General features: G+C 45.2%; 2 protein-coding genes and 1 long non-coding RNA gene across 39 annotated transcripts; 2 read left to right on the top strand and 1 right to left on the bottom strand.

Annotated features, from left to right (window-relative positions):
• Window positions 1–55,491: 55,491 nt before the first annotated feature.
• MCPH1 (microcephalin 1) lies at window positions 55,492–287,876 on the bottom strand. 37 transcript variants are annotated; one of them, XR_015155995.1, is made up of 16 exons: window positions 287,258–287,331; window positions 286,204–286,295; window positions 282,248–282,366; window positions 267,319–267,373; window positions 265,063–265,150; window positions 262,025–262,139; window positions 260,942–261,085; window positions 257,777–257,866; window positions 254,865–256,013; window positions 243,515–243,624; window positions 218,971–219,008; window positions 216,594–216,756; window positions 189,297–189,374; window positions 67,977–68,226; window positions 66,584–66,821; window positions 55,492–55,831 (listed from the first exon to the last, which is right to left on the bottom strand). XR_015155995.1 is itself a non-coding variant. In XM_086379719.1 (16 exons), exons 6-16 carry the CDS (start codon window positions 262,128–262,130, stop codon window positions 55,798–55,800), a joined length of 2,268 nt encoding a protein of 755 aa, XP_086235845.1. In that variant the 5' UTR covers window positions 262,131–262,139; window positions 265,063–265,150; window positions 267,319–267,373; window positions 282,248–282,366; window positions 286,204–286,295; window positions 287,258–287,331; the 3' UTR covers window positions 55,492–55,797. The 37 variants fall into 37 exon arrangements, 33 of the variants coding, with proteins under 33 accessions (XP_086235845.1, XP_086235838.1, XP_086235855.1 ...); XM_086379719.1 differs by having other exon boundaries at window positions 67,977–68,094; XR_015155994.1 differs by lacking the exon at window positions 267,319–267,373.
• ANGPT2 (angiopoietin 2) lies at window positions 129,473–190,207 on the top strand. The gene is made up of 9 exons (XM_086379744.1): window positions 129,473–130,096; window positions 159,750–159,905; window positions 163,312–163,433; window positions 169,536–169,768; window positions 171,880–172,007; window positions 177,557–177,658; window positions 178,425–178,591; window positions 183,279–183,409; window positions 186,168–190,207. Exons 1-9 carry the CDS (start codon window positions 129,806–129,808, stop codon window positions 186,326–186,328), a joined length of 1,491 nt encoding a protein of 496 aa, XP_086235870.1. The 5' UTR covers window positions 129,473–129,805; the 3' UTR covers window positions 186,329–190,207.
• Window positions 225,078–227,713, top strand: LOC147343425 (uncharacterized). Its single transcript, XR_015155998.1, has 2 exons — window positions 225,078–225,489; window positions 227,225–227,713. It is a non-coding gene; the product is annotated as an uncharacterized LOC147343425 (long non-coding RNA).
• Window positions 287,877–288,358: the final 482 nt, after the last annotated feature.

The following is a 288,358-nucleotide window of genomic DNA, read 5'->3' as shown; positions in this document are numbered from 1 at the left end:
TCTCCCAACAAATCTCGTTTCATGCTGGATTGATTGTTCATGTGTTCCACCCTGGTGGCTGTTTTGGCAGAGACTTTGATGGAATCACATTGCAAACCATACCTCAGGTCAGAGCGATTTAACAGTACCACCGAAGCGATCATGGAACCACCCTAATTTTATGTGGGAAATTTGATTATGCATGGTGTTTAAATACTTGTGATAGAACTCTTTTGTGTGTACAGATAAGAAAGAAGCCTTTTTGTTTTTCTCAGCTGCATGGTCATCGGTAATGACGGCTTAGAGTCGGAATTGAACTCTTAGCTCATACAGCAGGATGGTTTGCGCAGCACGTGGGATCTTCCTGTATTTAGGCATGTGTCATGAATGCCTGACGTACAAACAAAGGAATGCGGTTGGAGGCCGTGCAGCTGGAGGCCTTGAATGGCCTGAGGAACTGCACGTGGCCAACACAGGAGAACAGAGAGAGAGAGAGAGAGAGAGAGAGAGGACATCCACTAAACAGAATAAGATCACTTGTCCACCATATTTTTCATAGAATCAGAAAGGATTCCTTGTAGAGTTTGAGTTCCAGGTTTAAGCCTCCCTTGGGAGATTGGTCAGGGCTGGTACGGTATTTGTTTCGTAAGCTTCTGCTGGGGTGAACGTAGAGGTTCCATGGAGCGGGGGGTGCTGGGCACCTTGAGGACCATGTAACAAGCACAGCACAGCATCCGTCATCAGACTTCTCGGTTGGTCTTGGTGAACGGGTTTTGTGGTCCTTCGGTGTCTGTTTGCAGACTATGCGTTTAATGTTGAATATTTGTGCTGTGAGGTACTGTCTAGTAACGAAACTTTGCATGGATTAAGATGCTCTTGGGGGACTGAATTGTGTTAATCCATTCAAGGCTTCCCTGATAGCTCAGCTGGTAAAGAATCTGCCTGCAATGCAGGAGACCTAGGTTCGATCCCTGGGTTGGGAAGATGCCCTGGAGAAGGGAAAGGCTACCCACTCCAGTATTCTGGCCTGGAGAATTCCATAGACTGTATAGTCCACGGGGTCACAAAGAGCTGGACATGACTGAGTGACTTTCACTTTCATTCCAAATGATACTTAGAAGTTTTCATACGGAAATCCTACAGGCTCCTCAGGTTTACCTAGTGTTCATTCAGATTCCTGTTCTTTTTCTCAGCCTCTTTATCCTTCTATTCTTCTCATTTTATGGAAGTACATGATCCCTCTATCCACAGAGCACCCCTGTCTTGTCAATCAGGCAGCCAGCAGGTCCTATCAAGTGATCCTCCTTCAAAAGGACTCATCACCTTTCCCTTCCTCTCTGTTCTCCCTGTCGCTGCCCCACTCAGATGCTCCTGATCTTTCCACAGCCTCTTGCAGTAACTTCTCCAGTCTTCATCTCCAGTCTTGCCCCACCCAAGCCATCCCATACTATCCTATCAGAGTGGCCTTCCTCAAACACAAATTTGATGACATTATTGTTTTCATGTGTCAGACTGCTCGCAGCTTTCCGTGCGTACTAGATGGCAAACTGTCAGCATGAAATTTCCAGGTTCTCACTCACTCGTTCCATCCAGTCTCCACCTCTGGCATCATAACCATCTCTCTGCATCTTGAGCCCTACCATCTAGTCCATGTAGATGGATAAATTACTACTTCCCTGAAAGTGCCGTTTAGCTCCATCCACATGCCTTTATCAGTGCTGTTTCCTTCTTCCAGAATGGCATCTACACCATCCTCCCTCTGTCCAGAATCCTGTTCACATTTTACAAAGTTAATTCGGGGAACTTCTGCCCTGTCATATTCCCTCCTCCTTCCTTCTGCATCTATTTCATTCCTATCCTCACTTTACTTTAAATACAACTCTGTGTGGTAGGCTTAATTATCGCTCTTTGTTTATCCTAGTTTATGAATGCCTCAGATACAAAGACTCTATCTTTCTGAAACCTCCACGTCAAATAGGTGTTCAGTGTGTGTTTGCTCAGCCTGGGAAACTGCAGGAGGCCTTTATTCATTGAGGCAGAAACAACAAAGTGACACCTCAAATAGATCCCTTGGCTTCACCTCTTACTTTTGTTTCTTGGAAGAGTCTACTCACACCTCAGGGCATTCCTACCAGACAAGTATCAGAAAAGCAACGGGCTGTTTTCCAGGGTGGTTACAAATTCAGCCCAGTCTCTTAGACTTTCCACAGACACAGCACAGCACAATAATTCTGAGATTCTGGAAGAAAGATTCTCTGGTGAGTACATTGTACTTACTAGGACAAGAAAACAGAGAAAAAAAAAAAAACTTGAAAGATTTTCAAAACGAAGGACTGAACTCAGAAAAGGTTTCTGGTTAACCATTTTAACCAGGGAATTTGGAGAACTATGACATTTCTGTCTCTGAATATTATTGTTAGTAGAAGATTTATTAAATTTGAAAGCAGTAAATAATGGGACATATTTCTTAGCAGGCTGTAGAGTTACAATCGAGAATGTGAGATTCTAACCTCTACTTCTTCATCAAATCTCTACAGCTTAGTTTTACTATATCAGCATAATTCAATGTAGATGGGATAGTCAATTCCTTACATGATTTTAACTTTTCTTGTCTACAATTTTTTTTTGCGGGGGGGAGAGGGCTTTATCCATGAGTTCGAGAATCTCATCCATTTCATGAAAAGTATTACAAAGTACTTTTTTTTTCTTTTTTAAATTCTTCAGAGGTAATTTCTCTCGTTTGGAAGAGATAGCATTATCTTAGTAGTTAATTCTAAATCATTTCAAAATTAGCATTTAGGTTTGAGAACATTCACATAACAACTAAATGTATCAAATTGATTTAAATCCTCCCATTTTCCCTTTTGGTTCAGAAGTGTTATGAGTTACCATGGCTTAATTGGTACCTGCTGGCAAACCAGGTACCATGAAGGAACTTGCATAACAGCCTCACTGCAGCAACCACTTAGGGCTGGCACCCTTGTCATTTATGATTGCGCTTTTCTTGAGCCAACCCACGTTCCCTCCTCCAGGAATTCCTCCGTGACAGAGATTTCCCTGGGGTGCTCGGGAGTCCAGTGTGGTTGCAATATGAATCCCATATGTTTATTATTTCATGGGGGTAGGGGGGGTGGGAAACAGGAGGCAGAGCACCATGAACCTGAAGTAATGGGTTTGCGAAGGGCCTCTTCATTCCCAGGGAAAGGGTTCTCACACACATTCATCCTTTGGAAATTTGTTTGGAAAGAACGTAGGTTTTCAAATCAGGCTGGTGAGATCTGAGTCTTGCTGCAGCCCCTGAGGAGTGGTCACCCTTGGGAAGCTACTTCATCCTTAAGAGCAAACGTTCTTTCTGTGACAAGGACGTCCCACCTGTGTCTTAAAGCTCTGAAAAAGCTGTGAATTACTTTATCCATATGAGTGATGAAGATAGTCACGAAACACAGTTTCTGATTTGGGCCTAGAAATCTGGGCTCCCCTGTGTAGACAGGTGAGTTTTGGGCTGCTCAGAAGTTGGGGAGGAGGCTCACAAAGGGATCCTGGGTTGACCCCAGAAGGGCTCCCATTTTGCAGTTTTGATCAGGGGCCTCTTTGCAGGTGGCATCACTGGGTTTGGGAAATGCTGCACTTGACAACGTCCATTCAGCTTCTCCGATTGTTTTCCCCCGTCCAGTTGTTCCAGACTTCTCAATCCACAGCTTGCCTTTCTACCCCTAGTGGGAGAAGATGAGCAAAGAGAAGAGTCCAGTCCCTCCTTGGGGCTTCAACCTACATCTTCACTGTCTTACCTGTATGGTGCCTTCCGGAGCCCTCGGCATAAGAGGGTTTCCCTGTCTGTCTGACGAGCACGGGTAGGAAGCCAGGATACAGGACAGAGAACGGTGCATGAAAAGCCATACTCTCCTTTCAGCAGCTGAAGCCTCAGGAACTACAGGCAGCGAGTGTCTCTGAGCTCATTGAGCCTCTCATGGTCCACTGGAAAAGGGAATGGCAAACCACTTCAGTATTCTTGCCTTGAGAACCCCACGAACAGTATGAAAAGGCAAAATGATAGGATACTGAAAGAGGAACTCCCCAGGTCAGTAGGTGCCCAATATACTACTGGAGATCAGTGGAGAAATAACTCCAGAAAGAATGAAGGGATGGAGCCAAAGCAAAAAGAATACCCAGCTGTGGATGTGACCGGTGATAGAAGCAAGGTCCGATGCTGTAAAGAGCAATATTGCATAGGAAGCTGGAATGTCAGGTCCATGAATCAAGGCAAATTGGAAGTGGTCAAACAGGAGATGGCAAGAGTGAATGTCGACATTCTAGGAATCAGGGAACTGAAATGGACTGGAATGGGTGAATTTAACTCAGATGACCATTATATCTACTACTCTGGGCAGGAATCCCTCAGAAGAAATGGAATAGCCATCATGGTCAACAAAAGAGTCCGAGATGCAGTACTTGGATGCAATCTCAAAAACGACAGAATGATCTCTGTTCGTTTCCAAGGCAAACCATTCAATATCACAGTAATCCAAGTCTATGCCCCAACCAGTAATGCTGAAGAAGCTGAACGGTTCTATGAAGACCTACAAGACCTTTTAGAACTAACACCCAAAAAAGATGTCCTTTTCATTATAGGGGACTGGAATGCAAAAGCAAGAAGTTAAGAAACACCTGGAGTAACAGGCAAATTTGGCCTTGGAATACGGAATGAAGCAGAGCAAACACTAATAGAGTTTTGCCAAGAAAATGCACTGGTCATAGCAAACACCCTCTTCCAACAACACAAGAGAAGACACTATACATGGACATCACCAGATGGTCAACACTGAAATCAGATTGATTATATCCTTGCAGCCAAAGATGGAGAAGCTCTATACAGTCAGCAAAAACAAGACCAGGAGCTGACTGTGGCTCAGAGCATGACTCCTTATTGCCAAATTCAGACTTAAAATGAAGAAAGTAGGGAAAACCACTAGACCATTCAGGTATGACCTAAATCAAATCCCTTATGATTATACAGTGGAAGTAAGAAATAGATTTAAGGGCCTAGATCTGATAGATAGAGTGCCTGATGAACTGTGGAATGAGGTTCGTGACATTGTAGAGGAGACAGGGATCAAGACCATCCCCATGGAAAAGAAATGCAAAAAAGCAAAATGGTTGTCTGGGGAGGCCTTACAAATAGCTGTGAAAAGAAGAGAAGCGAAAAGCAAAGGAGAAAAGGAAAGATATAAACATCTGAATGCAGAGTTCCAAAGAATAGCAAGAAGAGATCAGAAAGCCTTCTTCAGCGATCAATGCAAAGAAATAGAGGAAAACAGAATGGGAAAGACTAGAGATCTCTTTAAGAAAATCAGAGATACCAAAGGAACATTTGATGCAAAGATGGGCTTGATAAAGGACAGAAATGGTATGGACCTAACAGAAGCAGAAGATATTAAGAAGAGGTGGCAAGAATACACAGAAGAACTGTACAAAAAAGATCTTCACGACCCAGATAATCACGATGGTGTGATCACTGACCTAGAGCCAGACATCCTGGAATGTGAAGTCAAGTGGGCCTTAGAAAGCATCACTACGAACAAAGCTAGTGGAGGTGATGGAATTCCAGTTGAGCTATTCCAAATCCTGAAAGATGATGCTGTGAAAGTACTGCACTCAATATGCCAGCAAATCTGGAAAACTCAGCAGTGGCCATCGGACTGGAAGAGGTCAGTTTTCATTCCAATCCCAAAGAAAGGCAATGCTAAAGAATGCTCAAACCACCGCACAATTGCACTCATCTCACACACTAGTAAAGTAATGCTCAAAATTCTCCAAGCCAGGCTTCAGCAATATGTGAACCGTGAATTTCCTGATGTTCAAGCTGGTTTTAGAAAAGGCAGAGGAACCAGAGATCAAATTGCCAACATCTGCTGGATCATAGAAAAAGCAATAGAGTTCCAGAAAAACATCTATTTCTGCTTTATTGACTATGCCAAAACCTTTGACTGTGTGGATCACAATAAACTGTGGAAAATTCTGAAAGACATGGGAATACCAGACCACCTGATATGCCGCTTGAGAAACTTGTATGCAGGTCAGGAAGCAACAGTTAGAACCGGACATGGAACAACAGACTGGTTCCAAATAGGAAAAGGAGTTCATCAAGGCTGTATATTGTCACCCTGCTTATTTAACTTATATGCAGAGTACATCATGAGAAACACTGGACTGGAAGAAACACAAGCTGGAATCAAGATTGCTGGGAGAAATATCAATAACCTCAGATATGCAGATGACACCACCCTTATGGCAGAAAGTGAAGAGGAACTCAAAAGCCTCTTGATGAAAGTGAAAGTGGAGAGTTAAAAAGTTGGCTTAAAGCTCAACATTCAGAAAACGAAGATCATGGCATGCGGCCCCATCACTTCATGGGAAATAGATGGGGAAATATGGGTTCAATCCCTGGGTTGGGAAGATCCCCAGGAGAAGGGCATGGCAACCCCCTGCAGTATTCTTGCCTGGAGAACGCCATGGACAGGGGAGCCTGGTGTGCTACAGTTTATAGCGTCGCAAAGAGTCGGATATGACTAAATCGACTTAGCATGCACATACATAGTCGATTAACAATGTTGTGATAATTTCAGGTGAACAGTGAAGGGACTCAGCCACACATATGCATGTATGCACGCTCCCCCAAACTCCCCTCCCATCCAGGCTGCCACATAACACTGAGCTGAGTTCCTTGTGTTATACAGTAGGTCCTTGTTGGCTATCCATTTTAAACACAGCAGTGTGTGGTCCATCCCAAACTCTGAAACTGTCCCCTCCCCCATCCTTCCCTTTGGCAATCCTTTGATCTCTAAGTCTGTGAGTCTCTTTCTGTTGAGGAAGTTCATTTGTATTATTTCTTTTTAGATTCCACATGTCAGGCTATATCTCTCCTTCTCTGACTTACTTCCCTTGGTATGACACTCTCTGGGTCCATCCGTATTGCTGCAAATGCCATGATTTCATTCTTACTGATGGCTGTGGTGACTCCCAATCTCCTTTCTGCCCCAGGAAGGGAGGGCCCTGGCCCCCCAGGGCTGTCTTTGCCCACCGGCTGGCCGCCCAGAAGCCCCTGGGGGTCCCCATGCCCTCTTCCTCGTCCAGTCCTCTCAAAGAGTCCAGAGATAGGCGCCCCTTCCTTGGGCGGAGACCACAGGCCTGCCCCGTGCTCTGAGTGCTGCCCACCGCTTTGCAGTGGGTCCTACAATTCCCACACCCTTCCCTGGCACCAGCGGTCAGTTGAGGACAGAATCCAAATTGCCTGGTGAAAAAAAAAAAAGTGGAGGAGACAGAGCTTAAGACCAGGTTAGGTGACTGGGGTCCTGTGAACTGTGCTTGTTCTGTAAGTGGTTAAGAAAATTGGATGTTCTGTGGCATTACTTTCTATTGTAAATACACAATTCCTCAATGATGCTATGGAAAACAGTTACCTGATGGCCAGACCAGGAGGCAAGTACCAGGGAAGACTGTGTGTCCATAGAATTCTAAACGCCTGACTTGAAAATTCATATAACACACTAATTTGGGGACTGTCAGTGTTTTGTGCCTTGTTGTTCAGTCACTCAGCTGTATCTGACTCTTCTGCAACCCCAAGGACTGTATGTAGCCCACCAGGCTCCTCTGTCCACGGGATTCTCCAGGCACAAATACTGGAGTGGGTTGCCATTTCCTCCTCCAGGGGATCTTCCCAATCCAGGGATTGAACCCACATCTCTTATGTCTCCTGCATTGGCACGGGGGGTTTCTTGACCACCAGCACCACCTGGGAAGCCCCGTTTTGTAACTAGGAAGATGTAAATTCAAATGATATCTTCTGTCACTTTTACTTCTAGAAGGCATCTGGAGGAGCTGCCTGTCAACAAGGATCGTATCCAGCTGGTCAGTAAGATTTGAAGATTTATAACCATGTTTTGTGGTTTTTCTCTAACACTGAATGAAATAAGAACCTCATGGTAAAACCCAGTGGTTCAGGAGTTATAAATAAGTTGTCCGTCAAAATTATAATGTTAAGCTGAAGGAAAGAACAGATAATTCAGTTTAAATTGTTAAAAAACAATACAAAGGAACCAGCTGGATGGATGGAAAGAAGAGAGAGGAGGAAAGCTTTCACTGTGAGAGTTACAGGGCTGCCCCGTGCTTCTGACTAAAGGAAGGATGACGTTTTTCTGGCCTCTTGTTCTTGTTGAGTCGCTCAGTTGTGTCTGACTGCTTGCAACCCCCATGGACTGCAGCACACCAGGCTTCCTTGTACTTCACTGTCTCTCTGAGTTTTCTCAAGCTCATGTCCATCGAGTCCGTGATACCATCCAACCATCTCATCCTCTGTCATCCCCTTCTCCTCCTGCCTTCAATCTTTCCCAGCATCAGGGTCTTTCCCAATGAGTCAGTTCTTCGCATCAGGTAGCTAAAGAATTGGATCAGTTTCAGCATCAGTCCTTCCAATGAACATTCAGGACTGATGTCCTTTAGGATGGACTGGTTTGATCTCCTTGCTGCCCAAGGGACTCTCAAGAGTCTTCTCCAGCACTGCAGTACAAAAACATCAATTCTTTGGCGTTCAGCATTCTTTATGGCCCAACTCTCACATCTGTTCAATTCTGATCATAAAGTATCTTTTCTTGCTTAAAAGAACTGAGCTATCTCCCTGCAGTATCTGAAGTGAATGCCAGAGCTGGGCCCCAGCAGCACCCTGTTCCCAGCACAGGTGTACCTCAAGTCCTCACGGGGGTGTTGCTCAGGCAGTCGGGGGGAGTTGATATGGAGAGAGGGGAGATACAGCTGCTCTTCTGAGAAGATGGAAGGAAGAGAAGGACGTAACCATCTAAAGTCCATTTTCCCTGCTGGAGCTTTTAAATTGAGGACAGATTTAAAAATTAACCTGAAGTATTTTAATAAGGAAGGAATGTAGCAAATGTTACAAAGCAGAGCTCCAGGTAGGAAAGCATAAGGAATCTTTGCTTTCACTTCCTTTTCATTGTAGCCTATCAAAAAGGCAGCCACTTGCCTTTTCTGAATAGGCTAATACTGTCCTGAGCTCCCATGAAAAATTTCAAGAGGCTTGTTGACTAACTCTAAATTCTCTCTGTTCAAAGCAGTGTTCAGAGTTAGCTTTTCATGTGCTTTTGCATTCCATCTCTTTCTTGTCACACATCTAGAACATAGATGCATATTTCTGTGCTTTTAGTGATTACCTTGTGATGTTTTTGACTTGTGGTGCTGGAGAAGGCTCTTGAGAGTCACTTGGACTGCAAGGAGATCCAAGCAGTCAATCTTAAGTCAGTTCAGTTATTCAGTCATTCAGTCGTGTCTGATTCTTTGCGACCCCATGAATCGCAGCACGTCAGGCCTCCCTGTCCATCACCAACTCCCGGAGTTTACTCAAACTCACGTCCATTGAGTTGGTGATGCCATCCAGCCATCTCATCCTCTGTCATCCCCTTCTCCTCCTGCCCCCAATCCCTCCCAGCATCAGTCTTTTCCAATGAGTCAACTCTTTGCATGAGGTGGCCAAACTACTGGAGTTTCAGCTTTAGCATCATTCCTTCCAAAGAACACCCAGGGCTGATCTCCTTTAGAATGGACTGGATGGATCTCCTTGCAGTCCAAGGGATTCTCAAGAGTCTTCTCCAACACCACAGTTCAAAAGCATCAATTCTTCGGCACTCAGCTTCCTTCACAGTCCAACTCTCACATCCATACATGACCACTGGAAAAACCATAACCTTGAATAGACAGACCTTTGTTGGCAAAGTCATGCTTAAAGGAAATCAACTCTGACTATTCATTGGAAGGACTGATGCTGAAGCTATAGTACTTTGGCCACCTGATGCAAAGAGCCAACTCTTTGGAAAAGACCCTGATGCTGGTAAAGATTGAAAGCAAAAGGAGAAGATGATGGCAGAGGATGAGATGGTTGGATGGCATCACCAACTCACTCAATGGATGAGTTTGAGCAAACTCTGGCAGATAGTGAAGGACAGGAAAACCTGGCATGCTGCAGTCCATAAGGTCAGAGTCAGACATGACTTAGTGACTGAACAACAAGTGGTTGCCTTGGAAACATTTTGTATATACTTAACAGTCCAAAGTGAATGACTGCTTTACCGCTCTCTGAATAGTCCAAGGATTTGAAGATGCTTTCCGATCACTGCTTCCATCTTATGGGGATACCATATTTTGAATGTTTTCATATTTCTCTGTTTTTAACCTTGCTGATTAGCTTCTACTATTACCAATGAACTTAATGTGTGTTTACATTTATCCATATATGGTGTCTTTAGATCTGCGATGATTTTCTAGCATGTTGAAAATACTCTCCTTCCTCTGGCTTCCATTGTTGCTGTTAAGAAAACTGTTGGCCGTTGATACTGATATTCTCTTGCAGACGATCTGTGTGGTTGCTTTTGTAATCTTGTCTTTGTCTTTGGTATATAGTGTGACTAAAAGATGCATGAATCTACGCATGAATTTATTTTTATTTATTTTGCTTTGTATACTATAGTGCTTCCTCAATTCTGGAAAATTCTTGGCCATTATTTTCTTTTAACTTTTCATTTTATATTGGGGGTAGAGCTGATTAACAGTGTTATGATAGTTTCAGGTGGACAGTGAAGGGACTCAGCCATATATACACTGGCCATTATTTTTTAAGTAATATATTAAGTATTCTTTAAATATCTCTGTACTCCCATTGCTTTACCATTTTGTTCTGAAACTTGACATGGACCTATATTGGACTTTCTCATTTTTAAACTTCTTTCATATTTTCTACGTGTCCTTTTGGGATGCATTCTGATGGTCAACAGATACATGTAATTGGATATTCAACACCACTAATCATCAGGGAAATGCAAATCAAAACCACCATTAGATATCCCCTCACCCTTGTCAGAGAGGCTGTTATGAAAAAGAAAAGAAATAAGTGTTAGTCCAAGATAGCCACTGACAGATGGATAAACAAAATGTGCTCTATTTATACAATGAAATAACATTCAGCTTTAGAAAGGAATGGAATTCTGACGCTTGCTGCAACATGGATGACCCTGGAAGACATTATGCTAAATGAAATAAGTCAGATACATGCCGGGGTCCAGCCCCGGCTGATCCAGGGAGTTCAAAGCGGGGACGGTGTCGGCAAGGATCAGGATACAATAGCTTCAATTAGATATTAATTAGAGATGTAAAGAGTAATAGAATGAGGATAGCTCAGTAGGAAAATTCAGTGGAGAAAAGAGGCTGAGTAGCTTGGTTTATGCGGGAGACCAATAAAATTTCAAGACAAGAAGTTTGCACCACTTACGTAGGCCGCAGGCGTCCTTCCGTTCTCCCGGAGAGGAGACACTGAGGCCTCCCCGATTGGATCTTAGAAGCCCAGGCATAATTAGTAAGCATGGCGGGTTCCCCGCTTCAGATGGAGACTCAGCCAGAGTTTGAGAGAGAGAGTGACATAGGGAGACCAGTATTTCGAGAAACTGATCCCAATTCTTTATTTTCCATGGTTTGCTTTTATACACTGAGATGTTATGCAAAAGTCACGCGGGGTCAGCAGTCCTGACTTTTATCAAAGTCAGGTGCTTCATACAAATGTATACAGAGGTCTTAGGGGTGTTACATCATCTTCTGGCCAGGGGGCCTGCTGACAATTTATGACCCTCTCCTTGTGACAGCGGTCAGTCAACCAGGACACTTATTTCTCCAGGGATGATTATTCTTAAAACAGACGCCACCCAAATAAAGTTACATTCCTATAGGGTGAGGGTGTAGTGGGTTTTAATTAAGGAAAGAATTTACTTAGCCTAAGGTCTAACGTGATTAATATCAAAGGTTAATACTTATTTCTTCTATATATTCATTAATGTGGTAAGGGCAGGGGATGTGGAGACTTAGCAACAAACATTGGCTCAACAAATGAAAAACCCTTCACCAATACAATTTCTAATCAGCCCACTATACTTATACTAATGGTTTTCTAACTTTTCTAAGGAACCTGTTTTTAGAAGGTTTAAAGTATCTCGTGCCTCTCACGGTTGGGAGGCTGTGAGCAATCACATGTGGCTGGACAAGCCTGTCAGGCAGGCTAGAGAATCTTCAGAGGAGTTTCTAGGTTAAAACACTCTTGTCACGCCCAGGAGTTTTTATTAACTGGAGCTCTAAGTTAACTCCTTCTCCAAAAGAGGTGGTGGGGGACAGCCCCCCGTAAAGTCAGAGGTGTAGGTGAGAGCACAAAGTAGTAAAGTAGGCAGGCTCTGGTTATGGGGCTAGATGCTTGAGGATTTCCAGGGGGACTCCTGAGGCTTGATCCCGCCTTTGCGTATGTCGAGCCTCCTTCCTCATGATCTTTGCCACGGGCGGAGTGCCTCCCGCCGGCTCCCCGCAGATACACAAATACTGATTGCACTTACATGAGGTTTCTAGAGTAGTCAAATTCATAGAGACAGAAAATAGAGTGGTGTTTACCAGAGACTAGGAGAGGGCGGAATGGGGAGTTCCTTGGGGAGTTAGTTAATGGGTGCAGAGCTTCAGTTGGGCAGCATGAAAAGTTCTGGAAATGGATGGTGATGATGGTTGCTCAACAAATGTATTTTATGCTCCTGAACTGTTCACTTAAAAATGGTTAAAATGGTAAATTTTATGTTGTATATATTTTACTGCAATGAAGTAATAATAATGATGATAAAGAAAAATACAATAATGATGATATAATATGATATCATTAATAATATAATAATAATATAATGATAAAAAGAAATAAGTGGTGAGGATGTTGATAAGAATGTCAATGGGTACAGCCACCGTGAAAACAGTATGGAGGTTCCTCAGCAAATTAAAAATAGAACTAACACATGCAGCAATTTCACTGCTGTGTGTTTATCCCCTTAAAAGGAAATGCTAGTTTGAAAAGATGTATGCACCCCCACAGTCACTGCGACATTATTTACAATAACCAAGATAGAGAAATGACTTGTGTCCATCAGTGGATGAAAGGATAAAGGAGTGTTATATTCCGAGCAGTTCCTTTGGGCATATTTTCTAGTTTGCTGATTCTCTCATGAGCTGTGCTTAATTTGAAGACTACACTTTCTTTAAAGTTTTTTTTTCTTATCTTTGGCCATTTAATTTTTTTCAGTATGTTTTTTAAGCATCCATATGTTCCTCATTTATCTCCTTTTACTCCTTTACAATTTGTCCAATTTCTTTGGAGGAACCCAAGTTGCTTGATCTATAGTTTTCCACTGTGTGGATGTTGGTGGTTGCAGACCCATGGTGCAATTCAGCATGTTCCTCTGTCCTCTGCATTTTCTGAAAATTGGTGGCTGAAATCACTGACTGGCTCACTCAGGCTCAATGCCTTTAAGCCAATTAGAAGCATTATATTCTCCTAATGCCAGGCTCTCTATTTTGTGATCTTAGGAGTCAGAGATACTGATGCTAAATTTCTATTTCCATTCATCAGTTCAGTCACTCAGTCACTTTGCAACCCCATGGGCTTCAGCACACCAGGCTTCCCTGTCCATCACCAACTCTCAGAGCTTGCTCAAACTCATGTCCATCGAGTTGGTGATGACATTCAACCATCTCATCCTCTGTCCCCTTCTCCCCCTGCTTTCAATCTTTCCCAGCATCAGGATCTTTTCCAGTGAGTCAGTTCTTCACATCAGGTGGCCAAAATATTGGAGCTGCAGCTTCAACATCAGTCCTTCCAATGAATATTCAGGACTGATTTCCATTCATAGGGGGTTGCAAAGGTCAGTTTTCTAAGTCTGTGATCATTTTTTCATTTATTAGTTGGCAATTTAATACACATTCCCTCATAATTCTTTGTTTACCAAGTGGTACAATTTACAAAGAAGCAAATGTTTGATTGCTTCTCTTTGTCAATTTTCAAGGTAATGAATCAGCTCCTTTTCATTCCTGTCATTCTAAGAGCATTAAGAAGTCATGGCTTTAAACATCTTTGAAGGGCTCTTTTCATTGGAGGGACTGATGCTGAAGCTGAAACTCCAATACTTTGGCCACCTGATGTGAAGAGCTGATTCATTGGAAAAGACCCTGATGCTGGGAAAGATCGAAGGCGGCAGGAGAAGGGGATGACAGAGAATGAGATGGTTGGATGGCATCACCAACTCAATGGACATGAGTTTGAGTAAACTCTGGGAGTTGGTGATGGACAGGGAGGCCTGGCGTGCTGCAGTCCATGGGGTTGCAAAGAGTTGGACATGACTGAGCGACTGAACTGAACTGAAGGGCTCTAAATCATTGCAGCTATGCTTATCACAGCTCAAAGCATCGCACTGCATCCAATGGGATCCTCTTCCAGTCAGCTTCTAGATCACTTGACATCACCTTCACAGTCTTGGTTGGCTTCCTTGAAGTTTGATACAAGATTTCCCACACTCGTCTCATAACTTTTCTTTTTGCAGACATGAAATCAGCCATTTCTCCAAGAAGTCTAGATTTCTTTCAGTGAGAAATGGTATTTCCAGACCACAATTTTGTCCCTAAGGGGTGTTTTATAAACAGCGCTAAGACATATATTATGCGTATATATTTTTTTATATGTATATTAGAAGTAAAATATCCCCTAAGTCCAATTCAAATCAGAGTCTGTAGAGCTTAACCTCTTCTCAATCGCACCTGTATCATCTTCCTTTCATACCTGAGAATCTAGTTCTAAAACACACAGGAGATGATAGAATTAGAATATCCCATAAAAAACTCGTTGGTTTTAAGCCATATTATATACCCAGGAGTCTCAGAATAATATTAATAATACCAATACCACTGCTAATGTGGATCCTGAAAATATTACATTTTTTTGGGCGCGTGGACTCTCATTCTTCCTCTATTTTCCTCTCCCTCCATCATTTTTGAACCAGTTGTACTATAGCTACACGGTCAAAGCTTGTAGTCATTACATACCATCTCTTTCTTAACCTTCATTTGTATATGCGTGTGTGATGTATGTGTGCATGTGTGTATTATATATATGCCTCACCAATATTTAAGTCAATATCATGATTCATTTTAGTTGTCTGAATCTTGATGTCTAATGGATTGCTCAGGGAGGCTCATGAATAATATTCTGAATTCTGGCATATTGGTAACAGTTTGTGCTTATTATACTTAAAAGTCAGTTGGATATAAAATTCTTATGTATATTTCTTCCTTGAGCATCTTAAGTACATTATTTCACTTTCTTTTCATAAAGTTGTTCTGTTAAAAAGTTTGATAATATACTTTTTCTTAATAGTCACCATGTTTTTTGTTAGTTTGTTTTCTGGGTTTTTTTAGATATTCAACAGATCTTTTCTTTTGTCTTTAAAGTTTAGTACTCTTACCATTTTGGGTCAGTGTTCTCAGATATGCGATGCACTTTTTCAATATAGCTTCAGATTATTTTTTAATTCAGGAAAAGTTATTGAACTGTGGTTTTTAGTACTGTTTTTTTATTTGATTCTCCCCCCCACCACCCCCCACCACACACACCTTCAAGAGCTCCTAGGTCTAATATCCTTTGCTTATCTTTAATATTTGTCACTTTCTGTGATATCCTTAAAAATATTTGTTCATTTCTTTTCTGTTTACTATTATATTCCTTATAGTGTAGCCTTTGCTTCTGAAATTGATTTTTCTTTATTTCTAATTCTTAATTCTGTTGCCTCACTGGTGAGTTTTTCTGTTTTATGTCTTACCCAATTTTCTTAAAGTTATAATAGTTTTGATCGGTTTTGTGATCTTGTCTTTGTTCTTTTTTGTCTGTGCAGGATTATTCTACTTCTTTTTGCTTACAGTAATTTTGTATGGGATTTGACCTTGATAATTTTCTGTTGCTTATTTCTTATAAAATTAGTTTGCCTGAACTTTTAGGATGAAGCATGGTTTAAGGTGGCTTCTTTTTTAAATAACTTTTTATTTATTTGGCTGCATTGGGTCTTTTTGTGGTTCTCAGGATCTTTGTTCTGCTATAGTATAGAAGTTATGGCACATCGGCCTGTGGGATCTTAGTTCCTTGAGCACGGTTTGAATCCATGTCCTCTGATATGACAGGCAGATTCTTAGCCACTGGACCATCAGGGAAGTCCTAGGTGGTTTTCTAACTTCACCCTCTACTGCTGCTTTTTCTTTTTTTTAAAGATGGCTTGCTTTGTGAGCTTTTTTTCTCTTTTAAATTTATTTATTTTTTGAGATGTAATTGACATACAACACTGTGTAAGTTTAAGATGTACACATGTTGATTTGATGCACTTACATTGCAATATAATGATCACTGTGTGTTAGCTAATATCTCTATCATTTCACATAATTATCATTTCTTCCTTGTGATAAGAACAGTTAAGACCTAGTATTTTTTAATGACTTTGAAGTATATAATATAGTTGCATTGACTGCAATCACATGCTGTGCCTTAGACTTCTAGAATTTATTTATCTACCAGTTGCAAAGTTGGACCTTTAATATCACGCCAATCCCGTCTCCTGGTAATCACCATTCTACTCTCTACTTTTACAAGTTTGATATTTTTTAGATTCTAAATATACAGTGTTTCTTTCTCTGACTTACTTCACTTAGCATAATACCCTCAAGGTCCATCCACGTTGTCACAAATGGTAGGATTTCCTTCTTTCTCACAGCTGAATAATCCATTGTATGTATATACCACATGTTCTTTATCCATTCATTCACTGATGAACATTAGGTTGTCTCCATATTTGGCTGTTGTGAATAATGCTGCAATGAACATGGTGGTACAGGTATCTTTTTGAGACACTGATTTCACTCCTTCAAATGTATTCTCAGCAGTGGGATTGGCGGGTCATATGGTAGGTCAGTTTTTAATTTTTTGAGGATCCTCCATACCATTTTCTACAATGGCTACTCCATTTTACATTCCACACTCCCACCCACAAGGTGTATAAGGATTACCTTTTCTGTACATCTTTGCCAGCGTTTTTTACCTTTTGTCTTTTTGGTAAAAACCATTCTTTCAGGTATGAGGTTTTGACTTGCATTTCGTGATCACTAGTGACGTTGAGCTGGAGAAGGCAATGGCACCTCACTCCAGTACTTTTGCCTGGAAAATCCCGTGGGCGGAGGAGCCTGGTAGGCTGCAGTCCATGGGGTCGCTAACAGTCAGGCACGACTGAGCGACTTCACTTTCACTTTTCACTTTCATGCATTGGAGAAGGAGATGGCAACCCACTCCAGTATTCTTGCCTGGAGAATCCCAGGGATGGGGGAGCCTGGTGGGCTGCCGTCTCTGGGGTCGCACAGAGTTGAACACAACTGAAGCGACTTAGCAGCAGCAGAAGCAGTGATGTTGAGCATCTGAAGTTTCCTGTGTTTTTTCCTCTAACCCTACTTTGGTTGATACCAGGACTTGGAAAACTAAATCTTTCCCACCACTGGTTTTTATATATTCTCTGTGTTAAGCATGCTTTTTTTTTTTTTTTACACTTTTAAATGGTTGAAACAACAGCAATAAAACAACAATAAAAGGCTATCATTGACACACGAACATTATATGAAGTTTATATTTCAGTGTCTGTAAATAAAGTTTAATTGGGACATGGCTGAATCTTTTCACTTACATGTCATCTGTGGCTACTTTGGCCCTGTAGCTGTAGAGATGAGTAGCTTTAACAGAGAATGTCTGATCCTCAAAGCCTAAAATACTTATTTACAGGAGAAATTTGTGGATCCCTGATCTTGATCCTCTCTTTCTTCTGTCTTGATCAAGTTTGATTCCATGCCCAGCAATCCTCGGTGTAGAACCCTAGTCTAGACAGGCACGCAGGTGGGTCAACTTACAGAGTGTAGACGGCTCCAGGACCCTTCACAGTCTTCTTACTGCGAGCCCTCTGTACTCACATGCTATCGAACTGGGCAAAACCCAGGTGCTCCTCTCAAACTGGCCCCACTGTGCTTTCTGGTAATAACTTAGCTATTTAGGGATGCTCTGTTCTGAGGTCATCAGCCACTGACCCATGCCTCCTTTTTCCTCCTTGTACAGATGCTGGTACCACACAGATCTTTTGGCTGGGGGTGCTTTGTCTTCATATGCTTGTGTCTTCAAGTTCATGAAAATAGCTTGATTTGTTTTGTTCTTTTTTTTTTAACAGTATTGCCTGAAATCACCTAAAAAATTTTTTTTTATTGGAGTATAGTTGCTTTATGATGTTGTGCTAGTTTCTGCTGTACAGTAAGTGAATCAGCCGTATGTACACATATACCCCCTGGGTTTTGGATTTCCTTCCCATGTAGGTCACCACAGAGCATTGAGTAGAATTCCCTGTGCTCTACAGTAGGTTCTGGATAGCTACATGTAAAAGAATGAAATTAGAACACTCACTAACACCATACACAAAAATAAAACTCAAAATAGATTAAAGACTGAATTTTAACGCTGAACACTGTAAAAACTTTTAGAGGAAAACATAGGCAGAATGCTCTTTGGCAAAAATCGCTGCAAGATCTTTTTTGACTCACCTCCTAGAGTAATGAAAATAAGCAAACAGGACCTAATGAAACTTCATTTGGTTTCGCTATCACAGCTTTTTTTTTTTTTAATGCAGAGATTCAGGAAGATTTAAATTCTGTATAATTTTTTTAAACTTTCTCTATGTTCTATTTGGTTCTTTTTCAACCCTATCTTATTTTGTAGCATTTTTTGCTCCTTTCTCTTGCTTTTAAGTCCTCCTATTTCTTTTAACATGTTGAACATTCTTTTTTTTTTTTTTTGGCTGTGTGGCTTGTGGGGATCTTTCTTCCCTGACCAAGGATTGATTTCATGCCCTGGCTGTGAAAGCCTTGCATCTAAACCACTGGACCACCAGGAAATTCCATGAACATTCTTATTTTATAATCTATGTCTGATGATTCAGTATCTATCTTGGTTGGTCTGGTTCTATTGCGTCCTTTTCCTAAAGATGGTCATGGTGATCTATTTGGAAGTGTGTGTGATTTCAGATTTATGGTTACTTATCTGTGAGTATTACCAGAAGCCCAGGTTGAGGAAGACTTTTCCCGGAAGGTGTGTGTTACTTCCAAATGCCTAAGGATTTGGTGATAAGGACAAACCACTTTCTTGTTTGCCTTTGTAGAGAAGTCATTTCCCCCGATGAGCACACTTCCAGGAGTGTAACCCTTTTTGAGCCCGTTTTGTCAGGGTGCTCTTCATTCCAATTTCCCCTCACCCCTACACACACTCACACACACACACTTCAAGATCAGTAGGGTCTCCCCAGTTTTGATGATGGCCTGCCTCTTTCGTTTATTTCTAGCCCTAGAGTTTGCGGGTTTATCCAATCATTTGAAAGGGAACTCTCTGTATTTCATTATGCCTTTTTAAATGTCCCTGGTGGCTCAGCAGTAAACAATCTGCCTGCCAATGCAGGAGATGTGGATTTGATTCCCGGATCGGGAAGATCCTCTGTAGAAGGAAGTGACAACCCACTCCAGTATTCTTGCCTGGGAAGTCCCATGGACAGAGGACCCTGGTGGGCTCCAGTCCACAGAGTTGGAAAAGAGTCAGACATGGCTGAGCAACTAAACAATAATGCTCATTATCTTGCTGAAAATGGAAGTCACTTCCTTACTCTTTTGGATCCCACAAGTGATTAGATTTAGAAACCTGGCTTTTCGAATATTGAACAAGCTTAAGATGGAGCTCTGAAACAGGGCTGTGCCTTTAATCTCCCCACTCCCGTCTTTCTAACAAGTGTCTTCAGCAACAAGAACTTGACCCCTTTATATCCCCTGGATGGCAGGCTCCATTCATGGCAAAAGTACTCTGATACACTTTGTCCTGGTGGCTCAGACTGTAAAGAATCCACCTGCAGTGCAGGCGACCCAGATTCAATCCCGGTAGTTGGGAAGATCCCCTAAAGGAGGGCATGGAAACCCACTCCAGTATTCTTGCCTGGAGAATCCCATGGACAGAGGAGCCTGGCGGGCTACAGTCCATGGAGTCACAAAGAATAGGACTTGACTGAACAGCTTTCACTTACTAACCACTTAATACATTTTGTCCCGTTAGCTTATGGATATGGTTCTTTTTAAAATGTGATCTTCCTGAGGGTTCTAACACTGTATCCGTAAATCTGAAGACCCATCCCCACTTAGCCCTGTCTTCTTACCCTGCGTGGCAATTCCATCCAGAGTTCTGTGCATTCCATTTCCTAAACAGCCCTCTAGTCCATCTCCTTTGCATTTCCGGAGCGTTGAGTCCAGCACCCAGCATCCCTTGCCTGGAGGATTCCGGGAGCCCCTCCCAACTAGCAGGCAGACGCTCCCATCCAGTCCGGGCTCAGCCGTCAGTGGTGTGTCCTCCAGCATCATAAACTCCCCTCCTACTCAAAGCTCAGAGCTCCTGACCCCACAGGCTGCCCCACAGCCTCTTCCTTACTGTCTTTTTCTGCTGCTGAACACCTCAGCATCGTCCAAAAGCTAACTTAGGTGTCAGTTTCTCTTGGAAGCATTTCCTGTACCCTTCCCTTTCCTTCCAGGACGAATCATCCCTTTCTCCGCACTCTCTTCCCCCAGCCTTTGCTGAGCTCATTACGCTGCGTTGCAACCGGACTCCCTTTGCTTTCCCGCCTGACTCCCTCTAGGGCTCTTGGCTCTGAATGCAGCTGCTTGGTCACTTATTCTGGTCCCTGGAGTCGTGTGTGTGTGTGTGTGTGTGTGTGTGTGTATGTGTGTGTGTGTGTGTGTGTGTGTGTGTGTGTGTTTATGTGTGTGTCTCTATACCCAAAGTAGAATGGATGCTCAAAAAGTGTCTTGTGGTTCTGTGCTGTTTGTGTTGCGTGTGAATACACCTTAAGTGTGTGCTAGAAGGTAAACACTGGCAGAGTAAGGACGGCAAACACTGTGAATTCAACACAGGGAACAGCAGGTGTACACAGCCTGCAGGAAGCCATAGAGTTCTTGCCTGAACAAGATGTGGAAAAGATTCCCACGTCTTGAAACTGATCGCTTTGCCTCTGGTGGTGGGTCCATCAAAGCTGGGGATCATAGGGGTCATTTGACTCAATTCCTTTACTCTTTTAGTGCAGGAAGTGAACTCTTAAGCCCTGGAGCGTGAATATGTTATGCGTTAAAGCCTAATTTGGTCTCAAAGGATATTACAAGGTGGCCCCTGAATCCAATAAGTCATAAAAGGGGGTGGGGTGGGGTGGGAATTGCTCAAGAAAGGCAAACTGCCTAAGAGTTCCAAATAGCTGAATTCCTCTGTCTCCGACCACCTTGGAGGGCTGCCTCCGAAATCTTCTCCGGGCCCTGTGGCCACGGGGACGAGGGGACAGTCTTTCATCACCCTCTGCAGTGGGGTCTGTCTTGAGCCTCCATCTCCTGCTGTGCCCTTGGCTCCATCCCCAGATAATGTCCCCAGATCTGTTTTGGGAACAAACCTCGTGGCTTCGTGAGTCACAGCCCTTCTCCCGCACTCCGCCGTCATCTGCTCCACACACTTGGGACAAAGAGTCTTTCTCTCTCTCTGACCAATCCCCCCAACACTTAATGATTGGGTTTCATGTCGCTGGCCCAGTGCATTATCTGGCTGACAGCTGGTTCTTCGTGCCAAGCTTTAGGTCTGGCAGTCACTTCTCCTGCTCTGTCTGGGCCCCGTGGCGGCCGCAAACCCATAGAAGAGCCACAAAGGCGCCCCATCCCCGCACTTACGTTGACAGACGGATGGATGGACAGACGGACGGCTGGGTGATCCCCAGGAAAGGATCCCCCTGACAATTCCTCTCTTTGTAGGCTTGGCTGAAATTTCATCTCCTGGCTTGCAGAAAGGGATATTAAACCGAAATATTAAAGCGGGAAGGCCATTTGTTCCCATAGATAAGCTGTGAATTGAGTATTTGATAAATTGAAACCAGATTAATAAAGGAATGATGTTGGCGGGGGGGAGTAGTATCTTCGAGGTCTAGGTGGAGCTTAGGACTTGGAAGGTCCTGAGCCTTTGGGAAAACATCAACGCCTGAACTGGGAATGCATACCAAACAAAATACCAGTTTAGCCTGCAGAATCTTTGCAAGTGCTTGTTTAGTTTCAGTTCAATAATTTTCATTATCGTCTCAGTTAACAGTACAAATATTATGGGGGTCAAAGTAGAGACTGTTTTCCTGGCACAGAAAACAGACTTTATAGTTTTAAGCAAAGTAAAAATTGAAGCAGAATTCACAACAGGAAACATAAAACCTTAATTACAAGCGCAGGTCACTTTAAAATAGATCCATTTCCTTCTTATGGTCAAGTGAGTTAAATAATTGCTAAATACAATAGTTGTAAGCAAAGACGTTTTCTACTCGTTCTCCACCATTTCAGTTGTTTTGAATGAGGCCTGTTGGCCAAGCATTTCTTAATCTGTGCTGGGAATTCCTATCAGTGGCTGGTTAGACATGTGTGTTGGGGAAGACAGGACTCCCTGGATAAGGCAGAGTGTGTGGCATCTACTTGCGGGCTGACCTTTGGGCTCCAAGGTACCCAGGCAGGAAGTGCTGTGACTATGGACAAAGACTCTTGGTCAAACTTCAGTCCATCTCCTGAACCCTCTTGTGGACCCACCTGTCAAATCCCAGTTTAGCAAGAACTCTGCTAAGTTGGTTTAATCAGAACCTCTACCAAGATCATGGCATCCAGTCCCATCATTCATGGCAAATAGAAAGGGAAAAAGTGGAAGCTGTGACAGATTTTATTTTCTTGGGCTCCAAAATCACTGCAGATGGTGACTATAGCCGTGAAATTAAAAGACACTTGCTCCTAGAACAACAACTACTTTATATCTGATCCAGTGCCTCATCTCCCAGGTAAAAGTTAACCACCTGGTCTGCCTCCAGCAAGAACCCCTGTTAGGGACCTTCCTGGTGGTCCAGTGGTCAAGACACCTCGCTGCCAATGCAGGGGATCTGGGTTCGATCCTCGGTCAGGGAACTAGATACCATATGCGCTGAAACTAAGACCAATAAGTAAATAAATATTAAAAAAATCCTGTTAGGTCAGTTTATTCAGAATCCCTCCTTGCTCCAAAATTTCCTGTTAATAATTTTCCATCCTCTGACCCCACCCTGCTCCTTGGCTATCTCCACTTGTCCAGGCTATTTTTGTTTTTAAATTGAGATATAATTGACTTACAGCATGATAGTTTCAAGTGTACAGTATGATTCAGCATTTGTACATACTGTGAAATGATCACCACAGTAAATCTCGTTAACATCCATCACCACAAATAGTTCTATATATTTTTTATATTGTGATGAGAAATTTTAAGATCTTTTCTCTTGGCAACTTTGAAATATGTAGTATGGTATTGTTAATGATAGTCACAATGCTGTAGTCACAATTATATGCCAAGAACGCTTAACTTAGTTTATACCGTCTGGCCCATGTCACTCCTCAACCCTCACACCTGGCAACCACCAATCCAATCCATTCTCTATATCTTTGAATTCCATTTGCTCTGTTTTATACTCCACTTAGAAGTAAGATAATATGGTGTTTGTCTGTTTCTATTTCACTTAGTGTAATGTCCTCCAGGTTCATCCACATTGCAGGATTTCCTTCTATTTTAAGGCTGAGTAATACTCCATTGTACATGTATACCACACTTTCTTTATCCATCCCTTAAATGATGAACACTTAGGTTGCTTCCACATCTTGAATTTTGCATATCACACTCAATATACATGGAGATGCATATATCTTTTCAACTTAGTGTTTTCATTTCCTTTGGCTGAATACCCAGAAGTGGAATTGCTGGATAATACGGTAGTTCTACCATTCATTTTTGAGAAACCTCCATACTGCTTTCCATAGTGGCTAGCACCAGTTTACATTCCCACCAACACTGGCTCTTTTTTGTCTCTTTTGATAATAACCATTCTGACAGGTATGAGGTGATACCTCATTGCGGTTTTGATTTGCATTTCCCTGACGATTAGTGATGCATCTTTGATGGGCTTGTTGATCACCTGTGGGCTTTTGTTGAAAAATGTTCTGATTCTCTGCCTGTTTTTAAACTGGAATGTCTGTTTATTTGCTATTGAGTTGACTTGCTCTGTGAGTTCTTTATATATTTTGGGTATTAAACCTTTAACAGATAACATGATTTCTAAATATTTTCTCCCACTCGTTAGGTTGCATTTTCATTTTCTTCATGGTTTCTTTTGCTGTGAAGAAGCTTTCATTTGGATGTAGTCTCACATGTTTATTTTTGTTTTTGTTGAACTTGTTTTTGGCATCAATCCAAAAAATCATCGCCAAGACTAATGTTAAGGAACGCAGTTCCTATGTTTTCCTCCAGGAGTTTTGTAGTTCCAGGCCTTACAGTCAAGCCTTTAATCTATGTGGAGGTGGTTTCTGTCTGTGGGGTAGGATAGTGGTCCAGTTTCATTCTTTAATGAAAGCTGCTGTCCAGTTTTCCAGCACTGTTTATTGAAAAGACTGTCCTTTCTCCATCGTCTATTCTTGGCTCTTTGGTTATACATTAATTGACCATATGTATGTAGGTTTCTTTCTTGGCTCTCTATTTTGTTCCATTGATCTGTGTCTGTTTTTATGCCAATACCATCTTGCTTTGATTACTGTTGTGCTGTAATATAGCTTAACATCAGGGAACATGATGCCTCCAGCTTTCTTCTTCTTTCTCAAAATTGCTTTGGCTATTCAAGGTCTTTTACAGTTCCATATAAATTTTAGGATTGTTTGTTCTATTTCTATGAAAAATACCTTTAAAATTTTGATAGGGATTACACTGAATCTGTATATTGCTTTGGGTGGTACGGACATTTTAGCAACATTCTTCCAATCCATGAGCATGGAATTTCTTTTTATTTATTTATGTCTTCAATTTCTTTGATCAATGTCTTACAGCTTTCAATATCCAGGTCTTTTACCTCTTGCTTAAATTTATTTCTAGATATTTTAATCTTCTTTTTGCAACATATATGGAATTGCTTTCTTATTTTCTCTTTCTGCTAGCTTGTTGTTAGTGTATAGAAACACAACAGGTTTCTGAATATTAATTTTGTATCCAGAAATATTGCTGAAGTCATTTATTAGCTCTAACATTTTTTGTAGATTCTTTAGGTTTTTCTATATATCAATATAATATGTCATCTGCAAAAAGTGACTGTTTTAATTCTTCCTTCCTGATGGGATGCCTATCCTGACTTTCTTTCTTTCCCAGGCTTTATTGCTCGGGCAAGGACTTCCAATGTTACACTGGATAAAACTGGTGAGTGGGCATTCTTTTTTCTTCTTGATCTAAGTGGAAAGTTTTCAGCTTTTCACAGTTGAGTATGATGTTAGCTGTAGGCTAGTCATAGACTGCCTTTATTTTGTTGTTACTTTCTGTCTATAGTCACTTATGTTGACAGTTTTTGTCATGAATGATTCTTCAGTTTTTCAAATGTTTTTTCTGCCAGGATGTCTGGCTCTAGGTGAGTGACCACATCATCATGGTTATATGGGTCATCAAGACCTTTCCTGTATAGTTCTTTCGTGTATTCTTTCCACCTCTTCTTAATCACTTCAGCTTCTGTTAGGTGCTTGCTGTTTCTGTTCTTTATAGTGCCCATCTTCACATGAAATGTTCCTTTGGTATCTCAAATTTTCTTGAAGAATTTCTAGTCTTGCCCATTTTGCTGTTTTGCTCTATTTCTTTGCACTGTTCATTTAAGAAGGCTTTCTTATCTCTCCTTGCTTTCTCTAGAACTATGCATCCAGGTGGGTATATATTTCCTCTTTCCCCTTTGCCTTTTGCTTCTCTTCTCAGCTACTTGTAAGGCATCCTCAGACAACCAACCACTTTGCCTTCTTGCATTTCTTTTTCTTGGGGATGGTTTTGGTCACCACCTCCTGTACAATGTCATGAGCCTCTGTCCATAGTTCTTCAGGCACTCTGTCTACCAGATCTAATCCCTTGAATCTATTTGTCACCTCCACTGTATAATCAGAAGGGATTTGAGTTAGGTCATACCTGAGTGGTCTAGTGGTTTTCCCTACTTTATTCAATTTAAGTCTAAATTTGGCAATAACGAGTTCATGACCTGAGCCACAGTCAGCTTCCAGTCTTGTTTTTGCTGACTGTATAGAGCTTCTCCATCTTCAGCTGCAGAAAATATAATCAATCTGATTTTGGTATTGACCATCAGGTGATGTACATGTGTAGAGTCATCTCTTGTGTTTTTGGAAGAGGGTGTTTGCTATGACCAGTGTGTTCTCTTGGCAAAACCCCATTAGCTTTTACCCTGTTTGATTTTGTATCCCAAGGCCCCCTTGCCTGTTACTCCTGGTATCTCTTGACTTCCTACTTTTGGACTTATATCTCCAATAATGAAAAGGACATCTTTTTTTCTTGGTGTTAGTTCTAGTAGGTCTTGTAGGTCTTCATAGAATATTCAATTTCAGCTTCTTCTGCATTAGTGGTAAGGGCATTGGTTTGGATTACTATGATGTTGAATGGTTTGCCATGGAAACTAACCGAGGTCATTCTGCCATTTTTGAGATTATTAAAATACACTTGCTCTTTGGAAGAAAAGTGATGATAAACCTAGACAGCATATTAAAAAGTAGAGATATCACTTTGCCAACAAAGGTCTGTATAGTCCAAGCTACAATTTTTCCAGTAGTCAAATACAGATGTTAGAGTTGGGCCCTAAAGAATGCTGAGTTGGAGTAGACTCTTGAGAGTCCCTTGGACTGCAAGGAGATCAAACCAGTCAGTCCTAAAGGAAATCAACTCTAAATATTTATTGGAAGGACTGATGCTGAAGCTGAAGTTCCAATACTTGGGCCACATGATGGGAAGAGCTGACTCATTGGGAAATTCCCAGATGCTGGGAAAGATTGAAGGCAGGAGGAGAAGTGGGTGACAGAGGATGAGATGGTTGGATGGTATCACTGACTCAATGGACATGAGTTTAAGCAAACTCAAGGAGGTAGTGAAGGGCAGGAAAGTCGGGCGTGCTGCAGTCAATGGGGCTGCAGATAGTCGGACACAACTGAACTGATCTGAACCTAAAATTTCCCTACATATAAAATCATGTCAATAGCAGATAGAGACAATTTTACTTCTTCCTTTCCAAGGATGGTGCCTTTATTTCTTTTCAGCCGACTGCTGTGTCAAGGACTCTCAGTACTATATTGACTAGGAGTTGTGAGATTGTACACCCTTATGTACTTTTTTCTTTTAAAAAATAATATGTATTTGGCATGCCAAGTCTTAGTTATGGTATATGGTATATATATCTACTTCCCCAAACAGGGATCGAATCCAGCCCCCCTGCAAGGGAGCACAGAGTCTTAGCCACCAGGGAAGTCCCCACCCTTATGTTGCTGATCTCCAAAACATTTACCTGCCTTTTACCAGTAAGTGTCATATATGCTGTGGACTTTTCAGATATTACTGTTATTATGTTAAGGACATTCCTTCTATACCTAATTAGTTGAGTTTTTTCAATGAACAGATATTGAATTTTCTCAAATGCCTTTTCTGCATCTAGATGATCATATGACTTTTGATTCTTCACCCTGTGAATATTCTATATGTTTTTTAGTTTGATCACTGATGGTTTGACCCTTTTATGCTTCCCTACTGTTTTGTGGTTAATAAAAAAAAATGCCTTCAATTTGAGTTTCTGAGACTATAATTGCTTCATCTTTTGAAGAATTCTTGTCCACTGAATTGAATCCAATTCAACAGAGTTTGTAGAGAACACTATAGAAAAAAAAATAGGGCAAAAGGTTAAATACATATGCCTATATCAAGTGTAAATGTTCTGTCTGCCTGTGCCAAGACAAATGTTACAAAGGAGAAGCATTATTTGGTTCTCCCTCTGTGCTACATAAAGTTTTATCTCCTGTCTCCTTCTCCAAACATACCCCTGATCAGTGGGGACCCCATAATGTTGTAAATAGCAATTTCTTAGAGTAGAATTAAGAGGCACTTCTGTAAATGATGTATTTTAACCTCCTCAAGTTGTTTCTGAAAGAAATAGTGGTGAAGTTAATTGTAACCTCAAAACATGTCCAGATAGTAAATGTTTCTGTTTATAAATTTTTTTTTTATTAATGTGATTGCTTTGTGTATCCTAAACCATCCTTGCATCCCAGGTAGAAATCTGATTTGATCATGGTGAATAACTTTTAAAATGCTGCAGGGCATCCCACCTGGTCCTGGGTGCTCGTGGGGGAACCGGCTTGCCACCCGGGCGCCCTTTCTGGGCCGGGCGTTAAAAAAAAAAATAAATAAATAAAATGCTGCAGGTCTAGTGGTGATACATTCTTTACTTTACAATATTGTATTGGTTTTACCATACATCAACATGCATTCTTTAGCTACTGTTTGTTCGGGAAAATCTTTATCCCTCCTTTGTTGTTGAAGGGCAGCTTTGCTGAGTATAGTGCTCTTGGTTGACAATTTATTCCTTTGAAAAATTATGTCATCCCATTCTCTTCTGGCCTTGTTTCTGTTGAGAAATTCTTTAATAATCTTATGGGGGTTTCTTTTTATGTAACTTCCTTTTTCTTGATGGCTTTACAATTTTTGTCTTTGACCTTTTTTTTTTTACAGAAATTAATTATGGTGTTTCTCAGTGTACCCCTTTTAGATTCAATTTATTGGGAGTCCTTGGGGTCTCTTGAATCTGAATATGTTTCTGTCTCCATGTTTGGGAAGTTTTCAGACATTATTGCTTTAAATTTTATCACTGTCACTTTATCTTCTCCTTGTAGAATTTCCATAATACAAATATTCTTTCTTTCACTGTGTCCCAAAATTCCCAGGAGCTTTCCTCACTGTTTCTCATCCTTCCTTTTTTGCTCCTGAGTGAATAATTTCAAATGCCATATCTTTCCAGTCACTGTTCCTTTCGTTTCCATGCTTGATTCTGCTTTTCAAGCTCTCTGTTAAACTCGTCAGTATTATTATTGTGTATATTTTTAGCCATAGGATTTCTTTAAAAAAATGACTTCTATTTCTGTTTAATTTTTCATTTTATTCATGTATTATTTTCCCAATTTTGTTTAGTTGTCTGTGTGTTCTTATAGCTCACTAAACTTCTTTAGGAGAGTTGTTCTGAATTCTGTCTGAGAGTTCACAGAGCTCCATGCTTTTGGGTCAGTTATTAAATTTTGTTTTCTTTGGTGGTGTCATCGGTACCTGATCTTTAATGGCATTGAGTCCTTACATTGGTATCTACACATTTAAGCAGGTGTCCCTTTTCAGGGTTAGCAAATTTGCTTTGGCAGAGGCAGCTCTTCACCTTTCCACTCAGTTTGGGGTTCTGGACATGTCTGTTGGTACAGTCCTTGGGCGTGGTACCTGCCACCAGAGTACTCTGGAGTGAGGTCAGGATGGGCCTCTCTGCCCATGGCTAAGAACGTCTGGTTAGGACTGCTTGCTTTGTTTCCTGCCCAGGTGAGGCTGTGATGGGCTCTGTGTGCACCCTGTTCTATTTAAAATTTTTTGATTCCTTTTCCACAGTGAAGGCACTGAAAAATTATATATGCCTCAGGCCCCACAAGACCTGAGTGCATCCTTTCTGAGTTTGTCTCTATGACAAATAAATAGAAATGGCATTTATTGGGAGAAAAGTGTGTACATTTACAATTTTTAAAATATTATAAAATTGCTTCCTAAGAAAGTCACCAAATTTCCATTCCCAACAGTAAAATACGGATTGTCTTTTTCCTGCATCATCACCAGTGTATTATTAAGGGAGTCACCAAACTTTTGGATCTTTCTGAATCTGGTGAGAGAAAATAGGAACTCCTGGTTCTCTTCTGTATTTTCGGTGGGGGGGCGGGTGTTATGATGGAGGTGTAGAGCTTTCCCAAGAGAACACACTGGTCATAGCAAACACCCTCTTCCAACAACACAAGAGAAGACTCTATACATGGACATCACCAGATGGTCAACACTGAAATCAGATTGATTATATTCTTTGCAGCCAAAGATGGAGAAGCTCTATACAGTCAGCAAAAGCAAGACCAGGAGTGGACTGTGGCTCAGATCATGAACTCCTTATTGCCAAATTCAGACTTAAATTGAAGAAAGTAGGGAAAACCACTAGACCATTCAGGGATGACCTAAATCAAATCCCTTATGATTATACAGTGGAAGGGAGAAACTAGATCTGATAGACAGAGTGCCTGGTGAACTATGGACGGAGGTTTGTGACATTGTACAGGAGACAAGGATCAAGACCATCCCCATGGGAAAAAAAAATGCAAAAAAGCAAAATGGCTGTCTGAAGAGTGCTTACAAATAGCTGTGAAAAGAAGAGAAGTGAAAAGCAAAGGAGAAAAGGAAAGATACAAGCATCTGAATGCAGAGTTCCAAAGAATAGCAAGGAGAGATAAGAAAGCCTTCCTCAGCGATCAATGCAAAGAAATAGAGGAAAACAACAGAATGGGAAACACTAGAGATCTCTTCTGGAGAAGGCAATGGCACCCCACTCCAGTACTCTTGCCTGGAAAATCCCATGGACGGAGGAACCTGGTGGGCTACAGTTCATGGGGTCGATAAGAGTCAGTCACAACTGAGTGACTTCACTTTCACTTTTCACTTTCATGCATTGGAGAAGGAAATGTAACCCACTCAAGTGTTCTTGCCTGGAGAATCCCAGGGAGAGGGGAGCCTGGTGGGCTGCTGTCTCTGGGGTCGCACAGAGTCGGACACAACTGAAGCGACTTAGCAGCAGCAGCAGCAGCAGCAGCAGAGATCTCTTCAAGAAAATTAGAGATACCAAGGGAATATTTCATGCAAAGATGGGCTTGATAAAGGACAGAAATGGTATGGACCTAACAGAAGCAGAAGATATTAAGAAGAGGTGGCAAGAATACACAGAAGAACTGTACAAAAAAGATCTTCACGACCCAGATGATCACGATGGTGTGATCACTGACCTAGAGCCAGACATCCTGGAATGTGAAGTCAAGTGGGCCTTAGAAAGCATCACTACGAACAAAGCTAGTGGAGGTGATGGAATTCCAGTTGAGCTATTTCAAATCCTGAAATATGATGCTGTGAAAGTGCTGCACTCAAGATGCCAGCAAATCTGGAAAACTCAGCAGTGGCCACAGGACTGGAAGAGGTCAGTTTTCATTCCAATCCCAAAGAAAGGCAATGCCAAAGAATGCTCAAACTACTGCACAATTGCACTCATCTCACATGCTAGTAAAGTAATGCTCAAAATTCTCCAAGCCAGGCTTCAGCAATATGTGAACCACAAACTTCCAGAAGTTCAAGCTGGTTTTAGAAAAGGCAGAGGAACCAGAGATCAAACTGCCAACATCCGCTGTATCATCGAAAAAGCAAGAGAGTTCCAGAAAAACATCTATTTCTGCTTTATTGACTATGCCAAAGCCTTTGACTGTGTGGATCACAATAAACTGTGGAAAATTCTGAAAGACATGGGAATACCAGACCACCTGACCTGCCTCTTGAGAAACCTATATGCAGGTCAGGAAGCAACAGTTAGAACTGGACATGGAACAACAAACTGGTTCCAAATAGGAAAAGGAGTACATCAAGGCTGTATATTGTCACCCTGCTTATTTAACTTACATGCACAGTACATCATGAGAAACGCTGGGCTGGAAGAAGCACAAGCTGGAATCAAGATTGCTGGGAGAAATATCAATAACCTCAGATATGCAGATGACACCACCCTTATGGCAGAAAGGGAAGAGGAACCAAAAAGCCTCTTGATGAAAGTGAAAGAGGAGAGTGAAAAAGTTGGCTTAAAGCTCAACATTCAGAAAACTAAGATCATGGCATCCGGTCCCATCACTTCATGGGAAATAGATGGGGAAACAGTGGAAACAGTGTCAGACTTTATTTTTCTGGGCTCCAAAATCACTGCAGATGGTGATTGCAGCCATGAAATTAAAAGATGCTTACTCCTTGGAAGGAAAGTTATGACCAACCTAGATATCATATTGAAAAGCACAGACATTACTTTGCCAACAAAGGTCCATCTAGTCAAGGCTATGGTTTTTCCAGTGGTCATGTATGGATGTGAGAGTTGGACTTTGAAGATAGCTGAGCGCCAAAGAATTGATGCTTTTGAACTGTGGTGTTGGAAAAGACTCTTGAGAGTCCCTTGGACTGCAAGGAGATCCAACCAGTCCATTCTAAAGGAGATCAATCCTGGGTGTTCATTGGAAGGACTGATGCTGAGGCTGAAACTCCAGTACTTTGGCCACCTCATGCGAAGAGTTGACTCATTGGAAAAGACCCTGATGCTTGGAGGGATTGGGGGCAGGAGAAGGGGACGAGGATGAGATGGCATCACCGACTCGATGCACATGAGTTTGGGTGAACTCCGGGAGTTGGTGATGGACAGGGAGGCCTGGCGTGCTGCAGTTCATGGGGTCGCAAAAAGTTGGACATGACTGAGTGACTGAAATGAACTGAATGATGGAGGTTGAGTCTATTTCCATAAGTGAAAGAGCCACTTGATTTTTCTTTTCATGGTATTCTCCATTTAAATCCTTTGATTATACTTTCCTTATTGCTTTATAGAAGCTCTGTGTATATTAAGGACAATTTACCTTTTGTGGTTTGAGTTACATTTTCCCTAGTTGCTTTCATTTTGACTTTGGTTGTTTTTATTTGTTTTTTCATGTGGACTTTTAAAAACAACTGTCCTCTTATAGTTGACAGTTTGGAATAATTAGAAAGGTGTTCCCCATTCGAAAAAAAAAAAGCATATATATATATATATATATATATATATATATATATATATATATCCTATTGGTTATATTTCTCTGAAGAACCCTAATATAGATGGTTTGTATGATTATTTTCCTAAGAGCAAATGTTTTTAAATTTCATGGCTGCAGCCACCATCTGCAGTGGTTTTGGAACCCAATAAAATAAAATCTGTCACTGTTTCCACTTTTTCCCCATTTATTTGCCATGAAGGGATGGGTCTGGATGCCATGATTTTAGTTTTTGAGTGTTGAGCTTTAAGCCAGCCTTTCCACTCTCTTTCACCCTCATCTAGAGGTTCTTAGTTCCTCTTCAGCTTCTGTCGTTTGTTCTTTTGGGTTTTGTTCAGGCACTTAGTTGTGTACGACTCTCTGTGACCCCCTGAATTGCAGCATACCAGGCATCCCTGTCCTTCACTATCTCTCTGAGTTTGCTCAAATTCATGTCCATAGAGTTGATGATGCCATCCACCCATCTCATCCTCTGTGGTCCCCTTCCTCTCCTGCCCTCGTTCTTTCCCAGCATAAGCATCTTTCCGGTGAGCCTTTTTTTGGCATCAGGTGGCCAAAGTATTGGAGCTCCAGCTTCAGCATCAGTCCTTCCAGTGAATAGTTAGGATTGATTTCCTTTAGGGTTGACTGGTTGGAGCTCCTTGCAGTCCAAGGGACTCTCAAGAGTCATCTGCAGCACCCCTGTGTGAAAGCATCAACTCTTCGGCTCTCAGCCTTCTTTATGGTTCAGCTCTCACATCTGTATTTGACTACTGGAAAAACCATAGCTTTGACTATAACAGACCTTTGTCAGCAAAGTGATGTCTCTGCCTTTTAACATGCTGTCTAAGTTTGTAATAGCTTTCCTTCCAACAAGCAATCGTCTTTTAATTTCATGGCTGCAGTCACCGTCCTCAGTGATTTTGGAGCCCAAGAAAATAAAGTCTGTCACTTTATTTAAAGTCCATTTCTGTCCATTTCTCCCCAGTCTATTTCTGCCATTAGAGTGGTATCATCTGCATATCTGAGACTGTTGATATTTCACCTGGCAATCTTGATTCCAGCTTGTGATTCATCCAGTCTGGCATTTCATCGGATGTACTCTGCATATAAGTTAAATAAGGAGAGTGACAATATACAGCCTTGATGAGCTCCATTCCCAATCCCGAACCAGTTTGTTGTTCCCTATGTGGTTCTATTGCTTCTTGACCTGCGTACAGGTTTCTCAGGAGGGAGGTAAGGTGGTCTGGTATTCCCATCTCTTTAAGGATTTTCCACAGTTTGCTGTGATCCACACAGTCAAAGGCTTTAGTGTAGTCAATGAAGCAGAAGTAGAGTTTTTCTGGAATCCCCTTGCTTTTTCTATGATCTAATGGATATTGGCAATTTGGTCTCTGGTTCCTTTGCTTTATCTAAATCCAGCTTTACATCTGGAAGTTCTAAGTTCACATATTATTGAAGCTTAGCTTGAAGGATTTTGAGCATTACCTTGCTAGCATGTGAAATGATTGCAATTGTACAGTAGCTTTAACATTCTTTGGCATTTCCCGTCTTTGGATTGGAGTGAAAACTGACCTATTCCAGTCCTGTGGCCACTGCTGAGTTTTCCAAATTTGCCGACGTATTCACTGTAGCATTTTAACAGCATGATCTTTTAGGATTTGAAATAGCTCAGTTGGATTTTCATCACCTCCATAGGCTTTGTTTGTAGTGCTGCTTCCTAAGGCCCACTTGACTTCACACTCCAGGATGTCTGGTCCTAGGCACATGACCATACCATCGAGGCTATTTGGGTGATTAAGACCTTTTTAATATAGTTCTTCTGTGTATACTTGCCTTCTCTTCATTAACTCTTCTGCTTCTGTTAGGTCCTTGTCATTTCTTTCCTTTATTATGCCATCTTTGCATGAAAACTTCCCTTGGTATCTCCAATTTAATTGAAGAGATCTCTATTCTTTCCCATTCTGTTGTCTTCCTCTATTTCTTTGCACTGATCACAGAGGAAGGCTTTCTTATCACTCCTTGCTATTCTCTAGGACTGTGAATTCGTTAGGGTTTATCTTTCCCTTTCTCCTTTGCCTTTCACTTCTTTTCTTAGCTATTTGTAAGGCCTCCTCAGACAACTACTTAGTCTTTTTGCATTTCTTTTTCTTTGAGTTTATTTTGGTCACCACCTCCTGCACAATGTTAAGAACCTCTGTCATAATTCTTCAGACACTCTGTCTTGTCTACCAGATCTAATCCCTTGAATCTATTTGTCATCCCTGCTATATAATCATAACGGATTTGATTTAGATCATACCTGAGTGGTCTAGTGACTTTCCCTACTTTGTTCAATTTAGGCCTGAATTTTGCAAAAAGGAGCTCATGATCTGAGCCACAGTCAGCTCCAGGACTTGTTTTTGCTGACTCTATAGAGCTTCTCCATCTTCAGCTATAAAGAATATAATCAATCTGATTTTGGAAATGAGCATCTGGTTTTCTCCATATGTAGAGTCGTCTTTTGTCTTTTTGGAAGACAGCGTTTGCTATGACCAGTGTATTCTCTTGGCAAAACTCTGCTAACCTTTGCACTGTTTCATTGTTTTCTCTTCAGGCCAAACTTGCCCGTTACTCCGGTATCTCTTGACTTCCTACTTTTGCATTCCATTCCCCCTATGATGAAAAGGACATCCTTTTTTTTTGGTGTTAGTTCTAGAAGGTCTTGCAGGTTTTCATAGAATTGTTCGATTTCAGCTTCTGCATTAGTGGTAGAGGCATATACTTGGATTACTTGCTGTTGAATGGTTTGCCATAGAAACAAACAGATCATTCTGACGTTTTTGAGATTATTAAAATACACTTACCCCTTTGAAGGAGAGTGATGACAAATGGGTATTAAAAAGCAGAAACATCACTTAGCCAACAAAAGTCCATATAGTCATAGCTATGGTTTTTCCAGTAGTCAAGTATGGATGTGAGAGTTGGTGTATAAAGAAGGCTGAGTGCCAAAGAATGGATGCTTTTGAACTGTGGGGCTGGAGAGGACTCTTGAGAGTCCGTTGGACAGCAAGGTGATCAAACCTGTCAACTCTAAAGGAAATCAATCCTGAATATTCATTGGAAGGACTGATGCTGAAGCTCCAATATTTTAGACACCTGATGGGAAGAGCCAACTCATTGGAAAAGTCCCTGATGCTGGGGAAGATTGAAGGCAGGAGGAGAAGGGGACGACAGAGGATGAGATGGTTGGATGGCATCACCAATTCAATGGACATGAGTTTCAGTAAGCTCTGGGAGTTGGTAATGGACAGGGAAGCCTCGTGTGCTGCAGTCCATGGGGTCGCAAAGAGTCGGACACGACTGAGTGACTGAACTGAACTGTATGATAAATTAATAGAAGTGGCATTTGTTGGGAGAAAAGCATGTACATTTACAATTATAAAATATTATGAAGTTGCCTTCTAAGAAAGTTGTAAAATTTACATTTCCAACAGTAAAATATGGATTGCCTTTTGCCTGTATCTTCACCAGTATATTAAAAAGGGAGTCACCAAACTTTTGGATCTCCATGGTCTGCTAAGACAAAATAGGAACTACTGGCTCTCTTTTGCTTTTTTTTTTTTTGGTGTTTCAATGGGGTTTGAAGATATTTCCATAAGTGAAAGAGCCACCTGATATTTCTTTTCAGTGTATTCTCTGTTCAAACTCTTTGATTATTCTTTCCTTATTGCTTTGTAGATGCTCTATGTATATTAAGGATAATTTATCTTTAGTGATATGAGTTATAATTTCCTGAGTAGATTTTCTTTTGATCTGGGTTGTTTTCATTTATTTTTTCATGCTGACTTTTAAAAACAATTGTCCTCTTACAGTTGACAGTTTGGAATAATTAGAAAGATATTCCCCATTTCAAAAATTTACATATATCTATGTATGTCCAGAAAAAGTGGAAACAGTAGCAGATTTTATTTTCTTGGTTCCCAAAGCCACTGCAGACTGTGGTTGCAGCCATGAAATTTGAAAAATGCATGTTCCTTAGAAATCAGTAATACAAACCATCTAAATTAAGGTTCTGCAAAGAAACGTAATGAATAAGATATAGATGAAAGTGATGAAAGTGAAAGCTGCTCAGTTTTGTCTGATTCTTTGCGACCCAATGGACTATACAGTCCATGGGATTCTCCAGAGCAGAATACCGGAGTGGGTAGCCTTTCCCTTCTCCAGGGGTCTTCCCAACCCAGGGATCGAACCCTGGTCTCCCACATTGCAGGTGGATTCTTTACCAGCTGAGCCAACAGGGAAGCCCAAGAATACTGGAGTGGGTAGCCTATCCCTTCTCCAGTGGATCTTCCTGACCCAGGAATCAAAATGGGGTCTCCTGCATTGCAAGCAGATTCTTTACCAACTGAGCTATCAGGGAAACCCAAGTAAGATGGAGAACAATGCAGGAGACCTGGGTTCCATCCCTGGGTTGGGAAGATCCCCTGGAGAAGGGAAAGGCTACCCACTCCAGTATTCTGGCCTGGAGAATTCCGTGGACTATATCGTCCATAGAGTCGCAAAGAGTTGGACACGACTGAGCGACTTTCACTTTCAGAACTTTCATGCATATCCTATTCGTTACATTTCTTTGCAGAACCCTAATTTAGATGGCCTGTATTATTGTTTTCCAAGTAACATACATTTTTAAAATTTCATGGCTGCAACCACAGTCCCCAGTGGTTTTGGAAACCAAGAAAATAAAATCTGTCACTGTTTCCACTTTTTCTGGATATATTTGCCATGAAGTGATATAACCAGATGCCATGATCTTGGTTTTTGAATGTTGAGTTTTAAGCCAGATTTTTCAGTCTCCTCTCACACCCTCATCAAAAAGCTCTTTAGTTCCTCTTCACTTTCTACCATTTGTTGTTGTTATTGCTCAGTTGCTCAGTCATGTCCGACTCTTTGTGACCCCATAGACGGCAGCACGCCAGGCTTCCCTGTCCTTCACTATCTCCTTGAGCTTCCTCAAACTCATGTCCATTGAGTCAATGATGCCATCCAACCACCCCATCCTCTGTCACCTTCTCCTCCTGCCCTCAATCTTTCCCAGCATCAAGGTCTTTCCCAATGAGATAGCTCTTTGCATGAGGTGACCACAGTATTTGACCAATACTTCCCAGGAGGTGACCGAAGTACTGGAGCATCAGTCCTTCCAAAGAATATCCAGGGTTGATTTCCTTGAAGATTGACTGGTTTGATCTCTTTGCTATCCAAGGGACTCTCAAGAGTCTTCTCCAGCACCACAGTTCAAAAGCATCAATTCCTTGGCAGTTACCCATCTTTATTGTCTGACTTAACATCTATACTTAATGACTGGAAAAACCATAGCTTTGACTAGACAGACCTTTGCTGGCAAGGTGATGTTTCTGCCCTTTTATACTCTGTCTAGTTTTATCATAGCTTTCCTTCCAAGGAGCAAGCATCGTTTAATTTCATGGCTGCAGTCACCATCTGCAGTGATTTTAGAGCTCAAGAAAATACAGTCTGTCAATGATTTTTACTTTTCCCCATTTATTTCTGCCATTAGAGTGGTATCATCTGCATATCTGAGGTTGCTGATATTCCTCTGGGCAATCTTGATTCCAGTCTGTGATTTATCCAGCCTCCATTTCACATGAAGCACTCTGCATGTAAGTTAAATAAGCAGGGCGACAATATACAGCCTTGACATACTCCTTTCCTAATTTTGAACCAGTCCTTTGTTGCAAGTCCTGTTCTGAATGCTGCTTCTAGACTTGCATACAGGTTTCTCAGAGGCAGGTAAGTTGGTCTGGCATTCCCAATCTTTAGGAATATTCCACAGTTTGTATTGATCAGTTCAGTTCAGTTCCTCAGTTCAGTTCAGTTCAGTCGCTCAGTCGTGTCCAACTGTTTGTGACCCCATGGACCCCAGCACGCCAGGCCTCCCTGTCCATCACCAACTCCCGGAGTTTACCCAAACTCATGTCCATTGAATCGATGATGCCATCTAACCGTCTCATCCTCTGTCGTCCCCTTCTCCTCCTGCCTTCAATCTTTCCCAGCATTAGGGTCTTTTCAAATGAGTCAGCTCTTCGCATGAGGTGGCCAAAGTATTGGAGTTTCAGCTTCAACATCAGTCCTTCCAATGAACACCCAGGACTGATTTCCTTTAGGATGGACTGGTTAGATCTCCTTGCAGTCCAAGGGACTCTCAAGAGTCTTCTCCAACACCACAGTTCAAAAGCATCAGTTCTTCAGTGCTCAGCTTTCTTTATAGTCCAACTCTCACATCCATACATGACTACTGGAAAAACCATACCCTTGACTAGACGGACCTTTGTTGACAAAGTAATGTCTCTGCTTTTTAATATGCTGACTAGGTTGGTCATAACTTTTCTTCCAAGGAATAAGCATCTTTTAATTTCATGGCTGCAAGTCACCATCTGCAGTGATTTTTGGAGCCCCCCAAAATAAAGTCTGCCACTGTTTCCCCATCATGAAGTGATGGGACCAGATGCCATGATCTTAGTTTTCTGAATGTTGAATTTTAAGCCATTTTTTTTCACTCTTCTCTTTCACTTTCATCAAGAGGCTCTTCTTCGCTTTCTGCCTTAAGGGTGGTGTCATCTGCATATCTGAGGTTATTGATATTTCTCCTGGCAATCTTGATTCCAGCTTGTGCTTCATCCAGCCCAGCATTTCTCATGATGTACTCTGCATATAAGTTAAATAAGCAGGGTGACAATATACAGCCTTGAAGTACTCCTTTTCCTATTTGGAACCAGTGTGTTGTTCCATGTCCAGTTCTAACTGTTGCTTCCTGACCTGCATACAGATTTTGCAAGAGGCAGGTCAGGTGATCTGGTATTCCCATCTCTTTCAGAATTTGCCACAGTTTGTTTTGATCCACACAGTCAAACACTTTAGTGTAGTGAATAAAGCAGATGTTTTTTCTGTAATCCCCTTGCTTTTTCTATGATCCAACGGATGTTTGCAATTTGATCTCTGGTTCTTCTGCTTTTTCTAAATCCAACTTTACATCTGGAAGTTCTCAGTTCATGCACTGTTGAAGCCTAGCTTGAAGGATTTTGAGCATGACCTTGCTAGCATGTGAAATAAGCACAATTTTATGGTGGTTTGAACATTATTTGGCATTGTCCTTCTTTGGATTGGAATGAAAACTGACCTTTTCCAGTCCCGTGTCCAGTGCGGTGTTTTCCAAATTTGCTGACGTACTGAGTGCATCATCGTCTTTCAGGAATTGAATCAGTTCAGCTGGGATTCTATCGCCTCCACTCGTTTTGTTTGTATTAATGCTTCCTACGGCCCCCTTGACTTTACGCTCCAGGATGTCTGGCCCTAGGTTAATGACCATACCATCGTGGTTATTTGGGTCATTAAGGACTTTTTTGTACAATTGTGTGTCTCCTTGCTATCTCCTCTTGATCTTTGATGCTTCTGTTAGGTCCTTTGCAGTTTCTGTCCTTTATTGTGCCCATCTTTGCATGACATATTCCCTTGGTATCTCCAGTTTTCTCAAATAGATCTCTAGACTTTCCCATTCTATTGTTTTCTTCTATTTCTTTGCACTGTTTCCTTAAGAAGGCTTTCTTATCTCTCCTCGCTATTCTTTGGAATTCTGCATTCAGTTGGCTATCTTTCCCTTTCTCCTTTGCCTTTTGCTTCTTTCCTTTTCTCAGCTGTTTATTTGTAAGGCCTCCTCAGACAACCATACTGCCTTTTTTTTTTTTTTTTGCCTTGGTTTTGGTCACCACCTCCTGTACAGTGTTACGAACCTCTGTCCACAGAGTTTTAGGCATTCTGTCTAACAGATCTAATCCCTTGAATGTATTTGTCTCCTCCACTGTAAAATCATAAGGGATTTGATTTAGGTCAGTCCTAAGTGGCCTAGTGGTTTTCCCTACTTTCTTCAATTTAAGTCTGAATTTGGCAATAAGGAGTTCATGATCTGAGCCACAGTCAGCTCCCGGTCTTGTTTTTTGCTGACTGTATAGAGCTTCTCTTTCTTTGGCTGCAAAGAGTATAATCAATCTGATTTAAGTATTGACCATCTAGTGATGTCCATGTGTAGAGTCATCTCTTGTGTCATTGGGAGAAGTTGTTTGTTACGACCAGTATGTTCTCTTAGCAAAACTCTGTTAGCCTTTGCCCTGCTTTATTTTGTACTCCAAGGGCAAAATTGCCTGTTACTTCAGGTATCTCTTGACTTCCTAATTTTGCATTCCAATCCCCTATGATGAAAAGGACATCTTGTTTTGGTGTTAGTTCTAGAAGATCTTATAGGTTTTCATAGAACAGTTCAACTTCAGCTTATTTAGCATTAGCGGTCAAGACATAGACCTAGATTACTGTGATATTGAATGATTTACCTTGGAAATGAATGAGGATCATTCTGTCTTTCTGTTTTGAAATTTCACCCAAGTACTGCATTTCAGACTCTCATTGACTATGAGGGCTATTCTGTTTCTTCTAAGGGATTCTCTCCCACAGGAGTAGATATAATGTCATGGTAAAGTGACTGTCTACAATGCAGGAGACCTGGGTTAGATCCCTGGGTCAGGAAGATTCCCTGAAGAAGGAAATGGCAACCCACTCCAGTACCCTTGCCTAGAAAATCCCATGGATGGAGGAGCCTGGTGCAGGAGGAGCCTGGTGCAGGCTACTGTCCATGGGGTCGCAAAGAGTCGGACATGACCGAGCGACTTCACTTTCACTTTTCACTTTCATTCCCATTTTAGTTCACTGACTCCTAAAATGTCAGTGTTCACTCTTTCCATCTCCTGTTTGGCTGCATTGAATTTACCTTGATTTGTGGACCTAACATTCCAGGTTCTTAGGTAATACTGTTCTTTACAGCATTGGACTTCACTTTTACCACCAGACACATCCACAACTGGGTGCCGTTTCTGCTTTGATTGTGCCTCTTTATTCTTCTAGAGCTATTTTTCCGCCCTTCCCCAGTAGCATATTGGACACCTACTGACCTGGGGGGCTCACCTTCTGGTGTCATATCTTTTTGCCTTTTCATACTGTTCTTGGGGTTCTCAATGCAAGGATACTGAAGGAGTTTGCCATTCCTTCTCCAGTGGACCATGTTTGTCTACCATGACCATAGAGTGGCAGGTGGGTGACCCACAAGCTTGAGAACAATTATACCAAAGAAGTTCTAGCCCTGATGTGAAGGCTGTCCGTCCCACAGCAGACTCCCCAACCTGGGGATCGGGGAAAGGGACTGGGAATCCCCAGGTTTGAAGGATTGCGTGGTTTATAGAACTTCCACAAGACTGGGGGAAGCAGAGACTCTTGGAGGGCACAAACAAAACCCTGTGCACACCAGGACCCAGGGGAAGGGGCGGGGACCCGCATGAGGCAGAGCCAGACTTGCCTGTGTTTGGGACTTTCCTGAAGAGGGTCAGCTGTGGCCTGCTGTGGGGTCAGGGGCACTGGCAGCAGCAGGCATGGGGGGTGTGGCATGTTGGCAAAAGTCTTCCTGGAGGAAGTCGCCGTTAGCCCCACCATAGAGACTGACAACGGCCAAACTCCTGGGAGGGAACATAGTCCCACCCACCAGCAAAAAAATTGGATTAAGGATTTATTGAGCTCTGCCCACAAGAACTAGGGCCAGTTTTCTTCACACCCAGTACCTCTATCAGGAAGCTTGCACAAGCCTCTTATCCTCATCTGTCAGAAGGCAGACAGAAGAAACAAGAGCTGAAATCCCGTGGTCTCCAGAATGAACACCGCAATCCTTTAGTCTGGGTCCTAGCAAAACATACACAACAGAGCTGCATCTGGCTTACAGTTTTGGATATTTTTGTGATAGTTTAGTTGCTAAGTAGTGTCTGACTCTTTTGCGACCCTCAATGACTGTAGACCTCCAGGCTCCTCTGTCCAGGGGATTTCCCAGGCAAGAGTACTGGAGTGGGTGGCCATCTTCTTCTCCAGGGGATCTTCCTGACCCAAGGATTGAACCCACTTCTCCTGCATTGGCAGGTGGATTCTTTACTACTGAGCCACCAGGGAAGCCACTTGGATATATAGTGGGACCAAAAAATAGGCTGCTGAGATAATTGTAAGCCACTGTGAACACGTGTGGGCTGTTTGTTACAGCAGTATCACATAAAAGCTGACATATCCGTGCTCCACACCTTTGCCTTTACTTCTTATTCATAAAGCCATGACATGGAATCATCACCTACCTAGTCACTCAGCAAGACTCTAGCAGTCACTCTTTTTTCAAATTTTCTTTTATTGTGGTAAAAGTCACATAACCTAAAAGACTATTTTAATCACATTTAACTGTACAGTTTTGTGGCATTAAGTACATTTATATTGTTGTACAACTTTCACCATCATTCGTCTCCTGAGTTTTTCACCTTCCTAAACTGAAACTCTGTCCCCGTTAAACACTAGATCCACATTCCCCCTCCCCACCCCCTGCCCCACTGGTATCTGCCAGTGTACTTTCTGACTCTGTGAATTCGACACTTCTAGGCACCTCATATAAGTGGAATCAAACAGTATTTGTCTGCACCTACTGTATATTGGAGTGCATTTTTAAGGTTAACTTGATAAACGTCCTACAGATTGTGCCTTCTTTTCTTTGTTTCTCTAGGAGTCACTCTTGGTTCTTCTTTCTCTTACCCTACACATTGAATCCATCTTTTGGCAAATCCTACTGTTTCTATCTCAAAAATATATTACAAATTCACTCTCAGAATCTTTACTGTCATGGTCATCTCTTGCGTAGATTACTGCCAAAGCCTCCTACCTGGTCCCCAATTCTCTTCTTGTCCCCTTCCAATTCATTCTCTAAGGAGCTGCAGAAGTCATTATAAAAGGATCATACCATTCTTCCGTCTAAATCCCTCCCTGGTTTCCCAGTAGCTTTGTCATGAAATACAACACTTTATTTTTATATGACCTACACATTGTACCTGGTCTGTCTCTTGCTTTTCTCCAACCCTATCACATACCAGTCTCTTCCTTGATTGTCTTTTTTTTTTTTTTTTTTTAAAGATAACGTCTCTTTATTCAACTTGTGCTCAGCTGGTAAAGAATCTGCCTGCAATGCGGGAGACCTGGGTTCAGTCCCTAGGTTGGGAAGCTTCCCTGGAGAAGGAAATGGTTATGCACTCCAGTATTTTGGCCTGGAGAATTCCACGGAGTGTATAGTCCATGGGGTCACAAAGAGTCAGACACAACTGAGCGCTCCTTCTTACCCTGGGATCTTTGTGTGTGTTATTTTCCCCATCTAGAAAGCTTTTCCTCTCACTCTTTAAATGGCTAGCTCTTTGATTCTGAGCTAGATAGCTAAATGTTGGCATCTTAGAAGCCTTTCCTGGCCATGCTATCTAAATGAGCTCCCCTCCCCACGATTCTCTGTCTCCATTCCTGTTCCTTTGTTCATGAACATAAAGTTAGATATTTTAACCTGCTTTCCCATAGAAACGTTTCCTTTAAGAGGAGAGACAGTAGCTGTCTTACTGTGTTTTTCCCCAGAGCCTCGCACACAATAGGGGCTTAGTAAACACTTGTTGAGTGAATGAATCTTTGCGAGCAGGCTTCCCAGGTGGCACAGCGATAAAGAATCCACCTGTCAAAACAGGTTTGGTCCCTGGGTGGGGAAGATCCCCTGCAGAAAGAAATTGCAACCCACTCCCATATTCATGCCTGGAGAATCCCAAGGACAGAGGAGCCCGGTGGGCCATGGTCCATGGGGCCACAAAGAGTTGGGCGTGATTGAAGCAACTTAGCACACTCTCAGGTGGGTAGAGAGCAACCACAGAAAGAGTTAGCCTGGCAGACGACCAGGCCTGTAACTAACCCTAATCTCGGGGATCTCCTTGGCTGGCTGCCCGTGGGTAAAGGAAAACACTGTACGTTCCACACCCTCGGGCTTCTCGTCGCCTAGCACACACTCTCCCCAGATGCTGGCCCTCTGGCCTGACCATGGCAGCCGCCAGGTCCCGAAGCCAGGTCTCCGCTTCTCGTTAACGGGGCGGCCAGATGGCTGGCGGGTGTCTCCCTGGGGTAAGGAGCAGGTCGCTCTGAGAGAGGGCGGCAGTGGGAAATGGCTCAGCTTTCAGATCAGGCTTAGAGGGCTGTGTCTGCTAGATCAGCGGTGCCCCTGAGACAGACTTTACTTGTGCTGGTTTCCTCTTTTCCCCCAAAGCCTTCTCATCCAGTCACCCTGACCCCCCTGCCTCTACCGCTTCTCCCCAGTCTTTCCCTAGATCCTCACACCCAATCCTTTCCAGTAACACCACTTCTCCCAGGCTCAGGGGTGAGGGGGACTTCCCTGGCAATCCGGTGGTTAACACTCCAAGCTTCCAGTGCAAGGCTGTGGGCTCGATCCCTGGCTGGGGGAACTGATATTCCACAGGTGGTGCAGCATGGCCCAAAATAAAAATAAAACATGTGGGTGTCCTGCTGCTCCACTGCGTGCACTTCCCACCAGTTCCCAGCCTCAGAATCTGAGTTTCTGGCGCCTGAGTGAGAACCTTGGATGGGAGAGGTGGGTGTCTGTAGAACCATTAACATTTGATGAATAAAATGAAAAGCGTGATTTAATGGTGCATAAGGATTGTAAATAAGCACCTTTCTAGGAAAACCTCATAAATATCACAGTTGACTGTTACTAAGGAAGTAAAAAGAAAAACCGAGCTCAGGGTGAGAGAGGTGAATATTCCCGCTCTCCCTCCCCCTTCTTCACCTCCCCGTCCCCCTTGCTCTCCCGGGCTCATGGGGAGAAGGGTGCTGTGTTAGGACTGTGCTGATGACCACTGGAGCTGAAACGTACTGGTGGAGTTTGCTATCAGCCTGACTGCGGAATGACAGTGAAAGCCATGTGTTCAGAGTAGACAGTACATTGCTCCACATTTCCTCTGCTTCTTGTACATTCAAATTTACTTTTCATGCTGGGATTCAGCCCCATTTTGAATTTACTGCTTCTCGTTAGCTTTTGGGCCATGAAAAATGATGTTACTACACCTTTCATGTCTGATTTTATCACAGATGAGGCGAACTTGGAGGCTTCAAGTGGGTGGTGGGAGGGAAAAGCTTAGGAGAAGCATTTTGTTCTCCACTATGAATTACCCGGTATTGCACAAGGTTTGGAGTATGAAAAAGGCCTTCCAATACTTACACATGGTCTATTATTTTTTCCACTTAGATTTTCTCATGTTCTTTTGTGTGTGAACATTGCAGGAACGTCTTCCCCCATTCACTATGTTTACAGGGTGTTTTGCCTGTTGGTAGGTATTTTAACTTTGTTTTGGCAATTATTCTTTATATGGATGTCTTAACTTTTAACATATTATTTATTCGTTAAAATTTATGTAACACAACTTCTGTCTTTTGCTTTATGGATGGTGGTGTCTTTAAGAAATCCTTCCCACTTACAAAGCTTTTCTTATATTCATTAAGCTTTAGACTTTGAACTATCAGTCCATCTGGAGTTGATGTTTCTGTGTATATGGTGTGAAGTAGAGTCTTTTTCCCCATATGAACAACACAATTTTCCATAATGTCCCACTAACTTGTCAGACCATCTTTGTTATACACTAACTTTCTATACACATGGGGGTCCGTTTCTTGGCTATTCTTTTCTGTTGATCTGTGTATCTACCCTTATCCCTACGTTTACCTGCACTATGTTAATTACTATTGCTCTATTATGACTCATCTTATCTGGTAGAACAAGCCTTGTCACATACTCTGTTCAGGAGAGTTTTAAATATTAGGAAGCTCTGAGAATCAGCCTGTCAGAACACAAACATATGCACAAACAACGGAATTGACTACAGATTTCGGGGAAAATAGACATCTTTACTATATTGTGTTCCTACATATATGCTGTATCCCTTTTTGTGTACTTAATATATTTCATGTTAGCCTTCATTTATTTAGATGTTTTTAAGGTCCGTCTAGTCAAGGCTATGGTTTTTCCAGTGGTCATGTATGGATGTGAGAGTTGGACTATAAAGACAGCTGAGCGCCAAAGAATTGATGCTTTTGAACTGTGGTGTTGGAGAAGACTCTTGAGAGTCCCTTGGACTGCAAGGAGATCCAACCAGTCCATCCTAAAGGAGATCAGTCCTGGGTGTTCATTGGAAGGACTGATGCTAAAGCTGAAACTCCAGTACTTTGGCCACCTCATGCAAAGAGTTGACTCATTGGAAAAGACTGTGATGCTGGGAGGGATTGGGGGCAGGAGCAGAAGGGGATGACAGAGGATGAGATGGCTGGATGGCATCACTGACTCGATGGACGTGAGTCTGGGTGAACTCCGGGAGTTGGTAATGGACAGGGAGGCCTGGCGTGCTGCGATTCATGGGGTCGCAAAGAGTCGGACACGACTGAGTGACTGATCTGATCTGACTTATTTTACTTGAATAAGGCACTAAACGTTGATCTGTGTTGTCACAAATGCCAGCATTTCCTTTTCCATGGCTGAGTAATTTTCTATCGTGTGTGTCACACGATCGCCTTTTCTTTACCCATCTATGGACACTTAGCTTGTTCCCATGACTTCATTACTGTAAGTAAAGCTGCAGTGAACACGGAGGTGCAGATATCTTTTTGAGTTAATGTTTCCATTTACTGCAGATAAATACCCAGAAGTAGAATTGCTGGATTGTATGGTAATTATTTAATTTAGCTCTGTGCAGTTTACATGTATAAAGCTGCATAGAACTAAACAGATGAAAGGTTGTTTTGAATCATGCGAATATACCGGGATTCTTGGCCCCCGGAGGAGAAGAATTCAATCTGGGGCCAGAGATGAAGCTTGATTTCTCAGAGCTTTTGTGTAATAAAGTTTTATTAAAGTATAAAAGAGATAGAGAATGCTTCTGACATAGGCATCAGAAGGGGGCAGAAAGAGTACCCGCTTGCTAGTGTTAACAATGAGGTTATATAATCCAAAAAATGCCTGGAGGTTGTAAAGACCTCATCAGACCTACTCCCATAATTTACATTTTAAGATAACACTGTCCTCAGGCAAGACACATCCTTGTAAAGACCAGGTCTACTCCCATAATTAACATTTTAAGATAACAGAAGGTTGAATCCAAAGACTGTCCTTAGGCAGGATACATTATTGTTATATAATCCTAAGGAATGTGGAGAAAGAAAAAAAGTTTGTCCTTTCTTCCTCTTTGAGAATTCCAGATGCCTCTCTCCTTGGGGACCCCTAGACTCCCTATCAACCTGCCTAGGAAATGACTCTCTCACAGAGAAATCCACCACCCTCTAAATATATGGATGCTCAGATGAGCTAAGTCAGAACCCCTGATGATTGTGCATTTTTAATGCTTTTTGTTGAATTAAATTGATTTAAATTCGGCTTCGCTGGTCTCTGCTGCAGCGCTCGGGCTTCTCTTGTTGGGAAGCACGGGCTCTAGAATGAGGGCTTGGCAGTTGCAGCGCTTGGGCTTTGCCGCCCCACAGCCTGTGGAATCCTCCGGGAGCAGGGATTGAACCTGTGTCCCCTGCATCGTCAGGCAGAGTCCTAACCCCTGAACCACTAGTAAAGTTCGATTGTTTATTTCTAAACTCCTCAGATGATTCTAACGTTCTGTCAGGGTTGAGAGTCCCTGCCCTAGGCACTTTCACAGCAATACCTCGACAGGAATTTTACAGCATATTTGCAACACTCTGCTAGAAACAAAATTTGATTGAAAAAGACATTAAAATCACCAAATCATCAATTCCTGTCTACAATGAAATATTGTCTGCATTTATCATATCCCCCTGAGTATTCTAGATCCTCGCTATTCAAGCAGCTTCCATGACATCATCTGGGAGCTTTTTATAAACGCAACATTTCAGGCCCTGCCCAGATCTACAGAACCGCAATCTGCCTTTTCACAGAGCAAATTCACGTTTGAGTGTGAGAAGTCCTCTTTAAACCCTTCCTTAAGTTCTCAAGCTCAGAGTTTTCTCAAACGCTTTTCAAACACAGTTACAAAGGGGCATGGTTTTAAGTAACTATCTAGCAATTAAATCTTTTAAGCCCCTAAGTGGCATTTATAAAAATATGAGAGGATACTATTTAATGTATCACACAGTGAAAAACGTTCTATTAAAACAGTGGCACTGGGTGCACATAACGAGAGTGGCTTGCCAAACACAAAGGCACTTTCACTGACATCAGATGACGCCTCATTTGAAGTTCATCCTTCTCAGTGTTGTTTGCCTTTCAAACAGTTTACTGAGTTTGATCAAGGCTATCCCTTATGCACGGACAGGTTCAGTTTGTGCCATCTCTGATGCAAAGAGTGGCCACAGTGTGGGTAAGGGGTTCTGAGTTTAGACTGTTTTTGTAGCATTATTGCTCGTTAGTTGAATGATCTTGGAGGGGGCAGCTTCTCTGATAGTGAAGTGGAGGGCTGCACCAGATGAGTGGTTTTGAGACGCATCAGAAGTATCCACAGAGGCACCGTTGGGGGTGACCCCATGGACAAGGTCAGGTCCTTTGGGCCAAGGTCTGGACCTCTCTCCCTCCTCAGTCTTTAACCAGAGCAGTTCTCCTGACAGCTGTCCTGTCTATTGCAGCTTTCATGCGACCTCACTTCAAGGGTTCTGGCATTTAACAAAGGCTGAAAACAACTGTTACTTAAGGTTTCTTGGAATCACATTGATTCTGCCTTTAAAGACCACTGTGGTAATATGAAGGTAATCACCTGCATGTGATAGATACTAGCAAATATTTTTAAAAAAATTATTTTGCATTGGAGAGGGTAAGATGGTTGTATTCATTGTTGTACAGTTGCTCAGTCATGTCTGACTTTTTGTGACCCCATGGACTGCAGCATGCCAGGCTTCCCTGTCCTTCACTATCTCCTGGAGTTTGCACAAACTCATGTCCACTGAGTCAGTGATGCCATCCTACAATCTCATCCTCTGTCATCCCTTCTCCTCCCACCTTCAATCTTTCCCAGCATCAGGGTCTTTTCCAATGAGTCAGTTCTTCACATCAGGTGGCCAAAGTATTGAGCTTCAGCTTCAGTATCAGTCCTTCCAATATTCAGAGATGATTTCCTTTAGGACTGATTGGTTTGATCTCCTTGCAGTCCAAGGGACTCTCAAGAGTCTTCTCCAACACCACAGTTCAAAAGCATCAATTCTTTGGCGCTCAGCCTTCTTTATGGTCCAACTCTCATATCCGTACATGACTACTGGAAAAACCATAGCCTTGACTAGACGGACCTGTGTCAGCAAAGTAATGTCTCTGCTTTTTAATATGCTGTCTGGGTTTGTCATAGCTTTTCTTAAAAGGAGCAAGCATCTTTGAATTTCATGGCTACAGTCACCATCTGCAGTGATTTTGGAGCCCAAGAAAATATACTCTGTCACTGTTTCCATTTTTCCCCATCTATTTGCCATGAAGTAATGGGACTGGATGCCATGCTCTTCATTTTTTGAATGTTGAATTTTAAGCCAGGTTTTTCACTCTCCCCTTTCACCTTCATCAACAGGCTCTTTAGTTCCTCTTCATTTTCTGCCATAAGGGTGGTGTCATCTGCATATCTGAGGTTACTGATATTTCTCCTGGAAATCTTGATTCCAGCTTGAGCTTCATCCAGCCCAGCGTTTCCCATGATGTACTCTGCATAGAAGTCAAACAAGCAGGGTGACAACAGACAGCCTTGACGTACTCATTTTCCAGTTTTGAACCAGTTTGTAGTTCCATGTCTGGTTCTAACTGTTGCTTCTTGAACTGCATACAGATATCTCAGGAGGCAGAAGGTGGTTTGGTATTCCCATCTCTTTAAGGATTTTCTACAGTTTGTTGTGATCCACACAGTAAAAGGCTTTAGCATAGTCAATGAAGCAGATGTTTTCTGGACTTTTCTTGCTTTTTCTATGATCCCACGGATGTTGGCAATTTGATCTCTGGTTCGTCTTTTAAATCCAGCTTGTACATCTGGATGTTCTTGGTTCATGTACTGTTGAAGTCTAGCTTGAAGGATTTTGAGCATTACCTTGCTGGTGTGTGAGATGAGTGTAATTGTGCCGTAGTTTGAACATGCTTTGGCATTGCCCTTCTTTGGAATGGAATGAAAACTGACCTTTTCCAGTCCTGTGGAGAAGGCAATGGCACCCCACTCCAGTACTCTTGCCTGGAAAATCCCATGGGTGGAGGAGCCTGGTAGGCTGCAGTCCATGGGGTCACAAAGAGTCGGACATGACTGAGCGACTTTACTTTCACTTTTCACTTTCACGCATTGGAGGAAATGGCAACCCACTCCAGTGTTCTTGCCTGGAGAATCCCAGGGGTGGGGGAGCCTGGTGGGCTGCCGTCTATGGGGTTGCACAGAGTCGGACATGACTGAAGCGACTTAGCAGCAGATCACTGCTGAGTTTTCCAAATTTGCTGGCATATTGAGTGCAGCACTTTCACAGCATCATCTGTCAGGATTTGAAATAGCTTAGCTGGAATTCCATCACCTCTGTTAGTTTTGTTTGTAGTGATGCTTCCTAAGGCCCATTTGACATGACACTCCTGGATGTTGTCTTCTATGTAAGTGCTCACCCCATTGTGGTTATCCGGGTTAACCTCTTTGCATAGTTGTTCTGTGTATTCTTGCTACCTCTTCTGAGCCAATAACTTCCAGTTCAGTTCAGTCGCTCAGTCGTGTCTGACTCTTGCATCACAAGCTCTCCTCTTGGGATCCTGCTTCCTGCCCTCTTTACTGTCTGCACGAATTGTTCCCAACAAGCTCTGAACCCACCAGTCAGCCCCCACCCCAAGGACTCCCCTGAGAGTGAGCACGGTGGCTCCTTGACCCCCACCCCCGAGCGCTTGGAGGCCGCAGTCTCCCGCTTCTCCCACGACACAAACCACGTAGAGTGGGACACACAGAACTACTGGTCGTCTCACAGACACTCGGATCAGATTTTTGCCTCTCATTCAGAAAACCTCTATTTCAGTGCTTTTGGATTTGGCAGTTGTAGACTGGGGGCTGTGGGGCTTCTGTCATTATCTGTGGATACTCTGCTTTCCAGAGATCACATCACTTCTAGAGAAGAACTCTGGGAGTTCACTCAGACTCACGTCCGAGTCAGTGATGCCATCCAGCCATCTCATCCTCTGTCATCCCCTTCTCCTCCTGCCCCCAATCCCTCCCCGCATCAGAGTCTTTTCCAATGAGTCAACCCTTCATGTGAGGTGGCCAAAGTACTGGAGTTTCAGCTTTAGCATCATTCCTTCCAAAGAAATCCCAGGGCTGATCTCCTTCAGAATGGACTGGTTGGATCTCCTTGCAGTCCAAGGGACTCTCAAGAGCCTTCTCCAACACCACAGTTCAAAAGCATCAATTCTTCGGTGCTCAGCCTTCTTCACAGTCCAACTCTCACATCCATACATGACCACTGGAAAAACCATAGCCTTGACTAGACGGACCTTTGTTTGTCCTCAATAACTTTATTGAGGTATAATTCACACTCTGTAAAACTTACCATAGAAAATGTACTGTTCAATGATGTTAGTAAATGGATACACTTGTATGACCAAAATCAGTCGAGTTTTAGAATATTCCTATCATCCCCAAAATGTTTGCTGTCTATTCCCATTTCTACCCCGAGGCAGGAAACCACAGATCTGTTTTCTGTCTCTATAGTTCTGCCTTCTCGAGAAATGTTATCTAAGTGGAATCACACAGCACGTAGCTTCTTTCTCCTTCCCCGTTCTCGGGGATGGTTCACGTTGCTGCCTCTATCAATCGTTTGCTGTCTTTTATTGCCGAGCCGCGATCCAGGGTGTGGATATAGCAGGTTTTGTTTACCCACGTATCAGTTGATGGACTGCTCCTAGCTTTTGGCTGGTGTGAATAATGTTGCTATGAACGATTGTGTGCAAGTCCTCTTGCAGCCACATTTTCAGTTCTCTTGGGTACACGCCTAGGAGTAAAGGTGCTGGATTACATGTGTATGTTTAGTTTTCAAAGGAAACTGCTGAATGACACAGCCATACCAGCGGTGCACAAGAGTCCTAGGCTCTGCACGTGGTCAGCTCTTGCGTTGTCAGAATTCTTGGCTGCAGCCGTTCCTGACGGCGCATGGCGGCATCCCCGGGTGATTTTACTTTGCATCTAATGACCAATGATGTTGAACATCATGTACTTCGTCACGTCTACATGCTCTGTGGGAAATGTCTTTTGGCCAGTCTTCTTATTAATGAATAGAAATTCTTCTCTTCTGTTTTTATCTGTTTTTAATTGGAGGATGATTGCTTTACAGTATTGGTTTGATTTCCGCCACTGAATAGAAGTTGTTTACATAGTCTGGACACTCTTCCTTCATCAGATATGTTTTGAAAATATTTTGCCTACTCTGTGACTTGTCTTTTACTTTCCTAAATGGTTTCTTTCAAACAGCAAAACTTGTACTTGTGACGCAGTCCAGCTCATTTTATTTTTTTATGAATTGTGCTTCAGTGTCACACGTGGGAAATCCCTGCTAACCTTTCAGAACGATTGCCTGCTGTGTTTTCTTCTAGACATTTAACAATTTTAGGTCAGTGGTTCTCAGCTGGGCAGTTTTGATCTCCAGAGCATATCTGGGGATACCTGAAGACAGTCTGGAGGGTCACAGCTGGTGGAGTGTGCCAATGGCATCTAATAGAGGCCAGTGATGGGGCTCCATGTACCACAGTGCCCAGAACAGCCTTCAGAGCACAGAATCATCCTGTTGGAAATGCCAGCAGTTCTGTGGCTGACAAACTCTGAGTCAGCTCTGGCCCCTCTGAGGTCAGTGTGTGTGGTGTGAGGTGGGGATCTCCGTACACTTCCTTTTTGCATGTGAGGTAAGGATATGTTTTTTTTTTTTTTCTATCTTACTGCACTGAATTGCCTTGGCACCTTTGTTGAAATCAGGTGACCATAAATATGAGGATTTATATCTAGATTCTCTAGTCTTTTCCCTTGATTTGCATTCTACCTTTATGCCAGTAAATTTTGAAATCAGGTAGTGTAAATCCCCTAACTTTGGTCTTTTTCTAAGAAATTACTTCCTTCTTTGCATTTTCATATACATTTTAGCATTAGCTTTTCAAATTCTGTAAAAAAAAAAAAAACCAACAAACCAACAACTGGCATTTTGATGATTATATTATATTAATCAATTTTGAGGAAAATTAGCTCTCTTATGAATAGTCTTCTAATCCATCTTGGTATATTTCTCCAATTACTTGGGTCTTTAATTTCTCCCAGAAATGTTTTTGTAGGTTTCAGTATAATTTATTCCTATTTACTTTAGATGATGTTGCAAATGGAGTTGTATTCTTAATTCCATTTTTGAATTATCTTTTTTTTTTAATTCCTTATTGTTTTTTACGTGTAGTATATGTTATCTGAGATAGTTTTACTTCATTTCCAGTCTGCATGACTTTAATCCCTTTTCTGGCCTCCTTCTCTCAGTAGAATCTCTGATATAATATTGAATAGAAGTGGTGAGAGCCACATACCTTTCAAAATTAAAAAAAATTCAGAATTCGGAGACACTTTTAGTCCTCTGTGTTTGGGTAAGGGGTGCAAACTTGTAGTAACTAACTTTTAGGATTGCTGGGAGGATTAAACAAGATACCACATACAAAATGCTTAGTGGAAATCCTGGCACAGACAAGTGACCTTCTAAGGGACAGCGTTTAGAAAGAGAATCCTAAGTGGCTGCTGGCAGGCAGCATCAGGGACCAGGACTCTGCTGTTAGGATGCAGGCCTGGGTGGACACGTTGTCTGGGTGGTCCTCTGTGGCCCCACGGCTGGGGGATGAAGTTCTCCGTGGCTTGTCCCCATCGGGAGTCGGCACATTTTTGGTCTGTTGCCAGGAACTGCTGGTGTCAGGGGAGCTCTGCCAAAGTACTGACACCTGAGCCCCAAAGTAGCCAAGCCCAGGATGTAGTGGATGACATCATGAAACAGGGTGTACGTGGTGCGAGGAAGGACCCAGGCTTGCCAAGCAGTGCTGAGCTCAAGGTTGCTGGGCAGCAGTGTTAAGAGGGGCTTGGGGCATATGCTATGTTTACACCAAGAGAAAACGCTTCCTTATTTCCATGTGCATTGTTGTTGCCTTCTCTAAGGTTTATTCTAGACGTAGATCCCTTGTATTTGCTGAGACTTGATATTTGGGGCTTTCTAGGTTGCGGTAGTGGTGAAGAACCTGCTTGCCAATGCAGGAGACATAAGAGACATGGGTTCAATCCCTGAGCCGGGAAGATTCTCCTGGAGAAGGGAATGGCAGCCCACTCCAGTACTCTTGCCTGGAGAATCCCCATGGACAGAGGAGCCCGAGGGGTCTACAGTCCATAGGGTCACTCAGAGCGACTTAGCATGCATGCACACGATATTTATTTGAGGTAGAAATCACAGCTGAGATGAGTAACATGAGGGAACAGAATCATGAGGGCATCACAGCAGCACCTGCAGCCTCGCTGGGTTGAGCGTTTTTCTCTGAGAGAAGCTGAGCGGCCGCGTGTGTAGGATTCATCCCGAATCCCCATCTCCTCCAGGGGATGGTGGGCATCCTGGAGGCCAGTGGGGACCCTGGTCTGTGGCAGGTGGTGCTCTCCTCGCCAGAAACTAAGCTCGCGGAAGCCAGGGCTACTTCCATGGGGCTAATAATCATTAATTACAGCTCCTGACATCTGTCTTCATTAATTGCTTTGAAAGGAATCTCAGGGACCTAAGGTGTAACTGTGATAACGGACCAGCATCCTTCATACCCAGCAGACTCTTTGTTCTCATTAATAAACACAATTTAATTTCCACCCTTTATTTAACAGTACAGTGCTTCAATGACAAATTCTGGGACTTAATTATGATCGTCTCTGGGACACACAGACTGGGTTTATATAGAAAAGGCCCAACAGAGGAGGGTCAGTACTTCTCTGAGACACACAGTCAGACGTCAGAAAGCCACGTGAAGGTGCGTCTTCATACACCACACACACGCACAAACGTGATGACGTACGAAGGCATCCTTTCTGTGGCCGAGGACGAGTGGTGGGCTGTTCGCAGCTGCTGTGGGCTGGAAGGTGTCTTCATCACGGCAGCAGGTGGTTCTCAGAGGCACAGACCTTGTGCTGACTGATCGAATCTAGAGGGAGAGAAGCAGTTAGCACTGATAATGGCCTGCATATGGTAAGACTAAAATCTTATCATAGTAGTGTTAGTTGCTCAGTTCTGGCCGACTCTCTGCGACCTCTGTCCATGGTCTTCTCCAGGCAAGAATAGTGGACTGGGTGGCCATTTCCTCTTCCAACCTTATCATAGATACACTAAACGTATTTAAAATCTTCAGTGTCCTGGGTTTCATGGTCCACACATCTGTGTCCATAATGGCACACGTGCCTAATTAAAGTGAAGCAGAATAACATAAAGTGAAATCAAGAGTTGAGCTCCTCAGCTGCACCAGCAACATTTCAAATGCTTGGAATCCACGTCTTAGACGCAGCACACTTGGACATGCCCTTCATGGGGAACGGTCCAGTGGACAGTCCATGACATGGGAGACTCAAATTCTCATCCTGCTATGGCAAGTACTCGCTGGTACAGGGCAGAGCGTAACTGTTTTTTGAGAACCACAGGAAGCGCCCTGGCCTGGGACCAGCCCAGGTGCAGGAGAGGGGCCGCACAGGTGGGCCTGCAGCCGGCTCCAGGAGCCCTGTGCTCTCAACACTGGAGAGCTGACTGCCCCCGACCCTTCTGCTGCTGTTGGGATGAGAGGGGCATGCAGTGGGTGGTCAGCATGGACTGACAGAGTTAACTTATTGACGGCAACATTATCCAGTGGGTGAACAACTGTCTGAAGGACTTTAAGAAGTCAGGATGATGAACAATAGAACATGGAAAGCTGTGACGGTTTTGAGATACAGGCAAAAAAAAATGGGCTTATTTTATGACTAAAAGAAAAACAAAACAAAACAAAATGGAAGAAAAAAACAGCTCATCTTAGTTGTAGCTCAAGGCAGTGCCCCAGAATTTAATCAGAGCCCTCCAAGATGAATGCACCTCCTCACAGGTGGTCTGAGCTGGGAACTGAATTGCAGAAGGGAGGATCATTAATATTTGTTATATAGATCATACACATTATATAAATGTAATTAATACATATGGTGGAACTGTAACAATTATCACTGATACCATGCACACCACTTAATTCTCTACACAATACAGTTAGGGATTATTATGACATATTTTAATGTAAGCCCTTTAATCATGATACGTATTGCATATACTTTCTCTCAGTTTGTAACTTGAGTTTTAACTTTTCTTATAGAAGTTTTTACTTATATATTCAAATTATACCCATCTTTTATTGCATCAGGACTTTGAATCACAGGTAGAAAGGCTTCCCTAGACTTGGTTATACACTAATCCAGCCATATATTCTTCCAGGTTGTAAAAATCCCATTGATTCCATTTTTTACATTGATTTCTGACAGGATGTCATTTTTGAAAGCCAGAGAAGACTGCAAATAGGATGATGCTTTTTCCTACCTAATCTAAAAATCCAGTATATAATTAACACAGAACAGATAAATAGATCAGTGGATAAGAACAAAATCTAGAAACTGACCTATGCATATGTAGGAGTTTAAGAGATGGTTCAAGGTGGCATTATAAACCAATGGAGGGAATTCCCTGACAGTCCAGTGGTTAGGACTCCATGCTTCCCTGCTCGGGGAACTAAGATCCCGCATGCAAAAAAAAAAAAAAAAAAATCAGTGGAGAATGATAAGCTATTAAAGAGATGAGATGATTCCTTATATCCCACAATAAATACAGATGGATTAATGCTCTAAACATTAAAGACTATAAGAGCACTAACAGAGACAGGAGACTAGGGTAAAGCTCAGGGTAGGGAAGCTCTCTAAGTGAAACCTCAGTTTAGGTGCTGTGGAGGAATAGAGGTATTTTATTCCATCCAGAATAATTAAAAAGTAAAACCCACAGAAAACACCATATAAATAAAGATAGACAAGTTGAGAGGATTTTATGTTTATATTAAACAATCAGTGTAAAGCAATGTGGAAAAGAGAAACAGCCTGATGTAAAAGCAGGCAGGGGACAAGAACAGCAGTTCAGGAGCTGCGAGTCCCCGCTTGGTGCTCACGAGGAACTCAGTATTAGCATACACCGTAAGTAACGAGGTCACCAGATAGTGAAAACATGGTTAAAGTCTGGAACTGATGAGGGTGTGGGAAACAGGAATATCAAAGTACTGTTAGAGTGCTACCCAGTGAAGCTGTGTGCATCAAAATTTAAAGGACACACACCCCAGGTTTCAGTAAATCCCCATATAAATCTATTTTACAAAAATACTCCTGTCTGGGATTGGGCTAGACTAATTAGAGCTTAAGATGGTCTCTTAAAATTGAATTTGAATCACTCCAACTAGAATAAACACATACAGTTTACAATACCAGAAATAACCCCAAATATCAAATCGTAAGGAGTGTATAAATTAATCACAGCACCTCTGACGGTTAAAAAGAATGAAGCAATTGAATGAAAATGGAAGGATCTTCTAGACCCAGAGTTGGATAAAAGCTCATCAATGTGTGATTCTCCGTTTATGGAGAACAAACCCTCAGTGCGTATGTTTATATACATTTATTTCTATGTAAATATATGTTAAACCTGAAGGAGACAGCTTTGTCTGCAGTGTAGCTGCTTTCGGGAAGGGTAGTTGGGTTCAGGGATTTTATGTATTTCTCTGCTGTCTGACTTCCTTGACCATGAAATCAAGTGTCACTCTACATATCCGTCCATCTATTGTGGTGGGCAAAAGAATATTGGCTGGAGAAGGATCCAGCTTTAAATTCAGATAAAACGGAAGCCACAAGGAAGTCTGTGGCTAACCCCTCCGCCCTCTGGGATGGTGCTGCCCGAGGGGTTTGCCCCTGGACCCCCGAGCAGGGATGAGGGGTGTGTGGTGGCGTGCGCGGTTGGGGCAGGGGGCAGTACTTGAGGAGCGGCCGAGCGCCAGGCCAGCCGCATCCAGGGGGCGCCTCCCAGCTCCACATTCCCAACTGTAAACATACCCGGGGAGAGGGATTTCTGTCCAAGTTCATTTGGCATCTGAAGACGGCCACGTCCCCAAATTCCAATGTCATGTCAGATGTACGATCGTCAAACACCCCATAAAACGTGACCACAAGACAGATGTTAGCGCAGTGCCAGTCCCCGCCAGCTGAGAGGGAGACAGATTGTACACCAGCGGCTCCCATGAAATTGCAATTGGAAAGAAAGAAACCCAGGTTTTGTTTGTTTGTTTTCAGCAGAGCTATCTCACAGGTCTTGGCACATGTTATGTGTACACGTTCAAGTTCACTGGCCGGGCTTCTGTGTGGTCGTGTGGTTGGGATGTCGAATCAACATGCCGCTAACGCTTTTTCTTTTTTTAAGGGTGGGGTGGATAAGTCACTTTATTTGAACTAAGACTCTGGTTGCCAACAGCCAGATGTGGTCCTGTGTATAGAGTTCGGGGACCCTCAGGGCCCTCGTGGGAGCTTTATCTCGACAAAACGAGCCACGAATTTTAGGGCTGGGAAACAGCAGTGTCTGTGCAGCCGGGTATCTGTACATAAGGGGTCAGCTTGTGACTCTGCAGGGCTTTCCTGGTGGTTCAGATGGTAAGGAGTCTGCCTGCAATACAGGAGACGTGGGTTTGATTCCTGGGTTGGGAAAAATCCCCTGGAGAAGGGAATGGCAACCCATTGCAGTGTTCTTGCCTGGAGAATTCCATGGAGAGAGGAGCCTGGTGGGCTACAGTCCATGGGGTCCCAGAGCTCGACACAACTGACCGACTAACACTTTCATGCGACAGTTTCTTCTCTCTGCTGTGTGGAGTGAGGGTCCCCGATGGGTGCAGAAGGTCGCCAAGTCCTTTCTGATGCTGAGTCCAGCCTGTGTTTCCCTGTGGACCCACACCAAGCATCTCTCCCCCACAACACGCTGTTTCCTCTTCTGAACAAGCCAGGCCCTTCTCTGCTTCTCCATGGATCCCGAGTTCCAGGCCCTCACTGTTCTCCCGGGTGCTCGGAATCCAAGTCTAGGACTCACCGTCCCCTCTTCTCTGCCCTCACATGGCACAGCGTCCAACCTGCCAGAGGGCGTAGGTGTTGGACTCAGCGCTTATTTAACATCTGACAGCTTCACATCACCTCCATCACTATTTCCCTGGTCCTAACCACCACCAATCACCTCAATCTCTGTAAGAGCTAAGGTCACTCTCTGGCTTCTCTTTAAAAATATGTCTCAGAGCCCATTTCCCTTTCTTAAAATCCTCTGGTGACTTCTGCTCATTCTTAGAACACCACACAGCTGACCACTGTCCATGTAGCCTGCGGGCTCAGGCTCCGCCGCCTCCTCCCCGTCATCCCCTGGATCCACGGCCTCTGCCCACCTCTCACCTTGACCCTAACTGTTCCCTTAGCGCCACACAAGCCCATCCGGCCTCGGCGAGAAGCCCAGCTCACTATCTCTCTGCACATTCCAACCTGTTTTCTTCATAGTATTTATCACCACCAGGATTTTAGAAAATGTTCTCTGTCGTCTTTAGAGTGTAAGCCCCCAAAGAGCAAGGGCTGTATCTGCCTTTTCACCTGCTATTCCAGGAGTGCCAAGAACATGCTTGGCACAGGGAAGATGCTCAAAAAACAACAAACTGGGTGAATGAATGACCTGATGCCGTGCAGAGCATCTGAAGGAGACAGTCTAACCTAGCAGGTCTCAATCTTTTTTTCTGCTCTGATATTGGGGTAGAGACGTTCACTTATCTGATACTTAACCAATGGTACACTACGAATTTGTGCTGTCTTAGCTAAGACTGGCTAGTTTATTCCTAGCATGCCAACTTTTCCTTTCCACCTAAGATATGTGAGTGAAAAGATACCACAGCACACTATTTTTTCTATACATTTTATATTTATTCCTGGGCATGGAAATGCTAATGATTTTAGTAAGTGTATCTTAAGAATCTTGCTGAATTGATTATAACCATTTCATGACTCTCTTCAATTTTTCTATGTATATATTGTATCATGGGCAAATATGCTGTAAGTTTTTTATACTCTTCGTCATTTAGGAAAGTTCCCTTATTCCTAATTGTTGTTGTTATTGTTTTTAATCATGAGTGGTATTGGATTTTCTCTAATGCTTTCAACATCTGCTGAGAACAATCAATGGGCTAGAAGAAATGATTTAATGATATTTGTTTCTACATTCTTCAGTTAAACCTTACCTGATTATATGTTTCTTAACATACTGCTAAATTTAATTTGCCAATATTTTATTTTGGATTTTTACATCCATCTTCATAAATGAGTTTGGGCTAGTCGTGTAAAATGAGATGAAATAGCTTCTCTTTTCTTTTTGTCCTACAGTAATTTGAGATGTTTGGTAAAACTTTTGTTAAAACTATCTAGGGGGAGGTGGTAATGATTTTTTTTGTGGTGAGACAGACATAAGCTGCAAGTTGCCATTTAAACTGTTCTAAGCATACAGTTCAGAGGCAATAAGTACATTCACAATACTGTGCCAGCACGACCAGTGCTCGTGCCCAGAAGTCTCCTACAATCCCAAACATAATCTGTGTGTTCATTAAACAGCAACTCCCCATTCCTTTCCCTGCTCCTTCCAGACTGAATTAAACTCTGTGTCTCTGTCCCTATGAATTTGCTCATCCTTAGGTAACTCATGAAACTGAATTACGTGGCCTCTGTCTTTTTGTGACTGGCTTATTTCACCTGAACACAGTGTCTTCAAGGTCCATTTGTGTTGTTGCAGGTTTCAGAACAGCCTTCCCTTTTAGGGCCGAATAATATTCTGTTGTTTGTCTATGTCTGGTTGTTTATCTGTATAGTGGAGACGTGGCCTGAGATGCTCTGAGGACCCCTGATGGATTCGACGTGATCAGCAAACCGTCAGTCCAGGGCTGTAACAAACGCCCCGTGCAGAGCGTGCAGCTCTGGGCTGCTCTCTGCTCGCTCCTCCAGGGGGCGGGGAGCCTGCCAGCACATACGAAGCCCGCACACTATCAGGGACCTTTTTCCTGAAAGCACTGACATGGGGAGACACTCAAATGCTGTTTTATAAGTTATAAGGAAATCATGCCGAGGCGAGACCTTTTTTTTTTTGGCAAGGCTGTTGAGACTATTACATTATGTTCCCACAACAGCATAAAATGTATGTTTTATCACTTGAACGTAGCCCAGACTGGAAAGGGCGCCTGAGACTGGAAATGTATTATGAGAAAGGCCAAGCTCAACCTGATAAGACCGGTGGGGATAAAAGGAGGGAAAAACAGTCACAGCTCAGGCCACTGACCCTCGATGCCCTGTACCCCCTGCCAGCCCCCACGCCAGCGGTGACCCCAGATCTGTTGTTCCTTGACCCGTAAGATGGGAACGGTGCTCTGTGGGGGTGCGGGGAGCCCAACTCCCGGGAAGTGCTTCAGAATGTAACCAGTCGCACCAAGATCAGGTGAAGGTAACTTTCTGCCTCCTGGTGCCGGGAATCTGAGTTTTGTTTTCCTGTTTATTTCCATATGTATTCAAGCTCCACAAGTGTGCTCTCTCTCAGAAATCCCCACTCCCCCTCTGGTTGAATGATTCATCAAGAATTTGGCCCAAGTGTGCTGCTGTTGCAGGCAAAGCGGGCCCTGGGGAACGGCTCGGGAACAGTCGGGACTGGTCCAGTGGCCTCGGCAGAAGGCGGCTCGGCTGATGAGCTTCCGCTCAGAGCAAGTGACTGATCACGGCTTAGGTTTCACGTGTGGAGCCCGAGGTGGAGATGGCTCAAGTTCACGCTGTCACAGGCCAGCAACACCAGGCAGCGGAAGGATGGTATGACAGGTTTGTTTTTTTTTTTAATTTTAAAAAAACACTAGAAAACATTGGTTCATTGTTTCTAAGATACAATGAAGGGATAAAAGGCCTATCTGACGGCTCATAGTGCTCGGACATCAGAGGTCACAGTGAAAGTGTCCACTTTCCCTCCACTGAGAGGGTGATGCCAATGGCCCCCCCTTCCTCCTACTTGTCCAGCCTGTGTGACTATTGCTCGGTGCTGTTTAGTTGTTCCGTCTTGTCTGATACCTTGTGACCCCATGGACTGTAGCCCGCCAGGCTCCTCTGTCCATGGGATTTCCCAGGTAAGAGTTCCCTGGAGTGGGTTGCCATTTCCTTCTCCAGAGGATCTTGCCGACCTGGGGATCAAACCTGTGTCTCCTGCATTGGCAGGCGGATTCTTTACCATCTGAGTCACTAGGAAAGCCTTTGACTCTATTAGGCCTGCAAAAACAAAGACCCCATAGAATATAGGAATAAATGTAAGGTACTTAAAAAAAGCTTAGACTCTTTGGTTTAGAAGGCAAATTACAAATCTGAAAAGCTGCTTTCAAGATTTCAAAAGCAGTTTGAATAAAATAATTAAGTCTCAGGGATTCTAGCTCACACAGCATCTGATATTCTAGTTGTAACAAATTTAGTTGATAAAATTTGAGTCCTGCTTTTCAAAATTTATCACAAAATGACATTTAAGTTGTGCTTTAACATGGTTTTAATTTTAATTTCACAACATTTTGAGAATAAAGTATTCTCTGGAAGTGTTTATGGTGAAAGCTCATGGGAAAGAGAACAGTCTTCAAAAGAGAAGACGCTTCTCTGCCGAAGGAGCAGGAATGACTTTCCTACGTGTCGTTGAGTCTTGGGCCCCACGGCCCTGGACACTGCCTCCTGCAGAGGCAGGGAGTCTGCACTCCTGTGTTGTCTCCTCTGATCATCCTGTTTACTCTGTCAGGAACAGAAGTAACTAAACTAGGTCCAGAAAGAACCAGGTGACTTGTTACCTGGTCAGAAAATAAAGAATCAGCCTTTAAGGCAGGAGACCCGGGTTTGATCTCTGGGTCAGGAAGATGCCCTGGAGGAGGAAATGACAACCCACTCAGGTATTCTTGCCTGGGGAATCCCATGGACAGAGGAGTCCGGTGGGTACAGTTCACAGGTTCACAAAGGGTTGGACACAACTGAGCGACTAACACACACAGAAAAGGTGATGATCTAGACTGTGTGTTCTGTAGGTCTGTGCACATGTGGAGAGACATAAAAATGAAATCTTCACCTGCACAAAGCCGGAGCTCCAGAGGGAGATGCATACACACTAACAGAACACATATTTTTCAAGTATGTAACACTCATATGACGAGGCTGCGGAGACAGCCAGAGGACCCAGTGCGCGCTGGCAGGGGACTGATGTTATGGGTGAGGATTTCAGCACGCGGAGAGCCAAGGATTCCAGGACACACAATACCCGGATGTTGCCAAGGGCACACGCAGATGGTGTGAGCAGTGACAAATCAGAAACAGGACATGAGTTACGGGAGAGGAAAGAAACAGAAAGGCGGACCCGCAGCTTCAGCTCTGAGACTCAAAGAATGCCAAAGGGCCCGTGGACATGACAGTCCGGGCTTCAAGCAGGTAGGCGTCTGCCTCCTGAAGACCCACCAGCAGGGGGGGCCACGTGGCCAGACCCTTGGGGGAGCCAGGCAGGCAGCCAACATGTGCACAAAGTGTGCACAGAAATGCACCAGCGCGGAGGGGCCGGCCGAGCTCCCCAACCTGGAAACAGTAAGAGTGCAGACCAGCCTCTGGGCCCCTGCATGACCGCAGGCTTTGGAAAGATGAGCTGTCGATGGGAGTTGATATCAACCATGTGCACAGTCCCGTTAGCTGAAGGAGACTCTTTTCAAAGTACAGTTCTGGTCTCCAGTTGGTATCATTTTGATATATGCAGTTTTCTTCAAAACAAAACAAAACAAAACCAAAACCTCTGTTTGAGAACATAGGATGTTTTGAAGGTTGTATTTTTGGCATGTGGAAAAGAGTAAACAGCCTCTGTTGGCTTCTGGACTGTAGCTACGACCGTAGGTGTTTTGAAGTTAGTTTCCAGGCAAATGACAAATGACTGTGCACCAGAAAGTGAAAGATTATATATCAAAGGAGGACACTGGTCATTTACAAGATATTCATAAACACGGTTATTATAAACGAGTACCACCGGAACAAACACAGTCTCTGCCAACTTATTAAACCAGCAGTCCCCGGCCTGTTTGGCACCAGGGACCAGTTTCACGGAAGACGATTTTTCCACGGACTGGTGGGTGGGTGGGGGGGTGGTTTTGAGAAGATTTACACATGTTACATTTACTGCGCCCTTTATTTCTGATCTCATGCCACCGCTGAGCCGACCGACGGGGGTGTGGTCTGATCTAATGCTGCCGCTGAGCTGACCGACAGCGGGTGCTGGTCTGTGGCCCCAAGGCAATCCTGGTGTTGAATGGTAACATCTAGGATGGGGTGAGAGAAGCCAGGAGTTTGGGGTTTAGAGACAAGGAAAGTGAACAGGAGGACAGCTGAGAAAGACACTTAGGCGGAGAGGGAGAGGGAGACATCTAAGAAGCCACATGAGCAGCTTGGCCAAAAGTGCTGAAATGGGTAATCCAGTGTCAGGGGTTGAACCTCCACAAAGCCCACAGGTCGAAGCCCGAACCTCCAGGACCTCTGAATGGGACTGTGTTTTGAAAAAGGGCCTTTGAAGAGATCACTAAATTAAAATGAGGTCATGAGAATGGGCCCTGATCCAGTTACTGGTGTCCTCAGAAGAAGACGACATGGGAACACGAGGGAGAGCGAAGTGAAGACACAGGGTAAAGACGGCCCCCCACAAGCAGGGGCGAGAAACCAGCCTCGCGGACGCTGATCAGACGTCCAGCTCCAGGACCAAGGACATCTTCCTGCCCTCTCAGCCCCGGGCCTGCGGTCCAGTTACGGCAGTTGGGCCGACACGCGGCCGTCCACACGCAGTGGAGGAAGACGTGGAGCTGAACCCCAGTGGACCTGACCCCACCCCCTGTTCCCCCCGCTTGGCTCCACCGCATCACACGCTGCCGGCTCTGCCGCCCTGCGCCCCCTCCTCCCGGCACCCCCAGAGCCAGGGACAGACGGCGCTCCCCCAACCAGGGTCGGCCACCAGCCTCACCCGGGATCCCCCCTCCCCCTGCAGAATCCCCGGGGGACCTTTGCCCAACACGGCAACACTGACGCCGACACATGCATCACACTCACGCCCCACCTGCTTCTGGAAATAAAAGCCGAAGGTCGCTTTGCTGTAAAACACAGCACTGTGAGCACGAGGACAGGTGAGTACGCGGAGTGGGGCGGTGGCAGGGGCAGCAGCCTCCGGCTGAGCTGCAGGGGGCGGGGTGGCTGGCAGGGGCAGTGGGCGTCCGGTGGAGCTGCAGGGAGCAGGGCGGCTGGTAGGGGCAGTGGGCATCTGGCGGAGCTGCAGGGAGCAGGGCGGCCGGTAGAGGCAGCAGCCTCCGGCGGAGCTGCAGGGAGCAGGGCGGCCGGCAGGGGCAGCGGGCATCCGGCGGAGCTGCCAGGAGCAGGGCGGCCGGCAGGGGCAGCGGGCATCTGGCGGAGCTGCAGGGAGCAGGGTGGCCAGCAGGGGCAGCGGGCGTCCGGCGGAGCTGCCGGGAGCAGGGCGGCCGGCTGGGCCTTGCGCGCAAGCTGGGAGGGCAGGTGGCACAAGTCTAAGAGGACTTCCTTTGTCCGCGTGGGCTCACCTGGACAGACAGGTGACCTTGTGACAGCTGGTAATCACACAGCTGTTTTCTTTAACTACAGGCCTCTTAACGCAGATGACGTGAGAAGTGCAGCAGGCCTGATGCTCCCCAACCGTCGCCCCCAGGACCGCAGGACAGAGGCTCTGAAGGGCCTCCCCGCAGCTCTGACTTCATATGATGCCTCCCCCTCCCTCCAGGAACCCGAGTGTGGATGCTCACCTAGGATCCACGTTTCCGACAGGTACTTGACCGTCTCCTTCTTCCTTCCTGGGGAGGGTCCGATGAAGATGCTGGCCTGGCGAGGGACCTGTGTGACCCGACCCCCGCACAGCACGACCAGCTCCCCCAGCTTGGCTCTGGGGGGGTTGCTGGCCGGGGAGATGAACATGGTGGGCTGGTCGGCAAACAGGGTTCCACGGTACTGCCCAGCGGAAGACAGGCGTTCCTGGCGGCAGAGCTGTGGGGAGAGACAGGGACAGGGATTACTCTAGACCTTTTCATTGTTGAGAACAAGCTGACTGAAATAGGAAAGGCTGAGGTTGGGTTGTCTGTCCTCGACGGGTTCTGAGGATCCAGGGGTGATGACAACATTTACGAGCAGATGACATTTTCTGGGGCAGCAAATTTACAAGCAAAAAAAAAAAAAAAAAAGTTTAGGCCTTTGATTTATTACAGATTCTAGACCAAATTATTGGAAAGCAATCAACTGTTCGGTTGAGCCAGGCGGACAGCCTCCTGAGTGACGGGAGGGCCGTGGAGGCAGGAGGCTCGCCTGGAGTGCCCACTGAGTGGGACTGCACCCTCTGCCCGGCTCAGGGCGCCCACAGTGGGCAGCGTCAGCGCTGAGCCACTCCATTCACCCCCGTCCGTCAGCAGGAGAACACAAAGGGAGTCCTGGCCCTGTGCCCGCGGGCCGGGGGGGCCTGAGGGCCGCGTCCTGGTGGGTGGGGACCAGTGTGGAGACCCCGCAGGGTTCAGAGCGGGCCGTGCGGCCTGCCCTGATGGGTCAGGGTTGGCGGCTGGCCTGGAGGCAGCGGGGAGGCCCCTCTGTTCTGACACACACGGTGCTAAGTACCGATTAAAGAAAGACCCCTCAATGCACAGATAGCCCTGGGGAGGTGGTCAGGGTTCCAGACTTTAACCCGTGAATTTCTCTGAGGACAGGTCTGTGGCTCAGGGCAACTGCGGGTTTTGACGGGAGGTCTGTGGGAGGAGAGGGTGGCGCGCCTCAGAGGAGGGGGCACCCAGCGCCCAGAGGACGGGGGGTGGCCAGCGTGGGGCCAGCGTGACCCCAGGCGGGAGGGCGGCAGAAGATGCCCTCCTCAGGCTGCCGCTCCGGCAAAACCCCAGGAAGAGCTGTTCCTGCACTCGGTTTGCATGCTGCTCTCGTTTTCAGGAAAAGATCCTACACCCCCCACCCGCCGCAAAAGAGAAAAAGGCTCCACCATCAGTGAAATGAATGTGATCAATTTAAATCTGGCCGTAGAGTCACTTTCTTTTCTTACGCCAACCTTGAATTTTGCCATAAGCGCTGATATAAAGCATCATGTTTTATATCTTCCCTTCGACTCAGGAACTAACAGGGCAAATGACAATTCTGCCAGTGTGGTACCTTCGTTCATGCTGTCAGTTACTCCCAACATCCCTGGGAGCAAGTGGGGCGCTCCTTTAATTTTGCACATGAAGATACTGACGCGGAAGAGATCTGCTTTGGTTAACTGTGAGCTGAGCTGCAGGAGAAAGCCGAAGACCCATAAACGCAGTAAGTCACGGGGCCACGCAGCCCTGCAGCTGGGGATCCAGAACCTCCCTCAAGTTGGATGCAGTCACATGTCGTCAAAGCTTGCTGTAGGAGGTGAGGCCTGACACAGCAAAGGAACAAAGTCAGGGCACCCTTCCCAGCTTTCTGTTGCTCAAACCCACTCTGTCCTTTCCTCCTGAGCAGGGAGGCGCAGTCATTTTCTGAGTGCTGACCTCTGCAGGGCCAGCTGTTCAAGGTGGGCGCCCCTTCCCCGCCGGGGGCGGGGGGGAGACTCAGGCTTGGCCCGAGCCAACTGTTGGGACCCTCCTTACAAAGGCCTGCATGAAGCTGGGCTGGAGTCTGGCCAGTGGGGCCTGGGGGCAGGTCTTCTGGGGGCGGTTTTTCCTCACTCCCTATAAGAGCGACTTTGGCCTGTCGACACAGGACACCCCGGATTCCCGAGGCTGAGAACCACCAAGTGGGAAGACGGAATGGCGTGGACCTGGGCAACGAGGGCCTCTAAGTCGGTAGCCTGACCAAACCAGGCCCTGTCCTCCTCTGTCCTTTTAATGTCGGGGGGAAACCTCCTAACTTTTGTTTCTCTCCATATCCTCAGTTTAATGCCTCCCCCCGCAAAAAAATTTTTAAGAGGTATTCTGAATTTTAATTGGAAGTAAAATTGATGTTATATTAGATCAAGGTACGCATAGTGATTTGATATTTTCTTATATCACAAAATGATCACCATGACAGGCCTCATTATCATCATCTGTTATCATACAAAGACAGAGTACATAGTTTTTGACCATTTTCCCCACACTGTACATTTCATGCTCATGATTCACTTATTTTGCAGCTGGAAGCTTGTACCTCTGCACCCCCCCACGCCCCAGCTCACCTCATCCATTCCCCTCCCACCACAGCTTCCCCTCCAGCAGCCACAAGCTGGTTTCCATATCTATGCTTCTGTTACTGTTTTGATTTGTTTGTTCATTTGTTGTCTTAGTTTCTACATAAGTGATACCACATGCTATTTCTCTTTCTCTGTATGACTTATTTCACTTAGCATAATACCCCTTAGATCTATCCATGATGTTGCAAATGGCAAGATTTTATTTCTCATGACTGAGTAATATTCCATTGTGTGTATACATATCCCACATCTTTAGCCACTTGTCTGTGGACACATATGTTGCTTCCATATGATGAGGGTATTATACATTCTCTGGAAAACAAGCGTCTTCTGACTGGTGCTCTGTGATGACCTAGAGGGTGGGATAGGGGCAGGGTGGGAGGGAGGTCCAAGAGCCAGGGGAAATATGTCTACCTGTAGCTGATTCGTTCCATTGTACAGCAGAAACTAACACAAAACTGTAAAGTAATTATATTCCAATTTTTAAAAAATGATCATAGCACAGTAACAGTATATAACTTTCAATACCTTTTGAGTATCCACCAATAGTATTAATACACTTGGTTAATTGGAACTGGGTTCCTATGTAAAGCAAGCAGTCTGGCAGGGATAGGACCAATTGTAATGACTTTGGGATAGGACTGGTGGTGGAAGGCAGGCCTTTCATTCATAAACTTTACTGTTCTTTACATTTTTAAAGCACAAACTACTTCCATAAATGTGTCAGAACCTCAGTGGCAGAGGTATGAAAAAATATCTACCAAACGAGTTAGTACATCCACTTTACAAAATAGCATAAATCTGAGGCAGAGCTTGGAAAAGACAAGAGCCAGAGACTGGTCTGTCTTCTAATTGAGTCCCCATCCCAACCACCATCCTTCCATATTTCAACTCCATAAATTATGCTGCAAGGGGCAGGCTGACATGGAAAACTACTACCATCTGCTGAGAACGCTGGATGCAGCTATATTAAGATTTCCAAATGTAACTGATGCATATTCCTCCCCTTTCCTAGGATTTTATGACTGATCAGATAACATTAACATACCAAGTAAATACAGAGTATCAACTTGAACTTCCAGTTTCTCTTTTGCACCAACATCTAACAAGTGATTTTTGCATTTACAGCCACACTGGAGTACTTCCTTATATTTTTGTAGCTAGGTTTCAGAACCTAACACCAGAAGACGTGAGTAAACACTGTAAAGGAAAAACATTTCAAAGAGCAATTTGGATTGCTTCTCTTTTCTGGGATCCTTGACAGTAAGACTTGAGAACCAATCATTCTGATTCAGACACTCAAGGACATCAAAAGAGAGCGTGAGACTCACAAAATGATTACAGATTGTAACAGTTATTATATGGATTATCAAAGATTAACAATAGCAAAAGAGCTAATATAACTAAGTTAAACCATCTTTAGGCAGTGGTGGTGGTGGTGTAGCCGCTCAGTCGTGTCCAACTCCTGCGAGCCCTCCAGGCTCCTCCATCCATGGCACTCCCCAGGCAAGGACACTGGAGCGGGCTCCCATTTCCCTCTCCATGGGATCCTCCCAACCCAGGAATCGAACCTGGGTCTTCTGCATTGCAGGCAGACTCTCTACTAACTGAGCCACCAGGGAAGCCCACCTTTAGGCAGAAACTCTCTCAAATGATAATGACAGACAACCTGTCTGTGGTGGGCGGGCGGGGGGTGGGGGACTTCCCAGGTGACTCAGTGGAGGAGACGCGGGCTCCATCTCTGGACTGGGAAGAATTCCTGCCCGGGGAGCTTCACGGCCAGAGGGGCCTGGCAGGCCACAGTCCTCAGGGTCACAGAGAGTCAGGCACGCCTGAAGGGACTGAGCACGCACTCTCTGTGAGGTCAAAGGTCTCTGCCACCCAGGGTCAGTCCCCAGCGTGTCCTCCACATCCAGTGGTGCTGAGACCCCCAGCTGACCCTTGCTAGCAGCTCAGGCCTGGAGTCCACCACCACGGCTGTCCCATGCCGTGGACCGAGCCTTCACCTACTCCAAAGAGGCTAGGAACATCAGGTGTGGAGGAGTTGACCATCTGAGGCTTAAGACAGCTTTGGCCCAGCTTCAGGCCTCTGAGACAGAGACAGAGAAGTGGAGGGAAATAGCTTAAAAGGGTCCAAAAGCAGAGGACTGTTTAACACCAGTAAAGGTTCTCCCCTGCCCCAAGGGCAAACATACCATCCCAGCTCCTCCTTCCCCTCCTGCGTGAGCCCCAGGCTGACAGGACGCTGGGCTAGCTCCCTGTCCGGAGCAGTATGCAGATGGCCTGATGTGCAGGGGCCAGCTCCCTCAGTGATGGGGTGGGAACAGCCCTAGCGGGGCCTCCGCCCCCATCAGACAGGTGTCCAAGGGGGCTCCTCTCCCAGCTCCAGCCTTCTCACTGTGCTTTGAGAAACAGAAACCCAAGCACTTAAAAGAGCTCTCGTTGCTCTGAGGACAGACCCGAGTCCCCAGCAGAGTCCCCAAACCGGAGCGGCCGTGGGGCTAGCGGGAGGCCCCAGGGTGTCTCAGAAGCAGCTGCATGTTTCGACGAGGGGTGTGTCCACGCTATGTCACTCACCGTGTTCCTCATCTCGGATCATCCAGTAGAAAAGCCTGACCTAGATGGGGCCGCCGACCTCTGCAGGAGAGCCAGCTGTCTCCTGATAGGAAGGACGCTGGATGCGACGATACACTCTCCGCAGGCAGCTCTGTGGTATCCTCTGTGAGCCTACAGGGGCCAGAGCTTCTCTGCTGGACACTAAGCCTGGGCAGGCCCTAGCTACTGGGGACACTGGCCTGGGACACACACCAGTGACAAGAGGGCTCCCGCATGCAGGTAGCTGAAACAGAAGGCGCTGGTCGGGGAGCCAGGACATAGCCAGCAGCCTGTACCCCACTTGCCACTGGGTGTGGACATGCTTGTTCAGGCCAGTGTCAGCAACTTGGTGATGGAAGTATTTCCTCGGCCACGAGGGTGGGTCCCAGCTCCACCTGATACTTTAGCCAACAGTAGATCTCCAAAGACGATCCTCTCTCTGACCGATAGGAGGGAGAGGCAATGGGAAAAGAACCCAGCAGGAATCCTTGGGGGCTCCTCTGATGACCCTCAAACTCTAGAACCAGCTCAGCTGCATGGGGTGGGGAGTGGCAGGCACTCAGGCCGGCCGCTCTGTCAAGGAAATCCCCAAAGAGCGAAAACCGAAAAGCCGGCAGCTGCACAGGTCGGGGAGCTCTCGAACGTTGAGCGGGGAGCCACACGGCCTGGCAGAAAAGATCTCACTCACCCGGGAAGGCAGGATGTGGCAGGGAAAGCCCAGGAGTTCTACCCGAGTGAACCGCGTGAGCAGAGGCCCAGGGACCAGCCAGAGGGGCCCCTCTTACCTCCGCCCCGACGCCGTGTCTGCTCTCAGAGACGTCTCAACTTTTCAGCCACTTTTTCTTGGGATTTTTGTTTCCAGAATCCCAAGCATCCAGATGCTACGGTTCTCACGACCCTGCCACTTATCAGAGGTAACAGTTTGCGTGTATTTTTCTAAATTCTACACAACACACACACGTATTAGGGACAGAGTTTTGCCTTAATCGAGGATCCACCTTGGCATACAGAAAAGCTGTAACTCAAACCTGTTTTTTGAATCCAGCGTAAAGGACCTGTGTGGGGCTTTCTCATGTTTAGAATGTGACTTCAGAGCTAATTTGATTCTTCTTCTCCCGCCCACATTTATTGAACGCTTACTGTCTACCAGGCATGTGCAAGGTGCCAGGAAGCAAAGCTGATTAAGTTGCAGTCCCTGAGCTCAGTTTAAAGCATGTGCTGCAAAAGTCAGTAAATGGAAATATTTCCATTTATTTATTCAGCTTGAAATCAGAGGAAGCAAAGAATTAGAAGGATCTGATTCTTCACTCAAAATAACTGAGACTACGTGCTTGTTGACTTTCCAGTCCTAAGTAAAACAATTTTCTGGGGAAGTTTAATCAAGATTTAGGTTATTTAAAATTAAAAGTTAATTTGGAAACTTACCCTCCAGACACTCTCTGATGTACACAGGGACGTGCATGTATAGGAGGTCATTGCCATGGAAACGGTGGTGACTGGCAAGGTTTATTTATATTATAAATATAACAGGACACACGATTCTGCCTACTGCTGAGCTTTAGCTAAGGTCATTTCAGGAGGTGGGAGGTTTTAAGAATGGGATACTCCCCCAGCACCCACTTTGTTATTCCCCAGCCCCCCAGGGGTTTTGCTCCGTGAGTCCTCGTGATCGATGGGCCTCAGAGGCCTCAGTGCGGCCGGTGTGCCCCGGAGCCCAGCTCGGCGTGGAAGGTACAGGTCATGCTACTGAGATGCTGCCCAAAGGGTCTGATCGAGGCAGTCTAGCAAAACGTTCCTCTCCAGCAAAGCAATGTTTTGTCCCCAATGCAAGTGTTAGCTGTTGAGTCATGTCTGACTCTTTGTGACCCATGGACTGTGGCCCACCAGGCTCCTCTGTCCATGGTATTCCTTAGGCAAGAATACTGGAGTGGGTGGTCATTCCCTTCTCCAGGGGATCTTCCCGACCCAGGGATCCAACCCACGTCTCCTGCATTGCAGATAGATTCTTTACCATCTGGGCCACCCAGGGAAGCCCCTGTCCCCACTGGCACGTTGTAAAAACTGAGCTGAGGCCTGTGAGGCAGCGGGCAGCGCAGGCTAAGAGAGCAGTGGAAAAGGCGCCGCGTCCTCTCTGACCTTGTTCCATGAGGCCTCACCGTGATGCCTGCCTGCACCTCGAGATGGAGCAGGAAAGCTTCAAAGGCACAGATTTTAAGCCAACGTGCTGTTGATTAATTTCACTGCCTTCTCAGTCCCTTATGGATGGCAATTCAGGGGAATCTGATGTAAATTCTAACTCAGATTCAGACTTTTCAGCACACACCAAATGCAGCCAACTGCTAGAAAAAGGAGTCTGGGCGGGGCCTGGGGGCGTCGCTGCAGGTGCTGCTCAGTGGCGTGTCACCTTTCCCCGCAGAGATGACCAGCTTTATCCATGCTGACCTAGAAGGTTCTGACTAAACATGACTAAAAGGTAACTTAAAAAAAAAATGAGAAAGAAATGACAATCTACTCCAGAATTCTTGCCTGGAAAGTTCCATGGATGGAGGAGCCTGGTGGACTACAGTTCATGGGGTCTCAAAGAGCTGGACATGACTAAGCGACTAACACTTTCACTTTTCTTTCAACTCTTACATCAGTGTAAAATGAACATTTAACATGTGTTCATTTTATTTAACTCTTAAGAGATGCTATACTGGTTCAAAGGAGAACCAGAAAACACATATATAGATAAGAAATACTGAAGTGAAGTTGCAAACGGGCCAAAAAAACTGGCTGTCCCATGGGAGAGAGGGACAGAACTCACTCTAAGCCCACAGACAGGAACTGTGTGCGATGTGAACAGGTCGCGTTTACGGCTTACAGTTGTGGAACAGCTCGGAGGGAATGAAAGCTGGGATCCGATTACTCGGGTGCACAGTCTAAGGACAGTTCTCCAGGGAAGAACAGTTTTTCCCTTACAGAACCCAGGATGTCGGTTTAGAAGAAATCATGGGAGAAAAGAGGATTAAGTGGAGTCTGCTGATAGCTCTGGACGAAAGGAGCCTCTAGAACAACAAGACAGGCTGGTAGTCAGGGTGAACTTGGGCTGGAGTTCCGAAGCGCTCCTGTTTTCCTCTGTGAACGGTGACCTAAGAGGATCACTATGCATGCGGATATGCGCATGGCTGCGTGTGTACATAGGTGACGAGAGGGCAGCATCACAAGGGGGAGCCTTTCTCTGTCACGAACTCTTTGTCTGACCCCTGGGTTGTAAAGAAGCAGGGCCATTACTGAAAGACACCCTATGTAAGGTTTTCATTTTATATGAAAGTGAAAGCCACTCAGTCGCGTCCGACTCTTTGCGTCCCCATGGCCTACAAAGTCCACAGAATTCTCTAGGCCAGAATACTGGAGTGGGTAGCCTTTCCCTTCTCCCGGGGATCTTCCCAATCCAGGGATCAAACCCAGGTCTCCTGCATTGCAGGTGGATTCTTTACCAGCTGAGTTACTAGGGAAAGACACCCTAGCTCTGCTTTATAAAATGTTGCCTTTGCATCTGGGTCTTCATGAAAAAAGCTATACTGATTTAATAGCTCAGAACCTTCCAGTCTGTTCATGCAGAAGTGAGTCAAGGCAGGCATACAGTTGAGAGAGCAAGGCTGAGCGGAGCATCCCCCCTGTCCTTGGCCTCTGGCTTCAGTGACCCTGTGATGCATCCAGCACCCTGAGCCCATGCAGGAGGGGGCTGGCGGTTCATTTACTCCAGACGTGGGTGATGGAGCTCATTAGAGATTCTGCTTTTCCCTGCAGGTAGGGCTCACCCTGGATGCCAGTGTCCACAGGCACTTTTGAGCCGCGCAAGGAAAAGGCGGCACAGACACTTCAACCTGGCGCTCTCACAGGAAGCTCAGGGCGGTGGGCTTTTCCTGCTTTGCCTGAGATCGCACATCAGTGCAGTGAGGGGTCAGGCCCCAAAGTCCTCGCTGCACCCTCCCCATCATTCACACGGCCTCTGCTCCTCACGGCCACAGAGGGCCCGGGACACCCATCTGTGCGGTGAGTCACACCTGGCCAGAGGTATGACTGACAGAGGATGCACTTGCCCATTTTAATAACAATAACGTACTTACAGGGCTGACAACACACTGTGGAGTGTAGTTCTGATTGGCCAGATGTTAATAGACCACAGAATCCCTAATTTCTGCCTTTTCCCCTGCAATTCCCTGTGCTTCTAGTGGTTATTGAAATCTATGTATGTTAAAACGTATAGATCTAGACAACACAGAGAGTCGTTTTTAGGGTTAATAAAGACTGAATTATAGTGAAAGACTGTATAATAGAGAAAAAACACACCTTTTCAGCATTACATCTGTCCACGTGTTGCTTTTCCTCCAAGGACAAAAGTGCACCTTCTCCCTCGGGCCTTTTCTGAAAGAGCCCTGCAGTGCGCTGCCAGCCACAGGCCCGCACCCCTGGGACTCGCCCATGCCAGTGGGCTCACACAGCAGCTGGGCGGGGGTGGGGGGGCCTGCAGAGGCTTCCGGGGAGAGCACCTCAGTGTGATGGCTCATTCTGTGCATCCTGGCAGGGCGGGGGACGCCCAGCAGGCTGAGGGACGTGACTTCTGGGTGTGTCTGGGAGGGTGTCCCCAGACCTTCTGATACTTTGGGGGCCTAAGCAGAACAAACAGGCAAAGGGAGGGTGCGGCTGCTCCCTGCACTGTGCCGGGCCTCGGCGCCCCTGCGAGGGCGCGGCTGTTCCCTGCGCTGTGCCGGGCTGTCCATGCTCCTGGGTCCAGCCTGGGACTGGGTTGAATATCCTGACCCTCCATCTGTCTGCTCTGAGTGTCGACATGTGCATCTGTCTGTCCTGCCGGCTCTGCCTCTACAGGACCTGTGCACACGGCTGAGGGGCGGAGGAGGAGCGGGGTGGGCCGGGCAGAGAAAGGATGCCCGCCAGAGAGACCCGTCAGGTGGGAGGGCGAGCCGGTGCGCTCTGCCTCTGTATTTGTCAACAATAAGAAGAAGGTGAAATCACAGTTGAAATAGCTGAGGATGCCCACTGCAGAAGGGGCGGCTCCAGGGGGCACACACGGCGCCAGGCCCCGTGTCAGGGTCCAGGAAGGGGCTGAGCCGGCGGGGGTCCCTAGGTGGGGCGGCTGGGCTGAGGACAGGTGCCTGGGTGCTGAGCCCAGAGCTGTTCAGGGGAGGGGACGGCAGAGCCCGACAGTGGGTGCTTCCGCTCCGCGCTGGTGGCGCCATCTCAGAGGACGGCAGAACTGGGCACCAGAAAGGATCCTGGAGACCCTCTCAGCCACGGCTTGCCTCGCCTCCTGTGGGTGAGGAAACCGAGGCCCCGGGGACCCGGGTCCTCATCTGAAGCCAGAGCAGAGCTTTCCCGTGCGCCGAGGTGCAGAGCCTGCTGACCACCCACCCCAACCCACAGTGAGCTCCCCTGACCGACGGCTGGGGCGCCAGTGCCCACACCTCTCCTCTGCTGGTCTGTTCATGAGTCCATCTGACAATTCGCGCATCTGTCAGGCTAATGAGCAAAGACACACACATGGAAGGACACGGTGTTTGCTCCCACAGGATGTCCTAGAAACTCCAGCAGGACACGGCACGCCACCCCACGGGATGGGATGAGAGCCGGGCAGGTTTCATGGCGGCAGCGTGTGACTTGGAGGTAGTGGGATGGCGCGTGCTTGCACGAAGCGCTTGGGATCACTGGGGTGATCTGTGTGGGAGCAGGCATCCACAGCAACAGAAGCTGGCTTTTAAAAGTCTGTACGAAGGCAGTGAGGCTGGGTAAGCAGGCACAGATGGGTCAGGATTCTACAGCATGACATCAAGTTAGGGGAGCTATGAGAGCCGCGAGCAGAGAGGTCGTGGACTCCAGATGTCAGAAGACCATGCTGCAGACAGTGTGGAGGGGCTGAGACCAGGACAGGAGACTCCGAGGAAAGGACCGCAAGAATTCCAGCAAGAAACGAAGGAGGGCGGGGGCGGGGAGGGCCTGGACTCCAGAGGCGACGAGGGCGCAACCCAACGGGAGTCCCGTTCCGTCACAAGCTGCCTGGTCCGGGGTAGGGGTAAGAGACCACACTCGACTGTAAGAAAGGCGGGCTGCTGAGGTTTCAGAGGTTCCGGTAAACAGTGCCTCTCCCCCTGGTTTCAGTAGCAGCTGTCCAATGGAGGAGAGCAAAACCACTTCCATCGTGCATCCAGCCGCCTGGATGCAGACCTGCGGCCCTGTGAGTTTCCAGTCCTGCGCGGTGATGGGGGAGGAGGCACCCACAAGGCCACAGCTGGCCTGGAGCCCGGGAGGGCGCCCGTTCCCCGATGGACACCCCCGGTGTGCCCGGCTCTCTCGGGGAGGGGTGGGCACGTGTCTCCAGCAGGGGCCTCGTATCCTGCAGGCCAAAGGCCTGGGTGACACCCCGCTCTAGAGGAGCCAGCTCAGGAAACAGAGCCCCGTGCTGCCTCAGAGGAGAGACAGGGGACCCCAAGGTGACTGGGGAAATGAGGCCGAGTTAGGAGGGTCACCTTCTACAACTGTCAGAGCCTGTACCTGACCACAGGAGACGTGCCAACCCCATCCCAGGTGAAGTGAGCTGGCTGGAGAGAGAGAACAGCGTCTGCGGTCCTGGGGGTTTCTTAAAGAGCTAAAGAAACAAACAGGACACACACACCTTAATTCTGATATCTGCCTGAAAACCATAGGAAGACAATAATGACCCTTCAAGCTCTGCGTAAATCCCCACGGTTTTTAATGGAGAAACTGTCCTTGCTTCTCTCTGCAGTTTCTGGACCCTGTCCTGAGGTTAGCACTTCCTGTCAGTTCTGAGCATTTAATTTTCAGGCTCCCTGTCGCCTCCGTGACCTCTCCTGTGCCCTTGGGTCCTGGGACCCCTTTTCTCGGCGCACCTGTCCACTCCTGGCCACAGACCCCCCTCCGTCCACGCTCGTGCTGCCCACCCGCCTGTCCTGGCGCCCCCCACCTGGCGCCTACAGCTTCTCACTCACGGTCACCCCGCGGCACCCTCTGCCCTCCGGGATGGCCTTACCATTCACGGGCAGTGGCTGTGCTTATCCCGAGATAATCTGGCCCTGTCTCTACCTGGCCAGCCCCCCAGGAACCAGCCCCTGGGGGCAGCAGCCCACCGATGTGCCCCTCCCTCTCTCCCCTCTCTGCTCTCACGCTCGGTCCTGCGGCCCAGATGCGCTGCCATGAAGGACCACGCGCGCCCCCAGAGCCCGGCGCCTGCTCCCGGGGTCTGCTCGCCGCACCTGCCCTCCCTGGCCTCCGTCTTGCCGCGTTTCTCGGTGTCCCCCACACAAGCCCGGCCACATCCACACTGGTGCCTCCGTCCTCACGAGTGCCCTGCTCCTTGCTGCTTCTCCTCTCCCAGCAGCCTCATCAGGGCCGAGAGGACCCTGCCCTGTGGAGGCCTGAGGTTTTGACGGACCCTGAGCTAGCAGGCTTATAAACAGCAGCCAACCACACGCCGTGCGCCCTGATCCCAGAGGCCGGGGAACATTGGAGCACAGAAGACTTATGGTACGTGATCAGAGAGGGTTCTACACGACACTGAGAACACAGTTTGAAAGTGTTAAGGAAAAGTGAAAAGTCATGGACAAAGACACCTAAGTGTAACGAACGGTTTCTTTGTCTAGGTTCGCCCTGGCTGCTGCTGCTGCTGCTAAGTCACTTCAGTCGTGTCCAACTCTGTGAGACCCCGTAGATGGCAGCCCACCAGGCTCCACCGTCCCTGGGATTAGTGGTCCCCAAACACTGACGGCAGAGCGCAGAGCTGCCCCTGTCAGAGGGAGTCTCCTGCAGGGTCTCCTATATAGTTATTCTACCCTGTAATACACCTGCTTGGTTTACTGTTAACATGTTTTAAATTACTTCTCACTGAGCAAACATAACACGCACGGGACAGACCGGGCTCCGAGCTCTGTGTAAGAAGCACAGTTGCACAAACATCTAAAAGAAGTGCATTTTCTCAAAGCTGCTCGCGTTCACAGGGAAACACTCCTACGCAGAAACGATGACTGGAGCCCAGCTTCCTCATCTGACTGGTAAGCAGGGCAAGGCAGGTGCACGAGGCCACATGGGAGGAGAGCGGATGGGTGAAGAACAGAGCCCAGGACTCCAGCTCCCAGGTCCCCACTGGGTGATGCTGGGCCAGTGGGTGATGGACGAAGGCGACGGTGGTTAAAACCAGGATGCGCGCCCCTGAGCTGTGGCTTGTGCCGAGCGGGTGATTCCCGGGGGGCGGTGCACAGGAGCCCATAGCTGTGGGGTGAACGGTTCATAACAACAGTGTCTGACAGAGGACACCTCCTCCTTCTGGGTTCTCAGCGCCTCTCCACATGTGGCGGCGTCCCCTCCCAGCTCTGAACACCGTGCTGTGGCCCGGGCCCCGTCACCCGCGGGGCTCTCCCTCAGCCTGGCCCCTTCCCTCCGGGCCCGAGGTCCTGAGCACAGCTCGCGGCCCAGATGCCCAGCGGCTCCCCGCTGCCCTCTCTGCGCACCTGCCCTGGGCTCCGGGACCAGCGCCGCCCCGCTCACTCCGCTCGGGTACGTGGGGTGCTCAGCACGTCTAAACTCCATTCTTCGCCCCAGCCACGTCCTACTAAGTTAACAGCTAACGGTTACTCAGAGCCTACTGTGCGTGGCCCTTCTGAACCCAGGAGGTGAATTACCTTGTTGCATCCTTGAAATGAGCTTATGGAAGAGAGACTGTCACTGTTTCCAGCTCACGGAAGAAAATAAAGCAGAGAGAAGGAACAAGGTCACAGAATGAGGATGTGAAGGGACCCTGGAGTCTGACCCAGGCAAGCGACATTCTGGGTACTCACACCCCGATGCTTTCAGAGTCTCTCTCCTCCCCTTCCCTTCATGACGCCTGGGGGCCAGATCTCACTCCCAGCCGCATCGCCACCCCAGCAGGGCTTTGGGAGGTTCTGTTCCGGGGGACTCAAGCGGCTCAGACTGGGTCAGGCGTGTAGTGTCCTCATCACTCACAGAGTTTCCTTTTTTAAAATGGAGGTGTTAAATGCATGTAGTTCAGTGCACAAAGTGCGCTAACCTTAAGTCCCAGCCCAAGTTTTGACACACTCATTCACCTGTGTAACCACGGCCACCGAGGTGGTGACGGTCTCCAGGCACCAGGACGGCTCGCCTGTCTGTCCCCCCAACCCCAGAGACCCACCACCACCCTCAGCACTGACGTGACCACTGTCCTGAGCTTTGTCATCACCAATGCCTCCTGTCTGCACCTCAAGTACGACGACGGAGGCGCATACTCTGTTTTCTGGCTCCTTTTGCTCACCATGCGCACGCGCGCACACACACACACACCACCCCCCTTCAGTGGCTTCCCATTACTTGGAACAAAACCAGAACTCCCTACATTCTTTCCATGGATCAGCCGCCACTTTTAAGTGCAGCCAAATCCCCCCTCCCCTCACTCCCCATCTCTGGTTCGCCACACTAGTCTCCTGCCAGCCTCCTTCTGCCCGCAGGGCCTTTCACATGCTGCTGTGGTATAAGTGTTTTATAAATGCTAACTTTTAGTAGACATACAGATGACCGACAGTCACATGATAAGATACTCAACACTGATAATTATTAGAAAAATGCAAATTAAAAATACAATGATGTATCACCTCACACTGGTCAGAACAGCCATTATTGAAAAGTCTAATGAATCATAAATGCTGGAGAGGGGGTGAAGCAAAGGAAACTCTCCTACAGTGTTGGTGGGAAGGTAAATTGGTGCAACCACTATGGAGAACAGTATGGAAACAGTTCCTTAAAAAACTAAAAATAGAATTACCATATGATCCTGCAATCCCACTCCTGGGCATATATCTGGAGAAGACCATACTTTGAAAAGACACACGTATCTCAATGTTCCTTGCAGCACTATTTACAGTAGCCAAGACATGGAAGCAACCTAAATGTCCATCAACAGATGAATGGATAAAGATGCGGTACACACACACAACGGAATATTACTCAGCCATAAAAAGAATGAAGTAATGCACTTGCACCAACATGGGTGGACTCAGAGATCACACTAAGTGAAGTCAGACAGAGAAGGTCAAATATCGCACGACAGCACTTACACGCAGAACCATGGGGTTCTCCAGGCAAGAATACTAGAGTGGGTTGCCATACCCTCCTCCAGGGGATCTTCCTGACCCAGAGACTGAACCTGCGTCTCTTATGTCTCCTGCATTGGAAGGCGGGTTCTTTACCACTAGTGCCACCTGGGAAGCAACCCCCTCTCCACCCCCAAATGATAAAAATGCACTTATTTACAGAACAGAAAAGACCCACAAACATAGAAAACAAACTTATGGTTAGCAAAGGGGACAGTAGGGGTGGGAGGGCTTTAAATTAGGAGTTTGGAATTAACATATACACACTGCTATCTGTAAAGCAAACAACAAGGGCCTACTGTGCAGCACAGGGAACTATACTCAATATCTTATAATAACCCATGATTAGAAAAGAATCTGAAAGAAGAATGGACAGATGTCCATGCACAACTGAATAACCCTGCTATACACCCGAAACTAACACAACATTGTAAACCAACTGTAGTAAAAAGTAATACTCTCAATCCTCATAAAAACTGAACGAGGCAGCTGCTATATTATTCTCCCGTTTGATACGAGAGACTGATGGCGTGGAAAGGAAGTAGGCTGCTGGAGGTCAGGAAGCTAACGGCTGCAGGTTTGGTGGGAGCTTCGCCGGCCCTGGGGCTGCACTGCTTCCCGAGCTCCCGCGGGGCCGCGCACGCCCCCGCCCCAGGCACGGAGCCTGGCCATAGGGCTCTCAGCACAGCTGCAGGGCTGAGCAAGCGTCAGCTCTTCCTTTCAGAGGACACACACCTTAGAGCTTTCTGGAGGCCATGCACGAGTATGTACATGTACATGTGTATCTGTGTGCGTGTCAGAGGATGAGATGGCTGGACAGTACCACCAAGGCGACAAACATGACCTTGGGCAGACTCCGCGGGAGACGGTGGGGAACAGAGACGCCTGGCGTGCTGCAGTCCATGGGGTCCCAAGGAGCTGGACAAACTGGGCGACTGAACAACAGCACAGCACAGCACAGCACAGTGTCCACTACTCAGTCGTGTCTGACTCTTTGTGATCCCACAGACTGTAGCCCACCAGGCTCCTCTGTCCATGGGATTCTCCAGGCAAGAACACTGGAATGGGTTGCCATTCCCTTCTCCAGGGGATCTTCCTGACTCAGGGATCCAACCCAGGTTCCCAGGTTCCCCACGTTATGGGCAGATTCATTACCTCTGAGCCACCAGGGAAGCATATATACATATTTTGTTTCTTTTTTTCTCTTCTGAGGATCCATTCCCTGACCAGGGATCAAATCCTGGCCCCCTGCATTAGGAGTGCAAGGTGTTAAGACACTGAACCACCAAGGAAGTCCCTATATGTATTTATAATGTTGTGTTGACCACAACAAACTCTGGAAAACGCTTAAAGAGATGGGAATATCAGACTACCTTACCTGCCTCCTGAGAAATCTGTATGCAGGTCAGGAAGCAACAGTTAGAACTGGACATGCCACAACAGACTGGTTCCAAATAGGAAAAGGCGTACCTCAAGGTTGTATATTGTCACCCTGCTTATTTAACTTATATGCAGAGCACATCATGATAAACGCTGGGCTGGAAGAGGCACAAGCTGGAATCAAGACTGCCAGGAGAAATATCAATAACCTCAGATATGCAGATGACACCACCCTTATGGCAGAAAGCGAAGAACTAAAAAAGCCTCTTGATGAAAGCGAAAGAGGAGAGTGGAAAAGTTGGCTTAAAGGTCAACATTCAGAAAACTAAGATCATGGCATCTGGTCCCATCACTTCATGGCAAATAGATGGGGAAACAGTGGAAACAGTGTCAGACTTTATTTTGGGGGGCTCTAAAAATCACTGCAGATGGTGATTGCAGCCATGAAATTAAAAGACGCTTACTCCTTGGAAGAAAGTTACGACCAACCTAGATGGCATATTAAAAAGCAGACACATTACTTTGCCAACAAAGGTCTGTCTAGTCAAAGCTATGGTCTTTCCAGTAGGCATGTATGGATATGACAGATAAAGAAGGCTGAGTTTGAAGAATTGGTGCTTTTGAACTATAGTGTTGGAGAAGACTCTTGAAAGTCTCTTGGACTGCAAGGAGATCTAACCAGTCCATCCTAAAGGAAATCAGTCCTGGGTGTTCATTGGAAGGACTGATGTTGAAGCTGAAGCTCCAATACTTTGACCACCTGATGGGAAGAGCTGACGCATTTGAAAAGACCCTGATGCTGGGAAAGACTGAAGGCGGGAGGAGAAGGGGATGACAGGATGAGATGGTTGGATGGCATCACCGACTCAATGGACATGAGTTTGAGTAAGTTCTGGGAGCTGGTGATAGGGAGGCCTGGTATGCTGCAGTCCATGGGGTTGCAAAGAGTCGGACACGACTGAGTGACTGAACTGATAATGTTGCGGTGGAAAAAGTTGTTTTTTGTGTGAGATGCAGCAGCTCTGTTACTGACTTAGCTCTACGTGCTCCTCCCCAGCCTCTGTTCCATGCATCTGAGGCCATCTAGTGTAGCACCATCTGTGATATAAACCATCTTCCAGCAGCCCCTGTTACCGTCCCAGTCACTCAGTCTCCAAACTTCAGGAAGACTTTTGGCTTCTCTACCTGCAACGACTGCCTCGTCACCTCCCTGCACGGTTCGCGTCCCCAGGGCCAGCGCAGTCTGGGCTCTGGGGAGAACCTGGGTTTAGGGTCAGCTGTCACTGAGTGTGAGCGGCCTTGCAGGAGCCCCCATGTCTCTGAGTCTCTGTGTCTACAAGCTTAAATATCATCACGCCTGCTTGGCAGAGAGGCTAGAAGGCAGAGCGAAGGTCGGCGCAGCACCTGGGCTCCCTGGGAGCCGCTGATGCATCAATGCTCGGTGGGGACCCTGCCTCCTCTCGCCACACCAGCACCGGCGGCAGGACACCTAGGGGTCTGGTGGGCCTAAGCAGCTGACTAGGGGTCCTGGCTGTGGAGAGTGGGGAGGTGGCAGTTGTTAAAATTAACAGGTGAGATATTAACCAATAATTGCCATTTGCTGAGCATTTGCATACAACACACTTGCTTAAGTATTCCAGCTGTGTTCCAGGAAGCACCCCCTTTAGCTGCTACAAAAGTCCCAAGAGGCAGAGCCTATCCCCCGCCCCGTTCCGCAGCTGGGAAATTGCGGGGTCCTGCGGACTGTGGCCAGGGTGCTGGGTAGGCACATGGAGAGATGGACACTCAAGACAGGTGTGTCCCAACACAGACCGAGCTTGCACCCTGCCTTCAGCAACCCGCCTACACCACCCAGGGAGGGCCAGCACCTCTGGAGCCGTGGGAGTAACTGCAGCTGCACAGCATCCAGTCCTGGTGACAGAAAGTATCTGCGGATACTTGGGTCTTCTAGAACCGTCCTTCTCTTTGTCGTAGTCTGAACTCCTGACATTCCCCGAGTCCAGCTGGGAGCTTGATTTCCTCACTAAGGTGGGACTGGGCTTCCGGAGGACTGCTGGAACCCAGCCCCACTCCTGTGGCCTTGGGGCCCCTCTCTCCTGCGCTTCCTGCCATCGTACACGGGCCTGAGAGACCCACACAACGTAATGTAACTAATAGAGTAAAATACAATTTCTTTCGGACTAAGGATTCTTCTACTAGGTGATGTTGGCTAGCTATTAATATAAGGGGCAGTAGTCATGTAGTTAAAATTAGCAGTGGCGTTGACAGGGAGTTGGAGGAGAAATCTAACAAGTTGAGGCTGCTGTCCTTAAACTGATCAAGGAGGAGCAGGCTTGTGAAGCTGTTTAGTAAGCTGAGTAGCAGCTTGATCCAGATTGGGCTATTTTTTGATAATCAGGTTAGGGGTGTTAGCATGACTGTTAGAATAGTAATTTTTAGTGTTGGAGTAGGCTCAGGTTTTGTATGTAGTCACTGCCGTAAGTGCAGACAGTCTGAGTGCTCAGGGCAGGGGCACCAGGAGGGGATAGAGCCTGTTCCCCGGGAGGATGGCGGCGCCCCTGGGGTTAACACCTGGAGTCCTTCAGGAACCCCTCACAGCCCAACGGGATCAGTGCATAGTGGAGAACGCAGTCCTCACTGGAGGGGCGGGCTGTCACACGGGCGGGAGTCCTCACGGGAGGGAGGGGAGTCCACATGGGACCAACAGGAGTTGCCACCCCGGGGGCAGTGGCTGCCCGGCTCTGGCTCCGGGGCGGGAGCAGCTCTCCCTGTGGGAAGAGAAAGCCTGGGGGTACGTCACCCCCACCCCTGCACGGATTTAGGAGGAGTGGAAGCAGGCGGCTTTTAACAGTCTGACAATGGGGAGATCAGAGCGTAACCAGGCAAGGAAACTCTGCAGACCAGTGAAAAGGGTGTGAATGATTTCAGAGATCCTTATGGTTCTTGGCAGAAAAAGGCTCAGGCAGAAACATGTGTTGTCAGGCACGGGGTATGGTTTCCATAAACCTCCACTGGTTTAAAAATTTTTTAAAAATTATTTTTTATGCTTTTCCAGCTTTATTGGGAGATAATTGATTTGCAATCAGCATTGGTTTTATCACTATAATGACTTAAAATGCTTCAGAAATACACATTGAAAGAGATTCCAAAGAATGTATCCAAAAAAAAAAGGAGAAAAAGAGAGAGAGACTGATAAGGGTAGAGGAGAGGCATGTAAAGCAACCCTCGGTGTGGGCACACCTGGCCCTGAACCTCAGGTGACAGCTCTCCATAGTGAAACTTCCAGGAAACAGAAAATCTGCAAGGACGAAAGGAAGGCCGAAGGGTCCACTTTCCTAAGACATTTCCCTCCAATCCTTTTATGCAGACAGTGCCTGAGGAGAATCACCTGGCTTGGCTTTCCCCAAAGTCACCCATGAGCGTGCCTTCCTGTCTTCTCCTCACGACAAACCACAGTGTGAGCAAAGGCAGAAGGCATTTTCCCTTTACTTTCGCTGAATTAAGACGACAGACGTTGGAGCTTGGCGTGCGCCAAACTTGGATTTTTTTGAAAGCGTCGTTTGAGTTTTAAAAGCTACATAAGTGATGGGAACAAAATTGTCTAGGGAATCCACAAATAACTTTTTAAAAAGTCATAAATCTGGATTTCATGCCTCATAGTTTTCAACAACTGCAAGAAATAGGTCAAAGCCTGGGACACGGTGGGTTCTTTTCCTCCCGTGTCTGAGGGCTGGCTCTGCAGGCTCCAGTGGGAACCACGTCAGCGTTCCAGCCGCACTTGGTCCTGAATCACTTTTCATTGCTTCTAGCACTCACTTTCTCCACCCCCCGCCCCAAAATCGTGATCAAATACACATGGAAATAACTTCTTGGCTTTACAGAACTGTTTTATTTGATCCTTTAAAAACTGTCAGGTAGTTGGCAAGAAATTTGCAAACGTATAAAAACACTAGAGCAAATCCACAGTGTAATTTAAAGTTGGGGGTCCTTGGCAAAATTTTGGAAAGGGCTGAAAAACCAAGCCCCAGGCAGGGCTCTGTACTCTTGATTGTCTGGAGCCAGTTTTCCTCAGGCTGTGGGTCCACTTCACCTGGGAAGCTTTAAAATAATGCTGCCAGGACCCACCTCACGGTGGGCAGGTCGGAGCCTCTGGGGGTTGGAGGCCTTCGTGTTAGGAGTTTTAGAGCCCCCTGGGTGATTCTGGTGGGCTGCTTGGCTGAGAAAGGATTGCAACCCTGGTTCTTGAACTGGCCAGCATCCTGAGGCCACCTGGGCGACTTTTACAGTTTTAAAAATACCAGCGCCAGGATCCCCTTCCAGGCAATCTGATTTAATTAAAGGGTTGTGGCCCGGCTGCGTGCATACTAAGTTGCTTCAGTTGTGTCTGACTCTGTGAGACCCCAAGGACTTGTAGCCCACCAGGCTCCTCTGTCCATGGGATTCTCCAGGCAAGAACACTGGAGTGGACTGCCATGGCCTACTCCAGGGAACCTTCCCAACCCAGGGATCAAACCCACGTATTTTAATGTCTCCTGCACTGGCAGGCACGTTCTTTACCACCAGCGTCACCTGGGTGGCCTGGGGAGCAGGAGTTAAAAGTCAGAAAGTCCCCCCAGGTGATCCTAAAGAGTGAGAACCACGGGATTAATAATCCAAGAGGCTCTGAAGGGACAGCGGGACAGGTTTCATGCTGGACAGGCCTGTGTGCAGCTACAGTGACCTCGGGCTGAAAAGATCTGCAGGAAGCACCGGGCAAGAGGGCACTGGTTGCCCTGCCCTGATCCAGCACCCAGAGAAGAATAAAATGTGGTCCATGACTCAAAAAGCTTGAAGGGGGAAAAAACTCGATGCAACTACAATTCTGAAGCAAATCTGTGCCCACTCGAGGATGAGTCTCCTGGTGCAGGCCTCTGTCCTCCGCTCTCTGGGTGGTCCTCAGGGTGTCCCCAACCCTTCTCTCCCACGCACCACCGCCCCTGGAGTCGGGATCGCCCTCTGCTGGCAGCGGTGATGGTAGGGTCCGGGTGTGTCCCAACCTGGCAGGTGGGCCAGCCCGCACCTCCCGGGGCGACCTGACCAGCGTCCGCCTGTCTGGCCGTCCTCACCCTCAGCCCAGCCCCCCGGTCTCCAGCAGCCTCTCCTGGGCGGACGGCTGCTCTCCCACCAAGCGTACCCTGGACAGGACCCAGCCTGGGGACACGGGCCTCCTGGTTTCCCATGGCTGCTGATCCTTTTTTAGGTTTTGTTTCAGTCTCCACGTTTTCTGCCCCCCGAGGTGGCTCCTTCCAGATTGCAGCTCAGCGTGGCGGGAGAAGAGGCGTCTCCCTCTGCCTCCTCCCTGGGGTTGACCATCACTGGCTGTGTGACTGGGGGTGGCCCCCTGACTAGGGCATAAATTGCATTTAACAGAGGATGGCCATGACTCCTAACATAGGTCCGCTGTTTTCATGAAGCTTTTATTCAAAGCCATATTTGGACTGAAACTTATAAAAATGACCTATTGTGAATTTTATTTTTAGGTCAGTTTATAATCCACTATTCGTTTTGAGTTCACTTGAAAACCCACTACTGTGAATTTTCAGGTTTGAGTTGAGACGGATTACATTTGCTTCCTCAGAAGGTCCTCTCCGCCTCTTTGAGGGCTGCTAGATGTTTTGTTTTATTCTATATAGAGGTAAGTGAAACAACTTTGTTGCCTGCAGGTTTCAAAATTTTATCTTTCCTTATGCTTCCCAGGTGGCTCCGTCTGCTAACGCAGGAGACTTGGGTTCAATCCCTGGGAAGATCCCCTGGAGGAGGGCATGGCAACCCACTCCAGTATTCTCGCCTGGGGAATCCCATGGACAGAGGAGCCTGGTGGACGACAGTCCACGGGGTCACACAGAGTCAGATGTGACCGAGCAACTAAACAGTAGCAAACAACAGTGTGCTTTCCATCAGGCATGTTCTGCAAAGGAGGAGGGAAGACAGCCGTCTGCAAGGTCTCGTAGTGCTACCAGATTTAGCAATTTGTGGGCTCCCTACAGGCGCCACCAACTTACCAAATGTTTAAAACCATGTTTATATATTTTTTTCTATGAAAATAAAATTTACCAAACTGGTGTTTTGTTTTTACAAAGCAAATTAACATTTTTTATTTTATGAAAAAAAACTTTCCAAAGCTGAAAAGTGAAGTGCAACTTCTCTGCATCTTTCGAATGAAGGCACCAGCCAGTGGCCACGGATCCCATCCCTTCCCAGCCTCGACCCAGAGGGCAGAGCGTCCCTTCAGAGGCCCGCACGTGTTGTCCCGCTGCTCAAAGCGCATGAAGCGTGTCTCAGAAGACACTGGTGGTTTGCAGCATCACGTCGGGGTTTCAGCATTGTTCACATCCATGATTTATTTGCTGCTGAGTCTTTGGTCAGAAATGCAGCCCTGGCCGTAATGTCTTCCTGATGATCCTCCCCGCGTGGTTTCTGGGAACAAGAGTCACAGAGAGGGGCCAGGGACCCCTGTGTCCTTAGGTTTCAAAACCATTATCCCTGAGCAAAACCAGTTCTCCTTCAATGGACGTGACACCCCAAGGGAGGAGCAGCCCAGGGCGGGGGCAGAGAAGAGCATCTGACAAGCTCACAGCAAGGAAAGATCCCTTCAGGATGTCAGCGGCAGGAAAAGGGGATAAAAAAGGTCCCGAATGTGATGACTGTTGTAGATTTTAGGAGCCCAGGAAGAACAGGGTGCTGGGCTCCAGGGTTCCTGCTGGTTCTCTGCTCATAGCTGGCAGTGGGCTCAAGATCCCCGACTCCCGCCCCCCTTACGGAGAAGGAGCAGTTGGTTTTCAGGAAAGAGCAGAAGGGGTGCAGTGGGGCTGACTTCACGTCTCCAGGCTGAGTTGTCGCCTGTGAGGAGGAGCGGTGGTGCTGGATAACGTCCAACTGCTCTTTCTGCCTGGACAGTTTTGATTCGACCATTCCTTCTGATTAACTTCTTTGCTGTTACACTTTTGTACTTAGCAACCCAATTTCCCCCCAGCTAATTTCAAAAGCTTCTACTGCACTTAAGTTAATAATTCTCAAAAGTTTTGCCTATATTACAAAAATATGCTGGGGAATTTAGACACTCACTGGAATACCCCATCATATTATAAAACCCACTTAAATAGTCTTGGAGGTTTATTAGGGAGTTGGGTTTGTTGTTTTTTTTTCCTCCCTGCTTAAATTCATCATTTGGGTACTGGAGTCTCAACACAGACCAGATCTGAATGGTCCTGCTTCTGTTCCTCTTTCAAAGGCTTTGCTTTTGGCTGAAACATCATGGGATGGTGGGTGCACATGCCCACCTGCTGCGGAAGAATCGTCCTGGGAAGCGGGCGATGTGGGAGCCGCACAGAGCCCGCAGCGCTGGGGAGCCAGCCTGCAGCAGCGGGGGGCGAGGGTGGCTGAGGAAGGGGCTCCAAGGACCTGGCCCCTCTGGTCTCCACCTCCACTGTTATGTTAGTAACAAGACCACCAATTGGTGGAGATGAAACACGAACACCTTACTAGACCTGCTTTTTACCGTTGCAGAGAATCATCACAAGCATTATAGTGACTGTGCAAACTCAGGAACGAGCGTGACAGCGACAGTTTCCGAGCTATGATCTCCTTCTATAACCTTGCATGGCTACTTCTCATTCACTGGTGGGAAACCCAGCTCAGCCTTATAAGTAATTCGTACCTATGTAACTTACTCAAAGTGGGGAGATGTTCCCAACTACCCTCCCATGCACCCGCTGCCAATGTCTCCAGCATCAGTTAAATCTTACACTGCAAACGTCCTTGGCATGGGCCACACACTACCTTAGATTCACATGCGTGAGGAAACCACCAACAGTCTCATTTTCTGGCAATGCGTATGTGCTTAACTTATTCTTCTGCGATCTATCATCTGTCTGTCTGTCTATCTGCCGTGCTTCATGGCATGTGGAATCTTAGTTCCCCAACCAGGGGATGGAACCCCACCCCTTGCAGTGGAAGCACGAAGCCTTAACCACTGGACTGCCAGGGAGGCTGCCAAAATGTTCCCATTTTAAACATCATCATCTGATGATTTTGAAAAATGCATACACCCCCGTGACCACACGCCCGTCACTCCCAGGGCTCCCCGTGTCTCCTGCACTGAATGCAGCCCCCAGCCCTGGACCGCTGTGGCCTGCCCCTGGAGCTCACATGAAGGGAAGGACACGCACTGTCCATGCGCGCACACACACACGTGCTGTGAACACCTTTCGTGGCTCACACGCAGTTGCTTTGCTTCAGCCACCTGATGCGAACAGCTGACTCACTGGAAAAGACCCTGATGCTGGCAAAGATCGAAGGCAGAAGACAGCGACAGGATGAGGTGGGTGGATGGCATCACTGACTCGACGGACACGAGTTTGAGCAAACTCGAGGAGATAGTGAAGGACAGGGAAGCCTGGCGTGCTGCAGTCCATGGGGTCAAAAGAAGTCGGACACGACTGAGCGACTGAACAATAACGGCCATGTTTATTGCTGTGCTACTGGATGAACACACCACGGTTCTCATCCATTCACCTGTTGATGGACATCTGGGTTTTCCCAGCTATTAGATATCACGAATAAGGCTGCTGTGGACAGTTACAGGTCTTTTCGTTGATGGAGGCTTTCCTTTCTCTCCGGTAAATACCTAGGAGTGGAATTCCTGGACGTTTGTGAGGTATACACTAAGCTTTAGTAGGAAACTGCCAAACAGTTCTCTACAGCGTTTGCGCTGTTTTATACTCCTGTGAGCAAACTGCGAGTTCCGGTTGCTCTACGTCTGTGCCAGAAGTTAGCGTTTTAGTCTTGGCATTAATTTGACCATAGTGGGCGAGTGGCCGCAAGCTTGCTGTGATTTTATTTTGCATTTCCTAGATGACTAATAAAGTCAAGAATCTGCCTGCAATGTGGGAGACCTGGGTTCAATCTCCGGGTCGGGAAGATCCCCTGGAGAAGGGAATGGCTGCTCACTGCAGAACTCTTGCCTAGAGAATTCCATGGACAGAAGAGCCTGGTGGGCTACATGTCCATGGGGTCACAAAGATTCGGACACGACTGAGCAACTAACACTTTCACAGATGACTAATAATGTTTGACATAACTTCTTTTGTGAGGTTCTGTTCTTATATCATGCCCTGGGTAGGGTTTAAGAATTCTTTATATATTCTGAATATAAGTTCCTTGTCAAATGTATGAGACTATTTCCTTCCTGTCTGGGGCTTGCCTTTTCATTTTCTTAATGGTGTCTTTCAAATATAACTTTCATTGCAATGAGGTTCAGTTTACCAATGGTTAGTGCTTGTGCTTGGGTTTGTGTCCTAAGAAATCTTTGCTCCCTGCCCCAAGGGTCATGAAGATTTTCTCCTACACTTTTTTCTAGAAGTGTTTTCAACCAGGATTTTCTGACATGCTCACTAGAGACCAGACATGGAACGGGGAAGAGGAGGGAAAAACTAAGAAGAAAAAAGATGAGAGATTTGATGACAAAAGAGAGTAGGCCCTCTTGAGAAGCATATATATTCACAGGATCATGAAAATAAGCACAGTCCTACAGACCCCGAGACTCACACAGATGTGTTCTCAAGGAGAACCAGACACTAGGCACCTGTCACTCTCTGATTTTTCTTCCTAAAAAAAGGAAAAATTAGAGTGGACTCCTTCCTGGGGAAACTGGGAGAACAAAGACTGCAGACCAAGACCTGTGGGACGCCACAGATGCCGGGGCTTATGACACCCGCGCTTCACACACACACTAATACATACGTGTGTAACTTTTTTTCCTTCAAGACCATACTTGCTGGCCATATTTAATTTACTGCATCTCCTAAACTAATCAAGATGGAATAAAATCCAACAGCACAAACAAACACCCCTGCGAGAGTGGCAAGAGGTCAGACACAGGGGCAGAGGTGAAAAGAATGAACTAGGAGAGCCGGGCCAAGAGGTGACTAAGCGGGAAGGAGATAAGATCTGTCTACACATACCTGAGGCTGTAAACATCGGGGTGACACACCGACTAGCCCACAACAAAGGCTGCCCACGAGTCCAGCAGGAGAGGAAGCGGATGAGGCGAGAGGCCTGCCCATGGGCACGCTCCAGGCCTCCCACTTCCGCCCCCGCCCCCAGTGCAGCGGCTGCAGGGCCACCACCAGGGTCTATGGTACGTGGAGGCCAGGATGCCTCCTGCCAGGGCTCTCAGATCCAGCTTCATCTGCCTTCACCCTGCTGCCCAGAAATCCTCACAACAATGAGAAAACGCGTCTCTTTTGGGCTCCAAATGACCTAGGTCATGACCTTTGTTTGGACTTCAGCCCTCTACCAATGTGGCTCCTAAAGACTTTCCATCCTCCCAACAAGCACTGTCCTGAATCTTTCTGCTCCAGGACACAGGCCTTTCAGACCTCGACTTGTATGGTATTATTAGGTAGTTAGAATAGGAAACAGGAGTCCAGAATGGCGGTGGCTAAAAGATAAGGAAGGGAAAAGCCCGTGAAAATAGAACAAAAGAAGGTTCAAGGACCAGAGTGAAGACCTCAGGTAGAACAAACATTCCTGGCTAGCCCAATTTATATAGGGCAGGCCCAGGGAGAGGAAAAAACATATAAAAAGAGGAGCCAAAGGGCCAGGTCTCTCTCTGGCCCCTAGGGCCCTAGTGCCCCTAGGGCACTCTTCTCTTCGCATCTTTGGGTCGGCATGCCCTCACGCCTCGAGGATGGATTTTCCTGCTATTTTCTAAATAAAACAGAGCTGTAACACGGAGCTGTAACACTGATCTGTCTAAGAGCTATAACACGGTCTGTCCAAGACCCGAGAGCTGTGGCACCTGAGGGCTTCAATGTCCGTCACTCCAAATCTTTGTTGTGACTAGAGAGAACTGAGGAGCATACGCTTGCCTGACAGTGCCCACTGCTGTGTCACCCCCTCCAGTCAGAGCCTGACAGGACCCACTGCTGTGTCACCCCCTTCTGTGTCACCCCCTCCAGTCAGAGCCTGACAGAACCCACTGCTGTGTCACCCCCTCCAGTCAGAGCCTGACAGGACCCCCTTCTGTGTCACCCCCTCCAATCAGAGCCTGACAGGACCCACTGCTGTGTCACCCCCTCCAGTCAGAGCCTGACAGGACCCACTGCTGTGTCACCCCCTCCAGTCAGAGCCTGACAGGACCCACTGCTATGTCACCCCCTTCCAATCAGAGCCTGACAGAACCCACTGCTGTGTTACCCCCTCTAGTCAGAGTCTGTTTCAACCCAAGATACAGGTATCTTCAGTGTATGATGCAGGCAAAAAAAAAAGAAAAAAAATAAATAAAAGCAAAAATGTGGACCTTTCTCCCAAGAAGTTCATAATCTAGCAGAAAAGATCTACATACACAATTTATTAAACTAAATTACATGCTGCTGCTGCTAAGTCGCTTCAGTCGTGTCCTACTCTGTGTGACCCCATAGACGGCAGGCCCCCAGGCTCTGCCATCCCTGGGATTCTCCAGGCAAGAATACTGGAGTGGGTTGCCATTTCCTTCTCCAATGCATGAAAGTGAAAAGTTAAAGTGAAGTCGCTCAGTCGTGTCTGACTCTCAGCGACCCCACGGACTGCACCCTACCAGGCTCCTGCATCCATGGGATTCTCCAGGCAACAGTACTGGAGTGGGTTGCCATTGCCTTCTCCAAGTTATATGAATGATCCTTATTATACTGCAGTATTTACACTGGTGGGCTTTCCTGGTGGCCCAGCAGTAAAAGAATCCACCTGCCAATGCAGAAGACCCAGATTCAATCCCTGGGTTGGGAAGATCCTCTGGAGAAGGAAAGGGCAACCTGTTCCAGCATTCTTACCTGGGAAATCCCATGGATGGGAGGAGCCTGGCAGGCTACAGTTCATGGGTTCACAAAGAGTCGGACATGACTGATCAACAACAACAATTTATACTGGTGATACGAAAACAATACTGTAAAACCATAACAAAAGGTGAAATTAATTTTTCCTGGAAAGTCTGGGGAATGCTTCCCAGAAAAGCTTGTCCCTAGGATAATTAGGAAAAGGATGTGTGTGGGGTGGGGGCATGGTGGGGAGTGATGGGGAGCCCTGGCAGGGGACAGACAGACACACACAGCTGGGTTTTGGACACCGTGGGTAGTCCTATGTCTGGCATTTCGGGACAGCGGGAAGGTGGGCTGAGAACAAGTTTTGGGCGAGGTCTTGCATGTCTCCTTACAGAGTTTGAACTTGATCTTGCAGGCAAAGGGAAGTCAAAAGGGATGTAAAAGCAGATGATAATAGGATGATGTCTATGTTTTCCAAAGACACATCTCTGAGGCAAGCTGAAGGCAGTGGAAGTGGAGGGAAGAGACCCCTGGGAGACACAGCTGGGGGCTCCGAGGCCCTGGAAGCAGGGGCAAAGACGACTCCAAGGTTCGCTGTGTGGGGCTGCAAGGCTGGCGACGCTGATCCAGGGACCTCAAGCCACCTCTGCAGGGCCGTTCTCTCTCTGCGTGGGCGCAGGCAGCGTTCCTGGACAGGTGCGCTCGCTTTTTACTTGCCTCAAGGTTTGCTCATCAAACCATGTTCAACAAGCAGCGGGCTGCACTTCCTCCAGGCACTGCGTCGCTTGGGCAGCGCAGCCTCTAAGTGAGGGTGTGTGCAGCTCAAAAAGCGACCCAGCGTGTCTGGGGGCAGAGTGGGCTTCCAGACCTTCCCCTACTGCCTCACAGTGTTTCTAGGGTTAGTTACCTTCATCACTGACCAACCCAAAGATGACAAAAAGTAAGCAACCAAAGCCTCGCATTTACACAAATGCATGCAGGTTCCTCTCTCGCATTTCATGGTAATACTGTTTTGTTCAGTGTTACTTAGGTAATGAAAAGGAAATCTAACTAGAAGAAATCTTTCGTCACAGAGCCATAAACTTCCTGTCTTGTCACATTTATAGTCTCGGGTGAGTCTCAAAAGCAGGAGTGGGGCATTGCAAGCCCAGACCTTCCTTCGAGATGGGCGTGTGTTGCAGGACCCGCACAGTGTGAGCACAGAACAAGCCCGCGAGGAGCCCTGAGGGGCAGACCCAGGAGCAGAACCATACCCCAAGTTTACACCGACGATGCGGGGGTACCATAAATATGCTGAAAGTGGCAGGCTTGCAGACTTCAAAAGGAGGTACCTCCTGGGCTAGAAAGTGAGCCACGGACCTTAACAGACACCTCACCAAAGATGGTCCACAGAGGGCAGAGGAGCTCGTTTGCATGTGTTCCACACGGTACGTCATCAGAAAAACACGAACACTGCATGCTCGCTGCTGTTGTTCTTTAGTCGCGAAGCCGTGTCCAACTCTTTGTCACCCCATGGACCAGAGCCCGCCCTGGCCTCTCTGTCCATGGAATTCTCCAGGCATGAATCCTGGGGTGGGCTGCCATTTCCTTCTCCAGGGGATTGAACCCTACTCTCCTGCATTAGCAGGTGGATTCTTTACCACTGAGCCACCAGGGAAGCCCGCTGCACGCCCATTATAATGACCAAAATCCAGACACTGACAACACCAAATGCTGACGAGGTGTGGGGCCACAGGAACTCTTGTTCACTGCCGATGGGAATGTGAAATGGTACAGTCACTTTGAGAGACAGTTTGCTGGTTTCTTAGAGAACTAAACACATTCTTACTATACAGTCCAGCAATCACACTCCTCAGTGCTGATCCATGTCCACACAAAAACCTGCACACCAGCCCTTATGACACTTGTATTCATCATTGTTAATACTTGCAAACAACTAATATCCTTCAGTAGTGAATGGCTAAATAAAATGAGGGTACGTCCAGACAGTGGTATATTATTCAGCACCAAAAATAAATGAACCACCAAGCCATGAAAGACAAGGAAAAGCCTTAAATGCATATTTCTGTGTGAAGGAAGGCAATTTGAAAAGATCAGTTTCCAGGGGTTGGTAGAGGAATGAATGGGGGAAAAATAGGACTTTTAGGGCAGTGAAACTCTTCCACACGACACTGTAAGAATGGACACATGTCATTATACACTTGTCCAAACGCACAGGATGGACAACACCAAGAGCGAACTGGAATGTGAACTCTGCCTGTGGGTGATGAGATGTGTCTATGCAGTTTCATTAGTTGTAACAAAGATAGTATCTGGGGGCAGGGGGGCGGTTGATAACTGGGGAGGCTATGTGAGCGTAGGTCAGGGTTTACGGGAAACCCCTGTACCTTCCCCTCAATTTTGCTTTGAACCTCAAGTTGCTCTTTGTTTTTTTAAAGTCTTAGTTTGCAAAGAGACAGGCACTGCTGCTTCTGGAAGGAGCAGGCCTTGGTTAGCAGCTGCCCCTTTCCAAGGCTCCTGAATAGTGTGCGCCTGCAGCTTCGGGGTGTGTCTGAACGGACGGACGGCACTCTGTAACTGTGCCGTAGCAGAGGGTGGACGCCCAGGCCACCCAAGTTAAAGGAGCACTGGAGCTCGCTGGCTGGGACCCCGACTCCTAGGCGCTCTCCGGGGACCCTGCCCCGGAAGCAGCTCCTGGCTTGTTAGCGCACCAGTGAGTTTTCACAAAGCTGAGCTCTTGCCAGGGTTTTGCATCCTGCAGTTTTCACATGTTTTAAAGCACCAGCCCAGCCTAGTCTTTCAGAAAAGGATGGGACATGGTGGGTAAGGAGAGGGTGGGATGAATTGAGAGAGTAGCACTGAAACATATAGACCACCATATGCAAAGCAGAGAGCCAGTGGGAACTGGCTCCCTGCTTTGCATAGGGAGCTCACCTTGGTCTCTGTGACAACCCAGAGGGCTGGGGTGGGGTGGGAGGGGGGCAGGAAGGAGGCTTAAGGGGGAGGGGACATACGTATACCTGTGGCTGATTCATGCTGATGCATGGCAGAAAGCAGCACAACATTGTAAAGCAATCATCTTCCAATTAAAAAAAAATAGAATGAGCAAGAAAAAAAAAGGATAGAAAATTAAATCTGAAGATTTCTGATTTAACATGAACTCAGTTCAATCATGTCTGTAAGTTTTTAACACTGGGAAGCAAAATGATTCTAGTTTCTGCTGTGAAGAGCTTACTTTATTAGACAACAGTAAATAGAACATGGATCCACAAAGTTTTTCTTTTTTTTTTTAACCTTTACAGTTCAACTTACTATATATAAATCATTTGGGTTTTATATTTTCAGTTAAATTCTGAACTTACAATATTGATTAAAAAAAAAGACTCTTACATTAATTCAGTACTTTTTTTTTAGCATATCAAATTGAAATTTGTATTAACCTCAAATACATTCCTCTCACCAATGACTACTTTTGAAATAGCAACAAAATTGAGGTAAATGCTCATTTCCCTTTGTTTTTCCTTATTTCGTACATAGGTAGCTACCCAAACTGCATATATACATATGGAAAAGGAGAGAATTCCCCACTTTATTTAAACTTGGTAGCAGATACTTAAAAAAATGTAACCAACTTCTCACTGAATCTCTATGCAATTTCCTATATCCATCCACTCCCACTGCTTAAAAAAAAAAAAAAATTACCAAAATGAAGATAAAAAAGTAAATCCAGGGGAAAACTACCAGGAGACTATTTCCAACAACAGATGACTCAACGAGCACCTGAGAATTTGTTGTACTTGTGTGTGCCGAGGTTCTGAACTTCCTGTTTCAATAAAATACCAAACAAGTTGTGTTTCCTTTACAAATAAGCTATTACATCAAGCCCTGTTCCTATAATTTCGGGTTTTTGTCTCCATTCCAACATTTTCTTTGGCAAATGTAGAAACATTCTAATTAAAGTGGAGAGGAAAACAAGCATCATTCATCACGGCGAGAATAACGCACAAAGGCACATCCTCGCTTTCTCACTCTTTCACGAAGCTATGCTCCACTTTAAACAGCGTGGGGACTGGCGTCATGCAGTCCCTGAACCATTCCCAGGTAATGACCCCGTCACTGGACGGGAGAATTCCAAAGGTATCGATAATTCCTGTCACAAGCTTCGCATTCTCTTAAAAATATCCTTCCGGCCCACAGAGGAAGGCATTCCTTTAGGTAATCACATAGCAACATCAAGGTTTCTTTTTAAGATTCTGAGATTAGAGGAGGCCTTTCTATTTATAACCATGCAAGCCTGAGTTGAAAGGAATATTCTCACTTCCCAGGACTGTTTAAATGCTTACGTTTATCAGAACTTTTAAGAGCCATGTATTTGGTTGAGAAATACCATCTAAATAGGTGTAAGGCTTCTGAAAATGCACGGTTGAGACACAGCGATCAGAACCTTCTCCCTGCTCCTCCCCAGTTAAGCAGGGTGAGTGTGAATACCTGGGCACATGTGTGTGCCTGCGTGCACGTGCCATATGCAATTGAGGCCAAAGCTCATTTTCTTGTGCTTTGTGTGCTCAGTTGCTCAGTGGAGTCCAGCACTTTGCAACCCCATGGACTGCAGCCCGCCAGGCTCCTCTGTCCATGGGATTGTCCAGGCAAGGATACTGGAGTGGGTTGCCATTTCCTCCTTCAGGGGATCTTCCCAACCCAGGGATTGAACCTGGGTCTCCTGAATTGCAGGTGGATTCTTTATCACCTGAGCCTCCGGGGAAGCCCTTCTTTTACTTTAAAAGCATTGTATTTTGCAAGTCAAGATCGGAACTACACAGGGGTAAGACTGTGTGTGTGACTGCAGTGTGACTGCAGGAGAAACTGGAAAGTTCGAGGCTATTCCAGTCCCAATGTTGCCAACACTTTCAGATTCCAGCTCGCTGTTCTTCAGTTACAACGGGTGAGAGCACGCCCACCTGTTCACCCCGCACCCACTCTGCAATCTTCCTTTCCCGGGGGTGCACAGAGGCAGCGACACACGAGACAGGGGTCCCTCCGCCTGCACCTGCAGAGCTGCCGCTAAACGCGGTGCGGACGGGAGTGGTTGGCCTGGAGAGCCCTGGACATGGGGCAGCCTGGGGTCGCCAGCACGGCACACCCGTCCACAAAGCTTCTTGAGCGTCAAGGAAGCCTGCTCTTGCCCTGAGGTGGTGAGAACACCACCCCTGCAAGTGGTTTGGGAGGGACTGCCCTCCAGGCCTCCGCTTTCTTTGCTTGGACATGCAAGGGACGAGGGGCCTCGGGGGGCCTGGGCGAGGGCGTTCACTCCTGATCTTGAGATGCTCCAGAGGTCGGGGCAGGGGCTGGGCTGTCTTCCAGGTTGGAGCTCCAGCTTGTGAGCTCTCCCCCACCCTCTGCTCCCTTCCTGAGCTGCCCCAGGGATGGTGGATGTTATAGGCTCGCCAACCCCGATGCTCCGCTTGCTGGGAACCCGCCGTCTCTCCTGCCAGAGCCTTCAAGGAGCCCCTCTTCCCTGCCCCTCTGCAAGCTCTGTGCCCGGGGGACGTTCTCCCTGTGGGGTCTTCGGGGCACGTACAGGCATACCAACCCAGACCTCCTGCATGGCAGGCAGATTTTTTACCAACTGAGCTGCAAGGGAAGCCCATACCTCGTGATACATAACACCAAAGATCGCCATAAAAAATAGAGTAAAAATTTGAAATACGGTGAGCATTACTGAAATGTGGCACGGGGGTTTTAAGCTAAACCCTGAGGTGAGGGATGGGTCAGACAGAGACCGGGCTGAGACTGGAGCAAAACTGTCAGAGGACCACACGGCCTCCTCTGCACTCCGATGAAAAGTGCGGCACTCCTGGCTTCCTCCCTTCAGTGTCAAACAGCAAAAGTGGCATGCAGGACTGTACGCTAACAGTACGTGAAAAACGGTCTGGAAGGACACAAAAAAGGTTTTTTGTTGATTTAAAAAAAGAGGGGGGGTAGGAAAAAAGAAACTTTCCTATTTGACCGCTTTCAAAATTGATTAGCTATGAGCAAGAGCTCTTGTTTCTTGGTAGGAGTTCCGTGGAGGCGCCCCAAGTGAGTCCTGAGGCAGGGTCTGCAGGGTCCCTGGCTGCAGGGTTCTGTCTCAGGCTGGACTGTGGTGAGAACGGAAGAGTTCTGAGCCTACAGCTCCCATCAAGGGCTCGTGTTCTGGGTAGACGCTCTCCTGTGCTGTCACCTGGCTCTCGGCGCTCTGCTGATTTGCTTCAGTGACTTTTCTTAAGACAGACTGTCCTTTGCAATAAACCTCCCCCCAGGATCCTGCCCAGGAACACCCAACCGGGCCTGCCGGAGCACGCAGCAGGGAGACCATGGGGCAGGCCTGGCCCGGGGGCCCCCCAGCCTCACCAGCTCCCCTCGCAGCCCACCAAGCGCAGTGCGGCCCGCCAGCACCCCCGTGGGGAACCTGGGCCAGGGGAGCGGGCGCTGTGGCTGGCAGGGCCCTCGCCTCCTCCTCTGCAGAGCTTGTCTGCCTGTGGGCTGACTGCAGGGCACCGGGGCGCTCCAGCCCAGGAGCCGCATGTGCAGGGGGAGGAGGCAAGACACGGAGTTCAGTCTTAGAGAAAAACCTCTGCAGGGGAAAGGAGATTGTCTCTCCTGAGGATCCCCTCACCAGCAATCCCGCAGCACTGCACAGCTCTGTAAACACACACGGAGCCTGCCCCACGCCTGGGTTCATAAAGCTGCCCGAGCTCTACTCTCAGTCTGAGCAAAGACAGAAATCCTCAGTGAAAGAGTGTCTGAACCGCAGCCTCGAGGCAGCAGCTTGAGAAAAATAAAGCTCACACACACACACACACACAAGACAAAAACAAGGGCCCAGATCGCTTTAAAAATGAGTAAGCACAGCCTGAACTGTTAGAGCAACTTTGATTTAAAAAGCAGAAAGAAGCTATTGCAGGGAAACTGTTCTGTGTTTGAATGAAAAGCAAATGAGACCACAGCAGACCTTTACACCCATGGTCTGGAGCCCAGCGTCCAGGAGCCGAGTTGGGCCGGAATTCCCGGCAGGGCTCCACTCCTGGGGCTGCTGGGGGCGCGGGGCAGGCAGGTGGTCAGACCCCGAGGGCGGTGGCCGTGGGGTCGGAAGGCCGGTCTGAGGCCATCTCCACTGCCCGGGGAGGGTCAGAGGGCCCGCGGCAGCCTCGGCTTCCTCCTCCATGAAGCACAGCTCAACCTGACACCACCTCACAGAACTACTGCAAGGCTTGTCTCGGGGAATGGATGGAAATGAACCAGAAACTCCACACTGCTCCTTGGGGACTCCCTGCTTGTCCAGTGGTTAGGTCTTGGTGCTTTCACTGCACAGGGCCTGGGTTCAGTCCCTGGTCGGGGAACTAAGATCCCAGAAGCTGAGTGGTGTCGCCAAACAAAACAAAACTAAAAACTGCCCTTCAAAACTTATGTTTCTGAAGTGTATAATTTTTAAACCTTTTCCCCTCAACAGCTATCTGCTTATGCGGCCCTTCACAGAAGACAGTGGTGAGAGATGCTTTCACTGCCTTTACGAGACCGAGGCCTGCTCACTGGAACGTCACGGCTGACACCAGACCCCTCTCCTCAGCCTCTTCAGTTCACTCCGGCATGTCTCCGTGACAAGTTATTGCTTGTGACAACGTCTCCACACAGATTGGCACCGGACGTGCCACACGATGAAAACTGGTTTCAGAGCCGCATTCCAGATTAAGCCCCCTGTCAATCTGAATCCAGAAACCAATCTAGTCTCCAGTGGCCCTGGGCCAAGTGGATTCACGTTTGAGAAGCGGCCGACTCCTCCGCTCCCCACCCAGGATGCGGGGGTCACCGCTTTGTCTTCGGCTGCACTGGCCTATGAAACACTCCAGAAAACACAGACCGAATGTTTCTCTCCCCCCGCCCGAGAGGCCCGCAGGCTGACATACACGGAAGGGAACGGCAGCCCCTCCCTGCCTCCACCAGCGTCCTGCTTGCTTTACGCGTTACTCTCTTTCCTGTGCGTAACGATGACACAGTTGGAACTTTAAGTCTTTCACTTGCTGTCATAACAGACTCCCACACTATCGAAAACCCTTGCAGGAGTAACTTTTCAAACTCTGCAAAATTTACAGTCATTCTTCTGGTACTGAATGGTTGTTCCTCACTGCCTGACTTTCTGCTGTTCGAAAGAACTTTCTGATGCAAAAAGTTTTAAAATGAGGGTACCATGTGGAAATATAGTGGAACAAGATAATTCACGGGGACCACGTGTGTCTTTTTTAATGCATGTCTTTCAGGTATTTTAAAGAAAAGGTATTTATGAATGGAAACTTCTCTTGTGTTAGTTTCATTTCATTGAGCAGACATGGAGACTTGTCCACCATATACTGCTGTATCATCACATCCTGGTTTTTTGACAATTAAGTCATAAACGCATTCAAATGCTGCATTCTGACTGAAGAGTCAATAAATCCTTGATACTTGACATGCAGTTTATTTAGTTACAACAAACACCGCAGCAGCAGCATTTGGGAAATCGGAGGAAAGCTGGGGCGGTTTCGGCTGACCGGGGTTTCACCTGTTCTGATCGCGTCCATCTCAGCAGAGCACCACCACCAGGAGACAGGCGGGGTGCTCGGCACACAGTAGGTGCGCACAGGAAGCTTCCTTTCCTTTCCCTCCCCCACGAATGCCTCTTCCTGAAAACAAGACTTTGTTGTTCAGGATTTCATCATTTCCAGATGCCTGCTCTTCAAATGACACCCCGAGCAGGACACACTGATGTCACAAAGCCTGGAATGTCTGGGGGGAAACCAGCAGTAGGTGAGCTCACTGGGTACTAAGATCCTGTTTTCAAGTCAATATCCTTAGTGATAGAATATGAGGAAAAGAGAGGAAGCATAGCACATAAATAAGTGTTCCCCACTCACCATCCCAGCCTCGATTTACACCAAAAAAGGGTCGCATAAAGTGAAATGTCAGTGGTTTAAGAAAAAAAAAACCAGAAATTCTTAAGTGAAAAAGCATCATTCAATCTATTTCTTTGTCACTAACATTGCTCTAATGTTGGTCACTATAGAACAAACCTGCCTTCCAGAGGCTTTGGGAGGAGGAGAGATACTGGGGAAGATTCTTGAAAATCGACCTAGGTAGTTGGATGACTTTGATGCTCCAGTGTTCACACACTGACTGCTTCAGAAGAATCCACTTGAAAAGCAGAAGTTCGTTTCCAGTGGTTGCCCCTCCATTTTTCACTGCTGTAACTTCTGCCCCTTCAGCCTTTTGATCATTGTCTCCGATGCCCTATAAGCCAATTACAAGCCAGGTGCCATGTCCCCCTAGAGTCTCTTCCACTAGAACTGGGATTGCAGCCCCCAGAGCAGGATGGGGCAGGTGGGCAGTGCTTGGCTCTGGGCCAAAAACAGCTGCGGAGACAGGCAGAAAGAGCAGCTGTGAGCCCAGGTCCTGGCCGAGACTCACCAGCGTCCTGGCAGGGCCAGTAACCAGTAGCGTCTCAAGCATGTGGACCAACGGTTGGCTCTGCTCTGCGTCCATCTAGGGGACAGTGAGAGGCCAGCTGACGCGGGGCATTTCAATTGTCCCAAGCAAACCAGTGCTGGCCCAAACCGACGGGTCCCCCGGCAAGCGACGGACTCTCTCTTGTAATCCCAGCGTGCCCTGCCCTGGGGGTGTCCTCCTGCTCTGGGGGTGCCCTGCTCTCAGGGAGCTGACCAGACGGCTCCTTCCAACCACAAGGCCTGTCTTCCCAGGGACAGCCCCATGAAAGCAACTTTCTTTTCAGAGCTTTCCTTTTTTTTAAACTGGTTTTTCGTTTCTTTCTTTCTTTTTTAAAGTTTAACTGAATTCAGTTCTTGCTCCAATAAAGGTTGGTGCCCTTTACAGACTGACAGCTTTGTGCTTGGCCCACACCTCCTCCTGGCTTCCAAGTACACGGTACTTGCTCTGTAGCCATGGCCGCCTCCCCGTGGAGGTGAAGGTGAGGGGCCCGTGTGCCTCCCTGGCTGGAGGCCGGTCTGCTCAGCGGCAGCCCTGAGCCGGGTCGGCACCCCCACCCACCACTGCCATGGACACAGCTCTCCCTTCATCCCTTCCCAGCCTCTGTCGGCAAAGTGGAAATTCTTCCTTCACCTCTGTTTCCCCAGAATGGCCAGACTTTGAGAAGCTTGAGACAGAATGGTCCAGAGATGCTCCAGATGGCAGGAAACCTGGACTCTGGGTGCCTCTGTTGCTGGGAGGCCTCTGTCAAGTGGGCTGGACACCCATCAGTCAGAGGACGCTCACCTGCTCAGACTCGGCACAAATGACATCGTCAGCTTAGGTGATCAAGAGACACACCCCCACCGTGTGCTTCTGGGGACGGTGAGTTCACGGTCCCCTGACTTGAGTGTGTCTGGGGTCTTCCAACAGGTCTCCACAAGCACTTGCTTCTTTCTCATGACCAAAGCTCCCTTACATTCTTATATTCAAGTAGAAACGCATTCTTACAGAGAAGCCCTGGGCTCAGCCTTATCTTTGTGGGCTTTTAAGACCACAGTAAACCACCCAAGACTGCTATCCCCCTGAAAAATTACCAAGAGATATGCGACCATACACAGATGTATGCCAAAAGCTGTAATCAGATTCCCAACAATCAAAAACTGGAAGCGGCTCAAAAGCCTGCCAGTCAGCAAATGGGAAACAAACAACGTTCTGGATCCTGGGTGCAGCGGCTGCCACATGAGAGCGAGGCTGCCCGGGGTCATCAGGCGAGGCCCTGGAAATGGCGGACGGGATCGTAGGGAAGTCAAAACTCGATAGAGTGGGCAGATAAGCCATCACAAGCGGAAACAAAGAGCCTACAAAATCTAAACCAGAGGAAATCCTGCAATAGCAGCGCTGGAGCCCAGACAGCTAGAGCCCCACGGGGCCGAGGCAGTCAGCTCGGAGGGCCCGGCACCCGCGGACCCAGGAAGTCCTGTGCCGCTTCAAATGGCTTTATAAAAGAAAGGGGCATCATGCAGTCTTCTGGGCTCTGTAACTCAGACCCCCAGAGACGCTCCAGTCTGCTCACACCACACCCCAACGCGTCGCCACAACCCAAACCAGGGGGAATCTGCATGGGCGTGTGGGCTCCCGGCTGACGGAAAGCGCTGGGTGCGGGTCGGGGGCATTGCTGGTCCCCAGCGCCTCTTCCCAGAGCCCGCACTCTGGGGGTGTATCCTGCAGATGGGGGTCGTCACAAGGGGCTTCAGGCCAGAATGCCTGGGTTATGGGAGGCTGGGGGCCTGAGAAGGTGCGCCACGGTGGGCAGAGCCAGCTATGGGGCCTAGAGGCCTGTTTCCCAACTCCCCCCAACCCCCGTCCCCAGCCCATCCGACAGCGCGGCCAGATGAGCCTCCCACACCTACTCACCGGCTCTCCACGGCCCCCTGCACTCCTCCTCTCTTTCCAGAAGCATCTCTGTCCCCAGGTCTGTCCTGGGGAGCTCACGGTGTCTGCGTCTATGCTGAACTTCTCCTCCTGTTTCCTTTATTCTGTGTTCTCTCCCAGAACACAGAATAAATTACATGCGTATTTCCAACCCCAATGACTGGAGTAGAGTGGACGCTCAGTAACTTTGCTCAGAAACTGAAGATTATATATATATATTTTTTCATTTGCCCTGCAACCCACTGGCATAACTAGTCATAAAGAATAAAACTGAGACCGAGGTTTTCGGTCACTGGGCTTCATTTTCTAAAGAGGAGAAAACAGCAGTGACCTGTAGTTTCTCTCTTTCTATACACAAGAGGGACACGTAAGTGTGTGGAGGAACTCACTCTGAGCGACTGCGGTGAAGGTGACACCTAAGGTCACAAACACATTTCAATAAAAGAAAAGAAGAACACAGTGTTCTCTTGTTCTATGACGCTGAGAAGGGAACCCTGAGGTGGAAGGGAAGGGAGAGCATCCACGGACTGCAGGGTAAGGCCTTATGACGGCTCTGACCTGCCAGAAGCAACAGGAGGTGGAAGCGTGGGGTGACAGAGGCCCACGACACCCCCGTCAGAGGGGCTGGGGTCCCTGGCGGGCGCAGCTCCAACAGTGGGGACCACAGCCAGATCCGACCGCCCCGCAGGCTCACCCAAACGGTCTCATTTAAACAGGAGACTCAAAGGCCGCTGCAGGCCACCCTGCAGGGGGTGGGCACAACCCCCGTCACGCACGCTGTGCCCACCCGAGTCTGAGTGGTTGAACCCACACTTCCTTCCCCGTGGAGTCCCAGGCAGGCAGAAGACCCTCCTTTGTGTTGCCCGTAAGTCGTTTATTTGCTACACGAAAAATGCAGAACACAAGAGATGTTGTGTACTGGCCCTAAAAGACTAGAAAAAATAGTCTCACCCCCACAACTCCTGAAAACTGAATTGCTGGAGGGCAGCTTATATTTATAAAATATGACTCTCTGGTGCTGCCAAGAGTGCTGGAAATGGGGTAGGGTGAGGAGGGGTTATCTACTGATTCATGCGGCCTATTCATCAAATTTGCCAATTAGACTCAACAGGAAGCTTTCGATATTTTATTTGGGCTTTTAGACTCTGAGATTGTCTCCGTTTTGCTACTTGTTCATCCAGAGTGGGACAGCAGTGTAACTAGGGGACGCAGTTTGACCCAACTTGTTTAGCGGAAGGCCCGTGTTTGCTGGCAAGGGGTTGCCCCAAATAGCGCCATCTCATCAGAATACGCCTGTATTCGGAAAAATGCGAGCAGGACAGGGCCATTTGTACTGTAAAGTCACTGTAAACTGCTTCGAGTGTTGTCAAACTTTGGAAGAGATTAAGTGAAGCCGTAGCCAACACTGAGAAATGCTTTGTAAGATAACCTTTAAAAAAATTTCCTCCCCCAGTCATAATGGGCTGGAAGGAACTGCATCCTAGCAATAAGTTCGTGGTAGATTTGGATGTATCAGTACATGCAGGCACAAAGGTCTGGGATAAGCAGAGATTAAAATAAAAAAAAGCATTAGTTGGTAAGAGTTCTTTTAACAACAATCTCCATCTGCTAAGTCTCCTTTTAAATCAGTTGAGATATTTTTGTGGGCGACTTTGTTTGCACTAACTTCTAACTTTTTATGGTTCACTAAACCCTGGATTGTGATAGGAATACAAACATTTAGGAAGAGGAGGAATTCACATCTCAGATGAACTTGAGAGTCCCTTCCTCCCGGAGGTTTCAGATCTGGAGTATTGTTTTTAAAGGGAGTATTGATTCTGAATTCCATTTGTAATTTTAATGACAAATTCAACATACACATCTGAGGGTTTCAATTACAGGCAAGCCTGGGAACTGGCAAGAGTTTCGGAGAAGTGACCGAGGCAGGAAGGCTAGGAAGGTTTGAAGGTGAGCAGGGACACTGTATAGACCACACGTCTTCTAGGAAGACCAGTGTATCCGCGGGACTGGTGAGAATTTCCAAGGCCAAATAAGCTCATACGGCGAACCTTCAGAGAGAGCCACCGAAACAAAGTGCATCCTCACAGGGGTTAGAAACGCAAAATCCAGGGCAACAGAAGGTACATACAGGGACTTCCCTGGTGGTCCAGTGGTTAAGAATCTGCCTGCCAACGCAAGGGACATGGGTTCGATCCCCAGTTCGGAAGAGTCTCCATTCCGGGGGTGGGGATGTGGAAACTAAGCCCATGCGTCAACTACTGTAGCCCACCAGGCTCCTCTGTCCATGGGATTTCCGAGGCAAGATTACTGCAGTGGGTTGTCATTTCCTTCTCCAGGGGATCTCTCCGACTCAGGGATTGAACCTGTGTCTCCTTCATCGGAAGATGGATTCTTTACCACTGAGCCACCAGGAAAGCCCTTGACTCTATTCAGTTCAGTGACTCAGTCGCGTCCGACTCTTTGCGACCCCATGAATCCCAGCACTCCAGGCCTCCCTGTCCATCACCAACTCCCGGAGTTTACTAAAACTCATGTCCATCGAGGCGGTGATGCCATCCAGCAATCTTGTCCTCTGTCGTCCCCTTCTCCTCCTGCCCCCAATCCCTCCCAGCATCAGGGTCTTTTCCAATGAGTCGACTCTTTGCATGAGGTGGCCAAAATACTGGAGTTTTAGCTTTAGCATCAATCCTTCCAATGAACACCCAGGACTGATCTCCATTAGAATGGACTGGTTGGATCTCCTTGCAGTCCAAGGGACTCTCAAGAGTCTTCTCCAACACCACACTTCAAAAGCATCAGTTCTTCGGCACTCAGCTTTCTTCACAGTCCAACTCTCACATCCGTACACGACCACTGGAAAAACCATTGCCTTGACTGGACGGACCTTTGTTGGCAAAGTAATGTCTCTGCTTTTGGATATGCTATCTAGGTTGGTCATAACTTTCCTTCCAAGGAGTAAGCGTCTTTTAATTTCATGGCTGCAATCACCATCTGCAGCGATTTGGGAGCCCCCCAAAATAAAGTCTGACATAGTTTCCCCATCTATTTCCCATGATGTGATGGGACCAGATGCCATGATCTTAGTTTTCTGAATGTTGAGCTTTAAGCCAACTTTTTCACTCTCCTCTTTCACTTTCATCAAGAGGCTTTTTAGTTCCTCTTCACTTTCTGCCATAAGGGTGGTATCATCTGCATATCTGAGGTTATTGATAATTCTCCTGGCAATCTTGATTCCAGCTTGTGCTTCTTCCAGCCCAGCGTTTCTCATGATGTATTCTGCATATAAGTTAAATAAGCAAGGTGACAATATACAGCCTTAACGTACTCCTTTTCCTATTTGGAACTGGTCTGTTGTTCCATGTCCAGTTCTAACTGTTGCTTCCTGACCTGCATATAGGTTTCTCAAGAGGCAGGTCAGGTGGTCTGGTATTCCCATTTCTTTCAGAATTTTCCACAGTTTATTGTGATCTACACAGTCAAAGGCTTTGGCATAGTCAATAAAGGAGAAATAGATGTTTTTCTGGAACTCTCTTGCTTTTTCATGAACAGTATGAAAAGGCAAAATGATAGGATACTGAAAGAGGAACTTTCCAGGTCAGTAGGTGCCCAATATGCTACTGGAGATCAGTGGAGAAATAAATCCGAAAGAATGAAGGGATGGAACCAAAGCAAAAACAATACCCAGTTGTGGATGTGACTGGTGATAGAAGCAAGGTCTGATGATGTAAAGAGCAACATTGCATAGGAACCTGGAATGTTAGGTCCATGAATCAAGGCAAATTGGAAGTGGTCAAACAGGAGAGATGGCAAGAGTGAATGTCGACATTCTAGGAATCAGTGAACTAAAATGGACTGGAATGGGTGAATTTAACTCAGATGACCATTATATCTACTACTGTGGGCAGGAATCCCTTAGAAGAAATGGAGTAGCCATCATGGTCAACAAAAGAGTCTGAAATGCAGTACTTGGATGCAATCTCAAAAACGACAGAATGATCTCTGTTTGTTTCCAAAGCAAACCATTCAATAGCACAGTAATCCAAGCCTATGCCCCAACCAGTAATGCTGAAGAAGCTGAAGTTGAACGGTTCTATGAAGACCTACAAGACCTTTTAGAACTAACACCCAAAAAAGATGTCCTTTTCATTACAGGGGACTGGAATGCAAAAGTGGGAAGTCAAGAAACACCTGGAGTAACAGGTACATTTGGCCTTGGAGTACAGAATGAAGCAGGGCAAAGGCTAATAGAGTTTTGCCAAGAGAGCGCACTGGTCATAGCAAACACCCTCTTCCAACAACACAAGAGAAGACTCTACACATGGACATCACCAGATGGTCAACACTGAAATCAGATTGATTTTATCTTCTGCAGCCAAAGATGGAGAAGCTCTATATAGTCAGCAAAAACAAGACTGGGAGCTGACTGTGGCTCAGATCACAAACTCCTTATTGCCAAATTCAGACTTAAATTGAAGAAAGTGGGGAAAACCAATAGACCATTCACGTATGACCTAAATCAAATCCCTTATGATTATACAGTGGAAGGGAGAAATAGATTTAAGGGATTAGATCTGATAGAGTGCCTGATGAACTATGGATGGAGGTTCGTGACATTGTACAAGACCATCCCCATGGAAAAGAAATGCAAACAAGCAAAATGGCTGTCTGAGGAGGCCTTACAAATAGCTATGAAAAGAAGAGAAGTGAAAAGGCGAAGGAGTAAAGCAAAGATATAAGCATCTGAATGCAGAGTTCCTAAGAATAGCAAGGAGAGATAAGAAAGCCTTTCTCAGTGATCAATGCAAAGAAATAGAGGAAAACAACAGAATGGGAAAGACTAGCGATCTCTTCAAGAAAATTAGAGATACCAAGGGAATATTTCATGCAAAGATGGGCTTGATAAAGGACAGAAATGGTATGGACCTAACAGAAGCAGAAGATATTAAGAAGAGGTGGCAAGAATACACAGAACTGTACAAAAAAGAGCTTCACGACCCAGATAATCACGATGGTGTGATCACTCACCTAGAACCAGACATCCTGGAATGTGAAGTCAAGCGGGCCTTAGAAAACATCACTACAAACAAAGCTAGTGGAGCTGATGGAATTCCAGTTGAGCTATTCCAAATCCTGAAAGATGATGCTGTGAAAGTGCTGCACTCAATATGCCAGCAAATTTGACTCTATTAGCTATGCAAAAACAAAGACCCCATAGAATACAGGAATACATACAAAGGTACTAAAAAAATCTTAGAATCCTTGTTTTGGAAGGTAAATTACAAATCTGAAAAGCTGCTTTCAAGATTTTAAAAGCAGTTTGAATAAAATAATTGTGTCAGGGATTCTAGCTCACACAGCATCTGATATTCTAGTTGGAACAAATTTAATTGGTACTTTTATAAGTTTGTGATAATTTATCACAAAAATGACATGTAAGTTGGTGCTTTAACATGGTTTTAATTTTAATTTCACAACATTTTGAGAATAAAGTATTCTCTGGAAGTGTTTATGGTGAAAGCTCATGGGAAGGAGAACAGTCTTCAAAAGAGAAGACGCTTCTCTGCCGAAGGAACAGGAATGACTTTTCTACGTGTCGGTGAGTCTTGGGCCCCACAGCCCTGGACACTGCCCCCTGCAGAGGGAGGGAGTCTGCACTCCTGTGTTGTCTCCCCTGATCATCCTGTTTATTACTCTGTCAGGTACAGAAGTAACTAAACTAGGTCCAGAAAGAACCAGGTGACTTGTTACCTGGTCAGAGAATAAAGAATCAGCCTTCAAGGCAAGAGACCCGGGTTTGATCTCTGGGTCAGGAAGATGCCCTAAAGGGGGAAATGACAACCCACTCCAGTAGTCTTGCCTGGAGAATCTGAGACAGAGGAGCCAGGTCAGTACAGTCCATGGGCGTTGGACACAACTGAGCGACTAACACACACAGCAGAGGCGATTGTATGTGAAACTAATACAACACTGTTAATCAACTATACTCCAATATTTAAAAAAAAAAAAAAAAAAAAAAAGGAGGCGGCCCTGCATGGAGCAACCAAGTCAAGGACTGTGATGAACCCAGCTCAGTATTCGAGGGTTAAGTGAGTGAATGCCACACAGACTGGTTCTTTACTTTGGAGTCAGACTTGGATTTGAACTGAGCTCTGTAAGGTCACTGCACTTCACTCAGCTTCGGCTTCCTCAGCTGTAAAACGGGGCTGCCGACCTTAGGGGGTTGTTGGAGGACTGACAGAGGGATGGTGGAAGTCCAGTGGCCGGTGAACAAAAACAGGAATAGCATCTAGGCAACACTTTGTTCCATGCGACGCATCATTCCAAGGGCTTCACACACTCAGGAAAGTCACCACTGCCACCTGTGTCTGCCAGTCCGCTGACACGGGATGTGATGCTGGGGTGTCTGCACGTGCCCCCCCCACCCCCCGAGGCAACCACTGAGCCCAGGGCTGGAGGCTACCCTGAGGCAAGTGGAGTGACATCACAGCCAATGCTGACCAGCTTAAGTTCCAACGTAATTGACAATTTCTCCAGAACTGTGGAAAATCAGGCACTAAATAGTCAAACCATATGCAGTGAGTTTCTTCACAGACCTCCTCTCTTAGAAGAACGTCTCGCGAGAACTGTCAGAAGACACTGCTTTGCTTTCACGTTTGTTACAAGCCGAGGACCAAAATGAAAACCACAGGAAGGGCAACGAGTGGCCGTGTCTCTCCCTGAATTGCACGCTTCTGGGCTCTACCCGCGTGTCCTGTACCGCTGCCCTTCCTGCCCACAGCTACACACAGCACAGGGGCATGAGACTTCAGGACGGCAAGGAGGTGCTGGCAGCGGCTGCCTCCTCCATTTAGAAAGTGATGCGGTTGCTGACTGTGAGTGAATGGCTGTATTTATTGAGACACAGCACAGACCCGTCACACGCACAGTTGTCTACAAAAGCAGTGGTGAGAAGACCGAGTTCACACGACACTGGGCAGCGTCGTGGCCTCTGGGGAAGCCACTTGCCTTCCGGCATCTATTTTCCGTCTGTAAACGGGGGTTCTCTCTGAGTCTCTCTCAAATGCCGAGATCCTTTGGGTTTAACATGGTAAAGGGCCACCAGCTGAAATAAGAGAGTGCTAGCATTGGACACCAGTTAACGTTTGCATTAGAGCGCACCTGATGATCGCGGTGTTGGTGGGCATCGTATCATTTCAGGACAGGGGGCCCTCTCTCTGCGGTCGGCTGGCGTCTGAGCGCCTGTGTTTGCTGGGACAGACCCTGCCTCATGAGTCTCTGGGGGACACTGAGCTGCCTGCCCACCACGGAGTCTAGAAATGCCAGAGCCTCACTCTCCCAGCTCACTCAGCTGCTAGGGCTCAAGTAACCCACCTGGACACACACACACCCAGGGACTGGAACCGACGCCAGTGACCCGGAGAAGGAGGGATGGGGTGATGATCTCGGCAGGGGACAGGTGGCGGTACCTGGGTGCTGGCTGCAGACCCGTGGCTCCTGCTGGGGCAACGGGGAAGGGATGCCTCCCTAGGCCGGTTTCGGAGGGCGCTGACTGTGGCTTCAGCCACCAGTCTCATTATTACTGATATACTTTCAGAACTACCCAATATCTTTCCCAAAGACACTTCATTTTTATATAAATCAGAAGGCACTGGTTTCCCTCACTGTAATCAAGAACCCTTTCTGTTACTGCTGGTGACATCTGCTTTGAGGACATAAAGAGCTGTTGGGTGTCCTTTGCTTATTTGTCTTATTTTGCTGAAACCATCTTATTACACTCAGTCAAGATAATACGCAAACCACTTGGCATTAAGCCTTCCATTAAGGGGTGAATTTCATGCTCACAATAACAATGAAAGTATGAAAAAGTGTCCAGAATCTGCCTGTTAATTATACACACAGCAGTTTTCACAAGAGGAACATTTTACTGACTGATGGGCATGACTTGTGAAAGGTTGAAGGTTCAGCTCCCCTCCTGTGAGGACAGGGCGTTTCCGACGCCTCAAGTCTCCAGTCTCAGGGATGAGTCAGGACGCCAGTCACATCCATTCCGGTGAGCTCTCTCCAGTAACTAGGTGGGGACTAGACCCAGGTAGGGCTCTAACCTATGGCCCAGTGTTTGCTGATGTCCCTGAATTCTCCAGATCGCCTGTGGAAGAGAGGCAGAGGGTGGCAGCTGCAGGTGGGTAAGGCTGAGATGGAGGGGGTTGGAGGGAGGGAGAGAGGTCCTCCCAGCCTTGGAGGCAGCTCCACCTAGGGCAGGTCCCAGGCCTCCCTGGCCCCTGGGACCCTGCAGCCCAGGCCTGTCACCCACCTCCCACGCTCTGTGAGGGCGGGTCCTCTGCTCAGATTTCTGCTTAAAACCTCAGTCCTGTGAAGTGGCTCCAGGGATAATCAAGTCTATGGGCCAGAGAAGCCAAACCCCACTCCCAACACCTAACCTAACAGGAACTAGGATTAGAGTCTGAACCTTACAAGGCATCATCTGCCTTTTATGTTAACCTGCCCGGCTTTGCCTGAGAACCAACAAATCTGCTCAGGCTCTTAAACGAGCCTGAGTTGGTCACCAAGATGGGTGTATTTACCCTGAACTCTCCTTTCTGTGGATGATGGAGCTTTTGAAATTGCTGGCATCCCCGAGTTACAGATGTCCAAAGTATGCATCTTGCGTGCAGAGCTTTGGCTGCTGACTGAATTACATTTAATCCTAATTTCATTCTCTCCCAGCTATATTGGCATTTTGGCAGTAATGAAATAGTCTATTCTGGAAAAGAAGGGGAAAAGCTCCAATTAAATAGTGAGATTTAGATTATGTTTATAAAACGACCAAGAAGTATTTTTCATGTTCAATCATTAAAACACTTACTAAAAAAAAAAAAAACCACCAAAACCCAGAAAACAGGCCCAGAAAAGTTGGAAAACAGCTCTTATGTTCTGAAAACAGGAAAATTGTAACCCTAAACACGCACGTTATGGAGAGGGGTTTCCCAAAGTTTCAGGCTTCAGGCCGCATTGTTCTCTCACTTTTCTTTTTGCCAACTCAAATGCTGTTTAGAGCTGATACTGGAGAGCGAACAGCTGCAGGTTCTGGTTGCGTATTTTCCTAGAAACACCACTCAGGGAAAGAATTTCCACCCGTTTCCCTCTCCTAGGAGACTTCACAGGGGCTCCAGCTTATTCTCCTCCAAGATCAGGGCCCCAGAGTTGACCAGGACAGTGCAGCACCTGAGAAGCAAAGCCAGGGTGGCTGGTGAAAGCAGGGGCCACTTCTTTTTTTGGTTGCACTGACTGGGTCTTGGTTGCTGCGCAAGGGCTTTCTCTACTTGCCAAGAGCAGGGGCCACTCTTCATTGCAGGGGGCAGGCTTCTCACTGTGGTGGCTTCTCTTGCTGCAGAGCATGGACTCTGGGGCACGTGGGGTTCAGCAGTTGGGGTGCACAGGCTTAGCTGTGGTGCGGCATGTGGGATCTTCCTGGACCAGGGATTGAATCCGTGTCCCTGGCACCGGCAGGCGGATTCTCATCCACTGAGCCACCAAGGAAGTCCCATAGGAGCCACTTCTGATGTACCCAGAAGGCAAATCAGGCTCTCCTCAATGTGGCAGGAAAACCCTCACGTCCAGTTCAGAAACAGGAGATATTCTGCTGCCTGAAAGGGGTTCTCATGCAAAGGAGACCTGGGTCTCCATGACACCCAACTTTGAGCTGGTTTGACTTTTTCAGAGCTACTTTGGCAGCAGGTGGAAGTCACAGATTCTGGATTCATTAGGCTCCAGATCACTTAGCTACCATGAAGGAAATGGATGAGACTCATCTCAAGCTTTTTCTAGACTATAAGATTATTGAGAATTCCTTAATTTGCATTTTTTTTTTAAAAGCTCCAATACTTTGGCCACCTGATGCGAAGAGCTGACTCACTGGAAAAGACCCTAATGCTGGGAAAGATTGAGGGCAGGAGGAGAAGGGGACTACAGAGGATGAGATGGTTGGATGGCATCACCAACTCAATGGATATGAGTTTGGGTAAACTCTGGGAGTTGGTGATGGACAGGGAGGCCTGGCGTGCTGCAGTCCATGAGGTCGCAGAGTTGGACACGGCTTAGCGACTGAACAACAACAAAGTATATAGTCTTTCACACATGTTGAATTTAATAAAAGAGAAAACACTGAAAACCGATAGGATTGACAATATTATTATGTTTTTAGTCACCTACTAAACAGCTATTCGCTAGGAGTCGGACACGACTGAGCGACTTCACTTTCACTTTCATGCATTGGAGAAGGAAATGGCAACCCACTCCAGTGTTTTTGCCTGGAGAATCCCACGGACGGGGGAGCCTGGTGGATTGCCGTCTATGGGGTCACACAGAGTCGGACACGACTGAAGTGACTTGGCAGCGGCAGCAGCAAACAGCTATTCAGTACATCATGAGAAACGCTGGACTGGAAGAAGCACAAGCTGGAATCAAGATTGCAGGGAGAAATATCAATAACCTCAGATATGCAGATGACACCACCCTTACGGCAGAAAGTGAAAAGGAACTCAAAAGCCTCTTGATGAAAGTGAAAGAGGAGAGTGAAAAAGTTGGCTTAAAGCTCAACATTCAGAAAATGAAGATCATGGCATCTGGTCCCATCACTTCATGGGAAATAGATGGGGAAACAGTGGAAACAGTGTCAGACTTTATTTTTTTGGGCTCCAAAATCACTGTAGATGGTGACTGAAGCCATGAAATTAAAAGACGCTTACTCCTTGGAAGAAAAGGAGTGACCAACCTAGATAGCATATTCGAAAGCAGAGACATTACTTTGCCAACAAAGGTCCGTCCAGTCAAGGCTATGGTTTTACCAGTGGTCATGTATGGATGTGAGAGTTGGACTGTGAAGAAGGCTGAGCGCCGAAGAATTGATGCTTTTGAAGTGTGGTGTTGGAGAAGACTCTTGAGAGTCCCTTGGACTGCAAGGAGATCCAACCAGTCCATTCTGAAGGAGATCAGCCCTGGGATTTCTTTGGAAGGAATGATGCTAAAGCTGAAACTCCAGTACTTTGGCCACTTCATGTGAAGAGTTGACTCATTGGAAAAGACTCTGATGCTGGGAAGGATTGGGGGCAGGAAGAGAAGGGGACGACATGGCTGGATGGCATTACTGACTCAATGGATGTAAGTCTGAGTGAACTCCAGGAGTTGGTGATGGACAAGGAGGCCTGGAGTGCTGCGATTCATGGGGTCGAAAAGAGTCGGACATGACATGAGTGACTGAACTGAACTGAACTGAAACAGCTATTCTTGGAGAAGGGAATAGCAACCCACTCCAGTATTCTTGCCTGGAGAATCCCCATGGACAGAGGAGCCTGGTGGGCTACAGTCCATGGGGTAGCAAAGGGTTGGACACAACTGAGTGACTAATAGGATGCTAAGCAGCTATTCTATAGCAGCTGTTGAAAAGAAGCTCTAGACATGTTTTGAACCAGGGCAGCAAGGTAAGCATACATTGTTTCAAAAATTATTCTGAAGGACAGCACTGTCTTTTAGATGTAAGTTCAAGCATGTTTATGAGACACTCAGTCATGCTCTGTGTATTCAGAATCTGTGGGTGTGCTTACTGGCGTCGTTTTAACTGTTATCAGTGGCTGTGCATTTGATAATTTAATTCAATTTGGAACTGTTTACCTACATTTCAGATTTTGGTGTGTTCGTGCTCAGTCCTGTCCGATTCTTTGTGACCCATGGACTGTAGCCCGCCAGGCTCCTCCGTCCATGGGATTTCCCAGGCAAGAATACTGGAGTGGATTGCCATTTCCTACTCCAGGGGATCTTCCTGACCCAGGGATTGAACCTGTGTCTCCAGTATCTTCTGCATCGGGGCGGGGGTGGGGGGAGGCCCTTTTGCTCTGAGCTACTCAGCTTCATTCAAATGCAACAGGCTCCAGAGAAAATGAGGTGACAGGAGAGAGGCCCGATGAAAAAGCCTAGCAGGACCTTCAGGCTGAAGAACAGAAGCCTTGCTGGTCCAAGGATTAGGAATATGCCTTGCAATGCAGGGCACGCTGGTTCAATCCCTGGTCTGGGAAGATTCCACTTGCTGGGGGGCAACTAACCCATGAGCCACAACTACTGAGCCCAAGCGCTAGAGCCTGCGCTCCACAACAAGAGAAGTCAGCACAAGAAATCTCCTCACTGCAATTCTAATGGCAAAAGCCTATGCAGCAAGGAAGACCGAACAGAGCCAAAAACCACCCCCAAACCCAAAAAGCTAAAGAACAGAAGCTTGCAAATACAGCAGCTATGGCACAAATACTGCAGATAGTCTGAGGAAAAGGCATCCAACTACTTAGAAAAGACCAAGGACTTGCAACAACCTGCCAGCCCCTGGGCCACCTCCATAGGGTAGGAGGGCAGTATGAATGGGAGAATCTTGCAACGGGTCCAGGGTGGGATTGGCTGACAGGACCTCGGCTCGTCAGGGAAGGGGGCCCGTCACAGCATGTGACTGAGACAGAGAATCTGCAGGAGGGGAGCCCCGAGTGACATCACCCAGCCTGCATCTTTATAAGCCATTGTCTTTGAGCAGGTTGGGGTGGATGCCCAGATGTCATCTGGAAACAGACGGCAGCGGCGACCTAAGGAGGCATGGCCTCAGGCCTTGATGAGCTCAAGTGGGAATAATGAACCATCGTCCCTTCGTCAAGAAGTCTCACTGCACCTCCACCAGTGGGGATAGATGAGGGGTCTCCGTGAGGGTGGCGTCTGGCAGTCTCCCTGCAGACACGAGGGAGGAGGCCTAAAGGAAGTGGCACTGGAGCTGGGCCTCCAGGAAGGAGGAGTCTTACACAGGGCAGATGCAATTAAAGAGGCCTGGGATTTAAGAGAGAGTTTTACTGCAGCAAAACGAAGCTTTGCATGGTTATCACCACCTTAATGGGCTTCCCTGGTGGCTCAGACGGTAAAGAATCTGCCTGCAACGCGGGAGACCCAGGTTCGATCCCTGGGTCAGAAGATCCCCTGGAGAAGGGGATGGCTACCCACTCCAGAATTCTTGACTGGGAAATCCCATGTACAGAGGAGCCTAGAGAGCTGCAGTCCAGAAGGTTCCAAAGAATCAGACATGACTAATACATACCACCTAAAAATATCTGAGCTATCTGGACTTTTCCAGTCTTAAATAGAAAGCACAACCACCAAAGAGTCACAGTGTTTGGTTGGGGCTGCAAGACAGCAACATTTTAAAAAACTATTATTTAATTATTTGGGAGGCTTCCCTGGTGGCTCAGATGATAAAGAATTTGTCTGCAGTGCAGGAGACTGGGGTTTGATCTCTGGGCTGGGAAGATCCTTTGGAGAAGGGAATGGCAAATCCACTCCAGTACTCTTGCCTGGGAAATTCCACGGACAGAGGAGCGTGGTGGGCTAAAATTCATGGGGTCACAGAAGAGTCAGACATGACTTAAGGACTAAACAGCACCAGGGAAGCTGTAACTAAGAACCACAAACTGAGTGGCTTAAACAACCAAAATCTGTTCTCTTATGGGTCTGGAGGCTGGAAGCCCAAGCTCAGAGTGTCTGCAGGACCAGTTCCTTCTGAAGGCTTGGAGGGAGAATGTGAGCAAGCCTCTCTTCAGCTTCTGGGGGTTGTCAGCAACCTTTGGGGGTCCCTGGTGGCAGAAACTTCCCCCTGACCTCTGCCTGCATCTTCACAGGGTGTTCTCCCTGTGCATAAGTCTGCTTCCATACTTCCCCTTATCATAAGATCACCAGTCATTTGGATCAGTCCTCACCCTGCTCTGGTGTGACCCATTTTATCTAATTACATTTCTGATGATTCGTTTTTTAAATAAGGCCGGACCCAGACGGACTGGGAGTTGGAACGTCAGGGGATGAATGCTTAGGGGATACAATTCAATCATAACAAAGACCCTCAAAGCAATGACAGATTTATAAAAAGTTACCATGTCGACTGGTATTCAATTCCTGGGTCAGGAAGATCTGCTGGAGAAGGGATAGGCTACCCACTCCAGCATTCTTGGGCTTCCCTAGTGGCTCACCTGGTAAAGAATCTGCATGCCATGCGGGAGACCAGAGTCAGATCCCTGGGTTGGGAAGATCCCCTGGAAAAGGGAAAGGCTACTGACTCCAGAATTCTGGCCTGGAGAATTCCACCGACTGTGTAGTCCATGGAGTCATAAAGAGTCGGACACAACTGAGCTACTTTCACTTTCACTTTTTACTTGCACCATGCCGACTAAACCATATCTTGCAGATTTTTACTTCAATCACTTGTAACATCTCCATGACACTCTGGACTACCTGTTTACTGACCAGACTGGAGTTCTTTATTTACTATCGTTATCAGTCTCTTCCAGAGCAGAAATCCACAGAACAGGCACTACTGGACCATCAAGGGTCAAGATGAACAGAGGCTACTCAGCTATTTGCTTTTATCTAGAAAAACCCAGACTGTTAAGATTTATGCCATGTACAAAGTAGTGGGTCTATCTCATAAGACTCTAACAAACTTGCTAATAGCAAGATCAGGTCTCTAAACTTGTCCTTTATGGAGCTGGACAGCAAAGACCTCTCCCTTTTCTACTGTTACAATCGCATGGCTTCACTCACTTGGGTAGCAACCAGATCATCCGATGACGAGAGAAATAGATTCTGGCTCTGTATGTGCTAAACAAATGCTTGAAAGCATTTTTCACTGCGTGTGTGTGTCTACACTGAAGGTGTCTAACATCTGTTGTGGTATCCTTTTGCACTAAAATTATAATGAAAGCTTTCCGGGTAGTGTAATAGTTGCTCCTGCTTTAGGTTCTAAATTGCGTGTGATTTCTCTTAATGATTTAATGAGAACACGGAGAGTTTTGTCTGCTCCCTGTTATCAGGCCAGCAGAGGGAGCAGGTGAGTATTACAAGCAGCATTTTCCTATAGGTATCATCCACAGCAGATTTTTGTTTTGCTTTAATTTTTAGTGCAGACAAGCAAGACTTTTCGACCTACAAACTAACAATGTCCCTGAAACACACATCAAGATTTTGGGGATAGGTCAGTCAATAATATATTTTTTCCTGTAAATATTCTACTAGGATCGTTTTAAGGCTTTCAGAAACTATTGTTGAGATTTTTTTTTTCTCTTGAGGGAAACAGATGCCAGGAACTAGGTATCTTAATACTGCTATAAATGTCCTCTCTTCACAGGCTTTGTACAACTTACTTCCTTTAATTTTTTCTTTTGTATCAGTCTTTCTTTGAATTTAGGCCCTTTCCTTAAAATGGAACACTTTGGGAAGTACAGTTCATTATTAATGGAGTACAAAAGACATTGCTTGAGATGGGATTAAGAGAAAAAGTAGGGCATATACACATGAGATTATCAGGAAGGACATAAATCACTGGCAGACCCCGTACTTAGATTCCTGAAGGAACAGGAATGGCATGGAGTATTTTTATACACTTGGATGCAAACATCATTTCCTTTTATGCATAACTATTTATTATACTTATAATTCTTCAAAAACTATATATAATTCTTCAAAAATGACTTTTAGTACATGTAACTCCATAATCAAGCCTAATTTCCCACAGGAAGATTTTTTAATATCATGTCAGTTAGACAGACAGGAATACCAAAAGTGGATCACGTGCTTTTATCATTATTATTTTTTTTACTTCTTTGACATAAGCAATTTTATTTATGCTAACCTATAACCAAGAAAGATAATATATCTTCGTGGAAATAACACACATGACGTTTTTATCTTTCTTATTTTAAAAGGTTTCTCAATAATTAAGATAAAAAATTTATAAATTTAGATTAAACAGAGATTTATCTAGATGGCATTAGGCCACTCTCAAGAGAAAACTCATTCTGAGAGGAATTTGGACAGTTCTTCAGTAGAATGGTTATGACAGAGAGACTAGACACATTTTTCACAGGCAACAGGATCTGACTTCTCAATAGCTTTGCTGAAATGAATTTAGGAACATTTAGTATAAAATTACAGCTCATAACCCCACTTCAAAATCTTTTCTGTTTTGAAGCCCACTTCAAAACACTCTAACAACAGTGTTAGTCAAAGGAAAGATTTTATTGACTTTTCATTGGTCATAAGCAAAACAGTAATCATTGACATCAATCCACTGAAAGAGAATGTTTAGCCTTTTTTTTTTCTACATACGGGCAGAAAACAGGACACAGAATTACTGGCAGAAATATTATCAGGCTAATGCACTCATCTATTGTTTTAGAATTTCATCCACTGCCTTTTTAAAGTTATGACTTGTATCTTGACCTTTTAGGCACTTTTTTTTGATGGAAAGATAAAACAAAAATATTGGAGGATGAAAATATTTAAAAATCAAATAGCATTTGAGATAACTTCATGTAACAGGAGAATTACATAAACTAACATATTCCTAAAAATTCAGGGAATTCATCATGAAATCTTAGAAAAATAGTTACTTGGATATTTCCCAAGTTTCTAGTAAATAAAAAGCTTTTTCTTTTCAGTCCTCCAAGTTCCATATTATATACAATGTGGCTTTACAAAGCAAACTGTCTTGAATTGATGCTCAGCTGGTTCATGGCAGTACAAAACTGTCAAAGATTCAGGAACCTTTTAAGTTTCCTTAAAAAAAAAACAACCAAAAAAACCCCAGAAACTGTCTTCTCTAAAAGTCTTTCAGACATAATGTCACAGTAAACACTCAGATAAGTTAGAATGAGTGAGGATTTGGTACCTCTTTGACTGAACTAACTTAAATAAGAATGATAACCAATAACCTAAATAAGAATGAAAAAGATTTTTCTCAGTATTAACTCTGATCCTTCCACCAGTGCTAACCTTCTGACACACAGATGCCTACAGCTCCCTGTCAAACAGAAGTCACACAGCTGCGAGAAGGAAGATCATCGTCTCAGATAAAGGCGTTAAAGGCCTCTGCCCTTTAACGCCCGGCACTTAAGTCTATCTGCTCGGAGAATGAAAACATGAGGGGCATGCAGGGGAAATGGCTATTTCCCAGGAAAGGAAACTGCCTGAAAACACATCTGGCAAAGGCTTTCTTTCCTCCTCTGGCAGGCAGACGCTTATTTTAACAAAATATACATTTCCTCATCTTCTGCAAAGGTGAATTTGATGGAGCCAGTACCTGATTCTAAGTAGATGCCACTTAGCTTTCCCCTATATGGAACGGGCCAGCTCTTTTATGGCAAATGCTATGTATGTTTAATTACAGCTAGGACAGAAAATCGTGCTAAACTGGGCAGCGTACTTCGTTTCAGAAATTGTACGTGTTCTCAAAGGTACATCACCCTCTTCCAGCCAGCAAGAGGGCATGAAATTAAAGAGGCAAAGAAAGGAGAAAAAAAAAAAAAAAAGTTAACACCAGAAAATTGGAAAGATGGCAAGGACGGACACAGACAGCGTAACCGATGTAGGCAGACGAGAGGCTGGACCTCTGCAGAGTCCACCCTCGTGAGAACAACCGGGTTGAGTCTGCATTGCTCTGTGCACCTGTGAGCAGACAGCCCCCACGTCCAGGTGGGCACGCGGTGGCCCCGTCCGTGACCGGCTGCCCCTGCTCGGGTGACCAAAGGCCACAGAAGGTGGGTCCATCAGTGGAACGGGTTACGTCTCTGGGGTGTGCTGTCTGTGCAGCACAGAGGTGACAGGTGTGACATGGAGATTCTCCAAGGGTGGCTGAGCTTTGCCATGTTAAAATCAGGATTAAAAAAAAGTCATGGCTTTGGACTTTCTGGCTGTCCAATGGTTAAGACTCTGCACTTCCAACGCGGGGTCGTGGGTACTTCCCCTGGGAGGGAGCAAAGATCCCACTTGCTATGCTAAGACTCCGCATGCCATGGCAGCCAAAAGGAAACAAACAGATACTAAAAAAACAAGAAACAAACGCACTGCTTTAACTTCCACTTAAATCCATGAGTGTAAAGGAAAGGCCCCGAAGTTCGCGGGGCTGGTGGAGGCCTGTCGCCTTGCCCCGCCAAGCCTCGGTTTGCAGGTCTGTCACAGGGGCAAGGTCGGCCTCCCACAGCGCCACGTGTGTGTACTGGCATCTACAGGTCTTCTCTTTCCTCTGTCTTTCTAACTTTAAGAGGCTTTCTCCTTGCTACCGTCCTCAGACCCTGCGGCTGGGGACTGTCCCCCGCAGCCTGCCATCTCGGCTCTAACACTGGCTCAACTTGGCCAGCGCCTCCAGGGAGGGGCCGCCCACGGCTTCTGCAAGGCAGCTCTGGACCCCAGGCGAGCCCCTTCAGGTCTGTTCCACGGACGAGACGGAGTGGAGACAGCTCTTCTGTGACTCACCACGAGGGGGCCTGCTTCCAGAAGCCGAAATACTCACTTTCTGTCTTTTCTTTTTCCCTTCCCCTCTTCTTGCCCTTTCTTTCCTTTTTCCCTGTGGCTTCTTCAGCTCTCATTCACTGTTGCATACAATTTGGGGAAAAACAATAATGGTAAGAGTAACTTTTTCTCTTGTAACAATTTGATGTCCAGTAAACTTCCTACTGGCTTCCTCTGTACGCTGCACACTAAGCTGTAAACACGTTGGCCGATTTAACTGGTTTTAAAAAGGCCAGGACAGAGGGAGGTGGGAGAGGGAGGTGGGTGAGAGGCCCCCACGCCCTGGGGTCCTGAGGAGCCCGCTGTCTGTGAACAGCTGAGAGCCAAGAGTGTCCTCAGCGTCACCTAGCAGGGGTATTTCAGCACCCGGAGGTCCTCTCACACCAGCACAGCACTTTTGAAAAACTAAGCCCATGCCGGCCCAGCCACCGAGGCCTGCGGACACTGGTGCCACGGTGACGGCCACTTCGCTGCATGACGGTGACCAGCGGGTGCAAGACTGACTCTGGGGGTCTGCCCAGATGCGATGGAAAGACACTGGCACGAGACATCAGTTGGCATGGGAGATCAATGTGCCCCCGAGTGCGTCTGCGTGGTTTCTCATTGCTCCTCATTAGCCACGGGCTTTTGGAGTGGACACTTGCCACATACGCTTGCTGCTCAGATGGCAATGACCACCCCCCTAAGCCCCCGCAACAGCTGATCCACTTCTGTCCCTCCTTAGTCCAAGAGTATAACTAACCCGTTAGATATGAGTATTAAACAGGCTCCCTGGAAAGAGCAGAAGTCACGCAGGTTTCCCTGAAACCCTGTCTGGTGATTCACGCCTTGGGGGCTGCCCTGCACTGCACTGAGTTCAAGCTGGCACCGTTTCTTGGCTTCTGGCTTCCAGAACCAGCAATCCGGCACCTCACGGGTGGTCCTGGGAAGGTTGGGGTCAATCAGATCCCAGATCTGACAGAAGCGAGTCCCACATCGGCTCTGGACCTACGTTTCTGGAGCCACGACCAGGCTTTTCCCACGCATCCAGCACGTCTGCTCCACAGGGCGGCCTGGAGCAGAGGTGCCCTCGTCAGAGCTCCGCAGCGCTCCTCTCTACCAGGGAAGACGGCCACGTGGTCCTGCTGGTGCCATCAAATGAGGGTTCACTCCCTGATGGCAAAGTGCAAAAGGGGAACCTGAGACAGCGCTACAGCGAATAAATGGGAGCCTCTGGAATTTCAGCTGATGACATACAGTACAGGGGAGAAAACAAACATTATTAAGAAAATAAATAGCACCACACACAGCTGTTCAGCAGAACTGTTAGGACAAAAAAAAAAAAAAAAAATTGGCTGGGCAGGAAGGCAGCTTTTGGGAAGGCTGTAATAATATTTCTCGTTTTATAGCCCCATCTGCCTTTAGCGAACCTGTCAGCAAGTCATTGACGGAAACTCAAGATTCTCTTTGAAACTGAACAGCTCTGAGAAGCAGTCAAGGCTGCATCCAGCCTCCATCCCCAGGCTGGGGTGCAAGTAACCACTGCTGCCGCTGCCCGGTGCTTAGGAGACAAACGTGTGCTGGGGGTGAGTCTGCACCCAGGGCGGGGTCTTCCCGCCTGACACACCCAGGGAGCCCCCGCTCGGCCCTGCTGGTCCCTCTGGGGTCTCCAGCTGCTGCTCCCGCGCTGGCCGTGGTGGACGCGCCCGTCTTCCCCCACTTCCTCACGGTACAACATTCAGCCCATCATCCAGCCCTGAACGCAGAAAGCGCTGCTCTGCTTTCACGCTGGGGCAGTTCTCCCAGGGCCTCTTCCCTCTTGGAGTTTAGATCCAGCTTCCAAGCGGCACTTTCTTTTTGGTCGAATGTTCCCGTCCCTTCAATGAGCCCTTTCCCCTGGCCTGTCTCACGGTTCTCGTCCTTGGGAGAACGGGCGCTGCTCTGAGGCACAGAAAGCTCCCTGAGGTTCCCTCTTACACTGCCTGCAGCCAGAGAGGCCTGGAGACTGTGTCACACCCCCCCGCAACCTCCTCCAGCCAGCAGACCAGGGCCTGTGGTCCCTGTGGAACGGCCAGTGAGCTAAGAATGGTTCCTGCATTTTTAAAAGACTGAAAAAACCCAGAGAATATTTCATGACGTGGAAATTATGATAAGTTCAAATTTCAGTGTCAATGAATAATGCTTCGTTGGCACACAGCCACCTCCCATCCTCAAGGGTTTTCTCTTTACGGCTTCTACGCTACGACGGCAGAGTTGAGCAGCTGTGACGGAGCCCGTGTGGCCCAGGAACCTGAAATACTTACTCCCGGACACTTTACAGGGCACGTCTGCCAACCCCTACTCCTCTCCAAGCCTCAGGGAAGAACTTCTGCGTACCTACAGGGAGCTGCTCGCTGAACGCCCGGGCCAGAGGGCCTGGACAAGGGAGCACCCCCTCCCACCAGCAGCAGAACCGGTGCCCTGGAGGTAACACGTGCTCCTCCTGGGTGTTCTCTCCACGTCCCAGGGCCGGGGTCTCCCCGCCTCACTTTCTCTGCTTCTCTACATCCGACATGCCATCATGCTCCCCAGCACCCAGCAGAAAGGGACTACTTGTGGTGCCGGCTCTTCCTGTGGCTTCTTTTTAAACCACCCTGTTTGCCTGAGAAGCAGACAGATGATCTTGGAAACCACATGTGCGACATTATTACCTTATAATATACACTTTCAAATGGGGGAGCAATTTGGATGAAAAAAGTGCTCCCCGTGTTTCTGCTTCATGGTCAGCCAGAGAATAACACAGTGACAACATTTGACAGTGGAAAATTTAATGGGAAGTGCTGGAGAAGGAAAGTAATATTTCTGAGTTACATGCATTATTTCGTATCATTTTAACTCTAAAAGTGCTGCTGAGAAAGGACCATCCTATTTTGCAGTAGGGAAACTGAGGCTTAGAGGAGTTAAGCATTTGCTGCAGATCTCAGAGACTCAGGGTTCTAACACAAGTTCCGTCTTCAAATCCTACACGTGTCCCTCTGCAGTTAGTAGTCTGAATAAGTGTATCTTTAGTTTGTCCCCTTAGTGGAAACTTTGCACCAAAATCAAGTTCTAGCTTCCTGAGCCATCAAGCCCTTTGAGAATCTGGGGGCATCTACAAACCGCTTCTTAGAAAAATGACACGAGCTGTTTTATCCAAACATTCAATAACAGGACCCCGGGGGTGGATTAAGTGACAATGCCGTGCTGAGTGCAAGTAACAGCTTGAGATATCGTAATAAAAATATCTGTAATTGCTATTCGTGAGAAAGCCAGAGACACTGACAACTGTTGTTTGTGACCTACTCAAAGCTAAAAGAAAGGTTGTATTTCAGTTAAACTTTGGCAAAAAAGAAAGACATCTTTTCCTGTCAAAGTCTGTGGACCCCACGAGTTCTGTCTGTAGACTCTGGGTTAAGAACCTCTGCTCTGGAGGTAAGCTGGGGGCCAGCCCATGCACAGGAGGGATGTCTTTAAAGGTCTAATCAGGTCTAACAATTCACTCTGTAAACCTCAGTTGTCCAAGAATTAAAAGCATAAAATCCCCTGAAATCTGGTCTTGCATGATTACATGGACACTGGCTTTACAGGTGGACGAGGTCCACTGGGTCAGTGCTGAACTGGCCACTGCTGCCTGGGAGGAATCTCGTGCCCTTGGGCATGAACAGACCCTCAGAGAGGCTCCACATCGCCCCCCACCCCTGCCCCCGACCCCCACCACGCACACTGGCTGGTGAGTGAGCATACTGTCAACCCCAAAACGTTAAGTTTTAGCTACTGAAGGGAGTACCCTGGAGGATTTATGGAGCCACAGAATTGAAACAGAAAAACCTTGGGAGTTAACGCAGCCCTTGAATCTGGCAGACAAGGACTTTGGGGTTAATTAAAAAGAAGTGATTTGCCGGAGTCCAGCACTGAGTGGGACTGATTCGACTGATCCTGGATAATGTTACCAAATGATAGGATTTGAGCAAATTCTGACCTAATAAAGGAGAAGTTTATATATGCCACTCTCAACTCCCTCTTAAATTCTGATTTTTCTATGGATTCTAATTTAGTGGACAATTAATCAGGCTAGTTATATATTAAGTTTACGTTAAGTACTGGAGTGGATATTTTGCTTAAAAGATGAAATGCCAGTGCTCAGAAACTGACTTTCCTAACACAAATTGAATAAAGCGTGATGTTCCTATCCAGCTGTTTTAAGATGAAAGTTTAGCATACTTGGCTAAATGGTTCAAAAATCAAGTAATACCAACGAAACTATTTTCCCTATGAAAAGGCACAGAGTTTACAAGAGCGAGACTTCTTCCTCTTTGTTTGTAATAACAAAAATAAACCGAAGTCCTGACATATTTGCAGTATTTTTATTCCTAAAGGAAAAAACAGGAACTTTCATTGTACTTTAAAGCTATTGCCCCAGATATTTACCAGCTTCGCGCTGTGAAATCAGTTTCAGACACAGGAGACCTACAGGCTCTCTCTAGGAAACAGTCAATTAGGGTGGTGCCTCTGAAATACCCAGGGGTCCTGTAACTGATCGGTTTTTCCCAGAGGGCTTCTGCAGCATATAGTCCCGGTTGGACAGTACACATCAAGCCCGGATTTTTCCTGTGGCCTGGCTGGTGACCCCCCTACAGGAAGATAACGGGCAAGCCGGGAGGGCGGAGCCGCCGGCTGCACATGTCTGCCTGCTCTTATCAACTTATCATATAAGGAAAGGAAAGTGATTGATTCGGACCCTGACACTGCAGAATCTGGGGAAGAGAGACAAAGCAGCGCTAACGCGGGTCTGGAAGGCGAATGCAGCCCTCACGGGGAGCAGGGCTCTTCTCCCCACTGTGATCTGACAGTCTGCTGCAAGGCCAGAGAGGAGACGGCAGCAGAGACCAAGGCTGGGAAAGGAGGGAACAGGAGGCTTCCCTTGATGGACCTTGAGCCTCTGCCCCCGAGCCCCGCGTCTGAGAGGGCAGCTTAGCGCCGGGACTCTCATGCGCCTGGAAGTTTGCTGAGCGGGTGGTTTATTACCGACAGACAGAAAGAATGTGGCAGCTTGTTTTCTTGACTCTGAGCTGTGATCTGGCCGTAGCCACAGCCCACAGCGGCTCTCGGAAGGGCATGGACATCGCCGCTGGGAAGAAACAGTATCAGGTTCAGCACGGAGCCTGTAGCTACACGTTCCTCCTGCCGGAGACGGACCACTGCCGCTCGCCCTCCAGCGCCTACGTGCCTAACGCCGTGCAGAGGGACGCGCCCCTTGACTACGACGACTCGGTGCAGAGGCTGCAGGTGCTGGAGAACATCATGGAGAACAACACACAGTGGCTCATGAAGGTAAGGAGGCGCCGCTCCTGGGCACGGTGTTGCCGGCTCAGGTTTCACCGCCAGCCCGGCGGGCGGGCAGGAGGCGGTGGCCAGAGAAGGCAGGTGGTGGCTGACACCTCTGAGTGAACGGCCACTTGCTGTCTCCTGTGCTGCCCTGCAAAGGAGCCGGGGCTGAACAGGGACACGGTTTACTGGGAGACAGTGCTGGGATCAGTGGAGAGACGTCTCTAAGGTCAGGAATCTTTATGAACAGAGGAAGTGCCCTTCTCGGCACAACATATGGGCTGTGTTGTTTGTGCCAGTGGTTTAAACTCTGTGACACCCATTACCAGGGACCTTATAAACCGGCCGCAGGCGCGGGAGGGAAGCTGTGAGCAACACAGCGCCGGAGCCAGGAAAAACGTGACAATCGCGTTAATTACGGATACATAACGGATGGAGTAAAGTGCTTTACCAATTTCCTGAATTTATTTACTAAAATAGATCGGGGCTCTGGGTAAAGGAGAGGAAATTAAATAAAGCAGACGGTCCATTTCTCAGAACCTTGGGGGTTTTATGCCGAGAGCTTGTCAACTGTCGGTGGGGGTGAGTTTTGCCAGCGTGCCAGTGGAGTTAGTGGCGCAGCCCCTTCAGTTCCTCCAGCGGCTCTGAAGGTGACCCCACGCGGGGCGGGCGTGCAGGGCACCTGGCCGCAGTGACGCTGTGACAAGGTGGTCGCGTTCTTGGGGCTCCCACGAGCCCACTGCTTCAGGCTTTTCACAGAGAATTGGACTCAGACAGGATACTGAATGCTCAGTTTTGCTTTCACAAGCTATCATTTTCATAAGTGAAGCTGTCTATACAAACCCCAAACCACCCTGAAGTTCTTCTTGTTGTGGGCTGTGTATATTCTAAAGGGGGCTCAGACAAACTGCACACATGGATTCCTCCCTGACTATCACAGTGACATCGCATCACGGCACTTGCACAGCACAGGACTACGGTTTCAAGCCAGATGGGAACTTTAACAGCAAGCCGCTTTCCCCCATTCAACACTCTGCCCGAGTCTTTCGTTTTGCTGTAAACCTTCTGTTAGGACACCTTATCTTAATCTCAGAATAGATCTTGGCTCCTAATCTGCGTTTCTCATTAGCTCTCCTACCTTCAGAGAGGAAATGACCACGTTATTGCTTTGGTCCCGAGCCGAGATGAATGAAAGCCCTCTCAGCACTGCATTCAGTGTAACAAGAGGGGTCGCTTCAAATCAAACAGAGAACAACAGAAACGTATCAGAAAGACTTGCCCTGTAATGTGAGACTCATTAGTCCTGTCTGTGAGCATGATCCCTTCTGGGCAAACTCTCTTTCTTAAGAAGTTCCCTGTGGTGCTTAAAAAAAAAAAACCTCCTAAAATTCACAGATGTGCAAATAGTGATGTTAAACTTGGAAAGTATGCAGTCATACAGGTTCGCATGTCTGGAAGGCAAACTTCTATCCTCAACATCTGCTCGCGGGCTTCCCGTTTCTTCCTGGGTCGCCCCGCCGCCTGCCGCTCGCTTAACGCCAGGGCTGCAGGACGTGGCGTGGGATGGGAGACGCGCTGTTCACAGTGAACAGTCTGCCCGAGTCGTCTCTTAGGATACACGGTCAAAAACATAAAAGAGTGTCTTGCCAAATTCAGGACGGCTAAATTATGCTTGCTTAAAGAAGCCCACATTAGGTATACCTGGAACTCCACACACAGAGCTCATATTTCTCTCTTAGATAAACAACCCCCTGCTCCTCCATCTCTGAGACGCTGTTTAGAGAAGGAGAAGGACCAGGAATCCGACACGAGGTGACCAACATTTTTTCCTTTCCAGGTTCAATGAGCAAATATTTGAACAGTAGCACAATGGTGTTTCTACATTCTTTCTTTAGCCGGCGAGCTCAGTGTCACAGAGAGTGACTTCATGCTGATCTTTTCAGGGCTCACACCTGCGCTCTCAGCCTCTCTGGGTTATGTACACGTGAGAAAGTCAGGGTGTGCACTCGCCTGCTTTACTGGCTCCTGGTTTTGGAATGAGAGCAAAAACGCCAACACGAAACCCGCTTCCAGTGATTGAATGTAACCTCTCTGCTTGTTTTTTACTTCGGTGTTTTGCCACCTGTGATAATAAACACTGCGTTTCTCATAAGGGAGAAAATAACATGTAATGGGATGACAGATAAGCCACAATGATCAACAATCGAACCCCTATTGATAGATTATGACAGAAAGAAAAGCACCATGCTGTGTTCTGCGTATTTCCTTTTCTTTAGGGCAGTTTTTTTTCTTTTTATGATTCCATACTTCCTTTCTTTCCCTGATTAACACTAAGAATGGGAGTGGGGGGGGCTTTTTAAGGTTTTAAGAAAACTTGCTGAGAAGGAAAATAAGACCAAGTGCCTGGTGAATCTCAGGGTAGATGAACACCGTTTCTCCTTCTCTGTGGCTAGTAGCCCTTTGGGAGCTCGGACTAAGAAAGCAGTTTTGCACATTATCGAGAGATGCCATTCTGCCCCTCGAGCCAGCCAGGCAGAGGAAGCGGCGGACTTCTGAATGAGCGTAGGGGAGCATGAATGAACGGCACAGGGAAGGCGCCCTTGCTGGTCAGCTGGGAAGCAAGGACAAGACCAATCGTGATGGTTAGGGACCAAACACACCCAGAGATCTAGAGAACACCGCATGGGGTCACATCCCCTTGCTAATCCTGCAGCTATTCTAAACCTCTGCCCCAGGGACAGTAAACACACTTTATAAAATCTGACAAATAACTTAGTGGAGTGCATTGTATCTTGCTAGGAGAACGAAATTTTTTTTTTTTGTCCTCAATCAGAAGAAACAGGGAAAGGAAATAAACAGTTATTTCATACTGATGAATACTTTAAAAGCTATAAACAACTGCAAAGCCTATTGTGCTTGCAAACAATGTTTTGAAAAATAAAGCTAATGCCTCTTAAGTTGATGCAAACATTTCCTTGTAATCTTATTATTTTTTAAATGACAGAAGCACAGGCTGGGAACTGTAAACCTGAATGGAGATTCTTTTCTTTCTTTACAACCAAGGATGCTATATCCTTTCAACAGAGTATGAGAACTATTCGTTAGCTGAAATACAGGGAGCAGTAGTTGTGCTCCTAAGAACAAAACTATGGTTAAAGGGAAAAACTGATGGTGAGAGACTCACCACCATGGTGAGAGGTATGTGTGTTCTTGTGTGGCTACAAAACCTGCCAGGGACTGACTCTGTGTGTGTGCGTGATCTTGTGTGCCTACAAAACACTCCTCCGCTGTATAGCTAAACAAACAGGTAAACAAATGAGAGCTTGGTTCATTACAGGAAAGAAAACAAACCCCATGCACTGTACATCCAAACAAACAAGCCAGCAAACAAACGGGAGCTTGGTTCATTGAAGGAAAGCAAGCAAACCCCATGCAGCCTCAGCCAAGGCTCTGGTGCCGCGGGAACAGAACTGCCATTCCCACCGCCTGCATTGCCCTCATCCCCAAGCCATGACACGTGACTGTTCACTGCTGGAAGCGAGCGCCGTGCCTTCATCAAGCTGACTAAACCTTCTAGGCAAGACTGTGAGGAGATGACTACTATTACTGTTTAGTTACACATTAATATCATCATAATAAGGGAGGAAGAGATGACGAAAGTTTCACTGTGGTAGGAGAAGTACAACAGATTTAAGGCAGGAAAAGGCAAGCCTAGTATCGTGTTTACTGTGTGATGCAGAGTACAATGTGTGCTTACCCGTTATGTATTACAAAAAAACACACGCTCACTGTACGGGTAGTTTGCATTACATACAGTATAGACATAACATCCATTTCCCATGGGCAGGTGGCCTCCACGCATTGAAGGGGGCTGTCTGACATCCTGGATTAACAATGCCGCTGTCCTCCGGGGTGAAGATGCAGACTTGCCCACAGAGCCTCCAAGCAGGAGGTGGACCTGTGTACACCTTCCATCATATCTGACTTCTCTGTTAGACACTAGACAACCAGCTAGCCTCCATACTGTGTTTTGAAAATTGGTTGATTTTAACCAATGTGGTCCTTTCCAGTTTACAAACATGTTGTAACCCAGGAGTCCATCTGTAAGCCAGTGACCGCACTGTATGCACTTGAAGAGGTGCTGGCCACCTTACAAACGCTGGTCAGATGCTCACGCTGGTCCACAGGACTCACTCTATTCCATAAAGTAACTGAAGCTTTGTATGTGTGCAATTCAAGAGCAACAGTGCCAATTAACCCTCTCGCCATATGTATCTCTTAAGAATAAAACAAAAATGTGAGAGTAATATACGGGCCATGTAAAATTACAAAGTCAAACAGTAGAAAGTAGGATGCAAATTCTGCTTCCTCTTAAAGTACAGTGCCCTTCCGTAAGATGAACACTGAGCGATGTATTTTTGTCATTTACACGTCCGCTCAGCTGTGTCCGACTCCTTGCGACCCCATGGATTGCAGCCTGCCAGGCTCCTCTGTCCATGGACTTCTCTGGGCAAGGACACTGGAGTGGCTTTCTGTGTCCTCTTCCAGGGGGTCTTCCCAACCCAGGGATGGAACCGAGGTCTCCTGCATTGCAGGAGGATTTTTTTTTCCCCCCAGTCTAAGCCACAAGGGAAGCTAGCCCTTTACTGAAACAATTTAATATCAAAACAAATACATTTCCTTCTTCTTAAAACATGAATGGTGGTATTATACAGTGATCAGAATTGTTTCTTCTTTTTTGAGGGGGCTCACACTGACATAAAAAGAGGCTGAAAGAAAGATTTTATTTAGGGGAAAATCTGGAAGACAAAGGTAAAGGAGAATCTGGACTAAAGGGGTGTGCGCAATATATAAGGGAGGAAGGAGAGTTGGGGGCTAGAGAGCGAGGAGGAGAGGAGAATAGGGTGATGGAGTCCGTCAGCACAGGGAGGGGCCGTCAGTGGGACGGCTGCTGTGACAGAGGAGGCAGCTCACATGGTTCCACTTCCTGGACCCCAAAGGACCCCAGGCCCAGGCAGCTTTGGAGGTCCTGGGCTGAGATGAAGAGGGCGATGCGATGAGTCATGAACACACACAGACTGCTTCCAGATCAGATGCTCATAATTTGCAGAGCATCTCTATTACTTACTGATAATGACGACTCACCAAACTAGCCTTTGTCTCCTATAAATACATAATTATAATTATACAAACATATGCACTTGGTGTAAATACGTATATGTGTATTAGTTGCTCAGTCATAGACTCTTTGCCACCCCATGGACTGTAGCCTGCCAGAGTCCTCTGTCCATGGGATTCTCCAGGCAAGAACATTGCTGTGGGTTGCCATTCCCTTCTCCAGAGGATCTTCCTGACCCAGGGATCAAACCCAGCTCTCCAGCATTACAGGCAGATTCTTTACTGTCTGAGCCATCCATATAATTGTGTATAACAAGTATATATTATATAACACACATATCTAAACCTATAAAATAATTTACATTTTTAATTAAAAATAAAACACAAGCCATACATATGTGAATTGTGTAGTACTGTACTATGTATTTATTGGAAAAAAAAAATCTTGAGTATAAGTGGACCAGCTCCCGGGTGGTACTAGTGGTAGAGAATCTGCCTGTCAATGCAGGAGACGCAAGAGACATGGGTTCCATTCCTGGGTGGGGATGATCTCCTGGAGGAGGGAATGGCAACCCACTCCAGGATCCTTGCTGGAAAATTCCATGGACAGAGGAGCCTGGTGGGCTACAGTTCGTGGGGTCACAAAGAGCTGGACACAACCGAGTGACTAAGCATGCACATAACAGGGAGTTCAAATTCATGTTTGTCAAGGGTCTACTGTAAGTGTGTGTGTGTATACGTATTTTTTTTCCTCTATTTTCATTACATCTTTCTTTGACTTGAAGGAATCTGACAAGATTTTTCTTCTCAATTAGTCTAGAACTCTTCTGATATGAAGAGAGCCACTCAACTTTCCACTTTTACCACTGAAGCAGTGGTTGTAATATAGTAACAGAGGTGGCATTGAATAAATTCAAAGCAGTTTGCACACCTTACCTCACCGTGTCCCAGAGATACCTCTCGAACACAGATGTAGTAGCCACAACTCCACCTATTTTTAATCACTCATAAACACGGTCAGGGAATATCAGTGTGGGCTGCAGTGCAGAAGTCTTGCCTGGGTCACCCAGAGAGGAAAAACAAGCACGGAAAAGCACGCACATCCCTCCTCTGACAAAAAGCAGACTTTTCCGTGGGGCTGCAAAGAGCAGAAGATCGCTGGGAGGGCGAGTGTGGGTGAATATGAATACAGGGCTGTTTCTCAGCTCATTAACACAAACGAGTTTCCTTTTGGGGTGCTTCAGGTTCTGGTGTCTAGGGCAGGCGTCACTAAAGTTCATTTATTCGATCAACAAATAAGCACTGAAGGCCCATGTGTGCCCAGGCAGTGCTCGAGGTGCTTGGGGGTGAACCAGTGGGGTGAAGACAAGGACTGGGGTCTGCCCTGCTGTGGACATGGTGCCTGACACCCCCACGTTCTTGCTGGAACTCGTGGTCAGAAGGTGGTAAGTGCCACAGCTCCGAGTGAAAGGAGACAGTCTAGGTGCATGAGGTGAGGTATTTGGGGGGTGGGAGGGGGCAGGGAAACAGTCCCAGACAGTGTGGTCACCCCACTGGAGCCTTTTTTACAAACTGAAAGCCAATCGAAACTGCTTCCGAATGGTCACTTTTCCTGATTACCAAAGTAACAGGTGGCTGTGGGAAATCACACCACAGAGCATGCATTAGACACATTGTATGTAGCACTCAAAGTAAGTACCCTTCCTACTGAGCATACAGATATGCCTATATGGTGATGATGACTTAAACAACATGCTGTATACACCATAGTATTATATACCTATACCTATCAGATAACTTGTAATTCTTTTTTATTAAAAATAAAAAAGGAAGTGGGTCTGAGAGGCAAAGTAAATTGCTTGACATCTCAGGTCAGTAAGAGAGGCAAGTCCCACCACCTGTGAGTCCTGTCTTAGGACAAGCACAGGCGTTCCGGGGCACACCCTGGCACCCCAATACCAGGGCATGCCAGCAGTCTTGCAACATGAAGGCTACAGTGTGGGCAAACTGGTTACCAGGCAACATTTGCGGTCTGTCCTGTGTGGGGACGGTACCAAAGCTGCTAAGAAGAAAAAAAAAAGCAACTGGGAATGTCGTGTGTCTACAGTACTCACATGAAATTCCACCCTCTAAGTTCAGAAGAGTGAAAACAAATTATATGATAACCAAGAGAAAGTCTGGACCTTCTTACAGAGCATGCATAAAATAACCCTCTTCTGGATGCTGAGTGAGCGTGACAGCTTGAATTTCACAGTACCACTCGAAAGTCCAGGCAAATAAAATTCAGCCCCAGAAGAGTAACCTGTGACCTGCCCTGTCCTCCACTGATTTTAAGAAATGACTAGGGTGTATCTCCCATCTAGCATTCTACAGGCAGATGTGACCAAAAATAACTTGATGTCATACTATTCACATTTAAAATGAAAAATTAATGTCAAGCTCAGTGATTTGATGAAATCAAAAGCAGTAAAAAAAAAAAATTATGGGTAATGTTAAGAGTTTCAACACTGATCAGGATTAAAATGATTTTCTTGTATGGTTTGAGAATAAAGGGATGAAAGTTCCTCAGCCACCTGAACTGTCAGGTGTGCTAGCTGTCTGTCTTTAAATCAGTATTTCAATTAGATATCTGCCCATAAAACCACCTTTCTTTCGTATCCTACACTTGGCAAGCATTGCTGACTAAAGATATAAAATCCACTAAAAATCTCTGAGAGGTGAGCCTAATCCCTTTACCATCATCACCTCCTTCAACCAGCTAAAACCATTATCTTTGCAACTCAACTAGAACCTAATTAAAACCTCCATAGGAACCTGCCTGGGGGTGCCTGGGCTGGTAATTGCTTTCCTCCAACATCAGCCTCATTCTTTCCTTTGAGCCATCTTTTGATCCTTGAGAACGCCTTTCAAAATCTTTCTATTAACCTGACAACTTAACACTACCAAGCTTTCACTTCCACTGTTTAATACATAATAAACTAACAGTCAAGAAAACTAAGTGTATACATTAAGAATATAAGCTGTCATTTTGAACCATGTGTGTGATTTTATATCTTCTCATGGACAGAGTGATTTTTAAGGGAAGAGGTATTCAGATGCAGAGGTTGTGGGAAATACAACACTGTAACCCGGTGACACAGTTTCCTAGAGTTTCCCAGTGTTTGTATAACGGTCAGTGGTCTTGCCTGGAGAATCCCAGGGACAGCGGAGCCTGGTGGGCTGCCGTCTATGGGGTCACACAGAGTCGGACACGACTGAAGTGACTTAGCAGTAGTAGCAGTGGTCTTTTAGGTAGAGAATATTAAGTCTTAAAAGGAAGCCAATGTTCAACCTCTCCATTTCTTGATTTTGTTACATTCTGTCTAGACCATATAAACAAGTCTTCCCGCAGTGAGAGGGACGATTCCACTGGGGTAACTTGATCCACTGATTAACCTGGTGACAAAACCTGCCGCCTATATGAGTCTTCAGTATTCCAGGACATACACATTAGCCCCGTCATTGCGCGTCAGCCTGTGTGTGTCACTAGTTAACATTTAGTTATGGGCTGAGCGTGCTTCCCATGGAAGGCTTCCACTTTGGCTGCACTCTTCAGTGGTCAGTTCAACAGCAGAGTTGTCTGACATCAGGAACCTACGGGCAGGAGGCTATACTCATCAGTAGAACCTGCTGAGTTGCTGTGACTTGATAAAGACAGTCTGACAGCCCACCCCAGAGGAGCCTTGGAGGCCCTCAAGGCCACCACCCTGATGGAAAAAGGTAGAGGTGAAAAGAACTTGAGACCATTTCAGGGGTTTTGTTTAGGCCCAAGACAGCCCCAGGAACTGAGCCAAACTAGAGCAAAGGGAGGAGGCTTCTTTGGTGGCTCAGCAGCAATGATGGAGACCGTGGTTTGAGTCCTGGGTCAGAAGATCCCCTGGAGGAGGGCATGGCAGCCCACTGCAGTATTCTTGCCTGGAGAATCCCACTGTAGCCTGGCGGGCTACAGTCCATGGGGTCACAAAGAGTCGACACGACTGAAGCAAGTGAGTGCGCATGCAGAGCAAAGGGAATGATGTGTTCCCATTCTCTAGAATTTGGGATAAAGGCGTTCCACACCAAAAGAAGAGATTTCCTAGAAACATCTGGTCAGATTCAAAGAAAAACAAATCTAAAATAAACCGTGTTTACACATGAGGTCCATGCTATCACTGTTAACAAGCGCGCAGCTGGGTGCGCTTGTTGTTTTCCTGCATTTTAGTGTCTGCATTAAACATGCAGATAACTATTGGGCTGGCCAACCCAGGACAGCTGGCTAGGTTAACGGGTGCAACCTGAAGCTACAGAATACAAGTTTTTTCATTTCATTTGTTCCTTCTTATTCGTAGTAAGTGATCTTAAGGAAAAAAAAAAAAGATCTAATTTTTTTTAGAGAAGTTTTTGGTTTGCAGCAAAACTGAGCAGAAGGCACAAAGATTCCCCACAAGCTCCCTACTGCCACCCCTCATGTGCACAGCCTCCCCACTATCAGCGGCTGCCACTCCAGAGTGCATTTGTTACAGTCAGTGAACCGCGGACACCTCCTCAGCACCCAGGGCTCACTCTTGGTGCTGTGCATTCTGTGGGTCTGGCCATATGTATGATGACACTGTACCCACTATTACAGAGTACTTCCTCTGCACTAAAAATCCTCCATACTCTGCCTACTCACTTCCACTCCCTCCAACCCCTGGCAGCCATGAAACTTTTTACTGACTCCATACTTTTGTCTTTTCCAGAATGTGACATAGTTGGAATCACACAGTATGTAGCCTTTTCAAATTGCCTTCTTTCATTTAGTGAACTTTTTTTTTTTTAGCACAATTAACTGTACACTTGTTCAGTGACCCTCTTATCTTGACTACTCAACTAACTTAACTAGCTGAACACCCACAGTGTACCTTCAGAAACCTCAGCGTTCCTTACCTACAGCAGGGACCTCAGAGGATTACTATGTGTTTCAAATAAGACAATGAATGCAAAAGTATGCTGGAAAGTTTGGGACTATCATTATAATTAATTTTAATAATGATACCAGAAAGACACTTATCAAGATCTGTACTACCTCTCACATTAAAGATTACAATCTACTCAGTCTCATTAGGTTAAATGATCTGACTTTATACCTCAAGGCACATCTTTACTTTGTAAGACAATGAGCTTTCTTTCAACACAGACAGCAAGTTCTAAGTGTGCTCGTAAAAGGTCCTGTTTCTATCAGGGGGCCGACAGCCTCTTTGCAGAAATGCTGGGCTCCGAAACCATGCAGGGCATCTTCTCCTAGAACACCTCCTTCTGTCCCATCGTGCTCACAGGTGAGCCATGAGCCCATTCAAAGTCAGGTCTCATCGTTAAACTTAATTTTTTATCACTTCAGCTTTTGGTAAGTTAAGAACAGTGTTACTCTTCTGCATGTTATATTTTTATAGAAAAAGGCGGCAGAACTATATGAGTATTAAGAAGCAGGCATTCTGGGGTTAACTAGTCAACCCACACATCTTGGTAGAAAAGACTCAAAATTCCAAAGATGTATTGTTTCCTTTGGGCTCCTGCAAGCATTTTCTCTGCCATTAGATTTGTGGAATCAACAAGATATTTATCAACTCTTGATTATTCGCTAGATAATTATAAATATTAGCCTGAAGATAATTCAAGAATTCCTTCAAGTTTTATTAACTACTATCTAGTCTTTGGAATCTTGAAAAATTATTGCATACAGATGTAGCTTTCTGTATTTCTCTAAGTTAAGCGATCTTCTTAATGGGAAATGCTGGTACAAAAATGCTGCTGGAGAGAAGATATTTTGCTGAGTAACATAAAATAATCAAATTCCGACCACAAGCCAATTATCTATGTTTAACATTTGTTTTTTTGTGTATGAAATTCCTTATTATTTTTAGCTACTAAGGAATAGGTTCTTAAATTTCCTAAAATAAACTTATCCAGTCTTACAATAAATTATTAGCAACAGGAATTCCTAAACTGAACTGGCTGTAACTTAACTGCAATAGTGAAATGCTCTTAAAAGCAGTGATGGTTGGGATAATTATGTAACAAATTAAAGAATCAAAGTTAATCAGAACAACATCCCCTCAAAAAACAAGCGTTCATTTTGTGATGTAATTAATTCTCCATATTTTCAAGTATGGCTCCACCTTGGATTATGACAAGCATGATAAACCTGTATGTCCTTTCCCTCTAATTGGACAATGTTTATTTAACATGTATTATTTATTCCTTTCTGCCTGACTAGCCTGCCCTATGCCACCTAGGTTTTATAGCTGTCCTTGAATAGCATACTACTTTCCTTTCCCTTCTTCACCTGAAATACCACTACCGTTAAAAGAAATGGTCCTTGGATGAGGAGGGAAAAAGGATAAAAATATCTGGTCAATAAACAACTCTCTACTTAATATGGACCCTTTCTCTATCCATTTCAGTTTAAAGTGATTCAAAATCCTCAAGGGAGAACACAGATCCACCACTTCCTCACCTCTTCCCCAACAAGGGGGCTTTCAACCTCATTTTGAGGCCAGCATACTTAGCTGGTTTGCTTAAAAAGTCTTCAGAGTTCTTGCAGAAAGGCTATTGTTCATATGACAGCAGTCACGAGAGGCAGACCCAGAGACAGGCTATCCCCGCTTCGTTGCTGTGCGGTTGTAAGTAATGGGACAGGGGTAGGCTGCTCCCGCCCGGCAGGACGGCCCCTGGCGTTCACCAGGCGTTCGCGGCTCGTGACATCTGCGCATTTACTCTCGGGATAGCCTATTGCAGGGAGATGTTCTGTTCTTCCTTTTTTTCAAGAAACTCAAACTCAGAGTGGTACCAGATGGCACTACTAGGACAGTTTCTTTATTTCCAAGCTTCTTATAATAACACATCTTTTTGAGTGAACCAGGAGAGCCACCTGACCTCATGGTGGTCCCCTGACACCTGCTGCTCTGATGCTACACACAGTGGTCATGCCCTAAGCACGTCCAGCACCAGGAGTAAGAACAAGTATGAGATCCAGTGAGAAGACGCTGATCCTGGGGAAGGCCGAGAAGTGCGAGCATGCAGAGATATGAGGATGCCGGGCAGGGATTCACACCAAGGTCTGCCCTGTTTCTGAGCCCGGTCCCACCTTCTCTCAGCTTCCCTTTCTCACTCTGAGGACTGGAACCTAGGCAGAGCAGCAGAACAGTCAAACCTGAATGATTTAAGCTTCCATATGCTGATGACACTGCATGAGTGTAAACAGCAGCTGCTATCCATTGGCGTCACAAGACACACACACATCTAACAGCGAGATGGCAGCTGCTGCATCTGCAGACAGCAGCACACACTTGGCTCTGTTTGCAGACACAGAGAGGGACTCATGAATAAGCAAGTGAAGGTGGTAAAACTGAAATGTGACCCTTCCCAAGACAGCCCTGTAGGAGTAAGGGGCGGGCAGAATAAGAAGCCGTGAAAAGCAGGAACTCGGTCCATTCACACATACACCCCTGCTCCCCCAAATGGAAGACTGGATCAGGGAACCCGTTGCTTTTCATGTATTCAGATGCTCGGTTAGACACGCCTCTGACTCTGAGCTGTCTCGGTTTTATGGAGTCCAGCACTTTTTTTTTTAGGTGTAACTTAGAATAGAATGAACAAGTCTGAAGTAAGCATGTCACCTGATGGTAACATACATACATAGCTGTGTGAGAACACAGTAGGCAGTAGTTTTTCCAGTGGTCATGTGTGGATGTGAGAGTTGGACCGTAAAGAAAGCTGAGCACCAAAGAATTGATGCTTTTGAACTGTGGTGTTGGAGAAGACTCTTGAGAGTCCATCCCTTGAACTGCAAGAAGATCCAACCAGTTTATCCTAAAAGAAATCAGTCCTAAATATCATTGGAAGGACTGAAGTTGAAGCTGAAGCTCCAATACTTTGGCCATCTGATGCGAAGAACTGACTCACTGGAAAAGACCCTGATGGTGGGAAAGACTGAGAGCATGAAGAAAAAGGGACAACAGAGGATGAGATGGTTGGATGGCATCATCCACTCAATGGACATGGGTTTGAGCAAACTTCAAGAGATAGTGAAGGACAAGGAAGCCTGGTAATGCTGCAGTCCATGGGGTCGCAAAGAGTCGGACACGACTGAGCAACTGAACAGCAACAATAAGAGGAGGTGGGAGCAGGAGAGGATGAGATGGTTGGATGGCATCATCAACTCAATGGACATGAGTTTGAGCAAACTCCAGGAGACGGTGAAGGACAAGGAAGCCTGGCTGCAGTCACAGGGTTATAAAGAGTTGGGCACAACTTAGTGACTGAACAACAATAAAAGCTGTGCAATGACCGCCAGGTGGTGCCCTCCTGCCCCTCCCACTTGGCATCCCCCCAGCCCCCATCTCCAGGCTGCTCTCCATTCTGTCTTTTGCCACTATAGGTTAATTTTACGTTTGCTAAGTTTTGTACTTCACATAGTTGTAATACAGTAATATTCTTTGTTGGTCTTTTTTTTTTTTTTAATTTCTGTGATTCATTCATGTTTTTGAGTGTATTAAGATCTGTCCTCTTCCATCACTGTGCAGCATTCCACTGTATGAGCATGACACAAGTTATGTGCCTACTGTACTGCTGTAGATGGACACTTGGCTTCCTTATGGATGGCAACACCTAACTGGACAAACCCACGAACTGCGTACTGTATTGTCTTTCTTTTATCTTTGGAATCTACACAGTTGGACTGACTTAAAGCTTCCTTGAATGATTTTCAGGACTAATCTACCGTCTAATAGAACCTGCCCTACAGAAAATACACTGCAGAGTGGTCTTGGTGTTGTTCCTGAGGTGCCCAGGAAGGACTTCTGAGGAATACTTTGAGGGCTGGTCAAACATAATATATATTACACTGAGGTTTCAATGGGAGGCTAACATGGAGATAATGAAATAACTACAGCAGGCAACTAGGAAAGAAGGAGCTGTGTAAACATTCAGTGGAAGAGAAAACTTGGGTATAAACACAGGTCTGCCTGGTGTCACTCACCACCTCTTCTGGCCGTACCTTCACCTCTCCCCTGACAACACCTTTTTCAGCACCAGAGAGGGACAGTTCTAAACAAAACAGTTTCCAGGTTGGTGCTTCTGAGAGCACCAGGATTTTTCCTTTCCAAATCTCTCTAGGTGGTACATGTGTGCTAAGTCGCCTCAGTTGTGTGACTCTGTGCAACCCTATGAGTTGTAGCCCATCAGGTTCCTCTGTCCATGGGATTCTCCAGGCAAGAATACTGGAGCGCATTGCCGTGCTCTCCTCCAGGAGATCTTCCTGATCCAGAGATTGAACCCACATCTCTTATGTCTACCTGCACTGGCAGGGGGGTTCTTTACCACTAGCACCACCTGGGAAGCCCTTTCTAGATGGTATTATGCTTCAATTATATGATACGGTCATCATTGAGAAAATCCATTAGTTACACTTTCTGCATCATGGCGCCTATCAGCTCCTCTCTGGGTATGAGTGGACTGATTTTACTTTTTGAGCAGTTATGGGGACCATGGAGACCACAGCAATGGGGCCATCAAATACCCAGACTGCTTCCCTGAGTTGGCCAGAGAAGAGCAAGTGGCCATGGAGGAGAAGGATTGAGATGAGGGTTCATGCCCTAGTGCTGAGTTTACCACTGTCATTTCCAGGATGTCTCCAAGGCTAGCATGGACTTTCCCCACAAAGCCAATCACACTCCAGAAGACCAATGGTTTAGAGGTTCAGGAACAATTAAAAGAGGTCTGCACATACCACCTGAAAGTGATGGGGTACAGAATAGGCAATTTCAAAAAAATCTTCATTTAAGGTCTAACTTTGGCCCCCATAAGCCAAAGTGCTCCTACAGTCTCTCCAGGAGAAGGCCAAGATTCCAGCAGAACCAACTCATAATTTGATTTCCAAAGAGCAGCCAAAACTCTAATGTAGGTCCTTTTGCTGAGGGGACTCAACAAAGACGCTAAGCCACAAAGTTTAAGCTGGCATGTGGACCATGTTAATTTGAAACCAGATTTCTACAACTGAGGGAAGCCTTCAAGAATTCACCACCACTGATAAAATTAAACCAGCTGGTGGGAGTCAAGACCAAATCACAGCAGTGACCACAGGGATTTTTGGTTAAAAAATGGGGACAAGATGACTCATAATTTGATTGAAACAAAAAATGAACTCTAACAATAGGAAAACTTCTGCTGCTGCTCCCTTCTTCCTGGGTGAACCCTCTGTGCTCATCCCCACTTTTTGGGTGAGCCTTTGTCCCCCATCCCTATTTCTTATACCCCCCACCTCATTCCTACTTCCTAGTTCCCCTCCACCCCTTATTCTCACTTTCCATTTGCCCCTCACTCCTCCTCTCTGCTTCCTGTGTGAGCCCTCACCCCTGAGCCTCATTTCCTGTGTGAATCCTCACCCCTCACTCCCACTTCCTTTGTGAGCTATCACCCCTCATTCCCATTTCCTGAGTGAACCCTTGCTCCTTATTACTTCTTTCTGTGTGAGCCCCCACCCCTCAGCCTCCCTTCCTGTGTGAATTCTTACCTCTCATTCTCACTTCCCACTTGCCCCTTACTCCTCATCCCTACTTCCTGTCTGAGCCCTCAGCCCTCATCCCCACTTCCTGCCTGAGCCCTCAGCCCTCACCCCCACTTCCTGCCTGAGCCCTCAGCCCTCATCCCCACTTCCTGTCTGAGCCCTCAGCCCTCATCCCCACTTCCTGCCTGAGTCCTCCTATCTCACCCCCACCATTTGTGTAAGCCCTCACCCCTCATTCACACTTGTTTGTCTCTTCACCCCGTCCCCACTTGCTTGTTGTTCCCACTGATTAGTCAATGAGAAGTGGATCTTAAGTGACTCGTATGAATGAGTGTCATGAGGCTCCAGAAAAGACAAGGCACGCTGTCATATACTATTGCTCCCAAAACACTGGCTCATATAAATATCTGACCATGAAGCAGAGTGAGTCAGCCATTCTATGGTGGCCCAAAGTGATGCTGTGGACCCTTATCTCATTGATAGAGAAATCTCTCTTGAAATTATTATTTTTTTCTTTCAAGCTGTGAGTAAAAATTCAAGCACGCAGAAGAAAAAGTCGATTCTGAATGACATGCTTTTTATAACTCGTGGCAGTGGAGCGAAAGGGGATAGGAATTTTCCACTAGCTTCCATTGGAATAGACACACATGCAAAGTCATAGGGTTAGGGAGAGGGGGCAGACCTACAGAACTGAAACTAATTATGGGAAAATGATTCAAGTCCCTTGTACTTTTACCACAAGCATTTGAAGAATCACACTGAAAATTTATTTCCCAAATTGCTTTGGTGTTCAAGTAAATTTGGCTTCTCTGTATGCTATAAAACTCGTTCAACTTTGAACAAGTGAGGATGGCAAGCATGCAAACTATAAATTACATGCAGAAATGAACCACATTACTTCTGTGAAACTGGCACACCGTCTGTACTTCCATTGCACCACCAAAACCAGATCAGCCTGAGGCAGCTGTGCCGCCCCACAGAACACAGGCATGCTGCGCTAGGAACGTTTCTCCTCAAGTGCTCTAAGCTTGTAAAAGTCGTTCGCCTCAAGAGACACTGTGCCCAACACAACTTTGCAAGAAGCGTGGCTGTTTTTCTTAATGGTTTTTAAAGTTGGGAAGATATTCAACTATACTTCTTAATGAAGATCTTACATGATATACTGGTTCTTTTACTGGTTTTCCAGTAAACATAATCAAATCATAGAGGTAGCAATTAAAGGTAATATCTGGATTGGGGGAAGGGAAGAAAGAAGGTGAATTGAACTTACCCCCTACCAAATGCAAGGTCCTATATAAGCTGTTCTAAAACTCAAGTAACCCCAATTATTTTTGGAATATGTCTGGTTAGCATTGCCCATCTTCCCAAACTGTGGAATCAGACTGGACACCATCACCCCCATTTCAAGTTCCATGCTGATTTTTGTATAGTACTTGCTTTTTAACAGCAGCAACCACCAAAATCCCAGCTTTGCTGAATGGTACAGTCTAATAGTGCTGAAACCGAGCTCCTTTGAGCTACTATTTCAAATATTCCAGTAACCGACAGATGTTAAATATTGTGGGATTGCCCTTGAATATGTAAACTATCTCCAGAGTTCTTAGGAGTTTGTTGCAGGGACCCAGGGTGGCTTGGCACACAGTTTGGGAACCCTGATTCATTTGTCCCATTTACTTTTCAGACTAACATAGCACGAAAGGCACTTATTACCAGTGAGAAATCTGAGGTTAAACAAACTGACCTGATGGCTAGTGTGCAGCTGAGCTAGGATTCACACCCAGGTATGTCTGAGTCCCCAAACCTGATCTATAAGGATGACCCACAAATGGTTTCAACAATCACACATATAACTTCTTTCCAACCTGAACCCAACAAGAACTAAGCTACTTTATTCAAGTTTTTATAATGCTGCTCAAAAGCCAGAGCCACTGGAATTGGAATACCTCAAAATGTGATTAAATTCAATAGATTAGTTCATTTATTTTACTTTTCTCAAAGCAATTTTGTATTCTTGTCAATGGATAGCACAGCTAGTCAAAGGATAAATCATTTTCTTGCTACACTTGATGCACTGAACTCCGTCAAAATGCAACCCATGACTCAGACATTTATTTATTTATTATATATTTTTAGACTAATGGGAACTGCATGAATTCTTTCTTGGTCTTCCAAGAGCAAATGCCTTTTATGCTTGATCCGGAAAGAATCAAGTTTCAGAATGCTAAATTACTAATTTACCTAACCGAATGCCTTTAACCCTCTATCTACAGCTCTCTGCAGACAGTCGCTTTAAAACCACTTTTCCCAAGTTCATTTCGTTAAGTGGTATAACCGGATGAAAGCTGCAGACAGAGGTAAATAAAACCACTCATAGTATCGAGGGCCGTAATGTCATGGTAAAGTTTACCATTTTTTTTTTTTAAATATCTCTCCTTTAAAAATATTTTCATTCAGGACTAAAACACAGGAAGTGTATAAAATGTACTAACCTTAAATTCACAGCTTCATGGATCCTTAGAATATGAATTTACTTGTGTAACTAGCACAGGGATCAAGATATAAAACATTTCCCGCACCCAGAAGGTTCCCTCATGCTCCTTCCTCACTGATAACTCCTCCTACACTCTCCTAAACACTTGCCCAGAGAAGACATTATTTTGACTTTTGTCACCATCAGTAGTTTGGTCTGTTTTTAAATTTGATATAAATCAGATCATATAGTAAGTACTCTTTTGTGTGGGCTTCTTTTGCTTCACAGACTGCTTGTGACAGCATTTAATTTTACCAGCAATCTGCTAAGTTACTTAAAAAAAATTGAGTTGTAGTGGACTAACACATCAAACCAGTCCCAAGGAACCATATTTATAAGTCAAAATAATAATTCTGTTGCAGACAGGAAGCAGCAAAAAGTGCTTCTCAAGGAATGTCATTTAGCAGTTTCAATTTGGTATCTTATACTTGGTCACAAAACATTTCAAATTCTCAGGATTTGATAAGTTATATAGCCAGTCAGTTTATGACACCTTAAGGGTGTCTTTATTTAAATGGATTCCTTCTTAAAGTGAAATTTTATTCCATAATTTCTTTAGAATATAAGTACTTAATCATGTAGAAATACTGTGCATTTAAAACTTCATTTGAAGCAATAACATTCTTACTTTATGGCCAAATTTTGCATCTCTATTCTTACTTAAGCATTGGAGGGAAAGTAGTGAATAAATGACATGCTCCTGAAACAAAAGATTGAAATAAACTCCCCTCTAAAAATGAGTCAGAAACAACAGCATTCCTAGAACTGCTATTTTTTAGAGAGATGTTTGATACAACATGTATTTTGTAGCAAGACACTCTCTTATTTTGGGTCTGGAGGCCATGGAAGACATAATTAGAAGCTCACTGATTTGTCCAAGGTCACAATCACTATCTGCAGTTCTTGGTGGAGTTTCTCTCCTTGGGGAAGACCGCAGCTGTCCACAGTCCTGAGGGTCTGGGAGCCGCAGTCAGAAGGGGGACGTGTGTCAAGTCTCCCTGTGGCCTCCCGAAGTGAGCCGCAGTGCCAGCAGCATTAGCAGGCACTTCAGTGGTTAACAGTAAATACTTTGGCAAATACTTCATACGTTTCTTATCAAATTTCAGAGCAAGAAACGAGTTATAATTAGTAAATAAAAAACAACAACATACTATTCTATTTGCCACCTAGCCTGGGCACTGAATATTGTTCTGCTTTTGTTGCACTGCTTTTGATTAGAAAAAAAAATTTTTTTTTTTAATGTTAATCAGGTTTAAAGTAAGTTGTTAAAATGCTTAAAAAGCTTTAGAGATTAATCTGAAAAACAAAGCCTAACTAAACAAATAATTTGTATTTCTAATGTGAGTTTAAAAAAAGAATTGCTCACTTGTAGGTTGCTTCGCTTCTGCAAAGCACAGGCAAGTAAGTACGTGATTTCCTAAAGTATGTGCACACAGGCCACTGAATTATGTAAATAAATATAAAAATATGAAAACTTTTATAGCTTTAAACCCTTGAGAGGACTTAACCAGAGGTCAAATTAGAGATACTCTATTAGAAGAGGTAAACTTTTTCTCCTTAATGGTCCAGAAAAGCATGAGCTTTGTCTGCTATAAAATCATAAAATTCAAGAAGCTGCAGCTATAACTTTATGAACATTAAGAGCAAAATGAAGGGAACACACTTGTTTAAATATTTCCCAGCATTGTTACTGCAGCAACTGTGAGCAGAGCATGACGCTGAATGACGGCCATCGGCTCCTCCCCACCACAGACAAGGCACCGTCATACATACTCGGCTCAGAGAGGCGTCAATCAGTGGAGATGGTATGCAAATAAATGTATGTTGAATCTATTTATTCAAATCCACTGTAAAGTAGATAGAATGGTGTTTGGGCAAGAGAATACGAACGGTTCAGAAGAGAGCTATCAGGCGTATCGAGAAAACACCATTAAGAACACATTCCTGCTGATGGTGGGTCAGTAGGACATCTCATATACAAGGGAGAAAATACTTGATCGCTAAGCTTTCACGCAAATTAACCCAGTGTATTCTGGGCACCTTCCAAAACTGTCCTGGAATTCTCTCTGTTGGAATTCCCTCCACCTTTTGGTTCACTAGCAGAGGAGATAAAGCAGCAGAAAGGCTTGGGGTCTGTTCTGCTGTGCGGCTCTCAGCAGGGCGTGCGGGGCCGGGTTCTGAGATTCTCAAGCATTCCCATCTGCATTCCCACCACCTCCTTCTTTTAAAGAAACAACACAAGCTTCCTGCCTTCCTTATAAAGAGCTAGTTTGTCTTGAAGGTATCTTCTAGACAAAAATCATTTAAATTCCTTTACTCTTTCCCCTTTCATAGCTGTCTAGCATAGTAATTATGGCAGCGCACATTTATTTCATGTTAAAAAAAAAAAGCCTGCTGCAAAGATGATCTCTCTAGAAAGCTACCCAGGAGTTCTGCAAACCCACATGATACAGAAAGAGCAGAAAGGAAACAGATAAGACACAAATAACATTTGCGATCTGAATACTTCCTCCCAGAAGTGGAAAGTAATACTGCTAACGGCTTAGTAGCAAAGTTTTCAGGGGTGGACAGGTACACCAGTGCAGTGTAAGAGTCCCGGAATGGGCACTGGGTCTCCAGGGTTTTTTCACTCCAATACCAGCTAGCACTGGGATGCAGGTTCTAGAATCCTCACTCATATTCTAGCAAGTTCAACAATGTCACTGATTTCCAAAGTCTTCCTCCCCATATGGCGTTAAAGGTCTGTCACCCACAGACAGGTGACAATGGATGGATGTATCTGCATCTACATTTATCTCCACATGTGAGGATGTGTTTGCATTAATAAATATACATCTTCATGAATATATAATGTTTCAAAGGTTCTGCCTGCCATAGAAAGACACTGAAATACTGACTCACTTCACTTTTTTCTTGGTGCATCATAATTTTCAAAGGCAAGAGTGTTTTAGAATCATTGAAAAACAAATCCCTAGTATGTGTGTGCTCGGTCAGTCAGTCATGTGTAACTCTTTGGGACCCCATGTACTGAAGCACTCCAGGATTTCCCATCTTTCAATATCTCCCAGAGTTTGCTCAAACTCACGTCCATTCAGTTAATGAGGTCATCCAACCATCTCATCCTCTGTCATCTCCTTCTCCTGCCCTCAATCTTTCCTAGCATCTCCTAGCATCAGGGTCTTTTCCAATGAGTCAGCTCTTCCCATTGGTGACCAAAGTCATTGGAGCTTCAGCATCAGTCCTTCCAATGCGTATTTAGGGTTGATTTCCTTTAGGATTAACTGATTCGATCTCCTTGCAGTCCAAGGGATTCTCAGGAGTCTTCTCCAACACCACAGTTTCAAAACATCAATTCTTCAGCGCTCAGCTTTCTTTATGGTCCAACTCTCACATCTGTACGTGACTACTGAAAAAACCATAGCTTTTACTAGATGGACCTCTGTCAGCAAAGTGATGTCTCTGCTTTTTAATACATTGTCCAGGTGTTTTTCATAGCTCTTCTTTCAAGGAGCAAGTGTCAGCTTCATGGCTGCCACTGTCCCCAGTGATTCAGGAGCCCAAGAAAATAACATCTGTCACTGTTTCCACTTTCTCCCCTTCTATTTGCCATGAAGTAATGGGACCAGATGCTATGATCTTAGTTTTGTGAATGTTGAGCTTTAAGCCAACGAGAGTTTTTTCACTCTCCTCTTTCATCCTCATCAAGTTCCTCTTCAGTTTCTGCCATTACAGTGGTATCATCAAATCTCTTTCCCAGAGCTGAATTTCAGTGAATTTCCATTGTAATAATCAACAATTCCTTTTACAAAGGAGAGAATAGTTGTATGTTCTCTTTGTATCTCTGTAGGAAGCATCACTTGAATCTCCCAGGCTGAGAACAAAAGAGCCCAGGAACCAGAAACCAGACCAAAGCTGGCAGGAGTCAGCAGGCTGTCTTGTGTGTGGTCGAGCACTTGTTGAGGTCAGAGCGAAGTTCCCTGACTGCTCGGGCCTGTCGAGCTCCTGCTCGATCTTCGGCACGTGGTGATCATGGCCTCGGTTTGGTCTCTGGCCCCAGACTTGTTAGCAACACTGCCCTTTTCGAAGGGCTGCTTCCACGACAGCTGTTTCCTCGGCAGCATCACCAAACCGCAGAAGTCAGGGCTGCAACCCCACAATCCCACACGACCTGGGTGTCAAGCCCCTTACCTGTGTCACAGCAGAGCTGGGTCCACAGGCCTTGGGGAGGCACGCTGAGTGCTCCTCCCAGGGTTTCTGCTCTGTGAGTGAGGCCTGGGGGTGCCCCTACTACCAGGGACCACTCTGGAGGCCTCGGCTGGTCCTCTGGGCCCCCCTTGTCCAGGCAGTCCCCCAGGGAGCGGTCAGTGGGAGTTAGTCCCACAGACCCAGCTTCCTGCCCGACCTCCAGTGCATCTTCGGGGCCCCTGCAGCGCAGCCTGCAGCAGGATGGGAGTCCTTAATCCAGGCGGAAAGGTCTGAAATGCATTTCCTGGGGCCCCTCTGAAGGGCCTGGGGGGCTTCTCACCAGGGGCTGCTGTGGTGTTCGAGGGAGTCCACGTGTGTGAACCAGCTTACTCTGTCTGGCTTCCCTGGCCTGTACCCCCAGATGGCTCCCTGAGGCCTCTTCCTAAGGAAACTTCCTGCCAGTGTGCTTGTCTTGGGCTCTGCTTTGGGGAAACTCAAGCCAAGGCAGCTTGAGAATCAAAGCTCATTAAATATATGCATAGATGTATGTGTGTGAGTGAGAAAGCATTTTGTAGTTGTTACTGCTGTGACTATTCTTGCTGTTTATAAGTGTACACATGACCTTACAGGATCTGCTACATATTATTTGCTCCGTGACAAACAAGTATCTGCAAGGTGCTGTGAGCCAGGGCTCTTGCAGATATTTGGGTAAATATGTACGTACCTTCAAAGTCCTCTTAACAGCTTCATCTTGTGTAAAACGTGACCCCTTTTCCCATATGAAATGTCCAAACGAATTTATGTTGTTATACCAACCTCATTATATATATATATGCTTGCATATATTTAAAAAAGGGATGCTATTGATGAAAAACTGCCTTTCTATCGGTAGGAAATGATTGGAACATTCTGAAGGGAAAAATACATTTTCTCCTTAGAATTTGGACTGATGGTAAGGGTAACACAGAAGAGGCAAAGAGATAGTATATCTAAGCTAAACGACGAAAAGGAACACAAAGTGACACCCACAATAAAAGCAAAGAACCCAGATACACTGGGGCACTCAGAGGATTACAGCTTTATCTGTCCCAGGAGGAGGGGGACAAGCTGTGTACCTCAGTTCAGCAGCAGCTGGTGCCTGTGGCTCTGCTCCTTACCGTGTCTTGCAGTTTACAGGCAGCACCAAGCACACTTTTAGTCTCTTTATGCTAGTGAAAATAGGAACAGGGTTATCTGAAAACACAGGGTCAGGTTAACAGAATGTCACTCATAAATGACAAACAGAAAAAAGTGGAAAATAGGCCAGAACAAATGAGTTATAGGTAGGAAGTGCCCGAATGATCCTCCGTGGCGTGGGTCCACATGGTTATTCTGGTGGCTGCGAGCAGGTTTGTTTATCAACCACCCAGAAGGCCTGTGCTGCAGGACCCTGCCTCCCTGATGTCCAGTCTGCCGGAACCCGAGGAGGGCAGAGAGGGAGACTTCTGGAGCTGACGGAAGGCAAGTGGCTTTGATGTGGGCTCTTCTGGGAGACATGGATTCAAGTGCGGCATTGATACAAAGAAGACTCGAAAAGACTCCCCAGCTCACGGGGCATTTGAACATTGTCTCTGAAGGGTGTCCCTGCAAGGTTTGAGGCGACAAAGGTTTGACTGAGACCTACATCCCCCAGCCTCTCCCCTTTATTTGTACATTGTTTCTGAAAGGTGTCCCTGCAAGGTTTGAGGCGACAAAGGTTTGACTGAGACCTACATCCCCCAGCCTCTCCCCTTTACCCTCTGCTGAGGACACAACTGCTTGGCCAGTAAGATCCTCAGATACACAAGGCAAAATAAAACAAGCCTTATAAGGAGGGAAAGGAAAGCCCAGCTTTGCCACTTCTCTGTCTGAAGACCTTGAAAGATGTTTTGGTTTCCTCATGACAGGGAACCAAGAACATTAGGTCAGAAGCCTTCCAAACAGAATACCCCTGGATTTAATAATCTTGCATTCAAGTTTTCAAACTAATTATAGGAGTAAATGTTCTGCTCGTTGTCACTAGGGTGTATGACTGGAGAGTGATTACAGGATTTCTGTATCCCAAGCAAACAAGAATGCAGACCTGTAGTGTGAGGAGATTTGAACAGCAATGAGACAGAAATGAAATGTTTTCAACATCAAATCACAACATGCAAGCGTGTGGGGCTCTTTGAAGAGAGCGTGCAGTGGTGCAGGGGCTGACTGCAGGAAGGGAAAGGCCTTCTGCAAAGATGACATAGGTCGGAAGGATGAAGGAGGTGAGAGGGATGAAGCAGCCTCCGTGTCTGGTGCCTCTACGAGGCAGGTGTGCGCAAGGAGTGAAGCGCGGAGACTACGGAGCACAGGTCAGGAAGGGTGTGTGCTGCACATCAGCTCACAGGCCCAGGCGCCACAGAGCGCTGGAGCTGTGGGGGGGAAGGAGCCTGCAGTAAGCGCTGACTCTCAGATCGTGGGGCCAGAATCAGGGGTTGCATGGCAATCTAGAAGACAGAGGAGGGCACACCTTGGGTGGGAAGAAGGCATCAAGTCAGAGGGATTCCCAAGGGAGGAAAAGCATCCTTTTGGATGGGAAAGAGAGAACAGCTAAAATATCTTGTTTCTAAGTTGAAGCGCTACAGAATAAAATGTTTCCAAGAAAACCTCCAGTTGTTTGTTAATTGCCTACGGAGACTAGGTCATCCAGATGGGCAAAACCTAATGAACTAGAAGGCATCAGCAGGACATGGAGTTGTGTTTAAATAGAAGTGATCAGACGTCCCGTGGCTCAGTGGGAAAGAATCTACCTGCCAATGCAGGTGACACGGGTTCAATCCCTAGTCCAGGAAGATCCCACGTGCCACGGAGCAACTAAGCCCCTGTGCCACAACCGCTGACCCCACGCGCCACAACCACTGAAGCCTGTGCCCCTAGAGCCTGCGCTCCACAGCAAGAGAAGCCACCGCGATGAGAAGCCCTCGCACCACAGCTTGAGTCATTCCCACTTGCCGCAACTAGAGAGAGCCTGCACAAAGCAATGGAGACCCAGTGCAGCCACAAGTAAATAAATTTAAAAAACAGAAGTGATGACCAACATCAAAATCTCAAAGTTAGGGATGGGCTTTGTATACTATCCATGCATTCTTTTCCCCAGCCAATTTCAAGATTACTTTCCTTTTGGTGCAAAAAAAAAAAAAAAAAAATGATGATAATCTTGGTGAGAAGGAAGACAGCCAGGAAAACATTTTGGTGTGTAATCAATCTGCCAGAGTTGCTTTGAAAATGGGCTTATTTTTCTTGTCAAATCTGATCTTTCCAAATGTTGGGGGAGCAATGAAAAACCTCTGGACATATTTCACATTAAAACAATACATATATGTCTATGTTTTGCTAAAATATTTTCCGCTGGCTGCTTGAATCTCGACGTGTTGCCAACTTTTAAAAGATGGTGTTTGGAGTGCAACTCTTTTGCAAATAAAAAATAATATCAAGCAAAAAAATCTACACAACTTATAATCACAGCAATAGCCTTACAATGTTAATTCGAGTGTGGGTAATCCATGTGAATCCGAAGGAAAGAGAAACAGCTCAAGGACCCATACTTGGAAGCGTGTTTGGACCACCGATTAAAATGAGGACATGATGAACGTCCACGCAGTCCTTTCTAGCTTGTAATGGGAACCTTTCCGAGGCACTTGGACCCACAAATCAAAACTGCTGCCTAATAATGTTCAGACATGAGGGCAATGTCAAACATCCCTGCAAAATATGAGTGCATGAAGCCACCCATGTGAAGCGAGAAAGAACCCTGTCCCTCCCTCGGGAGGCTCAAGTGTCTTGAAACTGTTTTGATAAGAGCAGCTGAGCGCACACGGCGAGAGCGGGAAGCGCTGCAGCGCGCTGCCAATGGGAGGAGAGATCTCATCTGTCCCATGTTCTTTCTCGTACTAAGACTTCCTTATATTTGAGTGAAATTTCACCGGGCCAATTTCAGTACTTCTGGGTTTCAGTCGAAGGCAATTAAACAGAGGGGATACTAAACAGAAAGATGCATTGGGGCAATAAACTAGAAAATAATTAATCCGTCAACCTCAAGAAATGGGAATTTTTAAAACACAGGTGTCGGCGTGGATCAACCAAACTGCTTCATTCCTAGATCTGGTCTTATGCTGATTTAGGGAAAGGCTTCATTAAATGGGAAATTTTCACACTGTATAATGAATGTTCAGAGTCTTTCTCACTAAAAATTACTACTAGTGTTTGGAGTGAAAAAGATTCTTTTGTCATGATGCTCTCAGGAGATAAAAATCATCAGTGGTAATCTTCACATCTAGGCTTTTCTGTGAGTAAAAATGATCCCTTCAGCTTCCTTAACTACACGGTAGGTGGTCTCCCTCTCTTTTTTAAGGCCCTGAGAATCTTGGACATTGGAAGGCAGGCTCACATCAGTTTTGGAACACACCACTTTGGCTGTTAAAAGGCAGAAAGTGGGGTGGGGCCTCTGGGTTGAACTACCAGTCTGCTCCAGAGCCCAGAAGTGCCCATGTGAGTGAGACTGGGTACGTGGGTCCGTGGAAAGAGGTGAGTACAGTAGCTGAGACATGGGAGCAACCAATAAGCGTCAGCTAGACTTTAGTTATTAGAGCTACTGTGGTTGTTACTGTCGCTCTTGCTTTTGTTCTGGGGAGTAACTATATGCTTTTAAAATTTAAATTAAAAAAATTTTTTTTACAATGTTGTGTTGGTTTCCTCCATACAACAGTGCAAATCAGTCACGATTGTACCTACATCTCCTCCCTCCACTGCCCCGTTCGACCCCTGCAGTCATCACAGAGCCAGACTGGGCTCCCTGTCCGGCAACTTCTCAGTAGCTACGTTTTACACTTGACAGTGCAGGTGTGCTGATGCTACTTTCTCCATTCGTCCCACTCTCTCCCCCCTCAGTGTGTCCACAAGTCCATTTTCTACATCTGCGTCTCTATTCCTTCCCTGCAAATAGGTTCACCAATAACATTTTTCTAGATTCCATATATATATATATGTATGTATTAATATACTGTATTTATCTTTCTGACTTCCTTTACTATGTATAATAGGCTCTGGGTTCATTCGCCTCATTAGAACTGACTGAAATTCTTTCTCTTTAATGGCTGGGAAATATTCCATTAAATATATGTACAACTGTCATATTGCCCTTTTCTCTTATAACGTTAATTTGACTGTGTCAAGTGTGAAAGCACAAAACTTGTTGAGAATCAGGACACACAAAAAAATCTAAGAATATTCCTGTTTTTCTCTTCTCTCAAAGATTTCAATTAGTTAGCAACTGGGTCAGTATCATATAGAATTTTACAGTTGCATATGTTATATACATAAAAATAAATGATATCATATACACTATATATATACTATCTATATACACACATGTGTAGACCTGTAATTTCCCCTCTAACATACACTGATATGTATACTTTTACACATGAGATGTGCACACCTCATACCTAGACTTTGTCATCTTAGAAAAGCGGAAAAATAGTGACTTAAAAAACATTTATTCCTATTGTTTTTAAGCTTACAGAAAAATATGGCCATAAAGTGAAGAAATTTTATTTTTAAAAATTTAGGTCTTTTATGTCTTTTGAAGTTCTTGAGTCTAATTTTAGATTGCAACTTGACTTTCAAATATCGAGTTGTAAACAAGCCTCTCGTGTCTCTTGTTGACTGTAACCACGTTGGACTCGTTAGTTCTAGAGTCAGGGTGGGCGACAACTAAGGGTCCATTTTCCCCTTCTAGTTACGTGATTTAGAACGACAGGAGATAGAACTGCTTCTATTTAGCTCTTAACTACGAAACCAATGAGAAGATTAAGACTTATTTCTACTAGTTTGTAAATTACTACTTCAGCATATGGACTTAAACCAAACTCCAGCTTGAGTGTATCTTTAATAGTTCCAAACTTCCCAGAATATGTCTTTCTAAATATTATCTTTGTTGGGTGTTAAGAGTAACTAAGACAACCCTTCTGGATGATTTACATAGCTTTAACTTTAACCTCAAAAATTCCACTATTCCCATGGTAGTGGAGGAAGCAGGGGGAATGAGAGGCAGGCAGAAAGAGAGGAGAGGAGAGAGAGACAGAGGGAGAGGGGAGGAGAAATTACAAACTTTTATCCATGAGTTATTTTAGATCATGTATTTAAATTGTAAAATTTAAAAGTGGGGGGAGGAAAAAGGCAAGAATAAACTAAGAAAGACTATAGACCTTTTGGCACAATGCCTTTAAAAATATAGCTTAATTAATCCTTGAAACATTCCTCTTGACCAAACTGAAACCCTGTTATATATATGAGGACTCTGTGGTTCCCCCAAAGCCGAGCGGCTTACCTAGAGTTCACAGAAAATGGAGGAACAGTTGTGCACAGCCTGGAGCCCACAGACTCCTCACACACACCTGGCTGGTCTGCATTTGTATTTAACTGTGCATTTTAACTGCCAAAGACATAGGCATCTATACCATGGCAGTGAATGAGCTTCCCGATGCTCTTGCACACAAGCGAATGTTAAAATGAGCTGGCCCACCCATGGTACACAGCAACTCAAGGCAGAAGAACCATCCTGACAGTCACGCGAGATGAACAGACGAGCATATGATTAAGTCTGCCTGATAGGGAAAATGACGAAACCATGAAAAACCACAGAGAAACTTAACAGGTCTAATGTGTGATGAACTCAGTAAGAGGGAAGTTGGTGGGGACAGTGGTCTTTATGGAGTGTGGTCCTGAGTTACCCGGAAAACCCACAGGTGTGTCCTTCCTTGTGCTCTAGCTTAAGCGTCTTCTAAAGCTTGTATTTCAAGAAACCACAGTCCAGAACATGCTAGAAACAGTGATGCTTCCTTATACCCAATTTTCATTCTCTGTGTCACAGGAATGCAACACACTGAAGCCCCCCGGCCCTACCTGCCCACTGGCAGGCCACCTGCCCACCTCTGAGCTGTGGTTTCACCACCTCCTGTGCTGCTGTGCGTAGACTTCCAGGGCTGCCTAAATGGTCGCCCACACATGCTGTTACTGAGCTGCTGGGTTTTGAGTGAATAGAAAAATCACACTGGTTTTTATTGCTAGTGATGAAGAAAAAAGCAAGAAATCCCCATATCAGAGCAAAGTACACGTCGTCCAAGAGATGTTTTAAAAGGCAGGGAAACGAATTAGGAATACAATGTCTGATCGTTTGACTGATGACTGTCTTTCTGACGCTTGCTCTTTTCTAGCTTGAGAATTACATCCAGGACAACATGAAGAAAGAGATGGTGGAGATACAACAGAATGCAGTGCAGAACCAGACCGCTGTGATGATAGAAATAGGGACCAACCTGCTCAATCAAACCGCAGAGCAGACCCGGAAGTTAACCGATGTTGAAGCCCAAGTAAGTAGGGAAACAGGGAACACAGAGTGGCCCAGACTGACAGACAACTAGCACAAAATCGTCACCTAGTGACAGGAGGGAGAGGCAGGGAAAGCTCCAGAAAAGCAGAAGAAAGGATGACTTGATAAGAAGTTAAGAATTTGTGTCTAGATAGAAATTAAAATCAGGAAATATATATTTTTAATACTGACATTAAATTACATTTATTCTACTGAGGACATTCAGACCAGTTTCACATTATTCAGACTTGCTACAAGATAAGTGCTCCCTTGTCTTATTGGTGTTTTCTGGACTCTAGACGAACTTTTCAGTTCTGAGCCCTTGACATTTTTGTGTACTTGAGGCATGAAGAGCAGGGGCAGAGTGCTACAACCTTTGTTCTTAACCCTAACTCTTGAGTTAAGGTGAAACCTAAGTCTCATAGAACAGCCAAAACAATCTGTGGTGTGAGTTTATACATTTTGTGGTGTGAGTTTATAGAGAAAGAAGCAACGGGAAGAGAAAGAAGCAAAGGGAAGAGAAAGAAGCAAAGGGAAGAGTAGGAAGCAGCAGCTGAGGCACGGAGATGGCTTAGCTTTCAGCCCAAAGACCTGAGCTCCATGACTAACCTGATGAATGAATTAGAGCGAGGCATCAGCTTTCCGCAGGCCTCTGAGGTGGTGACTCGGAACGGGAGAGCTGGCCAGTTCCCTGTGAGCTTTAAGGTTCTATGAGCTGTCAATTAATGGTAGGAAAGAAGAATATGAACTATAAAAATATCAGAATAACAGCAAAACAATAGAATGACATTCGTCTGGAGCCATGCTGGATGGCCCACCACAGGTGACCCAAAAGAAAGAGTCCCGGTGGGCAAACAGTGCTGTTGGGGGACCTATGGAGAAGCTCCCAGTTCAAGATTCACCACCGGTAAGACGGCCTGCTGGGTTCTAATCCTGACTTCTTTATAGGCTTATGAGGAGTATCTTTCTACCACGAGTTATAAGTAATGCTCAAAAAAAAAAAAGTAGATTTAACTGAAAACGGTTCCCATGACATATTATTCCTGTATAATCTTATGATTCATGTGCTACTTAAGCTAAAGAACCAAGACATGCCCAGCATCAGCCAGGAGGTGATAAGGGAGAAGAGAAACCATAAGCCTTCCAATCGAGGCAGCTCACATTGAGAAGGGCACTGACGTTCCCCCATCGCTGCCCCGAGAACCGCTGGACAAGCAGAGAGACAGCAAGGGAGGGGCAGGAGAAGACAAGATTCTTAGCTGAGTACAGAATAAGACGTGCTTTGCTTATCAAATATCTCCACAATACCAGAATAGTTTAGGAAAAATACAGATATTTTATACAACGGACCACAAGGTACTCAAAATTCTGAAAGGTAAATTAAATCTAACAAGTTAAGACAGAAACATCTAAAAGTAAATGTATAGATATACCCATGGTCAACTATTCAAATAGATTAGTAATATTTGAGTCACAGGCCCACCTTCTGAGAATACAACTGATGAGCAATCAAGCCCTTCAGAAACAGTCCTGCAGCTTCCCTGGTGGCGCAGTGAGTAAGAATCTGCCTGCCAATGCAGGGGCCAAGTTCAATTCCTGGTCGGGGAAGGTAAGACTCTGCATGCCCACATGCTGCAGCCACCAGAGACTGCACGCCTGCAGCCTGTGCTCCACCCGCAACAAGAAAAGCCACAGTAGGAAGAAGTCCACACAGAGTGACGAGGAGCCGCTCGTCTCAACCAGAGAAACCCACGCACAGCCAAGAAGACCCGAATATAACGCTGCTTATGTTTCAGGTCAGAGTAAGAAAAAAGCATCAGATACAAAGCAATAATGGAAACCTTGGCCGTCCTCTGTAAGTTAGACTCACTAGCATTTAATGAGATTTTGTTGAGTCACATGATTTTTTAAAAAAATCTATTGCAAAACTAAGTAGAAAACAGGAAAATAGGAAGATGGCTGGAAAGCAAATGGCCTCTAATATCCGACTAAACACAGTAAGATGCTGAGACTAATCAAAGACATCGAGGGACCAAATTATACATCAACTTACTCGGGTATCTGGTGGGCAGTGACTGTGTGAAGCTGGTTAAATTCAAACACGAAAGGTTCTGATTAGAAGATTCTTCCAGCCTGTCAGTGTGAGAGACTATTAAACCAGACTGGGAGGGAAGGCTGGAGGCCTGAGATCTTAGACCCAATAGACAACCACGTGACCTGGGTAATTGAGAGTCACCTGCAGCTGGAGGCCTTCGGAAAAGTGATGGGAAAACATCGAATTGGTCCTGGATCGGTCAGGACCCATCGGTTGCCCCTCCCCTCCTGAACTCTAGGAGCAAAATCAAAGACGAGTTTCTAGTTCCTTCTCTCAATAACCAATGCACATTGTTGGGGCCCACAGAAGATGTAGGCCTCATCTATATTCCGGGTGTTAGTATCCAATCACACCCTGGGGCTGGCCAGGGTCTTTACTCATGCACAAAGGACTGGTCATGGCAGGAAGGCATCCAGCTTTGAAGACCAGGCTGTCCCTAAACCCATGTGATGGGGCCATGCCAAGGCGTTCATGAATGACACAGACCCCGAGCAAACAATGCTTCTTTCAAGGACCCTCATTCCGGCCAACAATTCTGCCTGACACTTAACACATGACGTCACATCCTGAGTAACCATGACACAGAGGACATGAGTCACCACACTCTTCCTGCTAAAATGCAGCCAAAGGCGAAAGAATTCATTCTTGAAGTTGTCGGAACACAATGGAACAGCGATACCGCACGTGGTGTGTGTCAGAAAGGCCCACAGAGCGAGACCCAGCTCCTGCTCCATACTGATGCTCTCGTTTCCTGATGGGCTGACATGACTTTTAAAATAGGAAAAAGAGACATGGAAAAGGAAAGGGGGGGGGGGAGACTAAACAAGTGAATACAAATAAGGAAATGCTAGGCTAAAAGTGAGCTGTGCTCTTACAGAATGGAAGTAGGTGGTTCTAAACACTGTCCACTGACACAGAGATGTGGGGGCAACATTTGTCTCGAGGAAAGGAAATGCCTCTTTTCATTTATCAACTATTTCTGATATATTAAATATGACCATTTTATGCTCCTGATTATTCCACTGTGTGAAATGACAAAACACGGCAGAGCAAGAAAATGAACATTATATTATTTGACACAAACACCACTGTCCAGAACTATTAAATCCTTTCCAAAATAACATGGCAAAAAGAAAATGTTTAGCACATTTTGAAGTATTCCAGCACAACAAACCTTTTCTGAAAATGAAAAAATATGTCAAAATAAGATACTTGGGTAAATAAGTAATATTTTATTTTTTCCTATAATTTAGATGACTTTGTATCTAATTTAAAAAAATACTAAGTAGGAATTTTATTTTGTTACATTTAGGTATTAAATCAGACAACAAGACTTGAACTTCAGCTTCTAGAACACTCTCTTTCTACAAACAAATTGGAAAAACAGATTTTGGATCAGACCAGTGAAATAAGCAAACTGCAAGATAAGAACAGGTAATAAAAATATAAAGAGACGTATAACCCAGAATCATACATTTTCTAGATATGAAAGCCTATTTCAAGTGATTATTAACTATAAATAAGCATGGCTTTCAAAATGCCGAATTTCTTACTGTACAGTGCAAGGATCAGGAGTTGATGAGAACGTAGGGAGAGGGTTTGGAGAAAAACATCAAAATGGTATCACCTTCTAAAATAGTCCTTGACTTTGTTTTGTTTTGTTTTTTTTAACACTCTGGGCCTCTTAAAGATCCTCTTACATGAATCCTCCAAATTTTACCTCAGGATTTTACATCAATCCACGGAAAACTACTACTGAGGCATTTTGATATTAACAAGTTCTTTGCCTCTGAGAACTTAGTTTATTTCAATGCAAAATGGTCTACAGCAGGAAAACTACACCTTATTGTAAACCAACACACATTTCATGATGCAACGTTTATTTTTAAAGCATGCTGCTGCCACTGCTGCTGCTAAGTCACTTCAGTCGTGTCCGACTCTGTGCGACCCCACAGATGGTGGCCCACCAGGCTCCCCCATCCCTGGGATTCTCCAGGCAAGAACACTGGAGTGGGTTGCCACTTCCTTCTCCAATGCATGAAAGTGACAAGTGAAAGTGAAGTCGCTCAGTCGTGTCTGACTCTTAGCAATCCCATGGACTGCAGCCCACCAAGCTCCTCCGCCCATGGGATATTCCAGGCAAGAGTACTGGAGTGGGTCGCCATTGCCTTCTAAAAACAAAAGTTAATATTAAATACAGTTATGTTAATATCTAAAATAAAATGTTAAAAGCTCTCAAAAAAAACTGATACAAAAACCAAGATTATGGGTGACCAGTGGGGACTGTTTTTGTAGGCTCACTCAGGTGGGGACATAGGAGGGTATTGCGTTCACATTCCGGGTGTGCGTATTTCCTTGTTTCTAATCAGGACACGCATCACACTGTTAACGCAACTAAGTAATTCTTCATCATAGCCAAAAATAAGACTTAACTGTCTTACAATCATTCTTTCCTTTAATTGAGAACTAAACTGAAAGAATTCTGTGCCGTGGGTAACAGACTGAATTCATTGAAAGTTTTGAAAAGCAAGTCGATTTTTTTTTTTTAAACTTTTAATTGGGTGAACATTGTTTTACAGTGTTGTATCAGTTTCTGCCATATAACGCCACACATCAGCCATAATTATACACGGATCACCTCCCTCCCCTCCCGCCAGCCCACCTGTCTCAGTCATCACAGGGCAGCGGGCTGGGCTCCCTGTGTTATAACGCACAGCAGCTTCTTGCTAGCCACTGAGCTCACGTATGACAGTGCACGCACATGTCAGTGCCACTCTCTCCGTCTGCCCCACTCTCCCCTTTCCCCACTGTGCCCCCGCAGTCCATTCTCTGAGTCTCCACTTCTTCATTTCTAGATATTCCATCAATAAGCATTAATACATGATACTTTTCTCTTTCTGACTTACTCCACTCTATAACAGGCTTGGGGTCACCCACCTCACTAGAACGGACTCAAATTCTGTTCTTTTTTGTCGCTGAATAGTATTTCATTGTATATATGTACCACATCTTTATCCATCCATCTGTACCAAGTAGATTTTTATTCTAAATATTTTAATGTTTCACATTTATCTCTTATGAAAAGTAATATAAAAGTCTGAGTCCAATAATTGAGATATGTTAAGAGTCTCTCGTTTCCTGTTGTTAACATGGCTTATTTAGTGTTCCCCTGCATGGGGTGCAGTAATGCTGGGACACTCTGGTGCTGGATGTGGTTCCCGCTTTACTTTCTGAGTTAGTATGCTATGGCGCTAAGATGATCACTTACACGTGTCAGTTATGTTACCCAGACAACAACTTTATAAATAGTTGTCAAATGGCATTGCCATTTGTCTAGAAAAGTATGCATCTAATTCTCAATTCAGACACACTGCTTAATATTTTCACTTATCACAATATGCAATTTTTTTTTCAGCCTGAATTGCTGTGAAACGCAGCCTGAACTGCTGTGAAATGCAATCAACAACCTTCACTACATTTTTTAATCATCCATAATTTGACAAAATTCTTTCGTATGTTAAAGCTTTACAATGTATAAAATAGTGACTCCAACCACACAGGAAGCTGCTCTGTTTTCTGATAATTCTTGCTTAAATGATCCTTCACATTCCTCCCTCCCCTCTTAATCCTACAGTTTTCCCCTGGTTAACTGACATTTGACCAGTAGTGTGCTTTTCCAATAATTTCAATCCATTTTTCATGAGTTATTTTTACCATCTGAGTCACCAGGGAAGCCCCTATTTACAAGTTATTTTCAAACACCACAACATTTTCTCCATAAAACCACTCTGCTGAACAAACATCCCTAACAAACTAAAATTTTCTGCACAACAAAGGAAACTATTAGCAAGGTGAAAAGACAGCCTTCAGAATGGGAGAAAATAATAGCAAATGAAGCAAGTGACAAACAACTAATCTCAAAAATATACAAGCAACTCCTACAGCTCAATTCCAGAAAAATAAATGACCCAATCAAAAAATGGGCCAAAGAACTAAACAGACATTTCTCCAAAGAAGACATACAGATGGCTAACAAACACATGAAAAGATGCTCAACATCACTCATTATCAGAGAAATGCAAATCAAAACCACTATGAGGTACCATTTCACACCAGTCAGAATGGCTGCGATCCAAAAGTCTACAAGCAATAAATGCTGGAGAGGGTGTGGAGAAAAGGGAACCCTCTTACACTGTTGGTGGGAATGCAAACTAGTACAGCCACTATGGAGAACAGTATGGAGATTCCTTAAAAAACTGGAAATAGAACTGCCTTATGATCCAGCAATCCCACTGCTGGGCATACACACTGAGGAAACCAGAAGGGAAAGAGACACGTGTACCCCAATGTTCATCACAGCACTGTTTATAATAGCCAGGACATGGAAGCAACCTAGATGTCCATCAGCAGATGAATGGATAAGAAAGCAGTGGTACATATACACAATGGAGTATTACTCAGCCATTAAAAAGAATACATTTGAATCAGTCCTAATGAGGTGGATGAAACTGGAGCCTATTATACAGAGTGAAGTAAGCCAGAAAGAAAAACACCAATGCAGTATACTAATGCATATATATGGAATTTAGAAAGATGGTAACAATAACCCTGTATATGAGACAGCAAAAGAGACACTGATGTGTCTTATGGACTCTGTAGGAGAGGGAGAGGGTGGGAAGATTTGGAAGAATGACATTGAAACATGTATAATATCATGTATGAAATGAGTCGCCAGTCCAGGTTCGATGCACGATACTGGATGCTTGGGGCTGGTGCAGTGGGACGACCCAGAGGGATGGTATGGGGAGGGAGGAGGGAGGAGGGTTCAGGATGGGGAACACATGTATACCTGTGGCGGATTCATTTCAATATTTGGCAAAACCAATACAATATTGTAAAGTTTAAAAAAAATTAAATAATTAAAATGCTTGGCAAAAAAAAGAGAAATAAAAAAAAATAAATGAGCAAGTGGCTCCCAAACTTGTAAAAAAAATAAATAAATAAAATCCCAAGTCACTTCCAACAGCAGAGCTCCACAACTGAATTGCAAATATCTAACTCAGACTGGTGGCACAGTGGTAAAGAATCTGCCTGCAATGCAGGAGATGCAAGAGACTCAGGTTCAATTCCTGAGTTGGGAAGATTCCCCCGGAGAAAGAAGTGGCAACCCACTCCAGTATTCTTGTCTGGAAAATTCCATGGACAGAGGAGCCTGGCAGGTACTGTCCATGGGGTTGCAAAGAGTCAGCCATAACTAAACAACTGAACGCACACACCTAACTCAGATTGGAGCCACAGCACTGCTTCTGAGTGACCTGCCATAGTGAGGATACCGAAAGACGTAGCTTTTATCAGTGGACTTACAAAAACCATACGTAACGAATCTCCATCTGCAGAAGAATAACCTTTTTAGCAGCTGCAGGAAGCATGTTCTCTTTTGACACAATATGAAATGAAATGGCAATAATATGTTTCTTTTCATCAACAACTTTAAAATTAAGAAAGTCATGTTGATGATTTTATAGCGTTCAGTGAGTTTGGCATGGTGTTTTCAGGTACCTTAAAATTTGAGGTTAGCCTAAGATGTGGACTAGCCTAAGATTTCATCATTACAAAAATATGTGACTGTGTTGCACATTTGAAAAACCGTATTTTAAATTATCTTCAATAGTTCTCTCAAAGTGTGATTGCTTTCTTCATGGAACGTGAAGTATTTAATTTTTTTCCAGTGAAGTCAAAGTACTTAATAGCATCAACATCTTCCTGAAAATAACCATGAGCTGAAGTTGAAAATTACTATACTTTTTTCATCTTATCATTTCTTTCCTTCTAAAAATAAATGATTTAGGGGCTACTTGCACCAGTTCAATTAAATTACAATTACCGATATATGATTCAGTTGTTTCTGAAAAGCACTGTCATTTATAATGTCCCCTTCTGAAGACAGGCAATAAAAACACATAAAAGAAACATGATTCCGCCTTGATATTTCTGCCAACAGGGCTATTTCTCCACATTTCTCAACAGACCATGAATTACATTAATATAAAGTTACACAGTACCAACATCCAACTTCCATGGTGACGATCGAGCAGATCATCCTGTATCAGGAATCCAAGTGAGATGCTAACGAGCAGAGTGTCAGTGACACAGGCGTCCCCATGGCACCGCCCCTCCCCCGCCCACCATCCCTCCACACTGACCATGGCATTTGCTGCACTGTGCAAAATTCTTGCTATGAATTTATTCTCATGTCTTATCCCACTTATTTAATTTCCTTTTATTAAAAAAAAAGCATAATACAACTCACTAAATCTAAATTGACTGTAGAAGCAAGTAAAGGGGCCAGATGTGCATTTGTAGAACATGGCTCTGAGATCTGATGTCTGAGACTCTTTTAAGCTTTAAACACAGAGATACGTGGTCCTGCTCACAGCCAGTCTGGTCTGGAATGGCCTGATGCTGGGCTTCACTCTTCAGCACCTGCTTGTATTTAATTTTGAGACTCAATCTTTAGGCCAGGTTGTGACTGATCTCTGGATTATACTGGCAGAGATTTGGGAGAAAGAAAAAAATTGACAACTGGACGGTGATAAATTTAAGAGCTGCAACTGAATTTAATAGTAAGTAGTATTAATACTGATTATTAATGCTTATAGGTAAGACCTGGAATAGGTAGTTAGGCCCTTAGTTAGTTTAGTAATGTTTCCAAGGTTAAAGGTTCAGAAAATGTTACTGCCCCCCAAAAAGGAATAATAGACTCACAGATTATTTGAACTAGAAGGGGTCTCAGAGATCATCATCTAATCTAAAGCCTTCATTTTAGGTAGAGAGGAGAAGGCAATGGCACCCCACTCTAGTACTCTTGCCTGGAAAATCCCGTGGATGGAGGAGCCTAGTAGGCTCCAGTCCATAGGGTCGCTAAGAGTCGGGCACAACTGAGTGACTTCACTTTCACTTCATGACTGTAGGTGGACTTTCCCAAAGATAGAGTAACACCGGGGGGTCACGTGCAGAGGTCACATTCTCAGCCCAGAGCTCTGACCCCCAGGAGTTCCCAACACCAAGGCACCTTCTCTTTTTTTGTGTGTGTGTGTAATAAAGTTTTATTAAAGTATAAAGGAGATAGAGAAAGCTTCTGACATAGGCATCAGAAGGGGGCAGAAAGAGTACCCCCAAGGCACCTTCTCAATGCCCACGTTCCTCTTGAGAAAAACCATGGTCTTCACAGACAGTGCATGTGGAAATTTCTAGTCATGAACCTTACATTTTCATCAGGGCACTTTCTCCTCATGCTTATGTCATATCTGTGTCCTCTGTCTGATCTCAGCACGCTTGAGAGCCTCCTCACGGCTCCAGTAACATCTGATTACTTTAAAACTCCTGTGACATCTTACCAGAGGGCCCTGCAGAAGCAGAAATTCCATAAATATAAACGACTGTATAAGGATTATGAAACTGATTAGATGTTTACCAAGCTCATGGCTTTGATGGTGATCAGAAAACCCTTCACTAACAATTATTTCCCTTTACAAGTTTCCTGGAAAAGAAAGTTCTAGATATGGAAGACAAGCACATAGTTCAACTTCGGTCAATCAAAGAAGAGAAAGATCAGCTCCAGGTGTTAGTATCCAAGCAAAATTCCATCATTGAAGAACTGGAAAAACAACTGGTGACGGCCACGGTGAATAATTCAGTTCTCCAAAAGCAGCAACATGATCTGATGGAGACAGTTAATAATTTACTGACTCTGATGTCAACATCAAACCGTAAGTAAAGTTTACACATAAGTTTTTCCTCCGTTTTGTCATTAGTCGGTGAAATTTCAAAAATTCATTGATAAAAAAAAACAGAAAACCTTTCATTTTCCAAGAAAGGCACTATTTCTCATGAATACTTTATAGGGCCTCAATATGGAACCAATTAAAAAGAAGGAGAAAGAGGGGAAGGGGAATATATATTTATACTAATTAAATATTATGAGGCAAACCACCTCAAACAACCTTTTGTTCCTGGGCTCGGAGAGCCTTCTTTTAGTTAGTTCCATTGCTAACACAGGTGTATAGGGCTGGCCAAGTTACTAAACCACTTGCTTAGTTGCTCAGTCGTGTCCAACTCCTTGCGACCCCATGGACTGCAGCCCGCCAGACACCTCTATCCATGGAGATTCTCTAGGCAAAAAATATTGGAGTGGGTTGCCATTTCCTTCTCCATCACTAAAGCAGAGTGGACATTTTTTTTATTTTTTAGGAAAGAAAAACAATACTAGGCCCATAGGGTTGTTGTGAAGGTTAAATGAGACAATGCTTACATAAGACCGGTATCCAAGCAACGCCAGTACCAGTATACCAAGAAACCGGTATCTCACCACACCCGTAACGGCATCTCTCCTTCCTTATTTCTGTTTTATCCTTCAACTTCCGTATTAGAGGGAAGCAGGGATACATCTTCCATCATTAACTAGAGAGATGATACCCAACCTATGTGGTATTTTAAGATTGCTTTTTCTCAAACACTGGGTCTAGCTCTTACTATGGCCTGTTGCATAGAGCCCTTCCAAACGTATTCGTTCGACACAGATGCACTTTACATGCGATTCATGTAGAGATATTTCTTCATTTCTGTAAGAAGTATGTTCTCACATTTCCCTTGAGTCATACAGTTATGCCCACTTCAGTAAGAGAGACCTTTAAAAAAGGTTTCTACTTAAACCAGGAAGCAGACAAACAAGCATGACCTGTGCTACATGGGGGGTCTGCAGTGCATGCCTTCCAATGAGAGTCACACTCCTTTGTAATTTTGAAAAATTCTGCATTTTTTCACATGTGTAGAAAAGGAAAAGACAGTCACCTGATGCCTGGCGGGACCAGGACAGTGTGAGGTGCTAGCTTTGATGAGCCAAAGTAGAGGAAAACCACACAGCTCAGATCTTGGCAAAAACAAGCAGCAGGGAGACAGGGCCACAGGATGAGCTTGGTTTGCCCGCGTGCCTCGGCCAGCGGGTGGATGGAGCCCCCACCCAAGCGGGCTGCCCGCCTGACCTGGTCCAGAGCCTGGGGCACTGGTCAGTCTCTAGAAGGAAGATAAACACATACCTGCAAGAACAGATGCACACAAATACTTTTTTTTTTTTTTTTTTAATGTGGCAAAAAAAAAAAAAAAAAAGGATTGGGAAGTCTGTTGAGAGTGAAACAAAAAATTTGAAAGAATTTCATAGTCCTAGATGTTTTACACTTTCAAGGAAGAATTTCAAAGACACAGATAAATAAATTTTAGGTTCCTCTTTAACACATGGCGGACTACAGTCCATAGGATCGCAGAGTCAGACACGATTGAGCGACTAACACTTTCATTATACTTTAAGACAAGCTACTATGAGATGGCTGCTAAAAATCCAAAGAATACTGGAGTCTTCACCCAATGGTCTAAAGAAATATTACTATCTAAATAGTTGGCCTCAGATGCATAAGAAGAAAACAATCCAGACCACAGCCTAACTGGCGAACTGGCTGTGGGTGCAGCCACTGCAGAGCCAGCACTGTTTTTAGGTATGTTCTTTATTCTTCTGTAATCACTTTATCTGATTCTACTCAAGATGAAAGATTTTTTCACACATAATAGTGTACAAAGGGTGATTGCAAAGTACTTGCATTACATACAGTTGATGGGAAGAAAAAGGAAGTATGGATTATTGGTAATGACCTTTGAGAATTAATACCAAACAGGCTGAAAGAAGAACTTTATCAGAAAGGCTTAAGAAACTAGCATCTCACGATAACAATTCAAATATGATACAATTACAAATAAGTGCATCTCAAAATAATCAGCTTTTATCTTTTCACAAACTCCTCTTAAAAGCTTTCCTATTTTTTAAAAACAGCCTCATACTCCTTGCTTGCCAAGGACGAACAAATCATCTTCAGAGACTGCGGGGAGGCATTCAAATCGGGACTGACCACCAGCGGTGTCTACACATTGACGTTCCCTAACTCCACGGAGGAGATCAAGGTAAGGCGCTGCCTCTCATTTTCAGCCCCCTGGCTTGAAGCAGGTGGTTTCAGGAGCAGAACAGCTGCATACATAGTTCTCATACCATGCCAGTGGCATGCAGAGCAAAGCAAGAAACACCGACCATGAGTAACTCGGAGCCCCGCCGTGGGGCACACAGCACTGACGATGCTGATGGACGATGCAGAAGGAGCTATCTCATTCTGCGCGTCTACCTCCTGTATAAGACAATCTGCTCATGTTCCCCTTGCATTTGGCTTGGTCATGCCTCCTGTCAGTTGTTTGTCTTGAAGTGTCAGACTCTCTTTGTTAGTTGTAAAGAAAATGTTTTCCAAAATCTGAGAGTTTGAATAACCATAGTTTATGCGTCAGTCCTTATTTCATGTAACAATGGTTGGTATTTTATTAAAAAAAAAAAGCTCATTCAGTTTGCAACTTAAAGTCCCAGTTTCTCTCTTTGAGACAGCCACAGGCACTTTGATGTGCAGAAGTGATGAATACCCAGTTCCATGTCATCAAACGGAATAGAAAAAACAGACCTGTAGCAGTAGAGGCTTAATAAAATTGATCATTTTTACTGCTTTGTCAGGGACATCCTGAAGTGACACTGGCTTTTCTCCTCTGGTTGCAAGTGTGTGACTGAGGAGCACGGTGAGGGTGTCCGCTCTTAGTTCATTCTAGGGGGCTGGCAGTTTAACCTGCTAGTCCTTTGGTACCACCTGTGCAAACAGCATCACAGCCCTGAAGGCTGTGGACGTGCTGCAGAGGGGCTTAGGGACCCTGGGTGGGCTGTTCTTACCCCCTCTGATGGGCTTTTCTTCCCAAGTACGTGCATAAGTGAACCAAGAACCAGAACTTACCGTAAGGAGAAGCAGGTGTACAGTTTAACTCAGTGTTCTTGGTTATGCTGAATTTTTCAGGAGCATGGCTCCTGAATTTGCTGCAGGAGACGTTAAGCTTTAGATGGGGGTGGGTGGGGGTGGGAGTGGGGGAGACACTTCCCCAGGGAATATTTCAGTGTGGCTTCTATAAGATAAAACAGTCTTACACAAGAATCAGTGTGAAGCACTATATAACTGTGAGACGCCTGTATTTGTTAAATGCCTATAAATATGTTTACAACTAACTGTAAAAGCAGCTACAAACTGAATGAACGGAAACACTTACGGAAAATGCACTCAATGCTGCATCAAAATGAAAATGTTAGAGGTTCCTGAAAGTATTAGCCTTTTGAACTCAGGATTATCCTCAGTATTTAACATGGTGATAGAGAAAAACACTTTATAAAAAATACAAACATTAAGGTTATAAAGACATGGAATTTGAAACAGTAACATATGCTTGATTATGAACGGAAAAGATAAACAGTCGATTTACCTTGAATAATACTTTCCAAAGAAATCTAAATTATTCATGGTGTTCTAAGTCAACCTTGAAAGCCAGTTAATGTCCTAGCACCCTAGAAGTAGTGCATTAGGGGGAGGAAAAAAAAACCCAAACCTGAACAGTCTGTTGCCGATGAAAAAGTGATGAGCAGACTCTGTACCAAGCCTTTGAGTCCCCTTTGCTCTCTGGTTTTCAGGCCAACTTCTTATACACTATTGTCTGTCACCAGCTGTTGGTCTGCCCTTGGTCTGGAGGCAGGGGGACGGCGGGACAGGAGTGACAGGAGGAGGAAGGGATGGGGAATGAAGTGGAATGACCCCAAACAGACCAAAGGGACCAGCGCCGCCCTCCTGTGGCGTAACGCTTCCTGCCTTACTTCGTGCCCCTGCCCCAGTGGCTCTACCAGCCCAACAGCCTCGGTGCTGGAAGAGGATGATATATGGCTCTGGGGTGATGGAGTCTCAGACCATGGCTGGAAGCGTTAGCATTTACACGCCCTTTTACATACATGCGGTAAAAACAACTCACTGAACAGCAGGGAACAACAATCTTTGAAACCCCCATTTTTTCATCTCTAAGATATATGGTCCAGATTAAGTTACCTCTGGATTCCCCTCCAGACTTCAGACTCCATGATTCACAACCTGAGAAAGTCTGATAGACTTGGGCCTAAACTCTGACTCTGCCAGCGTGTGCCTCTCGGCAAGTCACTGCCCTGCCTGCAGCCTCTGCTCCCTCATCTGCGACGTGCTGCGGGCTCCCCTGTCTCACAGAGCAGTTTCAGGGTGACGCTGGAGGTGACCACGGAGGACAGGGTTCGGTGCCCGCCATCCAGTCGATGTACGGGAAGCGTGACTGTTCTGGCTGCCCCCAAGAGCCACGAGGGCCTTCCCTGGTGGCTCAGTGGTAAAGAATCCGCCTGCAATGCAGGAGACCTGGGTTCGATCTCTGGGTCAGGAAGATCCCCTGGAAAAGGAAATGGCCACCCACTCTAGTATTCTTGCCTGGGAAGTCCCAAGGACAGAGGAGCCTGGTAGGCTGCAGTCCATGGGGTTGCTAAGAGTCAGACACGACTGAGCGACTTCACTTTCACTTTTCACTTTCATGCACTGGAGGAGGAAATGGCAACCCACTCTAGTGTTCTTGCCTGGAGAATCCCAGGGATGGCGGGGCCTGGTGGGCTGCCATCTATGGGGTCGCACAGAGTCGGACACGACTGAAGCGACTTAGCAGCAGCAGCAGTGGCGACTAAACAGCAATAACAAAGGGCCATGGACAACTTCCCCGCAGGGCGGGACACTTAGGCTCACCCTGAATCTTCTAATTCAAGAAAAGGATGCTCAACAGCTCTCTTGGCAGATCTTTCCCAAAGAGGCTTAAATATTTCAACTAGATTTTTAAAGAATTCTTTAGATTTTTGTACAAGATAGACATTGCACGGTGGCATTTATCAGAAGCATTGTTGTTTTTGCTAGTTAAGAGACACAGTGGTTTCCTTCCCTAAATTTCACAGGATACCTGACTCCTAACATTTTTCCGTTTGCTGTTTAATCACTCATTCACCATGGCCTCAGAGTTGAAGCATGACATTTAAATTGAGCGTTATTTGCTCAAAGACATCAAACTTGAGAGCAAGATACCAGGCCCGTGGACCATGCTGTGGCGTGCTAATTAGAAGCACTGACCGCCCTCGGTCTGCTGTAATTGGAGCAGGGAGGTCTGGGGCATTATCTGAGGACTTCTGCTTTTCTGACCCTGATGCAATCTGCTCCATCATTTTCATCAGTACCTCCTGGCTACATGGAGAGCTCCACTGGAGCACGATCTTCCTCTGGAAGCAGCATGAGCCAACTAGCCATAATGCTTCAGCTTTTATAAATGCTGGGTTTTTTTCTTCCCCTCAAGCTGGACAAATATTAAAATATGTTCTCACGATCCTATCATTGTTTCTAATGGGGTTAGAGGATAGTATGGCTCAGACCCCAGACCTTGGTCTTGACTGATTTCCATAACAAGATGGAGTCGTTCTCCGATTTAAATATCAGTAACTCATCAGGGCAATTTTGACACTGAAGAAGTGAATGTCGTGGAACGAGGACAGGCTCACTGAGAACAGCGTGCAGGCCCTTCACCCCCGGCACACCTTTTAGGGTAGGAGAGTCCAAGTGTGTGCATGTGACTGCTCAGACCAATGGAGCTTATTCCGCTAATTTACTAGAAGGGTCTTTTAAAAGACATGTTGACAGAAGTCAGCGGTACTGACCATCTCATGGACCAGAGGCAAGTGAGAGGCAGGATTATTCATGAACTGACTTCAGTATGGAGCTGGGTGGAGGGACTTCTGGCCTATTAACAAAAGAGCCAAGCTTCCCTGTGTTTGGAAGCATGTGTGTGAGTCACTCAGTTGTGTCCCACTCTTTGTCACCGTAGCCATTTCCTTCTCCAGGGGATCTTCCAGACCAAGGATTGAAGTTGGGTCTCCTGCACCACAGGCAGACTACTGTCTGAGCCACCAGGGAAGCCCATCTGGAAAGCATGAGGGAGTAGAAAACACATCACAGAATCAGGAATTAAAGAGACCTTATTCAAATCCTATATGCCAACACTTAATAGCTGAATGACTCTGATCAACTTAACCTGACTTCACCAAATCTTTTCTCCTTTCGAAAATGTAGAATTAAGAGTAGCACAGCAAAGTTGCCATGAGATCACAGATAATACATACAAAGAACCCAGCCTGGTGCTTGGAATGGAGTGATGCAGAGCAATGATAATGATAATAATAATGTCAATTCAGAGCCATAAGGGGTTATCTTAAGCAGATCAACTTCATATGACTGATTAATTTAAATGGCGAATTCATTTCATTCCTGATAAACACAATTTTCTTTCATGGAACACACGTTTCCAAACATAAGGATCACCAGGAAGGCAACATGGACCGAGTGACGGTGCTGGGGAGAGCCTGGAAAGGTGGCAGAGAGAGGGGGACGGGCGATCTGGCGCTGGGCTCCAGCTGCTGCTCTCGGCTGGCTCAGAACAGGCTGGCAGACAAGTGCGCCCAGTGAAGGGGCAGGCCTGGGTGCACTCTGGGTGCACCGTTAGCCCCTAGTCCCTAGATTTCAGCTCAAGAAGCAGTATGGTTCACATTTAAACTTACTCTGCCAAAACCACCTCCAAAAGTATCCCCAAAGACCATGGAGGACAACAAAGAAAGAACACTTCTCATTGGTTTTGAACCTTAACTTTCATATTTACTACCTTGGAGGCTGTAGGGACATTTATCTTAACTTTTTGGAAAACGTCTTCATTCTACTGTAATCTCATTATTTAAAACTATCTGTGTAATCTTATTTTCAGGGGTTTTTAATTTCATAATAAAATTCCAGCTGAGCTGAAATTAAGCATGGATGCTCTTAGATCAAGAAGAAATCCCATGTCCTGAGCAAAGTTTAAACCCACCAAGCCCATTTAAAAGCAGAAATCAAAAGAGTAGGGAAGAGAAACACCAGGGGCCGTGAGCAAGGTAGAGAGAAGCGTGAGGTCGGGGATCTGTGGGGTGGAACCACCAGGCCCCGCTCGGTTCGCACACAAAGCCTCCGGTCCCTCCTTCTGAGGGGTGAACCATGGAAGCTGACTTTGATCCCACACTCAGAGGAAGCCTAACAGCTCCACGGCATCACAGCAGTCTTAGAAGCTCTGCAATCCAAGAGTCTCCCTTTTACACAACTCTTTGGAGAGTTGATTGGGACTGGCAACCATCATAAAGGTTTTCAGGGATGTGGACATGAAGCAATGGATCTCTGCAGGCCGGAGATGAGAGACTTGGGGCCAATCAGCCAACATGCCCCGTTCCCCACAAAGCGCTAAGGAGCGCGGATCTCTGGGTCAGCTGTCGGGGTGGGGCTCTGCCTAGAACAGATGATGACAAGGTCCTATTTTCATCCACACGTCGTGTTATGTTACTGTTTACTTTTTTAAATTCATGGTTTTCAATTTCCCTAAAATCCTTTGCCTCTTGGAAGACCACAGAGATTTACCCCAGAGAACCCCATCAGCTCTGGCTGTATTCTAAGTGTCTCTGTTCATCTCGTTTCTGTTATGTAAGACGAGGACCCAAGTCCGGACGTTTCCCAGGCAGTAACTGTGCGTTCCCGTTGCAGGCTTACTGTGACATGGAAACGGGTGGAGGTGGGTGGACAGTTATTCAGCGACGTGAAGACGGCAGTGTTGATTTTCAGAGGACTTGGAAAGAATATAAAGTGGTATGGATATTCTTTAAACCATCTGAAAATAATTTTCCTTGCAAAAACTAACTTTGAGAATGTGCAGGACTTCCACCACAAATCGAAAACTAACCCATGACTTTTGATCATTTTTTTTTTGTCTTGAAACCAAAAGGATCTTTCTAACTGGTGCTTCTGTCACCACGTTAAAGAATGGTCCAGTCGGTGTAACGTAAACGAAATATCAAAACAAAGGCATGCGAAAGCTAGTGGGCTCAGCATTTCTAGGGGTAGACTGCTTCACAGCATTTCACACCTCTGCAAACTAAGGTGTTTATGATGATGCTTCTTTCTTAAGATTTTTTTGATGTGGACCATTTTTTTAAAAGTCTTTATTGAGTTTGTTACAACACTGATTCTGTTTTATTTTTTGGCTTTTGGCCAGCAGGCATGCAGGATCTGAGCTCCCCCACCAGGGACTGAACCCAGACCCCTTGCACTGGAAAGTGAAGCCTCAAGCCCTGGACCAGCAGGGAGGCCCCTAGGATAATGTTTCTACTGGGGGTTCTCCAAGTCCTTCTAATTATTCCAATACCAATCTCCTTCTGGTAACCGCTTAGCTTCTTAAAACTGATTTTTTAAAAACCTTATATGGAAGGTCCCAAAGTTTCACAGCACAGGAAGGAATTTCTGCTGAATGTTTGATGCTTGTTCCACGTTCAGTTGATGGACTACTGATTTCAAATATGTGAAGGGGAAAAAAATAAAAAAGTGAAGTAAGTGAACTTTTCAACTTGAATTTCAGGGATTCGGGAACCCTTCGGGTGAACACTGGCTGGGAAATGAGTTTGTTTCGCAGGTGACGGGTCAGAAACGCTATGTGCTGAAAATACACCTAAGAGACTGGGAAGGGAATGAGGCTTACTCGCTGTACGACCACTTCTATCTCTCGAATGAAGAACTCAACTACAGGTGAGGAAATTACATGTCACTGAAACGAGTTAAAAGACTTGCCGGAAGTCAGAACCCCACTGTATTAACCAGAATCTGAATGACTCAGATCAGATCAGATCAGATCAGCCGCTCAGCCGTGTCCGACTCTTTGCGACCCCATGAATCGCAGCATGCCAGGCCTCCCTGTCCATCACCAAGCTCCCTTAATGGGGAAAAGCAGCTTGGCTCTCAGAGTTCTTTGCTGCCCTTAGGCAAGTGTCTCTAGTTTTAACATTCTAATTCTAATGATACAAGGGGAGCTTTAAGAGACAGAATTGTGCCTGTTGTGTCTGCTCTGTAGCCTCAGAGCACAGATGAACCCTGCCTGGCAGGTAATTATTTGCAGAATAAATGAATGTTGTGTCCTTATAAGATACCATGCCAATAACACAGCAGATGTATGTGTATTGCTCAGTTGTGTCTGACTCTTTGCGACCCCATGGACTGTAGCCCACCAGGCTCCTCTGTCCATGGAATTCTCCAGGCTAGGATACCGGAATGAGTAGCCATTTCCTTCTCCAGGAGATCTTCCCAATTCAGGAACTGAACTCGGGTCTCCTGCATTTGGCAGGCAGATTCTTTACCATCTGAGCCACGGGGAAGCCTAACAGATATAATGAGTATGCTGTTTCCTTCCAGAAGGTTTTAAAACTTAAATTTATCTTTGTGAAGTTCAACCACATTCAGTTGCTGCATTCCATCCCAAACTCAGGATGAGCTCCAAGCTCAAGAGAGGCATGACTAGCTGGGTGGTTGGGCAGCTGGGTCCTCTGCCCTGGGCTGCAGGAAGATGGGCTGGTTCGCAGCACAGCCTCAGTATTTGCGTCCTCCCACCTACTTGGCGGAGCTAATCTCGAATGTTCCAAGAAAAGCACGGACAGTTCTGAGTGGGAATTGGCTCTTTGGCGCTAGAATGGCCTGAGAGTGGAGGCAGAGCAAAGGGGCTCCGCACCCTGCTGTGTGCGGCCAGGGCAGTGCAGGGGTCAGGGCATCTCGCCGTCACGCAGGGGCTCAGGATGCCTGTCGCTGGCAGGGGCCAGGGGGACGGGATGCCTGCAGGTGACCCAGGAACTGGTCTGGGAAGATACAACACAAGGGGTCAGGTACCAGCACACCCTGAAGGGAGTCTAGAAGGCACAGGCTGGGGAAGAATGGAGGGGCTCCGGTGGCCGCAGGGCACACGTGAGACACCTACTCTGATGTCAGGCAGGAGAGAAGGTCCACAGCAGTGTCACAGCAGACAGAGGTCAGCTGGCCTGCAGTCCTGGCTGGATTTCACCGATGCCCAATTCAGACCCTCTGCTCAATGAAAATTCCAAGACCTTAGTAGCTTGGGGGGGGAAAAAAACCTGTGATTTTTAAAGTCCTTGAGCTGGCTTCTAGGGGAGGCCGCAATGGACAGCTCAAAAAAAAAAAAAAAAAAAAAAAAAAAGGGCTGAAAGCCGGCCTGCTGACAGCTACCTGAGAAGTGCACACCGTCTCGTGCCCCACTAAACGGTGGGCCAAAATTCAGGAGCACATCTGAAGACATAGTGTCTGACAAGCTTTGACATGACTTCTAAGAAGTCAGTCATTGGCTCTCATCACACACAGAGCTGGGCTGCCCAGAGTGGACCGGGGCTCAGATGAGTGAAGAGATAGGTGTCTGGGCTGCAGTGCAGCCCCAAGGGGACTCTAAAGAGATCAAAAACTCAATGAAGTTTTAGACATGAGTGGCTGGTCACTGTTTTACCTCCAAGCTAAATATTTTTTCAACTGGCAACAGTTAGAACTCTACAACAGAGAAATTAAAAAGAAAGAAAGAACACAAAAATTAAGGATTAGACTATTTACATAAGAAGATTTTACAAAATGGGTCATTACCCTTGTATGCTGACATTATAAAAATATTTTAAACTGTGATGGTTCTTAACAGATATATTTCCTTTAGAAACACAATCAATTTTTAGATACATGATGTAAAGAAGCCCAAATTTGTTTAAAGCTCAGTTTAATTTACTTGACATTATAGGGCAAATACTACACTGAAAAAAATTATTATCCTGATAAAACACATCAATGTGATAAGAAAACTGGGATGTGACTAAAACTTAAAATAACTATTGATATTTCAGAATGCCAACTGCATGTAGCAGTTGTTTTTTACTAAAGGAATTTTTCTCAAATGTTAGAAAACTGAAAAAAATACATGTTATAGGAATATATAAGTGCATCAATAGAATATGATTCTTTTTACTAAAACTAAAAACTATTGGTATATTAAACCTTAAGAATTGGTCACGTTTGTGGTAAAGAACTGCCTGCCAATGCAGGAGATGTTAAGAGATGTGGGTTCGATCCCTGGGTTGGGAAAATCCCCTGGAGAGGGAAATGGCAACCCGCTCTAGTATTCTTGCCTGGGGAATCCAGAGGATCCTGGCAGACTACAGTCCATAGGGTCACAAAAAGTTGGCCATGACTGAAGTGACTGAGCACACACACACCAACATTCTGGTAGTTCCATACAAACACTAAGATTTAATTATTAAATATTGGCATTACCTCTCTCATCATTCCACTGTGGTATAAAAGCGATGGGTACCAATTTAAAGCAATTTCGAGAATGTGGCTATTCTTGATAAAGTTTTGAAAAAAAGCCAACTTTAACCAGTGGGCCACACAACAGAAGGATCTAAAGGCAGTCATTCATTTCAGTCCTGCCTGCAATTAATGGGACGGGCCGGGACAGAAATTTAAAGTCCTTCTGTTACATGGCAGCCTGGATGGGAGGGGAGCATGGATACATGTACATTGCTGTCCCCCTGAAACTATCACAACATTGTTAACTGGCTATACCCCAAATACAAAAGTTTAAAAAAAAAAAAAGCAAAGTGCTTCAAAACCTCAGAGATGAGCAGAACTGACATGAACATGTTACACCAGGTATACAGAGGTTGTGCTGGAGCCCGGGGTCATGACTGAAACACAAGAGGGGCCTGAAATCAAGAAACTCAGGCCCTGCTTTGTGATGAGGTTTGCAGAGTTACAATATTACAAACAATTAAAAAATCTAAGTTACTAACACAGAAGTTATTCAGGGGTAATGCTTTATGGAACCTACTGGGTAAGGTCCCAGGCACCCTCAACGACTTCCTCCATAACCACACACTGGGTGCCCCAGCGTGGAGCCCTAACAGAGGGGCAGCCGCGACCAGTCCCCGTTCTGCCACGTACGGCGTGTCCCTCTGGGCGAGTTCCTGTCTCTGAACCTCAGCCGTCCTACCTGTGAGATGGCGGGTGCCGCATGCCTACCTTGGGGCTGTTCTGGGCACTGGGTCTCACGTATGGGAGTGCGTGGTGTGGGCGCTGAGAGACAGGCCCCTGGCCAACCTTTCCTCCCGGCTCCACCTTCTGTTCCAAAATGAATTCCAAGAAACCCTACTCCTTCCAAGATAGTTGCCAGCACACATGAGCTGGTGTTCGCAAGATGAGTGGCGTCTAGGGGGCTTAGAGAACAGGAGCGTTCCCAGGATGGGAGACTCAGCAACCCCGGCCCAAGGCCCACACAGCAACACAGGCTCGGTGCAGGCTCTAGCGTCCCCTAGACCCTGCTTCCCTGGCCCGGGCTCCCCTGGAGCAGGGCACACAGCCCCCCGGCCCTTCTCCCCTCCTCCTGGGCAGACACGCTGCTGGTGGGGAGCCAGATTTTTGCGATCTCCTAAAAGCCAGAGCACAAAAGAATTGATGCTTTTGAACTGTGGTGCTGAAAAAGACTTGAGAATCCCCTGGGCTGCAAGGAGATCCAACCAGTCCATCCTAAAGGAAATCAACCCTGAATATTCACTGGAAGGACTGACGCTGAAACTGAAGCTCCAATACTTCGGCCACCTGATGCGATACGCTGACTCACTGAGAAAGACCCTGATGCTGGGGAAGATTAAAGGCAGGAGGAGAAGGGGACGACAGAGGATGAGATGGTTGGATGACATCCCAGACTCAATGGACATGAACTTGGGCAAACTCTGGAAATGCTGAGGAACAGGGAAGCCTGGCATGCTGTAGTCCATGGGGTCGCAAAGAGTTGGACACAATTTGGCGACTGAACAAAAAGCCTGGGCCATCATCTGGAGTTTAATGAACAGTACGCTTATTGTTTCTCAAAGTCTGGCAGGTTTATTACAATACTATTCAAAAATGAGGCCAAGCAGCTACAGGCGTTGTTTTCTACATGGTTCATGAGACTTCTACACCAAGTGCAATGGTCCTTCCTGGTCTGCTGCCCTCCCCACCCCCACTGGTCATCTCGGGACTTTGATTACTATTTCCATGATATGGAAAGAGGATCCCTTCACAACGCATTTTCCCCTCTTTTGTTTATCTGAAAGCAGCAGGAAAATAAATTATAGGGCCCCGAAGTCCCTGCTGATGCTGTGCAAGTGATACGCGGTGAAGGTTTCATGAAAACATTCCTCTTTGCCTAAGGGTTTGATGATAAGTTGGTTCCTGTTTATACCAGCACAAAAACATTTTGTCCTGTTAGTGCATTAGTGCACTAACCGGCATAGCACACGCTTCTGTAGAATGAAATTCTTCATTGTAAAAAACTTTCCACTACGATAAATCAACCACCCAAGCCAATTATGTTTTGCTTTTTTTTTTTCTTCTGTTTTTCTTTGCATGCTCACAGGATTCACCTTAAAGGCCTCACGGGGACAGCCGGCAAAATAAGCAGCATAAGCCAGCCAGGAAATGATTTTAGCACGAAGGATGCAGACAACGACAAATGCATTTGCAAATGCTCACAAATGCTCACAGGAGGTGGGAGGATTTTTCTCTCTTCCAATTTGTGTTGGCAAGGAAAGGTTTCAGAGAGTAAAAGGTTGGCTATTCAGACTGCAACCTGTGATCGGTGACAGTGTCCAAATTTCATAACTAGATGGACTTGCTCAATGCGGGGAGGTTTGTTTTTCGCTTTTTCGGACTGTTGAGTTTTACGCACGAATGTGATATGGAGCTAGAATTGTCGCTAGGCCAACTGTGTCTCCTCAGGACCTGGCCCTGGCAGGGAGAGGGGCCATGTGACCCTGAGCAAGCTCTCCTGAGCTTGTGCTGAATATCAGATGTTAGAAAGATGGTTTAATTCCATTTTGCTTTATTAGAAAGGTTAAGAATTCAAAATGGCAACAAAGCAGTGACGTGGATTCATTAGTATAGGAATGTTTCTAATGAATAATTTATAGTTCAAACAAGAATTTTTCAGTTTTTTTTAAAGATGTCATTAATATATAGCAAACACTTATAATGCAAAGAAAATAACTAAACAACCTCCTTTTCTGTGCATCAAATTAAAATGAATGATAGTCCAGTTTAAATTAAGGCCTTTATTTTCAGGCTGTTCTTGCCTTCTATTGATACCTCCCATGCTAGATCTCTCAAAATAAAAAAGAAACCACATTCAAAAACAAATCTGATATAACAGTCACTTAAAAAGCTGGATGAGTTCTCAGAAGCATGTCAGAGTTTAGCGATAGGGACCAACTGTTAGGAAACGTATTCTTCTGATTCCTAAAACTTTTAAAGTGGAATAACCAGAGCCAGTTAATTGTGACCGAGACCAGAAAAAAAGTCTGGCAAATGCTGTCAAAGTTAGTTCTTAAAAACACTGAAAGATTGAAATCAGCAATGAAAATTCTGCCAACAGTGCAGACTAAATGTAGAGGCAAACAGGAAACTGGCAGTGTTGAATCTGTAGAGGCCATGAATTGTATCACCAAAAATTCATTCATTACTCACCCAGGAAAACCAGAGGAAAGAGCTGAGGTCAATAAATCTTACAAGTATGAGGGACTGCGTCAACAAGTAAAGGATCTAAACTTACCATGTGTTAGCACTGCAGTTAAGAACTGTTTACAGGCAAAAGGATTTATTTAAGAAAATAATGTGAAATAAAGTAATTTTCAAGTCTTTCAGTGATACTGAGAGACGGAGGCTCCATTAAGAAACTCAGTCTTTCGGTTCCTTAGAGAATGTATTTTATGTATGAGTACATGGTGGTAACATTAAGCCTTCCTTATTAGCCAGGCCCACTTCAGTAATTATTTCAACCAGAGAATGCTATTATGCGGATTGTGTAAAAGCTGCCTGTCTCCCCCATCAACCATAATAATCCTTTTTAAAGCCAACCAGGGGAAGGGGGTGGGGGAGTGAGCCCTTGGAATCCTTCCTGTTTGCCATTCCCACACTGAGCCCAGCAGTCCACTCGGGCGACAGCAGTTTTCAGACCACCCGAACGTCAGGAGCTACTCAGGAGAGTATCAGTGCATTAATAACCAAGGAAACAACAGATTTATTTACTCAGATTAAGATTTAGGGCCGAGAGTGGAAGTGGAAAGCAGATGGGAAAGAAGAAATGTAGCCCGAGAGAGAGAGTGTAGAGGTCAGATTCCAAGCTGTGGTCTGTACCAAGGAGAAGCCAGCTAGATTTTTGCATGTACAGTAAATTCAATAGCTGAGTCAGGCAGCAGGCTCTGGAATGGACAGACTCATAAGTGTGTAATATTCCTGAATATTAGGAAGGATTATGAGCCTCACACATAAACGTCTTATCAAATCAACATTAATCTGAATCAAGTAATGGAGCTGTTACCCCCGGAAAGAATTTAGGCATCTGGATGGAATAATTGGTGACCACAGAGCAGCACGTGAATATTAGAATAGAATATACGCACCAGAATACTTTTAAAGAAATAAAACAGGCCCTACAAATACTTGCCCCTGAGGTAATGGTCACATTATTTCTTTTACTAGGTTTGGAGATATCAAGAATAGTTGTTATTTTTTTCTGTATTTTAAAATTTTATACAAATGGCATCATACTGTGTAAGTCCTCCCAACACAATATGAAGGTTTATCTGAATTAAGACATGTAGATCGAGGTCACTCCTCTCCTCACAAACCCAAGGCCTCTGGGGAATGACGTTACCCCAGACTAGTCCTTCAGGGGTAGGTGTGGATGCCCCCCGAGACCCTCGCTTTACTTTAGGGCACACACCACTACAGCCGAAAATTTTCTTTTTGTTTCTGGGACTTGAAGATTTGCTTTTTATCTAGCTCCACTGAGTACTTAAAATCTAGGGTTACGCTTTCAACAAAAAGACTTTCTTTGTAGTGGAAGGGCAGCCTGAATCAGTCTGGTCCACCGTGTGGCTGGGACAGGATAGATGGTGAGCCTGGCCCCATGAGACCCACCCACCCATTCTCCAGGTTCTGACCCTTCCCCACTTTCAGCTGTCCCCTGGCTCTCCTAGCCATGTCGGCGGGTGACTGGCCCTTCCCCACAGCACAGAGAAGGGAGCTCCTAAGAACGTGTGCCTTAGGGAGCCACGGTCCAACTAGTGCAGAGATGGAGAGCCACGCTCCCCTCTGCCAGGCGGCTCTCCCCACACTCAAGAGTGGCTCCGGGCACATGCTTCACAGACCTGGGATGTGACTCTCTGAAGAGCTGGCATTTCCCACTCAAAGGTGAGACAGTCAGGGCTGCCTGGCTCCTAATTCCTTCTGTGCTTCCCTTTCACAGGCTGGTGGTTTGATGCCTGTGGTCCTTCCAACCTGAATGGAATGTACTACCCACAGAGGCAGAACACAAATAAGTTCAACGGTATTAAGTGGTACTACTGGAAGGGCTCCGGCTACTCACTTAAGGCCACGACCATGATGATCCGTCCAGCAGATTTCTAAACTCTGGCACCCACCTGAGGGACAATGTCTTGCCCTGTTTCCAGAGACTTGCTCCCAAAGCACTAAAAGACTGCACGCCGTCTCCGCATCCGGCTTGGACGAACTGCCCACTCGGTGCAGAAGGGGCCGTGAGCTCCCAGTGCGAGCCCCGTGAGGCTTACCCCTTGAACCCGCATCACTCAGTGAACCGACGCACAACCCCAGACAAGCCACAGCCTGGCGTGGTGACCCGGCAGAAAGCCTTCGGGAAGATAAATCTAAGCTCGCAAACGAGACTGACAATTTACAGACTCTGTTGTCACAACCAAGAATGTTACGCGCGAGTTGATCAGTAAATAACTGGAAAACAGAACACTTATGCTGTGTAGTAGAGATAACCTTGGAACTGCATTTTTCCAAGCACTGTTTATAGACTGTGTAAATATCTATATGTCCTGAATTCAGCATCGCTATCATAATTAAAAGGAAGAAAAAATTCTGCAAGCCATAAAAATACATTATATATTCAGGGATTTTTGTGAGAAGTGGTTATTAGTAGTTTTAATATTTGGAGAAGGAAAAACATAGCTAATGCATTTTTCTGCCTCCTCTTAGGAGCTTTAAATTTTCATTTTGAGAACAGCATATTTACGTGTGTATTGACAGCTTAGTTTTAAGTTAATGCTCAAATATATATATTTCAAAGTTTCCATGGTGAAAACTTTCAGGATCTCTGAAATTATTAATAGAAACGTGTTCTTTTGGTATATATGAAGATTGTACTATTTTTTCCTGCCTTGCTGTTAAATATGAAGGTATTTTTAGTAATTAAATATAACTTATTAGGTGAGAGGACCACATTTAACTTCTATGATAATATTTACAGCATTGTAATTTGATTATGAAACAAATGATTGTGCTTCATGACAAGGAAAATCTTGATTTTTAATGAAGAAAATTATACATTTAATTTCATGACAAACAGGCTTTCCTATCTTTTACTTACTATTGTAGAACAGAAGTCTTGTTTCTCTTCTACCAAGATGTATTTTAGGGAAGTAGGCTATAATGCAGTTTGTGGTTGAGAAACCTTTCCATTTGAAACAGTTACAAAGCTATGCTTCTCAAGCTAGATTCACCCCACAAGTTAGTCAGGGGAAAACCATAATTTGCATCAGTAACAATCACTTAAATCCTACTAAACTTAAACCAGGAGTCAACTTAAAAAAAAAGTGTTCTGGAGTGCAAAACCAAAATCTGCTATTTATATAATCAGATCAGATGCTCAGTCGTGTCCGACTCTTTGCGACCCCATGAATCGCAGCACGCCAGGCCTCCCTGTCCATCACCAACTCCCAGAGTTCACCCAGACTCCGTCCATCGAGCCATTTATATAATAGTATACGGAAATATTTACAGAACATTTCGAGAGCACAGATTTAAGCTCAGGACTGTGAAAACTCCTAGAATTTTAACTCTGTTGAAGTTCCAGGATACAATTAACACTAATAACATTTGTGTAATGCACCATAATTTGGAAGCCATTTCTCATAGATTCACAGTTGAGTCAGATGTTAGGAAACTTAGAGCCAAGTCTGCAGCCAGCGTTACCTGTGTCTGTCTCACCTTACGCTATTCTACCACTACATTTTTTCTTATCTAATTTATGTCATGCCCACATCTCCCCTTTCTGAACTTAGTTTCCTAACACCCAGGTGTTGCTGAGCAGACTCTGGACACACTTCTCACCATGCTGTACCTTCCCAACAAATACATTAACCAGCGAGTAACCTCCTGTCTCAGAACAGCTACTCTCAGTACGTGTAAGAAGGCACTGTAAATTTAACAGAGGGTGACTGTATACACGGCTTTGTACCGAGCTAAAAAACATCTGATAATAAGAAAATATCCCTGCTCCAGAAGAAACCATATGTTTTCATGATATCTCAATGACCATATGACAGACGCCGAGGTGGGGAAATGAAAATACAGGAAGAACTGGCAACAACACACTTCATTTACAGCACTTGTCCATGTAGGCAGATAAAGTGAGTTTCAAAGGTAAACATCACTATGTTACTCAGTGTTACATATACTCTCTCATGTCAGAGAATGGGGGGAATTTGCATCTTTACTTCACACTTCAACTCCTTACCTGGTATTTCAAACAACACGTCTTGCTGAGAGCAATTTTTCTTCTTCTTAAGAAAACATTTATAAAGCCAAGACCAAATCAAACAGCAGTCTCAAAAATGGAAACAGAAACAACAACTAAATAAGCCCCAGGGAGGTAAAGTTCCATTTCTTACTATGTGACAGTCATATGGCATTCTCAAAGCTGAAAAACCTGGAGACAGGTCACAGATTACAGATCATCAATTATCTTTCTGGCATAATCTTTTGAAAGAATAATCTGTTACAAACCAGTTAACATTTGAAAACAAAAGCCAACTTCTGCACAATCTGACTTCCAAACAAACCTGAAATTACCTACTTATTAATCTTTAAAAACACTGGAACCTGGAACTTTCCAACTAAGAATTTGAAATACCAGAAAGTCAGTAAAGCTGAAGTTAAGTTTTAGAAAAAACACCAAAACAGAAAGACCACATCATAATGCTAGCACGCGGCCACTTTTATGCCCATCAGTTCTGTTAACAGTAACAGCATTAATATTTGAAGTAGTAAGCCAGACAGAATAGCACTTTCTCAAAAATCTTGCCTTCTTTCATTACTGTGTTTCTCAATCCTAAGGACTTCCATAATTAAATTTTGGGGGATTATATTCCTCATGACTTTTTGAGGAATGGTCTCACATTTATTCCCACAAATAGACAAAATGCGTTAACTTTTGCAGATGTGTCATTTTAGTTATAAGTATAATTGCTATTGATTTAATTTTAAAAACCTTGAGTATGTATCTATGCCAATAACAATTTCCTGAAAATACCAAATTGCACTTATCATCATAAAATAATGTGTGACTTACAGGAGCTGCAGGGAAGTAGTTAGACAGTTCAAATGGTTCCTCGGAAATCCAGTGACCCATTTCCAAAGACCACAGTACCTGTAAGTGACAGAAGAAGCAGAGCACTTTTAATAAATCTATCAGGCTTTTAGTGGACAATAAACCAATCCCAGGGACGGGGGAGCCTGGTGGGCTGTCGTCTCTGGGGTCGCACAGAGTCAGACACGACTGAAGAGACTTAGCAGCAGCAGCAGACCACTTTAAAGATACAGCAAAACGAAAACAAAACAAAAAAACCCCAGCAGTAACTACACACTCCATGGAGCATCCTGAACACTGAAGGGCTATCAGAATCTTCAGGTTGTGTAAATGTTACAAATATTAATGAATGCTTGGTTAAGGAAAAACATCTCTGGATGGCTAGAAGCCTGGGTTATTATTATATCTGAGTGAGGCCAAATACTGAACACCACTCTACTTCTAAACATATGAAACACTACATCTTCCTAAATTCCAGTTTCCAATTTAGACAGTTGTTACAGACCATCTTAAGCAAATAACACAGAATCTCATTAATTAAAAAACTCCATATATTTGGAGACGATAGATCATAAACCTAATTTCAAAGAGCAAAACTTCTGGGGTGTAACTTTATTTTTATCATTTGCTAATATCTTTAGGAGAAGTTTTCTATAACACATTGGGAAATCCTTCTCACCCTTCAGAAGAGTAAAATGTCTCATATCATAAACAAGCTTTCATCATCATCATCATAACATTTTAGAATAATCAAAACAATGCTTTCGCTTTTACTTCAACAACACTTGAGATCCTGCACTCATCTCTATGATGAAACTTCCTGAATATCTGTGTGAATTAAACTGTGTGAATTAAAGTACAGCTAAAATAAACAAACTGAATTACGTAACTCACACTTATCTTTTTATCTGCAATTTCCTTCTTTCCTGCAGTCAGTGAATTCATTCTACGTCTCTAGAGTTGTGATGTAAAGTTTAAGGGTTTTTTGCGGACTTACTAGGAATGAAGTCTAAATCTTCCTTTTTGGTAGTTTCTAAACTTCGGACCTAGAGCCAGACATCCTGGAATGTGAAGTTAAGTGGGCCTTAGAAAGCATCACTACGAACAAAGCTAGTGGAGGTGATGGAATTCCAGTTGAGCTATTTCAAATCCTGAAAGATGATGCTGTTAAAGTGCTGCACTCAATATGCCAGCAAATTTGGAAAACTCAGCAGTAGCAACAGGACTTGAAGAGGTCAGTTTTCATTCCAATCCCAAAGAAAGGCAATGCCAAAGAATGCTCAAACTACCGCACAATTGCACTCATCTCACATGCTAGTAAAGTAATGCTCAAAATTCTCCAAGCCAGACTTCAGCAATACATGAACTGTGAACTTCCTGATGTTCAAGCTGGTTTTAGAAAAGGCAGAGGAACCAGAGATCAAATTGCCAACATCCGCTGGATCATGGAAAAAGCAAGAGAGTTCCAGAAAAACATCTGTTTCTGCTTTGTTGACTATGTCAAAGCCTCTGACTGTGTGGATCACAATAAACTGTGGAAAATTCTGAAAGACATGGGAATACCAGACCACCTGACCTGCCTCTTGAGAAATCTGTATGCAGGTCAGGAAGCAACAGTTAGAACTGGACATGGAACAACAGACTGGTTCCAAATAGGAAAAGGAGTACGTCAAGGCTGTATATTGTCACCCTGCTTATTTAACTTATATGCAGAGTACATCGTGAGAAACGCTGGACTGGAAGAAGCATAAGCTAGAATCAAAATTCCCAAGAGAAATATCAATAACTTCAGATACGCAGATGACACCACCCTTACGGCAGAAAGTGAGGAGGAACTAAAAAGCCTCTTGATGAAAGTGAAAGTGAAGAGTGAAAAAGTTGGCTTAAAGCTCAACATTCAGAAAATGAAGATCATGGCATCTGGTCCCATCACTTCATGGGAAATAGATGGGGAAACAGTGGAAACACTGTCAGACTTTATTTTTTGGGGCTCCAAAATCACTGCAGATGGTGACTGCAGCCATGAAATTAAAAGACGCTTACTCCTTGGAAGGAAAGTTATGACCAACCTAGACAGCATATTCAAAAGCAGAGACATTACTTTGCCAACAAAGGTCCATCTAGTCAAGGCTATGGTTTTTCCTGTGGTCATGTATGGATGCGAGAGTTGGACTGTGAAGAAAGCTGAGTGCCGAAGAATTGATGCTTTTGAACTGTGGTGTTGGAGAAGCCTCCTGAGAGTCCCTCAGACTGCAAGGAGATCCAACCAGTCCATTCTGAAGGAGATCAGCCCTGGATTTCTTTGGAAGAAATGATGCTAAAGCTGAAACTCCAGTACGTTGGCCACCTCATGCGAAGAGTTGACTCATTGGAAAAGACTCTGATGCTGGGAGGGATTGGGGGCAGGAGGAGAAGGGGACAACAGAGGATGAGATGGCTGGATGGCATCACTGACTCGATGGACGTGAGTGTGAGTGAACTCCAGGAGATGGTGATGGACAGGGAGGCCTGGCGTGCTGCGATTCATGGGGTCACAAAGAGTCGGACACGACTGAGCGACTGAACTGAACTGAAACTTCAGAATCATTCATGGAATATCAGTCTGAAATATCTCCTTTTTAATATTAAACCTAGTACTTACCCAACATGGGACAGCATTTTGTTTTGTTTCTAAGACAAAGTGAGTATGATGGTGGAATAAAGATAAGAACGGAATACAGGGTCTGAATGGCCATTCTCAGCACTGGCCCAGATCTTACTTTCAACAGATGCGTTTACTTACTCAACAGCCATTTCTTTCTGCTCACGATCCATTCATCTGTGAACAACTTATTGAAAGCCTACCAAGCTGGCTCCTGGAAATCCAGGAGGATTTACCCTAGAAAGATTTACCTTCTTGCGGGAGGCATGAGGGGAAACCACAAACGCTGATTTCTCCAAAGCAGTGCTGGGCACACTTACAAGAGGAAGCAAACTAGCTCAGGCCGGGAGAGCCACGACAGGGTCCACAGAGGGGCTGACACTGAGTAAACGTTCACGAGGCAAAGGCAGAGACAGGCCGAGAGGAGAAGGCATCTCAGCACAGGGAGCCCACGTGTCAGGACGGCACTGAAGCAGGCGCTTTCTTTTGGCTGCAGTAGAGGCAGCTTTGGAAGAGGCGGTCAGAAAATAGGGTCGGCGGCTCCACACGGTAGGGAAGGTTTGCTAGCATACCCTGTTTCCAGCCCTGTGTGCCAAGGACATCAGTGCAAACACAACTGCTGGGGAGGAGAGTCAGAAGACACATCACAGGAGACGGAACAAACAGCCCGCGGCGTGGGGCTCACACTGACACAGTGGGAAAGGGGTGAAAAAACGGAGAAAACCTGCCTCCATTAGAGAGAGAGCAATGAGCTGGGTCCTCAGGGATCCTAATCTTCAAACAGATCTGTGTGTACCTGGGCGTTTTGTCATTGAATTCTCTTTTTCTTTCCCCCTGATTTTTGCTGTGTAACCAACGTTAAAAAAACAAAAAACAAAAAACAACAACTTAATGTATTAATTCAGTGAAAGAAGGTATTAGAAAATTTATAACTCTAGACTGAAATCATGTTTGTACACAGTTCTATATGGGTGGTTAAAATAACCCACTGCAGTAACATACTGTTTGCCTTACTTTTATCGGTCAATGTATGTTATCATTTACAGAGACACATTAGCTCCCTACAAACTCATATAATTAGCCCTGGACATAAACTGTGGAAAGTTTCAAATCAGGTTCATTTCCGACATGAAGCATGTGGAAGAGCAGCACAGTGAGAAACACCACATTGCAATGAGAGAATCCAGGGAACCAGCCTTAAAAATGGCTTTGGAATTTGAGTTCAAATGGAATCCACATTAAAATGTCAACTGACTTAAACAATCTCTGGGAGAAAATTTACGTTCTCTGAATGTGTCCCTTTCTAAATATTTTGAAAATAAAACCATCAGGCATCTACAGTAGCATTTTGGTGAGTGAATTAATAAATTTAATTTATGTAGGCGTCCAAGGAATGAATACTGTACAGAGATAGTAGAAAACATTGATTGTAATGAAATCATCAAATCAGACTGTACTTTTTTTTAGAGTGTAAATTTTTTGCTTTAGTGTTTTCATTAGCTAGATTTATCTCTACCTTCAGTTCAGTTCAGTTCAGTTGTTTAGTCGTGTCCGACTCTTTGCGACCTCATGAATCGCAGCACGCCAGGCCTCCCTGTCCATCACCAACTCCTGGAGTTCACTCAGACTCACGTCCATCGAGTCAGTGATGCCATCTAGCCATCTCATCCTCTGTTGTCCCCTTCTCCTCCTGCCCCCAATCCCTCCCAGCATCAGTGTCTTTTCCAATGAATCAAATCTTTATCTTAGTAGAGTATTCAAAGGGAGGAAAACCTACTCTGTAAGATGGCAGTTAAGGCTGCAAGTTTAGTTAAAAATAAAAGGTTAGGGACTTCCCTGGTTGTCCAGTGGCTAAGACTCCAAGCTCCCTGGGTTTGATCCTTGGTCCGGTAACTAGATCCCACATGTCACAACTAAGAGTTAGCATGCTGCAACTAAAGATTCTGCTTGCCGCAAGGAAAACTGAAGACCATAAGTGCAGCAACTAAGACCCAGAGCAAATAAATACGTAAAAACAGTAAATAAATAAACAAAAGTCAGTACTAAATCAACAAGGTTAACTGGGTATATATTTCTCATAATAAACATGAAAGAATGAAAATAATCAAGAAGTTATCTAAAGCAAGAATGGGCTGCATGAATACAGAGGACCAAATCCCATGAACACAGCCCTCAAAATGAGCGCCGAGTTATTTCAGCATCCACTGCAAATGAATATATTTCTAACATTTTAAAAACTATTACTCATAAAACTTGAACCCTGTTGATGAATTTAAATAGGACCCATTTTCTTGCTCTATTATTGGATTAATAGTTAACGATCAGAGAGCTTCCCATAATGTAGGACTGACTATGCAATTAATTCCATACCAGGCAAAACTCAAACAGTTTTCTCTCATTTTATATCTACCTCCTCATTTGAACAGGGTGAGGAATGTAACTACAGCAAACCCAAGCCAGACAATGGCTCTGAGATTAAATGCAGGTCAAAAAGAGCATCAGACACAAGGAAGAAAATGAAGCCTACTACAATTAAACAGAGCAAAGTGAACATAACTTATTTTCACCATCCCATAAGCCTCAACTAAAACAATGGAACTAAGAGGAATGGGGAAAAAGGCAGATAAAACATGATGATGCTTTGAAGTTGCGAAGAAGGTGGATAAGTGGTAACTGACCTGGAACAGCAAAGAAAGCTCAAGCTTAAATGTCTAGAAAGGGAGTCAGCATTAAATTCCTTCCACAGATTACCAGGAAAGCCGGGAAAGTGGTAGTACCAACCTGTGAAAATGCAATGTAGAACAGAATGAGAAAAAGAAATATCCTACCTCCTGCCCACTCTTTTCTGGAATAAGACTAAAATCAGACAGACTTTCTGGGAGCAGTGGTGAGAAGTAGGGACAACTTCTATAGCAGAGCCCTCACCCCAAAACACGAGCACAGAACCATGATTTGTCGGGGAAACCAGTCAGCTCAGGGAAAAAACGATATACAGATAATGACACACGGACTTCCCTCTGTCAAACACCTCCACTTTATCAGAAGATTTATACACTCAGGCAAACAGGATTTCAATCAGGTTTTTAGTCCTCATTATTAAACATGACTTTCTTCTCATTGGATAAAAGCCTCTAGTATGAAAACAGAAAACAAAACAAACCAAAGGGAATTCCTGGGATGACAGTGATGGGAAGTCCCAGGATACCAGCTGCTTGGGAGACCAAGGGAAAACCAGTCTCAAGGGGAGCAGAAGAACAAAGGGATTCAGGGGTGGGAACCCCAAGAAAAACAGATGGGACTGGAAAATTATCCGGTGTGCAAACAATTATGGAGAAAAAACTAAAATGCTTTTAGAAATTTTTGCAGTGAGTTAGTGGTAGGCACATAGAAAAAAAAACTAGGTAATGAAAATGACTGTCAATGACTAGCTTAATGACTGTCAATGATAAGCTTAAGAAAAACAAACAGAAATTACCGAAAACAAAATAGCATCACAGTATATAATATGGCTCGGCTTAAACAGCATTCACAGTCATCTGTGCGTACGTAGATGTGAGTGAGTGTGTATTTATATGCATATATAACATGGCAAACAAAAACCAGACCATACTGGGTAGATGGGGAGGGGACGTGTACGTCATAGTGAAAGCTATACAGTCGTATTTTAATCTTCTATAGAGGACGGCTACAGATGATGTCTATGAGAAAGAAAAAAAAACAACCCAGGAAAAGCATTTTATTTAGAAATATGCAAATAAAATATCAGAAAGATATTTTAGTAGAGAGTCTGGGCTGGGAAATAACATGTCAGGGAGTGCCATTTCTATTAGAGGCCTCATAAATTACATTTGATTCTGAAAACATTTCATTTAGGGTAATTTTACCCTTATGAAAGAACTGCCAAAAGAGCACAAAGAGTTCTTTGCCAGTCACCTAGATTCCTGTATAGTCCATGGGGTCACTTCACTAGACGCCTCTAACGTGTAAGTCTCCAACTTAGCTCTTCTCTTACAGAAGTGCACTGCACCTAGAACCAGCTCGTCACTGTCTACAAAAACATCCTGATGGACTTGTAACTGGAACTGAGTTGATTCTATAATTTAAAAATAAGGAGAAATGGCGAGTTAAAAAAATACTGAGCTTCCCAATTCAAAAACCTAGTATCTATTTCCTTTTATTTAGGTCTTTAAAATTTTTTTTCTTAAGTGTTTTGTAGTTTCCAGTATACAGATCCTGCAAATATTCTGTCAGATTTAGTTCAATATTTCAACTTATGGGGTTGCTAATATAAATGGCATTAAAAAAAAATTGGAATTCCATAGCTAGTAAACAGAAATACAACCAAATTTTGTATATTGACCAAAAACATCTTGATGGACTTGTAACTGGAAATGAGTTGATTCTATAGTTTAAAAATAAGGAGAAATGATGAGTTAAAAAAATATTGAGCTTCCCAATTCAAAAACCTAGTATCTATTTCCTTTTATTTAGGTCTTTTAAATTTTTTTTTTTTTCGGAAGTGTTTTGTAGTTTCCAGTATACAGATCCTGCAAATATTCTGTCAGATTTAGTTAAATATTTCAATTTCTGGGGTTGCTAATATAAATGGCATTTTAAAAAAATTGGAATTCCCAGTGTTCATAGCCAGTAAACAGAAATACAACCAAATTTTGTATACTGACTATGTAACCTGTTGGAGAAGGCAATGGCACCCCACTCCAGTACTCTTGCCTGGAAAATCCCATGGACAGAGGTAGGCTGCAGTCCATGGGGTTGCGAAGAGTTGGACACGACTGAGCGACTTCACCTTCACTTTTCATTTTCATGCATTGGAGAAGGAAATGGCAACCCACTCCAGTGTTCTTGCCTGGAGAATCCCAGGGACTGGGGAGCCTGGTGAGCTGCCGTCTATGGGGTCGCACAGAATCGGCCACGACTGAAGCGACTTAGCAGCAGCAGCATGTAATCTGTAATCTTGCTTAACTCAACTTACTAGCTGTAGGAGTTTTTCTGTAGACATGTTCACATCATCTATGTAGACAATCATGTCTTACGTAAATAGACAGTTTTACTTCTTTCTCAATCTATGTGCATACTTTTTCTTGCTGGTTAGGACTTCCAATACAATGCAGAGAGGAGCAGTGAAAGCATTAAAGTTGCCTAGACAACTTTGTGAGACAGATTAATTTGGTTTATTATAATAGCATAAACCCAAATTGTTCTTGAATATAAATTAATGTGTCTATGGAAAGCACAAGATTTTTTTTTTTAAGTAAAAAAGTCATCTATTCTTATTTGGTACTCAGTTCAGTTCAGTTCAGTCACTCAGTCGTGTTCAGCTCTTTGCGACCTCATGAATCACAGCACGCCAGGCCTCCCTGTCCATCACCATCTCCTGGAGTTCACTCAAACTCACGTCCATCGAGTCAGTGATGCCATCCAGCCATCTCATCCTTTGTTGTCCCCTTGTCCTCCTGCCTCCAATCCCTCTCACCATCAGAGTCTTTTCCAATGAGTCAACTCTTCGCATGAGGCGGCCAAAGTACTGGACTTTCAGCTTTAGCATCATTCCTTCCAAAGAACACCCAGCGCTGATCTCCTTTAGGATGGACTGGTTGGATCTCCTTGCAGTCCAAGGGACTCTCAAGAGTCTTCTCCAACACCACAGTTCAAAAGCATCAATTCTTCGGCACTCAGCTTTCTTCACAGTCCAACTCTTGCATCCATACATGACCACTGGAAAAACCATAGCCTTGACTAGATGGACCTTTGTTGGCAAAGTAACGTCTCTGCTTTTGACTATGCTGTCTAGGTTGGTCATAACTTTCCTTCCAAAGAGTATCTTTTAATTTCATGGCTGTAATCACCATCTGCAGTGATTTTGGAGCCCCCCAAAATAAAGTCTGACACTGTTTCCACTGTTTCCCCATCTATTTCCCATGAAGTGATGGGACCAGATGCCATGATCTTCGTTTTCTGAATGTTGAGCTTTAAGCCAACTTTTTCACTCTTCTCTTTCACTCTAATTATCACAGCTTTTATAGGTTCTTCAACTCTCTAATCCCTATAAAACAGAACATTCTGAAGGATCAAAAGAACTAAATGCCACTTTCTGGATCAGAACCAATTAAACTATTTTTTTTTTCCTTAAACATTCACTTTGTTATTTAATCACTAAGTTGCGTTCCGATTCTTTGCAACCCCATAGACTATACCCTGCCAGGCTCCTCTGTCCATGGGATTTCCCAGCCAAGAAAACTGGAGTGGGTTGTCATTTCCTTCTCCAGGGGATTTCCCAGACCCAGGGACTGAATCCGCATCTCCTGCATTGCCCTGCATCTCAATGCCTTGTTGTGATTAAAAGGGCTTGCATAACTCAGTGAAGCTATGAGCCATGCTCTGCACGGCCACCTGAGACAAATGAGTCATATGTCTCCACATGGATGCATGTCTCCACCCGAGACAGTGGAGAGTTCTGATAAAATGTGATGCACTGGAAGAGGGAATGGCAAACCAATCCAGTATAGTTGCCACGAGAAACCCATGAGCTGTATAAAAAGGCAAAAAGATACGACACTGAAAGATGAGTCCTCCAGTTTGGGAGGTGTCCAATGTGCTACTGGGGAAGAGCAGAGGACAACTACTCATAGCTCCAGAAAGGATGAAGTGGCTGGGCCAAAGCAGAAATGACATTCAGCTGTCGATCTGTCTGGTGATCAAAGTAAAATCTGATCCTGTAAAGAACAGTACTGCATAGGATCCTGGAATGTTAGGTCCATGAATCAAGGTAAACTGGACATGGTCAAACAGGAGATGGCAAGAGTAACATCAACATCTCAGGAATCAGTGAACTAAAAGGGACTGGTATGGGTGAATTTAATTCAGCTGACCATTATATCTACTACTGTAGGCAAAAATCCCTTACAAGAAATAGAGTATCCCTCATAATCAATAAAAAAGTCCAAAATGCAGTACTTGGGTGCAACCTCAAAAATGACAGAATGACCTTGGTTCATTTCCAAGGCAAAACATTAAACATCACAGTAATTCAAGTCTATGTCCCAACCACTGATGCCGAAGAAGCTGAAGTTGATTAGTTCTATGAAGACCTAGAAGACCTTCTAGAACTAACACCAAAAAAAGATGTCTTACTCATCATAGGAGATTGGGAGTGCTGAAGTAGGAAGGCAAGAGATACCCAGAGCAACAAGCAAGTTTTGCCTTGGAGTATAAAATGAAGCAGGCAAAGGCTAACAGAATTGTGTCAAGAGAACACACTGGTCATAGCAAACACACTTTTTCAACAACAGGGGGCTTCCCTGGTGGCTCAGAGGTTAAAGCGTCTGCCTGCAATGTGGGAGATCTGGGTTCAATCCCTGGGTTGGGAAGATCCCATGGAGAAGGCAATGGCAACCCACTCCAGTATTCTTGCCTGGAGAATCCCATGGACGGAGGAGCTTGGTGGGCTACAGTCAACGGGTCACAAAGAGTTGGACATGACTGAGCGACTTCACTTTCACTTTTCTTTTTTCAACAACACGAGAGACAGCTTTACACGTGGACATCACCAGATGCTCAATACCAAAATCAGATTGATTACATTCTCTGTAGTCAAAGATGGAGATGCTATATACAGTCAGCAAAAACACAACCTGGGGCTGATTGTGGCTCAGATCATCAGCTTCTCATAGCAAAATTCAGGCTTAAACTAAAGAAAGTGGGGAAAACCACTAGGTCAGCCAGGTACGACTTAAATCAAATCCCCTATGATTATACAGCAGAGGTGACCAATGGATTCAGAGTATTAGATCTAGTAATAGAGAGCCTGAAAAACTATGGACAGAGATTCATAATATTGTACAGGAGGCAGTGAACAAAACCATCCCAAAGAAAAAGAAAAGCAAGAAGGCAAAGTGGCTGTCTGAGAAAGTTTTACAAAAAGCTGAAGAAAGAAGAGAAGCAAAAAGCAACAGAGAAAGGGAAAGGGGAAAGGTACACCCAATTAAATGCAGAGTTCCACAGAATAGCAAGGAGAGATAAGGGCTTCTTCAATGGACAATGTAAAAACTAGAGGAAAGAAGGAGAAAGACTTGAGATCACATCAAGAAAATTAGAAACATTTCATCCAAAAACGGCACAATAAAGGACAGAAATGGTAAAGATCTAACGAAACAGAAGAGATCAAGAAGAGATGGAAAGAATACCCACAAGAACTGTACAAAAAAGATCATAAAGACCCAGATAACTGTGATGGTGTGGTCACTCACCCAGAGCCAGACATTCTGGAGTGTGAAGACAAGTGGGCCTTAGGAAGCACAGCAGACAATAAAGCTAACAGAGATGACGGAATTCCGGCAGAATTATTTAAAATCCTAAAAGATAATGCTATCAAAGTGCTCCTCAGGTGGTGCAGTGGTAAGGAATACACCCACCAACGCAGAAGACACAAGAGACACAGGTTTGATGTCTGGGTCTGGAAGATCCCCTGGAGTAGGAAATGGCAACCCATTCCAGTATTCTTGCCTGGGAAATTCCATGGAGAGAGGAGCCTGGTGGTCCCTGGGATCGAAAAGAGTCAGACACGACTGAGCACACGCACACACATCCAAGTGCAGCTCAATATGTCAGCAAGTCTGTAAACCCAGCAACGGCCAAAGGACTGGAGAAGGTTGAGTATCACCCTAATTCCCAAGAAGGGCAGTAGTAAAGAATGTGCTAACCGTCAGACAGTCACACGCATCTCTCACCTAGAAAGGTTATGCTCAAAATCCTGCATGCTAGGCTTCAGCATACGTGAACTGAGAACTTAAAGATGTTCAAGCTGGGTTTAGAAAAGGCAGAGGAACCAGAGATCAAATTGCCAGCACTCACTGAATCATAGAGAAAGCAAGAGTATTTTAGAAAAACATCTACCTCTGTTTCACTGACTGTGCTGAAGTCTTTGATTCTGTGGATCATGACAAACTGTGGAAAACTCTTTAAGAGATGAGAATACCAGACCCGTCTCCTGAGAAACTTTTATGCAGGTAAGGAATCAACAGTTAGAACCTTCTATGGAACAACTGGTTCAGGATTGAGAAAGGAGTACAACTAGGCTGTTTACTGTCACCTGTTTATTTAACTTATACACAGAGCACATCATGTGAAATGCTGGGCTGGATGAATTACAAGCTAGAATCAAGACTGCTGAGAGAAATATCAACAACCTCAGATATGCGGATGATGCTACTCTAATGGTAGAAAGTGAAGAACTAAAGAACCTCTTGATGCAGGTGAAAGAGGAGAGTGAAAAAAACTGGCTTAAAACCTAGTATTAAAAAAAGTAAGATCATGGCATCCGGTCTCATCACTTCATGGCAAATAGACGGGGAAAATGTGGAAGCAGTGACAGATTTCCTCTTCTTGGGCTCTAAAATCAATGCAGATGGTGACTGCACCCATGACATTAGAAAACGATTGCTTCTTGGCAGGAAAGCTATGACAAACCTAGACAGTGTGTTAAAAACAAAGACATCGCTTTGCTGACAAAGGTCCATAGAGTCAAGGCTAAGGTCTTTCTAGTAATCAAGTATGGATGTGAGAACTGGACCATAAAGAAGGCAGAGTACCAAAGAATTGATGTGGTGCTGGAGAAGTTTCTTGAAAGTCCCCTGGACAACAAGGAGATCAAACCAGTCAACCTTAAAGGAAATCAACTGTGAATGCTGATTGGAAGGACTGATGCTGAAGTTCCAATACTTTGACTGCCTGATGCGAACAGCTGACTCATTGGAAAAGACCCTGATGCTGGGAAAGACTGAAGGCAGAAAAAAGGGCAGTAGAGGATGAGACAGTTGGATAACATCACCAATTAAATGAACATGAACTTGGGCCAACTCTGGGAGATGGTGAGGGACAGGGAAGCCTGCTGTGATGCAGTCCATGGGGTCTCGAAGAATCGGACATGATTTGGTGACTGAACAACAACTCCGGCATTGGCAGGAGATTCTTTACCACTGAGATACAAGGGTAATGTTCACTTTAATTTCTTAATAGTTTACTGTCTAAAAAATTTTATTCAGTAGTCTTAAAAATTAATTTATTCAGAGTATTTAACAAGCAAAGACACTAAACAAGTTACCCTTAATTTTTTGCGTCTCAAAAAAAAAAAAAGAGGGAAAACAATAGTTATTTCCATGTATAAGAGATTTTAGAAGGTCAGGATGAGAGAAAAGCAAATTGTGAAAGGGATCTTAGGTTGCACATGAAAAACTCAATGATTCCAGATGATTCACTGCTGGTGTTAATAACCACAACTACAATAGGAAGCTGATGTAACTGACTTGAGAGCATTACTAATTGGCTTGAAACCATTTATTAACATTCACAATGTCTTAGTGTAATTGTAATATTGTTTATTCCTAGTTTCTAAATAGCCAGGCTAATCAATCATTGTTTTTGGACTTGTCTCCAGACCATACCACCTACCATACACAACTGTTAAACTCAACTGCATTTTGGGACTAAGAACAGAGTGTGAACATAGCAGCCAAGGGGAAAAAATGGGGGTGTCTGCTCTATGGGAAAAGTCAACAATACTCTTTGAATACAAAGAACTTCATATTGTATAAAATGCCAATTAAGTAATTAAAATTCAAATCTGATGGTTTAGAAACTTGTGCCACAGATTTAATCCAAGGGAATCTAGTTGATTTCAAACAGGTTGAAAGTATATGTATTTTCTCCTTTAATTATTGAAAAGAAATAATTAAATTAAATAATTAAATAAAATTAAACTTTCTGCCCTTCCATCTCCAGTAGTCATGCACCGATGTGAGAGTTGGACCCTAAAGAGGGTTGAATGTGGAAGAATTGATGCTTTCAAACTGTGGTGTTGGTGAAGACTCTTCAGAGTCTCTTGGACTGCAAGGAGATCCAACCAGTCCCTCCTAAAGGAAATCAGCCCTGAATATTCATTGGAAGGACTGATGCTGAAGCTGAAGCTCCAACACTTTGGCCACCTGATGCCAAGAGCCGACTCACTGGAAAAGACCTTGATGCTGGGAGACACTGAAGGCAGGAGAAGGGGACAACAGAGGATGAGATGGTTGGATGGCATCATCGATTCAATGGACATGAGTTTGAGCAAACTCTGGGAGATAGTGAAGGATAGGGAAGACTGGCGTGCTGCAGTCCATGGGGTCACAAAGAGTTGGACATGACTGAACAACTGGAAAACAACAACAATCCTTCCCCACATCAATTGGGGTTAAAAACAAAACACATACAACCCTTTGTTGTAAGAGTCCGTGGAGACACAGAAACATATATTCAGCGTTTGCAAATTTCTTCTTTCTTATCCGAGAGTAACAAAACTGGTCACTGCTAATTTTTAAAATTTTAAGCTAATAACAGAACTATAAAAATAAAATTATATTTTACTCATCAGATCTCATAGATTCTTTACCTCGGTTATAAGAGTAATTGATTTTCCTCAAACAATAAAACCTTAAGAGAATTTGCTACTGGGTCCATTGCTTTGCCTTTTTCTAGAAAGAATAATGATATTTATGCTTTTTCCCACAAAGAGACAGTTATCATGTACCGTTTAACACAGAACCCAGGCAAGTGGGTTAAACCAATGCCCATCTCTTTATAGGTCTGTGACAAGAGGCAAGTTAGTTAACTTTTTTATCATATGAAAATATATTATTATAGATTACAAAAATACACATGTAGTTAATGAAAGTGCTGTGGCAATAAAGTTGTTTCTAGATTAAGCTTCAGGATAAAAAATTGCGGCTATCAACAGTGTAACTTGTAATAACCATGTAATAGGATGCTTAAGTCCTGAACACTTTAGAGCCAGAAAACAGAGGAGGTCTGGTCTCCCAGAAAGACCAACTTGAACTGGCTAAGTTTCAAGGCAACGATGTTTGCTCCAAAGTAAGTACTTCCAACACATCTCAGAACACCAAGAAATGTTTTCTATAATGCCATCAAGTCACTTAAAAAAAACAAGCCTGTCCAGTAGTCTGCCTTGGTGAGGCAACTTTCCACAGGATTTTAAAATTGAGGTGAAATTCACATAATACACAAGTAACCATTTTAAAGTGTCCGGCCCAGTGGCATTTAGTTCATTGTTGTGCAATCACCACCTCTTTCTAGTTTTGAAACTTCTGGGTCAGGCCAGGGATACACCCCGTACCCATTAAGTGATTACTCCTCATCCTCTTCTCTCTTCCAGCCTGGTTAACTGCTAATCAGCCTTCTGTCTAAGGACCTTCCCCTTTCAGGTCCATCATACGAAAGGAATCTTTCAATATGTGATCTTCTGGCTTCTTTCATTTGGCTTCAAGGTTTCAAGATTTGAAGGGAGACTAGCAACAGGTGTCAAAAAAACAAGCTTGTTTAATAACAGTAAATGAGTACCGAGTGTTCCCTGGACATGGCCTGCCTTACTTGTCATGCAGCTGGGGAGCGGCAAGGCTGGGAGCAAAAGTCACTCTTACCCATTGATCTTTTCAAAACACAAAGAGGTGGTGTGCAGTCACACAAAGAATATCAAAGTTTAAGGAAGCAAAAAATCAAAATATCCTCTAGGCTACCTCTGGAATTAGATGCCAGAAAGTCCATGGCCTATGGATGGAGGAAAAGCTGAATTCAAACCTCAAATTCACCATTTGCAAGCACTGTGACTGTGAGCAATCTATTAGAAATGCTCAAGTCTCAGTTTCCACTTTGAAACATTGAGACTATCAATAGTATAACTTTCAATAACCATGATGGGAAAGATTGAAGGCAGGAGGAGAAGGGGATGACACAGGGTGAGATGGCTGGATGGCATCACCAACTCAATGGACATGAGTTTGAACAAACTCCAGGAGATGGTGAAGGACTGGGAAGCCTGGCGTGCTACAGTCCACGGGGTCACAAAGAGTCGGACACGACTCTGAACCACAACACTGACAAGCTGAGCATACGCAGGTCTCCCAGCAAGGCAGCCCCACACCTTCACTTTTCTGTGTGACCAACATCATACACATTCTCAGACACGCCCACTGGGCACCAGCTCTCCCCTGTGTGGTCCTGAGACCAGCAGCCAAAACATCATGTTGGGGCAAATGAAGAACCCGAGACCCAGACCCACGGAGTCAGAATCTGCACTTTAATAAGAGCCTCAAGTGATTCACAGGTGTTTAAGGTTTGAAAAGCATGGCTTCAGATGTCTCAAAAAAGGGGGTGGGGGCATGGCAGGAAACCCAAAACTTAACACAACCTATTTAACCAAAACAAAAAAACAAGCAATAAAGTGCTAAAAATAAGTAGCTAAGAATTCTTCTCCCTTTTGTAAGAGATATTAACTTGACAGAGACTAAATACCAGATGTGAAGAGGAAAACAGAAGCTACATGTTGATATGTACTTGAACGTTCTTACGAAAATGTCTGGCTATATCACATGCAGGCACTGAAGTTAAGATTTATTCTGCTTATATTTTACCCAATCTTTTCCAGGCTGCGAAAATGAAAACGGGTTATTCTTGGATTTCAAAGCTTAACTGCTCACAATGAGCCACTTTTTACATATTGCTCAGTAGAGAGCCTGGTGACCCGGAATTTCACCAGGGTACTTAAATGTGAAGTCCAAACATCTTTATAAAAAACACAAGCTCTACTTTTCTTATCAAAACGAAAACAAAGAAATAAATATAACACATTCCAATGTAACTAAAATAAACAGCAGAAACATCACTGTATGAAAACAAAGCAGAAATTATTATTACCATCTCTGATAATAAACCAAATATTATGGCTACTAAGAGCAATCACTGTTTTTTGTTCTTTCTGTGAATTTGAGTTATAAGATGGTTTTCCTTAAATGAGCATCAGGTCATCTTATTTTCATGAATCTTAACAAGAAACACACGAACTACATGGGCACTTCTGTAATTTATAATGATGCACAATCTTTTTAAATGACATTTTTAGCTCAGAGGCTTCAAGAAATTCCAAGACTTTTAAAAGAAATAACAGTATGTTTAGTCACCCCATCTGCTCACTCATTCATTCTGCTACAAAGTGCTGTGCCTCACGCCCCAGCCCGAGTCCTGGGCCACGTGAGACAAGACAGGCACAGCCTCTGTCCTCAAGAGCTTGTGGTCACTAAACCCCCGGTGTCTGCCACACAGGCGCTGCTGTCCACCTGAAACAGCCCTGGCCTGGTCCTAGACTCTTGTGCCAAGGAGGGTATGGCCAAAACTCTCTCATGGGATTTACTACCAAAAATACTGCTCACAGTTTAACAGAAATGTTTTATTTCAAGAAGGCATCCATGGATTGAAGGCAAAAGGAGAGGAGGGCGGCAGAGGATGAGATGGTTGGATGGCATCACCGACTCAATGGACATGAACTTGGATGAACTCTGGGAGAAAGTGAGGGACAGGGAGGCCTGGCATGCTACAGTCCATGGGGTTGCAAAAAGTCAGACACAACTTATGACAACAACAACAAAAGGAAAAAAGTCCTGTGCATAAATTAACACTTATGTATTAGTCTCTCTTATTTTGTTATCACCCAGTGAAACCAAATGAGCAACACATGGCTGCTCCTTGGAAGACACACTATGACAAACCTAGATGGCATGTTAAAAAGCAGAGTCATCACTCTGCCAACAAAGGTCCCTATAATCAAAGCTGTGGCTTTTCCAGTAGTCATGTACGGATGTGAGAGCTGGATAAAGAAGGCTGAGCACCGAAGAATTGGTGCTTTTGAACTGGAAAAGACCCTGATGCTGGGAAAGACTGAGGGCAGGAGGAGAAGGAGGCAACAGAGGATGAGATGGTTGGATGGCATCACTGACTCAATGGATATGAGTCTGAGCAAACTCCAGGAGAAGGTGACGGACAGGGAAGCCTGGTGTGCTACAGTCCAGGGGGTCACAAAGAGTTGGACACAACAGAGCGACTGAACAACAACAATGAAACCAAGATAAACTACCTATAGGCAACAAAGTCGGTGGAGATGTGCTTCTCTAGTCACTAAAGGCCTCTCAGAGGCTGTGTGATACGGCACGTAGCAGGCAGCCCGTGAGGAAGGCAGGAAGGACCTCGTGAAGACAGAAGCATCTCCTCCTGCCCCACTTCACGAGAGCCCATGACTGCGTTTGTGTGTCTCAGGTCTGTGAACGCCCTGAGAAAGACCAGTGCTTGATAGATTATCAGGTTATGCAAATTTAATATTCAAGCACAGCATTATCTGTTCTTGCAAAAGAATACAGATCAATTCAAAAGAACTAAGATGTAGATCTATCATGCCATCTAAGGCAAGCTGCTAGTTCAGCTGCAAAATCACTTTTACGTATGTCTTATTCTCTGGTAAAGAAGAGCTGAGAAGGTTTTCTGTAGGGAACCTTCCAGGGCAATGAATTTTAGGAGAAACTCATCGTGTGGATCACACATAGTAAGCGTCAGGTAGCAAAGTGTTGTCAATTTTGTTTTGAAAGACATTACAACGGTTTTTAAAACTCCAGTACTTCTTCCATCAGCTCTCTTCAAAATGCCACTATTCCCAAAATGTCAAAAAGCCCAATTCACAGAGGGGACTCGTGCAGAGATGAAGAGAGGTTAAGTCTGATGCTCTGCCCAGTTCTACGTCCGAGAGATGGTGAGGGACACGGAAGCCCAGCGTGCTGCAGTCCACAGCGTCTCAAAGAGTCCAACATAGTGACCGAACAGTAAGGATGCTCTGTGGCAATCTATGGTGACTCAGGTTAGAGCTCAGAAACATTACAGTATGGCAGTTCACAGAGTTCCCAAGGTCACTGACAGACGTTGTGATGACGGAGGGCTGAATCTCATTTTCGAAAAGTCCCAGAGAATGAAATCACAGCTGCATTTTCTGATGAAAACCTCAGGGTAAAACTTTTGTGCTGTTGCTGAAGGAGAGCACTGCTTCCTTGGGACACCAGAGACACAGAGGAGTCTAGGGATTCAATGGGAAGTTGCAAAGGTTAAATAATGAAGATGTAACTTTAGGTATAACTGAAGCTTTTTCTGAAACTGAGCTTTGAATTTGTGATTCAGTTCCACGGGGACTAAGTGGAGATCCTAGAATTCTCAAGCATAAAGCAATGAAGAGATAATGTGAGGTTCGGGAAAGCTAAGAACTAGCACTTCTGCTTGGCTGCCCCAAGTTAAGCAAAATAAAATAGAAACAGTGAGAGCCCTGAAGGCCGTGTTTTGAAACAGATGGGCACTAAACAGGATGGGGTCGCTGGGTCTTTCTCAGGTGTAGCCTTATGCAGTCACACTGCTTGCCGAATACAGAGACCTCTGCTTTTACATACAGAATCTTTATCTAGTATCCCCCTCCCTCCTAATACTTTGGCCACCAGATATGAAGAACTGACTCAGTGCAAAAGACCCTGATGCTGAGAAAGACTGAAGGCAGGAGGAGAAAGGGGCAACAGAGGATGAGATGGTTGGATGGCATCACTGAATCACTGGACGTGAGTTTGAGGAAACCTTGGGAGTTGGTGAAGGACAGGGAAGCCTGGGGTGCTGCAGTCCACGGGGTTGCAAAGAGGTGGACACAGCTTAGTGACTGAACAACAATGAGCTGATAGGTCCCCTTTCAATCTGTCCGCAGTGGTGAGGCTGCGGGCAAGCCCGCTCCTCCAGCGTGGGATGGGCACACCTGGTGGGCCGAGAGGATGGTGGATGGGGTGCCGGAGTCCTGCAGGCCGCCACTTCCCGGGGCCCCAGAGAGGGGTCGGGCACTTTTCAGGAACCACAAGGGAAAGGAGCAGGGAGGCAGGCTCTGTGTCAGTCCTCAAACAGAACCCATTATTTTAACAAGAAAAAATGTCAGAGTAGGTGTGCTTTGAGATGACTGCTTCTACCCAGTGCCTTAGGGTAGCATCTTTATCAACACTGTTTCAAAAAGTCAATCCTGATATCCAAGTCAGAAGGGCTACTTTTCCTAGTGTCTTCACCACTAAACACAACAGTGTTTATTATCTCACGGGGTCCAGGAGACACAGGATGTGAAAATGCTTTTTAAAATGTAAGTACTTCATCAAAATATAATCTCTGGCACAGTCAAAATGGCTTTGGAATCAAATCAAGGAAGATCTGAAGACCCGAGGTGGAGTTCTCACATCATCAGCGCCTTACGGCCAATAAATGTTTGCTAAAGAATGCAGGAAAACAGCTCAGAATCCCTGGCCACAGGCACACTGCATAAAGTACATTCTGTCTAAAAATGATTCAGGGTTAATCCACTCACTTCAGGTTTATAAAGAAAGCAGAGAAGACAGTTTCAGGATGGATTCCTCCTGAGCAGTCTCAGGAGGGCAGGGATGTACCAGGGAAAAGGCCGGATTCCAGTCTGGTTTCAGCACTGGCTGTTATCTCAGAAGGGTGACTAAGCATTCTTCCAAGCGACAGGACAGGCTCGGGCTGCAGGGACTACGTTTCATTCTTCTTCAGACAGTTGACCCTGCGCTCACCCTAATAACGTACATCTCTCAGATGCACCGCCTACTGAGGTCAGTGTGGAAAAGCCCAAACGGAATCACCGTATTTCAAGACAACTGACCTGTCAGGACATCATGTTTTGATTTGTGACACCCTTGACTATGAAGTGCTTCTCTACTCTTCTGTTAAAGAGTTACAGTGCCTTGAAATTTGGCTGCAAGACTGATTAAGCTTCTAAGACCTGAATTTGCTATAAGAGAGTTAGCTTTAAGAGTCCCCATCAAGCTTTACTCAAAAGCAGTCAGAATCAACACTTTCTAACCTGAACACAGAGGCTGAGTCACTCCTGTGTGTGTCTGAAAGGGGAACAGAGCAGTGTGTACTGGAAGCAGAGGGGAGAAGAAGTCGCGGGTCCCCCTCTCCTGGGACAGAGGGCACGCAGGTGGGGTGGAATTCAGGTAACGCCAGGAAGAGTGAGGCAGACACCAAATACGTGAAATACGCTTTTTCTAGAGAATTCAAGGAGCCCCACACTTAAACAAAATATAGCAAATTAGTGTAAAGGGACACTCCGGTAAAACCAATTTCTCTCTTTTTCTTTTGTGTTACTTCCTGTCCCTCTTGAACAGGACACAGGCCTACATTTCTATGTTTCTGACAGACAACTCCACCATGAAGCAGGAAAAAAGTTACTTGCTTTGCTGAAAACAGCAGAGTGAACAGTGGAAGTAGGAACTGCTGTAAACAAGCTGGAGCTGCCAACATGGTTTTCTCATACACACACACACAAAGATTAAGTAAAAGTCCAAACTGAATTGTGTTATAAAATCACCATAATTTTTTGGATATGATAAACCAGGCCACATACAACCATCTAATTTTAAAGAGCTGTTAGAATTCTCCTTTACAAAAAATTTCCAGAGAATACCACACAAACCCTGAAATAAAAACATTCCCAGTGATGTTTTTCTTGGAGGCAAGTTGATCGCGCTCGCCAAAAGGAATATTTTAAGAATCCCCCAAATTGCATTGGGGACAAGCAGAACGGAGGCAGACCACAGGGAGAGAGTCGTTCCTTTTACACAAAGATATGAGATCCTTCAGTAAGCGTGTGGATTCTTCTAGCACCGACCTGAACAGAAGCCGCCACCTGCGAAGCTCCTGTCCAGAGTCATGAACAAGTCGCTGACAGTTGTGCTGTGCGTTAAGCGTTAGAAACTACCCTGTGTGGCTCTGTAAACAGCAGGGGCGACTTCTGTCTCTCAGAACAACTTACCACGTTTGTTTGCTTCAATTTTTTTAGAAAATCAAAGGAAGCCATTCAAGAATCAGGGAGCATATCTGTCTTATTTAAGATGGAGTTGGACAGGGAAAGGGGTTCAGTTCATGTCTACGGTATTTTTCAAGGCCTTCATCTATAAGCATCAGTGAACACGTCACAACCTCCCCCCTCGCCCACTAGAGGAAGCCTCTGAGTCATCACAATTACATGACCAGGCATTTTTCTTTAAGCCGCAGTGTATCCTGTGCTTTTCGGTTTCCCAGGGGGTGGTGTTTTCCACGAATAGGGAGGGTTTGTGCATCATTGGGAAGCTGTTTGCATAGACACGAATTCCAAAACTATCTTTGGAACCTGAGAGCAACCGCTCGGAGGAACAGTACTCTGAAGGTTTTGGAGAAGATCAGCACCACCGTGCCTTCAGGTGAAGTGGGCTCTCAGGCACACTGAAATCCTCTGGTCGGCCTCTGGATCAGGAAAGATGCTACTCTTGGGTCCCTGTAAGGATGGAGGCAGACGCGCCCCCTCACCGCCTCCACTGCCCACCCAGACCATTCCCATTTCCAGCCTCCCTCACTTGGTCCTCGACCAAGTGCTCGCTTGTCCAGAGCAAGTGCCTTTGGTCAATTTTAGGGTTAATGTACTCTTTCCCTATACAAGGCTGTGGGGACAGGATGTAGCAGTTGATTTTTACAGTTCTTGCAGGAGGTTACTAAGTTATTTCTGTTGTAAGGCTAACGTGTTAAATCCCTACTTTTTTCAGTTGCTGCAAGGAGCACCACACATCTTTAACTCTTAGCTTTCACGCGATCCTATGAAGGACATCCTGTCACTGGGTGTGTCTTACAAAGGAGGAGCCGCAGCTCAGGGAGATGGGACATCTTCCCTAAGGTTGCCTGGTGGAAAAGGTTCCCGGCACCCGGGCGGCTCAGCAGCCTCTGTCTCATTTTCCCTTGTTGTTGTTCCTCACTAAGTCACGTCTGACTCTTTGTGACCACATGGACGGCAGCATACCAGGCTTACCTGTCCTTCACTATCTCCTGGAGCTTGCTCAAACTCATGTCTCTTGAGTCAATGATGCCTCAGATCTTGTCCACTGTTGCCCCCTTCTCCTCCTGTCCTCAGTCTTTCCCAGCATCAGGGTCTTTTCCAATGAGTCAACTCTTTGCATGAAGTGGCCAAAGTATTGGAGCTTCAGCTTCAACATCAGTCCTTCCAATGAATATTCAGGACTGATTTCCTTTAGGATGGACTGGCTGGATCTCCTTGAAGTCCAAGGGACTCTCAAGAGTCTTCTTGAACACCACAGTTCAAAAGCATCAATTCTTCAGTGCTCAGCCTTATTTAGGGTCCAACTCTCACATCTGTACATGGAAAACCACAGCTTTAACTAGACAGATCTTTGTCAGCAAAATGATGTCTCTGTTTTTTAATATGCGCCCTAGGTTGGTCATAGCTTTTGTTCCAGGGAGCAAGCATCTTTTAATTTCATGGCTGCAGTCACCATCCTCAGTGATTTTGGAGCCTAAGAAAATAAAAGTCTGTCTCTGTTTCCATTGTTTCCACATCTCTTTGCCATGAAGTGATGGGACCGGATGCCATGATCTTAGTTTTTGAATGCTGAGATTCAAGCCTCCTTTTTCACTCTCCTCTTTCACTTTCATCAAGAGGCTCTTTAGTTCTTCTTCTCTTTCTGTCATAAGGGTGGTGTCATCTGCGTATCTGAGGTTGTTGATATTTCTCCCGGCAATCCTGATGGCAACTTGTGCTTCATCCAGACTGGCAATTCACATGATGTACCATTTTTTCTGGGGATGATTAACTTTAAACTCTCCAACATGGGGGCAGCAGGGTAGCTCACCATTTCACTGGCCTGTACTTATTATTCTTCAGGGGAAACTGATGGGAACCGCCATACAGAGCAAGCACATATGGATTTATGTGTGTGTACAGACATACAATGAAACTGCATTTTCAGTGAAGTCATTTTCACTCCATCCTCTCCCTCTGAACAGCTACCTGTGTACTCCAGTCTTCTTAGTAGAAGGCATTGGATGTATGAGATACTAGACAAGTGCAATACATAAACCTGTCAGAAGTCCTATCTTCCAGAAGAACTGGTGGCTTAATTAGTGGCTTAATAAGGGCAAAATTCTATTAAATTTCTAAGAAACTGCTTTACCACTGTTTGAAATCATTATGTGTGCTGTGCTTAGTCACTCAGTCATGTCCGACTCTTTGCGACCCTATGGACTGTAGCCCACCAGGTTCCTCATCTGTGGGATTCTCCAGGCAAGAATACTGGAGTAGGTTACCATACCCTCCTCCAGGGGTTCTTCCCAACCCAGGGATCGAACCGAGGCCTCCCACATTCCAAGCAGATTCTTTACCATCTGAGCCACCAGGGAAGCTGTGAAATCATCATACTGGCAGGTAAAATGTGCTGCTTAAAATGTTAATTGAATGCTGTCCTGCACTGTCTTGCTAGTGTTAAAACCCTGACTGAGGCAGGCTCCTGGCTTCAGCAGTAACACAGCCCCGCCCCAGCCTTGCCTTTGCTCGAGTCTTGGGGGTCCACAGCCGACCCTCCCCTGTGGCTCAGCCTTGCTCTGGGCCAGCACCGTGGGTGAGCTCTGGGTCAGGAAGAACACGCACAGTTTGGGGATGGCTGGAGGCCCAGGGTGACCGACTCTAGTCTTTCTGTGAGCAACTCTTTAGTTTTTTCTCAGTGAGCTCTATTTTTGACCAGTCTGTCTCCTTGCTTACAATGACCAAACCCTGTTCTGAAAGATTAAAAGTCCCACATGCAGGTGTAGACAGGATCCCTTCCAGAGGGGAGGGAGGGAGACCTTTGAGGGAGAACCTGGCCCAGGCACCCTCCTCCTGGAGCTCCCTGAAGTCTTGGGCTCCTCAGCACGCAGATGCATCACACCAGGCTCCGCATCTCACATGGCCTTCCTCCTTCTGGGTCTTTCTAAACTTTTGGAAAGCCTGCCCTTATAGAATTCAAATCAAAGTCATCAGCCAGAGATACAGTAGTGTTATGCGGCCCTTGTGGAAATAACGCATCGGCATTATCGTGAGACCAGGCAGAAGGGCCCTGCAGCTATCCGTGGAGGAGTCCCAGGGGTTTGTGACCTGCCGCGGAGACAGGTGCTTTACAGGTGCAGTGACAGTAATGACCTCGAGATGGGAGGTGCTCTGGATTATCTGGGGGGCTCAAGAGACCACAAGGGTCCCAATGAACGAATGATGGAGGCAGGAAGTCAGAGACATGACCAGGGAAGCAGAGGCTGGTGACATCACGGCTGGAAGGGGCTGTGAGCCACGGGCCGTGGGCGGCCCACAGAAACTGAAGAGGGCAGGAAGCAGGAGTTCTCTCAGAGCCTCTGGCAGGGACAGAGCCCCACAACACCTGGCCGTGAGTCCAGGAAGCCTGTGCAGACTGCTGACCTCGGAGGCTATGAGAAGACAGGTCAGGTGTGGGGGGAGGGGGGCGGTTAGCCTCTAAATTTGTAGTAATTTAACACGGCCAAAGGACATGAACACAGTACCACAGACCCTGCGGGCATGTGCCTCCAGTTCTGTTCTTTGCTTTCTAAACTGTCCCAGCTGTGCTGTCCCCTGCTTCCCACATACACATCTGAGAGTCAGCCTGTGTGTCGTCAGTGAAGTCTGTGAGTGTGAGCAGGAACATATTAAGTCTGCAGAGTACTTTAGGGGAGAGGGCCTTTGAACCACACTGAGTCTTCCAGTCCTTGGGCCTGATACGTCTCTGATGTTTCCAATCTTCCAGGCCACAGAGTCTGCACATCCCTTTCTGTTACATTTATTAAACTTAAGTATGTCAATGTTGGGGCTTCCCCCGTGGCTCAGAGGTAAAGAATCTTCCTGCCAATGCAGGAGACCTGGGTTCGATCCCAGGGTTGGAAAGATACCCTGGAGGAGAAAATGACAACCTATTCTAGCATCTTTGCCTGAAGAATCTCATGGACAGAGGAGCCTGGCCACAGTCCAGGGAGTCACAAAGAATCAGACACAAGTGAGCAACTAAACACCACCACCATCTTAGTATTGACCTTGTACTACAGAATCCTTGTTTGCCAACAATTTGCTGAACTCACTTATTAATCCTGAGAGCTTTCTGGTGGATTTGTTGCAGTTGTCTACACAGACTCTCATGTAGTCTGAGAACAGAGATGGCTCCCTCTTTTCCCCTCTATAACCTAAATGCCTTTTATTTCCTTTTCTTGGCTTATTATTGCACTTACACTTAGTCTGCTCACTAAGTCACCGTGGGCAAGGCTCCTCCCCTTGGGCAGGAAGGTCCAGGCAGGCAGTCCTGTCTGAGCACAGGAAGTTTATCAGATAACATGTTTCACTTCCCGCCTTGCTCATGGATAGCAGTTAATCCCACAGAGAGAGGTTAATTTCACACACAGTGGCCTGATGTTAAATGCACACCTGGCTCCGTTTCTACATGTGATTACTGGTGGAACCCTGGCAGGATTTGGGGCAGAAATGGGGGCACCCAGGCAGGGCTCCCCGTGCCTGGCAGCGGGGAGGGCGAGCCCTCATGCCCGCACCCTCCGCTGGCTCTGCGTTCCAGGAGGACAAGCTGGTATAGAACAGAGCACAGCTGCCTGGCCTCATAAAAGATAATGTCTTCCTCTGAGACATGAGGGAAGGAAGAGGTGACTGATAAACAGAGACACTGTGAATTGGAGAGAAAGCAAACAGGATATTCATTCACAGAGGCTGGAGCTATTAATGACATTGCATACAAAGAAATGTGGACCAGTACTTGTATATAATTAAGTAAGGCAATTCCTAATTGTTGCCTAGACAAACAGGACTTTGTGGGGGGAATTCCAGCCTTTTCCACTTCATGACTCCAACCACTAATATCTTAAACCTCACACACCAGAGAGAGATGCAGGTTAAATCATAACAAGGGAAAAAGACCAGAGCTGAAGTTGGAAATATATCTGCTGTTTATTTGCATATTATAATTCTACCGGCTTAAATTAACAGAGCATTCCCAGGTGGCTCAGTGGCAAAGAATCTGCCTGCAATGTAGGAGATGCAGGTTTGATCCCTGGGTTGGAAAGATCTCCTGGAGAAGAAAACAGCAACCCACTCTGGTATTCTTGCCTGGGAAGTTCCATGGATAGAGAAGCCTGGCAGGCTACAGTCCACGAGGTCACAAAAGAATTGGCAGGACTTAGTGACTAAACAACAACAGCAGTATAACACATGCTTGGGGGAGGAGAAGGGAGGCTGGGTACTTAGCAGATGTGAAATATTGACGCAAGTAACAAACGATGCTACCCTCATCAGACAGTAATGCTTTGGAGTGACCACGGGTTGTGGGTCAAAGTAAAAATAGAAAGAGTAAGAAACAATTTCAACTTCAAGAATAATGGGGAAAAAAATGACTTAAAAAAAAAAACCCCAAACTCTGCATTTAATACACAGAAATAAGGGCAAGTAATGTTATAGACAGACATGCATAGATAATAACATATCCAAACGGGATTAAACGAACATGTCTCTCAGTAAGTAGACCCATCTGTGAAAACAATCACGGAATTCCTTTGGCTTTTTAAACCATCGCTAACATAGGTCACATTAATTCTTGGTCAAGCACAGAAGAGCGAGCACTTGACTGTGAGAACGTGCACTGGGCGTTCTCCTTCCAAGTCTGCTCTAATCTTACATCTGCTCATGGCCGTGAGCTCTTTACCTGGAAACCTACCTGCTCGTCCTCCTGGGGACCATCAGAGCTGGAGGCGAGGACCATCAGAGGAGAGAGGGCAAGACTAACACGGACCAGCCGGCCACTCAGCCCGCGGCGAGAAACCGGGACGCGCATGCGCACTGTGCGGGCACGGAGGCTTACCCACTCGAAGGACAGGATCCAGCAGCCGCGCGCTATGCCCAGCAGCACGCTCAGGGTGCGGCGAGGCTTCCCGGCCAGCACGTGCGTGGTGCTGCCGCACACCTCCTGCGCCAGCGAGAAGCCCTTCAGTCTGTTCACGACCTGGATCACCACGCTGTACTTTCTGTGAAGCGGGGAGAAAAATCAACACACGGTTGTTTTTTTCTGTGCATAAACATCAAGGGGATTACAATGAACTAAAATGTAAAAAAAACTAGGAAAAAATGTACACTGACTTCTTCTATGCTGCTTGTTTCCCTGCAATCCATAACTTGAAATCTGGGGGAAATAAATTTCAGATCTCAACTCCAACTGTCTGTTTTAGTGGCTAAGAAACAGCGGCCCCAAAGCTAAACACGGTTTCCCCAGGTGCTCGGCGGGGCCTGCCAGTTCCCTGCACCAGGCCTCCTCCACACCCAGACCCGGTCATGTGTACTTTTGAGTCCTGTCGGACCTAGTTTTTGCACTGTCAGAACCAAGATCCTCACTTATTTTATTTTAAAAATGAAACATTTATCAAGAGTCAAACATATAATTTTATAGGTCCTGTTTATTAAAACTTCAGGGCAAATTTCACAAAGCTCATCACTGTTTATCTTCTGATTTGTCATTCCATTAATGCCTTAAGTACCCTTTTTTCTCTTTAAATATTTCTCTTCCCTAACTTTCCAAATCACTCTTCATATTCCCTTTCTTCCTTTTACAATCACCTTCCTATCATGCCTTTAACTCTGACATGTTGCTTTTCCCCCTCTCTGCCAGCAGCTTTGGGAAATCCCTGCCAAAACATGAACACCATGTAGGCTTTCTGAGCCACACCATGACGTGCACAGTGAGTTAAGAAACTTCTCGTCTCCAAAAATTACATTCCAAAAGGAAGGAGGTAGTTTTGTCCATGATTACGCACATCGTCTCCAACTATCTCCTGCTTATATTATGGCATTTCTCAGTTATGATGATCTGGGCTTTGCCGATCACAAGACCTATTTCTTCACTTGTGAAATACAAGGCCTGACCTCTATCCTGGTGAGAATTTTCCAGGGATCCCCAGGGTATAGCAGATGGATGAGTCAGGACCGGACACATCACTTTAACCAGAGAATATGTGCTTACTGGAGTTGCTGAAAATATTTAAATTGGGGGAGGGGTACAAAATGCAAATAAAACAATAGCAAAAAGAAGTGAAAACCTCTAAGCCAGATGCTCTCTAGAAACCTGTTCCTGCATATCTATGATTTTGTCATTCCAAGTCTGGGAGCTTCTAGCTCTTCACTGGATGTGCTAATCAATAACAAGAATCTTTGCAAAACACGGCTAATCAATATGACCTTAGAACATATAAGTCTTGTTCTTAACTTCTGACAACAAGTATTTGTGGGGCAGGAATGAATCAAAAAGAGATTCAAAATGGCCTAAATGAAGAGTTTGATTTTCAAACCTTCGATTGAGAAAATGGCTATCAGTGTTTTTTTTGTTTTTTAAATTTGGGCAAAAATACAGACTTTTAAAAATGTTAGACCATTATTCAATTATTCGTTTCTGTACTAAACTATTTAGGATGACCAATGTATTTCACAAGACATAAACAGAACTTGTGAGCGTGTTCCTTTTCCACTAGATAACATGTGGGTTTTGAACGACCTTTTAACTTCATGCCACAGGTGGGACAGGATCCTGCCACCCAGAGTCTTGGAAGCACGCACTCTTTCTGCAGCCTATTTTTCCCTGAGATGTCCCAGTGTTTTGATGGATATCTTAAAGCCCTAAAACTTCTGCTATTTAAAAAAATTTTTTTTCCTCTTTAAATAAAAATTAAAAAATCTGTTGCAAAGAATAAGGCACGGTATTTTTTTTGGATGTGCAACATTGTGCTAATGTTTAAGGGAGATGATAAGAGTGCGCTAGGGAGCTGTGAATGCTTCCACCAGATGTGCAGACAGCTTTTTTACCATGGTGGTAGAAAGCGTCCCACTAAAGCATTTCTTTAAGATCTTTAAGGGAAGCGGTTCCACCAGCGAGGCTCCACTTACAGGGCCTTCACGGGGTGGGGGTGGTGGACTCGCAGAGCCGTGCAGCACAAGACGAGCAAGAGGAACGGCAAATACTAAAACGCCTCTAAATGCCGTCCAAACCACTCAAAGGTCTTCGGTGCTGAACTGTTTACAGCCTTTTCACCACCTCTCTTATTTCCAGTGCTCTTCTGACTCCAGTGTTAATTACAGAGATCAACATGGACACAGCACAGACGTGAGGGCTGCCCAAGCACCCAGCACAGTTTATGAACGAAAAGTCCAAACTTTATATCGAGGAGAAAGTTATCAAAACAACGAGTACTTACTCAGATGGCATGCTTGTCATGACTAATGTTCTTGTTGGCTAGGGATGTCAAAAGAGAAGGAACAAAAAACAGTCAAAAATATAAAAAGTATTTTTCCCACAGAAATAAACTTTGTTTTCTGAAAAGTTACATCACTTAAAAGTAAACATTTAAGCATATATCAAAGGAAAAAAACTGTATATTCCTGGAAAAAAAAAAAAAGTAGCCCAAAAGATAGAAACTCAGATACTATCCCCAAACCAATCCAAAATAATCCAGGACATGAGGTAGAAGAGAAAAAAAACAGTTTCCCTCCAGAAATTCATTCTACCAGTTGCCTAGTGGGCCTCCACAAGCGCCAAACTGTTAACATGCTTCCAAGGAAGCAGAGCGTGAGAGAGACGTTTTCCTTGCAGGCTTAGAAACCATTTTTCCTGAGGCTTCTAGGCAACCATATTCTTGGTCTCAGATGTAAGTACACAATAATGGTCAAGCTTCTGCCACCTGCCTCAAGCAGATTCTTTCATCCCTTCCACACAAGAGCACAGATAATGGAACTGCTTATTTGTGTATTGGCATCTCCTATTAATTGGAACTGCAAATTTTTAAAAATAAAAATTTAAAAATACTTTTTACTTATGCATGCTAGCAAGAATTAAATGTTTCAGAAATATATAATTAGACATGTAAATTTCCCTGTAGTTCCACCAACTAGAAATGACTATTGTTTTATAATTCGATATATATTAGGGCAAATGTTCTTTTATTAAAAAAAATACCTTTATTTACTTTTGTCTGTGTTGGGTGTTCATTGTGGTACACAGGCTTAGTTGCCCTACATCATGTGGGATCGTAGTTCACCAACCAGGGATCAAACCTACACTTCCTGAATTGGAAGGCAGATTCTTTTTTTTTTTTTTTTTAATTTAACTTTACAATATCGTATTGGTTTTACCATATATCAAAATGAATCTGCCACAGGTATACATGTGTTCCCCATCCTGAAGCCTCCTCCCTCCCCATACCATCCCTCTGGGTCATCCCAGTGCACCAGCCCCAAGCATCCAGTATCATGTATCAAACCTGGACTAGCGACTTGTTTCATATATGATATTATACATATTTCAATGCCATTCTCCCAAATCATCCCACCCTCTCCCTCTCCCACAGAGTCCAAAAGACTGTTCTATACATCAGTGTCTCTTTTGCTGTCTCGTATACAGGGTTATTGTTACCATCTTTCTAAATTCCATACCTGGAAATAGAACTGCCTTATGATCCAGCAATCCCACTGCTGGGCATACACACTGAGGAAACCAGAATTGAAAGAGACACGTGTACCCCAATGTTCATCGCAGCACTGTTTACAATAGCCAGGACATGGAAGCAACCTAGATGTCCATCGGCAGATGAATGGATAAGAAAGCTGTGGTACATATACACAATGGAGTATTACTCAGCCATTAAAAAGAATACATTTGAATCAGTTCTAATGAGGTGGATGAAACTGGATCCTATTATACAGAGGAAGGCAGATTCTTAACCACTGGACCACCAGGAAGTCCCCCTAAATGTTCTCTTTATTTAAAACACAAACAGGAATGCACGCTATTCTTACACTCTTTCAGGTCATGTGATGTGCCTCAAATGGAGTCAGCTGCTCAGTATAACCTCGAAACCATCATGGCACACAAAGCAGTGCCTTGAATGGTCCTATGAATGAATGAGAAGGAACCAAAGGTGCCCAAAGGACCCAGGGGGACACATGGGGACGCAAGGGCCTCTGTGCCACACGGGGCTACTGAGACACAGTGAAGGAAGAGACAAGGTGAATGAAAAGCATACTCGGAGGAAGACCTCAGAAACAGCACATGAGCTAGCCAACAATGGACAGCCAAGATCCTGTGTTTTTAGTTTCCCTTCAGAACATCCTTTGTCAGCTCTCCTCTGTCCTGGATACAAGTAGAACATGAGCATGGCTCCCTGGGCTGAGTCTGGAGACAAGGCCTTTATGCAGGAGTAAGATTCTGGCTTCAGTGTCATCCTAGAATGACGACTACACAGAGCCAGTGACATGGCCAACCCCAAGTAAAACCCTGTGGAGGTCATTCCAAAGCATTTAGTTTCTTCTGGGGACCCATCCAGAAGCAGCCTGTAGGACGTCATCAGTGAGAAGTGCTCATTCCTAGAATGAAGGCGTGAAGAGGGACAGGCAGAGGAAGCTCTCCTGACTTCTGATCACCGGGCTCCTTCTCTGTGACTGCACCTCAGGCTGCTTCTCTTTCTTACCTGCACTCACTCCCGGGAGCCCTCACATGACCTCAGGGCTTTCTGCAGGAGCAAAACGCCTACAATCCCAACTTCACATTTCTAGCTGAGACCCATTCTGTGATGCCAAGACTCAGACTCTCCTCCTATCTGACATCTCCATCTGGAGGTCTAGTAAGGATCTCAGATGTGACATATCCAAAACTAAGCTACTGTTCTTTTCAGGAAATTATGCAAGAAAAAGAAATTCAAATTGTAAAGGAAGAAATCAACCTATCTCTTTTCACAGATGAGAAGATCTTACAGGCAGAAAACTCTATGAAGAAACCATAAATAAATGTTAGGACAAATGAATTTAGCAAAGCGGCAGGAAACAAAAAAAGCACAAAATTTATTTGTATTTCTATACCTTAGTAATGAACAATCAGAAAAGGAAACTAAGAAACCAATTCCATTTATTAGCACCAAAAATAATAAAATACTTAGGAATAAATTTAACAAAGATGAAGCAAGCTTTGTACACTGAAAATTTTTTTAATTGCTAGAAGAAATCAAAGATGACCTAAATAAATGGAAAGACAGTCTGTGTTCATGAATTGGAAGACTTAATATTATTGATGACAATACTTGCCACAGCAGATTCAATGCAATCTCTACCAAAATTCCAATGGCAATTTTTGTAGAAATGGAAAAATCCATCCTAAAATCCATATGGAATTCCAAGGAAACACAAATAGCCAAAACAATCTTGAAAAAGAACCACAAAATGGAGATCTCACACTTCCTGATTTCAAAATTTACTACAAAATTACAGTACTCAAATTGTATAGTACTGCACAGGGATAGATGTGAATACAGAATTGAAAGTCTGGAAATAAACCCTCACATCTATGGTCAACTATTTTTGACAAGGTTGCCAAGATTGTTCATGGATAGTCTCTTCAACAAATGATGCTGAGAGAACTGGATAACCACATATGAAATAAACTGGATCTTTACCTTACACTGTAGAAAAAAATTAACTCAAAATGAATCTAATTTGAGAGCAGAAGCTATAAAACTCTTGGAAGAAAACACAGGGAAAAATATTCATGACACTGGTTCCTTAAATTATGGCACCAAAAGCACAGGCAAAAAAGATATTAAATATTAAATAAATTGGACTTCATCAAAATTAACAACTTTTTTTGGCATCAGAAAACACTATAAAGACAGTGAAAAGATAATCCCAAAAATGGGAGAAAATATGTGCTAATCATACATTTGACAAGGGTTTAACATCCCGAATATATAAGAACTTCTACAACTCAACAAAAAAAGGACAACTCATTTTAAACATGGGCAAATAACTTGAATAGACATTTTTCCAAAGAAGATAAGCAAATGGCCCGTAGCACATGAAAATATGCTCTAAACCACTAGTCATTTGGGAAATTCAAATGAGATACCAGACCTAATGAGATACCACTTTATAGCTACGGCTGCTGCTGCTAAGTCGCTTCAGTCGTGTCCGACTCTGTGCAACCCCACAGACGGCACCACCAGGCCCTGCCGTCCCTGGGTTATAGCTACTAGGATGGTTATAATAACAACAACAACAATAAAACTCCCCCAAAACAGCAAGTGTTGATGAGGGTTTGTGCTGGAATATAAAATGATGCGGCCGCAGTGGGAAACATCTGGTGGCTCCTCAGAAAGTTAAACAGAGAATTACCAGAGGGCAAGCAGACTTACTCCCGGCAAACATCAAAATGAATCGAAAAACAAGGACTCATATACTTGTATGTGAATTTTCACAAGAGCCAAAAGGTGAAAACAACCCATGTCCATCGGTAGATAAAAGGATAGACAAAATTGGGAATATACATACAATGGAATATTATTCATCCATAAAAACAAATGAAGTTCTCATATATACAACATGGATGACTCTTGAAAACATGCTAAGAGAAAAAAAGCTAGATATAAAAGGATGCATACTATATAATTCTATTTACAAAATTTCTAGTAAAGGTAAGCTTGTAGAGATAGAGTAGACCAGAAGTTACTGGGGGCTTGCAGCGAAAAGATAACATGCAACCCGATGTTCACTGGAGCACAGTTTACAATAGCCAGGGCATGGAAGCAACCTAAATGTCCATAGACAGAGGAATGGATAAAGATGTGGTACATACATAAACAATGGAATCTTATTCATTCATTAAAAAAGAATGAAGTCATGCCATTTGCAGCAACCTGGATGGACCTAGAGTGTGTCATATTGAGTGAAGTAAGTCAGAGAGAGGAGGAGAAATGTCCATACCACATCACTTATAGGTGGAATCTAAAAAGAAACTATAGAACTGAACTTATAAAACAGAAGGAGACTCACAGACGTAGAAAATGAACTTATGGTTTCTGGGGCAGGGAGGAATAGTTGGGGACTTGGGGAAGGTCAGGCACACTCTGCTGTATTTAACATGGATAACCAACAAGGAGCCTGTACAGGGCAGGGAACTCTGCCCGATGTTACCTGGCAGCCTGGATGGGAGAGGGGTTTGGGGGAGAATGGATACATGTGTGTGTCTGGCTGAGCCTTTGCTGTTCACCTCAAACTATCACAATGCTGCTGATCGGCCATACTCCACTACAAAATGTTTTTGGCGTTTAAAAAAAAAGAAAGAAGAAATACTTACCAGGGGACGGGGTGAGGTGGGACCTAGGGGTTATTAAAAACCCTTCTCTGAAGGGTTTTTGGGGAGCTAGGGTCTTCCAAGCACGTTCTTTTTGGGCCCTGTACTTTCCTTCACCACAACCTCATCAGTAAAATGGCTCTACTGTGCTGTGGGGGAGCAAACACAAATTTGGTGTGGGAACGCATGGACAATTCTTTCACTTTTCTTCTATTTGAAAATCTTCATAAGACAAAGTTTTAACTGTTATTCAGGTGAACATTCTGTGAACTGGCAAGGCATATAACCACCACTGTAAAAACCACTTAGAGGGTCAATTATCAATTTGCCCCTTACAGTACTTGAAGCGCAGCAAGCATTCGGCATGCTCTGCCGAGCAGAATAAAAGCTCTGTGCACAGAAGTCAAGGTTCTTTTCCTCCTCTTAGAATACTATCACTGCCGGAAAATACCTTCTACCAGGCAATTATACAGAAAGAATATATGAAGCATAAAAGATACAATCAGATGCTAGGAGACCCAGAAGAAGACTGCAATTCAGTACATATTTTTGTAGCTCACTTGTTAGTGACTTCGTATCTGACGGCCACTTGGCCTTTCCTTACCTCATGTGTCTCATCTAAGAAACCAGACAATGAAGTACTCCTACAGGGCTAAGTGATTAATTACTTCGCTGAAAGCAGATATTAATTCGAGCAGTTTTGTAAACATAACCTTCACAGTATGTGATTTCATGAGAATACATTTCCTAACTTGGTCATTTATCTATGTAACCTTTGCTACATGTCACCTTTCAACGAAAGTAATAAAAACAGGGAGAAAGTTCAGTCGCTTTCTTCTCTCTTAATGATGGTGGCCTGGCCCTGCTCCACCCTGGCTGTGAAGCTACACGTAGGGTGACAGCCACAGTGCACAAAGCTAATGAGGATAGGAAAATCTTATTTAACGTTATTGGAAAAGACAAAAAAAAAAAAAAGACAGGCTAACCTCTATTCGAACCAACTACAGTCAGTGTTGCAAAATGAAACAGTCCTTCAAGACTGAGACCTGGATCTCCCTGTCCTGTAAGATGCATTCCCATTCTATGAAAAGTTGATTCTCCAAAACAAACTTGAATGTGACCTGGTCCCTGTGCCCTGGAATCTAGAAAGCTGGGTAAGAACTCTTCCCACCCTTTCGGGTTCTTGGGAAAGCGCAGCGGAAGGGCCCATGCTCCCCTCCACTGCTCTGAGACAGGACGGCAGCCGGCAGCTGGCGCCCTTCCTCCGTGGCGGAAAAGCCCCCCTCCTGCCTCCTGGGGTTCCCACCAGATGCACTGATGACCCCCTTGCTCACCTGCCTCGGGAGCCCCAGGCCCCGCCTTTTCTCTGCAAGGCTCCCCACGCTCCAGTAACATCAGTCTGAAAAGAATGGGCTCAACCGTCTCGTGCGTTTGTTTTCAGAGATCTGGGGCTGGGCCTCGCGTGGAACTGGCCCCACTTCCCTGCCCAGGTAACCCTGGCTGAGGGCATCTTCGGGACCCTTCTGAGTGGGGACTCAGGGTCCCAGCATCGGGAGCAGATCACGTCCTGGAGTCCGGGCTCTGGTCCAGCAATACCACGGTAAGGGTCTGATGTTTACTGCTTTCTGAGCGTTCACTCTGGTGCCCGTTTCTTTTGGTTTCACGGTCTGACCACTTGGTGATCTCTGCAAATCAGTTGATGGTCCACAGAGATCTTTGTTCCCTGACAGACAACAGAGTTTTTTCTGCTTGTTTTTCTACTTTCAGTTCAAAAACTATTAACAATTTCATGCCACCAGGGAGTAGATATCTGGCCTAAATTTTGGATTTCCGTGTTTATGCCATGAGAGAAATTTTTAGCTATGAGTAAAATTTTAAAATTGAAATTATAAGCTCTGTGTGTGTTCTGTGTGTGTGTGTGTCTATGTGCATCCATGCCTATAATCCAGAAAGGCCATTCTCATCCTGAGAAAAGCGTCTTGAGATGGTGTTACCAATTGAGATTTTAAAATCTCCTAAAGAAGCTGTTGGCTTAGAAATAAAGTGCCTACAAACCGAATATTCCTAAAATTCCCAAATATTATGGAAATTGAACTCCCAGTATTTTAAACAGTGCCAAAAAAGAAAAACTACTTAAAGAAAAATTTTGGGAAGGGATTTCCTTACTGTTTCCTTTTTTAAATTGGAGTATAGTTGATCTACAATATTATGTTAGTTTCAAGTTATAAAATAATGATTCAAAAATTTTATAGATTATACTCCACTTAAAGTTACTGTAAAATACTAGCTATATTCCCTGTGCTGTGCAATATATCCTTGTAGCTTATTTATGACGAGCCTGGTCCCTGGCTCACAGTGTTCCCGGAGTGAGGGAGGTGACTCTGAGCAGGCCCAAGAACTACAAGACGGTGGGGACCTCAGAAGAAAGGAATTCACCCAAATTTATAGGCACTGCAGGTGAAATCTGACAGCAGGCTCTTGGCTTGGCTTCCTTACCCCAAGAGGCTTTTAAATGTTACAATCTACGATCCCTTATGAAAACTTCCCGAAAATCAAACCTAAGGCCTAGGTGGTAAATTACCATTCTTGCTGCACCTATCTAAACACAGCTAATGAGACCAGCCTTACTCTGTGATCATAAATAATCTTTCTTTGATTACTGGGGGAGGGACTACAGAAAAAAATTCCGTTTCTATGGGAAACTCTGCAGTGTTTACCGAACACCATTCCAGGACTTTGGATTTTAGCCATGTTCACTGAGTGACTCTGCACCTCTGTGGACACTGCAGGAAACTGGTGGATGCGAAAACTCTGCTTTGTCTGGTAGACTCTTACTAGACTTCCTTTTCCGCTAGGTAAAAACCAGTTTGCATCCCTATCTGCACCCTGGCCCAAGTCCTACTGCCTTGCCCAAACTGCCAGTCCTTACTAAATCTCCAGTGTTTCCGGTTTTCTTCAGCATCTGCCTACAGTCCCCCAAACTAAAGTCTCGGCACCACCAGGAGCCAGCGCCAGGCGGCCAGGACCCCGGTCTGGCCTCTGGTGACCTTGCAGGCGCCTTTCTCCCTGGCTCTAATGGAGCCATGGGCACTGCTGCCCAACATGAGCCCAGGTGGGCAGGGTCCTCTCTGCACAGGCCCCGGGAGCGTCTGGCACATGCCTCTGTATGAGAGGTGGCCATGCCTGTGGGCAACCTTGATGGAGACCCTCAGGACACTTGAGAAGCTGTCCTGCAAAACTAAGAGCTGCTCCTTCATGGGGTCCTGAAGGCTCAACTCCCGAGTCTTCATACAGTTCAACTGTCTAAGTCAATTGTTTGCTCCTTTTCACTTCAGGAATACCTCTTTTACAATGCCCAATCTTCAGGGCCCGAAAACAACCAATCTTTGCCAACGGCAGATGAACCAGCATCAGCAAGAATTCCCCAGAGGCTAGGAGACTCAGCTTTGCCTCACGCAGAAGGTTTACCAACATGTCCGAGTTGTTTGCTGAGGAACCATGTCCTTTCCTCTGGGACTGAGAAAATGGAACCTGAGCTCTGTGCGCTTGCAAAACTGCACTGGTTGGAAAGCCGCCACCCTTGTGTTTGAAGAAAAGGCTAACTCCGAAGGACCACTGCTCTCCGTCACCCACACCACCTTTCTCGTTCCACCAACTCAGACCCAGACGGCCTGCGCTCACATCTTCTTGCCCAAAGACCCTCAACGCCACCCTGCTTCCCCGGCTCTGTGAAACCCCAGGGCTTCTCCTTCCCCCAAGCGCTCCCCATCAAAGAATGACCTCCACATTATATTGGTCTGAATAAAACCATTTTCTGAATTTCAGTTCATTTTGTCTGTCACAACTACTACACGTTTGTTTTAAATGTCTAGGAACAGAGTTTTGACAAAGGCTGTGAATACCCAAGAAGCACCTGTCTCATTAGATCTTCTACTTCAGTGTTTTAATTTCCAATGTCAAGTTTGTCCTCTAAGGTCAATTTTGAATATAAAGTGATGAAAAGAGGAAGAAATCCTTGAATAATTAATAGAAACAGAATCATCCTATGCTATAAAGAATGCAGATACCAATACTCATTTGGTCATCAGACACTAAATCAGATCAGATCAGATCAGTCGCTCAGTCGTGTCTGACTCTTTGCGACCCCATGAATCGCAGCACGCCAGGCCTCTCTGTCCATCACCAACTCCTGGAGTTCACTCAGACTCAGGTCCATCGAGTCAGTGATGCCATCCAACCATCTCATCCTCTGTCGTCCCCTTCTCCTCCTGCCCTCAATCCCTCCCAGCATCAGAGTCTTTTCCAATGAGTCAACTCTTTGCATGAGGTGGCCAAAGTACTGGAGTTTCAGCTTTAGCATCATTCCTTCCAAAGAAATCCCAGGGCTGATCTCCTTCAGAATGGACTGGTTGGATCTCCTTGCAGTCCAAGGGACTCTCAAGAGTCTTCTCCAACACCACAGTTCAAAAGCATCAATTCTTCAGCGCTCAGCCTTCTTCACAGTCCAACTCTCACATCCATACATGACCACAGGAAAAACCATAGCCTTGACTAGATGGACCTTTGTTGGCAAAATAATGTCTCTGCTTTTGAATATGCTATCTAGGTTGGTCAGACTAATTTATCAAGCACAAAACCAGACACTAGGGATGTAAGAACGATTCCTGCTGTAAAGAGGGTGAAAAGCATTTAGATATAAAATTATAATCCAGTCAAACTACAGGTATCATCAGATTTATGTGTAGTCAAGAATACAAAGGAGACAAAACTGGCAGCCTGAAGGGGGAAAGTGGTCAGGAAATCTTGAAGGAAAATGTGGCCCAGGTAAGACTTGGAGGATGAGGAATTTGGCAGGCGAGGCGGGACAGGGTGGTCTAGGGGACAAACACGCAAAGGAGGGGACAGAAAAGGGCTCCTTTGGGGATCTGAGAGGGGTTTGTATGCATTTACCAAGATGTCACTCCAGAGATCAACATTCAGAAGAGAGTAAGTCTTGGGAAGAATTGTGCCAAGACTGGGAAGATGTTCCCTGACTCTTTAACAGGATGGTAGAAATGACACCCCTTAGTTTGCACTAGTGGGCTTCCCTGGTGGCTCAGAGGTTAAAGCGTCTGCCTGCAATGCAGGAGACCTGGGTTCGATCCCTGGGTCGGGACTAGTATGTATGTCTTGTGGGAGGCTCCACTAATTTTCGCATTTTTGAGAGGACACAAGAACTCTTTCATCGTCTGCAGTAGCTCGTGATGCTAAGTTAACAAGGCAGCCAGTGGTTCAAGGTACAACCTCTGTTGTCTTCCTGCACTGACGCTGGTGGGACACGGTTTGGAGATCCAGAAAGTTTACCTGTATTCACAGGTCATCTGGGGGCTTAACTAGATTCATGTGAGAAGAACCGTAAACACAGGCATGTATCTTAACACTGTAGCTGTAAGCGTGACGATCTCAGAAATGAAAACACAGCAAAGCTGCAGCTTATGGACAACCTCAGGAAAAGTGGAAACCTTCATCCCGTCACTTTCAGTATGTTAGTGTAGAATGTCGTCACCCACTCTTACTCTGCTCACACCTATGCAGGTAAGCATTCCAGGGTTTCTGTTATAGAATGCTCATGCCAGAAAGAAGAAAAACAAACTTCTGTTTTTAACATTGTTGTTCATGAAAAAAAGAACGCATAGCAGCATTCTGTTCCTTAAAAGGAAAACACTTGTCCAAATACAGCTACGCAACACCAAAAGGTGATCAAAGCCGATACAGAGAGATACTCGTAGGAAATAATCCACTAACCAGTGAGGAAGAGCTCGCAGATATGAAACACAGTACTTAACTTTAGCAAAAGTACTTTCTGGAAGTTCTAAAGTGGTGAGTTGGGGGAGGGCAGGTGACACTGAATATCTGGGAAATAGTCTAGTTGATTTTGTTTTAATAAGATCAAAGGGAGGTCAAATGAAACAAATATACTTGTTTTAAGTAGTGATAAAAAAGAAACACTTTAAAAATAAAACATTCTTTAAATGTTTTGGGTTTAGGTAGCATCTCATAAGTAAACAGTGGAAACACTTCCTGGAAAAAAAAAAAAAAGGTGAAGAGATAGGCTGATTCATGTTGATGTATGGCAGAAACCAACAAAATACTGTAAAGCAATCATCCTTTAATTAAAAAATATATAAATCTTTTTAAAAGTGAAGAGATAACTCACACCTTTGTCAAGATTATTGATTTCAATCACTACTAATATAAGCCCCCCTAGGTATGCAGGCACTGCCAGAATCATATATTTGCATGAATTTTGACTATAGAGAATATTCCCTCAGTCGTGTCTGACTCCTTGTGACCCCATGGACTGTAGCCCACCAGGCTCCTCTGTCCATGGGATTCTCCAGGCCAGAATACTGGAGTGGGTAGTCACTCCCTTCTCCAGGGGATCTTCCCAATCCAGGTCAAACCAGGGTCTCCCACACTACAGGCAGATTCTTTACCATCTGAGCCACCAAGGAAGCCCCCTAGAGAACATAAAAGTGAGCAAATCATATAGGACAAAACATTAATTCTGAACAATGTCTTCAAATCAGACCTGAGAATTTTCTATTATCTCGACCTTGGCAGCTACATCATTTAAGTGTCTTCAGAAAAAGCTCAATCTACGGATAAGAGATTCCAGTTTTTTAAAAATAAGCAGCTCATGAGATGTGTCCTACATAGTATTATCCCTTTGCTTTTAGTTTGATGATCAAATCTATGCTCTGAAGCTGGGCTCACTGCAGAAAGCTGGGGCAGAAATCTTTAACTTACTTAAGTGAATCTTTTTGTAACTTAATTGTTCTTTTTAATATATTTTTTCCTTATGTGAAATTTATTTTTTAATAAGGAGAATTACAGAGACTGTTAATATTCAGGGTTTTATTTTTCCTAAAAAGTATAATACCTTTCTAAATGTTCTCAAACAATGCAATAATAAAATGATCAGTTTTATTGGTCAGTAAAGCATCAGTATTGATTTTGATACTCATATGTTGGATAAAGATGAACTGTTTATCGTAAAATGAAAAAAAAAAGCATAGAGAAAATGAAAACATCTGAGTTATTCATCAATACCCGATTTGTTAAAAAACACATACACACAAAAATCATGATATTTTAAGATGCTTTATCTAACAAACTTAGCATCAAACGCTCAAAGTGCCAGGGGTCAGCGCCTCCACCCAATTCCTGGCCGTGAGTGTGCTGGGGACCAGAGGCAATGGAGCCCTAATAGCAAGGAGCACACTCCTCAGAATGGAATGCCTCTGTCCCCCTAAGTTCCTTTGTTGGAATCCTAACCCCAGTGTGACAACGTCGGGAGGTGGGACTTTGGGGGTTATGAGGTCACGAGGGGGGAGCCTTATGAAAGGGACCCCTTCGCCTCTCCTCCTGTCTGCCATACCAGCTCCCAGTAAGAAGACAGCCGTGCATGAACCAGTAGGTGGCCACGCCTAACCCTGAACCCGCCCGGCCTTGACCTCAGCCTACAGAATGCTCTTTATGAGCCATCCAGTCTGCTGAATTCCATCTTGGTAGCCTGCGCAGATTAGACTGGAGTGCCACAACCCCTTCTGTACTCAGGAATGGGCTCCAGGGAGAAGAGGGGCCAGGCGAGGAAGGAGGCGGGACCCGGGCCACTCCAGTGTGCCAGAGAGGAGGCGGCGGGATCCGGGCCACCCCGGTGTCCCAGAGAGGAGGCGGCGGGACCCGGGCTGCCCCAGTGTCCCAGAGAGGAGGAGGCGGGACCCGGACCACCCCAGTGTCCCAGAGAGGAGGAGACAGGACCTGGGCCGCCCCAGTGTCCCAGAGAGGAGGAGGGTATGCACTGGAGGGCGGGGGAGGGCAGCCCCACGGGGCTCCCACAGGCCCCACCTGGGGCCCCTCTGTCTGTGCACCCCCTCTGAGACAGAGGACAACAGACAGCAGCCCACAGAGTGACGTGAGGCATCTGAGCCCATACAGCATGCCGCGGGACAAGGGTGTCCAGGGTGGGTGGCCAGCCTGAGACCGTCTTTCAGCCCCGCTGCCACCCGCAGGCAGGTAAGGACCGCTTCAGATCCCAGCCCTTGCGGGCAGCCTGAGAAAGAAACTTGCTTAGATGCCTCAGCTCCTGTGAAGGGCAGAGTTCTTTCACCATATACTCTCAACATATCCTAAACTCAAAAAGCCTGGCCTTTGGGAAACAACGGGTAAATTTGGCAGGGGGCAAAGCAACCTCATGGGATGTCTGGGCTAGGGCTTTTACTCTGAGACAAAGACACACACTGTCCCCTCTGGCCCTGAACCTCAGGGCTCACACTGTAGCCGAAGCCTGGGTTCAGATTTCTAGTTTGCTATCTGTTGTCCCAACTCTGTGCTAAAAAACATCACCCAGTGAGCTGGAGAGACACAGTAAAAAAAAAAAATAAAAAATACCGGAAACAAAGCAAAAAGCCCCAATCTGATCGATGCTGAGAGAGATGTGGTGCCTTTTCACATTTTTATTTATTTTGGCTGCATCGAGAGGCTTGTGGGATCTCAGTGCCCCGGCCAGGAATGGAACCCAGGCCCTTGGCAGCGAAAGCACCGTGTCCTAACCACTGGACCGCCAGGGAATTCCCTTTGGTGCTTTTCAAAAAAAATGAACAGAATTAGATTACAAATAGTGGATTTATTCAGAAGTAGAAAGCAGAAGACATTTCTGCAGAAAAATAAAACAGCCTATCTTTAGAAAAGTTTTTGAAAAACTGAAATTCACTGATAAGGAAGGCCAGATTGAGAACCCCCCTACACACCAGCCTGCCCAATTCACAGCTATTGTATGTTATCCTGACTCACCACTGATACGTTCACTAAATCCCAACGCATATCCAAAAGCCACAAAGGCATGTGCCAAAATCTATGTGAAATGCCTCCAGCTTTATTTTCTAAGAGGCTGTAATAATGCCTCACTGACTCTGAGTTGTGGCTTCATCTGTCACTCAATTCCTTTCCATCTGAATAATGCTTGTTTTAACGTCTTTTTTTTTTTTTAAACTACTAATATCCAATAATTCATATTCGTAAGTATTTATTTGGAGAGCGGTCACTTTGAAACCAAACAGAGAAGAGTTGAGCAAATTTAAGGAGAGGAGAAGCGATACATTTCTTGCGACAAGAGAGGACAGCGCTGCTCCTCCAGAGAAGACTGGGAAAAACCTGCTGGGAAAACCACCCACATGTCAAGTGGACGCACGCTTTGTGGACACACACGTGCGTCTCCACGTGTGCACGTCCTGGCACCTTAGCAACTTGCAGATGACTGCTCCCACCCGCACTGAGGTTGGGGGAGAAGCCATGCGGTCTGCAGGCCCTTCCCCGCCCTCTCCGGGGCCGCTCTCTGGAGGGTCCTTGGCCCACGCGGTCCCTTCCAGGAGGCATGTCCAGCTGTAACAGAGCTCAGAGGAGCAGGAGGGGCTGTCTTCCCAGGGATGTCTCCAGTGACAGGAGGCTCTTTCCAGAAATCTCCCAGCAAGACTTCCCTTTGCGTCTGACTGGGCAGAAGTGAGTCATATTTCCAAACTGGGCAGAGAGACAGAATGATGGAGATGCGCTTGGATCTCTAACTGTCTGAGAAGAGGGTGGGGGCAGGAGGGAGTCATCACATTAGGCAGAAACAGTCCCCTGGCACAGTGGCTGCTCAGTGAGGAAAGCATTTAGGGAGTTCCCTTGGTGGCATGAGTGGTAAAGAATCCCCCCACCAATGCAGGAGGTGTAAGAGACGTGGGTTCCACCCAGTGGTGGGGAAGATTTCCTGGAAGGAAACAGCACCCAACTCCAGTATTCTCGCTGGAGAATCCCATGGACAGAGAAGGCTGGTGGGCTACAGTCCACGGGGTTGCAGAGGCAGACATCCCTAGGCAGGCGTGCACACTGGTGGCCTGGAGGTTAGGACTTTTTACCTCCAGTGCAGTGGGTGCAGGCTCAGTCCCTGGTTGGGGGTTAGGGTCCCACATGCCACACAGCGTGGTCAAATATACATACATGTAAAATTTATATTAAATTTATATTAATATATATATGTAAAATTTTTTAAAATGCCATCAGAAAAAGAAAAAAACAAGTATTTAAAAGGAGGGGCGGGACACGGAGTTGCATGTCTTTTCCTTCTCTTCAGCTCCTTTACTCCCAGAGAATCCATTTTGTTGGGTTAAAGATCGCCACTTCAGCAGGTTACTATTTTGAGGTTTTGCACAGCTCAGATTAATTTGATATCTCTAAGCCAGGTTACCAAGGTTACGATCCCTTGGCTAACATTCTCCAGATGTCATATTTAGTGAGCTAGACCTTCGGAACCAGCAGCTGTGACTACATCCGGAACGTGAATCTGGAATCTGCCCAGTGCCCCGAACGCCCACGGCAGATGCTAACGGGATGCCTCGTAGTGTCCTCTGCCTCCAGACCTCTGGAGGGGGCGGGGGCGGGATGGGGAGGGCTCTATGTCGGCCTCGGCCTTTACTGGCCCAAGAGGACCGCTGGGAGCTCACGAGAGTGGCTTCAGCATTGACCCGGTGGCCCTCACGTCCACCACCGCCCGGACGGGGCACAGCTGAGGCTTTCTGAAGCACATGTTAGAACGTGGCACACAGCAGCCACCGGGCACAGAAAGCCCCGGAAAGGACAGGTGGTGCTCTGTGAAGATTCTTTCCTAATGTTTTCTATATAAATATTTTTTTCTCATACACAAAAAGAAACAACAGTAGGCTCACAGAGCCACAAGCACTTGTCACACCTCCCAGTGGCAGCAGGTTGTCGGATGGACTCACAGAGTCGCATCTGCTGGCAGACTGGACACCTGTCATAACGAGCAACCCCCCGCCCCTTGCACTGCCAGCTCTGGGTGCGCTTTGCCAGGAATGGCTCATCAAAGCAGTTACAGATCCTGGTGCCAGAAATCCCAGTCCCTGCAGGCTCTGCCAGCTCCTCTCTCAAACCATCTGCAAAGGCCCCCACGGGAGGCGGGCCCCATCTTACTGCTCTTGGGGGGTGGGGGGGGTGTCTGAACAATGGGCAGTTGTTTACAGGGACGTTTACAGAGGGGGTCATCCTTCAGGAAGTGTGGCAGTTCTCCTAAGTGGGTAATAACAGCATGCTCGTGCAGATTTGTCAAGAAACAAAATAAATATCACCTGTCATTTGGGTGAGTCAACGGCTCTTTCAACTTGAAAGTTAAACTTTAAAAACAAAACAACCCACAAGATTACATGCTTCTGGCCAAGCGCACTATCTAGTGGCAGGCAGCCAGGGTCCTGGAATTACTGCAAAGGGTAAGAGCACATTCACAAAACAGCAGCGGCTCCAGCAGCGCAGCGGAGAGCTCGTCCCGGGGCCTGTGGGAGGAGAGGAGGCTCCGGGAAGCATCAGCTCTGGTTTACATCGAGACGGCGCAGATGCCCTCTTTCCTGGATAGATTATGATGAACACGACGTCACTGGGTGATGGTTAAAAGCGCTAGGAAGAGTGTAAGATGAGAACTCAAAAAAGCAGAAGGGAAATACATGCAGCCTTTATTCACTCAGTAAATATTTACAAAACATCAATTGTGTGTGTCATGCTGTATTACGAAGAGTATCAAAAGATTAAAGCTTGTGTCCTGGAAGGCGCACAGGCTAATAAAATATGTGAGAACAAGCAATTACTGGAACATATGCAAGTCATTATTCATCATTTGTTTTCTACTCAGTAAAAGAGATGTAGAAATTTAAGTGCTTGATTGGGTGTGTAGTGTCTTTTCTTCCTTCTCTCTGTTTTTAACCACTGTTGTCCTAAGGGCGGGCTTCCCATGTGGCACAGCGGTTAAAGAACCCACCTGGCAACGCAGGAGACACAACATACGCAGGTTCAATCCCTGGTTTGGGACGAGACCCTGGAGGATGGCAAGGCAGACTCCTCCAGTGTTCTAGCCTGGGAAATCTCACGGGCAGAGGGGCCCGCTGCACTGCAGTCCCTGGGGTTGCAAAGAGTCGGACATAACTTAGTGACTCAAAAATGTAATAAATGCACCTGTATAATTTTAACTGTTGGGCTCCTCACTTCGCTCTAAGTCTCCAAGCTTATGAAACCAGTTAGACACTCCCTACACTCTGACCCAGCATTCGCCCTCTCATGACAGACCTGTTGGGTACAAAAGGCTCCAAAACAAGACTTAAAAACAGACCCTCTTAGGGAAGCTGTGTTTTCTTGTCCGGTTGATGACTTACAAGAAAGACTGTGTTAAGGCTGATAGTATTTGAACAACAATAACAAATGTACTTTTGGAGGAGAAAAAAATCCCACATATTCATATATGTTTACTGTATAACTAGCATTAATGTTATATTTATCTTCATTGGGTTCTATGTCTGACAACATTAAACAAGCAAGAGAAAACAGGTTACGATTTGTCATAACATCTTATGCTTGTCCTTCTGAAAAGATGGGAGAAATATATTTCCTTGCCAATGACCCACATATTATAAGCTAAGGTTTTGGAGGTAATGGCACTGCTCAATTGGAGTCTCAAAATAATAAATGGTTCAACAAATTTATAAGCATATATTTAAGGTAATAAATCTAAAAAAGACAGTTTCCCACCAATGTACAAGATGGCTTTTTCCATTAAAACTGAGTACTAAACAAAAAAATCTCTAATGGAAATAATAGCTCTCAGATTTTGTAATTCTTTATTGAGTTATATCTGTTTTCAACTCTTTAAGAGATGGTTAACATGTCTTTTGCAACCAATGACTTGAATGTTCATCTTAAAAATTCTGCTGACTTGGTCTCTTGTTGTTCTTTTCTCAGAGAAAGATTTATCCCGGCTCTAATTAGAGAAAAAAAAAATTTTTTTAATGGCCATTAAAATTCACCCATTATGTCCAGGAATGACAGACTAACTAGTTCAGGACAACCTCCCCACCGTGAACAATCAGTGAAGCTGGACCAGACACAGACACGTTGATGGAGATGCCGCCAAGCTGAGAAGGCAGCGAGTCATGGAGGAAGAGAAACCTGCAGGTGAGCCAGGGGGACAGCTGGCTGCACCAAGAGGAGCACGGCCTCAGATTACCTCAACTCTCGGCAAGAAAACAGGCCAAAACTAAACAAGTGTGTTAGAGAACGTACGGCAGAAAACTAAAGAAACAACAGGTAATAGAGACAGAGACTGAAGAAGCCAGAGGACCCAGATACTGGGCTTAGAGTTGGAAACAAATGTGATTATGCACAGAGAAATAAAAAACAAAATAAACAATTTTGGCAGAACACTGGAAATTTAAAAAAATCCAAATAGAATGATGAGAACTGAAAAATACCATCAAAGAAGTTTTAAAACTTAATATATAAGTTTATCATAAGAATAGCACTGCTGCTGCTGCTGCTGCTGCTGTGTCACTTCAGTCGTGTCCGACTCTGTGCGACCCCATAGACGGCAGCCCACCTGGCTCCCCCGTCCCTGGGATTCTCCAGGCAAGAACAGTGCAGTGAGTCACCATTTCCTTCTCCAATGCATGCAGGCATGCTAAGTCCTTCAGTTGTGTCTGCCTCTGTGAGACCCCATGGACAGCAGCCCACCAGGCTCCTCTGTCCATGGGATTCTCTAGGCAAGAATACTGGAGTAGGTTGCCATTTCCTTCTCCAAGAATAGCACAATAGTGCTCATTTCACATGCTAGCAAAGAAATGCTCAAAATCCTTCAAGCCAGGTTTCAACAATACATGAACCGAGAACTTCCAGGTGTACAAGCTAGATTTAGAAATGGCAGAGAAACCAGAGATCAAATTGCCAACATCTGCTGGATCATAGAAAAAGCAATAGAGTTCCAGAAGAACATCTACTTCTGCTTCATTGACTTACACTAAAGCCTTTGACTGTGTGGGTCACAACACACTGTGGAAAATTCTTAAGAGAGATGGGAATACCAGACCACTTGACCTGTCTCCTGACAAACCTGTATGCGGGTCAAGGAGCAACAGTTAGAACTGGACATGGTTCCAAATAGGAAAAGGAGTACGTCAAGGCTGTATATTGTCACCCTTCTTATTTAACTTCTATGCAGAGTACATCTGAGAAACGCTGGGCTGGAAGAAGCACAAGCTGGAATCAAGACTGCTGGGAGAAATATCAATAACCTCAGATATACAGATGACACTACCCTATTGCAAAAGTGAAGAGGAACTAGAAAGCCTCTTGGTGAGGGTGAAGGAGGAGAGTAAAACAGCTGGCTTAAATCTCAACATTCAAAACACCAAGATCGTGGAATCTGGTCTCATCACTTCATGGCAAAGAGATGGGAAACAATGGAAGCAGTGACAGAGTATATTTTCTTGGGTTCCAAAATCACTGTGGATAGTGACTACAGCCATGAAATTAAAAGACGCATGCTCCTTGGAAGACAAATTATGACAAATCTAGACAGTGTATTAAAAAGCAGACACCACTTTGCCAGCAAAGGTCCATCTAGTGAAAGCTATGGCTCTTCCAGGAGTCATGTACAAATGTGAGTTCAGCTCCAACTCTTCGCAACCCCACGGACTGTAGCACGCCAGGCTTCCCTGTCCATCACCAACTCCCAGAGCTATTCAAACTCATGTCCATTGAATCGGTGATGCCGTCCAACCATCTCATCCTCTGTCATCCCCTTCTCCTCCCTCCTTCAATCTTTCCCAGGATCAGGGTCTTTTCAAATAAGTCAGTTCTTTGCATCAGGAGGCCAAAGTATTGGAGTTTCAACTTCAGCATCAGTCCTTCCAATGAATATTCAGGACTGATTTCCTTTAGGATGGACTGGTTGGATCTCCTTGCAGTCCAAGGGACTCTCAAGAGTCATCTCCAACACCACAGTTCAAAAGCATCAATTCTTCAGCGCTCAGCTTTCTTTATAGTCCAACTCTCACATCCATGCTTTCTATGTGGCTCAGCTGGTAAAGAATCTGCCTGCAATGTGGAGACCTGGGTTTGATCCGTGGGTTGGGAAGACCCCCTGGAGAAGGGAAAGGCTACACATTCCAGTATTCTGGCCTGGAGAATTCCCAGTCCATGAGGTTGCAAAGAGTCAGAAACGACTGAAAGACTTTCACTTTCACATCCATACATGACTCGTGGAAAAACCACAGCTTTGACTAGACGGACCTTTGTTGGCAAATGTGAAAGCTGAACCCTAAAGAAGACTGAGCATCAAAGAATTAATGATTTCGAACTGTGATGTTGGAGAAGACTCTTGAGAGTCCCTTGGACTGCAAGGAGATCAAACCAGTCAATCCTAAAGGAAATCAATCCTGAATATTCATTGGAAGGACTGATACTGTAGGTTCAATACTCTGGTCACCTGATGCAAAGAGCCAACTGGAAAAGACCCTGATGCTAGGAAAGACTGATGGCAGGAGGAGAAGGGGGTGACAGAGGATGAGATTGTTGGATGGCACCATGACTCAATGGACATGAGTTTGAGCAAGCTCCAGGAGATACAGAAAGAACAGGGAAACCTGGCATGCTGCAGTCCATGGGGTCGCAAAGAGTCGGACACGACTTAGTGACTGACAACAACAATAAAAACAGACCTCTATAGGGGGAAGGGTAAAAGAGAAGATACCCAGGACGAAATAAGGAGATGAAAAAGGAAAGATATATACAAATACAGAAAAATCATGAGGCATGGGACACAGAAGGCTCAGGTAACACATGGGGTAGATCCCCAGAAGTAAGAGAAATGAGAATTCTCCAAAGTAGAGGGAAGACCGCAAGTCTGCGACTCTGGAGCAGGCTGACAACAGAAGCAACCGAGGATGAGAGGCATCCGCCCAAACTGTGGGATGCACCACACCCTCTCCAGGCTACTCCCCTACCCAGGCGGGACCCATACCCACAGGCTCCCTGATTTCCACCCTGTTATACTGTACAGAACTCAGGATTCACAGCCTCACAGGCTTGCTCTGCAGGGCTGCCCAGAAAGGACATCACCCTACCTGCAGGTGTTACCTCAAGTTTAAGATTAAAAAAGATCATCAGGGTCCTGAGACACATGTGTTTTAAACCATTTTCATAACTACAGAAACAGTACGGATGCTAGCTCTCATGTGGAAACACAAAAATACGATCCTATATTCTACACAAGAATTCTCTGTTCCAGTAGAGGCATTAGCAGATCAAAGATATTTCCTGTAAAGCTGCTTTGTGGTTTAGTCACTAGTCGTGTCCAACTCTCGCGACCCCATGGACTGTAGCCCGCCAGGCTCTTCTGTCCATGGGATTCTCCAGGCAAGAATACTGGAGGGGGTTGCCATTTCCTTCTCCAGGGGATCTTCCTGATCCAGGAATGGAACCCGGGTCTCCTGCATTGCAGACAGACTCTTTACTAACTGAGCTATGAGGAAAACTGCTTTATTCAATGTTATATCCAGTTGCAAGATTTTTTTTTTTTTAAACTGAAAACAATTGTTGCGCTTGATGGAATCTAATCCCTTAAATATATATTTATACATAAAAACATGACTATGTTAAAAAGTCTGAAATTTCAGTTTAACACCCGGTTGTCTTGAAATCTGATAAGGAATGAAAACAAGCAGGTAAGACCTCAGTTTTGGTGGGGGAAAACAGACATGACTGGATACTAGCATAATCCTTAAGACTAACATTTCATTGGTAAGTCACAGATCTGAGACCTGTATTTAATTCACCACTACAACTCTCACTTCATAGTAAGCTTTTAACTCCAGGCAACTAAACTCAAGTGCTTTTGCTGACTTGCTATCACATAAGATACCAATATAAACACTCCTCCCCACGCTCATATTCAAACATCTCAAAAACTGCCAGGAAATTCTATCTTTAAAATTTTAAATTGAATTTTAAAAACGTTGTTATTGCTCTTGGTTTTAACCTGTACAGTGATAAACCATGACCATTCATCTCTATATTGCTACCTAAATTCACACTTCTAAAATACTTAGCCATTAAGCAAATAAAACCAGGATTTTGTTTTTGTTCTTGTTTTCTTAAAAGTCTAAAGAATAAAATCAGTTTATATGAGAAGAGTTCAGAAACAAACAGAACTTCTTCCAAGATAAATTGCTTGTTTGAACTATACCAGACACCAGACATAGTCCCTAAGGCATAACAGTGGTTCCAAACTCTGTTTCATATTAGAATTAGCTTAGGAGGAATCTTTAAGAATTCTAGTGCCCAAGATGCACCTCATATTAAAGACATCAGGAGGTCTAAGGGTGTGAGTCAGGTACTCCAACAACTTCAGATCCCTGAGATGGGACAAAGCAGGGGGCCACTGCCCTCAGGCATGATGAGCGCTTGATTCATTAGAGAAAAGGCTGTGCAGTGAATGAGGACAAGAGTAACAGATCAGGACAAAGGTCTGTGGAAGACTGGAAATCCGGGTTGTGTCCTCTGCCCTGAGGAAGACAAGGTAAACCCTCTGTGCTGGTAGCCAAGTTCCTTCCTGAGGTGGGAGACTGTACTGGATGGGGGCTTTCACAGGAAACACCAACTCAGAAGGTCTCAGGTAGAACCCGAGAGAGTCCTGCCACTTAGAGTCTTGCAGGGGGATCAGACCCAAATAGACATGTCTCCAGAGAAGACATCCAGGTGGCCAAGAGGCACACGAAGAGAGACTCAACATCACTCATTACTAGAGAAATGTGAATCAAAACCACAAGGAGTTATCACCTCACACCTGCCAGAATCCCCATCATCAAGAAGTCTAGAAACAATAAATGCTGGAGACGGTGTGGAGAAAAGGGAACCCTCCCACACTGCTGGTGGGAAGGTAAACTGGCGCAGCCACGATGGAGAACAGCATGGAGGTTCCTCAAAAACTAAACGTAAAGTAACCGCTTCTGAGCATACATGCAGAGAAAATTGTAATACGCAAAGATACACACACCCCAGTGTTCACTGCAGTGCTGTTTGCAGCAGCCAGGACGTGGAAGCAATCTACATGTCTACTGACAGATGAACAGATAAAGCGGTTGTATGGTGTGTGTGCGTGTATGTATATATAATGTGCTGTGCCTAGTCGCTCCGTTCTGTCCAACTCTTGGTGACCCCATGGACTGTAGCCTGCCAGGCTCCTCTATCCAGGAATTCTTCCGGCAAGAATACTGGAGCCGGATGCCATTTTCTCCTCCAGGATCTTCCCAACCCAGAGACTGAATGAATAAAGAGGTTGTGTGGTGTGAGTGTGTGTATGTAAATGTAATACTCAGCCATAAAAAAGAATGAAATAATGCCGTTTTGCAGGAGCACGGACGGACCTGGAGATAATCATACTGAGTGAAGTCAGACAGAAAAAGACAAATACCATAGTATATCACTTATCTGTGGAATCTAAAATACGACGCAAATGAATTTATTTACAACATACAGACTCATGAACATAAAACATGGTTCCCAAAGGGTAAGAGGGGTGAGAGAGAGACTAGGAATACGGGAGGCGGGGAGGCCCTCCAGGAGATTCTTTCCCGTGGAACCAGTAGGGGCCAGTCCCCTTCAGGGTGGACGGGACCCACGGGAAGGAGCAGGGCAGGACAGAGTGCGCACATAACAAGTATCAGAGGAGTGAGTGCTGGCCCGGCTCTGGCCCTAGTTTTTCCCAAGGAAAGGCTAGTGGCCACGTCGCACTGAGGAAGAAGACCGGGGCACGGAAACCCATCCTGGGTGCGGTCGCAGGCCACCGGCTCATCACAGGGGCACCAGGACAGGGTGGCCGGGCCAGGCACATCTGCAAGCTGCGCCAGGCTCAGGGCGGTCACCCAGTCATGACACGGGAGCCAGCGGCCCGGGGGGCTTCACACGTGTCAGGGGGGCTTGACAGTTTCTTTCCCTGTGAATCTGTGGCTCCCCCTAAAAACTGGCTCCTTCCTGATCGCCGCATGCTTATCGCTGCAGCTGTCGTGTCACTTGGATTTCAAGTTTCACTCTATTATAGTTTCTTGGCCTCATAAAAACGTGGCACAGGATAACAAAGGGCTAATTCAAGAGCTCGGCCGTGAGAGCAGATGTTGAAGGATCAAGAAGTGTAAAGTCCTCCTGGAGTGGCCCATGTGAGCCTCAGCGTGTGGGCCTCAGAACTCAGTACTGCTCTGAGACAGTGGGGAGGGGGCGGAGGAGAGAGAGAGGAGAGAGAGAGAGAGAGAGCGCGCGTGCAAGCAGGTTCCCAGGCTGCAGCCTCAGAAGACCCGAATCTCAGCAGCAAAACTGTTCCCTCCAACGGCTTCGGGTCAGGCCGTGAGCAGCTCACAAATCCCAGATGGCCGGGTTCTTCACCTCCTACCTAGTGGCTGTTTACTACTCAGATTATAGAACAACAATTGCTGGCTCGGCCAACGCTCTCTGCTCGAGGGAAGCTGGTGGCGTTTTTACAAGCGAGAAATGCCCTGGCAAAGGGCGCAAGGAGGTTGGCTCCCCAAGTAGTAACTCTGTCCTGAATGTAAGCAATGCTCTTGGTTTTACTGTCAGAGTTTCCCAACATCCACCCATAATTAATTTTTAAAAAAATCAAACGCAAGCTGGACAGAGTAGTTTATGTGGCATTAACCCAGGGCAGAACATCACGGCACGGCAGCAGCGGAAAGTTTAAGACAATGTTTGCACACACTGACCTCCTGGCCTCTCCCCTTCTTCCTGGATTCCTCCCGCAGTCTGAGGAGGTCCTGGCAGCCTTTCCGTGAGCCGGCCACAACACTGTGCCTTGTTGGTCCGCTTTTCACACCTAAAACCCAAGCGGATTGAAGATTAGCTACAAGTTTACGTGGCCTGAAATACTAATGCAACTTAAGCCGAATAAATTTTTTTTAATTAATTCACTTATTCTGGCAACAAGAAAGTATAGTCTTTGACAATAAACACTGCATACGGCTTGCTCTTTGAGGTCTAGTTATAACATTCCACTGATTATGCTCCCATATCCCAAGGAATTCACAACTCAAGGGTCAGAAACAACCGTGCCTGTCACGTGACAATGCACTAGTTCCACAGAACCCCGCTTGTCCAACTGATGGCCTGATGAGCACCATGACGCCCACAGGGACTCCTGTGCTGGTCCGATGGCTAAGACACCCAGCTCCCAGCATGGGCGGCCCGTGCACCATCCCTCGCAGGCAACTGGATCCCACGTGCTGCAACCAAGTGTTCTCATGCCACAGCTGAGACCCTGCACAGTCAAATAAACAATTAAAAAAAAAAAAGATGCCTAAACTTTATGTATTATTCAAACTCCGATTCTTCAGTTTTGATCTAATGATCAAAAACCAGCTTCTCCGAGAAGGCAGTTCTGTATTAGAGGAAATAAATCTTAGCTCTGGGGCAAGTCTGAGTTACTCTAGAAAACAGCCTTTGGTACAAAGTTTCAGGTTACAATCTATATAAATGAGAGATGGTGATTTTACGCCCCACAAGCTTACACCTCAGACCAAACTCTTGTCCCGAAGACACACAAGCCAAAAAGTGACGTATTCATCACGTCAAATGAGGCTTCGTCAGACGCTAAATGGTGTAGAAATGCTAAGTAACCAAAAGTGGAGTGTGAGTTATTTAACTGATTCACCTACAGCTGCAGCTTCAGATCATGCTCCTTGATTTCACTCTCTCTGCCCCAAAGAGCCTGCCTGCTGTGTGACTTTACCGGCATTTTGAGGCACTCAGCAGACCAGCCACAACATACACGGTTTCAGTAGGGTAGCGCACACTCTGACATGAAGGGCACTCGGCAGCCTTGGGCGACACTCGGGGCCCAGCCACCGCCTACCTGAAATGCCATCACCCTTGGATGCCAACACGCTTGTCAACAAGGTATCTACACTCAGGAGCTGCCCACTGAAGATGTTTAGACACACAGATATTGCCCCATCCTTAGAAGGAAATGGCACCCCACTCCAGTATTCTGGAAAATCCCATGGACAGAGGAGCCTGGTAGGCTACAGTCCATGGGGTTGCAAAGGCTCAGACACCACTGAGTGACTAACTCTTTCTTCTTTCTTAGGGAGCTTGCAACAATGTAGACAGACAGAAATGAACAAAACATAAGGATTAGAGGATTTAAGAGCCATCGGGAATTAAAAGTCATGTAACATGAGAGTGACTGCCGTAAGTACTTCCAATAAAATAGGACACTCTGACAAAACAGATATAATGAAGTTTGGTGAGTCTGGCTGGAAACGTTCAACTCTTCCTTCAAAACTGAGGGTTTAGCTCAGTGACGACAAAATGCAGAACAACAATGGTTAAGCATTTTGTTGAATTCAAACTAGTCATTTGCAACTCGGGCCCCCTAGATGCTCTAAGGTCAGGTTCTAAACCACCTACAGACCCTAATACTGGACTCCTTCGGAGGCTCAAACCAGTCACATGTGGATCCCACCACGCCCCCAGCAGTCTTGGATTTCTGCCCTGTCCCCCTAGTCCTTTTCCAGCCCCAGGTGACTGCCCAACCCTGGGGAAGGTTTCAGCAGCTAGACACTTTACGTGGAGCGAATGGGTTAGCGGCCATGTGAGAGGGTATTCTGTACACAGTAGCATGTGCTAAGATCTGGCTATGCCAAGTTTCTTACTTTTATTCATTTTGCCTCAATTCTAGCCGAGAACAGGAAAATAGGTTGTAAAGCATTCTGTGGGCTTCCCAGGTGGCTCAGTGGTAAACAATTCTGCCTGCCTATGCAGGAGATGGGTTCAACCCCTGGGTCGGGAAGGTCCCCTGGAGAAAGAAATGGCAACCCACTCTAGTATTCTTGCCTGGAGAATCCTATGGACAGAGGAGCCTGGCAGGCTACAGTTCCTGGGGTCACAGAGTCAAATATGACTTAGTGACTAAATAACAACAAAGTGTTCTGTAGACATAAAGGTCCAGAATGCGCATTGTCACTTAACACCTAAGACAAACATTGCTAATGACATGCTTTCACCATCACGCAGTCACAGACTGATATCAGCAAATGATTTATGTGGTTATGTTAAAGTATCAGTTCACAAAGAGCTACAGTCATTGACTCATGTCTTCTTTAAGGATGTCATCAGTGAACTGCAAGTAGCTGAAAGGGCCAAGAAAGGAGAGAACAGGTCGATCCCACTCCTTGCCGCAGTTCAGTGAGCAGACGCCGACCCCCAGCGTCCTGGCTCCCCCACCTCCTGGAGACCCTTGCTGTCTGCTCCTTGAGTGGGCTGTCATCACCTCAAAGGTGATTTCACCACAGCTCAGAAAGCCATCCATCACTGAAGTTCCTAATTTGATGCCTCTTACGGAGACCTCCCAGCTGAGATGCAGCTTGATAAACCCAGCACCTAGTGGCCGTCTGCCGTGAATGCCTCCAGGAATCTTCAGCTGGCCTCCACGTCCACCCTGTATCTGCTGTTCCTCCAGCACGCCCCCGTACGATGAGCGTTATCAACCACCCAGGACCAAAGTCATAAATCCTAGACTCTCTTCTCTCCTCACGTTCATTCTTCATTACACAAGTGATTCACGGCCTCCGTTTCAAAGGGAAAAAAAGACCAAATACAAAGGGAAAATATTCATAGCCCCAGAATGTTTATCATTCAGTTATGCTGCCTGAACTTTCACCAATTAAAAATGTCTGGGTTATCAATATCATCAAGTACTGATACATCAAGATAAGTGACCCCAGCTGCCTCTCAGAGGGCATCAGTGAATCACTACCTCCCCTCACCTAGCGGAGGTAAGCGGGATTAAGAACTATTTCAATACTGAGGGGTGATCTCTCTGGGTCAGAACCACGGGCAGACAGCATAACACATAGTTAAGAAGAAACATTAAATTTCTTCAGGGATACGTGGTCCACGGCAAGGTCCTGCCCAGGGCAGAGCAACACAAAACAAACTCTTACTCTCCACATCCATCCTCCTGCACACTCCACCTTCCTACTGCCAAGATACAGAATTAAGATTAATCACACTACCGTTAATAATATATTTAAGCAATTACTATTTACCAGAACAAGACACTCTGCAAGATCAAAGACCAAAAAGGTTAGAGAGGGCTGATTTAAGAGTCTATAATTTCAATGACAAAGGCATATACCATGACATTTTAACACTGTCCCAATGGGAAATTTCTTCTGAGCTCCTAAAATCTGAATAATGAATTACTTAGGAGCGATGCAGAATGCACAATTTTGAGACTGTGGTAAGAAAGTCCTTTCTATATATACTATTGGGATTTGGGATATGTGCAAGTTTGCAGGTTCTATGCAAGCAAGACTCAGCTGACAATTCACACACACACACACACACACACACACAGAGCTGCCAAAACATCAAGTTCATTTTGTTAACCAAGAAAGCCAAACTAAAATCTAATCATAATCTTCAAAAGATGACGTGGCATCATTTCCTTTATAATCATTGTAAAGATAATTAAAACATGGATTTTAAACATGCAGATCAGTTTTAATACCATATAACCTCTCCCATTGGGAGTCACCTATCCATCTTTTGAATTCTCTGATCCTTGTATGTAGGTTAACCTCACATGTTCCCTGCACATCTAAGCTTGAAGGAAAGGGACAGAGCTTCACCTCGTTACCCTGCTAGTGCTCACACGTTGAACATAGAAGACGCACAGAGTACACATATGATTAATTTGGAAATGAAGTCAAATAATCAACAGGTTCTAACACCTTCCTTGTAGTCAGCCTTCCTGCTAAGGCTGAGTAACCTACATTGAGCTGCCAGGACTGCTTACCTCCTCTGGTAGGTTCCAGAGGAAAGGGTATAGGGAAGCACTCAGGCTAAACATGACACCTTAGAGACAACTCCTGAAAACCCTCCCCCCAAACACTAAATGTTTTGGTAACTGGCAAAATGGATTAAAGAAATGAGCTGTAACTGGTGATATCACCAGCTTATCAGTCAGAGTAAAGGATGCCAGGAATATCTCTCAGTTAGTCAGGGATGGGCTAAAATATCACAGGACCCTCTTACCCCTGTATGAATAGGGCAGGTGACAAAGCTGGTACCTGGGGGTCATATCCAAGACTTGGTCCCAAATGGCTGTATGAGAAACCATAGGGCTGAGGGCTTTCTAGCAGCCTGGTGTTGACCAGTATACAGAAAGGAGCCCTCAGAATCCTGTCTGCCTCTTGTAAAGCTTTCAGATCAGGAGCAGACAGAGGAGCCCGCGGTGCTACAGTCCATGGGGTCACAAGTCGGACTCAACTTAGTGACTAAACCACCATCACCATCACCACAGTTAATTTAAAGGACAACACCTGAGACTTCAGCACACTGATATGTGGAGAGTCCCCCATTTGCGTGCCAAAATGTTTAATAAATATCTGTGTGTCTGGAGACTTGCCTTCAACAAGAGCTGGTAGACGGAGCTCGTGTTATAGAAATGTGCTAAGAAGCCTTCATCAACCTCTTCTGGCGACTGTTATTTATGAAAAAGAAGAACCTAATAACTGGACAGGGCCGAACAGTTTAGATAAGGCATGTCTCTGTGCTGACACGCAACTCCATCACCCACAGACAAGCCTCGATCAGACCAAGGGACGGGGGGAGGGTGTGGGCCTGGGAAGGATCTCCTTCTGCTCTTGCCCACAGCCAGGTGGCACCAGTGGAAGGACGCCCTTCAGCGACCTTTGTTAGCAAGGAACCAGCAATGGCCTGGCTGTGCAGTAGTTCAGGGGGAGTCGGATTTATCTGCTTGACCATGAAGACCCACTCAGGTGGTTGCCTGAAGAGCTGTGGTCAGAAGTCCCAAGCGGGGAGGGGGAGCGAGAGCCATTTCCACACATTAAGTAACAACAAGCAGTTTTATACACTTCCTGTCCTGCAGTGCCAGAAGTTAAAACCGTGGGATCTCAATTCTCATGGAAATTTAACATAATCTATTTCCCACAAGCCACCTACAGTTCCAGCAACGACTTATAGACCTTGAGGAAAGGGCAAAGCACACATTTACTCAAAACCCAAGTGACTGCAAAACCGAGGCGCTTCCTCTGCACTCAGATAGCCTGCTACAAAGAACACGTAGGGGACACTCTCGGGGGATCCCAGAGATCTTTCCTAGGCAAGCATACACTCCAGGAAGACATCTGCTCAGGGACTGGTAGCAGGATCTGGCAGCCCCCATCTGTGTGAAACAGCATTCGGTGAAATCCCTAAAATCTTACTACGTGGTAGTATTAGGAAACATTAACATCAATTTTCGTGACAAGAACTCTCAATCTGAACCGCTATTAAGTTATCCCTCCCCAAAAGGAGAATTTTATCCTCATTAGAATTGTATTACAAAAGACTTTACTGAACTTGTTTCATCAATAAAAAATTCGTGAAAATGGTTTTCTCACTATACCTACATACCTTGATTTTGCCTCCTGACCCACAAAGTTTAAAATATTTTAGACTAAAATATTTTGACTTGTTACAGGAAATACATTTAAAGATGAGGCAGTTTTGCTGCTCCATTGACACCAATATGGAAATGACTGACATGTTTCAAAAACAAAAAACGATGTTAAGACACCAGGACACCATAGTCCTATGCATGCAGTAAAGCCCCCCTAACATGTCCTGAACTTAAGGCGCTTGTGCAAACACTCCCACGAAACGTCCGGAAGGAAACGCACCACTGCTGGTAGCCTGTCTCAAGCAGACACTGACCACGGCCTGTGCACGGGCACCTGGGGTTACATCCAAAACATCAATCACAACTGGCTTCTCATCACACCTGGAAACAAAAGCAAAGCACCAAAGGCTTGCCCCTGCCTGACAGCACTTCCTCCCACTCTCAGCCCAGAGAGTAGCTGCTGCTGCGGCGGGCTCACTGCGGCTCCTGCGAGCATTTTCGACCTCAGGACATTAGCATTTGCCGTTTCCACAGGCTGAAGGTACCTCTTCTCCTGTGCCCAGGCCTGAGGGCCGAGGTCATCACCTCCGAGAAGCCCTCCCTGGCTGCCTTCTCTAACCAGCACACCTCTACTCATGCTTCTCACTACCCGACGTGACGCTGACATTCCTGTGCTGTCCATCCTCCTCATTAGGACATGGCCTCTGCATGTTTGGGGTGGGGGAAGACAGGAGTCACTGCCCACTTCTCTCCCGTCTCCCTGGGAATCAGAGGCGACCATGGGACACAACAGCTGCATGGAAATAGCTGCTAAATGAACCAACAGAAGGAGGCGAGGTCAGGACGGTTTTACTCTTTTTAGCGATTTGTCTTACACTGAGCATGTGCTTGTTTAGTTTATGAAACTAGAAAATAAAGTTTAGAAAGAAAAAACTACTGGTTAATAGGTAACCTTTCATGCAAAGATGGAAGGATAGAATTGGTATGGACCTAAGAGAAACAGAAGATACTAAGAAGTGGCAAGAATACAAAGAAGAACTGAACAAAAAAGGTCTTACAGGCCCAGATAACCACGATGGTGTGCTCACTCGCCTAGAGTCAGATATCACGGACCGCAAAGTCAAGTGGGCCATAGGAAGCATTACTATGAACAAGCTAGTGGAGATGATGGAATTTCAGCTGAGCTATTTCAAATCCTAACAGATGATGCTATTAGAGAGTTGCACTCAACATGCCAGCAAATTTGGAAAACTCAGCAGTGACCACACAACTGGAAAAGGTCAGTTTTCATTCTAATCCCAAAGGGCAATGCCAAAGAATGTTCAAACTACCACACAATTGTGCTCATTTCACATGCTAGCAAGGTAATGCTCTAAATCCTTCAAGCTAGACTTTAACAGTACATGAATTGAGAACTTCCAGATGTGCAAGCTGATTTAGGGAAGGCAGAGGAACCAGAGATCAAAATGCCAACATCTGCTGGGTTACAGAAAAAAAAAGAGAGAACTCCAGAAAAACATCTGCTGTACTGACTACACCAAAGCCTTTGACTGTGTGGATCACAACAAACTGGAAATTTCTTAAAGAGATGGGACTATCAGACCATGTTACCTGCCTCCTGAGAAACCTGTATGCAAGTCAAGAAGCAAGTTAGAATCAGACACGGAAAGACAGACTGGTTCCAAATTGGGAAAGGAGTACGTCAAGGCTGTATATTGTCACCCTGCTTATTTAACTTATATGCAGAGTACATCATTGGGCTGGATGAATCACAAGCTGGATCAGGACTGCCGGGAGAAATATCAATAACCTGAGATACGCAGATGATACCACCCTAACAGCAGAAAGCAAAGAGGAACTAAAGAGCCTCTTGATGAAGGTGAAAGAGGACGGTGAAAAAGCTGGCTTAAAACTCAACATTCAAAAACCTAAGATCAGGGCATCTGGTCACATCACTTTGTGACAAACAGATGGGGAAACAATGTAAACAGTGAAAGACTTTATTTCCTTGGGCTCAAAAATCACTGCAAATGGCGACTGAAATTAAAAGATGCTTGCTCCTTAGAAGAAAAGCTATGACCAATCTAAATGGTGTATTAAAAAGCAGAGACATCACTTTGCCAAGAAAAGTCCATCTGGTCAAAGCTATGGTTCTTCCAGTGGTCAGGTATGGATGTGAGAGTTGGACCCTAAACAAGGCTGAGAGCTGAAGAACTGATGCTCTCAAACTGTGTTGCTGGAGAAAACTCTTGAGAATCCCTTGGAGAGCAAGGAGATCAAACCAGTCAATCCTAAAGGAAATCAGTCCTAAATAATCATTGGAAGGACTGATGATGAAGCTCCAATCCTTTGGCCACCTGATGCAAAGAGCCGACTCAATGGAAAAGACCCTGATGCTGGGAAAGACTGAGAGCAGGAGTGGGCAATAGAGGATGAGATGGTTGGATGGCATCACCGACTCGATGGACCCGAGGTTGAGCAACCTCTGAGAAACAGTGAAGGACAGAGAAACCTGGTGTGCTGCAGTCCATGGGGTCATGGAGAGTCAGACAGGACTGACTGAACGAATGACAACGACTTCAAAGGTTACTTTTTAAAAAATCAGGTTTCTCCCTCCATGCACTTTTCTACTAACATTTATTTTTGAGTCTCTTAGTAACTTGTTCTCACAAGTTCTACAGCACATCTTAGATACTACCAACAGCAATGAGTAAAAGTAAACAGAAAGCATAAATTGAAAAATGACTTTTATTTCAAAATCAGGATTTGGAGAGGCACAGCTTGCTGTACAGACTGGGTTTTGCTGCTCCGCAGTTTCAGCATCTCTCGACCGTCTAGGATGGCTGCAGGCGAAGTGCATTTACCTGTGCTGGGTTCCCAAAGAGGGGAAATGCCAGGTGGGCTGACTATGGACCTCCTAAAACATCGGTGGGTCCTGATTTTACATAACAAAACAAAGGGATAGGGTTAGGTTACCAGATAGTTAGGTCTTTTCCTGCCCTAAATTCAGTGACCTGTCTACTGAAGTGACATAAAACAAGGGGCATCCAAATGTCCTGACATTAGTACACTGAGAATATCTGACCCATTTCTGAGTCAGACTGAGCTATTCCAGTGTCCTCCCCGCACCCCATGACCCCACAAGGGCCCTGGATATGGGGTGAGTCCCAGAGGAGGGCGATCACTGCTCACAGTGTTGGGACTGTATGGTGCTTCACACTATCTGAAAGCAGATTTTTATTTTTACTTGGTTTATGCTTGCACATCATTAAGCATTATTCAAAAGCTGAAATGAAAACCGAGAATGAGAATGTAAGGTTCAAGAACAGGATCTGCTTAATTACTACAACTCTGTATACCCACTGTTTTCTATTAACTTTAGATCTGACATCATTTTAAAGTCAGTATTTTGAAAGCACATACTAACCATAAAGGAACATAAAGGTTGTCAAGTTTTATGTATTTTATAAATATATAATAAAGTTTTATATGGATGAGAAAGCTCAGATTTAAAAATGTTAATAATACACAGACTAAATTCTCTGAGATGATTCTGAGGAGTCTGAACCCAAGGAAAAAATACGCAACACAACTACGTCCATTTCAATCCCTATGACTTCCCCATTTTAAAAACGTTTAAGATGGGGGGGGGGTGGGTGCGGAGATGAAAGTTAAGATGATTTCAGGATTTAACAAAATAATGAAGAATAAACTTGGCTTCACTGAAATTTTAACCCAATCTTTAGGTGGAGATGATTTAAGTTCATGATTTTTCACTTTTGACTGCTGAAACCTATTTGTCCATACAATAAGAAAGTCAAAAAGGCTTTCTATTGTTGTTCAGTTCAGTCCCTCAGTCGTGTCCAACTCTTTGTGACCCCATGAATCGCAGCACGCCAGGCCTCCCTGTCCATCACCAACTCCCGGAGTTCACCCAAACTCATGTCCATAGAGTCAGTGATGCCATCCAGCCATCTCATCCTCTGTCGTCTCCTTCTCCTCCTGCTCCCAATCCCGCCCAGCATCAGGGTCTTTTCCAATGAGTCAACTCTTCGCACCAGGTGGCCATAGTATTGGAGTTTCAGCTTTAGCATCAGTCTTTCCAATGAACACCCAGGACTGACCTCCTTTAGAATGGACTGGTTGGATCTCCTTGCAGTCCAAGGGACTCTCAAGAGTCTTCTCCAACACCACACTTCAAAAGCATCAATTCTTCAGCACTCAGCTTTCTTCACAGTCCAACTCTCACATTCATACATGATCACTGGAAAAACCATAGCCTTGACTAGATGGACCTTTGTTGGGAAAGTAATGTCTCTGCTTTTGAATATGCTATCTAGGTTGGTCATAACTTTCCTTCCAAGGAGTAAGTGTCTTTTAATTTCATGGCTGCAATCACCATCTGCAGTGATTTTGAAGCCCCCAAAAATAAAGTCTGACACTGTTTCCACTGTTTCCCCATCTATTTTCCATGAAGTGATGAGACCAGATGCCATAGTTTTCTGAATGTTAGGCTTTAAGCCAACTTTTTCACTCTCTTCTTTCATCAAGGGGTTTTTTAGTTCCTCTTCACTTTCTGCCATAAGGGTGGTGTCATCTGCATATCTGAGGTTATTGATATTTCTCCTGTTCTATTGTTGTTACATTTGCTATAATGACATAGTCTGTGGCTGCTAAGTCACTTCAGTCGTGTCCAACTCTGTGTGACCCCATAGATGGCAGCCCACTAGGCTCCTCTGTCCCTGGGATTCTCCAGGCAAGAATACTGGAGTGGGTTGCCATTTCCTTCTCCAGTGCATGAAAGTGAAAAGTGAAAATGAAGTCTCTCAGTTGTCCCTGACTCAGGGACACCAAGGACTGCAGCCTACCAGGCTCCTCCGTCCATGGGATTTTCCAGGCAAGAGTACTGGAGTGGGGTGCCATTGCCTTCTCTGACATAGCCTGCTACCATGGTTTTAATTACAGATAGGAATAAATCTATTTAAATTATATATGCTTAAAGCAAATAAAAGAAAGTCTAAAAAGGTCTATTACAATGAACTACTTGCTTAGAGTATTAAATATTTCTCCACAGCTAACACCAGGTAGTTTTTTCAAAAATAAATATTGATAACTTACTTTCATTTATGTTTTTATGTCTTTTCTTGACAAAATGCATGATTTACACTGCCATAATTTCCCTTCTAAAATAAACAGCCTCACTGTTATAAAAAGATGCAGGATTTACACTGCCTTAATTTCCCTTTTAAAGTAAACAGCCTCCCCGTTATGAACAGATCATTTTACAAGCTCTCCACTACTGTGCATCTTTGCTCAGTGATGCTGCAGTGAGAGGCTACAGTGAAACCAGGACAAACACCCTCTCAAGGCCATTCTTCACAAAAGATAGCACCTATAGGACTTAGAGAAATGTATTCATAATAATAGGCTTAAAGCAAGGAACCTAGAAACTCCATAGGGCAGTAAGCTGTCTACTCCTCAAGAATAAAGAATTTATCATTGTAAATACCAAACATACATTCTTCAAAGTTTTTTAAAAAAGGGAAAAAAAGAAATATTTTGCTTATGAAAAAGCTGTGTTATGTGTGGCAGCTGGACGCCCTGCTGCCCATTCTGAGTGGAGAGAACTGTGAAAGGGGTTCACGTACTTCCACTGCTGCCGTGGGCTGGCGCCCCCCTCGCCCCCGCGGGTCTGTCCTCAGCACAGCCGCCTGCAGCGCTTGGTTTACCCTCACTGTGCACTGCAGCGGACTCCGTCGTTTCAGGAGGAGCGCCTTCTTTCTGCGTGCTCTGGGGGTCAGTCCATTCTTCCGTCTCCTCCCTGCTCCCTTTCAGAGGGTTGCGGTCTCCCTGTGGTCCCGTCTGGGGGATGAGTTGGCTGCGGGTTTGTGGAGCGTCACCCCCAGCGGGGCGGACATCGCCCCCACCCTGGGCCTCGGCACGGGGACAGGGCCCCGGGGTCCCATCAGCAGCAGACGTGCCCCCCGAGGTCCCGCCGCCCAGCCCCGCGTCTGCCCCGGAGAGTGCAGGCTTCGCCGTGGAGCAGGTGCTGACGGCGAGCCTGGGGCTTCTGCCAATGAGGGAGAGGTCAGCCCTGTCCAGGAGGCTGGTCCTCTCGGTCTTGGAAAGGCTCCTCTGGCAGTGGAGCGCAGGGGGTCTGGAGGGCAGCTGCTCCCCAAGAAGCCCCTCCGAGACCCTCTCCTTGAGATTATCAGGAGAAAAGTAATCATCATATGAGAACTCCTCGAGGGCCAGACTCTTGACAGCGGGCCTCCGCACAGACCGCAGGCCACGCTCTGCCTTCCACAGCCGCAGTCGGGGAGCAGGGCGCTGCCTGAGGGACCGCCTCCTCTTCCGTCTCTCCTCCAAGCCTGGACAAGAGTTCTCCGGTGTCTTTTTTCTCTTGGCTGAGGAGCCCATGTGTTGTTCACGGCCTCCGGGACGGCCTTTTGTAGCAGAGGACACAGGAGACAAACGCTTCTTCCCATCAGACGACCCCTGGGCCACCGGCTTCGATGGCTTTGAGATAGGGGTGACAACCCCACCCGCAGCCCTGCTCTGCTGGGGGGTCTCTGCCTTGGGAGGACTGCTGGTGGATCTGCGAGGAGTCAAGAGATCCAGGGGACAGGGAGCTGCTGAGGGGCCGACGCTGCCTGTCTGCAACACCGGCGACGCAGCACACACATCACTTCCCCTTTCAGTAATGAACTCGAACAGTTTCCCCTCCTGAGTCCCACTTGCGGAGCCTCCACAGAGATCGTCAGCAGACACGGGAAGACCACCAGCCAAAGAGTTGTCTGGAAAATATTAATGAAGAATTCACTTTTTAAGGGTTTAAATTAGTATAGAAGTACTTGTCAGTACAACAATACAACGACGCTCCCTGAGCGCAGCTCCTGGTGCAGAAGGGTCCTCCTCCTACCCTGTCAGGACGCCTTCCGGCTGGCATTCCCAAGCAGGAATGCCAGGCTCCCCACACCTCAGACAGGACGAGGTCAGGAGGCGGGAACACACTCTGGACATCCACCCGCCGGGTGCCTGGCTCCAGGAAGAGCACCCACAGCCAGTCATGGACCCTCGAGGAAGCCAGGACTCTAGATGGGAGGCTGCCGCGTCCAAGCTCCAGTGCGATGGACTCCACATCTGAGGCGACAGCAGGGTCTTAACCCAGCCACAGCATTAACGCTCTACTTAGAGGGAAAGAATGGAGGTAGCCCCCAGGGAACAGGGGGAATCCCAGCAGGTGGATGGTGCTGTGTGTCCCAAAGTCCACAGCTGGAAACGCAGCACACATTTAACTCTATTAATAGCAACTCACTGACTCACAAGCTCAGCTCACTTTTCAAAAGGCTGACAAGCAGCGTGACATGGCCTAGGAGTACAGATTCTGAAGCCAGATGGCCTTGGTCGAAACCTGGGTCAGCCAGACAGCAGGCCCGCACACGAGCTGTCTGCCTTCACCATGGCCTGGTATTCTCACTGGCAGAATGGGGACAACAGTGTCCACGGCACAGGGCTAACAGGAGAATCGGATGAGACAGAAACACGCAAGCAATCCCACAAGGAAACAAGGAAATTCCGTTTACAGTTGTCACTCGTTTCCAACTGACATGAAATAATGTGCATTAGGCATGAAGTAAAAAAGATGGGGATAATTCAAGACACATGGGCAAATAATTTCAACACAAAGACATTAAAGACTAAACCACGCACAAAACAAAGCCTCTGTTTAATCCTAGTATCTTGGCTGTGCTTTGTTACTGTCACTGTGGCGGCTTTCAGAAGACAGTCCGTAACAGTTTACAACTTTTGAATATATTCCTGCCAGGGAGCACTGCTATTTACATGGCCCTAACGGGGGCTGGTGACATGGTTTTAAGAAACGGAATATGACCAGAAAGACAACACCCAGGAAAAATGATCATTTAGAGTGAAATAAAGACTTCCACATTTACAAAACCACGTCCATAATACAAAATTCTAATTTTACCAATTCTTTCCAACACTGCTTCTAATTAGAAAGTCTCTTTTGTTTTTTATCTCCTGTAGTTTTTGTGATCTATACCTACTTCCTGACTTGTTCATACATTCATTACACACTGTGTGAACCAACTCTCTCCTGGCTCTGTTAGTTCTCAGTACCGTAAGCTCACTGCATAGTTTAAACCACTGTATGGTTTAAACACACTACTTTAAGCTCACTGCATAGTTAAAAAAACTGTATGGTTTAAATACAGTACTTTAAGTTCACTGTATAGTTTAAATTGCATGCAGATTGGTTCACGTACAATTTTTTTTTTAAATGAGCAATTGATTCTGTGCCAAGAAAGCAAATATCTAGGAGAAAAAGCAGGGGAACCAAAAGCATGCTTATAAGTCATATAATTTCTCATGGCTTAATTTTAGTACAGCATCTATTTTTTGTAAATTACGACACCTAATTTCAGGGTGAAATTCACAAATTCTAGTTTTTAAATTGTTTTTCTCATTAGAAAAACGTTCAAACAGGAAAATCACATTACCAATCTTAAATATATCACAGAAAAGAAAATAATTTTACCTGAACACAAAGTATCATGTGAAAGGTTCAAAGATGCTTCATGCAGAAGGTTCACAGTGTTATCATCAGACTGTTCAATCATCTGGGAGGCTGAAAACACAATCACAACTCCTCATTAACACAGCTCTGAGCTCTGGGAGCAGATGAGGCCGACAGCAGGCCCACTTGTTCAGCTCTTGTATGACACACAGAACTTACTCCTGGTACTTCCCATTCTAGACTTCAGCAGCACGATGAGCACACAAACTATGTCTTACTCAAGTCTACTGCTGATAAGAGTCATTAAAATATAGTTTATACAAGTCATTCCATAAAAAGGGCATGAACCCCTAGGATAATAAAATTTGGAAGGGATCTGGGGAGTCGGCCACCTTGAACCTAAGCAGAAGCTCAACAGAGGCAAACAGAGCGTTTCAGTCAGTCTCACTGCTCCATGGTCAAGGCCTTTTTTCACAATAATCACAGACAGCTGCCTCTTTGAGCAAAGTAGTGGTTCTCAACCAGGGGTCGCCTGGGCGCCCTGCAGACACCGCTGGACATCACGGGTTGGGTGGGGTGGACCGTGAGCGTGTTTCGGGCATCTAGCAGGCAGAAGCCAGGGATATTGCTGAACGTTCTGTCAGGCACAGGACTCTGCAACAGCAAAGAAACACCCAGCCCCAAATGTGCAGCGTGCAGACACTGACAAAGCCTGGAGGTTTCATAGGGGACTTTCAGGTGACCAGTGACTTAACAAGCAAGACCATGGGTGTTATTTTCAAAGGCCATGCAGATCAGGAACAAAATTGATACCCTGGTCACACAGACAAAGACTTTTTTTTGAGGAGACTATAAAGGATACTTTTCTGAGAAAACAATTATAAAATGAGAATAAACCAAGATAAGGAAGGTAAGCACAGAAACAAAATTTTCAGTTGTTTTAAACTGTGCTGGAGGCAGTTATGTAGCACAATTAACACTGCAAAGCAATGGAGTAAAGTCTAAGGCAAATTACTCCACATACACATAAAGGCAAATACACAATTATTTGCTGAACCAATTTGGATATTCCCCTGGGACACTGGTAGTGTCCTACCTCAACAACCATTTCCATCTTCCTCTTACAACAGAACCAAATTTAATTAGTGTAAATACACATCCCAGTTAAGACTACATGTCAGTCTTGTTTGCCAGGCCCTGCAGACGACTTGGTTTTGTTTCCTACTTCCTAGGCTAAAACTACTGCGTTCCCTTAGCTATGTCATCCTGAATACCACTGGCCATTCTAAAGTTAACTGGAAGATTAAATTAGATGTATGAAAACAAACACACAGAACTGTATTATATTTCCTGCTTATCTAGAGTGCCTTTTTGCCTCTGCAGCTCTTGAGCCATAAATGGTTGCACTTAACTTGCAACCAGGAATGGCCACAGGACTGCGTCTGGCCAGCGGAACCCGGCAGTGGCAGCGGACAGAACCTGGTGGGGCTGCTCACAGGGAACTGGCCCCGAGGAAGGCAGGGCAGGAAGATGGGGCCCAGGCTCTTCAGAACACTCAGAACACAGACCTGCCTCCTCTTTTGTCAGGACAAAGAAACGCAACATGTTTATCTGCTATTGGCAGCCACAACTAACCTTAAAACCTTAACTGCCCGCTGCAATATGATATACAAACACAGATTCAGGACAGATGAAATAACTAACCTTAAACTGTAAGAGTAATAGAAGAAAATGTAACAGCTACAACAACTTTAAAACCTTGTGCAGGAGGAGTTCTACACATCACAGGAATCCTGAAGGCCAGAAGGAAAAGACAAACAGGTTTGTCTACCTTAAACATAACGTATCTGTTTCTTACAAGTCACCGCATGTTAAATGATAAACAGCAGAGTCTGTGCATGTTATTCAACAGTCTATTTGCTGAGTGCTTCCTACATAAGTACAAGTGCTCACACAAGAAGCTGGGAGAGAATCCTTGTAACATGTAATTAGCTCTTATAAATCAGAAAGAAAGTAATACATAATAGGCAGTTGTACAAAGATTCAGAAATAATGTACAGAGCATAACATTTAAATGCAGTCAGTGGTATGAAGACTTTCAACCTCACTAGCAAACACACTGGCGACCTCAAAAGCAAATTAAACAGAGAACTGAAAAGTTTCCATCTCAGATTGAGAGAGATGTGAAGACTAATGCCATCCAGTTTACCAAGGGTGAGACCCTGAAGTTCTCATAAACGACTGGCAAAGGGTGAAATGGCACAAACTTTCTGAAGGGCAATTTGACAATATCTACCAAAAGCTTTAAAGTCTGCCTTCGTGACTTAATATTATTGCAAATACATGAAATACACAGAAACGTATTCATGTAGAAGCATGTCCACTAGCATGTGGGCTATGAGAGCAAACGGTAGGGAGCAAGCTGGATGGCCAAAAAGGAAAATGACCACATACCATGCAGCTAAAAGAAAGAAAATAAAACTGCAGCACTATCTCTAAAAAGAAAAACTAGAAAAATAGACAATGAAACATCTTAAAAAAAAAGAGAGAGATATTCTACACCAAGATACTTCTAAATGAAAAAAGGTTTAAAGTAAGAAGTATGCCACAATCTAATTAAGGTAAAGAAAAATTACACCACTGCAAAGAAAGATACAGAAACCTGATCTTTTTCATGACTACATGGATGACCCACTTGAAAAAGACCTGGAGAAACACAAAACTCATGTTACCCAGGGGCAGAGGAGAATTAGGTGGGAATCAAGACGGAGGTTTATTACAAACAATACACTGGTCAATGTTTTATGAAAACATGCTTGTGTATTACTTAAAAATTTAAGATAAAAGAAATAAAAGTAAAAGGTAAACTGAAGCATTAGATACTTAATCTAAAGCAAACTTCAGAAGAGGGGAATGATTAATTTTTTAAGAAAGAAAAATCCCAAATATATTAAATAGCAAAGGTATACAACAAATAGGGTTTTAAACCTGGAGAATACTAAAAACCCACTATATTCTTAAAAAATCAGAATAAAGCAAAAGATTTTCTGGAAGAAAGTATCAACAAAGTCTACTCTGAAACAGTTAAAATCAAGAAACATCAGCTAAAAATGTAAAAGAAAAAGCCCTTTCCACGATTGATTCACCTATTTCACAATTCTCCCTGTGTCAAGTGCCAGCACTTACAGGTGGGGGAAAGGTTTTCCCGTTTCTCCTTCATCTCCTGCAGCCTCTTCTTCATCGCACTGTGGTGGCCCCTATAGACTTTACCTGTCGGACTGTACACCAACGAGCCATTAGATTCAAATGAGAGAACAGGAACATTGGTACCTGAAAATAAATATCCGGTTTTAAGTTAAAAAATGCCTTCCTTCTTCAACAATGTTTTTCCTTTAAGGACACCCTTGTCCCCCTTCCGCAGGTTTCCCCTTCCCTTCTGGCAGACACACAGAGACCCACGGGTGAACTTGGCGGCAAGAAGGGAGCTCGAGGGACCCCCGAGCCCTGCAGGGACGGGCTCGACGTGAGCCACGCTGGGGGGCGGGGCGCAGCCTGGAGCACAGGAGGCGGACACAGGCACCAGGGAGAGAGACTTGATTTGTTAGGGAAAGGAAGGACTGAGCTGAGGACAAGGGATTCAGCCAGTTTTCTGCGTTATCGGGCATCGTGCACAGGCTCAACACCTAGAGGAATGAACACTTTCTATTTCTATGCTAAGCATTATAGTTTAACAAAACTGCTTATCTGTATCAGTGATGTGTCAAGATTGGTCTGAAACAATGAATTGAGAGACCAGTGAAAAAGGTAAAAAAGAGAAATACTAAGAACACATGAAGTACTTCAAAGTCTGATATGATCTTTGAAAGTATTTTTCTAAATCATTACAAGAACTATCATCTAACATCTGACTACTCTGGATAACAAAATAAAAACACCAAGTCCTGGGTAAAAATACAGATAGACAGACAGACACACACACACATACATAAAGAAGAAATAACGGATTCATTCCAATAGAGTTAATCAAAGACCACATCTTTAATAATCATCCCTGGGGGAAAAATAGTTCCATTAATCTGGTGAACGGTTAGTTCAACAGTGTGGCCCAATGATGGCTGTGGTCAAGTTTCTTGCAGTGACTTGTGTCTCTGACCTGTGAGGCTAAAACTGTACCCCTCAGCCACATCCCCCAGGATGCAGGAGTCAGCCGGCAAACGAGGCCACAAGCACAGACACGAGCACCAAGGACATCCTGGTCTCTCAGCTTACCCAGAGTGGTTTTCTGCTGTTGCAGCTCTTTAGCCATTTTCTCAAATTTCCTTTGCAGTCTTTTATCGTTTTCTGGTGTTCTGGGAATAAAATCTTTGGGCTGCATACACTTGCGCTGCACAAGAAGAACATAAAAATTAACACCGCACTGTTGTGCAAGACAGGAAAAGAAACCTTTCACACACACTGCTGTTACCTTTTGTAATATCAATAATAAAACCTGCTTAGAGAGGTATTTCTTGCACTATATGTGAATTTGTAGTATTTATTCTTTCTACAACTGTGAGAACATGGACAGAATTTTAAGACTTAATAAAGCACTATATGGGCCTTTTCAGGTGGCTGAGTAGTACAGAATCTGCCTGTCAAAGCAGGAGACGTGGCTTCCATCCCTGGGTTGGGAAGATCCCCTGGAGGAGGAAATGGCAATCCACTCCAGTATTCTTGCCTGGGAAGTCCCATGGACAGAGAAGCATCGCTGGCTACAGTCCCTGGGGTCGCAAAGAGTCGGACATGAGTGAGCAACTGAGCACCGAGGCAAAGAGATGTATGCTAAATAGCTACATTTTCTGAGGCATTTTCAGGGTCTTTGCATCGTTTCCATGAGAATTCTTAAAATTAGTCTCTTTTTCCTAACTTTTGCTACTTTTAGTTATCCACTCCCGCCGCCACCCCCCACCCCAAAAAAAATCATGACATGGTAAAATGACACACAAGGAATTATTTTATAACTACCAAAGAACAGAACCATTATTTAATCTTGTCTTACTGTCATTAAGTCCAGTAACTCCATCCGGCCAGTACCTACACACCCGAAGTGCGACAAACGAAGAAGCCTGGGGCTCGTATCCAAGGAACTCACTTCTCAGCCCAATGTGCTCATGTGCATCCCAGTCTAATCCCTCTTGTCCCAATCTACAGGAAGAACTTCTTAGCATTCAAGGCTGGTGCTACACTGTGCTTTCAATTGGCACCCTGCTCAATTCCTTAATAACTCACTCATTCATCATTTAACAAAAAGGTTACTACGTCAGACACTGGTCTTAAAACACAGAAAGATTCTTGCCATCAAGGAGCTTGCCATCAAGGAATGACAGAAAATATACATAACAAATGAATCAAATAGCATGAGTGTCAGGCCTGCACTGTTTCTGCCAAAGTACCCGAGTAGAAGTAGAATCCAGGTCCTGATCAGCAGTCAGCTTTGCGACTCTGGGCCCCTAGCGGTGGAGGCGGCCAGCACTGCACTTTCCAGGGTCGCAGCGACAATGTGGGCAGGCGACCAGCAGAACGTAGAGATCCTAGGTGCCGCAGGTCTAGAAGCACTGTCACCCACGAGGGGCCCCGTGCTTCCGTGAGACCAACTGCCCCTAGCTTTACAGTAAGTTAGAAGGGGTAAGTGCTGCAAGAAGGAAAAAGGCAGGGGAGGGTCAGGACGCTGGACAGTGGGAAGGACCCGCCTCTATAAATGGGAGTCAGAGGGCTGCTCCCTGAGGTGCCCCCACCGGACTCAGAGAAGCTCCTGCGGGTGGATGAGGGAAGCGTGTTCAGACAGAGGAACAGACGGTGCGATGGCTCTAACAAGTGTACCCGGTGAGTGTGAAGCACAGTGAGCAGGAGGCTCATGCCAGCAGCAGGGAGGGAGCGCAGCAGAGCCTCCCCAGAGGCCATAACAGGCCTGGAGTCAGGGTCAAGCTGCACCTGCACTTGGCGGGGCGGAAGGGGGGGGGGGGGGGTCGGGGAGCAAAGGGAATGCCTTTAGGGACGAATAAATCCTTAAGTGGCGAAGGGTGTAAGCAGACATTATTAATGCTCCAGATTAGGAAAGATTAAACAGATGGGTAATATTCAGCACAGGTCAGTGTCACAAAATAAGCACCCTTGTACGCTATTGGCGGAACTGTGTAAGTCCACTTCTAGATATTCCACTTGGAGAAATAAACTCAAACAGGTTACATGAACCATATAATTAGTAAAAATCATCAATGATCTAAGGGTGCCTGAACCCAAGAGATGTTCATGCTATTTAACACAAAGCAGAAGACAGTGGAGCCACATACACACACTGACATGAGCACACATGGTCTAAGCGAGGAAGAAAAAGTAACCCACCAAGCAGTACATCAACGTAGTAGAGCCTGGCTCACATAAAACCTATGCGCACACACACATGTGTGAAACACACATGTACCAAAGATCATACAACCTACAAGAACCCAAATCAAACTGAAAACTATTTTTTGAGGAAAGGGAAATTAGGAGAAATCTGCCTGATCTGAGTTTACTCAATGAATGTAATGAAAATGTGCTTTTATTGCCAATGTTTAATATAAACACTTGTTTTTATTGTTTTTATTTTTTAAACACTTCTTTTTAAAACAGCAGACACAGCTACTGCAGATCTACCACAGAGTCACTACTGTCCAACACGATCTGGACAGACACTGAAGTTTTCAGCCCTGCGTGAGCGTGTTCCAGGTTGTCTGAGAAGAAATGTGAAAGAGATACAGGATTTACCATTTTCAGAAACCGTGGGGACATCCATGGGAATGTCTCCCCCAGTCTACAGGAAATGTATAGCCCTCTTCTGCCTGACTCAGTTTGGAGTCTACTAATCTCTCCAACAGGGATTCTCACATGACAACAAACTGACATTTCACAGTCAACAGTTCACTCTCAGATGCAGAAATCAATTAAAACTTTTAAATAATAAACTGAAACAGATCAAGTGTATTTCACCAGAGACACAACTGAATCCTGAAGTCATTACCAGAGCACCTGTGCAGGTGCTGGTCTTTGGGCAACTGTCAGTTCTCCTATGGCCAAAGAGTCTCTTCTATTTCTTACAAACTCCATCAAAGCACTCCTGGGATGAAATAATCTATAACCCATTAAACAATGCTGTGTGAGAAGAACATTATCACCAACAGCAATTCTTAAAGACAATGCAAATACATTTCAGAAAGTTTTTATTTTCTAGGAATAAAAAATGAATAAACCTGTAACTGCCATGGCCCACACTAAAGTCACGTACTTACTTTTTTTTTAAGCAGGCTTGGTAGGTGTTGGTTAGTGTTGGCTGCAGGGAACAACGACTCATCAATGTGCACTCCAGCTACCCTGCATCTGCGGAACCAAGATGGGGGTAATGAGCATGTTCCTGTGAGAGTCACACAACATTAAATCTGCACACATGTCAGTCAGCAGTGGGAGAACCCCTGCACGGGCCACTTTGACAGAATCCTTTAAAAAAAGTGCATTTATTACTGAACACAAAAGGCTATACAAATTCAACTTGCCAAAACCTTCTCTAACATGGTGTTTAAGAATGGAAGTGAGAAAGCAGCTACAGGAAGTTCAATTTTTATGTAACAAGTTTAGACTTGCAACAACACTTCAAAAAGATCAGTGCCTGGCACTCATAAAGGCAGAAGCACATGCCATTAAATGTAATTTAAGAGTAGACAGGCCATAAAATGAATAACCTAGAGCTGGAAGGTCCTACAACAGGCCAGAAAGCTTGCCTTTCCTCCAAAACCGCATCCCCCTCCTGTATGTCTGTCAAGGCATTGCTGCCACCTGGTGCCCAGGTCTGGGCCCTGGCCACCCTGGCAGAGCAGCCACCCTGGTCCCAGCCACCCCTGGGCCGAGCGGCCACCCTGGTCCCAGCGGCCACACTGGTCCCAGCCACCCCTGGGCTGAGCGGCCACCCTGGTCCCAGCAGCCACCATGGGCCGAGTGCCCACCCCCGGGCCAAGCGGCCACTCCGGTCCCAGCAGCCTGCTCCCTCAGCTCGTCCAGCGTCCCATCTGCCACTCCTCCTGCGTCATCCCCCTCACCCCTCGCCTGCAGAGGGGATCCCCCCACCACTACCTACTTCTGATCATTCACCTGCTCAAATCTAAACAACTACAATGATTTTCCAAACAATTTCCTTTCCTATGGTTTCTCCTCTCCTGGTTTTATATAATACTGAAATTTTAATCTTAAAACATTTTATTCATCTTTCCATATCCCAGATCAAACACCTTCTACCACTCTTGTGTTTACATAATTATGTCACCGACCTGCTAAGTCTTTTTAAAATAAGGCCCCAATCAACTCCGACTGTAGTTCACAAGACTATTAACTCTGTTCAACATTAATATGCAAATAACAGCTGAAAATAGAATACAGTGGAATAAAAAAAAAGAAATGAGGCAAATGTATCCATGGCTATACAGAAAAGTCTCTAAAATAAGGATGAAAAGGCAATTTTAAGAGTGTGTGTTTGTGTATGGTATTATACAGTTAAGCATTTCTCACTTGAAAAAATTTTGGGGTGACACACCAAACTGACAATTTGTTGTAGTCACTAAGCTGTGTCCGACTCTTCTGTGACCTCACGGACTGCAGCCCCCCAGGCTCCTCTGTCCATGGGGTTCTCCAGGTAAGAATACTGGAGTGGGTGGCATTCCCTTCTCCAGGGGATCTTCCCAACTCAGAGATCGAACCTGCGTCTCCCACACTGGCAGGCAGATTCTTTACCACTGAGCCACCAGGTAGAGCCCTCACCAGTTACAAATCTCGAAGTGTGACTTGAGGGCAAAACTGTTTCCATAAGAACGCCTTCTGCCTTGCCATTTCTGCTCCTCACTTTCAAAGCACACAACACATAAAGGTAACCAGCTTTACGTCCTGCCCACATCAGGTGCAGACGCAGACAGGCAAAGGACCTAGGAAGGTGCCAATTTTACCTCCAGCACAGCTCACCAGCTCCACCTGCTCAGAAGGAATGTCACCCATTTCCCACTGTGACAGGCAACAAAACAGACAAAAACAGGTGGCAGGGAAGCACCCAAAGAGAAGACGTGATGAGACCTGGGATCATCCTATTGACATGAACAGGCGGTAAGGTCAGGACCGGAGTGCCGTGTGGCTCAGCCAGGCCCTGAGAGCCTCCTCCAGCCGGTAGGGAGCAGCGCCTTTCCTCCTACTCAACAACCGAGGAAACTGAGGCTCACAGGAAACCATCGGTGGAATTCACAAAACCACAAGTCTCCTCCCCTGTCAGCAGCCCAGGAGGCTCGCCCCAGCGGGCAGAGGCGCGCCTGACCCCAGACTCGTCCCCACGAGGCAGGACGCAGCCCGCTGTGGACACACTGCCTCAAGGCGCTGGGGGTGAGCCCGGATCCGCCAGCGATACAAGCACCCCATGCGCGCACGTGCTGCGGGACACACTGGTGCCTCTACATCAAAACCACCGCTCATCAGGCGCTCAATCACAGTCTACTGCGTAAACAGAAAACACTCACCAGCTGGATTTCTGCTTTTCTTCAGCAAAGGATAACAATGACACCAACTCCCCACCTAGTGATTGAGAAGAGAAGTGTTGGCTGCGGCTGCCCTCGGAGCCCTGTGATCGGCCCAGGTCTCCCAACAAGTCCTGCTCCGGACCCAGCGAGGCCAGCTGGACCACAGTGCGGCCCCAACAGTTGCTGGGGACCCCCACGCCCTGCACCCTCACAACTAGTCGGCAAGTCATAATGCACAAGGAACTGAATCCCTGCGCGGAAGGGCTGGGTGCTGAGGGGGGACCACAAGCAGGTCCTAAGGCGAGGATGGGGCGAAGCGTCTCCAGACTGCAAGCGTGGTCCTGACAGGGGGGCTTGGCTCCCGCTCCCACCAGCAACTCAGGGAGGGGGCACGGAGCAGCACGTGGAGTGAGCCTCGACCACCAGCCCCAGTGAGGGTGCGGCCAGTCTGGGGCAGCACCGTGCCCACGGCCGGGTCTGCAGTCCAGGCTACTTTCCAGGAGTGATCAGAGAGCCAGGGTTTGAACACAGACGAAAGGAAAGAGAAGTTTTCTAACTGTGTCTGAAGGAGGGGTACTCGAGAGAAACACCACCAGTGACAGAGGAGCGCCCAGAGGCCGGCTTGGTGGTCCAGGATCCCGCGCTGCGCCTGCGCACCTAGCAGCAAAAGCCCTCTCCCGTGAGCTCTACGCTCCAGACGCACCCAGGCCAGCCCGCCGGCCAGCTCCGGCCTTCTCCCGGGAGGCAGCACTTTATTATGCTCACTCCTGCTCACTGATCTTCAAACTAGAGGATGTGTGTGCCTGGGAAACATGAAAACTTTTAAACAGTAAGCAGACAGGGAGAATTTGAGGCAGTAAACTGCAATCCCTGCCTTCCATCAGCTCCGCTGCAGCCCGACCTCAGGCCTACAACCCCTGAGGCTCTGCCTCTCTCCGCTGCTCCCCCTCACCCTGCCAGGCCATGCTGACCCCCTGGACTCCCCACCAGAAGCCCCGACACCCCACCCCTCACCCCAGAGCCTTTGAAATTGCCCTTAAAAGGCTGACCAACTCCAACCGAACTGCATCAGGGCATACGCTGGAGAAAAAAAGCTTCTGGCACAACAAAAGGAGGGACAATGGACCCACAAGTCCGATGACTCTCCTCCTTAATTTAGTGAATCCTACGACACCCCACTCCAGTACTCTTGCCTGGAAAATCCATGGACAGAGGAGCCTGGTAGGCTGCAGTCCATGGGGTGGCTAAGAGTCGGACACGACAGAGCGACTTCACTTTCACTTTTTACTTTCATGCATTGGAGAAGGAAAGGGCAACCCACTCCAGTATTCTTGCCTGGAGAATCCCAGGGACAGAGGAGCCTAATGGGCTGCCATCTATGGGGTCGCACAGAGTTGGACACGACTGAAGAGACTTAGCAGTAGCAGCAGGACACCTGCCTGGGCCCATCACACATATTTCTGTCAAGAGTGAATCTTTAAATGAGGTGCTCTGGCCAAGGCTTAGACACATTGCAGAGAAGGGAGGGGACCACCCTGCCTTTTCAGTCCCTCAAATGCAGCAGCGAGGACTGAGGGGGACCCAGGACAGCAAAGCAAGTGTGATGATGGAGTGGCCTTGCCCCTCACACGTGAAATGACAAAACTGCTGAGCAATCTCGATGCCCACATAGGAGGTGTCATGAGCTGGCAGGAAAGGCATCTTTGGGCTTGAAGGGCAGGTCCCCATGGGAACTCACTGACGGACTATACACAGATGCTATGGAAATAAACACATGGCACACATACACATCCGTATCACTAACTCTGCCCCGAGAAAGTGCAGGAGCAGCAGCCTGTGGCGATGAGCATGCCCAACTCCCCTCAGAGTTTAGGTCCAAATAATATTTTCCATTAAAAGGAACCAGGGCTCCTTGGAGAAAAGGCTGAATCCAGGGCTGGGAAAGAGAAAGTACAAGCTGAGCCTGAATTAAACTGTGCCAGAAGAAAACAGAAGTGTCCAGAGAATGACAGAGAAATGATAAGCTAAGACAAGTCACCGTGAATGGGCTACCACTGGCCATTGGGGGACAATTCAAACCTTAAAAGGTACACTGCAAGGAATGAGATATGATCCTCTGGATACAGTACACACACAGACACAGTGTGAGGAGCGACAGTTATTTGCACAGTTGGAAAGTACCTCCCGCAAAAGCCAAGCGGGTGAACTCGTCCCAGAGGAGCAGCCTGGGAGGCGCCGCCGCCACAGAGAGGACCTGTCAGCACCCCCAAGCTGACCCTCCACGAAACAGACCCCAGACCGCCTCAGCGGAGACACCTGGCAAGCCTGACTCAGCCCCAGGAGGCTGCTGTTGGGTCTCCTCGTCTTTCTCCCCTTGAGCCCTTCCAGACACTATGGGAGCTTCTGGGGTGAAGCCAATGGCTGTCAGGTGTGTGGCTGGTGAGATCAGCGTGGATGGCCACGGTGCGGCCGTGCAAGGACATGTGCACATCTGTAGGAAATGAACGCAGGGGCGGGGGGCAGGCTCTCAAATGCGCAACAGCACTGCCTGGGAACTGTGCCCCCAGCTATCTGTGACTGTTAAAAAAAAAATCTAACTTTCTGATCATGCTTCTGTGCAAGTTAAGTCACTTCAGTTCTGTCTCTGTGACACTATGGACTGTAAACCCACCAGGCTCCTCTGTCCATGGGATTCTCCAGGCAAGAATACTGGAGTGGGCAGCCATTCCCTTCTCCAGGGGATCTTTCTGACCTGGGGTGGAACCCCCCTCTCTTACGTCTCCTGCACTGCTAGGCAGGCTCTTTACCACCAGCACCACCTGGTGAGTCAACCTTCTCCAACTGAACTGAGGTGACCATCAAGCATGGCCTTCCCTCTTTCATCTTCTTCTTCCTCAAACATGGAAATGTTTGTGCCCATAGGAAATGTCAGAATTCTATCAACTGCAGTTACACAGCCGTCTGCTCTTAGAAAGAACACACCCAAAATAACCCAGCAAAACGGGGTTCTAGTGACATCTAGTGACCTTATATATTTCATGAAAGATCACATTCTCAGTGGAAAACACGAGCAATGGCCTGGAGAGGCAGTTAATGAAACAAACACACGACACATAAAATGAAGGTCGTTGGCTGTTACCTCCAAGTTTTGTCAAACAAGTTCAGCCTCACTAAAAATCAAGAAAATGCAAATGAAATCAACTGTATCATTTCACCTACAAAGTAGGAAAGATTTCAGGGAATGCAACTTGATAGCATCTATCAAGTTTAAATATGTAATAAGCCCTCTAAACCCAAAAGTCCATTTTCAGAATTTAAACCTATGGAAATTCCAACAACACAAGAGACAACTCTACACATGGTCATCACCAGCTGGTCAATACCAAAATCTGATTGACTATATTCTTTGCAGCTGAAGATGGAGAAGCTCTATACAGTCAGCAAAAACAAGACCAGGAGCTGACTGTGGCTCAGATCATGAGTTCCTTATTGCAAAATTCAGGCTTAAGTTGAAGAAAGTGGGGAAAACCACTAGACCATTCAGACACTGTGTTAGTTGCTAAGCTGTGTCTGACTCTTTGCCACTCAGGTATGACCTAAATCAAATTCATTATGATTATACAGTGGAGATGATGAAAAGATTCAAGGGATTAGATGTGGTAGACAAAGAACCTGAAGAACTACGGATGGAGGTTTGTAACCCTGTACACAAGGTGTACCCAAACCACCCCCAAGAAAAGGAAATGCAAGAAGGCAAATGGTTGTCTGAGGAGGCCTTACAAAGAGTTGAGAAAAAGAAGGGAAGGGAAAGGTAAAGGAGAAAGGGAAAGATAAACCATATATACCCAAATAAATGCAGAGTTTCAAAGAACAACAAGGAGAGGTAAGAAAGCCTTCTTAAGTGAACAATGCAAAGAAAGAGGAAAACATCAGAATGAGAAAGACTAGAGATGTCTTCAAGAAAATCAGAGATGCCAAGGGAACACCTCATGCAAGGATAGGTACTATAGACAGCAACAGCAAGGACCTAATAGAAGCAGAAGAGATTAAGAAGAGGCGGTGAGAATACACAGAAAAACTATACCAAAAAGGTCTTAATGGACCCAGATAACCATGATGGTGTGGTCACTCACCTACAGCCAGACATTCTGGAGTATGAAGTCCAGTGGGCCTTAGGAAGCATTACTATGAACACAGCTAACAGAGGTGATGGAATTCCAGCTGAGCTATTTCAAATCCTAAAAGATGATGCTGTGAAAATACTGAACTCAATATGCCAGCAAATTTGGAAAACTCAGCAGTGGCCAAAAGACTGGAAAAGGTCAGTTTTCATTCCAATCCCAAAGAAAGGCAATGCCAAAGAATGTACCAAACTACCACACAATTGCACTCATTTCACATGCTAGCAAAGTAATGCTGAAAATCCTTCAAGCTAGGCTTCAGCAGTACATGAACCAAACACTTCCAGATATACAAGCTGGATTTAGAAAAAGCAGAGGAACCAGAGATCAAATTGCCAACATTTGCTGGATCATAGAGAAAGCAAAAGAATTCCAGAAAAATATCTACTTCAGTGACCAGGCTAAAGCCTTTGACTGTGTGGATCACAACAAACTGTGGAAAATTCTTAAAGAAATGGGAATACCTTACATCTCCTGAGAAACCTGTATGCAGGTCAAGCAGCAACAGTTCGAACTAGATATGGAACAATGGACTGGTTCCAAATCAGGAAAGGAGTACATCAAGGCTGTATACTGTCACCCTGTTTATTTACCTTATATGCAGCATACATCATGAGAAACGCTGGGCTGGATGAAACACAAGCTGGAATCAAGACTGCGGGAGAAATATCAATAACCTCAGATATGCAGATGATAGACACCACCCTAATGACAGAAAGTAAAGAGGAAATAAAGAGCCTCTTGATGAGGGTGAAAGAGGAGAGTGAAAAAACTGGCTTAAAACACAACATTCAGAAAACTAAGATCATGGCATCGGGTCCCATCACTTCATGGCAGACAGAAGGAGAGAAAATGGAACCAGTGACAGATTTTATTTTCTCGAGCTCCAAAATCACTGTGGATGGTGACTGCAGTCATGAAATTAAAAGACACTTGCTCCTTGGAAGGAAAGCTATGACAAACCTAGAGAACATATTAAGAAGCAGAGACATCAATTTGCTGACAAAGGTTGTATAGTCAAAGCTATAGCTTTTCCAGTAGTCATATACAGACATGAGAGTTGGACCATAAAAACGGCTGAGCACCAAAGAATTCATGCTTTAGAACTGTGGTGCTAGAGAAGACTCCTGAGAGTCCCTTGGACAGAAGGAAGATCAAACAAGTCAATCCTAAAGGAAATCAACCCTCAATATTCATTGCGAAGACTGATGCTGAAGCTGAAGCTCCAGTACTTTGACCACCTGATGCGAAGAACCAACTCATTGCAACAGACCCTGATGCTGGGAAAGACTGAGGGCAGGAGGATGAGAAGGCAACAGAGGATAAGATAGTTGGATGGCATCATAAACTCAATAGACATGAGTTTGAGCAAACTCCAGGAGATAGTGGATGACAGAGAAGCCTGACGTGCTGTAGTCCACGGGGTTGCAAAGAGTCGGGCACAACTTACTGACTGAACACCAACCACAAACAGATTATACCTCTGCAAGAAAGTAACGCACACAAAGGTTCAATGCTGTACTGTTTCTGACTGTAAAGAAAAAGAAAATGGAAACCTTCATATTCACTAACAGGAGACAGGCTGCATAAGCTGCTGCTTGTGTGTTGTGCTCAGTCACGTCCGACTCTTTGTGGCCCCATGGACTGTAGCCCACAAGGTTGCTTTGTCCATGCAATTTCCCTGCAAGAATACTGGAGTGGGTCGCCATTTCCTTCTCCAAGGGTATCTTCCTGACCCAGGAATCAAACCCACATCTCATGTCTCCTGCTTTGGCAGGCAGATTCTTTATCACTGTGCTACCTGGGAAGGCCAAGTCACTGGGTATTCCACTATAAAAGACCATATGTATGTTTTAAAAAATGATATATAAAAATGTGGAAAAACATTCGTAACTAAAAATGCATGACTGCTCAGTAATGGGCACCTGCTATCCTTCTGCCCAAAGGAACCGGAATAAAGAGCCAGGGCAGATAAGGCCACCAGTAAATGATGCTAGGATACAGGAAGCACAGAACCAGAGAGGGGGAACCTCAGGTTCTGAAGACACAAGCCCAAGTCTCTGGCTGATCCCTGACCTACGTGTCCACGAAGCAATCAAGTCAGCCTGCAGCTAAAGCCTTGCTTGAATGAATCCAAGCAATTACCCAGCATAGGTCTTAAAATGACAGTCCAAAGTTTACAGCTAAATAAATCACCTGCTTCCTAAAACAAAATCAGCACCCTCTGGAGTAACAGTAAAGAACCCAGAGTCTAGATAACACTTACCATGTCCAAAATACAACTCAAAGTCCTGTTACAGAAGAGTCAAAAAAAATGTGACACATTCTCAAGGAACAAAGAAAAACCAATAGCCACCAACCTCAAGATGCTGAAATGATCAGACAAGGAATGTCTATAACTATCTTCTGCCACAGATTGGAAAATACATGTGTAATGAAAGACAAGAAAAGCAGAGATAGGAAATCTCAGCTAAGAAACAAATCAGCAAACATAAGAAAGAACCAAGTGGAAATGTTAGAATTGAAAAATATCTGAAATGCATTTAGTAAATAGACTTAATGACAGGATGGAACTGATAAGAGAAAAGAGTCAATGAAACTTGTGGGAAAATTTCAAAAGCTGTATTACACGGGAGGGATTGGCAAATGACAGCCTACAGGCCACCTGGCCCATGACCAGGTTTTGTTATAAAGTTTTATTTTTTATACTCATTTGTTTGCTCTTCTCCAGGGCTCTTCCCACACCAGGGCAGGGAGCACTTGAATATAGACCACAAAGCCTAAAATATTTACTACCTGACTCTTTACAAGAAAGCTTAGCCAATTCCTGATATCCAGCTAATTAAACTAGTACCAGAAAAAGAGGCACAAGAGACATTTGAAAAAACAACAGCCCAAATTTATCATGCTCTTAGATGAAATATATAACCTTATATCATTAAAAAAAAAAAAAAAAACTCAGCAATATCTTCACAGAATAAATTTAAAGGCACCACATCCAGACCCTTAAACTTCTGAAAACCAAAGATGAGAAAACCTTGAAAGAAGCCACACAAAAAGACACAGGACTCACAGTGGAGAAATTATTTGCATGACTACAGGCTTCTTATGAGGACAGAGACAGGGGAAACACCTTTTAAGCAGTGGAAAACAGAAGCAAAAAACAAAAATACTGTCAACCTAGAATTGTATAACCATTGAGAACATTATTCACAAATGAATAGGGACATATTCAGATACAGAAAACCACAGAAATCTGTTGTTACCTGATAAAAAGAAATGTCAGACTGCCAGGATTAAAGGGAGAAATAAATAATTTAACAGAAACACTTGGCAAATGCAACACCCCAATCAATAACGGATAGAACAATTAAACAAATCAAGAAAGACAAAAAAACACTTCAGTTCAGTCTCTCAGTCGTGTCTGACTCTTTGTGACTCCATGGACTGCAGCATGCCAGGCTTCCCTGTCCGTCACCAACTCCCGGAGCTTACTCAAACTCATGTCCATCAAGTCGGTGATGTCATCCAACCATCCCATCCTCTGTCATCCCCTTCTCCTCCTGCCTTCAATCTTTCCCAACATCAGGGTCTTTTCCATTGAGTCAGTTCTTCGCATTTGGTAGCCAAAGTATTGGAGCTTCAGTATCAGTCCTTCCAATGAATATACAGGACTGATTTGTTTTAGAATTAACTGGCTTGATCTCCTTGCAGTCCAAGGGACTCTCAAAAGTCTTCTCCAACACCACAGTTCAAAAGCATCAATTCTTCAGTACTCAGCCTTCTTTACGGTCCAACTCTCACATGCATACATGACTACTGGAAAAACCATAGTTTTGACTAGACAGATCTTTGTCAGCAAAGTAATGTCTCTGCTTTTTAATATGCTGTCTTGGTTTGTCATAGCTTTTCTTCGAAGGAGCAAGCATCTTTTAATTTCATGGCTGCAGTCACCATCTGCAGTGATTCTGGAGCCGAAGAAAATAAAGTTTGTCACTGTTTTCATTGTTTCCCCATCTATTTGTCATGAAGTGATGGGACCGGATACCATCTTAGTTTTCTGAATGTTGAGAAAAAGCCAACTTTTTCACTCTCATCAAGAGGCTTTTTTTTCAGTTCCTCTTCCCTCTCTGCCATTAGGGTGGTGTCATCTGCATATCTGAGGTTATTGATATTTCTCCCGGCAACCTTGATTCCAGACTTGTTATTTATCCAGCCCAGCATTTCACATGATATACTCTGCATGTAAGTTAAATAAGCACACTGATAACATCTAGCCTTGATGTACTCCTTTTCCAATTTGGAACCAGTCTGTTGTTCCATGTCCAGTTCTAACTGTTGCTTCTTGACCTGCATAAGGTTTCTCAGGAGGCAGGTCAGGTGGTCTGGTATTCCCATCTCTTTAAGAATTTTCCAGTTCGTTGTGATCCACAGTCAAAGGTTTTTGCATAGTCAATAAAGCAGAAGTAGATGTTTTTCTAGAACTCTCTTGCTTTCTTGATGATCCAACGGATGTTGGCAATTTGATCTCTGGTTCCTCTGCCTTTTCTAAATCCAGCTTGAACATCTGGAAGTTCATGGTTCATGTACTGTTGAAGCCTGGCTTGATGAATTTTGAGTACTACTTTGCTAGCGTATGAGATGAGTGCAATTGTGTGGTAGTCTCAACATTCTTTGGCATTGCCTTTCTTTGGGATTGGAATGAAAATTGACCTTTTCCAGAAAAACACTGAGAAAACAGTATAAATAAGCTAGATCTAACAAACATCTGTATATAGAACATTGTATCCACAATAACGGAATGAATACACATTCTTCTCAAGTGCACACACAACATGCACCTGGCCAGATCAAATGTTAGGGCATAAGAACAAGTCTCAACCACTTTAAAAAATCTTAAAATATGTTCTCCTCTCACAACAGAATGAAATGAGATACCAAAAACAGAACCAAGTTTGGAAGGCTCAAAAATATGTAGAAATTAAATAAGAAGCTCCTAAATAACCAATGGGTCAAAGAAGAAATCATGAGAGAAAATGGTAAACACTTGAAATAACTTAAAACAAAAATACCAAATTTCATGAGATGAAGCTAGAGCTATCCTTAGAAGAAATTTGTAACTGTAAACACATCAAAAAAGAATCAAGATTTCAAATGAATTTTCTAATGCTCTAACTAGAGAAATAAAAGAGCAAACTGAACCCAAAACAAGCAGAAGGAAACAAATAATTATAGTGGAAATTTAAAAAAGAGAAGCAACACAATGGAGAAAGAGCAAAGAGACCAAAAGTTGGTTCTTTGACAAGATCAAAGAAATTGACAAGCCTTTAGCTTAAATTGATCAAGACAAAAAGAAAAGCGATATTAATTCATACTAGGAATGAGCTGCTACTGACCTTATCAAAATAAAAAGGACTATTACAGAATACTACAAACAAGTGCATGCCAACAAATTAGACAACCTAGATGAAATGAACAAACTTCAGAAAGACACAAACTATTTAAACTGACGCAAGAATAGAAAACTTAAGCAAACCTGTAACAAGAGACTGAATTACTAATCAAAAACCCTCCCACAAAAAAAGGCCAGGCCCAGATGGCTGCACTGGTGAGTTCTCCCAAATGCTTGAAGAACTAACACCAATCCCTATAAACTTCAGAAGACAGAAGAACACAGCCCAGCTAATTCTACGATGCCAATACTGCCTGACTCCAAACCTAGAAAAAGTCATTCTAAGTACTGAGCAATATACCTTATGAATACAGCTGCTGCAAAAATGAAAATAAAGTACTAGCAAACTGATCCAGTTTAAAAAGAAAAGTATACAACATAACCAAGCAGAGTTTATCCCAGGAAAGCAAAGTTAGTTCACCACATGAAACCAATCTAATACAGCACATTAATGAAATGAATGATAAATATATATATATCTCTCTCTCACATGAATATCTCAATAACTGCAGAAAAAGCATTTTGACAAAACCCAACATTCCTTAATAATAAACAAATCGAAACCAACAAAAACTAAGAATAGAAGTAAATTTCCTCAACCTGACAAAGTGCACCTATTAAAAAAAACATCCAAAGCTAACATCACACTTAATAGAGAAATACAGAAAGCTCTTCTCCTAAGACTGGCAGCCAGACAAGATGTCCACTCTTACTGCTTCTATTCAGTACTGTGCTGGAGGTTATAGTCAGGGCAATTAGAATAGAAAAGGAAATAAAAGGCATCCAGATTGGAAGGGAAGAAGTCAAACTATCTCTGTAGACAGATTACACAACACCATATACAAAAAAATCCTAAGAAAATCACAAAGACACTTAGCTAATGGCAAGTTCAAAAACTTGCAGGATACAAAATCAACATACAAAAATCAGTTATATTTCTGTATTTTAATAATTGAACAATCTAAAAATGAAATTAAGAAAACAACTCCATTTACAATAGCATCAAAAAGAAAATAAATTGGGAATAAATTTAACCTAGAAGGGGCAAGATTCACACAATGAAAACTACAAGACATAACGGAAAGAAATTACAGACAAGAAAATAAAAACATGGCCATGGATCGCAAGATTAAATAGCAACACTTATATAATTAATGACTTAACACAATCTCTATTAAATATCAGTTGCTCCCTTCCCTCCCTCCCTGCAACTGACAAGCAAATCCTGAAATTCATACAGAAATGCAAAGGAACTGGAGGAAAATAAAAATTGGAGAAGACACACTTCCAACTTGAAAACTTACTGTAAAGCTACAGTAATTAAGTAATCATGAAATTAAAAGGCACGTGCTCTCTGGAAGAAAAGCTATATGACAAACCTTAGACAGTGTATTAAAAAGCACAGACATCACTTTGCCGACAAAAGTCCATATAGTCAAAGCTATGGTTTTTCCAGTAGCCATGGAGGGATGTGAGAGTTGGACCATAAAGAAGGTTGAGCACTGAAGAACTCGTATTTTTTAACTGTGTTGAAAAAGACTCTCGAGAGTCCCTTGGATAGCAAGGAAATCAAATCAGTTAATCCTAAAGGAAATCAACCCTGGATATTCATTGAAAAGACTGATGTTGAAGCTACAATATTTTGGCCACCTGATGGGAAGATGTGACTCATTGGAAAAGACCGTGATGCTGGGAAAGACTGAAGGCCCCAGGAGAAGGGGGTGACAGAGGATGAGACAGCTGGATGACATCACTGACTCAATGGACATGAGTTTGAGCAAACTCCAGAATACAGTAAAGGACACGGAAGCCTGGCATGCTGCAGTTCGTGGGGTTACAAAGGGTCAGCCACAATAACAACAGTAATCAAGACAGTGTGGTGCTGGCATTAAGATAAACACACAGATCAATGAAACAGAACTGAGAATCCAGAAATACATCCATGTATCTATGGTCAATTAATTTTCAACAAGGACATCAATTTAATTTAATGGGGAAACAACAGTTTATTCAACAAGTGGTACTGGGACAACTGGACAGTCACATGTAAAAGTGAAGGTGACACCATAGCTCACACCATGGGCAAAAACCTAACTCAAGTAAACCACAGACCTAAGTGTTAAAGACAGAACTATAAAACTCTGAGAAGAAACCACAGGTGTAAATTTTCACGCCCTGCAATCAGGCAATCATTTCTTAAATATGACATTTAAAACTGAAACAACAAAAGAAAAAATAGAAACACTGGGCTTAAAAATTTTTAACTTGTGCTTCAAAGGATACCAACGAGAAAGTGAAAAGGCAACCCACAGAAAGGGAGAAAATGTTTGCAAATAATATGTCTGATAAGGGTCTTATTATGTGTGCAAATAATATGTACCCAGAATAAAGAACTCTATCTCAAACAAGAAAAATAACTCAAGTTTTAAAAAATGGACAGTGTTTGAGTAGACATTTCTCCAAAGATAAAATAGCCAAGTAAACCACGAAAAGCTTTTCAACATCATTGGTCATTAAGGAAATACAAGTCAAAACTACAGTGAGATACCACTTCACATCCACAACAATGGCTATCAACATAAAGAGGGATAACAAGCCTCGAACATTACTGGTAGGAATGTAAAATGGTACACTCAATCCGAAAAACTAGCACTTCCACAAAATGCTAAACAAATGGTTTCCGTGTAACTCAGAAATTTCATTCCTAGGTGCATATATACCCAAGAGGATCAAAAATATATATATTCACATGAAAACTTGCACATAAATGTTCATAGCAGCATTACTCAATGGCCAAAGTGCAAATAAACCAAATGTCTGTCTACCAACTGATGAAGATGAACAAAACATGATATTATTCAGTAACTCTAAGGAATAAAAAACTGACACAGGCTACAACACGAATGAAACTCCAAAACATGATGCCAAGGCAAAGAAATCCAACACAAGAAGCTGCATAATGTCGGGTTCCATTTACAAGGAATGTCCAGACTAGGTAAATCCAAAGACAAAAAGTAGATTGATGGCTGCCAGGGGCTGGAAGTAAGGAGCCCAAGGAGAATGACTGCCAATGGTTATGGACCTTATTCTGAGGGGATAAAATGGTCCTGGATTAGGTAGTGATAACTGCCACAAACATCTGAATAGAATACATTAAAAACTACTAAAATGTACACTAACAGGGCGAGTTTATAGTATGTGGATTTTAATTAAAAAAAAAAAAGAAAGAAGGAAAGAAACACCAAACATAACTATTCACACTGAAAGGAAATAACAGAAGAAATTCAGATCCTCAGAAATGAAGAGTAAGAGAAAGAATATACAGATAAACATGACACTATTTTTTCCTCTTAATTTATTTAAAACACAGACAAGTGTTTAGAGCACAGTGACAACACTGTCTTGCAGGCCTCTACTGCATATGGTTGAAATCCATACGACCACCCTAACACAGGGGAGGGGGCAGAAACTACAGACACACAGTTACCAGGTCTCTACCTGTATTTTATGTGGCGTGGTACAATACTAAGTCTAAGCAGACTCAGAAGTTAAGGATCTATTTTGTAACCCCTAAAGCAATCACTAAAAATAAATAAAAAGAATGGAGAGAATTTTAGTCTAAAAACTAACACATCAAATAATCCCAAATAGGGACGGAAAAGGGAAGAAAGGAGCAAATGTGTCTCCTGCCTCTGCCTGGAAGGCCAATAAGGGGTGATGGGCCATGGCCAGGAGCCCACCAGCCCCACATCTCAGTCCAGGATGCTGTCCCAGTCAAAGGGCTGACGCCAGGGCTGGGGGAGAGCAGGCACGAGGTCACAGAGACACAGGAACTGGCTGAAGGGACTCCCAGTAGCCAAATCTGAATGATCTAAGCACCAGACAGACAGTGTGAACTATAAGCCGTTGAAAAATACAGGAACCCAGGAGCTGACACTAATCAATCAGTGTGGGAGAAAAGAAGGCTCTTTCTCACAGCACACAGCTGGGCACAGCCAGAAGCGCTGGACTTGGAAAATAGTCATCCTATAAGACTCAGGGTTAAGGTTGGTTCAGGCAAGAACCATCATGAACAATATACCTGGGGCCAAGGGAGCAAAAGGTCTACATGATCTGAATCTGCCTCCCCACAGGCAGCTTATTAGCCTCAAAGGAAACAACAGTCATCACACAATGGAAAAAAAAACCAGCAACGCCTTGCCAGGTGACCGAAACTCGCATCCCATTAGGAGGCAGACGGAAACGGCAGGTTTCCAGGTAGGCACACCTCACTCATGGAGCCTCTTGAGTGGGAAACCATAACCTGAGCCTAATCACGGGGAAACAGGACACATCCGAAATGAGGAACACCTTGTTTTAAACAAGAGAGGAGAGTGAGGCTGGAATCTTAAAACCTGCCCAGACAATGGAAGACAAAGAAATGGAATCAATTGTCATGCCTCACTGTTAAAGTTTTTTTTTTAACTAACAGGCTTAATTCTTTTAGAGCAGCTTCACACATCAAGAGCCAAAGTCTATGCCTTATATTTTGCCTTACTGTTTTCACATAAATTTACTCTAGTTTTCTAGAAAATCAGCAGTATGACTCGTTTACATCTGGATTTCAGGAAACTTGATTTATATCATTGATACCCCACTCCCTCTGACCTCAACCTCCTCCTAAAGCCTCCCCTTGACTATTCCTGCATTCTTGCATGGGCTGAATTGTGTCCTCTAAATTCACATGAAGTTCTAACACCCAGGACCAAATGACATGACTACAGTTGGAAATGGGGCCTTGAAGGAGATAGTGAAGGTTGAATGAGGTCCCTGAGGGTGGGTAATCCAGTAAGACTAGGGTCCTTATAAAAGAGATGAGGACACAGAAACAGCCAGACCAAGTGAAGACAGAAACAATATGGCCACCAGCAAGCCAAGGAGAGAGGCCTCAGAAGAACCCAACGCTGTGGACACCTTCATAGTGGACTTCTAGCCTCCAGAAGTCTGAGAGATACATTTCTGCTGCTTAAGGCCACAGTCTGTGGTGTTTTGTTAGAGACTGGCCACCTCAGTAGACTAACAATCTGCTTCTCTGTTCCCTCAACATACCACACAGACTCCGTCTCAGGGTCTCTGGGCAGGACCCGTCTTTCGTCCTAGGAAACTGAGGATGTCAAATGCTCCCAGTAAGAGGCAGAGAAAAGATGGAAACAAAACTTTATCTAGTTCTGTGATTCATGCAAAATATCTCCACACTCTACCAATACTAGATAACGTAAGGGGGAAAAAAAAAAAAAAAACAGGAGAAAGGACTCACTTGTCAACCCAGAGCACTGAGACGAGCTTCACACCTCTCTTCTGTGCTTTTTCCCAGGTGCTCTGGTACCCGTCTTTGAACACGACATGAGTTACTTGTTTGTTAAAAGTTTTTGAAACCTGCAGACAAAAGGCAGAAAACAAAAGTAAATTTATTACTACCTGCATAAGTTTCTTAAGTACAAGCCAGTGTCACTCTTGTAGACACTTGCCAAAAAAGCAACAAAATAATTAGCAAATAGTATCAACCAATATATACAATACATTCCCACCCCTGTTTATTCCAGGACTGCAAGGCTGGTTTAGAACAAAAAGTCAATCATTATTCACTTCATTAACAAAGTAGAAGAGAAAAATCATAGCCACCTCAATTACATGCCAAAAATGCGTTCGATAAACTTAAAAAGTTTATCAATGAGGAAAATTCACAGTAAATTAGGATCTGAAAGCTGGTATAAGACTGCATGATGGGAAATGCTAAAACCTTTCTGTTGAGGAGTATCTCCATTCTATCCAACTGGCCCGAGCCAGCACAGTATGTCAAGAAAAGAAAAAGTGTTAGGATTAGAGAAAAATAAAACGACCCTGTACAGGTAAGAGTCAATTGTGCACATTGTTAAAAAATCCCCAAAATGCCACAGAACTCAGAAGAGTTTGATAAGTTTTCTGGACACAATGTAGATATGCAAAAATAACTAGTTCTATATAACAGCAATAGGAAAAAGAATTTAAAAGATATCATTCATAACAGCAACAAAATAACCAGAGAAAAATCATAAAACATCACTGAGAAAATTAAAGACACCCATATCAGCAAAGGCATACATCATGTTGATGCTTTAGAAGATTCCCGTGTATAAACATGTCAGTTCTCTCCATACTGATCTGCTGTTCTCTATTCAATACCAATCAAGATTCCAAAAAAAGCTTCAGGCTACAAACTGACAAACCAGTTCCAATTATGTATCTGGGAAAGCAAAAGGCCAGAACTCCTTGTATCTGGGAAAGCAAAAAGCCAGAACTCTGTGCTTGAAGAACAAAGGGTGAGACTTATTATAAAGAGTAATTAAGACAAGCGGAGTTGTCATGAGAACAGACTGTATGGGTACTGAAACATGGTTACCTAATGACAAAGGTGTCACTGTGCTAAAGGACAGTCTTTTCAATAAACGGTGTTGAGACAAATGATCATCCACTGGGAAAAAAATCAAGGCTATGGTTTTTCCAGTGGTCACGTATGGATGTGAGAGTTGGACTGTGAAGAAAGCTGAGCGCCGAAGAATTGATGTTTCTGAACTGTGGTGTTGGAGAAGACTCTTGAGAGTCCCTTGGACTGCAAGGAGATCCAACCAGTCCATTCTAAAGGAGATCAGTCCTGGGTGTTCATTGGAAGGACTGATGCTAAAGCTGAAATGCCAATACTCTGGCCACCTCATGCGAAGAGTTGACTCATTAGAAAAGACTCTGATGCTGGGAGGGATTGGGGGTAAGAGAAGGGAACATCAGAGGATGAGATGGCTGGATGGCATCACTGACTCTATGGACATGAGTTTGAGTGAACTCCGGGAGTTGGTGATGCAGGGAGGCCTGGCATGCTGCAGTTCATGGGGTTGCAAAGAGTCAGACATGACTGAGTGACTGAACTGAACTGAACTGATTTCATACCACATACAAAAACTAATTTCAAATGTATTATAAATCTAAATGTGAAAGGCAAAATGATAAAGCTTCCGGAAAATAAGAGAAAAATTCCCACAACCGCCATGTAGAAATAGATTTTTTAAAACAAGATACACACACAGAAGCTTACCATAAGGAATAAACTACCATTATCATCAAAAGATGCTGCTGCTGCTAAATCACTTCAGTCGTGTCCGACTCTGTGCGACCCCACAGACGGCAGCCCACCAGGCTCCCTCGTCCCTGGGATTCTCCAGGCAAGAACACTGGAGTGGGTTGCCATTTCCTTCTCCAATGCATGAAAGTGAAAAATCAAAGTGAACTTGCTCAGTTGTGTCCGACTCTTCGTGACCCCATGGACTGCAGCCTACCAGGCTCCAGTCCACGGGGTTTTCCAGGCAACAGTACTGGAGTGGGGTGCCACTGCCTTCTCCGCAAAAGATGCCATTAAGGTGAAAAAGCAAGCCACAGACAGAAAATATTGCAATTCACCTGGCTGACAAAGGGGTCAACTGAAGAGTATAAAGAATGCTTACAAATCAAGAAGAAAAAAAAAACCCAATGCAAACATGAGGTGGAGACCTGAACAGGTCTTCAAAATAAGTATGGGAAGAAGTACAGGAAAATGGAAATGCACACCAGGCTGATACACCACCAGAAACACACTGTGATGGCTGAAGGTAAAGACAGACAAGACCAAGGATACACAGCAGTGGGGCTTTTATATGCTGACAGAATTATAAACTTATTCAAACACCACAGAAAGCTGCTAGGAAATTACCGACAGCTTTCTCAGATGTGAAACGGTCTCTGTCACACAGAAGGCATCTTTGTTCTAAAAGATACAGGCTAAATATATTTAGGGACAAATTATGGTATCTGCAATTTACTTTTGAATAGTTCAGGAAAAAAATACATATACTGTTTAGAGAGATGGAGTCCAAGCAAGTATGTTAATTGTTGGGTCTATATTCACCATACTATTCTTTCAACTTTTCTATTTGAAAAACTGCTAAATAAAAGGTGGTGGGCGGGGGCGGGGGGGGCGGAATTCAAGAGATCCAAGACCGTAATACTACTCTCAAAAGCCATTCTGCCAACTCCTATGTTCCACAGCTTTCTCCTGTCACAATAACACGTGGAGCACGAGTATGTAGCTGGTATCATCAAGTGGAAACCCTCCCAAAATCCTAATGGATATACCTTCTGATTTAGCAGGAAAAAAGGTGTCTTCTCAGGTTCAAAAGCAAACCCCGGGCCCTGCCGTCTGACTGTCACCCTAGCCTGCTCTTGGATCTTGCCCCTGCTCACTAGGTCAAGGAACACAGTGAGTCAAAGGAAACTCAGGAGCAGACACTCTGCCTGAGTAAGGGAGAACACTGCCCTTCAGTTTATGTTATGCCCTGACCGTCCCTAATCCTTGCCCTGGCTTCAGTGGTAGCTTACTGTGTTAATCTCTCCTTTAACCAGCCGACCAGCCCCCCTCCCCCAAGTCCCCCCAGCCACGAAGTCAGCTCACATCTGAACCCTGCTTCGAGCTGCTGCCTTCACCACCCCATTCCTCAGATCTCCATGATTCCCTTAACCCAGCTCACTGAACATGGTGGCACTCAACAATGACCTTACAGCTTTCAAGCTCAAAGAATATATTTCCCAATCCTAACTTTTCTTAAGCTTAGGCAGCGTTTTAGAATTTCCATCTTTGAAGTATGTTCCTCCTCCCACTTTCAGGCGTGTTTTCTGGATTCTCCTGGTATCCTTCCCAGTCTCGGTCCCAGGGTCCATGACTCCCATACCAGCCCTGGAAATACTAAACAGGCTCCACCTTCAGCACTTTTCATTCTAACCACCTGGGTAATCACCACACCTGACTCTTATGTTCTTGATGCCTAAAACAGTATCTCTAGCCCTGACAATCTCAAGTTCCAGATTTGTACATCCAAATGTCTATCAGGTTACTTCCAATATCCCCAGATTCACAACTTTTCCCTTTAAAAAAAACTATTCCTTTTCCTGTATTCCACACTTTGATGAAGAATATCAGGCATCCGAATAGCCAGTGGCAGTACCTGTATTTCCATCCTGGAGCTCTCCCCTAGCCCAGCTGTTCTCAATTTCTCGTACCATGGTTCTCTCCTTTTTTCTTCTGCCACTTACCCACTGTCCTCTTTGTCCATCGTGCTTTAAGTAAAAAATCCCAAAATAAGAAAATGCAAATAGATCTCCTTATGTTTCAGATGACTGTCAGGTGTAGCAATGGTAAAATGAATTTCTTACCTTCGCCCCCATATCCACAAGTTGATTCCTAAAGGTCTTTGAGTAATTTTCTGTCCCATTGGCTGACCACACTTCAACATAGGCCACAACATCTGAAAACAAACAAGATGCTAGCATAGAATATATCTGATATACCCTCACCCAAAGATTTCAACATATTTTTCTCCTGTTCTATTCACATTAAAAAGTAAATTTAAGATTTCTTCTGTTAAAATTGCCATTAGATTCTTTAAAATTTCAAGGGAAAAACTTTACTCATACATATGTCACAGTTTACATTCTCAACTCTTCCCAAATTCTTAAACCAAGCCTAACTTTCTAGAGCCAGAGTCTGTTTTCTGTAAAGGACCAGAAAGCAATTATCTTAGGCTTTGAGGGCCAAACAACCACTCCGTTAGAAGGCTGCAGCACAAAAGCAGTCAAAGACAAAAGCATAACTGCATTCCAACAAAACTTTATGGAAAATGAAGCTTGAATTTGATATAGATTTCATTTGTCCTCCTCCTTCGGTTCCTCTCAACCATTTAAAAAAGTAAAGGGCACTTTTAGTTTGCAGGTCCTACAAAAACACGGCCAACAGGCAGCCTTCGCGGGGCAGGAAACAGTTTACGAAACCCTCCCTGCTCAAAGCCTGGTGCCTTTCAGGCGTGCCTGGAGGGAATCATTCCTCACTGAGAGGTTCTGGTCACGTTGACAGAGAACAGGGAGAGGAGTTACTGGTTCTTTTTCTAATTTCACTAGAGCCCCCTCCCCGCAAATCCACCCGGCCATACAAAGACGCCAGAACCCAGAAAAAGCTGAAAACCATCCCCCCCCGGGCTTCCCAGCCCTTCGCGTGTCTGCGCCGCCCGCCTGACCCGGCCCAGGTCGGGCGGCGCGGTCCCTGGGCTCCGAGACGGACCCCCAACCGTCACGGGCGGTCCCGGTTCTGGGTTCGAGGACAGATCCCCGCCTCCTCCCCGCAGCCGGACTGGCGACCCCGGGGTTGCCGTGACCCGGGCGCCCGTCCTGAGGCCCGGCCGCAGCCGCGCCGGCTCGATACCCGCCTGCTCACCTTTCAGGACCGGGCCCCCAAGGCTCCCGGGGGCCGCCATCACGGACGGCGGTGACGCGCAAGCCTGACGCAGTGACAGCAGCGCGCGTGCGCAAGGCGGGCTCTGCGGAAATCCGCCTGTCCGCGTCCTCTGAGCAACCAATAGGGGGCTGGGGGCGGGACCAAGACCCCTCCGCGCGGGCAACGGAGGCAGGTTCTCTCCGGACGTACCTACACGGCGCGTCAGCTCCTGCATGGAGACCCGGGGTCTCCGGTTCCCGCGGGAGGTCCCCCTAGCCGGGCTGTCTCCCTCGAGCCCTACAGTCCGCAAACCCCAGAGCGGATGAGTCTCAGAGGGAGTAGGGGAGCCTGCCCTCAGGAATAGCCTGGCCGCCTGGCTCCTTATCTTCTGGGTGTCAAACTTCCCGCCAGCCCGGAGTCCCGCCCCCGCCGCGCAGGCCCCGCCCCGAGGGCTGCGCGCCTGCGTCCTGCGGGAGCTTGGCCCAACCCCCAGCTTCCCTGCAGTGACCTGTAGTAAGGGGCGACTGTTCCCCACCCCCCGAGTTGATAAGCGTTCTCTGTTTAATCTACTCGAAACACTAAGTTAAAGGACCGTGTTGTCTGTATTAAAGAAGGAACTACCAAACGTGTGAGAAGTTTCATTTTTAAGGTTTCAATACCATTTTTGTGTTCTATCATGTAGAATATAGTCAATTACCAGGCTTAAAGAAAAATAATCTTAAGGGAGTTCCCTTATAATCAGATGGAAATCAGACTGGACTTGGAGTTTGGGGGCTGATATCAGCCACTACAGGGCAGGGAGGCCTGCAGTCCATGGGGGCCAAAGAATCGGACAGGACTGAGCAATTGAACACCACCACCAATCAGCCACTAACTAGCTATGAGATGTTAATGAGTTACTAACACTCTCCAAGTTTCATTTTCTTGTAGAAAAGCATTAATAATAGTAGAGATAATGCTATGCTAAGTCACTTCAGTCGTGTCCGACTCTGTGCGACCCCATAGACGGCAGCCCACCAGGCTCCCCCGTCCCTGGGATTCTCCAGGCAAGAACACTGGAGTGGATTGCCATTTCCTTCTCCAATGCATGAAAGTGAAAAG

Source organism: Bos grunniens, chromosome 27 (assembly GCF_055505025.1).
Source record: "Bos grunniens cultivar Pamir isolate PY7600 chromosome 27, Bosgru_T2T1.0, whole genome shotgun sequence".
Lineage (NCBI taxonomy): Eukaryota > Metazoa > Chordata > Mammalia > Artiodactyla > Bovidae > Bos > Bos grunniens.
Note: the sequence above shows the minus strand (reverse complement) of the source record. Positions and strands in the feature narration are given on the sequence as shown.

What these genes read in the sequence shown, in the direction of transcription:
- MCPH1 (XM_086379708.1), bottom strand. Translation starts at nt 287,297, where the DNA reads ATGGCGGCCCCCGGGAGCCTTGGGGGCCCGGTCCTGAAAG. An exon ending in ACATGATACTTTGTGTTCAG is followed by an intron (nt 256,014 to 257,776) that starts GTAAAATTATTT and finishes AATATTTTCCAG; the next exon opens with ACAACTCTTTGGCTGGTGGT. An exon ending in AACTGACAGCATGAACGAAG is followed by an intron (nt 66,822 to 67,976) that starts GTACCACACTGG and finishes CTCTCCCCACAG; the next exon opens with CTCTGCCGCCAGGAACGCCT.
- ANGPT2 (XM_086379744.1), top strand. Translation starts at nt 129,806, where the DNA reads ATGTGGCAGCTTGTTTTCTTGACTCTGAGCTGTGATCTGGCCGTAGCC. An exon ending in TAACCGATGTTGAAGCCCAA is followed by an intron (nt 159,906 to 163,311) that starts GTAAGTAGGGAA and finishes TGTTACATTTAG; the next exon opens with GTATTAAATCAGACAACAAG. An exon ending in CTTGGAAAGAATATAAAGTG is followed by an intron (nt 177,659 to 178,424) that starts GTATGGATATTC and finishes CTTGAATTTCAG; the next exon opens with GGATTCGGGAACCCTTCGGG.